Source organism: Leopardus geoffroyi, chromosome D3 (genome assembly GCF_018350155.1).
Source record: "Leopardus geoffroyi isolate Oge1 chromosome D3, O.geoffroyi_Oge1_pat1.0, whole genome shotgun sequence".
Taxonomy (NCBI): domain Eukaryota; kingdom Metazoa; phylum Chordata; class Mammalia; order Carnivora; family Felidae; genus Leopardus; species Leopardus geoffroyi.
In genome coordinates, this window is record NC_059339.1 from 1,566,182 (window position 1) to 1,849,429 (window position 283,248).

Consider the following 283,248-nt stretch of genomic DNA (forward strand, 5'->3'; position numbering starts at 1 on the left):
CAGTGTCGTCCGGCTGAGCCATTTGTGAACGCGCAGTCCTCAGAGCTGCACACGTACCTCAGTCCCGACTGTGCGGGAGGACCAAGCCTCTGTCCCTGTGAGTGATTTTCCTGCACGGTCGCCTCTCACTTGCCTTTCAGTTCTAGGAACACTTGTCCACCTGAATGTCAGATAAAGACAGGATCGTCCCAAAGATACAGCCCCGGGAATGCAGTCACGAGTTCCCAGCATTCAGGCATTCGTCTCATTTTCCTGAACAAGCATCGTTATTTGTGCAGCCAGACACCTGAGCCTGTTCGTGGAGTGGCGGTCCCTGAAAGGGCCCAGACACAGCCAGACACCTGGGCCCAGATCTGGGGTGACGATCTAGAAACTCGACACCCAGGTGTGTTTCCAGTTACTCCTTTGAGTGATTCTGCCTGCTTGGTACATTGCTCTTGGATTCAATGAGGAAAGAGTTGGAGCCAGAGAGTCAGCAGTCTCTGGCTCATTCTCCGGAACGGTGAGAGGACATCGGGGAAGCAATAGTGTCAGTCTGACTCACACGTTAACATTGACGAGCATTCAGTGGCCCCCAAGAAGCACTGACCCCATACCTGTTGGGGTTCAAGATGGACCAAAGCAGTCGGAGCGCTTCCTTGGTATTTTCCAAGGGGGAACACACACGGCGTGTATTTCTGTAGTGGCCGTGGCCCGAAGGCATGAGGCTCAGGGTCTGTGGACCCCCATGTTTCCCACCACCCGGAGAGGCTGGCCCATCCTGGGAGAGAACGGAGCTGGAGCCGGGAGTGAGGGGACGGGAGGATGTTCGGTTGTGTGGTGTCTGCTGCTCCCGGAGCTCACGCCTCTCTGCCTCCCGTAGTGCGATGGCACACCTGACTCAGGTGGGATCCGGGAGGGACCGGATGGCAACCCGACACGGATAACCGAAGAGTCCAGAGTTGTCAGGGGTGCAGGCAAGTGAAGGGGACCCGCGCACTGCCAGAGCAGCCCTGGGCCTCGCGAGAGCCGGGAGTCTTTATCCTGGTCCTGTCTGCGTGACAAGGTAAGAGCGAGGTTTCTGGCGGCCAGGGAGCGGTGTAGCCCCGGGAGAGCGGCGGCAGGCAGACCTGTGACCTTCGAGAAGCGCAGCCTCTGCCAGAGCCACAGGCCAGCAGGACAGAGGCAGGAGAAATGCCCCAACTTCCCTCTCCTCCTGTCCTCCAGTCTCCTCAGACTCCCTCAGCTGGCTGAGCCATCCAGAAGGTGAGGAACTGCGTTCAGGCAGACTTGGGACCGGCCTCCCTGGACAGATCAGGGCAGGAAGGGTGACGAGTGGAACGTGAGGGGCGCCCAGAGAACAGCCAGCTCAGCACCCGTCCTCGTGGTCCTTGACCAACAAATGCCCTTGACCTCCGGCATTTGGAGTTCTGTTTCTTTTTTTTTTTTTTTTTCTTTAATGTTTATTTATTTTAGAGAGAGAGAGTATGAGCAGGGGAGGGACAGAGAGAGAGGAAGACACAGAATCCGAAGCAGGGTCCAGACTCCTAGCTGTCGGCACAGAGCCCGAGGCGGGGCTCGAAGCCACGAACCGTGAGCTCGTGACCTGAGCCAAAGGCAGACGCTTACCCGACTGAGCCACCCAGGTGCCCCTGGAATTGTGTTGCTGTCACCCTGTCACCTGAAACCAGTTCTGACTATTTGGTCTATTTCCATGACTCTCTGTGGGGCCACATTCTGATCACGGACCGTACCTAGCTAGCCCAGCTAGCCCAGGGCCTGGTACACGGTACGTGCTACTAACATTCACTGAACGGCTGCTTGGATGGACAGTGAAATCTAATGTAGATGCTACGGGGAAAACTAGTCTGATGGATACTCCCTGCCCCGGTGGTATCACTTTCCTGCTCCTTAGGTGAGAAAAGCTTCCTTCACGTGCTGCTGTCACAGGGCTGGGGAGACGTCGGGCCATAGTCACAGAGCCTCTCCGTTGCACAGACCGCTGCCCAGCAGGGCACCGAGCTCTTAGCGGTTCTTCGGTTACTATGTTAGGGAAAAGAACAGAGGGTGTGAGTGACTGCTTCCGTGTCGACGGGAAGCCACGTGCGCCTCCTACAGAAGTGCCACCCACACTAGGACTTCAGGAGGGCAGCCGCGTCACGACAGGAGCGTCGGACACGGTGGCGCCTCGTTCCCCGGCCCCACTCATCCCTAACCAGACTAGGTGTGTAGGTCTGAGCCAGCCTCAGGCCTGGACACCAGCCACCTGTTTGCGCGGTGGACAGATCCACCCGTTGGAAAACAGGCTCAGCCTGGCTGTGCTCCTGGAGCTGCGGTACGTGGCACCGTGCCTTTCGGAGAAGCGCGGCTGGGGCCGGAAGAGGACGGACGCATCTGTTCGGTTTCAGGGTAAAAGCTGGGAGAAACGCCGAGTTCACGACAGGTGGCCCTGGTTCCCCAGGGGAGTTACGGTTATCGGGAAGGAGTATTGATGGCTCTGATGGCGTCTGGAGTGTGTGTCGTCACGGTGTCTGGAGAGCCTCGACCAGTCCTCCCAGGCAGCTCCTCTGCCAGAGTGACCGTTTGCTGTGGAAACTTCTCCACACCTGGATGGCCTGTGACCCAGGCTCCCCTCCCCCTCCCCCACCGCCACATCGGGACAGTAATGCCCTGGGCCCAGTTCCCTCTAACTCATGCTTTTTGCATTAGGAAGGATGCCTCTCTTGCAGAGAAACGATTTATCCCCAGCATGTTTTAGCGGGAACCTGCCCGGCACGCTCTTCCTTTTGCACGCGAAGCAAGATGGTTTGAGCTCGGCTCAGGACCGATTCCAAGGGCCGCTGAGTGCCAGGCATCTCTCTGTGAGGACATGTGGTCAACCTGGCAGTGCTCCTCAAGCCACAGGTCTTCGGGCTGTTGTCCTCTGGACTGTGAGCTGGCCCAGGCAGGGGGCTGTGGGTAAGAGACACAGGGAGACGTAGAGGCCGTGCCTGGAGGACTTTGGAGCGTATCATGCCAGGCCCCTCCGGGTGCGAGAGACAGAAAACCCAGGGCAGACTGGCCTAGAGAAAGTAGGAGATTTACCGACTCATCTGACTGAACAGAATCCAGGACTTCAAAAAGTTAGATTCATGGACAGTTTTCTCTGTCCATTTTATGGCTTCATCTTTGTATTGGTTTATATAATGCCAGCTGCTCCCTGAAGGTGGCTGCTGTGCTAGTTAAGAATAGTCCCTGTGTTTATGTAAAGGCACCCAGTGTATTAGTTTATATGGTGACAGTCCCTGTGTTTATACAGCAATTCCTGTATCAGTTTATAAAGGCAGTCCCTGCGGTAGTCTATCTAACAGTCCCTCTATGAGTTTATCTAACGCCACTCTCTGCATAAGTTTATGTAATGATAGCCCCCTCACCCCCCCTCCCCCACACCATACTAACTTACATAAACGCAACCCCTGTCTTACTTTACATAACGGGGCACCCGGGCAGATGGCCACCCCACCTCTAGGCCACCTGCCCAGGTTCAGATCCCACAGTATAGAGGCTCCCTCTGGGACCGGCCACGCAGCTCCCGGGGCTCTGCTTGGATGGACGTGAGTCCTAGGCATACTCTGAGCCAATCACGAGAGTCCAAGAACCAGGCTCCAATTGGCCAAGCCAGGCAGCAGGTCCGAGGTGGTCCCCATCAGGGACTCTTACCAGAGAGGGCTGGGCACTGGGCAGTCGCAGGACGGGACACCGGACACTGGCTTTTCGCACCCTCTCTCCTGGCTGGCTGAGCTCCTGTCCTGGGAAAGCAGGAGCTCACAGAGAAGCTCAGACCCCGGCCTGATCCCCTGACGAGGACACAGCAGAGCTGCTTGTCCCCCAGGCTGCCTGGACCCCTGGCTGAGACCCCCGTAGGGAGAAACCTGTACAGAAGGGACTGCGTGCAGGTCAGGGCTCAGCCCCATGGCGAACTGGGGTCTCGGACACCGGTGGTCGCTGGGCACGAGGATTCCCGGGGAGGGGCGCCCTCAAGCAGGCGCTCACGTCGTGGACTCGGTGTGGTCCACCGTGTACATCGGCGCGGTCCCGGAGCTGGCACTGCCTGGGCCCACCCCGCTCTGCCTCAGGATCCCCATAGCTGTTGCCCGAGGCCAGGGCCCGCGGGAGTCCCGTCCAGCAAGGCCGAGGTCCCCACCGTGCGTCCCAACAAGGCCTCAGCGGGTCTCTCTGTGACTGACACTCCAGGCCCAGGGTCTTCAGGGAAAAGGCCGGGCGTCAAGTGTGGGCTGGTGGGAGGCCGGGGACTCCCTGGGGGCCCTGCACCCCGCATCTGTGGGCACGGCCCGGCCACGGGCTCATGCGGCCTCCTGCCAGCGCTGTCTGAGCTCCGGTGGAGCCCGGGGCTCGGGAGGACGTGGGGCTTGGGAGGAGGAGCTGCCGGGGCTGTGGACGCCGTCGGCGGGGACGGGAGGACGTGCACCCTGCGGCACCCCTAGATGGCGGCCACAGACATGCGGCTCTGGATGTGATGTGCAACCTGGGAAGGTAACAGGTGGTGATCCTCCGACGTGCGGCTCAGGGACATTGACCTGCGGATACAATGGACCGTCGAACGTGGGGACCCGGGACGTGAGGTGGGCTGCGGGGCTCTGAGAAAGCACGTGGACAGGGTGACACAGAGGTGTGACGTGCAGCCCAGCAGAGGACATTGGACGGCTGATACTGGCCATGAGGTGCGCGACCTGTGGACACAACAGATGGCATCAGAGGTGGGGATCCAGGACAGGACATGCGACCTGCGGTTCTAGCACGTGACATGCCCCGCGCTGCTGTGACAGGTGACGTCACAAGTGGGGATACAGGACATGACCTGTGCCAGGCGGCTCTGCAGGCAACGCCAGACGTGTGGCTCCGGGACGTGAAATGCATGATACAACAGATGACGTCAGACCTGAGGCTCTAGAACAGGACTTGGGACGTGCGGCTCTGGCAGATGACATCGACGGGCTGATACAGGAGGAGACATGCGCCCTGCGCCTGTGACGGATGACGTCACACGTGGGGATCTGAGACCTGACGTGCCAGACGTGCTGATATCACAGATGGGGACACCATGGGGATCCCGGACGTGACGTGCGCCCCGCGGCTCTGATGACCACGACGTCGGAGAGCGGCACCCCGAGCCGCGTCCCCGCAGGATGCCCATCCAGCCCGAGCGGCCGGGAGGTCCCCGCGCGGAGCCCCCTTCCCGTCCCGGGCCGAACTCCTCCTCAGCAGCCGGTCCGCAGGGTCCTCCCCGCGCCAGCACCGCCCCGGGGCAGGTGTTCCCCGCCACCCGCCACCTCCCCCCCCTCAGAGCGGGTCTCCGGGCGGCAGGTCCAGACCCGGTTCGGCCGGTGGGCCCGTGTCAGACGGACCGGGGGACGGGGCGGCGGACCCGGGGGAGGCGGTGCCCGCACCCTTCCTCTGCCTGAGCACACGTCCTCCGACGGAGCCCGAGGGCCATCGCCAGGCCCCAGAGGAGGGGCCCCGGCGTGCCCGGGGCGACGTGGTCCCCGCCGGTGTCATCTGCCAGCCGCCGCCGCGGGGAGGCCCGCGTGTGCCAGGGAGGCAGATGGTTCTCTCCTCTGCCTAACGTGCCTCCTGGCAGCTGGGCCAGCTCAGGGGCAGGAGCAGCAGGTGTTTTCCTGCCCTGCACTTCAGCCGGGAGCAAGCCCCGCCCCCGCCCCGCCCCCTCCCCCCCCCCCCCCCCCCCCCCCCCCCCGGGGAGGTGCTGCCTCCTGCCCTCCCCCCAGCTGGACCGCCCAGCGCGGGGCTGCCTGGGCCGGAGCCGGAGCCACAGAGCAGAGGTCCAGTGGCTGGGAGAGAAGGGCTGGCTTCCTCCACCCCGAGGACCGGCCCCGTGTCCCAGGAGGGAGCGGCGGTGCCCGCGGCCCGTGATCCAGGCACGGAGCCCGACGGAAGGGAGGTGAGGTGGAGTCAGCGGTCGAAGTGAGAGGCCTGCCCGAGTCTCAGACGCCTGTCCCTGCATCTCAGGCTGCAGCCCCGAGGGTTCGGGCCCCTTCCCCAGTTGGGGCCTCTGACAGCCCCCTTGAGGCCCCCCCCAGGTGAGGCCCCCTAAGTGTGGACCGCCCCCCCTAGTTATGGACCCCTGGGTGAGGATCCCTCCGTGTGGACCCCCCCAGATACGGACCCCAGGTAAGGTTCCCCCAGATGTGGGCTCCCAGGTGAGGCCCCTTGAGAAGCCCCTACAGGTGAGGGCCCAGAGAGCTGCCTTCGGGGGTCTGAGCTCATGGACTTGACGGGGACCAGGCCTGGCCACGCACGGGGTCTTCTGGGAGGGAGGCCCACGCGTCCCCTGCACTCACCCTCAGGCTGGTCTCTGGGAACGGGGCTGTGCATCTCTAGACAGGGGGGTTGGCACCAGCAGTCGGGACGCCTGGGTCCCCACGGTTCCCTGGCCTCTGTGCCCCCTGGGGAACTCAGGGCGGGTTCCGTGCATCGCCCACACCTGCCTGAGTCCCCAGGTGAGTGGCTTTGCAGCAAATGCCCGAGCGTGGGTGGGAGGGAGGGAGCCCTGCCAGGGGCGGCCCTGCGCCCTGCTGGGTGTCACCTGCAGCTCAGCCCAGGGATGAAGGGCAGGTGTGTTTGCTGTGCTCCGTGGCCTTAACTGCAGGTGTGAGCAGCAGCAGCAGGAGGAGGAGGAGGAGGAGGAGGAGGAGGAGGGTGTGTGTCAGGAAGGAGTAAGGAGCTCCTCTGTAGGGAGAGGCTCCGGGTTTCCAGAATGTGGAGCCGGCGTCCTGCCTCGGGGCCCAGCCCTCGACTGGATCACAAGGGGACCTGCGTCCTAGACCTCAGGCCGCGGGGCCGCGTTCGGGGGCAGCAGAGCCCGGCTCCAGGGCGAGGACGTCGGCCTTGCGTGATGAACGTGGGTGCAGGTTAGAAGCCGCGCCCGGGCAGAAAGCAAGCGGGCCGTGCGGCAGGACCCCCCGAGCCCCAACGGTTCCCTCTGAGCCGTCACGTGGAGCCCCGGCTGGTGCCTGTGTGGGCGCTGGGGGGTTTGCTCTGCCCCTGAGGCTGCAGGAGGGAAGGGTCTGTGGGGAGCAGGGGTCCTGGGCACCTGCCTGCTCTGGGACCTGAGGGGCTGTGGGGGCGGCTGGGAGCAGGGGTGACTGGGGGCAGGGGCCCCGCCGGAGAAGACCCGACTCAGGAGAGCAGGAGGTGGGGGTGCAGGATGGAGCGGTGCTGTCTGCGGGGCTGGGCCAGCAGGGAGGTGTTTCCCACCGTCCCGTGGGAGGCTGCCCGACGGGTGGTGAGCCCCCCGTCACCGGGAGGATTCGAGCACACATGGGTGATTGGGGCTCTCCTGGCCCCGGGCTCTGAGACAGGAGCCCTGAGGGGGTGGCTAGCTGGAACGTCCCGTCTGTGGAGAGGAGCCCTGGTCGGGGATGACCCGGCCTGGAAGGCACTGGCAGGAGGCAGGACTGGGAGAAGTCTGGCCCCCAGCCCACGGTGGGGTCCCTCGGGAGGGGTCTTCCTGTGGGACAGCTGAGGATGTGCTGACTGAGTCACCCCCTCCCTGAGCAGTTGTGTTTGGTGAACTGATAGGGAGGCTCGTTTCTGATTCAGGACCTGGTCCCCCCCAGCCCCCCTGTCCCTCGGTCACAGGTGGGGGAAGGGGAAGGAGGAAGTCAGGGAGTCCTGTCCCCGTGGCAGCCCCCCTTGCCATGGCTCCTGTGTCAGGCCAGGGTCCTGGGGAAAGGTACCTTGGAGGGGCAGGAGCTCAGGAGGAGCAAGTGTGGTGGGTATGGTGGTGGCTGCATTTGCATTTCAAATCCGTTTTAAACTAGGAGAGAGGAGGCTGAGTCTCAGAGCCCTCACAGGCTTTATTTGGTTAGCAATTAGTAAGAGGGCAATTTGGGGCCATTTACATGAATTCAAGCTTAAAAATGAGTCATTATTTTAAAATATTTATTAAAAAAATTTTTAACGCTTATTTTTGAGACAGAAAGAGACAGAGCATGAATGGGGGGAGGGCCAGAGAGAGAGGGAGACACAGAATCTGAAACAGGCTCCAGGCTCCGAGCTGTCAGCACAGCCCGACGTGGGGCTCAAAATCACAGACCGCGAGATCACGACCTGAGCCGAAGTCGGATGCTCAACCGACTGAGCCACCCAGGCGCCCCTAAAATAGTTTGTTTTGGGTGCCTGGCTGGCGTAGTTGGTGGAGCATGGCATTCTCGATCTCGGGGTGGTGAGTTCAAGCCCCAAGTTGGCGTGGGGCCTGCTTAAAGCCTGTGTCAGAGCAGTCTGTGCAACAGCAGGTCACTTGTGCAAATAAGCATTTATGAATCCATGTGTAATAACCAACTCTGTAAACTTAGCTTAGAACAACTATCATTAAAAAAAGGAAACCATTTAATTTTTTTAGGGTAGCAGTAGGTCCACAGCAGAATTGAGAGGCAGCTAAAGATCCCCATGTCTCCCTGCCCCGTGCACACCCCCACCCCCCCTGCCCCGTGCACACCCTCCCCCACCCCCCCTGCCGTTATCAGCCTCCTCTGCCGGCTGAGCCATCCAGTACTTCTCAGCCTACAACGACAGCTCATCACGGAGGCCACGGTTTGCCCTGGGGTTTGCTCCCGGCGGTGGACGTTCCGTGGGCTTGCTGTTGGACAAGGGCATAATAGAATGTATCCACCACGACGGGGCCGCACACAGTATCCTCACTCCCGTAAGAATCCCCTGTTCATCCTCACCGAGCCCTGGCAACACCGATCCTTTGCTGTCTCCTTGGTTTTGCCTTGTCCAGATGCCATACCATTGGAATCATGCAGCCCGTGGCCTTTCCAGGGCGGCTGCTCTCTTAGTGATACGCGTCCAAGGTTCCTCCGCGTCTCTTCGGGGCTTGACGGCTCACTTCCTTTTCTTTCCCAGCCTTACCGAGTTATAATCGGCATTGTGTGAGTTTAAGGTGAATGTGTGTTGATGCGGAACTTTGATGGAGGTGTCAGCTTTTGCATTACGTTCACATAATTAGCATTATTTGTGGTGAGAACAGTCAAGATTTACTCTCTCCCAGCTTGCAAGTTTCCTCTACAGTATTAACTATAATTGCCACGCTGTACCTCAGATCCCCAGAATTTCCCTTCTAACTGGAAGTCTGGCCCTTTGACCAACTTCTCCCTACTTCCCCCAGCCCCCGAGCCCCTGATAACCACCATTCTTTCTCTGAGTTCACTCTGCCTCTGAGTTATTTTTTGTTTGTAAGATTCCACATATGAGTGAGATCATACAGTATTTGTTTTTCTCTGACCTTTTTTTTTTTTAGCTTAATGCCCTCAGGGCCCATCCATGTTGTTGAAAATGGCAGCATTTTCTTTTTTTCTTGAGGCTGAACTCCATTGTCCACACATCTTTGTCCACTCACCCGCCCGTGGACACTTAGGCTGTTAACGTGTCTTGACTGTTGTGAATAATGCCTCAGTGAACGTGGGAGTGCAGACACTTCTCTGAGACCGTGTTTCATTCCCTCTGGAAATACACCCAGAAGTGGACCGTTGGACCATAGGGTAGTTCAGTTGTTAACGTTCCGAGGAGGCCCCATGCTGTTTTCCATGGCAACCCTAGCGATTCCATTTCCCACCAGCAGTGCACCAAGGCTCCCTTCTCTCCGCATCCTCACCGACATTTGTTATCTCCACTGGTTTTGACGATGACCATCCTAACAGGTGTGAGGTGATGTCTCGTTGTGGGTTTGACTTGCATTTCCCTGATGCTGCGTGATGCTGAGCATCTTTTCACGTACCTGCTGGCCATCTGGATGTTTTCTTTGGAGAAAACATTTATTCACTTCTTTTGCCCATTTTTAAATTGACTGTTTTGGCTTTGAGTTGTAGGAGTTCTTTATATATATTAACATCCCCTTATCAGATACCTGATTCATGAATGTTTTTTTTTTCATTCTGTAGGTTGTCTTTGATTTTGTGGATTTTCATTTGCTGCACATAGCTTTTCAGTTTGTTGTAATGCCACTTATTAATTTTCACTTTTGTTGCTTGTGATTTTGGTGTCCTAGACAAAGCATCATTACCAAGACCAATGTCAGGGTGCTTCTTCACTGTGTTCCCTTCTGTCGTAGACTCTGGGTCTGGAGTTCTCTCTTGTCCAGCAAGAGAGTGGACGCAGGATTGAAATGTGAGAGAGGCTAATGTCCGGGAGGAGACAAGAGACTTGAGACAAGAGACTTAAAGGTCCTTGCTCCATTTTTATTAGGTTCAGAAGCCTTACAAGCGTAATGGACGTGCACAGAGAGACAATGAAACCATGAATGGTAACTCATAGATACGAGGCAAAGAGGGTTTTGAAGGCATGCGGTCTTAGGGGTTTGGGTCAATACAAAACAAAGTCTGGTGCTGGGCAGATGGTTGTTTACAGCAGGCATGAGGCACCACATCTGTTTATCTTAGCTAGCTTGGGGGATGAGAGGGAGATGCTACCTCAGGGTCAACAAGTCGCCTTTCTGTCGCTAATTAGCTCCTCTCTGGGCAACTTCATACTGTAGAGGTCTAAAGTCCTATTTACCTGTTTACCTATTTTGGTCCTTCCTTCCTGTGAAAGCAGCTTTCTGCTGTTGTACTCAGTTGGGAAGCATTTCCGCCCTGCATACCTAATCTTGTTTACCTCATCTTGGAGGTTTTCATCCTGAGATTTCTTATTCCTATACCTTTGTCCTATACTGGCAGCCTTTGCCCTGTTTACCTAATCTTGGACGCATACATCCTGTGGCTTTCTACTTCTTTATGCCTTATTGACCCATTGGTGCAAGCTCAGGGGATCCCTAAGCCTGTTCCCCACACCCTTCCGGAAGGTTTCCGTGGTTTCAGGTATCTGCATCACTAATCAGCTTCACATCATTTGGTGGATGGTGTAAGCTAGGGGTCCAGTTTTGTTCTTGTTCACGAGGCTAGACAGCTTTCCCAACACGGTTGATTGAGGAGACCAGCCTCTTCCCATTGAGTAATCTTGGTTCTTCTGTCAAATATGAGTTGACTGTATATGCAAGGGTGTATTTCGGTGCTCTCTGTTCCATTCCATTATTGGTCGGTGTGTTTAATTTTAGATCAGTGCCATGTTGTTTTAATCACTACAGCTTTGTATTTTAACTTGAAATCAGGAAGTGTGATGCCTTCAGGTCTGTTCTTTTCTCAGGATTGTCTTGACTCTTAAGGGTCTTTTGTGCTTCCATATGTTTACGGATTTTTTTTTTTCTATTTATGTGAAAAATGACATTCAAATTTTGATAGGGATGGCCTTCTAGATGGCTTTGTGTCGTATGGCCATTTTAACAACAGTAATTTTTCTGATCCACGAACATAGAACATCTTTCCATTTGTGTCTTTTTCAGTTTCCTCCTGGGTCTTACAGTTTTCATTGTGCAGAACTTTCACCTCCTTGGCTAAATTTATTCCTAAATATTTTCTTGGTTTTGGTGCCATTGTGAATGGGATACTTCTCTTTATTTGCTTTTTGGATATTTCATTGGTAGTGTCTAGAAACACAGCTGATTTCTGTGGGTTGATTTTGTATCTGGAAACTTAATTCACTGGTTAGTTCTAATTTTTTTTGTTGGAGTCCTTCAGATCTTCTGTGTTTCAGAGCATATCGTCTATAAAGACAATTTTACTTCTTTTCCAATTTGGATGCCTTTTCCTTGCCAGACTGCTCTGGTTGAGAGTTCCAGTGCTGGGTTGAACAGGAGTGTGAGAGTGGGCATCCTGTCCTGACGGTAGAGGAAAAGCTTTAACCTTCACTATTGAGTATGATGTTCACCGTGGGCTTGTCGTAGGTCACCTGTATTATGTTGAGGTATGTTCTGTACCCAGTTTGTTGAGGGATTTTATCATGAAAGGATATTGTATTGTGCCAAATATGTTTTCTGCATCTGTTGATATGATTGTATGATTTTTATCTTCATTCTTTTAACGTGCAGCTTCAGGTTTATTGGTTTGTGTATGTTGAACCCATCCTGGCATCCCAGGGATGAATCATAGTATATCATTATGTCTGATCCTTTTAGTTGTGCTGATGGATTCAGTTTGCTAATATTTTGTTGAGACTTTTTGCATCTGTGTTTATCAGGAATATTGGTCTGTAGTTTTCTTTCCTTGTATTATCCTTACTTGCCTTTAGCCAGGTAATGCTGGCCTTGTAAAATGAGTTTGGGAGTGTTTTCTCCTCTTGAAGTTTTTGCAAGAATTTGAGAAAGACTGGTGTTGATTTCTCTTCAAATGTTTGGTAGGATTCACCAGGAAAGTCATCTGGTCCTGGGCTTTTCTGTGTTGATAGGTTTTTGGTCACTGATTAAATCTCTTCTTATTGGTCTGTTACTGTTTTTTAATTTATTTTGACTCAATCTTGGTAGGTTGTGTGTATCTAGGAATTTGTCCATACTTCTAGGTTATCTAGTTTGGTGGTTTCCAATTATTCGTAGCTGTCTCTTAGGATCCTTTTTATTATTGAGGTATCTATCGTAATGTCTCTCCATTTCTGGTTTTGAGTCTTAGCATCACTAAATATTTGTCAATTTTGTTTATCTTCGTTAATTTTCATTGTCGGGGGGGACAAAAACAAGGGCTGTCTTAGGCCGCCATGGTGACATACCTTCAAACTCATTTCTTTTTATCACCGAACAATATTCCATTTTCTGTATGTTCCACAGTTTACCTGTTCACTTGCTGAAGAACATCTTTGTTGCTTCTAAGGCGAGGCAGTTATGACTAAAGATGCTATAAATGTGTGCAGGTTTTGTGTGGACATAAATTTTCAACTCCAGTGGGTAGATACCAGCGGGCTTGCTGGACTTAGGCCAAGACTATGCTTAGTTTTTTTAGAAACCACCAAACTGTCTTCTGGAGTGGTTGCGCCATTTTGCATCCCTGCCAGCCATGCGCAAGAGTTCTGGCTTCGCCATGTCCTCTCCAGAAATTGGTGTTGTCTGTGATCTGGGCTTTCTGGACTTGGGCTGTTCTGCAGGTGCCTAGTGATATGTGTTTGTTTGCTTTCCTCTGACGGGTGATGTGGGGCATTTTTTTAAATGCTTATTTGCCATCAGTGTCTCCTTTGGTGAGGTGTCTCTTCTAGTCAGTGACCCATTTTTTCATTGGGTTGTTTGTGACCGTTGAGTTTCAAGAAGTCTTTGTATATGTATCTTGGTGACAAAATCCCGTGTCAGGGGTGGTTTTCCTTCCCCATGTGACAGTGTTCTTCATGGAACAAAAGTTTGAAAACTTAATTCCAGCTTATCAGTTATTTCCTTCACTGCTGGAAAGTCCTCACCTTGCCCAAGGTCACCTGCATTTTCTCCTGAGTTTCTTCTAGAAACTTTATAGAGTTTTGCACCTCAGGCCTGTGATCCTTTTTGAGTCAGTCTTCATGAGACGTGTGAGGTCTGCATCAGGCTCGTTCATTTTCCTAGGAGGACGTCCGGGTGTTCCAGCACATTTGTTGCCAGAACTGCCCTTGCTCCAATGCTTGCTTTCCTTCCTGTGTCAGAGGCGGGCTGGCGGTGTTCATGTGGGTCTACTGCTGGGTCCTCTTCTGTCCTATTGATGTGTGTGTGTTCTCCCCAACGCCACACGGTGTGAGTACTGGAGTGTTTCAGTGCATCTCCAAGTTAGGTAGGCAGTCCTCCCCTCCTCCCCTCCTCTTCGTCCTCACCCCTCCTCCTCCTCCTCCCTCTCCCTGCTGTGACTCCAGGCCATCTTTAACGCACACCATTGTTGCTGGATTTCCCCCTCTGCCTCTTGCCCATGAGAAGCCATCCACTGGCACAGGTAAGACACCACCGACCAGTGGACCAACAAGAGGAGGGAGGGAGGAGGAGGAAGGAGGAAAGAAGGAGGAGGAAGGAGGAGGGAGGAGGGAGAGAATGGCGGGAGCGGCCTCTGAAAGGAAGAAGTGACACACATAACTCCCTCCCACACTTGGCCACAGCAGGGTCGCTGGGGCGCGCCTGAGTCCGGCAGGGTTGGGACCCATAACCCTGTCCCAAGGAGGAGATGCCGATAAAAACAGTGGGACCCGTCCCAGTCCCTTTCCTAAAAGAGAGCGTCCCTGATCGTCTCCGGGAATGATCCGTCTGTCTTCCTTCTGAAGTTTACGTCACAAATCCCAAGTGCACGACGCAGCAGATTTTCACAGTGAGCACCGGGTGTGACCTGCGCTCGGTGAGAAACGAGGCCGCCCGCGGACAGGACCCCGCGGCCTTTCCTCCGGCATCGGCAGGTGCGGAGGCCCCGCAGAAACACCTGCCCCGTGTGTCTGGCAACAGTAGCCGGAAGCAGTGGGCTGGAAACGTCCCAGGGCCTTCGAACGAGCGGGGCGGCGCTTCTGCAGGAGAAGGGGCCGGGTCTGGGCCGGGTGGGCTCCAGCGACAGGGGCGCCGGGACTCTTCCCACGGGCCCTCGTTGCTGGTGACTCGGGCTGTGTCTGCATCGCTTCACGTCTGCCCTTGTTCCCGAGGAGTCCGTTCCAGAAAAGCCGCTTAGAACCTCAGGGGGGGGTGGTGCTCAGTGTCCCCGCGTGGGCACTTCCACGGGCACCAGGAGCGGCCAGTCGCGAGCCCCTCTGTCAGACTGAGCAGATGCACATTCGCCTGCTCTCCCCCATGGATTCTGGGTGGTTTCTGTGGCACGTGCTCCTGCCCGGCTTGGGGTCCTTCACCTCCGTCCCCACAGCCCCTCGCCGAGGCTCCTGCTGGGGGGAGACACAGCCTCGCGTGAAGGCCCATGTGATGCTGGAAGCAGAAGAGCGGCTTCAGGGCCATCTGCACGCGGTCTCGGGGGGAACAGAGCGCCATGTCCCCAGATTCCTAATGCCGCATGGCCTTGCGTCTCTGCAGTGGGGCGGCCCCAGGCCTCTTTGGGCCGCAGGACAAGCCTGGAGTCCGACGGCGGTGGGGAACTCAGACACCGCGTGATCGGAGCCTGGAAAGAAAACCCCAGCCGGATGCGGCCCGTCGAGCAGGTGAGTTGAGCCGAGTGAGTGCGTCTACTTAGTTCCTCTGAACAGATCGGACTCCGCGGCCTCGAGAAGCAGAAACTGGCAGCCGGGACTGTGGGCGGGCAGGGGGCCACCGGGGGGGCCGCGGGGGGACAGCTGTGTGGGTGGGGGAGGTGGCCTGGGAAGGGAGACCCGAGGTCCCATGTTCACAGCAGCGCGGTCTCACATGTGGGAAACCCTGAAGTCTCCGACGGGAAACCACCGTCAGCGCTGACAGACTCAGGAAGGCGGCAGGACACAAATCAACAGGCAGAAGTCACTCACGTTTCAGATTAAGGAAACAATTCCTTTTAAGATGGCGTCAAAAAGAGTAAGACATTTAGAAACAAGTTAGGCCAACGAGACAGGAGACTTGTTCACAGGAACTACACCGTGTTACTGAACGACCATGGAAGGCGTTAATACGCGGACAGATGTCCTGTGTTCACGGCCGGGTGACGGGACGCCGCTAGGATGACAGTGTTCCCGAAATGTTGGTTCCTCCGCAGGTTCACTGCCATCACCCCCGAAGCCCTGGACACTTTTTTTGTAGATACAGAAAAATACATTCCAAATTTCATACGGCGTTTCAAGGGACCCGGAGTACCTGAAATAATTTTGACAAGGAAAAAGTTGGAGGACTCACGCTTCTTGATTTCAAAATTCACTGCAAAATTACAGCAATAGAAACAGTGTTGTTCTGGCATAAAACACAAGTAGAGACGAGCAGATTGGAGGAGAAAACCCAGAAAGAAGGCCGCATACACTTGGTCAACTGATTTCCAGCAAGAGTGCCAAAACTATTCAACGGGGGAAAAGACAGGTTTTTCTTTAACAAATGGTGTTGGGAAAACTGGACATCCACACGTGCGCGAGAGAAAGAGGCTGGACCCTTACGTGACACCATATGCCCAAATCAGCAGAAATGGGGTCAAATACCCAAGCGTAAGAGCTAAGACCGTAAGACTCTTAGAAGAACACACAGGAGAGAAGACTCATGACGTTGCATTTGTGGTGATTTATTGGCTCTAGCACCCAAAGCACAGGCAACTAGAAAAGCAGATAAATTGGACTTTCACAAAAGGAAGCACTTTGGGGCATCAGAGGGCTCCATCAGGGGAGTTAAAGACAGCCCACAGAATGGGAGAAAATGTCTCCCTCACCTGATGGGGGGCTGATACCCAGGATCTGTAAAAACTGCTCAGCGACAAAGGAACGATCCCATTAAAAAATGGGCCAACTCTGTCTCCAGAGACGACGCACAGATGGCCGGTCAGCGCCCGACTGGAACTCCCCTCACTCCTCACCAGGGGACACAGGACAATCGCGAGGTCCCACAACCATCAGAAGCGCAGCACAGCGAGCGTCGGCCGGGACGTGACGCCCAGGATGTGACGCCGACGGCCGAGCGCGTTGCCGGTGGGCGCGGGAGACAAGCATCACCCACGGAAACACAGGGGAGTCTCGGAAAGACCCATGTGGCCCAGCGATCCCACTCCTGGGGGTTTATGAGGTCCTCGTAGTTCGTGAGCACGGCGGCCACGAGGGAGAAGTGACCCCCGTGTGGCCTCCCCAGCATCGGCCCGCCCGGGGGACACCACGGCCACCTGCGCCTGCTCGTGCGGTCAGCTCTGCGGCGGGGTCCCTTCCCCGACCCCGTCTCTCCCTGGGGGGCCGGCCTCCCGCCCCTGGAGAGTGGCCAAGCCCCAGGTCTTGAGATCTGGCGCTTTGCAAAACTACATTTCTCTGCAGACCAGAGGCGTTCCGCTCAAGCAGCAGACTCTCGTAATGGCTCATCTTGGGATCTGAGCAGATAATCCTTCACGAGAGCCTGTGGAGGGGAAGTTAAGGCAAAAAGTTACTGCATTTCTGGGCTCCTCTTGCCAAAGGCACGAGGCCCCGCTTCTTATTGGTTTTCCGCAGGCAGGTTTATTATCGTGCTTCCTCTTTACTGCTGGTCTCAGTGGAACCAGGGCAGTTTGAGGGGAGAGAGTCAGATTCCCCACCTCCGTGCCGTGTGGTTCTTCCACATCGCGCAGCAATGCAGAGCCTCGGGTGGCAGGGGGCTGTCGGGACACAGGACGGGGCAGCCAGGTGGGGCGGTGGGGACCAGAGCTTGCGCCCCCCTAACCCTACCCCCCCTGAGGGGACCCTGGTGGTTGCCCGGTGGACAGAGTCCAGCGTTGACGAGCCCGCGACCGTTCAAGAGCGTCCAGGTGTGGCACCCTCAGGTGAGAGCTCGGGTGTGTCCAGGTGGCTCTCGTGCAGCACACCCTCTGTCGCCCCGGATCCACTGTCCCCCGTGTTCACCCCACTCCCTCCCTGTGCCTTGACCTGCGGGCCATATGGCCGCGGCTCCCACCTCCTGCCTTGTGGTCAGGCCACACCCGCAGGGGCCCCCAGAGCTGCGGGTGGGGAGAGAGGTGTGTCTACACTGGCTTGCTACGTCTACCAGATACGTCTTGTGTCCCTATGCTGACCAGGGAAGTGTCACTTATTCCCCAGGTTTGTCTGCCCTGTCCTAGGATGTCTCCCACGTTTCCAAGGTGTGTTTTAGAACCTGGAACGTCTCTCAGAACTCTGGTGTTTCTACTGTGAACCGTGATAGCTCCCTCTCTCCCGACTGTGTCTCACCTGACCCGGTGTATCTGCTTATAGTTCAGGTACGTCTATACTGACCTAACAGAGGATGTTTCGTGACCCATGTTTACCATTACCTGGCTGCCCTCACCTGGCAGGTGTTCAGCTCTCCCAGCTGTGGCTACCTTCACCTTGTATGTTTTCTCCAAGCCCGTGTGTGTCTCCACAACCAGGGACGCCTCCCTCATGCCCCAGGTGTGTCTGTACTAAGCGGGAGCATCTCTGGCTGTGAGTGTCGTGTCTAGTGTTGCCCGAGACGTGCACCTCATTCCCCAGGTCGGTCTGTCTTAGTGGAAGGTTCCCCATTTCCCAGGGCTGGCTGCCTCATCCTGGGTATCTGCCTGGTTGCACAGGTGAGTCTACATGACCTGCGGCGTCTCCTAAAATCCCGGCCACGTCTGCCCTGACTTGGTAGGTCGTATCCACTAGGTGTGTGTGTCCTGACCGGACGTCTGCCTGTCGCAGGTGTTGATCTCCTGACCTGGGACGTCTCCCTAGTCCTGAGGTGTGTCTACACCATGCTGGGATACCTCCCTTTGTCTGCACTTGGGTCTACACTGACCGGCAGTGCTTTAATAGCTTAAGTGCCCACCATAACCTGGTATGTCTGCCTAATATCCCACTGTGTCCACACTGACCTGGAAGGGCTCTGTAACAGGCATGTCAGAGCAGCTCTGGGACATGGGTTCTCCAGGTGTTTGCTCTGACCTGCGACGTTTTCTGTTGCCCCCTCGTGCATAGACCCTGACCATGTCTCCTGAATTCATCAAATGCCAGTGTACTCATTTGATCTTTTTAGTTGGTTAAATTCAGTTTTTATTTTTATAAGCCAACCTGCACTTTTCACGATGGGATTCAATTTTTTGCGCGTTGTTTATACAAGCAAAACCTGTATTAGACTCTTTACTCTCTGAATAAGACTGGTACTGCTAAGGGAGGGAACGAGCTAACTACTGCACAAACACTTACTGTAACTGCAGATATTCTGCGATAGAGAAAGTCACTTCTGTGGAGTTCCCGTGAGATACAGCTGGGGAATTCTGGAGACTAACTTGTAAAGGTAGACACCCCAGGGGAACAGAGTCCACCTCCCTGCTAGGACCAGCAACACTGGAGTGTGGAGGGAGTCCTTGCTCAGGCCAGACACCATCCTGGGTCACGGAGACGTCACAAGCCTGGAGGATTGGAGTGACAACCCAGGTCGGGACAGATGCCCCTCCAGGCACGTGCACACACGCCTGACTTACTAGGGAGGCCTCAGTGCTTACGGCCTGAACCTGTCTCCCTGATCAGGGTAGACAGAACTGGGGGGTTAGGGACACTTCCCGGGTCCATGCAGAAATACTTGAGGAATCAAGGTGACATCCTCGATCATGGTAGCTCCCCCTGGGGAACGAGAGCATCATGTTAGAATTGGGGGACACCCCAAGTCAGAGTTGAACTACCCGAGGAAGCACTCACTACGCGTCCCGTTAGGCTTGTGTGATGTAAAGAGGCGCCCTGGTAGACAGCCAGAGTGACAAGGGAGACGTCAGGGTGGACGTCCCGCCAGATCAGCGTGGACATGCCTGGGGAACTGGGGAAACGTCCAGGTCTGGTTAGACAGGGGACTAGACATCACAGGTCAGTGTAGATACACCTGGAAAACGAGGACCACACCCCAGGTCAGGATAGGCATACCCTGAGGATTTAGAAAGTCGTCCTTGTTCGGTGTAGACTCGTCTGCATAATTAGATATCCCAGCTATAAACAGCCACACCTCAGCAGTTAGACAGCTGAGATTAAGGTGGGTGCACCTGGGGAATAGGGAGGTAAACCATGTCAGCGTAAAAGGTGGGGTATTAAGTAGACACAGCAGGTCAAGTGTGGACACTAGGGGGGATGAGGGGAACGTCCCGGGCTAGTGTAGACGTAACTGGAGTATTAGGAAGGCATTCAGAGCATCATGGCAGTGTAAGACATCCCTGCTTTGTGTCTCCCTTTTTGAATAACTCGTCAGGCATCCATCTGTGAACACAAGTGCCTCTGGGATCCAGCCCCATACGCCAAAGGATCTGGGAGGAGTGTCACCCAACCGTGTACCTGGAAATAGGCAGACAGACCTCCGAGGGGCTGCAAACCAGCAGGAGCCCTCTTGCCACTAGCGGGGAAGCCTCGAGCATGCTGACTTGGACAGAAATGCACAGACAAGGAAGGCCGGGGTGGGGGTGGGGTCCAAGCTGCCCCAGGGGCGGCTCCAGCACATCCCCGGAGTCTCGATGCACTGGAAATAGAGGAACTTTGCCGGTGCCACCCCTCCCCAAAGGTGATGCCACGTGGGGCTCAACGAGCAGCAGCAGCAGCCTCTCCCACGGTGGGAGGGAGCACCGGGAGTGCCGGCTTCCCCAGCTGTGTGGGGGCTGCAGGAGAACCCCATTTCTCTCCAGCAGCACCCAGAGTACTGAGGGACGTCCATGACTCCGGGGGAGAGAGGATCAGCAAACAGACAGATGAGAATATTAGCACTGAAGTCCAAATGTGAGCTTCTGGAAGAACCCTACCTGAGGATCCACCACACCTAGAGTACTGAGCCCACACCTGCCCTGTCTGCCCCTGTGGGCAGAGGACGCACCACACGTGTCTGTAGGGCCACCTTCCGGGAAATGAGGTGAGTTCTCCAGACCAGAGAAGGCCTACAAGCTCAAGAATTCTGCTACAGGACAGGGCAGGAAGCAAGGACAGGGATGTCCACACAAGGACAGAAAAAGCCCAGACCCGACAGGCTCGACTAACAGCATCTCCCACCTGAAGGGGATCACAAAGACTGAGGCGATGTCCGCCACTCCTCCACCAGAGCAGCACCGCAAAAGTACAACGAACGTGAGTGAAGAATCAAGGAACGCATCATCACCATAAGGCAACAAAACCCTCCAACCACCAAACACAAAGGCTGAAGTTTGTGACCCAGCTGATAAGGGGCCCAAAGAAAACACACAAAAGACAATTTAACAAAAATCAGAAAAGCTGCATGTACATGAACAAAATGAGAAATTTAACAATGAGAAATCACAAAAAACTGGGACTAAAGAATTGAATGAATGGGATGAAAAATGCAATAGAGGGCACTCACAGCAGAGTGTATAAAATGAAAGACGGAATCAGTGAGCTACAGGATAGGAACTTTGAAATAACCCAATCGGGATTACAAAGAATTAAAAAGCATTACAAAAGCCTAGAAGGTCCATGCGACTCCGTCAAAAGTACAAGTATCAGAAAAATTGCATTCTGGAAAGAGAAAAGGAGCAGGGAGTTTATTTGAGAAATAATGGCTGAAATGTCCCAGACCTGGGGAGACACTTGGGCAGCCAAGTTCAGGAAGCCGATAGACCACCCTCCTATCCCGGTGGCAACAGGCCTTCCCCAAAACACACTCACCATGACAAAACTGTCAAAAATCCAAGACAGAGAATCCGAAAAGCATGCAGAGAATATTGTAATCTACAAAGGAACCCTCACTGGGTAGTCAGTGCATTTCTCAGCAGAAAGCCTATAGGCCAGGAGAGAGTGGATGATAATTCAAAGTGCTGTAGGAAAAAAACGGCCTGCCAAGAATATCTGGTAAAGTTATCCTTCAGAAATGAAGAAATAGACACTTTTCCAACAAAAGCTGAGCGAGTTCATTGCACTGGACCCTCCTTACAAGAAATGCTGAGAAGAGTTATTCCAGCTGAGGTGAGGGGACGTTAATCAGCGAAACGACACACGAGTCAGATTGCGATGGTAGATTAGCCACTTTGCTGGAACATAAAGGTCCAGGGGAAAGAATATAAAAATCACAGCTACTATGATTGATTAATGCACAATACAAAAGAGAAAAACTGTGACATCAAAAATCTACAAGTGGTAAAGAGTGAGGATTCTGCATGTGGAGTCACTGTCAACTTCAAATGGGCTGTTTTATCGGAGATAGATCGCGTCAGCCTCCTGGTAACCACAGAGCAAAATTCCCAAGTAGAGGCACAAAAGAGCGAAGGGAAAAAAGAGCGGACCGCCATAGAAAATCGAGATACAAAAATGGGCAGAAACAGCACAGGGAAAATTGAACTGCGAAACAACCAGGAAACAGGTAATAAGGGCTTCCTATAGCCACTCTGTTACCAGTAATCACACTCAATACAAATGGACTGAATTCTCCAATCGACACACACACAGTGGCTGAATGGATTTCTGAAAAGAGCCAACTGCATGCTGGCTCTAAGAGACTTGCTTCAGGTTAGGGACACACATAGGCTCAAAGTCAAGGGACAGAAAATGATATTTCATGAGGGTGTAATCCAAAAGAAAGCAAGGGTATTTATATCAGAGAAAATAGATTTTAAGCCAAAAACAGTAACAAAAGAGGTCATTACATAATGATAAAGGGAGTTTACCAAGAATATGACAGTCAAACATACACACGTTAAAGCACCTAAATATATTAAGCAAATGCTAACAGATCTGAAAGGGAAAAAAAGACAACACAATAATAGACTCTAATAGCCCTCTTTCGGCCATGGATATAGATCATCCAGACAGAAAATCAACAAGGAGACATTGGACTTGAACCATACATTAGACCAAATGGACCTAATAGACATTTATAGAACATTCTAGCTACAGCAGCAGAATGCATATTGTTCCCTAATACACACATTCTCCAGGACAGATCATATGACAGGCTGCAAAATGAGTCCTAGCAAATTTAAGAAGACAAATTATATCAAGTATCTCTTCTCACTGAAATGGTACAAAACTGGAAATCAACACAAAGAGTAAAGCTGGGAAATCTACAAATGGGTAAACTAAACCTGGCATTCCTGAACAATGAATGGGCCAAAGAAGAAATCAATAGGAAATTAAACAAAATACCTGCAAACAAATGACAACAGAAACATAATGCACCAAAACCCATGGGATGCTCCAAAACAATCTCTGAGAGGGAGGTTTATAGTAACTAGTGCAAACGTTAAAATAAAAGCACCTTAAATAAACAATGTAACTTTATGCTTCAAGGAACTAGAAAGGTAAGAACTAAACCCAAAGTCTGCATAGGGAAGGAAGTAGATTCTCCAAGATCAGAGCTGAAACAAATGAAATAGAGACCAGAAAAGCAACAGACAAGATCAGTGACACTGGGAGCTGGGTTTCTGGAAAGATAAACTTGACAAACCTTTAGCTAGACTAAGAAAAGAAGACTCAAAATCAGAAATGAAAGAGAAGATATTGCAACTGATACGACAGAAATGCAAAGGATCATAAGAGACTACTACCAAGCCTGGATCAGGAAGAAGTATAAAATTTGAATAGGTCAATAATGAGTCAGGAGATTGAATCAACAACCAAAAACCTCCCAACACAGAAAACCCCGGGACCAAGTGGCTTCACTGCTGAAATCTACCAAACGTTTACAGAAGAATTAATGCTGTTCCTCCCCCAACACAGTCCCAAAAACTGAAGAGGAGGAGACACTTCCAAACTTATTTTATAAGGTAAGCATTACCCTGATAGGTTGACAAAATATTAGTAAACTAAGTTCAACACCTAAGACCAGTTATATAATACCACAAGCAACAGACTTATCTGTGAGATGCGGGGGTGGTTCAACATACACTAAGTGATACATGTGAGAGTAAAAGAAAAAAACTCCTATCATTTCAGTTAATGCAGAATAAGCATTCTACAGACTATACCTTTGATGATAAAACCTGTTAACAAGTCGTGCAGAAGGAACACACTTCAACATAATTAAGCTGGTTAACAACGAGCCCACAGCGAACCTCATACCCAGAAGAAACACTTTGAGTCTTTCACCATCAAGATCGGGAACAAGAAAAGAGTTCACTATTCCTAGTCAACCCACAGCAATGGAAATTCCAGCCAGAGAAATCAAGCAACAAAGAAAGAAAATGCATCCAAATCAGAAAGGAAGAAGTAAAATTGTCATTCTTTGTACGTGATACGATGTTATACATAGAAAACCTAAAGACTCCACTAAAAAAGCTATTAGAACTAATCGATGAATTTAGTAAAATTTCAGGATACAAAATCAGCACACAGAAATCAGTGTGTCTGTATACACAGACAGTGGAACATCTGAAAAAGAAAACTATCGCATTCACAAGAGCAACTTTTTAACAATAAAAGTAGGAATAAATTTAACCAAGCAGGTGAAAAATGTGCACAATGAAAACTACAAGAGCTTGATGAAAGAAATTGAAGAAGAAACAAAAGGAAAGATGCCCCATGTTCACGGAAGCAAAGAATTAACATTGTTAAAATAGCCATACTACCCAAAGCCATATGCAGATTTAACATAACCCCTGTCAGAATTCCAATGGCATTTTTCACAGAAACAGAAAAAATCCTAAAATTTATATGGAACTCTCCCCAAAGAATGACCCAAATAGAACAATCTTTTTTTTTTTTTTTAAGTTTATTTATTTTTGAGAGAGAAACAGAGTGAGTGGAGGAGAGACAGAGGGAGAGAATCCCAAGCAGGCTCCACACTGTCAGCACAGAGCCCAGTGAGGGGGTCGAACTCACAAACCGTGAGATCATGACCTAAGCCAAAAACAATAGTCCAATGCTTAACCAACTGAGCCACCCAGGCACCCCCAAATATAACGCTCCTGATTTAAAAAAAAGGAAATCCAGAGACATCACACTGCCTGGTTTCAAACTGTACTACAAAACCATGCAATTAAAACAATATGGTACTGGCATAAAAACAAAGACCAATAAAACAGGACAGAGAACCCTGAAATAAACCCGCACATTTACGATCCACTACTCTTTGACAAGGGGGCCAAAAGTACCTAATAGGGAGAGGAGGGTCTCTTCGGCAAATGGTGTTGGGAAAACTAGACAGCTGTTTGCTGAGAAATGAAATTGGACCCCTATCCTACACCACTCAACTCTCCAAAATTAACTCTAAATACATTAAGGACTTAAACATAAAGGCTGATGCCACAGAACTCCCAGAAGAAAACGCAGGAAGAAGCTCCCTGAGGTTGGTCTTGGAAATGGTTTTGGGGATACGACAGCAAAAGCACAACAAAAGCAAAAAACCAGTGGGACGGTGTCAAACTAACCAGCCTCTGCACTGCAAAGGAACAGTAAAAAAAAAAAAAAAAAAAAGCCAGTCTGTGGAATGAGAAAAATATTTGCAAACCATTGAGGAAAGGGTTAAAATTGAAAATATATAAAGAACATACTACTCAGTAATAACACCGATCTTTTAAAAAACAGAGGAACTAACATTTTTCCAAAGAAGACATTCAAATGGTCAGCAGGTACATACATGAAAAGATATTCCACAACCCTAATAATCAGGCGAATACAGATCAAGATCATAATGAGCTACCACCTGGCACCTGCTGGAACAGCTGTCACCAAGACGACAAGGGAGAAGTGTTGGTGAGGACGCGCAGACACGGGAACCATGTGCGCCGTGGTGGGAGTGTTCAGCCCCTATGGAAAATATGGAGGCTACTTTAAAAACACAGAACCGTATGACCCACGAGACCCATTTCTGGGTATACACCTGCAGGAAACGAAGATACGATATCGAAAAGATATCTGCGCCCCATTATAGTAATTATTATTCACAACAGCCAAGATATGGAAACACCTGAAACGTTCACCGATGAGTGAGTGGATAAGAAGGATGGTGTGTGGGGCGCCTGGGTGGCTCAGTCGATGAAGCATCTGACTGCAGCTCAGGTCATGATCTCAGTTTGTGAGTTCGAGCCCCGCATCGGGCTCTGTGCTGACAGTGCAGAGCCTGGACCTGCTTTGCATTCTGTGTCTCCTCCTCTCGCTGCCCCTCCTGCTCATGCTGTGTCTCTCTCTCAAAAATTAATAAACATTAAAAAAAAACAGCTTTAAAGGTGTGTGAACACACCATGGAATACTGGGACACGAGAAAGGAGGAAATCCTGACATTTGTACCACAGGATGGGCCTTGAGAACATTACAGTAAGTGAAATAAATCAGAGAAAGACAAATACTGTATACCCTCATATGTAAAATAAGAAGTCAAACTTGCAAAACCGGGGCAAACTGTGGCTGCAGTGGCTGGGGGGTGGGAGAACTGGGGAGATGTCAGCGTGGAAACTTGTAACCAGGAGATAAAGCGGCTCGGGAATCGAATGTACAGCTAGTGTTTATAGCCAACAGGACTGTGTTACAAACGTCAGGGCTGCTGACTAGATCTCAACTGTTCTCATTGCAAAAAAGAAAGAATCTGTGGTGGGATAAATGTATTAACTAATGCTACAGTGGTAATCATATTGCAAGACAAAAACGTATCAAATCAATGTGCTAAAACTTAATGTTATATTAAGTCAATTATACCCCAATAAAAATTTTTAAAAACCCAAAACATCTAATGTTGAGGTATACATACCTGGAAACCTATGGAGTTATAGTAGCTCAGTGTTGAAACACCTAGGGAATTAAGAAACTATCCCAGGTCAGTGTAGACACCCCTGGTAAATTAGGAAAAGATACCATTTTTGGTAGATATACCTGAGGAATTAGTGAAACGGTCCAAGTCAGTCTAGATGCATCTCAGGAATTAGGAAGACACTGAGGTTCAAGACAGCCAACACCTGTGCAATTAGGAGACACTTCCAGTGTAGGGACAACAGAGAAACAGACTCCATAGCGGTACAGATAAGCCCCTGTTTTAATGACATATCCCAGGTCAGTGGACACACACCTTAGGAATTAGTGACATGTGCCAGGTCAGAGCAGACATACTTGGGGAAGGAGGGTGACATCCCAAGTCCTAGTAGAAACATCTGGGAATTAGGAATTTGTGTTAGTGTGGATACAAGGGGGTATCAGAGAAAACATGCCTAGGAATTTTCAGGAGTATTTAAGTTTAGGGCAGACATACTTGGTGAATGAAGAAAACAGTCCAGGTCAGGGTAGAAATATCTAGGGTATTAGAGATCCCACGTCAGCGCAGACGTAGCTGGTGAATTAAGAGGATATCCAAGGTTATTGAAGACACATCTGGAAAATGAGCAATACGTCCCAGGTCAGTGTAGACACAGCTGAGGAATTAGTGGCACATTCCAGATCAGAGTAGGCACAACACAAGGAGGGAGACATCCAGGTCAAAAACATGCCTGGTTATTAGGGAGACCTATTAGGTCAGTATGGAAACAGCTGGGAAATTAGAATTTCTAGGTCAACAGAGACACACGTGGGTTATTAGATGTCCCAGCTCAAGGTATAACCAGGTGTCTACACAATTAGGGAAACATCTCGCGTCTGTGTAGACAAACCGGGGGAATCGGGGACCCATCCCAAATCAAAGTACCCACACTTGGGTTTTGTGGCAGAAACACTAGGTTAAGTTAGAGACACCTCAGGAATTCTGTAGACATCCCAGGACGACGTATATATACCTGGGGTTTGGGAGACCATCAAGTTAAAGTAAACACACATGGAGAGCTAGAGAGATTTTTTTTTTTCCTAATTCAGCGTAAACACCCTGTTATTAAGGTGGCTTTCCAGGTCAACGTAGATACACACAAGGAATGAGGGATATGAAACAGCTGATAGTAGCCACTCCTAAGTAGATACATCCCAGGTCAGTGTGGATACATCTGGAATAGGAAGATATCCGTGTTCATGGTAGACACACCTAGGCAGTTATAGGGCAATCCCAGGTAAGGTGAGACACATCTGGGGAGACACAGATAAATCCCAGAAGGAGGGAGACTTCACAGATCAGTGTATACACACTCCTGGAATTTGGGAGAGATCCGAGATTGCGGTATATAGAACTGAGACTTACAAAGACATCACAGGTTAAAAAGACACAACTTGGGAAATCCACATCCCGATACAATTTAGACCCACCTGGGCACTATGAACAACATGCCTGGTAAGTCTAAACACACCTGATGAAGCAGGGGGACCCCCCCCCCCAGGTCAGGATGCACACACTGGTGAAGCAGGGGGACCCCCCAGGTCACTGTATACACATCTAGCTTCTCCAAGAAGATTCCCAGGTCTTAGGTAGGTTTCTTAGGGTGATCCCCGGGGACTTGGGGGAAGTTCCCAGGTCGGTGGAGACACACAGTGGCAATAACGAGACATCCTAGACCACATTCTCCACCCTGGGGAAACTAGGAAGACATCCTGGTCAGGGTAAGACACACCCAGGGAATTCAAGTGACATCCAGTGAGTAAAGACACTCTTGGGGGCATTACTGGGATTTCACAGTCACTAGAGAAACTCTTGCAAAATCAGGGAGACCACTCAAGTCAATGCAGCCTGGGAATTTAGGGACACAGCACATATCAGAGTATAGACACTTGGGGATTAAGGGAGATGCCCCAACATAGTGTAGACACATCACTGTGTGCACCTCGAACACAGTGTAGACACATTTAGAGAGACATCCCAAGTCAGTGTAGACACACTTGGACAATTGTGTGGGAAATACCAAAGGTGAGTATAATTAGGGAGACATCCAAGTTCATGCTGAACACACTTTAGAGATTATGGAGAATCGCAGGCTAGTGATGGCGCACCTGGGGAAGCTGGGAGACATTCACAGCAGTGTAGACTAGGCTAGGAAACGTGCTTCCATGTCTGCCAGGTCAGGGTAGAGACACCTGTGGTATGAGGGAGACATTCTATGTAGGAGTAGACACAACTGGAGAGTTAGAAAGTCATCCAAGTTCAGGGTAGACACCTCTAGGGAATTAGAACACCCTAGGTCAAAGCCAAAAAGCCTGCACAACAGGATGACATCAGAGGTCGTGAATTTGGGCGTAACCAGTGTAAGAGTAAACACAACAGATTAGTCATCACAGGTCAGAGTAGATCCACCTGGGGAATAAGAACTACCAGTGTAGACACATGTGGTGAATTGGGGAGCTCCCAGGCCAGTTCAGACACACCTGGGAATAAGGGAGACATCCAAGGTCACGTTAGACACACCTTGGGTATCACAGGACATCACAGGCCAGAGGAGATGTGCCTGGTTACGGAGACCGGTCGGGTCACTGTGGATGTGCCCCAGGAATTAGGCATCCCAGTCAGAGCAGAAGTGCCAGGGAATGAGAGACGTCCTAGGACTGTCCTGGGACAGGGAAGGTCCCTGCTCTCCCCCGCCGCATCACGTGGCGGTCCCTCCCAGCTCCGGAACTCAGAACTGTGCAGCACAGGCCCCTCCAGGCCAAGCGGTGCCTGGTTCCAGGGAACCGCCACCACCCCAGCAGGCCGTCCTGCACACACACCCCTGTGCCTCTGCCCCCTGGAGGAGGGCGCGCTTGAGGCCGGCTGTGAGAGACTGACTGGGAGCCGGCCCAGGGCTCCCCTTGGCCCCGCACACTGAGCCCACACGCTGACTTCACAGCATGCACTGCCCTCCAGCCCACCCCTGCCAGATGCCAAGGCTGACACATCCAATTGCTTTAAATGGAGACAAAGGAGCAACTTTCAGCCTTTTAGGGCTCGCCTGTTTTGCATAGGCAGTGAAACTACAGCCAGCCTCTGTGGCAGACCACACACACCCTGGGGCAGGAAAGAGCCCAGACCCCTCTGGCCCCTGCGGTTCTGCGACCCAGGCTCCTCCGTGAACGTCTTCACAGACACCAGAGCCCCTCTGCGGCCCCGCCTGGGCTCCCCCCTCTGCTGGCTGGAGGGGACGCCCCTGCAGGCACCTGTCCACAACACCCACCTGGTCTTTTCCTTGATCAGCCTCAAGTGCCCACACAGGGAAAGCCTCCACCCCACAAGCACCTGGTCAGGGTGGGCGGTGCCTGACTTCCCATGGCGGGGGGTGTTAGTTACAGTCAGAAACTCCACTGCCTGCTGAGCACACAGGATGTGGGATCCGGGGCCTGAGCCTCCTTTGGGCTTTGACCCTGGGTTTGAATGAGCTCACCTTGCACCAGGCCACGCTCAGAGCACTTCCTTGTCTCAACTGGGGACGCGTTTATCATCACCCCCATTTGCGGGCGGGAACCCGCAGGTGCAGACAGGCTCCATCAAGGATGCCTCAACCTCACCTCCAGGGGGTGGCGGCCCCGGGGTTAAGCCCAGGCAGCCTGGCCAGAGCCCAGGGCCCCGACCTGTGCCTCAGCGGCCTCGCTGGTGACCTGGGGCTGCCTGCCCGGCTAGGGGACCAGGCTCCCCCTGCACGGGGACCACCCGCCCAGCTCCCTGGGCAGCCCCAAGCCCCCACCGGAGCCACCCGGAGCCTCAGACCCATGTCCTGGAGGCCAAGGCAGGCTCGGTCAGCACCCCCGGGGTGGCCTCTCCCGGGGAACCAATCAGGCCTTGCTGAGGATGCTGCGGGACAGGAGACCCCCCCCTCAGGAGGGAGGCACGTGGTTACTGCCCGGTCCTCGTCCCTGAGTGGCTGATAATTACAGGACGAGACTGCAGGACACGGCCCACGGCTCTCCAGGGTGAACAGCCCAGCCGGACTGTGGGACAGGCGCTGCCCGGAGCTAAGTGTCGAGGGCCCGGGAGTACCGGCTGGGACTCACGAGGACCACTGCAGTTCTGAGCCGGCTGCTGGAGGACGGAGCTGGCCGCCCACCGAGCTCCCCCGGAGCCCCTGACCCCGCAACGCACCCGCTCAGGCCCCACCGGCCCTCCAGCGGGCCGGGCTCACACCTGATCTCGGGGACCTGCACCCAGCGAGCCGCACCCTGAGGCCCGGACGGGCCCCTAAGGCTCAGACCCGAAACTTCTGCTTGAGCAGACCTGCTCCATGGAACCGTGATGGGTGGGGACATCTCTGCCACCGTGCCCTCGCCTCAGTCCTGCCTCCCTCTCCTCCTCAGGGGCAGGGGAGGCGCTGCTCCTTCCTGTAAAGACCCCAGACCCACGCGGCTGGTGGGCCTGCCCCGGGGGCTCCGGGTACCAGGACCTGCCCTCGGAGTCGGCCTCCGGAGCCTGACAGATGCACTCTGCCCCCTCCCTCGGCCTCTCCGAGAAGAGCAGAACCTTGACTTTCATTTGAGAAGTTAATATTCGTTAAAAATCTAATAAGGATTTACGGTTCCATTTCAGGAGAATTAAGGGAATAAATAATCCGTAAGTATTTAAAATATGTTGTCCTTAAGCAGAAATATGCCCAGCTTGATTTTCATGCTTCCTGCTGAATTATTTAACTTTACTGAACTGTTAGGAAATATTCTCAACAATCCTAGCAACCTTTTTTATTAACTAGCAACCTTTTTTATTAATATTAAATTTTTATGCAAAATATAAGAATTTAAAATGTTTAGTAAACTCTAAGCAAATCGCATTTTTTAGCAGCTTCTGAATGGCTCAGCAAAGCTCTGACATAAATCACCAACTCTGACAGAGGGCAGAACGACAAATGTTTCCTCCCCAACTGAAGGGTCCCGGGGAAGTGCAGGTGTCCCAGCCCCGGGAGGTCGGGGGGTTTCTGCGGGTTGTGTGCTTGGAGCACCCGGGAGCTCTAGTAAAGTATCGGACGAGCTGTTTGTGGCCGAATCCTGGGTTTCTAATGGGGTCAGAGCAGACACCCGAGGTGCTCTGTGCAAACACAGGTGCAGCCCCCCCCCCACCCCCCCACTGCCGGCCCCCTCAGCTGGGCGGAGGCTGTCAGGGCAGCCCTGGGCAGGAGGCAGGTGGGGAGAGACGCTCCCAGCCCCTGGGAGAATCAGCTCCTGGGGCACGAAGCCAAGGTGACCCTGAGGGCTGCAGGCACCGCCTGCCCGGGGCTCAGTCAGGTACCCAGGGGTGTTCGAACCTCACCTGATGACCCTGCCCCGGCCCCCCCTCCCACCTCCGCGGGGACTCAAACAAGCAGGACAAACCCTGGCGGGGTCAACAGAGCCCACGGGCCGTCCCGACCACCGTGCCCCGCTGGCGACACCACGAGCACCTGGCGCTGGGATCACTTCCCGTGGGAATCTGGGGGTCCCTCCTTGCCGTGGCCCCAGGTGCAGGGACTGTCCCAGAGGGAACAGGTTCCGCTCCAGGCAGGGCCTGCAGGCTGGACTGGGGGCCCTTCCTGGGGCTGCACTGTGTCCTGCCATCTCTGCATCTGTCCACCTGCCTACCACAGGGAACAGTCAGCATCCTGAGCACTCCGCCTGCCCCCCCCCCCCCCCCGCGTGGCATCCCCTGCCATGCCTGAGACCACAGCATGCCCTGGCCACCTGCCCTCCCAGACACCAGGACCCTGGCCTAACACAGGGGCGATGCCAAGGGGGGCTGCCACGGGGACAGGGCTCCCCGGCTTCCTCCTTCCCCTTCCCCCACCTGTGACAGAGGGACAGGGGGGCTGGGGGGGACCAGGTCCTGAATCAGAAACGAGCCTCCCCAATTCACCAAACACAACTGCTCAGGGAGGGGGTGACTCAGCACATCCTGAGCTGTCCCGCAGGAAGACCCCTCCCGAGGGACCCCGCCGTGGGCTGGGGGCCAGACTTCTCCCAGTCCTGCCTCCTGCCAGTGCCTTCCAGGCCGGGTCATCCCCGACCAGGGCTCCTCTCCATAGACGGGACGTTCCAGCCAGCCACCCCCCCAGGGCTCCTGTCTCAGAGCCCAGGGCCAGGAGAGCCCCAATCACCCATGTGTGCTCGAATCCTCCCGGTGACGGGGGGCTCACCACCCGTCGGGCAGCCTCCCACGGGACGGTGGGAAACCCCTCCCTGCTGGCCCAGCCCCGCAGACAGCACTGCTCCATCCTGCACCCCCCCTTCCTGCTCTCCTGAGTCGGGTCTTCTCCGGCGGGGCCCCTGCCCCCAGTCACCCCTGCTCCCAGCCGCCCCCACAGCCCCTCAGGTCCCAGAGCAGGCAGGTGCCCAGGACCCCTGCTCCCCACAGACCCTTCCCTCCTGCAGCCTCAGGGGCAGAGCAAACCCCCCAGCGCCCACACAGGCACCAGCCGGGGCTCCACGTGACGGCTCAGAGGGAACCGTTGGGGCTCGGGGGGTCCTGCCGCACGGCCCGCTTGCTTTCTGCCCGGGCGCGGCTTCTAACCTGCACCCACGTTCATCACGCAAGGCCGACGTCCTCGCCCTGGAGCCGGGCTCTGCTGCCCCCGAACGCGGCCCCGCGGCCTGAGGTCTAGGACGCAGGTCCCCTTGTGATCCAGTCGAGGGCTGGGCCCCGAGGCAGGACGCCGGCTCCACATTCTGGAAACCCGGAGCCTCTCCCTACAGAGGAGCTCCTTACTCCTTCCTGACACACCCTCCTCCTCCTCCTCCTCCTCCTGCTGCTGCTGCTCACACCTGCAGTTAAGGCCACGGAGCACAGCAAACACACCTGCCCTTCATCCCTGGGCTGAGCTGCAGGTGACACCCAGCAGGGCGCAGGGCCGCCCCTGGCAGGGCTCCCTCCCTCCCACCCACGCTCGGGCATTTGCTGCAAAGCCACTCACCTGGGGACTCAGGCAGGTGTGGGCGATGCACGGAACCCGCCCTGAGTTCCCCAGGGGGCACAGAGGCCAGGGAACCGTGGGGACCCAGGCGTCCCGACTGCTGGTGCCAACCCCCCTGTCTAGAGACGCACAGCCCCGTTCCCAGAGACCAGCCTGAGGGTGAACGCAGGGGATGTGTGGGCCTCCCTCCCAGAAGACCCCATGCGTGGCCAGGCTTGGTCCCCGTCAAGTCCATGAGCTCAGACCCCCGAAGGCAGCTCTCTGGGCCCTCACCTGTAGGGGCTTCTCAAGGGGCCTCACCTGGGAGCCCACATCTGGGGGAACCTTACCTGGGGTCCGTATCTGGGGGGGTCCACACGGAGGGATCCTCACCCAGGGGTCCATAACTAGGGGGGGGCGGTCCACACTTAGGGGGCCTCACCTGGGGGGGCCTCAAGGGGGTTGTCAGAGGCCCCGACGGGAAGGGGCCCGAACCCTCGGGGCTGCGGCCTGAGATGCAGGGACAGGCGTCTGAGACTCGGGCAGGCCTCTCGCTTCGACCGCTGACCCCACCTCACCTCCCTTCCGTCGGGCTCGGTGCCTGGGTCACTGGCCGCGGGCACCGCCGCTCCCTCCTGGGACACGGGGCCGGTCCTCGGCGTGGAAGAAGGGAGTCCTTCTCTCCCAGCCACAGGGCCTCTGCTCTGGCGCTCAGGGGCCCCGCTGGGGGGAGGGCAGGAGGCAGCACCTCCCCGGGCGGGGCGGGGCGGGGGCGGGGCTTGCTCCCGGCTGAAGCGCAGGGCAGGAAAACACCTGCTGCTCCTGCCCCTGAGCTGGCCCAGCTGCCAGGAGGCACGTTAGGCAGAGGAGAGAACCATCTGCCTCCCTGGCACACGCGGGCCTCCCCGCGGCGGCGGCTGGCAGATGACACCGGCGGGGACCACGTCGCCCCGGGCACGCCGGGGCCCCTCCTCTGGGGCCTGGCGATGGCCCTCGGGCTCCGTCGGAGGACGTGTGCTCAGGCAGAGGAAGGGTGCGGGCACCGCCTCCCCCGGGTCCGCCGCCCCGTCCCCCGGTCCGTCTGACACGGGCCCACCGGCCGAACCGGGTCTGGACCTGCCGCCCGGAGACCCGCTCTGAGGGGGGGGAGGTGGCGGGTGGCGGGGAACACCTGCCCCGGGGCGGTGCTGGCGCGGGGGGGACCCTGCGGACCGGCCGCTGAGGAGGAGTTCGGCCCGGGACGGGAAGGGGGCTCCGCGCGGGGACCTCCCGGCCGCTCGGGCTGGATGGGCATCCTGCGGGGACGCGGCTCGGGGTGCCGCTCTCCGACGTCGTGGTCATCAGAGCCGCGGGGCGCACGTCACGTCCGGGATCCCCATGGTGTCCCCATCTGTGATATCAGCACGTCTGGCACGTCAGGTCTCAGATCCCCACGTGTGACGTCATCCGTCACAGGCGCAGGGCGCATGTCTCCTCCTGTATCAGCCCGTCGATGTCATCTGCCAGAGCCGCACGTCCCAAGTCCTGTTCTAGAGCCGCAGGTCTGACGTCATCTGCTGTATCCACGCGGTCCACGTCACTTCCGTATCTCACGGTCCCACGTCGTCTGTCGGAGCCGCTTGGCGCACGTCACGTCCCGGATCCCCACGTGTGACGTCATCGGTCAGCGGCGCAGGGCGCACTCACGTCCAGGAGCCGCACGTCTGACGCGTCCGTTGTACCCACACGTCGCCCGGCACGTCCTGTATCAGCCGTGGGACGTCACCTCTCAGGGCCGCTCCTCACGTCCTGCCCGGATGCTGCTCGCGGGTCCGGGCCTGGGGCCGCTCTGATCCTGGGTTGTGACCCGATCGGGTCCGCGGGCGACTCTTGACAGTGCCGACGGCCTCTCGGACAGCGCCCCTGCCCTGCTCACCACGCCCTCCTCTGGGTCCCGACCCCAGGACGCATCCACCCCAGCACCTGCGCACACACCTGGCGTCAGGTGGGGCACCTTCCGGTCAGTGCCAGCTGAACCTGCTCCGTGGTCTCCTGCTGCTGACCTAACGAGTTACTACAGTCCGTGGCTCGGACGACACGAATTTCTTCCGTCCCAGTTGTGCAGGTGACAGGTCCGATGGGGGCTCCCTGGGCTGCAGTCAGGGGACCCTCTGGCCGCGCGTCTTTCTGGGGCTGTGGAGCAGGACCCGCTTGCTCGTTCACGCGGGGTTGTTGGCAGCTCCTGGGGTCGTAGGGCTGACCCCGTGTCCTTCGGGCTGTCAGCCGAGGGCCTTTCCTCCGAGAGGGGCCCCTCGCTCCCCCTTCAGAGCCCCTCTGACGTTGCCAGCCTGTCCTCCTCCTTCTGTCTGGTCCCCCGCCAGCCGGGAAAGGTCCCCCGTTCCAGGCCCCACACGGGGGATCCAGAACACCCTCCCCATCGCAAGATGGGTAACTTCATCCGTCGACAGAGTGCCTTGTCCCCTGTAAAAGGACACGGTCACAGGTCCTGAGGATCGAGTGTGGACACCTTCGGGGACATCCTTCTGCCGGCCACACCTCCACAGCCTTGGCTCGGGGTTCTCCTACCCCGTTTCCCTGACGGGATGCTATGATTTGCTGAACTGCTCGTCTGTCCGTCGCCCTCCTCTGACCCGGGGCTCAAACCTTCTCAAGGTCAAGAGCAGTCTTCAATTTCCAATGGATGCAAAGTTGACCTCTTGGGACACCCTCAGACAGGTGGTTTGGGGACACAATGGACGGGGGGCAGCGTGCCCGGTGAAGGGGTGTCTGTCTGCCCAGCGCCAGCCAGCACAGCCGCCATGTGGGACAGGCTCAGCCAGCCCCGACCAAGCAAGAACGTCCGGGAATCGGAACCGCACGCGAATCTCCTCCCTCGCTAAGCACTGGCCGCCCAGCCAAGCTGCTTAAGTGCTGACACCTCTAAGTCCTGCCCAGCCGGGGTTCTTCAAGTTTACGGTCTCCGCCTGGGAAGTGCTGGGTCTGACACACAGCCCAGTGCCTCCCCCGCAGGCCCCACATTCCCAAGATCAGATCCAGTGTCCCCCACTCACTTTGCACCCCGCTGCGAGACTCCGTCCTGCCTCCTGCGCGGCCCCACCTGCTAGCCAGCCCCCCCCACCACCATCCTGCTGCCCCGTGCTGGTCCCCAGCCCCCCACGTCTACACCGAGCGCCTGCCTCTCCTGCTTCCTGCCGTGTGCACCTCTGAAGAGAGCGGTTAGGGCTCCAGCCGGAAAAGCTCTGACGACTCTCGGGGAGGCGCAGACAGAACGCCGTAAAAGCTGGTTTGTGTTTAGAAGTGCACGCCCACCACCTCACAAAGCACAGAAGATTCTGGCATGGGCTCATCAGGTGGCGACCAGGCATAAAGAGTTGATTCCTACGAGGAACCTCTGATAAAGTCACATGGGGCTGAAAGCGGGACATCCAATGGAATTAGATGGGACAGCGTGCGGACACCCTACCAGAAATGAACGGCGCTCGTTGAATAATCCGCCACTGGCAGACAAGAAGACGGGGTTCTCCCACCTCCTAGGCCGACCTGACAAGACCCCCGAGGGCATCTGGAGTTTGGGGAGATCAAAATTCTGGACACAGTCGCAGCCCTTTGCCCTGGGGCTCCCTGAGGAAGAGTTCAGAGAGTATGGCGACAAGAATTCACTGGCTTTTCCCCGATTTTGGAATGTTCTTTGGCACAATCCGTGCGTCTGCAGCACAGTCCTTTGTGTAGGCTCATCCGTGCCTTGTCTCTGCGGCTCACTGCCTCATCCCACGTCTCTAAGTTTGGGTCCCCCAGCTCTGCCGTGACCTGGCCCTGCCGGCCTGGCCCCCCGTGTCTCCTGTAACTTCTCTCTGCCCACCCGGTTCCCACCCCGGCCCTGCTCCTCACTCCCTGACCACTTTCCCCAGGACCTCGGCTTAGCTCCAGGACCCAGGCTGCTGCCACCACGCCGGAGGGCAGGGGGCTCTGGAGGTCTCCCCGAGGAAGTCACACGCTCTGCTCAGGAGGGACTCACGACGCCTCCACTCGGCAATCCCAGTGTTCCAGGCGGGGTGGGAATGCGGGCCGTCCGCCCCCTGCCCCAGCCTCCCGTCGCCAGCCGAGCATCAGAAAAGACAAATGAAGCCGATCTTAACCCAGAAGCCCGGAAACCCACCGGCCCGGCCGGTAATGCATCCCCTGGGCCCGTCCTGGGCCGCTTCCAGGCACCGCCCGCTGACGCCCAGCGTCCTGTCTTACAGGTGCAAGACGGCCCCGCGGCAGGAAGCTGGCCGGAGCGGCCAGGAGCGGGAGGTAAAACATCTCTGTCACTCGAGACCGAAGAGTAACGAGGGGCCTCCAGGACCCACGACGACGGCCGAGCCCGCCCTCGCCGTGAGCCGGGCCCGTCCACATCAGAACCCTCTCTGCCGACTGCTTTTCTCTGGGGGCTGTTCTCGCAGGCAGGGGGCGGCGGGGGGCGCAGACAGGAGGTGAGAACACCTGGGCTGGGACCCCAGCAGGCAGGTGAGTTCCAAGCCCCCGCTGCCCCCCCCCCCGTGCAGCCCGGCATGCCCTGGGAGCCCGTGGGAGAGGCAGACCCTGGGCCCCGGCCTAGCATCTTCCGTGAGGCCAGCCCCAGCCCACCCTGCCCTGAGGGGCCCGGGGCTGAGCCAAGGCCAGGGCGGGTGCAGTCTGCAGTCAGCACGGCGCGGGGGAGGGGCAGGACACGTCCTGGTGGGGCTGCACCCGCCAGGGGGGAGCGTCAGCCCCGAGCCACGGGAAACCGCAGTCCACGGGAGCCTAGGCAAGACAGAAGTGACTTCTCACTGGCGAAAGAACACTCGTCTGTCTTGTTTCTAGGAATTTCTCAACACCTGGTTCCTCCTTATGTTGAAGCAGGCTGCGTGAGCTCCAGCCCCCACATCTACGTTCCAGCTGCCTGGGACGGGCAGGCCGCCGTCCTCGTCTGACCCCGCCCTCCCGACCTTCCCCGGCCACCTCCAGGCTTGGGGAGCAGCTTCACGCAGAGCCACGGCAGCCACGGCCCGCGTCCCAGGATGGGCGCTGGGAAGGCACAGTGGTTCTCCGGGCAGGGCCAGGCGTGAGCGTTCTGGGGGCCCGGTGCTCCCCGCCCCCACACGGGGAGAGAGCCTGCCCGGGGTCCGTCTGGAGGACCCCCCCAGGGAGAGAAGAAAGTCGACTCACTGAGGAGAAATCTCTGGAAACCCGGAGATCTGGAAAACCCGGAGAACAGAGGGACAGAGCGGTTTGCAAACGGACAAACACAGCTTGTTCACCTAATAGAAGCGGAGGGGGCCCCAGGACTTCCAGTGACGTGAGCACGCCCCACAACTTGCAGGGGTCAGGCCCCTCTCTCGTTTATCTGGACAGACTCCATTAGGCCCGTTAACCTCCTTCATTAACCCTCCCGTGAGGACGCCTGCTGGGGAGGGAGAGCCACGCGTCAGCCGGGGGACAGGAGGGCAGCAGGCGGCGTCCCCCAGGGCTGGCCCTCACAGCCCTTCAGCCCCAAACGAGGCAGAGGCACACGGGGCCCCTCCAACCAACCAGGGATGCCAGGGGCCCTCCGGTGCGAACAACAGAAAACTCTCTGGCCCAAGGGAGGAGGAAACTTCTCTCCCAGCAGCGGCTCCAAGACGGGTCCAGAAGCAGCTCCGTCTGCCATCAGGGACCCCAGCAACCTGCGTCCTCCTACCGCCGTCACTGGGGGGCTGGGGGCTGGCCAGCTCCCTGCGTCACCCCGTGGTTCCAGGCTTCCTGGGCAGGGGCCAGTGTCCCTTCACTTGTCACTGGCTGAGGTACCTCCCACGCCTTTGTGTAAACCAGTCCCTGGAAAGGAGAACGGACCACAAAGCCCATTTTACGGCGATTGGGTTTCATTCCTGAGCTGGGGCCGGGGTCACCCTTCCCTGAGTCACACGGGAGAGGGACATCCACAAAACTCAAGGCCATCCCAGGAAGGAAGGCGCAGGGTGGATGCTGGCCGAGACCCCGTGCCGCGCGCTGCCGTGTGGAGAAAAAGTTCAAGTCCCTGCCACTGCTCCCTTGTTCTACAGGATAAAATCCAATCAAAGGGTCGGGGACCCAGGACTCATCCACACACAGACATGGAGAAACTGAGCCTTTGTTTCAGATTCCATCCTGCCGGGTGACAACTCGGTGACTCGGGGATCACGTGCCTTCATTTCCACCTTCTTTCCAGAGCTAAGTCCAAGTTCCAGGGAGTTCATGTGGCACCAAAGTCCCCAGGAGGGAGGACCAGATACCCGGGCACCGCCGCTGAGAGCCTGCCTGTTGGTGCCCCCTCCTCAGGCCCGTGCGTCTCCAGAGAGGCCATGAGGTCCGGGGCTGGAGGAGAGAAATCCTTCTCCTCGCAGCCGAAGCACGCCTTGCTGAGTGCCAGGGGCCATGGCTCATACCCACCCCGTCATCATCACGTTCCTACCCCGCGGGGCAAGGACGGTATCAGAGCTCTATCCTTTCCAGGGGCGGGCACCTCGCCCCCTCTCCGTGCCCCCGGGTCTGCCTGTGTCCCCAGAGAGGGGGAAGTGCCTGCCTACTGGAGGAACACTGCTGAGGACTGCCATCGTAGACACAGACCCGGTAAAAGATGAATCTGTGTCATAAAATTACAGAGCGGTTCCCCCGCCCCACGTGGACCACCGTGGCTAGAGGTCCAGAGGGTACCCGAGGCTCACAGCTGAGAGAGCTGCTCTCTGAGGAGCGCACAGGAAAGGTCCATGGCCTGGAGCAAAGACCCAAACAAGGACCACGGAGGAACTTAACGCCTTGGGCATCTGCGGCCGTGGCAAATTTTCAACACGGCCCCATTCCCAGCCGGACGGCACAAACCCTCCCGCTGATGTCCCGCCTACCTCGGTTCCTAACACCCAAGGTAGACACGGAGAGCTTTGAATGACAGCAACACGGCAGGGCGGGCCAAAAAGTCACGGAAAAAAAAAGCACCAGCACCAGACTCCCGCACTGCACAGGTGGCGATGAAATCATCAGGCAGGGAATTTTCAATAACTGTGACCGATGTTAAGAGCTGTAACGGAAAGAGGAGACAGTGTACAAAAGCAGACAGGTAATGGAAGCAGAGAGATGGGAACTCCAAGAAAGAACCAACATAAAATGCTGGAAATCAAACACCCTTTGAGGGAAACAAAGGGTGCCTGTCATGGGCTCACCAGCAGGTTAGCCGCAGCCCAGGAGAGGATCGGTGTGCTTGAAAAATTACTTTAGAAATCAGTTACAATATCTATGGGAAGTTGAAAGCCTGCATTCTACCAAACGTTTAAAGATACAATTGTAGCAATTCTAAAGGTGTAAATAAACGGAGAGATACTCCAGAGTTATGTGGTGAAAGATCCAATATCACGAAGATGTCAATTGTTCAGGATCGATCTATAGATTGACCACACGCCCAATCAGTATCCCAGCGAGCTATTCTGTGGATCTTGACAGACTCTACAACTTATATGGAAAGGCAAAATATCTGGAAAGGCCACAACAGTGAGAGAGAAAACCCCCGTTTGGGGACTCACTTCCTGATTTCTAGACTTAACCACAAAACCACAGTCGTCAAGACAGCACGGTGTCGGAAGGAAAAGACAGACCAACAGATGGAGGAAGGGACAGAGTCGAGATCCCGGAACTAGAACCTCACAAACACAGTGGTCAAATGACCTTGGACGACGGAGCGAAGACCGCCCCACGGTGAATGGACAGCCCCCCAGACAGATGGGGCTGGGGCCACTGGCGGCCACGAGGGTCTCCACGGACAAGAACGAGTCTCGATGCAAACCTCCGACAGTATACAAAACTCAATTTTAAAAGGACCCTATGTTTAAATTTAAAGGCAAACCATTACGTATTTAGAAGACAATACAGGGGAATCTTTTCAATCTGGGATTTGTTGAAGATTTCTTCGGCCCGACGCCAGAAGTACAACCGACAAAAGATAAAAATGATCCATCGATTTGCTCGGGGCGGGAGGGGAGGTGGGGGCGACACACCGTCCTCACGGCGGACCGAGTTTCCTACCACCCTCCGCCCAAGGGACACCACTGTAGACAGTCGCCCACGGAGGACAGCCCTCGTGGAGGCACGGGAGTCCACTCGGCAAGTGGACGGCAGAGGGTGGAGCAGTAGCTTCTCGTCGCTCACACCCCCTTCCCCAGAGTGGCCCAGCTGGCCTGGCCCGGCTTGCCGCCCGGGACCTTCCGGCCTGTGATTCCTCCCAGGGACGAGGGTGTGTGAGTACGGGCCAGCTTCCCCAGCCGCACGGACACTGCCAGACACGCACTCCCCATCCCGCCCGGAGTACGAGGTGGTTGCGGGACTGGACGGCAGGTGGCAGCCGGGACGACGCAGCCGGGGCTCTCGGAGCACATCCGAAGGGCAGAGTCGCCACTGAGCACGCTGCAGGCTCTGTGAGGAAGCTGGACCGTGGTCCCCAGACTCGCCCCAGGAGCCCCCAACACCGCGCAGCTCACCACGCACACAGGCACCCGTGGCCGGTTCCCCGTGCGCTCCCCGGAGAAACCACACGCTTCCGAGCAAGTGATGCTGCCCCGGGAGAGCAGAAGGGAGGCTCTCGGCGCTTGGCCGGTGCTTTGCGGGATCGAGCGAAGGCATAGCAAGCATATAAAAAAATTAGCACCAACCCTTCTCAAGCTCTTCTAGCAAACTGAAGAGCAGGGAACACCCCCGGCCTTCGGTTACCAGGTCAGCGTTACCCTGATAACAAAGCCAGACAAGGACACTCCAGGAAAACTGCAGGCCGATATCCCTGACGGACGTGGATGCAGGAATTCTCACCAGCGAGCGACTCACTAAAACCACCCTGGATGGTTCGACACATGCGCACCAAAAAACGTGCCACGCCGCACCAACAGGACGAACGAAGAGGATCCGATGCCCTGCGGACAGCTGCAGGAACAGCATGCACAGAAGTCAATATCCTCTCACGATCAAAAAAACTCTCAGCATAACACAGTCCTCACGCGACGAGCCCACGGGTGAGCAGGTGAAAACTTTGCCTTGCATATCAGGGGCAAGAAAGGGAGCCTGTCCCCACCTCCCGTCAGCACGGAGCTCAGGGCCCTGGCCATTCGGTCAGGCAGGAAAAGAGGATAAAAGGCACCCAAATCCTACAGGGGAGGCGACGTCACCTCCGTGTGTAGATGACGTGATGTCACGCACAGAAAACCCTGTACGCGGGAGAGTCGCCGCACGGGACCGATGAAGGAATCTGGTAAGGCTTCAGGATACGAAACCCTTGTCAACGAAGAGTAGAGAAAGACAAGGTGGTGAACACACTGGGGTGCCGGCCATCTGGGACGACCCGGGAGCCGGGAGGGAGTCGTGCGCCGGGAAGTCGGGCGGAGGAAGACAGAGGCTGCACGATCTCCCGCACGTGGAGAATAGGAGAAGGCCGACGCGCAGAAGCGGAGTGGACCGCTGGCTGCTGGGGGCAGGACCGGGGGGCAGTGCAGTGGGTGAGGGGGTCGGGGGGTACAAACCCGCACTCGCAAAACGGAGCGGTCCCGGGCGGAACAGACCGCGTGGCGGGTGTTTTCACGCATGGCTATTGACACCTCGTCGCAGCATCTGCAACCGTGTCTGGTGACGTCAGCGCAGGCTCGTTGCGGGGACCGCTTCACACCGTGCACGAGCATCAAACTTCGTGATCCGCACCTGAAGCCGACAGGGTGCTGTACGTCAACCATCCCCCGACAAAAACGCACAGAACTGTTTCCTAAAAGTAGGGAACGGTCCCACGCTGTGAACGGAGCACCCCCACATCCCTCGACCTCAGCCCTCACGGCCGAACCGCCTAAACGTGGCGGGAGATGCTGTCGAGGCCGATCTGCGCCCAGCCAGATACAGACCTGCAGAGGCGGACTCCACGGGAGCCGCGTGAGTACGAGGAGGCCGCTGCGCGACGCCTCTGGGGCTCCCGCGGGAGGAGGTGTGACCGGGGGCCACGAGACCCTCCTTGGAGCCGCCTTGGGGGGGCCCTCGGCCCACCCACCGCACCTGCCTCCCTATCAGGGCAGGTGGAGTCAGCAGGAAGCGTGCCCACCGTGTGGATGCGGTGCCCCAAGAAGCAGCGAGGCATCTTCAGGATGGTCGTGGGCTGAGCTCAGTCCGAGAGCAGGAGGCCCCTGTGGTGCCCGGGGCAGTGTCCATCACAGGGCACACCCCCCACAGGAGGCTGGGACAGGGACGCCCAGCACCCAAGTGAGACAGTTACACGGCAAATACGTGATTTTACTCGCCCTGTGTGTTCCCAATTATCAGCTCCCTTCCGGGAGGAGGGAAAGGAAGTAAAGGCACGTGAAAAGCTCTCAGCAGGGACCAGAGAGATGCAGATCAGGACACGTTCACACGTATTAAACTGGCAACAAAAACACTGACGACAAACACGCCTTGCTGGTAAAATATTTGAAAAAAAAAAAAAAACAAGAGTCATCAATAACTTCTCACTGGTGTTGAGCGCTGACCCAGTACCTATCTTGGTAACAATCTGGAAAAACATTTTAAGAGCCACGGAATTATTTCCGTTTTGACGCAGAAACCCAACTGTCAAATTTTAACCTGGAAAACAATCAAGATAAGAAAAAAAAGGCATAAGCAGAACATCAAAGACATCAGTTTCCATCTACTGACGCACCTACCTAGTGTACGAAGACAGAAAGTCTATCAAAACCATAACGTCACACGCATATAAACCGTATAGAACACCGAAGCGTGGAAATCCCAAGATAATTCAAGGATCTGGTAAAACACTGCATGTAATTGGATGTTTTATGCATACCCATTACAACTGTAATTATGAACGCGACACAGCGATACGGAAGGTGGTTGAGAAGTTTAAAAGCGGACGGCTGTGCAGCAGATACGACGTAGGACCGAGTGAGGTACGTCTGTCATCCCTGCAAACACTGTGGGAAAGCGAATGCGCGGGGCCGGGTGGCCGGCGGTGGCTGGAGCTCCCGCACCCAGCACACGTCTACACGGGGCTGCACGGACCCTCTCCCCACTGCCCCCCCACCCCCTGCCCCGTGGCCGGTGCTTGTCCCCCCGGCCCGCCCTCGGGAGGGAGGCTCCCAAGAGCCCCGGGATGTCATCCACCATGGTGTCCCCAGAGCTAGGACGTGCCGGGCACACGGTACACAGTAGGCACTGAATAAGTAGCTGGTGAGTGAATCCCAGGGCAAGATTTCACCCACGTGTCTCTCCACAGATTTCTGTCATGAGACTCAGTCCCGCTCATCTCCCACAAGCAAAAGACCTCAGGACTACACTTCATCTTAAGGACATTAAGATTTTATTTCATAAAAATTACAACATATTTTCACTCCTCAGTGGCATCCATCGTCTTTCCTGTGCCATAAACTACTCTAAACACGCTGTCCTTTCCAATTTCTTATCTTTGGCCAAATTACGTGTAGATAATAAAGCACCGCAGAAGCCGAAACCTATAGCCTATAAATAAAGTGCACTGCTTTCCTTCATTAGAAATAAAAATTTGTTCATTACTTCCCTTGATAGATTAGCTATGTAGAGCGAATATGCTGAGTTTAAAACAAAAGAAATCCATCTAAAGTGAAGACGGTTCCTTACTTGATTTGCTTCACCAGAAACAAAAGAAACAAAAATCCAAGTGTAGACCTCAGGATACAGTGTTCTCACTTCTAGGGGCTCACGGGCCTGACAAGGATGCCCGTGAGTTGCAAGCGATCTGGTTTCTGGAGTCATGAGGAGAAGCCTGGGCAGGGGCCGGGCACGCTCGGACTTCTCACTACACACGGGGTCTCTGTGGCGGTCGACACCCCAGCCCGTCCCCAGGGGCTGCACAGAAGGTAACGGACATCGTCACCCTGTGCCGAGTCGCTGCTGTGCCCGGGGCCTCACTGGGACGGAAGAACAAAGATCCCCTGCGGTCGACACGTGGCTCTGTGTCCAGCCCCTCCCCACGCAGGAGACGCCTGTGGGTGACTGCTGCGCCCGCCGTGACGGGGGTGCGTTACATTAGGAAGGCACCCGACCAAGATGGAGAAGGTCCACAGAACCATGGAGAAAATTCACTCCGAGACCCAGTGGGCGCATGGGGCGGGAAGGGCTTAATGCTACCACGGTCACAGCTTTACAGGAAGATTTTCCAGTATCGGCTACGGGTTTGAACTTCTCACCCACACATCTCACAGACCCTTAGTGCTGACGCCACGGTCACAGCCAGCGGTCACAGCCTGTTTCCGAATATTCGGTGGCGTCTGGGTTCACATCTAGGGTCAAGGACCCTGCCCGCGCGTGGAGGGGTAAGGGTCGCTCCCATCTCCTACGGGCCCGAGTCCCAGTCTGCAAAGCAACATCAACAGGAAGACCCGGCCACCGTCAGGCCACCGTCCCCGGGTCCGTGGCTCGGGTGGCCGTGCGGGCGGCGAGGTGTGGTTGCCGTCGCAGCAACGCGGAACCCGCCGCACCACCCGCCACCGCGTCTGCCCGTTAAACACAGACAGGTGTCTGTGAGTGACCAGGAAGCAGCTCCGGGAAGCTGGGCCGCGGGAAGCCAACCGCAGGCCGGCAGCCAGCTCCCGGGGGCCGCGGGTGCAGGGAAGGCTCAGGTGCTCACGGCGCGGCCCACGTCAAGGCCGACCTTGAGAGGGACCGGAGCACTCCCAGCAGCGGCCCACCTGGCTCTTCGCCCGCGGCCGGGCCTGAGCGGCCAGAGACCCCAGCCCAAAGCCCCGGCCCCGCAGAGGCCTGGCAGGGGCGGCACGGCCGGAGCGTGAGGGGCCCCCCTCAGCTGGCGCTGGCTCCTCGGAGCTTGTTGCGGCTGATTCAGCAGGTCGAGGACATTTCTCACGCTCCCCACACGGCCCGTCCGCCTCTGCCTGACCCTCTGGGGGCTTCCGCCTCCCCGCGGGACCCTCCCCTTTGGTCCCGAGGCCCCATCGTGGCTCCCAGGCTAACCCACCCTTCCTGGTGCGACAGGCCCTGGGGCCTGTGCACCCACAGCAGGTGCCCTGGGGGACAGTCGCTCGGCCACAGGCGGACCAGAGCCGGGAGGGCTGCGGGCCCGGCGGTGGGCTCTGTCACACGGGGCGGGTGGGAGGCAAGGAAGCCTGTCCCGGGGGCCACGACCCCCATATCCAGACAGCAGCAAGGAGAGGGTCTCGTGGTGAAGGCAGAGGGCTTCTCGTGGTTCGTCTGCGGGTGTGTTCTGAGCAGCAGGACGGCGGCTGCAGCCTCCCTGCTCACACGGTAGACAGGTCCACACGGTGTGCAGATTGGCTGCTCTTGTCCCAGGGGCTGAGCCTGGTGGACACTGTGCCCGGCCGGGTCCCGTTCATCTGCAAACCACAAAGGAGTAAGCTGAGAAGACCCTGCCCCACGATGGGAAACCAGTCCCGGCGGGCGCGGAACTGCCGGGCCGGAAAGCCGCATGAGGCTCCCCTCGAACCCGCCGGGCCCCCGTGCTCCCCGAGGAAGAGGACCCTGAACTCCGAGGCCACACTGCTCTCTGCCTTCCGCCCGGGCTCCTCGGCCCCGCGCCTGGGGGCTGGCGTGCGCCCTCTGCCGCGCGCCCGCCTGGCCCTGCGCTCTCCACGTGCGTTTACTGAGCACGCCTCGCTGCTGCTGGAGGCTGCGGGGTCACAGCAGCGAGCAGAGCCAACCAGGTCCTTGTTCCCGGGGGTGTGCACCCCGTGGGAGGCAGACAACGTCACGCTCGCACAAATAAGCAAAACGGTGCAGACGGAGGCAGCGCAACACCGCACCGGGGATGCCATTACTCCGCACCACCCGGGAGGCTCTTCCCGAGGACGGGACCCGAGCTCAGCTCGGAGGTGGTGGCGCCACGAGAACGCCCGACACGTGCCCCAGGCGCCCGGTGGCCCTGCCTGCATCTCCGCGGGAGGCGAAGGAGCCCGGTGTTGAGAGGACAGGTTTGTCGAGAGCCCCGAGAGCCAAGACCCCGGATCTTGGGCGTCTGCAGAGGAAGGAGACCCCTGATGGCTGGGCTGTGCCTGGTGACCGTCCTGCCTCCCTGGGACACCAGCAGAATGCCCGGGGCCCGCCTCCTGGTCAGCTGATCCTTCCGTCCTCCTGACGCAACACAGAAGCACTGCCCCCGGGGAAACGGGCAGGAGAGAAGGTCGCGTGACACCACCAGGACGGAGGACCCCGCTGTGGGCCTCGCGTCACCCAGAGCCCACGCAGCCTGCAGGCCACGTCAGGTGTGAGCAGGCTGGGCAAGAACCGCCGGTGCCCGGGCCTCGCCGCCACGACACGCACGGGCAGCCATCTGCACGACGTGGCCCTGCCGAGAACAGGCTCGGGGAAGGAACGAGAGGCGCGCCGGGGGCTCTGGGTCTCGGAGGCCCGCGAGGGCAGAGGCCCGGTGAGCTCAGCGCAGCCGGAAGCCGCCTCGGCTTTCCAGGTAACAGGGACAGCGCAGCAGACGAGAGCTTGCGGGTCCCAAGCGGTAGGGGTGCAGGTGCTCGGGACAGGATCGAAGCGAGAAGCGGGGGCGCAGACGGGACGCCGCGTGGCACTTACGATGTCAGAGCTGAAGGGCTTCGCGTTAGTGTTGCGGTTGGAGCTACTCGTCAGGGTCCAGACCTTGGTTTTGTGCTTGAAGGCGGCCCTCACCTTCGAAGGCAGACGGCGGATTGGTTAGGAGCAATTTCAGTGGTGGGGACAGCAACAGTAAAAGATCTTTCTCAGAGGTCCCTAGCAATTCGTGCCGAAAGAGCACCCCGGGACACCAGCTGCAGGGCACGGGCAGGATCTGGAAGCATCAGGTCCAGACTCACTGCCTCATCTGGCAGGCGCGGACCTTGTCCCCATCACCGTGCCAGGGCCGCACAGGGAGAGAGCTGGATCCGGCCTGGCCCCTGCCGGCCTCGTCACGGTTCTGCACGGGGCACGGGACACACTCAACAAGGAGTGGTGGAGGGGGCAGAGTGTGACGGCAGCAGAAACAACGGAGATGAAAAGCCAGCAGACCCCGGGTAGGCGGCGCGTGGCCTTCCCACCTGGTGGACCACAGTTTCGGGCTCTGCCGGGCTGCTCCCTGGTCTTGGCAATCATGTGAGCCCTCCCCCACCGGTCACCATCATCCTCAGCGACCCCCCCGCCCCTCCCCCAGCTCCCCTCCCTCGCTGCTTGACCCAGCCCTGTACAAACGGACCCTCTGCAGAGCACCCAGGTGGGGTGGGACCTCTGCCTAGTACAAGTACGGATCCTGAGGGACAAGGCCTGGAGCCTCTCCCCTCCCCGAGGCCAAGTGCACGGCAGGTGCAACGCCCACACCGTACTGAGAACGAGCCCACCCCAGCTGCCCCAGGGCCTGTGGAGGGCCTGTGACACAGTCCCCCCCAAACCCCGTGGTCACGAGGCCGCCTTCTTACACCCCAGATGCGTTCGGGGAGGACTGTTGGGAGGCCACCTGCATCTTACTGTCCCTGACATGCCAGGCAGCAGCGAGCAGGTCCAGGGCGGACAGTTAGGCTGCCTCCACTGTCCCCATCCCCCCCGCCCTCCGCAGAGCCGGCAGGGCCCGCCTGACGCCAGGAGGGGGACGCCGAGTGTTGCTCAGCAGCCAGAAGTCGAGAGAAGGGCTGACGGAAAGCAGCCCCACTGCGCACAACTTGTCGCGCCTACCAAAGCCTATCCAGGGTTACGTTCCCAGACACCAGCCTGACGGGGCAAGACAGTTCCTGCGCCCCGTGCCCTTTCAGAAATGAATAGCCTGCTTCGTATCATCAGGAAGTAAGAGTAGACATACCTCTGAATTCAGGAGACAATGGAAAAGGAAGATGAAAAACCCCTGGGGAGGAAGGGGAGAACACAGGATTAGGGCCCTTGCGTTTTATCGCGGCACTTTCCAGGGCTTCCTCCCAAGGCCACATGGGCTCTGGAGAGGTCCTGGCACGGCTCAGTGCCAGGAAGCCTGTAGGTGAGCTGTGTGCCAATCCTGATGCTACGGTTTGGAGCCCCCGAGGATGGAGGGGCGTCGCGGGTCCCACCCTGAAATCTAACCTAGAGGCGGGCACCAGCGTGACAGCCACGCTGTTTGGGCGAAGGCGTCTACAGAGGTGGATTCCCAGACAGGCTGGACCCGGGAATGAGCAGAAATGCTGGGAAAGGACAACGGCATGGACATCAGACCATTCCTTAAACTGAGCCCTGGTGTCCTCATCTCAGACAGCACGATGATAACAACGAAGCAGGCACGAGAATGAGGATGTCCCCCAAGCCCCGGAGACAGCTGCTACGTGTCCAGCACTAGGCGACACCTCACACGAGTCATCTCATTCAGCACCGAAGCAGCCCCGTTAGTGGGGCCCGTTCTCGCTGAATGGGGGAGGAAGCTGGGATCCAGAGCGGAGGGAGGTGGCCCAGGACCCAGGGCGTGTAAGGGCTACAGCCAGCAAAACCGGTCACGTTCTTCTGTGAACAACCACAGGGAGACGATGGGTGGAAGCTTGTTACAAATTAGAAGCCTGACGCTCATCCGTAAGATGCGGTCCCCGGTCAGGAAGACCCGGACGCGGTGTGACTGCACAGCGAGGGCCGGTGGGCCGTGCTCGCGGTTGCCAGGATCCAGCCTTCGGCTCGGCCGTGTGGGCTGTGGGTGGCGGTGGGCACCCATCTCCACCCTTCCTCTGGGGGGGCTGTGTGTCTGGGGACGCAGGTCTGAGCACCCTAAGCCTCGGGTTTCCAGGCTGCTGACCCTTCCCTGCCCGTCCACGCGGGGGACACGTGTGAACCCAGACCCGAGAGACACGCCGTCGCCGCCTCCCCACACCCGGCCCCCTTTCCAGAGCTGCCCGCAGGCTGCCGTCTTCCCTCTCAGGCCTGACTGTGCCTCCCGCCAGTCCCGGCCACCAGCGGGATGAACTGGGTGGCGACCCCGCAGGCCCCGTGTGCTGGGCGCCTGGCGTGTGCCCCATCGACGCCTCTGCGCCCGGCCGCGGGGCAGGCTCACGCCGTGGGCCCCCAGGGGGTGTGGCAAGAACAGAGAGGGGGTCTCCCTCCCACCCCGGTGGCAGCCTGCCGCGCACATCTGCTCACGCGGCGGCCGGCCTCCCCCGGGAGTCCACAGGCTCTCACCTGCAGGGAGTTGAGAACCGCAAACATGTACTGGAAGACCACGGCCTGGCTGTTGACAGCGAGCACGCCAAAGACCCAGGAGGTTCCCAGGATGGGCAGCAGCACGGCCACAGCTTTCGCCGTCAACCTAAGAGAGAGGTGGATGGACGCGGCCACTCTGGCGGGGGTGGGCAGGTGCCGGTGGGTCTAAGGGACCGGCCTCTCGACCGGAGGCCTCTGAGCGGGAGCAGACACGGCCCTGCTGGGGGCCGGGCCTGGGCTCCGCCCGGCAGGTAATCTTGGGTGAGGGGCCGACCGCTCGGGACCTGAGACGGGGTCCCCACCCAGCCGGCAGCTCCCCTACGGCTCCCCTGCAGCCGGCGCGCCCTCTGGGCACCCTCACTGACCACCCCGATCCGATGGGAACGCCGATCCCGGACACCCACGGCGGAGAGCAGCGCCAGGCCCCGGCCGGGCGGACCCAGCGGGGTGGGAGGCACGCCCCGCATCAGCCTCGCAGGCTCCTTCTCAGGATGTGGGCTCCGTGATGAAGGCACGTGGTCCCTCCCGCGTCTGCAAGCCCAGGGCGGAGCTTACACGGAGTCAGCGCCCACTGAGCGCCAGCCGGACCAACGTCTGACCCCAGGGTGTCCCAACACAGCGCACTGTCTCCCCGACCTCTGAAACAGCCAGCTTTGCACACCGGGGCTTCTGTCCCAGGGCCTCAGCGGGCAGCCCGGAGACAGACGTGAGCTGTGCGCTCAGTTCGGCGGCTGCCTGCCCCTCGTAACTGGGCACGGTGACCACACGTGCGCTTCTTCGCTAGACCGCGAGCTCCCCCACGGCTGGGGCCTCATCCCCGCGACCCCAGAGCACGGCACCGCACCAGGGCCCGGTGGGCTCTCGGGACGTGACCCCCGACTGAACGAGTGAATGAGTGAGTGACAGACAAACGCACGAGCAGGCACAGGTGCCTCACACGCGTCCAGCAGCTCCGGGAGGAGGTGCAACACGGCCACACTGAGCCTCCCGGTCGGACGCCCGAGATCCCCGCCCTGGCAGCTCCCGGCCACAAACCCTGAAAGCCAAGGACGGTTTGCACAGGTCAGCTGCCGGGGAAGCCGCAGCCACAAGTTTTCTTAAAGTCACTGCAGTTAAAACCCTCGAATCTGGGAACAAACCATCATGGACCACTTAAGCTTCATTTTCAGATCCTGGAAAACCCGTATGTGAGAGGAGTGGCTGTGAGAAATGGGTCTCAAAACGTGCTGGCTTTTTCTTAAAAATTGAAACATCAAAACAGAAGATCTTGGGGAGAATACATCCAGTTGAAGTTCCCTGAGGCCTCTTGCTAACTGGGCCGGGACTGTCGGGGTCCCCTCGTCACGTGTGGAAGGAGCGGGGGGGGGGGGGGAGTCCCTCCCCAGAGACACCTGCTCCTCCTGCAGACGGACCAGCCCGGGAGCACCTCGGGCAGCTGCACCCAGAGGAGTTTCCTCCGTGCGACAGCCCTTTACAGACGGGAGAGCTGGGGGCTGCTGGCAGGGCCGAGGCAGGACGGAACCTGCGATCTTCCTCCTTCGCCCCCACAGGTGGCCTCTAGCCCTTGGGGTGGAGCTGTCCCCAGATAGCATCCGGTAGCCCCCATCTTTCGCATGCGGGGCAGTGAGGCTGGGCCTGGTCAGAGGAGCTACATAACAGGCAAGCAAGGATGTGAGCCCAGGGCTCCCCAGTGCCCCCCGCCCGCTACCTGCGGGCAGCTGCGTGTGGCCGAGACCACCAGCGATGGCCCAGAGTCCAGCTTACTTGAAGGCACTAGGGTCCCCATGGATCTTGTAGTTGTCAGCGCTGATCTGTGAAATGACCCTGGTCACGGCGACGAGGATGCCGACGTTCACCTGCACAAGGGGAGCAACGGAAGCCAAGGTGAGGGTCCTGATCCCACCCCACCCCCCTCGCTCTGAGCGAGCAGGTGGCGTCACTGCAGAAACGTAACCCACATGGGTCCCTGGGCGTTTACCTCCACTTGGCACACGGACGAGCACCTTCTGGGAGCCCACGTCTATGCCGAGAAAGGGCAGCCGCCCAGCCCATTCTGCCCCCAGGCACACGGCAAGGGAAGGCCTGGGGCTCAAACCTCATTTCAGCATTGCTCACTGTGTGGGACCCCACGTGATGTGCTCATACCCTTGGAACCTCAGTTTCCCCATCTGATGAGAAACACTGGCAACGCCCACAGCGCAAACAGATCATTGAAGAGATAAGAACTCGCATCCATAAAGGCACCTGCCACTTTCACTTCCTGGCCCCACCCGGGCCAGCAGCCACGTGATCCTTGGAGGCCACAGCGCATCTGCCTCCTGGCTAGGCACCTGCTGGGAGGCTCCCCTTGGGGTCTGTCGGGCAGGGGGGGGGTGCTGAGGAGGTCTCTGCAGAGCCTCAGGCACAACCTGTCCCCTCCCGAGCAGCTCTGCAGGGCCCTGAGCGAGCCTGGCAAGGCAGGAGGCGGCAAGGGGGAGCGAGAGCCAGGACTTCCTTCTGCTACTGCAGGATCCAGGCCCGTGCTGTGGCCGGGACCTCTCTCCTCCTTCTGCAAAACCCGGAGGTCAGCGACAAGTTCGCCCAGGAGTCCTGCTCCAGGCCCAAACCCTGTGTGCACGGTCAGGCCTGACCACGGGCAAGGACAAGGCCTCACGGGCCGACCTCACAGGCAAGGTGGCCCTCCCCACCCCGGCCTGGTGCGCAGAAGTGCAGGCAGGGGCTCAGGCCTCCCACCCTGGCGGCCATCCCCACGGGCAGGTCTGCGTTCCCAGCCCTGGCACCTGCCTGCGAGGCCTCCTAACGGGGGCCCCGGCCTCAGGCCTTCCTCAGGCTCCACTGCTGACACCACCTTACGCCCGGGGCCTCGCAGCCACTCCCCCAGAGTTCAGTGCTTCCCCACTCCTTCTCCGCTGTCAGCCTCCTCCCGGCCTGGCCACCCGGCCTCCAGGGCTCCGTGCTGGGGGCCGGGAGGGGCCCCGGCCTGGACCACTACACCCCGCCAAGAAGGCTCAAGTGCCACACGCGGCCTGGCTGTGTCTTCACCGACACCTCAACCCCGGGCGGCCCGGCTCCCGGCTCCAGACCCACGTCACTTGCCCTCATCTGTCGCCTGCACGACGAGGACCCTAACGGAGTCGCCCAGGGTCAGGGAGGATGGAAGAGGTCAACGATGTGAGTTCGCCAGTGGCAGAGCCCTACACCCCTCCTCCCCGGCTAATCGTGTTAGGACCACAAGAAGCCACACTCAGCCACGTGGAGAAAGGGCCACAGAGATGCAGTGACCGCTTCAGCAGTTTCCGCTGTGAGATCAGTGGGCAGCGCCCCTGCCTCTCCCAGCGGCGCGAGGGCAGGGAGGCCAGGAGCCCGCGTTAAACCGCGGGACTCGGTTCTCTTGAATGATTGCTTTTCAGCTTTATGCGTTCGGTAAAACCTGGAGTTCTGGATTCTGAACCGTTTGTGTTCTTACGTGTATGATTCTGGCAGGGCTTTGTGTGCGTTTTGAGGGGAGGCTCACCCTGGTCCCGTCTGACACCCTGCAAGCCCGGCCCCATCCACTCTGCGAATTTACGTCCTGGGTTCCTCGACCCCTGGGCCAAGCCAAGGCCTGGTCTGGAACAACAAGAGGCTGGAAACCACCTGCCTGTCCGGAGCAGGCCGCGGGTCTGGGGGTCACAGCCCGCCAGTTCTGCAGCCGCTCCCCCCTGCCATGCTGCTAAAGCCAGAGGACAACAGACATGGTGAGGAACGGGCCCCGGACGGTGAGCACACGTTCATGTTCGCCGGCATCCGCGGGAGGCCCCGAGGAGGCACAAGCAGTCGGCGGGCGTGTCTGCTGGAGGAGGCGGAAACGGGAGCGGAGGGAGATGGGGGCAGACGGTCCGGACACATTAAGCTTCCTAAGCACGTGTGGTAAAATTCCTAAGTCAAATGACTTCTCGTCAACCGGCACTGCATAAGCGGGAGCCTCACCCCGCCCCTGCCACTGGACGAGCTCACGTGACTCCCCCCCACCACTGTGGGAAGTGGGGGGGGGGGGACACAGCTGGTGACCGATGGGATTTCAAGCCCTCTGTCACCTGCTGGCTCTGTATGAAGACCCAGAGAGAAGTGTGGCAGCAACGGTTAAGCCACCGGCATTTCTGGCTACAATTTGTCATCACGTCCGTCTCTCCAGAGATTTCTCTGGGGTTTGTTTCCCCGCCTCCCGGGCTCTCTCCCTGCCTGGGTCTGTGTGCTTTCATCTGGCAAGCACTCTCCTGGCCTCCATAGGACAGTCCCATCTGCCGAGACAGTCAGGAGGCGCTGACCCCCAACCCTGCGACCCGTTCATTCAGGGGGAGGCTGCAGGTTTGAGACAAAAACACCTCGTGTTTCAGGAACACCCCAAACAGAAGTGGGCCTCCCCCTGGCCCTGGCCACTCATCCTGGTTGGTGCCCGGTCGCCGTCGGGAGAGGCCCTGGGGTGAGGCACGTGCACCACGAGAGCGGGTGTTTCATCAGCCAAGCGCCTCTGGGTGACAACAGCCAACAGACGCCGAAGGAATAATTCATGGGCTGCGTCTTAGCAAACTAGATGGGAGCGGGATGTGCACTGCAGGTCATGTGACCACTGATGGCAGGGGTGGGGGGAAGCCCAGGACAGGGCTCTGGGGTCTGCACCGTGTCCTGTTCCTTGACCTTGTGAGACGCTGTCGGGACACACACCACGACTCACGGGGAAACCATCACATGTAAACATACAGAAGACACCACTGTGTGCATCGACCTTTGTCCCTGTGGACCTCTGCGTCTGGGCATCTGTGACTGTCGCTGTCGCCCTCTATATCTGCGCCTCTATGTAGACAGGCCCACCCTGGCTTCTCAGAGGAGGAGGTCCCAGAACTCCCGAGATTCTCCCCAAAACTGGAGGCCCTTGCCCCATGGAGCCTGCACTGAAGAAGCCCCTGGGGGATGCAGGCAAAGGTGACCCTGTCACCCCTGGGGGTCCCTGCCGTTGGGGGTCGACAGCTTCTGCAAAGCCTGCTGACCCTGTGAGCCTGCACAGAACCTAACTGGAGTCATTCAGGGAGTGGCATCCGCGTCGCTTCCTCATCAGGACGTTTGTGCAGTGACCCGGCGGGCTCTTACTGCAAGGGGCTCACTTCTGCCCTTTCCTCCCCAGCTCGAGGCCCGGCAGGCCCCGGTGACCCTTCACTGTCCCCCAAAGTCCCGCTGGGGCCAACGTCACCAGAACGGCACGGACCATCCTCCCCAGACCGGCGCCCGGCCCCAGCCAGACCTCTTTCCCGAGCACGTACTCACGTGAGGGTGTGAGAGCACTGCACGCCCCACACGGGCAGGGTCGGGAAGTGAGGCGGACGGCATCTGAGAAAATGGGGACATGACTCCCGGCACACAAGCAGGGGTCCTCTGAGGGGATAAGAGGCACCCCCAAGAGCCAGGCCAGTGTGAGGCCCGACAGAGTGGGCAGGACCCCCCGCTGCAGCCCCTGGCCCTAAGTCCGTCCACGTGCTTTTTCTGTGACGGGCCAAACAGGATGTTCAGCTTTGTGGGCCAGACGGTCCCTGTACACAACTCGGCTGCTGTAGCACAAAAACCACCACAGACGCTTGTAAGTACGCGGCAGTGGCTGCGTACCCACAAAACAGTCCGTAAGAGTGGACAGTGGGCCACACTGGCCACGGTCAGTGGACCCCTGCGCTTGGCTATGAAATCACCGAACCCCTTCTCAGCTCGCGCCTCCTCCCGCCTGGCCCCAGGGTTCTCCTGTGTCCCCCCAGAGCACCGCGGTCCTCAAGCCGCCTCCCCAGTGGGATCGCCTGTGAGCTGGGAAAGGGCCAGGTCCAGTAAAGCCAAAAGGTGGGGCTCAGGTGGGAACCAATAATTCCATCATGTGACAAGTTTGAGGACTGCTGCCCCCGAGGGTTTATGGCTGACATCCAGAGGGAGGACTGGACGGGGCCAGAAGCTAACACCCCCTCAGGAATGGTAACGGTGGCTCCAGCCAGCCTGGGGACCTGGGATGCTGGCACCCGGTACTGGACCCCATGCCGTGGTGGGCGCTCCTCCGGGCCCCCAGCTGTCACTGACCAAAGTCACGTTAAAACTCAGATCAGCCGGAAACATCTGGGAGGGGGGGAACCACTTCCGCCTGGGCCTTCAGGTCTGCAGGGTGGAGGTCAGTGAGGACACAGAACAGGGCACGTGGTGCTCACACGTGCAGCTACTTCCTTCTTCGCCCTTGTCATTAACGTTCCTTCAAACCCCCCCCCCCCCCCACCATGTCCATGCTCTGACCAGGGGGGCTCAGTTACCAAGGGGCCTGGAGTCTGTTTTGAGCCTGTTTCTACCTTTGCGTTGAGCAGGTGAATTGTCCTCCCGGACCCCAGAGAGCGAGAGAGAGAGAACACAGGATCCGACTGAAGCCCCTGTAATCCCCTAAAGTGACTTACTCTGGTAAAGTGACCGCAGCCGAGCCTCACACAGCCCTGGGGACAAGGGACAGCCCCCGGGGACAGCCCTAGGGTTAGGGGACAGCCCCCGGGACAAGGGATAGCATCGGAAACAGGGGACAGCCCCTGGATTTGAAGGCTCCATCACACATGGACACATCACCTCCTGCAGCTAAAATAAAATCAGTTTACAGGGGAACATGGGCCACCTCTGAGCTCCCTGTTAATGAAAGGAGGGGCGCTCCGATCCCCAACCCCGTCCCTTCCTGACCTCTCGGCCCCTCCTGGAAGGAGACTTCCTGTATAGAACAGGTGTGAGATCCGCCCTGGACACGCACACCCCGCCCTGCTGGGTTCTGTGCCGGGTCGGCTCCTCTGAGCTCCTCTCCCCCGAGGAAGGTCTTCTGCCCACGGTCCGTCCCCAGATGGTGGCTCAGCCTCCCAGGGCAGCGGCCGGGCTGTGGGGGCCAGGGATCACCGGGACGGGGCTCTGAGCTGGCAGGAGGGGGAGCTGCACCAGGGTCCCGCTCGCCCTGCCCACGAGTGGGTTCGCTGTCGGCCCCAGAGCACCGATCGGGGGCGATGTTACTGGGTTACTCTGGTCTCACCACGGACCCAGCCGTTTGATGGGAGCCCTGAATTCAAATTTAAGTACGACAACAACGAAACCGTCAGGCCAACTCAAGGGGTGGGCCACACAGGGCGTTTCTGTGGGCGCGCTCGCCCCTCAGAGCCTGTCCCCGCAAGCCCTGTGAAGAACATTAGCCTTCGTCGTCTCCGTCAGCCCCACGCTCGGCACCGGAACAATGTGTCCGCCTCCTTGTCGTCCCGGACTCCCCAGAATGGGCCTCAAACCTACCCCTCTCTTCTTCCCAGGCCCCGCCTGAGGCAGGGTCTTCACCCCTACATGCTGGGGTCTCAGCAACATCTTCCCACGTGGTCTCCCTGACCCTGCGCCCCCCACACCCTTGTCGTTCCCCTGGGGAAAGGCCAGCCTAGGCATGTGCCTGGAGGATTCTGGGGAGACGGCAGCCAGCACGTGCCTGGTACCTCCGTTCCGACAACTTCCACGGGACAGATTTGTGGGCTGGTGGGCGGAGCTGCAGAGCAGTGGTGGGGACAGGCACCCACGGGGAGGACCACCCCTCCTGGACACAGAAGGGCCGAGGGGATGGGGATGGGCGTTCACATGGGGGTCAGCACCCAAGGAGCAGAGACCGCTGGGTCTCTGCACTTGCGGAGTGACCCAGGGAGCACCGGGGCCGGGGCTGTGGACGAGGCCGTGGCCAGGGGCTGTGGCCAGGACATGGCCTGTGGAGGATGGGGCAGCCCTGGCGGCCCACAGTGCTGCACAAGGAGCCTGAGGGCAGGGTGCCCGGTGGGCTCTGTCGGTCGAGTGTCCAACTTCAGGTCAGGTCGTGATTTCACGGTGCACGAGTTTGAGCCCCGCGTGTGACTCTGCTGTGAGCGCACAGCCTGCTTCGGATCCTCTGTCCCCCTCTCTCTGCCCCTCCCCTGCTCACACTTGTTCTCTCTCTTAAAAATAAACATTTTTTTTTTTTAATTTTTTTTTTTTCAACGTTTTATTTATTTTTGGGACAGAGAGAGAAACAGAGCATGAACGTGGGAGGGGCAGAGAGAGAGGGAGACACAGAATCGGAAACAGGCTCCAGGCTCTGAGCCATCAGCCCAGAGCCCGACGCGGGGCTCGAACTCACGGACCGCGAGATCGTGACCTGGCTGAAGTCGGACGCTTAACCGACTGCGCCACCCAGGCGCCCCAAAAATAAACATTTTTAAAAAAGGAGACTGCGGGTGAACACCTGGCCTCACTCCCCTCCCACCCTCTGAGCCCCTGACCCCACAGGCCAGATCTGCCCACGGCCAGAGAGCAGGAGCCGGGTCCAGGCCAGCCCCCGGGAAGCGGCCAGGGCCGCAGGGGCATCACCTCGGGAGGGGCCCCCACTGCCCTGTCACCCAGCCCTCCCTGCAGAGCCCTGCTGGGCCCACACAGCTCAGCACGCAGGCCACAGCCGGGGCCTCCGCTGCCTCTCCTCTAGCACAGAGGCTCAGGCCCCGTGGCCAGGGAGGACCTCGGAGACTCTCAGGGCTGCACAAGGGAAGGAAATCACCCCCATCGCCGGGCTGACCCCAAGCACGTGTCACCTGGCAGGAGACACAGCCAAACTGATCCTGCGCAAGGACACAGCTCGTGTGTGGGGCCGGCTGTCCCTCTCACCCCGGACGTCAGTGACGCCACAATGGCATCCCTCATCTCGTCCCTCTGGAAAGCCTCCTCCGAGAAGGCGCGGCCCCGCTTCCGAGCGGCGTCTGCAGAACGTTCGCCGGCCTCTTCCCTCACGTTCACGTCCAATCACCCAACGGGGCCCACGGCCTCGTTGGTGCCCAGGAGCCCGGGACGAGGCCAGCCGAGCTTTAAGAGGAGCCGCTGGGGAGAGGGGCGGGGGATTCAGGGGACCCCTGCCCCGTGCAGGGGTGCAGGGGGGAGCAGGCCCCGCTGACTGCCCGCAGGGATGACCTGTCCTCAGACGGTCGGCTGGGATGACAGATGGGGAAGCAATGAACGAGGACAATGAGGGACAGGAGTCCGGGAGGCATCCCCCCCACCAACCAAGGCAGGACTCCACACCCTTCAAAGGCAGCAGCTCACAGGCAGCACCACGGCCTCGTGACCACCCTGGGGTGTGTGGAGAACACATCCTGGGGGCCCAGCAGAAGGGGTGCCCGTGGAGAGCATGTCCTGGGGTCCCTGTGGGGGGTGCACACAGAGAGCATGTCCTGGGGTCCTGGGTGGCGGTGCTCTGCAGAGTGTCCTAGGGTCCCAGTGGGGAGAGTACAAGTGTGAGTCAGCACACAGCCTGGGGCCCTGGGGCGAAGGTGCGTGGGGAAAACGTGTCCCAGGTTCTCGGCCCTGGGGGCGTGTGGAGTGTGCATCTGGGGTCCCACGTGGGGCCGTGGAGATGACACACTGGGTTAGCGCGGGGTGGGCAGCAAGGATGTGGGGAGGCCCCCGCGGACCACCCCTTCCTGACATCAGTGCCCTGCCCCCGTGGGCCGACACCCAGATGGGGCGGCAGAGACGGAGACGCCCGTCCCCAAGCAGGCCTCGCACCAGATACACACCCAGGTAGTGGCCAGGGTGCCAGAGCACAGCCCCCCCCCCCATGGCTTTCTGGGGAACCCCCAGCTCTGCCCCCCCCCCGAGCGGTCACGTGACACTGGCCTGGCCGATCATCCGCCTCCTCAGTGACTGGCTCTGGGACAGACACGTGACCCCTAGCAGCCAATCAGAGCGTGTCCCGGGACTTCCTGGGACCACTGGGAACAGCTTCTCCCCCCTCCGCCCCATCACAGACCTGCGGGACGCGCGAGGAGCTGACTCTGCCTGTCTCCGCCAGGGAAAGCCTGCCTCAGGTGCAGCCAGCGCCAAGGCAACGGACCCCGGAGCGAGCAGCAGGCTCCCGCTGACGTCACTGGGCACCTGACCCCATGCACTGCCCATGGCTGAGCCTTTTCTACTTATGGGGGTTCAACCTGCTTTGTGTCTCTGGGGAGAAGGGGGAGGGCAGGAAAAAGAGGAAGAGGAGAAAGAGGGCGAGGGGAGGACCATGGGGAGAAGAGAGAGAGAAGAAACAAGGGGAGGAGGGGAGGGCAGAGGGAGGAGAGGGGGAGGACCAAGGGGAGGATGGAGGAGGGGAGGAACAAGGTAGGAGGGAGGAGGGGAGAACCAAGGGGAGGAGGGGAGAACCAAGGGGAGGAGGGAGGAGGGGAGGAACAAGGTAGGAGGAGGGAGGAGAGGTGGACCATGGGGAAAGACAGAAGAAACAAGGGGAGGAGGGGAGGGCAGAGGGAGGAGAGGGGGAGGACCAAGGGGAAGAGGGGAGGACCAAGGAGAGGAGGGAGGAGGGGAGGACCAAGGGGAAGAGGGAGGAGGACGATGATGATGACGACACCCACCAACACCGATGCCCTCTGGGGCCAGGACTTGTCACGCCGCTCACCCCACCCACGCCAGTACCCTGGCTTGCCCTCCACGAAGCAGGAAGTGGCATCTGTCAGACAGCTACTTCAGGGGCAAGAGAGACGTGACGTAAAAGCCTGGTGACACCTGAAGGGAAAGACGCTCCGTCCGCCTGCACCGCTACTACTAACCCTAACTTTGTGGGAAACCACGTGCGAGGGCACTCCGGAACCCTCCTTTGAGGAACCACGGGGACTTAGCCAAGAGTGGCCAACGCCACCCCTGGCGTCCCCCAGTCGGGAAGAAGCGGGGCCCCGACCAGATGGGGCCGCAGGGGCACCCGGGACATCCCCACACTGAAGGGAACCCCGTGACACTGCCACGGTCCCGTCCCACGCGTGCGCTGCCCCTCCTCTGGGAACCGCACCCGGACTTTCTCGGGGCACTTCCTCCCCCACCCGGAGTCTGCGTGCTTCCGGGGAAGGTTGAAACCCAGCTCCACCCCCAGGGTTAGAGAGGTGACCCAGGCCTGCCAATCAGAGCACTCTACTCCTCTAGCCCCGGTGGGGACTGGCCAATCAGAATACTCTATCTTCTAGCCCCTGTGGGGACTGGCCAGTTAGAGAACTCCCTCCCCAGGCACAGTGAGGGGCCCATGATCTGCAACATTCCAAGCCAGATGCATCAGAAGTGCCAGAGACTTTTGTGGGAAATGTAGGAAGAACGATAGCAAGAAACACAAAAGCTGTTTCTGTAATTCCGTGACGTCCCAGGACCTCAGGGCATCCCGCCTGAGGATGGAGCCACCTGGCCGGAGGCGAGAGCACCCGTGCGTGCGGCAGCCTCCCTTGAGCCCGGGCCAGGCAGAGCGGCCAGCGCGCCTGCCTGCGACATCACCGGCCCCTCGGGTCGCGTTCTCTGTCCCCCATGATCCCGCGCTCCCGAGGCGCACACTAAGGTCCCTGCTGGGGCCGCGAGGACAGGGCGTGGGCGAGAACCCTCAGGGAAAGACCCCGCGGTGCACACCGACCCTGGCAGGCTGCGCGCACCTGCGCCTCCCGGCCAGCCGTCTGGGGACAGGGGTCCCGGGCTACACGCCCGGGGGCTGCGACAGGTTGCAGACGGGGGCCCTCACACCCAGCGGCGGGACTTACCACAATGATGGACAGGGCAGGGGCCACGAAGGCCCAGACGGCGCCGCTCGTGATGGAGAGCCAGCAGCTGTGGACGGAAGCAGAGCGTTACCTCCACACCACTGTTCCTGTGCCCCGGGGCGCCGGGCACCTGCACCGGGGGCAGCTGCTAAGGCAGGACGTTTTTTCCGCTCAGGGGTCAATCTGAGCAGCCAGAGTAACAGTTAACCCCAGCTGATGTCTCTGCGTGCTACCCACGATGACCTCGTGCCTCTCATTCTCGGGGGAACGCTCCAGGTGTGCAGACCACCTCAGGGAAAAGGCGGCTTTTACGGGCCTCTCAGTAGGAAAAATCACCACCTCTGCAGAGTCCGGCCAAAAACCAAAGTAAGTTTTAACTTTGCTATGAAAAATAAACAAACTGACCTTCAGCAAGGGCTGAGAGCATTTCAAATACTGACCTAATTTGTGCCTTCTGCAAGGGATCAGAGCGTTGAGGAGTCATGAGGTGACACGGTCCTGACCATTCCCCTCTGCTCCTAGCTAAGGGTAGGTCACACCTCCCTGCAGCGCCCCTGAGAGAAAAGGTCCCCGGGGATCCTAGCAAGTGCTTGCATTTCTAGAGAAGCCTCATGTGGGATGCAGCGTCCAGTTCCAGGATGGGGGATCCCTCCAGGCTTCCAAGGTGGGACTCCAGGAACTCAGGCAAGTAATAGCCTCCCCGTAACTTCGTTTCTTTCCGGAGCATCGGGATGGCCAAGAGCCTGGGGTTCCCCGGGAGAGGCCACTCCCAGATCTGGGGACAGCCCTGGGGGCCCTGCCCACTGGCCAGGGTCAGGCAGGTGCACGGCACGGTCCTCACCCCACCCGGGGTGGATGTCCCCGCAGGCGGCCTCGTTCACTCCCTCCATCCCGCTCATTGAGTGGCACGGGGGGCCCCCAGCACACCAAACCCCCGGTGTGCATCCCCTGACACCCTCACAGGAGGAGCCACGATGACTCCCACACCCAGATGAGAAAACTGAGGCCCAGAGGGATCAGGTGACCCACGCCCACTCCCAGGAGCCTCTGCCCCCGTTACGGGACACAGGGGTTCCCTGAGACAGGACACGGCCCCTGTGAGTGCTCGTTCACACCTGCTGTGCGGAGGCAGCATTTCTGCGAAATGCACAGCAAGCCTGAGCGGCCCCCTGCAAGGTGCATGGCCGCCCAGGACGGGACAGGGGCGACTGCAAACAGAGCACCTCCCCACATGTCCTTGCAGAGCTCTATGCGTCCCTGTCCTCTCAGGAAAGCCGGTGAGCCCCGCCCCGCCATCGAGCCTCTGCTGGGGGGGTGGTGGGGAGGACAATGCAGGGGGCGCAGCTGGGGTCGCCCTTACTTCAGGGCCTGGGGAGGCCAGCCCCGTACAGAGCCACGGCCTGGGGCCTCACACAGGGGCCTTTCCTGTGAAAGCCCTGTCACACGCCAGGAGCCACCCCCCACCCCGTCACTTACTTGTTATTTGTTCCATAACTGTTCATGGCAAACGATATGGAAATGATGCAAATGACGAGAGGAAAACCTGTGGAAAACGAGCGCAGGAAATGTTTCGGCCTCCTTTATTCGGCCAGTCCCTCATTCGTCTACGCCCGGTGCACGTAAGGAGCGAGAGCTACGTGCTCGGAAACGGTGCTGCCCCGGCCTCCGGGAGCCTCAGTCTAAGCCGAGGGCTAACTCACACTCAGGTGCACACACACGTGCACGTGAACTCTGAATCACGTCCCTTACGAATCCAAGCCTGTCTCTGAAAAGGACCGGCTCTGGCTGCCAGAAGAGCGGCACATCCCGGGGCCCCTGTCGACAGACACCCGCACGGCAGCCCCACCCCTGCCCTGAAGGGTGGGCCAAGGGCAAGGGCGGCGAAGGATCCACCCACCCGCTGGCCGGCTTTCCCAGGGCGCCAGACAGGGAGGGCTGCTGACAAGAAGGGCTGTGTCTTGCCCGTTCCCAGAATGGAGGCTGGCGGTGGTGACCACACACGGGGACCCACCTGCCTGCGCTGAGCCTCCGGGGCCCCAGAGGAAGGAGAGGGAAGTGTGCCCCAGCTCTGCGGGTGCTCACAGCGGCGGCTTCCCTGCCCTTCTGATTTCAGTCTTGAACAGCGGCCCAGAATGGGAGTTCCTGCAGGTCTGTCCTAGCTCTGAGCCACTGTTCTGATGTCTAAGCAGTTCAGATGTGTTCCACAACGTCCGGGAGAGCCACCCGGCCCACAGAGGAGCCCTCACCGTAGCACTCCGTCACACCTGCGTGCTCCACGGGCGAGCTGGGCCCTGGTGCCGTGGGTTGCGGTTCCCACCTGGGCGGCCCCAGGACCACGTGACAGGAGACGGCGCACCAGGGGCTGTTTTCCCTGGGGCCTCGGTGTCCACACACGACACAGGGCATCCTCGCCGCCTGGCTCCTCTGGTGTGGGAAGATCATGTGGCACCCGAGATGGCGAGGAGGCATTGACCCGAGGCACCACCAGCCACCCGGCGCCCCACCTTGCTGAGGAAGGGCGGGTGCCGGCGTCTTTTCTCTGGGTCCACAGGACAGCAAGCGGGCACAGGGCCCCATCCCGGCGGGTTCCGGAAGGTGCGGCAAGGACCGCAGGTGCTTCTGGAGAGGTATTTTCAGAGTGGGTGACCAAGGCCTTCACTCTGAGCCACGGCCCGCGCCCTCCCGCCCCCAGTCCCGACCCACGGCAGTGGTTGGCATCCCCTTGCTGCCTGAAGTGAAATGGATGAGTGACAGGTGCATTTTCTGCACACACGATTCCTTTGATCCCAAAGGCGATGCTGGCGGCTCCCTCGCCGTTTCTTCCCACGTCCCCCTCCGTCCGGCAGGGGCCGCCCCCTGGGGCAGTGACAGAGGGTCTGTCCGAGAAGAGGGTCCCCCACTCTCTGCGGTCTCTGAGGCACACGGCAGGAGGCCAGCACCTGGCTGAATGTGTTGTGTTCAGAGGCGAGAGAACGAGGGTAAGGAGACAGCCAGCAGGCAAATCTTGGGCTCTGGGGCCACGGGATGCCTGGCTCTGTTCCCAGGGCCACCCCAGACCCACTGTGTGGCCTCAAGGAAGTGCCTGACCCTCGCGGAGCCTCCACGGTCTCATTGTGGAAAGGCACATAAGAGCACCCGGGTCACCAGGCTGTCGTGAGGACCCCATGTGATGCGGCCACATGTAAGGCCAATCCCTATAGTCCGTGTGCTGTTATGAAGCCACTCTGGCTCCCCTTCTGCTGTCGCCATCACCAAAAACCCGAATCCCGGTAACCGTGCAGGGTCATGACAGGCTTCTGCGGACAATCCGGGGTTCCTCCGGCCCTGCCGCGTGGATGTTTACCTCACGGAGTTGTAGACGCACCCTCTTTGGAATGTGGCGACCTTCAGAGGTGACCTTCAGCGGGCCCCCTGATTCCCCAGGGAGGGGTGGAGGGAGCTACCAGCCAGGACAAGCAAAGAGCTGAGGGAGAAGGTCTCACAAAGAAAGGCAGAGGAAGCCAGGAGACAAGTGGTCTGCCTTTCTGCCTGGGTCCCCAGTGCCATCTGCCACGGACTTCTGGATGCTTCTCTGGGCGTGTGGAGGTTTTGCACACGTCGCCCCAAGGCCGTTGGGGCCACCAGGTTCATTTTGGGCCACGGGTTGTGGATAGAAGTGACATGCGCCTCTCTGGACCGAGAAGTTAGTTTTCGGTGTGGTGCCCCTCCACGTCCGCTTTTCTCTCCCAGCAACCAGCACCAGCTCTAGGCAGTGACCCCTCCACCCCCCGGGACTGCCACGGGCACTGCCCCTCCCACTGTCGTGGCCGCTAGGGATACAGAGCGGAAACGGGAGGTAAAGGCATGCGGCTTTCTGGCAAGGAGAGCTGGGCGCTGCTTGGCGACCCGGCCCGTGCACCTGCGGTCCTGCACCTGTCCTGCCCTGGCCGTGTACCTGCACCTCAGCGCCGCGCCAGCTCCTGGAGCTCCAGATCAACCAAGGGCAAGTGGGGCCCAGAATTAACTACGATTAAGTGTGTGCCCCAGATGAGCAGGAACTCACCAAAGACATTAAGTTGTAACAGAGAAAAAGAAAGCAAGCTGCACGTCTGTCACTTCTCTGTACTCAGAAGTACGTCTGCTGCACAGATAAGTAAACTTGCACACGGTTATCATAATCTCCTCCTGCTCCCACAGGGATGCTTGGGGGACAGATTACAGTTCACTCACCTTACAAGTCCTAACTTGTAAGGGCCTGACATCTAACAGAACCTCGAGGTATGCTCTTGATTCGACAGCGCCACCCCCCACTTGGCTTTGAAACACAGTCCCCAGGGATTCAAGACCAGGGCGGACGCCGTGGGAAGAAGCCTCTGTCAGAGGGGCGCTCCTGCAGCAAGGTGTCCCCGTGCCCCGGGTCAGCCTCCGGCTCCTTCTTAATTAGGAACTGAAGGCAGAGGGAGCCCCGCTGCCCGCAGACTGTCTTTACTGCAGCCCAAAGCGAACTCTACCCCAATCAGAACCAGAGTTGCAGCTCGCAAGCCCTGAGGAAATCAGCGAGGGAAAAGCTGACGGGAGACAGAGGCCGCAGGCTGCGGGATCCCTGCCCAGGGCTCTCTCTGCAGACAGCTTCCATCAGGGGCCGCTCGCTCAAGGACCCGCAGGGACTACATCAGTATGAGAAATGACACAGGCCCAGACAATGCCGTCACACAGGATTATAAACTCGGGATTCCCAGATTACCTCACTTTTCCAAAGATCTCTATGATTTATATGAAATCTCTCAATTTTTAAATACGGGTAAAAATAATTTATTTTTTCCTCTAATCCTGCAGCCCGAATAAGAGCCCAGGGTGGGCACAGGCTCTGGGGGCGCTCACAGAGGGGGAGTGGGACATCCCGGCCCAGTTCCCTGCGTGGCCCCAGCAGCTGGGAGGCGGCTGCGGAAGCCGTGAGGGTATAAAGTGTTCGTCCACCACCCCCGAAACACATCCCATCAAGCAGCTCCCAGCACAAAATAAACATATTTATCTTCTCCTTGCACAACGAGGACTGTGAAAACTAAATCCATGGGAAGAAAACCAGGAAAAGTAGCAAGTAGGTCCCTAATAGTCGGTGAACATTTCTAGCAAATGCAATGCCAGGTGTCAGTGACACAGCCCGCTCTACGCAGACTCCGGCAGGAAGCAGGGACTCCTCGGGATGGGGTGGGCAACAAGGAAGTTCACTGAGTCCAGTCAGTGGGGAGGGGGCTTCCAGAATGAAGCCATGAGCTGCTCCACAGACCTGCCCTTCGGGGAGACAATCCTACCTGGTGAAAAGTAGCCTAAAAATCCCACAACCACCAAACGACTCTGTGTGTTTTCCTAAGAGCATACAACAAACTGGGAAAACCTTCTTCAAGAAAACCTACTAAGTCTTGCTCCCTGTCCCCGGGCCCATCGAGAGCTACGCTATGTCACAGGGGTGGGCCGCCTGCGTGTCTCCTGCAGAAACTCTACTCCAGGTAAGAACAGCAGCGACCAGACCTCCCTTTCTCCATCCAGCCGCCACGTCCGGTGTGCATGTCCCTGCTGTGCCTGGCTGAGGACACCGGGCCCTGACTGCCCTCCCCTCAGGGCACTCGCAGGGCAGAGGCTCTATGCTACGAGAGGCAGGCCGGCATTAGAGGCTGTCCCCCCTCCCAGGGCCCCGCTCTAATGCTGGGGTGCCAGTCCAAGAGGAATGAGACACGGTCCCTGTCCTAGCTCCAGAGCTGCGGGAACTGTTCCCAGGTGCAGGGGATACAGGCCGTTAGCACAGAGAACTCCAAGCACGCTCTGTGGGAACGGATTTTTTTTTTTTTTTTTTTTGAACAGAGCATGGGGAAGCTCAAGTCTAAGAGCACCTGGCTTCTTAGAGGTGTGTCATGTGAAGATGAAATCACATCCAACCTACTCCTGCCTCCCCCTCCTATCCCCGCCTCCCCCACCTGCCCCATATCCCCACCTGCCCCTCCTATCCCCGCCTCCCCATCCCGTCCCCCTGTACTCCACACACCTGCCCCCTATCCCCACCTGCCCCATTCCATCCCCACCTACCCCATCCTATCCCATAGTAGTAGAGATGCTTGCTGTCCTCTGAGCCAAAGACCTTGATCACCATGCTGTAGAGATGCAACCCTTCCACCAGCATCCAGGCAAAGGCACTCAGGAAGAAGTAGTGCAGGAGCACGGCCAGCACCTGGCAGGGGACCTGGGAGCGAAGACACACAAGCGGACATCTCTCTGGTGGTTCCTGCGTCCAATTCCAGAACACCTGCTGCTCACGTGCCCTCACTTCCCGGTGAGGCAGAGCGGGGCGGGGTCCTGGCTCCCTTTCTAGCTCCCCCGCTTTAGGGTCGGGGCGGGTGACTCCCGCACAGCGATTGGTTCAGGAGAGGGCGGGCGATCAGGTGCGGCCAATCAGCATAAACACGAGTGCGCAGCACGATTGGCTGGAGGCGGGCACGTGAGCAGACCGGCCAATGGGGTGGGCTCTGGGGAATGGGCGGAGCCATCCGGGAGCTGACGCGCAAGCCTGGGGCTTGTCAGCCACGTGGGCCGGCGGCTGTGAGCAGGTACCCGAGCTGGACCAGCAACCCCGACCGGCTTAGGCCGCAGCGGGGGCGCCCCAATCCCATGCCCGTGTCCACAGAGGTCGGGAAGGGGGCGGAATGATGGGAGGGAGTATATAAATTTATATACTACCTTCAAATAATAAAAATAAGGAGAAAAAAGTAAAAGAATTGAAGACAGAAAGGGCATGATTACGTCGGGCGCTCCAAGCTCTGCTTTCACAGTGCTCCCCAATCAGCTCATTCCCAGGACAGCATCATGTGCTCGGCACCTGGTTTCCAGGGGCGCGGCTGGAGGTCCCTAATCTGCCCCCACATGCGCATCAGAGGCAAGTATCAGGCATGCACAGCTCGCGTCTCTGCGTCCCAAGGGGAGCACCGTCCACCCACCAGCCGCTCTGGGACCGACACCCACGGTAACTCTATGTCTGCCGCAAAGCTCCTGCCACCTGTCATTATGGGCAAATTGCTGTAACCGGCTCTCACATCTCTAAGCAGGAGGTTAGGACTGCACAGCCTGGGCCTATCTCGAGGATTAGAGGGCTGGTCTGCGTCAGCTCTCCACATCATGCCCCCCACGCCGCCAGGGCCCTAGGGGGAGGAGGAGGACCCTAGGGGGAGGAGGAGGGCCCTAGGGGGAGGAGAAGCTCAAATTCCGTACTGAGCCCATGGGGAGCAGAGAGCCCAGCCCAGGCCTGCCTTCTCCACTTCTCCTGGACAAGCCCCTGCTCTATCTGGGGGATGCAGTCTGAGTTCTGGGTTGAAGAAACCAGCAGAAGGTGCCAGCCTGGGTGACATCAGAGGGATGAGGGAGGGACTGAGGGGGCCTACTCACTGTGCCAGGCTTGAAGCTGAAGCTGATGAGCAGAAGGATCTGGGCCACGAGGACAGCAAAGGACAGGTTGGCATGGATATGGTAGCGCTGGTTCCGGATGGTGCTGACTGAGCTGAGGGCAGAGATGTAGGGGTGAGGCCCCGGCCCGGCCCAGCCCCAGCTGCTCCCTATCACTCCCCCGAGGGCTGCCAAACAGGCCTTTAGGAAGCCCACCTAGATGCGGTCACTCCCCACTGTGAAACCTCAGTGGCTCCCTATTGCTCTTAGAAACCAGCCAGCTCCTTCCACGGGCCTCGGGGCTGCACAGCCTGGCCCCTGCCCCCCCTTCTGGCCCCTGCTCTGACCCAGTTCATTCCTTGCTCCTACTCCCGCTCACAGTGCCCTCTTCCGGCTCTCAAACACCCAGCCCTCTCCAGGCTCAGATTTGCACCAGCCACACCTGCCAGGTCTGCCCCTGGGGAGGACTTCCTGCCAGGAAAGTAGCTCCACCTCATCTCCCTTGGCCGGGGAGAATGTGCTCCTGCTCCTGGGCACCGGGCTTCTTGAGCAAAGCCGAGGGATTACGGAACCAAAGAACGAATGTCCCAGCTCAACACGGGCCCTGGCTCCTCCTGCTGGCCTTGGATGCCACTGCCCCGGCCTCCTCGTGTTCCCAGCGCTCTGGGAAGCTGAGCGCCTCTCCCTGCTGATGATGTTGATGCTGCAGCTGCCGGCCCGGGGACGCCGTGGTCACAGCCGGGCCAGGGGCAGGTGTCCTGAGGGAGCCAGGGCAGGCGAGGAGAGACACTGGGCTCCCCGAGGAACCCCTGGAGCATCACCCGCCTGCAGAGCAGGTGGGGGAGACAGGCTCCCAAGCAGCCCCAGAGGGAGGAGGCCTCCCCCCTCCTCGTGTGTGAGGCCAACGGCCCTGAGCAGCGGCCAGGGTGTCATCACCATTGTCTGCCCACGAACGGGGCTCATTTCAGCTTGCTGTCCCAGTTCAGAAAGGGCCACCGAGGGACTCAGCTGCCACCCTCTCCTTGGGGGCTGCACAGACCCCCTGAGCTCTACCCTGGCAGCTTCAGCTGGGAGGGGTGGGGACCTCCTGGGAAAGCGCCTTCCTGCCTCCCCAGCAGCTGACACCAGGGCCCCCTACGGAGCCACGGCTTTGCTACCTTGGGGGAGGAGGTCCTCAGTTCTGGCTCTCAGGAGTCCAAGGGCCAGAAAGCCTGTGGGCTGGAGACCCTCCCAGAACTTCCGAGCTTCACTGAGAGCAGGGTGCCCTCCAATCCCATAGCCCCTCTTGCCTCCCTCCTCCCTCCTCTCTAGCACCCCCAACCCCTCCCTGCACCCTGGATCTCAAAATGAAAAGTAACTCTGGAACAGCCGTCCAACTGTAATTCACGATGACCAGACATTTGCCACCTCATGACCACAAATGCCAGAGGGAAGTCAAAGTGGGGCAGGCAGCGCTGACATTTACACGATGGCGGCAGACCTCCCACGGAGGGGGCAGAGCAGAGGATGACTCACGAGAGCATGGCGAAGGTGACCAGCGTGAGCACCAGGCAGACCACGGACAGGGAGCAGCCGATGTAAGAGATGGACGAGAGCGCCACCTGCTGTCCTTGTGTGAGCTGCGTGGGAGGCAGAGCAGAGGGGTCAGGGCGGGTCTTGCGACGACAGGGCTCCCATGGGAAAGGGCCCCAGGGGCTGGTCCCAGCGCGCACGTGCTGGTGACCCCCAGGTCCTGCATCTCCCCCAGATGCCCTGTTAACACCACCAACACAGGTCCGTCCAGTCCCATGGCATCGGCCCTTGGGTCTCTCTGGAAATACTCCACCCAAATCACCCCACCAATGCCTCCAATTCCTCTGCCCATCCAGCCTCTGCCCTGCCAAGGCCTAACCCCTGCCCTCCCAACCCGTCCCGCCCCCACTGCCGAGCTGTACCCCATGCCTCCTGGTCTACACTGCAGCATCCAGGGCTGATGAAGCCCCTGACCTCAGAGCCATAATGCCCACAGAGTCCCAGAGGATGACCCAGGTGGGGTGTGACTGCTTGCTGAGGACCCCACGGACTTATGCAGCTACGGAGCTTAGAGCAGTGCCAGGGAGACGAGACATGCCCTCTGCGAGTCTGTGTGGGGGTGGCTATTACCCCTGATACCAAGTAGTGCGTAACGAACTTGGTAAATGAACGGTAAACAAATCGGATGCAAAGCCACAGAGGATGGTGCCACGGGCCATGGAGGAGGGTGACGCAGGCCACGGCACACCTAGCAACACGACCCCGAATGGTGGCTCCCTCGGCCCAAGGAGCCAGAGCCTCGGGTCAGGCTCACTTGCCTCTGGGCTCCAAAACGCTCTGTGCTCCCTAAGTCGCTCCTGGGAGACCAGCTTCCCAGTGCCTGTCCCTGCAGGAGGTCCTGCTGTGCTTCCTGTGGTGGATTTGGCTCTGTATCACAGACCCAGCTGAAGCCCCCTCCCCCTCGCCGATGTCCATCCACGCTGGACACCAGACATCAAGGTGCCTCCAACCTCAGCCTCGACACCGCGGGGCCTCGGCCTCCGCTCGTCAGGACCTAATCGGGAATAAAAGGAGGCAAGTCCTGGGATGTAAGAGGGCTGCCGGGAGGGCCGCAGGCCCAGGAGGCCCCAATTCCAGGGACTGTAAGTGGATCGTGCAGAGCAATTTGGGAGCCAGCGGGACTGCGCCTGAAGACGGACAACTTAATGGGTTTTACTTCTTCCAGATCTGTGACTCACTGCTGGTCAACTGACTCCCCAGGGGCTACGAAACACTTTAGAGCCGTGATGGAATGGAGGTGGGGAAGAAGCCTGGACCCGCAGCCCCAGATGCAGGAGGGGGCGAGCCCTCATTAGTCACCTCCTGTTTACCCACGCGGGTTCCCTAAGCGGGCAGAACGTGTGGGGACCAGTGTGTTCCCGCAGCTACATTCTCAGCCACGTCCCAGGATCTGGACCCCACACTTCTCCCCCCGCTCCCAGCAGATGGGCAGGCCGGAGCTGTTCCGATCCATCAGACACCCTAGGGGGGCGAGCAGAGCCAACTGCCCGTGCCACACGGCCTCAGACTCTCGTTCCTGCAACATGTTGTTAGCAAATCCCCTGTGGAGTGACGTCTCCGGTGTCAGACACGGTTAGGGAAACCGCATTCTCTGTCCCCACAAAGACTTCAGGTGGATATGAGCAGTGCAAGTCTTCTGAGAAATCCTGCGGGTCCTCGTCACTTTTCCAACTCTCAGGGAGGGGGGCGACTCCCGACACCTGCAGAGATGGTTCTGGACGTGCCCTTACAGAGGAGAAGGTGCTAATTTCCAGAAGCTGGGAATAAAACTGAATACGTAACACTAATACTGAACAGGGGAGGTCCCCTTTCTTGCTGTCACAGGCAATTGAAGTCTCACTGTCACCATTAGGGGCACCTGGGTGGCTCAGTCGGTTAAGCGTCTGACTCCGTCTCGGCTCAGGTCACGATCTCACGGTTCGTGAGTTCAAGTCCTGCGTCAGGGTCTGTGCTGACAGCATGGAGCCTGCTTGGGATTCTCTCTCTCTCCCTTTCTCTGCCCCTCCTCTTCTCTGTCTCTCTCAAAATAAATAAACTTCCAAAAAAAAAAAAAAAGAAAAGAAAGTGTCACTGTCACCATCACAACTAGCTCTGCCTGGAGATGTGGACGAGCATCAGATTCCAGAGTTTACGGACGTTCGGAATCTCAGCTCTTCGCAGGAACTAAGGGCCACCTCTGTGGCACCCGCCACATGGAAACGAATTTAAACAACCACGGAAATATGAGCAAGTGAAGGGCGACCACAGTGCCTGGCTCTGTGACGCCCTCTCCCCCTTCTGGCCCCGAGCCAAGTCCGCACGAATCTCCACACCGCGGGGCCCCAGCTCTTCCCCGCCCCACTGCCACCTAGATCTTTCTGCCAGAGAGCTGGTGAGCTCCCGTTAATGGATCTCTTGCTGTGTCACGACCCAGAGCTCTGAGAACACTGGTGTCCAGAGGCGTCTGCTGAAGGCTGGGGGTGGGAGAAAGTCTCAAGCCTCACCCCCCTCACCGGCCCCCCATGAAAGACTTCCTTAACCTACATCAGCCTGCATACGCATCTTGTGGACACAGCAGGAACGTGCCCCTCCACTTGCTGACTGGGGGGGCTCCGGGGCTCTAGCGTGGGCCGGCTCGCGGCGCAGCGCAGAAGCTTCCGGTGTGCGTGCCGCGGCCCGTCGGCCACACGCACCAAAACCCGCCTGTTTTCTGCCGGCCTGCTCAGCCTGGAGCTTCTGATAAACAGAGTCCAGCCCTAGCCCCACACCCACACCTGCCCAACCCACCGCCAGCCCTTACTGGGCGCCTGCTGGGTGCGCACAGGGAGTCCTGATGGCAGCCCAGCGGGAGGGCAGCAGGGGAAAGGGCACGGCTAGCGAGAGGCGGTGGGCCTGTGCCTCCGGGTGCAACAGGCACGCGTTAAGCACCACCGTGTGCCCAGCACGGAGCTCACACGCAGCGGGGAAGCAGACAAAGGCACGAGTGAATGACTAAGGTCGGTCGTTCCGAGCTTGGATGAGGCCCAAGGGAAACAAACCGGGGCCACGGCACAGGCGCCTGGAGAGCACAGTGAGGGGTGGCAGCTCTCACCCCCCCTCCCCCCTCCGATCTGAGGGTCCCTGGGGCCCCTCCCCCGCCCTCAGAGGCCGCCCATCGCCCAGTGCTGCCGGTTCCCCTGCTAACCCGAGCCCGTCCTCTCTCAGTTTCCAGAGCCTCCACCTTCTCCTCCCTCCAGCTCCTCCCCGCCCCCCACCGCATCCAGGCCCCCTCGGTCAGGTCTCCCCCAGGCAGGACACCGCCCTGGCCGCTGCCCCAGATGAGACCCACATTCCTTCCCTCGCCCTGCATCTCCGGCTCACCACCTGGTTGCTCCATCGGGAGGGTCCAGACAGGAGAGCAGGGCCCTCCCGGGATTTGGCAGACGGGCTTCGGCGTGGGACGTGGGTCCCAAGGGGGTGGGGAACCCTAGAAAAGCAGAGCAGTGACGGCGAGGCACCCCGGAGGACAGCCACAGCCCCGACGCCGGGGGGCAGGAAGGTCAAGGGGAGGAGGGGACAGGAGCAGAGCCTGGCGGACGCCACAGCAGACCTGCCCGCGGAAGGGGCCCAGCGAGGCCGGGCGCACCTGGCCGACCACAGTGTGCCCGTCTCCCTTCGGCTGCACCCGGGGGGAAGCCAGTTGTCAAGGGAACCGAGGCCGAGCGGGGCAGAGGACAAATGGGGAACCAGCAGCCCCTCACCGGGGCCCCTCACGGCTCCTGACCCGCGCGGTTTCCTCCGCCTCCACGGCCCGCCCCAGCTCTGCCCCGACGTCCTGTCTCCAGGCTGCCGGAATCCAGCTCCCAGGAGCCTCTGGCCCCCCGCTGAGCCACACACCTTCGTTCAGCCTGGGCCCAGTACGAGCACGTGGCTCCAGGGGCGGCCGTGTTTGGTGACGGTCCCGGGGCTTCGCCAGCTGTACCTGTGCCGGCTGCACGCCAGCCGGCATCCCCTGCAGAGTCCAGGCTGCGGGTTCAAGCCCACAGCCCTGAGGACAGCAGAAATGCGCTCCTTGGCTGGCTGAGGGGCAGTGCCGGGGGCCGGATCGGGGATTCCACGGGCGCGAACCCGGTGGCATCTCCCCACACACACCCCCGCCCCCGTGCACAGAAAGGGGGCTCCTGTGTCTTTAAAAGCACTTGTGACTTGCTTTCCTCAAACTACCTACCTCATTAAAGGACCCCTGCCCCTGAGGCTGACGGTCGGGCTGGGAGGCTGCCGGCCCCCAAGACACTGACAGAAACTGTGTGATCACCAGCTTTATACGTGGCGGGGAGGGGGGGAGGCGGGGGGGCTTCAACATTGCTGCAAAGCCTGTACATTCTGTCGGGGGAGGCGTGTGCCCGGGGAGACGGGGACCCAGCCCAGCAGCCACCAGACCCTCCCTGCAGGAGGTGGGCTGGAGCGGGCCCCACCAATGGTAGCTTCGAACACCTATGCCGATATACATCTGCACACAGCTGGATTCAGGGACCCACTGTAGGGACGCACCCGCGAACAGTCAGTAACGTCGGCAGAGGCCAAGGGCTGTGGACGCCTGAACGTCTACCAACGGAGGCCGGGAGAGACCGGGGGCAATCCTGCCACGGTCAAGACCCGTGAGGCGGGTCGGCACACCGAGGCACAGCCTCCAAGGTGTGCAGAGCGAGCTCCCCTCCGCGGCAAGAACAGAGGGCCACATGCTCGTGCCTCCCGCGGGGAGAGGGGCCAGCCTCGTGCTCACCCTCTGCTCTCTGTACCGTGGCATCCTCCCGGCCCGTGTTTCACCTTTACGACACGAAGCATCCGTGCCCTCCTGTCCTGGCGCTCCGTCACAGGCCTAGGAAGAGGCCTCAGGCTCCTGCAGGGCCCCTGGCTCCCCGGCGGCCCCTCTCCGCCTCGGCTCCCCCGACGGTGCAGAGTCAGGACACCTCTGACAAGAAGCGGTGGATGTGTCCGGGCTCCCCCACCACAGCAGCACAGCTCCGGCCCTCAGCTCAGCCTGGCGGCCCGGAGCCGACCGCCTGACCGCACCGAGCCCTTGGCCTCCGGGTCCCTCACGTCAGAGCCTCCTGGACAGGGGCGCCACTGCTCCCCCTGGCTCGTCACCCTGAGTCCCTGCTCCCGGCCACCGCCCTCGGCCTTAGCCTGAGGAGTACAGGGTCCCGAGGCCACTGTCGGCCTCCCTCTGTGGGGCAGCTCCAGCCCCCATGCGGCACCCGAGCAGAGGCCTCTTCCAGAGGCGTCTCCGGTAAAGGAAGCAATTCCTTCCTCTAACGGTAGCAACCTGGGTCTGGCGGGAGGAGGGAGGAGAATGAAATGTGGCAGGAGGGGCCTGACTCCAGCGAGGCCCGTGGCCAGGACTGCAGGCCTGGCTGGCACAAGGGCCGGCTCCCGGCAGCACCCAGCCAGCTGCTGCCTCCACAGCATGGTCCTTCTCCCTCGGGTTCCTTCCCGCCTCTGGGGCCTGCTGCCACACATCCCGGGTGAGCACGGGGGCCTCCTTGCGTGACAGGGGTCCTGGGGGGAGGGATGGGGCTGCAGGCAACATGCTGGCCCCAGAGAGGCAGCAAGGCCACCAGAGTGGGGAGCTGAGGAGGGAGACCAGCAGACAGGAGATGGGAGGGAGCAGGGGAGGGTGGGAAGGGATGGGAGGGAGCAGGGGAGGGTGGGAAGGGGTGGGAGGGAGCAGGGGAGGGTGGGAAGGGGTGGGAGGGGGCAGGAGAGGGGTGGGAGGGGCAGGGGAGAGAGAGCCAGGGGCCTGGGGGGTGCAGGGAGGGCCATCAATAGGGAGACAGGTCCCCCAGCGTCCCCCAGGGTCCCCCAGGGCCATCCCTCAAAAGAATGAAGCACGGGGAGGCTCCGTGCTGACACCGGCCGCACACAGCCCACTCCTGCTCCCCCAGGACGCCTCCAGGCTCCTCAGCCACCTGGTCACCCCGGGGCACCCTCACACTCCCTTGGAAGTCACTGTCACCTCAGTTAGGCTGATGCTTGGGGCTCAGTTCTCGGGGCTGGGTGCGATCCCCAGCACAGCTCCACGGAGAGAGGAACCCACGTCACGGACGGGGAGGCCGAGGCTCGGAGCAGGCACTGGCCGCAGGCCGAGCTGGCTGACTGGGAGCCAGAGCGGGGTCCCTGCTGACCACACCCCGGCGAGGGGGGGCAGAGCCACACAACAGGAGGTGCTCCCACGGGTAAGTGACATGCGCACACGGGGACCACCTGACGAAGGGGCCGGCTTCCCGATGGTGAACCGTGCCCACCTCCGCCCACACGTCTGAGCGCCCGCACGGCCACTCTTGACAGGCCCACCGGGACCACAAGTACAGCTCCGAGAGCAGGCGTGTTAGCCCCAGTGCGGCCGTGTCGTTAGGTCCTCACGCTACAGCCACCCGCGTCCTCCCTGGCGGCCAGGCCAGAGCCCTCGAGTGGCTTCAGGCAGCTGCATCTGGCGGGTGGCCGCCAAGCACGGGTCCTGTAACCGTGGGGCCTGAGTGCGGAGGGCCTGAGGGACGGGGTGCTGGGGAGATGAGACCCCTGCACACCCACACACGCACACGCACACTCGCCCGCCCGCACACGTGCACACACACACACGCACCAGCCCACACGCACGCACATGTACACACCCTCACCCGTGCGCACGCACACACGCCCTGCAGCTCCCGTCTCAGGCGGCGTGGTGTGCCCCAGCGGTGCCCTTCCTTCCCCACCCTGCGGCCAGATTTAGAAATGCCCAGAAAAGCCTGGAGTTTGCTTCGGGACACGGGTTCCTCTGAGTCACAGACCACAGACCCCAACGGCTCCCGGGAGGCTTTTCGCACAAATTCGTGAGGCCACCTGGGAGCTTGCGTACATCATAACCAAGTGCAACTGTCCTTCCAAAAAGAAATACCTTTACCTTCTGCTTTTTTCCAAAAGCCCGTTTAGTGCATATGTCACTTCCTCTCCCAGGAAAGCGTGAGAGAGGCTTTGCTGTCTTTCGAGAAGCAGAAGAGCCGTGCGAACCACGAGGAGGAGCAGAGAGGTTGAGCCCCAGGCACGGGGAGGGCGGCAAAGCGGAGCCGGGGAGGGGCAGCAGCGGCTTGTCAGGAAGCTCCGGGCGCACACTTTTTGTTTTTTGAAGAAAACCAAAATCAAAAATTTTAGATAATTTCTCGGACTCTCGAAATACTGACAACGGGCTAAAGGAGGCAGGCCCACCGGCCGGCCGCCAGACCGGGGCTGGGGTTTGCGGCTCCGCCTCACAGATCTGCTCCTTCACTGCGACGACCCCCATCCGCAGCTCGGGGACAGCTGACCCACTGGAGGAGCCAAGGGGTGGGCAAGGGGGCCTCTGGGCATCTGCCAGCTCAGGGACTGTGCCCACCACTACCCTGCCAGGGGGCAGCCTCGGTGGGGCCGCCCATCACCGTGCAGACAACCAGACTGTCCCCCCGGAACGTGCACCTCGGGTGGGGGACCTGGAAACAGGTGGGACTGGCTGGTCCCCACGTTAGCCCCTCCTCCTCTGCCAAATCCTGCCAGTTCCGATTCCCCTTCCTAGGGATTCATCTCTGAGCCGGCTACTGCGGCCCCACCCCTTCCCGGGTCCTGGCTGGGCCAGCCACGCGGCACCCACCACGGCAGGGCCCGGCTCCCCCCGTCCCCGGTGCCACTGCTGGCCGGTCCCGAAAGGTGACCAGTCCGGCGCCCGTCTACCTGCCCTTGAACATGGCGAACAGGTCCGTGTGCCCAAGCCGTTATGGCAGCACGAGTCAGGCTTACTATTGCTGCAGCCACACTTGGTGTCGGGGGACACGGCTTCCCAGTCTCCCTAAGCTCCTCTCCCGCGGAACGGACCCATTCTTCCACATGCCGCTCACACCACACGGCCTCTGCCCCACGCCAGGCTCCAACCAAGCCACTGGGTGTCAGGAGGAGGGAAGCCCCGCACCCACGAGCAGGCCTTGCCTACGGCCTCTTCCGGCTGCTGATTTTCTTATTCAATCGTGTTCCCTAATTCCTCACACATGCATGCACGGGGGCTTAGCACACGGGCCGGGACTGCGGTCCAGCGTCTCCCAACCCTGACAGCCCAGAAGGCACTTCTGTACCTTTCTTCTGATCACACAGCGAGACATCACTTCACGTTGCTGAGCGCGTGCACGGGGACCTCACACGACTTTATAAAGAGGAGACATTTGGGCGCTACTCTGCACCCTGCCCTTTGCACATAACGATGCCGTGGAAGTCCCTCCAGGCCAGCCGGTCCCTCCAACTCACTCTCACAGCTGCACGTCCGTCCTTGGTGGAGTCCTTGTCCTGCTGACAGAGGAGCGGAGGTGGGCCGTCCTCCTTGGCGTAGAGGTATCGGGACCTGTGCGCTCCTTGGCATTAGGTTAACACTTCTGTTATTCTGTTCTCTCCACTACAGACGAGGCTGTGAATGCTCTGACTTTACGTGTTATCTTACTTCCTCATTCTTTGAATTCTACGACATAGATTCTCACAGGTGTATTGAAATTCTTGGTCTGTTCTGGGGTCTGTTCTGCGTATCTGCTTTCCTGGGCTTATGTCGACACCAAGTTATTTTGGCCACTAGGCTTCACAGGGGTCCACTGTGCCGTGCAAAGTCTCTCCTGTTCTTCTCCTTAATTTTCTTGGCTATTCGCAGAAACCACTGTTCCAAAATTAACCTGAAGATAATTTTATCCAATAGTAAAAAAAAAAAAAAAAAAAATCTAATTTCTTGGGATTCTTGGCAAAAGTGACTTTTGGGAGGTGCCTGGCGTCACGACTCATGATGAACGTGGCCCCAGATCTACAGCTGGGGCTATTCCCCAGCCCCGTCCCAAGTGTACTTAGCTCGGGAAGTGCTGGGGCTGAGATTTGGGATTCACGTTTACAACCAAGTCACCCATTCTTGTCCGCCGTTGGAGGAGGTATAAACTGGTACAGGATCCCCCGAGAGCAGCGTAAGTGTCCCCAGGTCCCCCTGCCAGGAAGTCATCCTAGAGAAGAGTGTACGGACGGTGCACTGCTGGGCTGCAGGGAAGAACCAAGGACGGGAAGCCAGCTTGGAGCCCATCAGCAGGTGACCGGCCGAGTGCCCTCCGAGCCCGGGGTCCTGATGTGCAGCAGGTGTGGCAAGGATGAAGCGGACGTGTGGGCGCACGTGGGGACACACTGCCCGCGGGAGAGACGGCCCTGAGCCCGTGTGGGGTGCACACACGCGGGGGAGAGGGGAACATTTCCGGGAGGAGGGGAGACGCTGGAACAGGTGTGGCTTTGCAGGAGCAGCATCAGGAGACCAGGAGACAGATGGGGTGACACTGCCTTCCTTTTTGCCGCCTGATCGTCGAGAACACACACGTGTATCGGCTATCATATGAACTAAACGATTCCTAATAGAAGAACATAAGGTCCGGCGGAGTGACAGCCACCAAAGCCAGCCACAGCCAGGGTGACCAGTGCTCTGGGCCAAAAGGATCCCCGCAAACCAGCCACCCGGGGACCGTGCCGGGGTGCCTAGGACGTTGACTCTGCACGATCAGCAGTCAGTGGGAGGGCATCCGGGCCTGCTTCCCGCTCGCCGTGGTGCCCCCACCGGGGTCCTGCTGACGAACAGGTGGGGGCCCCACGGAGAAGAGCAAGCAGAGTGAGGCCTGGAACATCCCTCGGGGTCCTGGCCCCGCTGCCCCAGGCGCCACGTGGAGGGGGGTCCACGGGAGGGGTGCGGCCCAGGGAGACACGCAGAGGGAAGGTGGTGAGCTCCCAGGAGAGACCCTGGACCAAGACCTAGCCCGGGAGGGGCTCAGGAAGATGGGAGAAAGCCAGTCCCGCTGTTCTTACTAAATTAACTGCCACAGATTTGGCATCTAGTGTGATAACTGCCTTTATGTTTTAACGTTCCTGAGAATGTTCATTTTTAGCACGGATAATTATGAATCATTTTCAAATCAACCTTTCCCGGCAATGAGTAGATACGATTTGCTTCCACGAAGACACCCACAGACTGTCCAAATCTGGTGTCACCTACATGGAGTGGTGACAGATTTGTATCATAAATGCTCTGTGACTGGCTTTTCTAGCTGACTGGACTGGCTGACTTCCTGTCCCACCAACATCCCAGAGCCGGCTTCCTGCCTGCGCCCGCCTGTCCGCCAGCGGCCTTTCCAGGGGGCAGGGCCCCGGCTTTAGGATCGTCCCCCAGTCACCTTGGGCAAGTCCCCGAGGCCCTCACCTGTGATGGGAGGACGGCAGCTCCCCTGGAGACAGAGAGCAGGCTGCGGCCGGGGTGCCCACCAGGCACCTGTCCCGTCCACACCAGCACTCGCTCACGGCCTGCTCCCCACTCCCATCTTCCCTGACTTCGGTTACCTCTCTGCCCCCAACACTTGAGTCTGCAGCTCTGGCTTTGAGCCTGGCACCTGTCCCGAGAGCCACCCAGCCCTGCCTCTGTGCACAAGCCTCGCACCTGCTCCGTCCCCGCAGGCTCCTGTGGCCGCGCCCTCCCCCATGAGGCCGCCCACCCGCACCAGCTTCTCAGGGAGGCCCTGCGGGCTGCCCTCTTCCAAACAGCACCCTCCCCAACCCCACGTGGTTTCCACGTCGTCCTCGTCACCACAGGACAGAGCGCGCTTTCAAGTGTGGAGCGTCTGCGTCCCCACTCAAGATCCCAAGCACCGTGACAGTCCCAGGGCTGCGTTCCCCAGGCCCAGAGCAATGCCTTCAAAGCCTGGGGTCGTCACCTCGAATCCAGTAATTTCTTGTTGGATGAATGAGTGAGCCCAGCCCAGCCCCCTGCCTGGGCCTCACTGTCTCCACTTGTAAATGAGGGGACCCGGCCACAGCACCCTGGGACCTTCCCCACCCTACAGACACAAACGTTCTGCGGGTGGCAGCTTGGGGCCTCCCCCCTCCGGAACAGCTAAGGCGGGTCGCTGACTTCCACGTGGGACCCAGAGGGACACGGCAGAGCCACACAGGCTGAGGCCCCGGTAAGACAGGAGAGGAGAAGGGCACGTCCCCCAGGGAGAAATGCAGGCACGGCTCCCGCGGCCTGCCCCCTGGTGAGGGGTGTTTGTGGGCACAGGACACCGGGAAGGGTGGAGTGTCCCAAGGTGCCTCCTGCAACCCAGGGAACTGAGGCCCCCTCTGCACTTCAGGGAGTTCTGGAACCTTCCGTTCCACCCCACCTCACTGGCCCCACCTCACTGGCCCCGGCCCACCTCCCTTACCTCCCGGCTGCTGATGGGGCAGAGCCAGAGTCCATGCCCTGACTCAGGCAGCACAGGGCAGAGACTGGGGGATGGGAGAGAAAGCGGGTGAGAGAGAGCCCCAGGGACCAGGGGGTGACAGAGGGCCCGGGGGACAGGGACCAGAAAGGAAGGGGGTGCCCAGCACCTGAGGGGCGGCTGCTGCCCACACGTCACTCCCACTGGGACGGCCTGGGGGTCACACCTGCCTGAACACAGATATACGGTGCGGGGCACCAGGCGCACACAAGCCCGTGACAGCATCGCCCAGCAAAGCTCTGAATGTTCTGAAGGACACCTGAAAGCAGTCGCCAGTCCCCTTCCACGTGTGCCTGAGGGACTCCCCTCTGGAGCCTCTATAAGCAACTCACAGTCCTGACACAAAATCCATGGCACGTCCTGCAAAGGCAGGAGCCCTTCCCGTGCTCGTCACCTCCGCCCAGAGCCCCCCGAGCCCCCTCCCGCCTGCTGCGTCTGCACTCGCTGTGCCGAGGCCTGGGGCATTCTTCTCCCCCCGCCCCTCCTGACCACACGATCAAAAGGCCTCCCCACCCCCACGCGCGTCATCCACGTCACTTCCTTACCTGTCTTTCTCACTAGCACACAAACCCCTCAAGAGCGAACTCGCACCGTTTCTCTAGTTTACAGCCAAACCCCCAGGGCAGGTGCACGTGTAGTGGTCACGGACGAGGAGCCAGTCTTTAGGTGGCGACCCGGGGTTGCGGGGAGTGACGCCAGGCCAGACGAGACTTCCACAGTCCTGCGCGCATCAGGTTCCCACCAGTGCCCCGTGGACCGGATGTGCCGGTCGTGGCACTGGGCGCAGCGGGCCCCGATAGCGGAGCGGGCCCTCCAGGCCCCAGTTCACTCCCCAGGCACGGCACAGGGGCCTGGGGGCTCCGGGCACCTGCCCCGATGAGCAGGGCGGGGGGGGGGGGGGAGGGGGGCGTGTGCCGAGCCGGGACGGTGCATGGCTGTGCGGGAGGAGGGAGCCTCTGCTCGGCCCAGCATCACCGAACCCGCTGACTCTTCAAGAGGAGCCAGAAAGTCAAAGCTGTAAGTCAGAGTTTTCAATTTCCAAAACACAGTCTGGGATAAACAAAACGTGTCTGTACAGGTGCCTGGTTTTCCAAGGGCCTGAGGACCGATCCCTGTCTCCTCCCCATCCTCCTGCCCCCACACAGAAATTCAGGCTCCTTTGGGGTCTGGAAGCCAATGAAGTCATTCACACACAGGAGTCAGGGACTGATAACAGTTCAGAAGAGCCTATCCTGAGGCAGCTGCATTTTTAAAGAGCACTTTTTTTGTCTTCTAAACGTTGCTTGCCTTAAACCAATAAAGTGAACGTCTAGCTCCTAGGGCCGACTGTGCAGTCTGGCAGGAGATAAAGATTAAATATTCTGAAGCAGAGAAACCCAACCAGGAGGGCCTTCCTCCACCCTTGACCTGAGTCTCCAGGGAAGGTCATGGCTCCAGTGAGAGAGGAGGACAGCAGAAGGTTCTGGATGTCCCCTTCCCCACCACAGCACCTGCTAACCCTGGAGCTGGAAGTCGGGTCTGGAAACAGTCCAGAGCTCCGCCCGCAGCCCCCCTCTAATCCCAGGGCAGAAACGCTCAGAGGACACAGAGCATATGTGCACCTGTGTGTCACCACCTGACACCTTCTCTGGACACTCGTGCGCCTGGTTACAGCCGAGGACATCCCCGTGCTGCGCTGGACACACCCCGCCTCTCCCACAGCACGGGCTTCTCAGCCCGGTGACCGAAGGCAGAGAATGCTGGCACACCTGTCCTCCCACCTGCACACAGGTCTTCCAGAAGGACCTGGGGTCTGCACAGGTGCTGCCTTAGGAAGCTCGCAGCAAAGCTTTGTTTCCTTTTGTTCTGTTTGCCAGAGAAGCAGAGCTTCCCAAATGTCCCTAATCACAGGGTCTCCCTGACGAGCGGAGGCTGCCGTCCACCCCACTGTGGTGGAAACCCCCCGCCCGAGATTCTGGCAGGTAACTCGCCCCAGCCGCCCGCGGCCTGGGGTAGGAAGGGCACTTGCTCGGGTCCGGGCACCCGGGCGCCTGGCTCTTACCTCCAGCGGGACCACCTGCATCAGGATGGCGAAGTTGGTGAGGTGAGTGCAGCGGCAGACGGAGTAGCTGAGGTTCCCTTCCGCGAGCACGCAGCCCTGGTTGGACCAGACCCCTTCTCCGGAGCTGGGGACACAGGAGAGAGGGGCAGCCGGCTGAGGGAGTGGACGTGCCGGTGCTGGCCGGGCGGCACAGGAACGAGGGACAGGAGGGCAAGGAACCTCCCGGCCGACACACTCCCGAGGCCCCTGGCCCACGGCCCAGAAAAACAAGATGTGCTCTTCCTGGACCTGGCAGTCCCACCTGCAGAGAGCTCCGAGGGAACACACGTGAGCCCAGAGGACACACCCAGGGGTCCTTGCCGAGTGACGCCACAGAATATTAAAGCAGCCCCGTGGCCGCCATGGGGCGCTGGGTGAGCAAAGTGTGTGGCTCACACAGAGGTGACAAAATGCAGCACGTCGGTCGGGGATGTGTATCAACGTGGGTAAAACACGGGCCCTAACGCATCATGTGCACGAGGTGCAGTCGGGGCACGCGGAGCGTGAAGCAGAAGAGATCGTATGTTCTCCGTGAACGTGGGCCTAACTTACACGTGAATTATTGAGAACATCCCAGACTGGTGACCTCCCGAGAGAGGATGAGACACAGCAGCCAAAGGGATTTTGGTTTTTTCACAACATTTTACTTTTTTAGAGATCAATGTATTGACCGGGGAATTGTAACCCTTCTTAAAGTGACTGCAAGCAAACCGTGATTATTCCTTCTTATGGTGACGGTATCAGTGATGACGATTTTCTTCGCTACATCTCTTTGTACTTTTTAACTCTCAAGATGATGTTTCCATGGTTCCTCCCAAAATGACAACTTTGACTCATGGGCAAAGACAGATCTTTGCTTCAGCCAAAGGTGGGGTCCTTGGGGAAAGCTTTCCTAAAGATGAACAAAGTAGCAGGTGGGAGTTTCTCTTTGTTTTACATTCAGTTTTAGTGGCACCGTCAGCCGTGGATGGAGCAGATGAGAAACGAGGCCACCCCGGAGGGGCCCACGTCCCTTAGGGAAGCACACCCTGGTGGCATTTTCACTGCCACCCCACACAAACGTAGTCCGGGTGAGGCTCTGCCACAGAAGCCGAGGGTGGGGCAGGAAAGGGTCACGGGGGCATCTCCGGGTGGGGACAGCGGCTTCAGAGGCACTTTCTGGGATGCACAGTCCACTCTCCACACGGAGGTGGGGCACCCAGCAGAGGCCAGAGAACGCTGTCAGTCGGAGGCCCTAAGGCCCTGCCTCGTAGCCTGATGCTCCCAGGACCTCGAGGACAGCCAGCCAGGCCAGCAGCTGGGCTCCATGTGGCTCCTCTGTCCCTCTACGAAGCACATAGATGCCACACTCCCATGAGAGGCTGGCCTGGAACCAGCAGACGCTGGGCCACACGAGCAGGGTCACAGGGATGGACAGTGCGCCTCTCTGTACACAGAACAGCACTGGGATGTAAAAACCACAGGAGTCACATCCTCCCAGATGGAGCCACAAAGGCGTGAGGACACCTGCATCGGCCAGGGCAGCCGAGCCCTACGCAGCACCTCCTCCCTCGAGTGACACCCACTTCCCGGGGACACCCACAGAAAGGCGGGCTCCCCAGCCACGCACGAAGGACCTGCCTCGGGTGCCAGGCCCGGCGACACCAAGAACCTGCACGACCCTGTGACCTGGGACGCCGGGGTCTACGCACAAAACGCCCACTCACTGGCACGCATGGCTAAAACGTGGGACAAGTGTAACAAGATCCCACACGGCAGTTAAGAGCGATGTGGGCAGACCACAGCCCAAACTGTGGTGGGACGGGACACGGAACATGGATTGGAACGAGACCACGGATTTCCTCTGAGCATACGTTTAACTCATGCACCAGTCACGGAGAAAACACACTCCTGAGTCTCAGCAGCGTGGCTGCCATGAGGGAGCAGGAGGGGTCAGGAAGGTAAGAAGGTCCCCAGGGAAGCCTGCTTGGAATAACGTGCTGATATCATGCCTATATCACTTCCTAACGTCTAGAAAGAAGTGACCAGCATTCTCAGCGCAGGGTGAACATCTTTCATAGGTAAAATGGAACAAACACATTCGGAGACAAACAGGAAGTGGCAGCAGACTTGCGCTACGTAAGGAGTTCGAGGGATACGACGCCAGAGAGAAACTTCCATCCGCGCACAGAGTCAGAATAGCGTGAAAACAGACAGGCGTGAAGGAAAACATGTAATTGTTGTGTTCTTATTTCCAGTGGCTCCAGAAGGTCACTAATCTGACGTGTCTGCAGTGGAGAGCGTGTGACAAGAACAGCACCCGTCGGGAACAGACGCTTGTAAAGGAAACAAGGGGCATCCGCCAACACGGACCACATGCTGGGTCATGAAGCAAGTTCTACAAATTTAAAAGGACTGAAGTTAAAAAAAAAAAAAAAAGAATGTTTTCAGATCATAAAAAAAAAAAAAAAAAAAAAATCAATTGGAAATCAACAGCAGAAAGATCTCTGGAAAATCCCCAAGCAGCTGGACCAAACAATGCACTTCAAAGCAACATGTGGCTTGAAGAAGAAGTCACAAGAAAGGTTAGAAAACACGTTTCGCCTAATGAAAAAGAGCAACGTGCCAACACCATGGACACAGCCAACGCCGCGCTCACAGGAAAATTCACAGCATGAAACATTTGCGTCAGGGAAGAGTCGAGGCCTCAACCAATGACTGAAGCCCACACTCCCGGAAGTTAGACGGTAAAAGGCAAATGAATCCCACGGCAAGAGGATGAGAAGAGACCACGTCAACAAAATCGAGAATGAAAATGCAAGAGGGGAGAACACTGCAAACCAACGGCGGTGCCTTTGAGAATGATCTGTAGGACCGATAAACCTCTCGTGCGAGCGTCCGAGAAGGCGCGGGGAGCGGCAGATGGCAGGCGCCAGCTGAGGAAGCGGCGAGGGGACAAGGACACAGACCGCCTGACGTGCACTCAGGCTGCGAGGCGACACCGCGAACTACTCCGTGCACGCACTTCAAACATGGTCCGGACACGTTCTTCAAAAAAGTAACTGCCAAAACACAGAGGACACGTGGCCCGAATGGTTCTGCGCCAACTAGAGACGCGTGACGCGTGCTTCAAAGCCTGCCAACAACAAAAACTAACGCTCAGACGGCCCCGTGGGGAATTCGATCAAATGCTGCAAAAAAACAAGACCAGTTCGACCTACACTGTCCGGAACGAACCCTTTACAATGGTACGGTCACCCTGCTACCAAACCCAAAGGCTTGACGAGAAAAGGAGACTACGGACCAATTTCCTCCACGAACAATTTCCTTCACGAACACGGACACAGAAGTCCTCGACACGGCTAGCAGATGACACTCGACGACCTGTGAACGAACAAGGCACCCGGGCAAGCGGGCTTCCTCCCCGGGACGCAAAGCAGGCCAGGGTGCAGCTTCACTCACGCTGCCCAGAAGCGGCCCGCGGACAGAAGGGAGCCAGGGAGGGGCCGCCCGGCAGGAAATGACCACAGGGGGCTGTTCACACACACGACGACACGGGTGTCCTCATGCTAACGGAAGGAAGCTGGACTCCACGGGCTACGCACACAGCGGTTCCGTCCCCGCGGCGTTCTCACGGACGCAGAACCGTGTTGGTGGAAGACAAATCGGCGGCTGCAGGAGCTGGAGTCCGGGGAGGAGTGACAAGTGGGCACACGGATGGGGCAGGGGCTGGGCCCGTTCTGCATCCTGACCCCCACGGTCACTCGTCTGTGAAAACTCAAGAGCCGTGTGACAGAGGTGTGGCCGTTTCTGCACGTGCACTTCTGGCTGACAAAGAACACGTGGGGACGGGGAGGGCGGATGCCCACACCACGCCGGCGGTGTGGGGATCGAGGGCAGAGCAGGAGGGGACAGGCGTTCTTCGACACCGTCCGTGACGGTGGATCCCGGGACACCCACGCAGGCACAGAGAAGGGCGCCCCTGGCCTGCGCTCCAGCTCACCGAGCTCCAGCAGGACTGAGGTGCGACAGTGCACCCCAGTGCGGGCCGTGAAGGCCTGGGAGGCCTGCACGCCAGCCGGGGAAGAGCTGCTTGCCCAGCGCCCCCCGCCCAGCCTCCCCCCCCCCCTCCCCGCACCGGCCAGTGCGGCACAGCCGAGGGCGACGGACCCTTCTCAGGCCGCGGTGGCGCCCTGGCTGCACTGGCTGCCCGGGCTTTCAGGGGCGGAGTCCTGCTAAGTCCCACGTGGTCCCCGAGAACACCTGCACCAGTGCCTCCTTCTCGTCTTGCCCTGCGTCCCGAGGCGTTTCCAGCATTTACGGACAACGCTACCGTGTTGCCTCCAGAAGGGTGACCCGGACCATAACCTGGACGCGGTGCGCCCACCCGCACCTGCCCCCCTCCCCCGGCGGTCCCCCCCGCCCCAGCTCTTCTCTTCCACTCTCCCCCCATCCTCACACCCCTCCCCTCCCCCTCCCCTCCCCTGTGCTCCCCCCACCCCTGCTCTCCCAACACCACATTCCTCCCCCCTGCCCACCCGGTGCTCCCCTCCCCTGCTCTCTCCTACACCCTCCCCCTCCCTCCCCGCTCCCCCCGGCCCCCCCTCCAGTCCTTGCCGTGGCCCCAAGCAGGCAGTACCTGAAGTCCAGGAAGGCACAATATAGGAAGACCTGGTTGCTGCTGTTGGTGGCCTCGCTGCGCTGCCGGCGGGACTGAAACGAAAAGATGGATATCTTCATGAGGCCGCTGGACAAGCCAGGCTCCTAGCACTGAGCTGAGCACTGCGCCCCAGCCCACGGGAGACCTTGGGTTGGTGCCACAAGAGGCCACCCACCCTCCAGCTCAACCCCGTCGTGGTCACAGAGGCCATGGCATCGGCCACCTCACACCCCCTCCTCTCCTTCGCCCACACCAGCCCAGAAGCCAGGGCCCTGCCCCAGGGCCTTTGTACTTGCCGCGTCCTCCCTTGAGAGTGCTCTTCCCCCCCCGACGATACATGGTCTCCCACAGGTCTGTGCCACCTGGTCACCCCAGAGGGACCGTCCTGCCCAGTCGAAACAGTACCAACCCCTGCGCTGTCCACCCCTTCCTCAGCATCGACCACCACACAGCAGATTACATATTCACTCATTTGTTTGCGTGCTGTCTTCCCCACCAGGAAGTCTGTCCTGTGCCCTGCTGGCCAGCTGGCTCTTACCACGGGCTGGTTGAATGAGGACAGAGGAAACGAGCAGACCAGATCAACCTGGGGCTCTCGTTCTCCCCCAAGAGAGAAAAGTCCAGCCCTGGACCTTTCCTGGATGCCAGCTGGGGCACTCGGCCGCAGCGGCTCTGCCCAAAACGGATCGCGGGGGGTCGACCCAGAACCGCCACCGGGAAGCTCCGGAAGCGGGAGCGCGGCAAGAAGCCAGGGCCGCTCCGGACTCGCGGTGCCTCACAGAGTCCCAGTCAGCACCTCTCACGTGGTCACCCGCCACTCACCCCATCGTCTCATCCACCAGCGCTGCTCACGAGACCCCGCCTGGTCGAGGGGCCGTGTGGGCCGGTGTGGGAGCCAGCGTGGGAACCAGTGTGGGAACCAGCATGGGGACCAGCGTGGGAGCCAGCGTGGGAACCAGTGTGGGAACCAGCATGGGAACCAGCGTGGGCCAGCGTGGGAACCAGCGTGGGCCAGCGTGGGAACCAGCGTGGGAACCAGCGTGGGCCAGCGTGGGAACCAGCGCGGGAGCCAGCCTGCTGCGGGAGAGGTGAGCGACAGGGCGGCTCCCTCGCCATCGCGGCTCCAGACGGGACCTAAGTTCCTCTTTCCTGGTGCCAAGATGTGCCTGCAGCAGCCCTGACGGGTGCCCTCTGGACCCACCGCAAAAACCAGAGGGTCATCTGTCATCGGCTGCGTGCCAGAACCATGGCGGATGGTCCCCGAGCGCACAACACAGTTACGTGTTGCCATTTATTACTGGTATCTTGGCAAAACGGAATCTTCACTCCTTTTGTTTCCCTCTAGTACTAGCATTATCTTAACGCCTTGTTGTCTGTGCCTGGAAATTCCGTAGACCCCTCCTGCCCAGAACCGTGGCCGGTTCCTTCAACTGCTCACACCTTCACCGCCTAGAGACGCCCCCGCCACCGTCCCTTTCCCAGTTCACCTTTTACACGGCATTCAACACCACCAGAAACGTGCTTGGTTACTGCCTGTGTGTCACCTGTGTTCCTCCACGACAGTGAGGCCCCCCAGGGCGGGGATGCCTGCTGCCCCCCGGGGTCAGCACTGCCACACGGGCAGGAGTACCCGAGGGGGTGTCCAGCCACAGCCCGGTCCACTGAGCTGGGCTGCATCAGAAACCAACAGGCCATCCTCTCTCCGAGCACCTGCCGCGTCAGGGCAGAGGGGCTGGTACCAGGGAAATGAGTTAAGCTGACCAAACCCTAAGAGAAAGCGGAGGGGCCAAGCCACGCAACGGCAGAGCCAAGGGAGTCCAGGGAAGAGCTAAAAAGGCCAAACCCCCATTTATTCTTACTCTGTTTCCACATTCCACCCAAGACCCCGGACCTCACACCACCTGGGCCACCTGCTGGTGCCCCTTCCTATCCCCCCCCCCCCCCGAGAGGGCGCTCTTCAAAGGCATCACCCAGGAGCCTGGCATGGCCCATCCCAGGCCCCCCCGGCAGTCGGAAACAGGGGGTGGGGTTTTCACAAGACCTTGGGGTGACGCCCATTAATTTGAGAGCCACTTGTCCCCTCCCCCCGCCTCAGTGTCCCAGCCACTGTGAACATCGTGTTCAGACGTGCAAAGTCTCATCCTGCAGCCGCCTGGGGACACAGAAGGTTGTGAGCAGGAGAACTGCGACACACAAACCCACGAAGTGCAAAGTCCAATCAGGACCAGGTGGCGGCCCCCACCTAGAATCGCTGGGGTGCCCTTGGCCCCGGGCAGCCCTGGGCCCGCCCTGCAGGAGCCCCAGGCGTCACTGTTCACGGGCAGGTGCGCGTGTGTGTTCTCGTGTGCCGCAAAGGCGGGTGGGCGCCAGCGAGGGCTGCAGGCAGCCCGCGGCCAGGCGCACGCGTCGGGGGGGGGCGCTGAGGCCCGAGGAAGACGCGATGCCCTCCCCCACCGCCTGCAGCGTGGAGCCGGCTCGCTCTCACTTCTGGCCAAAGGGGCCTCTCCCAGTCCCGACGCTCTGACTCCAGATCCGAATTCGAGGGGATTTAAAAATCAGCCCCGACCGCGGCAAGCCCAGCGCGCGTGTGGTCAGAAGAGCGGAGGCGCAGACGGTGCTCCCCGGGGCCTGGGGTCCAGGTCACACCCCAAGTCGGGAAACTCCCGCCCTGGCATCCGAGGCTCCTCCCCGCGCCATCCTGCGCCAAGAACAGCAGACCGCCTCCTCATGTCTGGAGTCTGCAACCGCTGGAATGGAGGCCCTCAGCACGTCTCCAAGAACGGAGGCCTAGAATGTTCCCAGGAGCGTGATTGGTGAACACATGGGGCGCAGCGCTGCCAGAGACAGGAAGGTGAGTCATCTGTGTCACGGCCCCATTTCCTGGAGAAACGTGGGAGGCGCCGACGCCCCGCAGCCTCGCGAGTGACGGGACCAGGAAACGGGATGTGCTCACCGGGGTGAGGGGCAGCACCCTCATCTGAATGCCTCCTGTGCCCTGACGCCGAGGCGCTGCGGTCTGTAGAGAGCGGGCCTTCCAGCAGGAAGCTGGCCCTGCTTTACGCCACCTGATGTCCCCAAACTCACGTAGGTGTCACATGGGCCCTAGGAGCGTCTCCTGCGGGGCCTGAGACTTTCTCGGAAAACTCAACCATTTGGGGAGAAGAAAATGAGATTAATCGAGTATCCACTGCCTACCGACCGTAGTCACGGTGCAGAAGGGTGTCTGCTTCCGGAAGATGCGTCTCAGGCGCAGACAAACCTACGAGATAACAACCCATGAACGTCCCTTGCTTGGAAATCTGTTTGCTTCGCATCCAAGTATATAGTTTTCCTACAAAGCAGGGGGAGAGACACCTGCCTGTCGCTGCTCCCAGCAAATACACAGAAGGCACCACGGTCCTTAATTCTGACCCTCAGGAAAGCCACAGAAGAAGTCAAAGGCCACACTCCCAGCTCAGGGAGCAGTGCACAGGGACCTCGGCGGGTGGTGAGGAGCAGTCCTCTCAGCCGGCCACCCTCACCCCAACCCAGCTCGTCTCCCGACAAGCCAGGGTCCAGGGCTCCAGACGGCTGGGTGTCCCATCTTTGACAAAAGCAAGAAAAACGAAGTTAATTTTGGAGGGGAGAGGTGATGAAGAAACCCCTTAATCAGCCTCAAAATCCTGGTGTTGGCCGATGTTCCTTGTCTTCGAGAATTGTAGGCAGGGGAGCAGGGTGGACGCAGCCCCTCCTGGCAGACACCCACACGGACCCCGGCACCGGTAACAGGGGCCCCATGGAGGAGACGACTGAGGAAACACCTCCAGAAACAGGTCGGAGGACAAGAGGTCGGGGTGGAGAGGCCTGCGACCCAGCGGAGCAGGGGCTCGCGGTCCGTGGACAGGGCTGTCCCTCCTGGCTCCTGGGAGAGGTAGGCGGTGGGGGGCACTGAGGACGTGCCTGCGTGCTGCGCTCACATGCACACAACGTCCCCTTCGCCCCAGGCGCGTGTGGACCACAGGCACCCTAGTTCGAGGTGACAATCAGGTCATCCGAGGTCACCCCCAAGGCCCTGACGCAGGCACCCGCCCTCCTCCCCTGCCCAAATGCTGCCCAAACCTCCCTGTCCCGCGACCCTTCCAGGCCCCTTTGAGTCGGAGGTGGCAAAGTCGGGTCTGTCCTGTGGAAGGACCCGTCCCAACCGCACGACGCAGATGCCCGTGTGGTGCTGGCATGAGCTCGTTTTACCTGCAGGTGACAGCCCAGCGTCCCCACCTGCCTCTTCTGTCCACCTGCAGCTGAGTGCGGCTGGGAGGTCAGCACCACGGCCACTGGGGGATGGGGTCAGAGATGCCCACTGAGCCCTGGGGACCAGGGACCACAGGCACGTGGGGCTCGTACAACCCCGGAACACAAGTTTCTCAGTCTTTCCACTGCCCCCTGGGACTCTGGGACCCTCCAGGAGGGTCTGAATTCTCAACCGCGATCCTCCGTGACTTCCCACACCCTGTCCCGTTAACCCCCCCGACTCCAGAGGAACAGCCTGAGGACCCGGGACCGTCGGGTTCCAGCTCACAGTCCGCCCGTCAGCCGGCTCGGCAGCGGAGGGAAACAGGCACAGGAGTCGCTGGGACGTTCGGGGCCAAAACAGAGGAAAAATCTGGGAAGTCACACGGGGTCTGCAATTAGAACAGGCCCCTCAAAACAGCCCAACGTGTTTTCAAGTCACCCCCGCGCCCAGGTGACACCTAGTCCTGAGGTTCTCAGCGGAAAAGGCGCCAACACGGCCAGCCGGCGGAGCAAACCAGAGGAGCCGAGAGGAGGCAGGAGCCAGGAGGGAGGGCGGCTGTGAGTCCATTTTTGTCGGCAGTGGGCTTTGGGGGCGTTTCCGGAAGCCTCCACCCGTTTCACATTCATGAGCTGCAAAGATGCTTGTCTTTATAAAGGAAGATCTCGTGTTGAGCCACGAGTTTAGGGCCGTTGGGCCCAGTTGCCACGTGTGCTTACTGCTGTTTCACGAGTGTGAAGCTGCCACGCACACTTGCTTCCGGTCTGCTTCACACAGAATCGAGGCACCTTCCCAGCCCGGGCTTCAGGGTTCAACTTGCCCCCACCCTCTGGCTAACCACAGACACAGAGACGTCAGGGGTCCCAGAACGCTCCGGAAGGGCGGCCCCCAGGCCCCCGCCCCCTGGCTCCAGCCCTCACGGCCCTCTCCCTTCTAGTCCAAGAGACGAGGGTGGAAAACACACTGGGATTCATCTGAATTAAGACAAATTCACACAAGTTGCGAAAATCTCTTTTCTGTGCGGGATCGTCAGTTTTCCTCAATTTTCTTGCATCGTTTCCTCCCATTAGAAAATAGGCCCCTTATTAACATCAGGTGCCATTTACTCCCGTGGCAGCGCTTCTAAAAATACGTTCTGCACGTGCTCAGGAGCATGAAATAAATAACATGACTGCCCAAACACACGGGGTTAATTGTAGAAAGAAAATGAGTTATAAAAACATATCCTGGGGCGCCTGGGTGGCTCAGTGGGTTAAACGTCTGACTTCGGCTCAGGTCATGATCTCACAGTTCATGAGTTCAAGCCCCACGTCGGGCTCTGTGCTGACCACTCGGAGCCTGGCGCCTGCTTCGGGTTCTGTGTCTCCCCGTCTGTCCCTCCCCCACTCATGCTCTCTCTCAAAAATAAACAAACATTAAAAAAACTGAATATAAAAAAATCAGTAAATTGGACTTCCTAACAATTAACAACCTCAGCTCTGTGAAATAGCCCTCGAAGAGGACAGCGACGCAAGCTAGCAGGAAACGTTCACGAACCACACGTGTGACGCAGGCGTGCGGTCTAGGACATATAAAGAACCCTCACAACTCAGCTACACAAACTGCGCAAAATCCAGTTAGAAAGCGAACGCGGGGCACAAGGAGACGCTGCACTGACGAGCACGTATGGGCAGCAGAGGCCCCAGAGGAGACGCCAGCAACACTACCGCCAGGCCATGAAGAGAGAGAAGGTGGTGACCCTGTCAGACGCTGACGAGGGCGCGGACGCTGAGCTGCTCACACCTAGCGGCTGGGAGCGTGGAAGGGGACGGCCGCTCCGGGACATCATCCGGAAGTGTTGAAAAATAGGAAGAATGCTTCCCCTGTGACCCCACAAAACGCCTGGGCATTTATCCCACAGAAATACAAGCCATTTCCTCAGAAAAGCCTGTGCACGATTGTTTACGGTGGCCTTCTTCTGAGAGCCAGCACCTGGGAACAACCAGAACATTCTGTACCGGGTGAGCGCCGAGCGCACTGGGGCCCGCCACGCCGCGCGACCACCCACCTCGAGAAGGCGCGAGCCCGAAGCAGCAGTGACCAGGACAGGCCTCCCGTTCGGCTGAGAGAGAGAAGCCACCAAGCTCAAAAGGTGCCCCACGGTGCAATTCTCATTATTCCTCTCTCAGAAGGACGGGATTATAAAGGCGAAGGACAGACCCCCGGCTGCGAGGAGTTGGGGCGGGGGTAAAACAGGTGGGCATCTCGGTGACCGCGGGGGTTCCGGGAGCCCACACCTGACTTAAAACAACCGTCTACACCCACAGCGCGTGCCGACGTCCACCCCGGCTCTGCAGCTGCACAATCAGTTCCATCGTCCGTAACCACGGCGGAGACCAGGCGCGGGCTCCACTGACCTCTTTCTTCTACCTCTGCAACTTCCTGTGAATCTGTCCTCATCCCGAAATAAAAGGTTTTTTTTTTTTTTTAATTTTTTAACGTTTTTATTTATTTTTCAGACAGAGAGAGACAGAGTATGAACGGGGGAGGGGCAGAGAGAGAGGGAGACACAGAATCGGAAACAGGCTCCAGGCTCTGAGCCATCAGCCCAGAGCCTGACGCGGGGCTCGAACTCACGGACCGCGAGATCGTGACCTGGCTGAAGTCGGACGCTTCACCGACTGCGCCACCCAGGCGCCCCCCGAAATAAAAGGTTTTAAAAGGGTTCCACCGCATCACTTTGCCAGCCAGAGGAAACACAGGCTTGTGGGAGGTGAAGGTACCGACCCACTAAGCAGGGCTTTCTGTATTTAGGCCCCGTGTTGATGAGCCGCATTCTGCACAGGAACGTGGGGTTCCTCGGTCGGCCAGCGAAGGGGACCGCGGGTCACCGAGTGTTGTTCTCATCATCATGGACAATGCTACTCTCGTTGGGGATCACCCTCCCCTGCCTCCCCAGCACCTCGAGTCTCCACTATCTGTCACCGACTGAGAGTCCCAGACAGACAATCCAGCACACCCAGATACACAACAAACCCAGGACCCCACTCCTTCGTGGGGCCTCCTCCCGCCTCCTGGGGCCCTGGTGGCTCGGTGAACACCCACGTTTGCATCCCGAGGGGTACGCTGTGTTCTCACTGTGAAGCACAGTGTCTCCTGTGTGGTCTGGGCCAAAACAAGGGAAGCGATTATCCATCATCCGGGGAGGGTCCGGCCACAGCCCCCCGCCCCCGGTGTCAGATTCCACCCTCCACCCACATCAAAGCGGTCAGCTTTTGCTTCTAGACCTCTTTCTGTGTTATTTTTCTTCCCAGACGCCTCTCGCTCATGGAATATTTGGGTTATAAGTTATTTCTCCCTAGACACCTGGTTTGAATTTTTCAAAAATGTTCTGCAAACTTAATTTTACTGTCATCTGTGCTGTGATGGAAGAAAAGAAAGACGCAGAACTTAAAACACGGCTTCAGTAATGATCTGCTGGTCGCTCCCATATGGATCTCCGCCTTTCCCTCCTGCCCCTGAATTGTGCGGCCAGCAGACCCAGGACTCCCATGTGGCTGGCCCAAGTTTCGTGAACACGTTCTTTGTAAGTGTAGAAGGACCGTGGTCCCTAAATTCATCATCCTCACTGGTTCTTCTTTCCAATGGCACATGTCTGGTTTTTTTTTTCCTACAGCAAGAAAATCTTCCTGGATTATAAACTATAGTTTGCCCTCTAACGTATGTGTGAAAATAAGGGCTGACAATCAAAACAGTAAATGCCGTTTCCGTGTCTATTAGCTGTCCTCAACTGGGGGGGAAATGTATTGTTTTCACAACACAAGCTACGAAGCAGAAATCTCAATATAAACCTTTAGCTGCGGGATTTGCAGATAATCAGGAAACTGCAATTATAGGTATGCCCCGAGGGGCCACACCAAGGAGAGTAATATTTTTATTTCTGTGTAGATAATGGTGTGGGCTGGAAAGGTTATATAATTCTGATCTATTTTACAGCCTGGTTCTGTGGCTGCTAATAATAACAAATCGTGTTTTCGATCTTGAACTCATCCATAAACCGCATTAAAAGTGATGCTATTTTCCCTGAAAGGTGAGCAATTTAACTTAGAGAAGGGAAGAATGTCGAACTCACAATGTGCGTTCTAGAACCGTGGAGACCAGAGACGCTAGATTTTCCCGTTTGCTGCTCTATTTTACAAGCTCATAAGTAAAACAGTTTAATCCAAATTTTCCTGGACGTTCAACACGCATGAAAAAAACTCCTTTTCTAACAGAGGAATTACAGTCTTTCCCTTAAATTATCTTCCCACTCATTAAAAGACAATTTTCCACAAAGGTGAAATCATGACTCTCAGAGAGATCAAAATGAACACGTATTAAAGATATTGTCGGGGCGCCTGGGTGGCGCAGTCGGTTAAGCGTCCGACTTCAGCCAGGTCACGATCTCGCGGTCCGTGAGTTCGAGCCCCGCGTCAGGCTCTGGGCTGATGGCTCAGAGCCTGGAGCCTGTTTCCGATTCTGTGTCCCCCTCTCTCTCTGCCCCTCCCCCGTTCATGCTCTGTCTCTCTCTGTCCCAAAAATAAATAAACGTTGAAAAAAAAAATTAAAAAAAAAAAAAAAAAAAAGATATTGTCTAACTCGCTGATGAAGGAGGCATGAACTGTGTTACTACCACCTCCAAGGAAGAGTCAAGGAATCATGCACATAGGAGGCCACCAGGAATGTCGGAACAAATTTGCTTAATGGATACAAAACTGTCAAAACTGACGGATGTCCACAGGGAAATAATCATCCGGCTGACCGTCCATCCTGGGAGACAAGGTTTCAGTGGCCAAACTGACCTGAACACGAACAGTGACGCAAGCAGGTAGAAGGAAGCAGGAGGTCTCCTGACCGAGGCAGACAGGGAATGGTTGGTTTGTCCGAAAGCCAAAGGTCCTGGGGTATGAACGCGGCAGTAACTTCTGAAATGAAAGCCTGTCATTCTCGGGGCACCGAAAGCATGTCAGAGCCTTTCCAAACCACTGTGCCTGCTTCTAGGGAAAAGCTCTTATTTAAAGACACGCTTTCCCACTGGGGCAGAGCACACTGGCAGAATTAAGCAGCCTCGAACAACGAAGGGTGTCGCGACAAAATGAATAAAACCTTTATAACACGCAGAGGCATAAATACCGAGAAGAGGAAGAGGCAGCCGTGGCCCAGGGCAGTGAAGGGCGGAGGGGCGCACGGCCCGTGACACCCCGCCCCACCCTGGGGCAGGCGCGACCCCGGTGAGAGGTCCTCCGAGGAGGCAGTGACACCACGGCCCAGAGAGAGGCCTGGAAAACCAGCACAGAGGCCCGGGGCCCAGGTCCGAGGGGCCAGCCCGCCCAGCTGCGCGTGGACCCGGGGACCGCCGGCCCTGAGCGCGGCACAGCCGCGGAGAGCCCCCGTGTGTCAGGAGCCGTGAACAAGGGCCACGCTCCATCCTGTGGGCACAGCTGGGCCACCGGCGGGTCCGGCCGCTGAGGCTCACGCTGCGGCTGGTGGGGCCCCTGGCGGCTTCAGAGTCCCCGTGGCCCCTGCCCTGCTCGCGGGGGCCAGCACCACATGTTCTCCAGTGCAGCCCACAGAGCCGCCGAGGAAGCGCGTGTCCTAGCGCTCTGTCGCTCCGGCGGCTGGGGACCGCTGGCGCTTGGCTCACTGTGACCTTGGCTCCTGGCTCTCTCCCCTCCTTTCCGCAGACGCCCCTCGCCATGAGGTCCTAGCTAGTCAGCGTTTTTCTCCCCCGACCACTCCTTGAAAAGAGAAGCCCGATCCCGCCGCGGGAGGGAACCAGGCTGGGCGACACGGCCGCCTCCTCCCCATCCTCACCCGAAGCCCTGGCAGCCGCCCCCTGACTCCGGGGGGAGGCAGTGCCAGTGATGGGGGTGGCCAAGGGCAATGATTCTGCCCTCAGGACACAGCGCTCCAGCTCCCACCGGACGGTGTGCCGGCTGCAGAAGAGCTCGCCTCGGGGCCGATCTCGAGACACGAGAAGACACAGAGACAGGAATGTGGCGTGACCCATGGCTGCTCCGTGGCCCCTGACCTCTCGGGGCAGGTGGCAGGAGCTCGGGCAACTTGGCCCAGAACCGGACCCTGCCCTGGACCAGACCCTGCCCAGGAATGGACCCTCAGGCTGCTATGGCCCCGCTGGCCTCCTCCTCCATCAGACCCCCGAGCCAGTGGCCGCGGCATGGACTCGATGCCATCAGACCCGGAGAGCAAGCTCCTGGCCTGGGGCTCTGGTGACCCTGTGGGCAAAGCCTTTCCAGGTGGTGGTGTGGGCAGCAACCCCTCAGCTCTGCTCCTGAGGGCCCTTCTCTCCTGACAGCGTGTCCTTCCTGATCTGATGAAGGGGTCTGCCGTATAGACAGACCCAGATGAGTCTGGAGGCCTCTGCTCAGAGCTCCTGGGGCCACGAAAGCTGTGATTTCTGTCGCTGGAGGAGGAAACATCCACACAAACCACGTATGTTAAGGAGGGGAAGACAGAAGAGATGGGACCACCCTCTGGCTGGGGCTTGAGCCCCCCCCCACCCCCCCGACCGGGCTTCAATCCAGGGTCCAGCCCCGGACAGGAGAGCACCCTCTGCGCCTTTGAATGGGCACCTGCGGGTCAGGAAAGGCTGAAGAGATGTCTGCCACTGTCAGAAATCTCGAACACTCCAGAAAATTACTGGAATTCCTAATTGTTTACGGAGAGGACTCTCGATGGAAATTTACCACGTAAACACAAACACCCCAGTTCTGTTTCAAATAAACAGCAGAAAACGCAAGGCAGCATGCGGTGGTACGGCCGGTTGCCAGTATCCACCATCAGAGGAACACGGAGTTCTTGTTTCCTGGGGTGGATCCGTGTAACCCTCCACCTCAGGCAGGTGTGAGGGCCCAGGAGGACGGGCCGCCTCCGTCCCTCCCGCTGAACCCCGAGGATGAACGTGGAAACAGGCGCGGTTCGCGACTCTGGAAATTTGGGCCGGAAGCCGCCAGTCACGTTTCAGCGTGAGCAGCGCCAGGACACCTGGCCACCCGACGAAAGCACTTCCCAGCCACACAGGCCGCCAGCGTGTCCCGCCTGACCGCCACATTGGCGGTGCTGTTGATTCTCATTCAAGGACGGGACGCAGCTGTGTCGTGGGCCACTGGCGGGCAGATGACGCCCAGCTGGGACATGCGGAGTCCCCGGCCTCCTGCACAAACTCCTGGAACCGCGTCATGTAACACACGCTCCAAACGCTTGCAAAAGAAGCCTTTTTGCCCGGTTTCATAAGGACCAGACCACAGAGACAAGTCCAAAGATGACTTCCTGACCACCCAGGGTGACAGCTGCAAGCCCCAAGCAACCACCCCGCTTCTCCAGGCTTCAGGGGGTCAGTTCCGACGGGCTCCCGCTGTCTCTCCCAACTGCCCCACTACCGCCTCCGGTCCGGTGGGCTCTCCGTCTCGCCACCAGCCCCCAGGAGACGCAAGGCCAGTCCTACCCAGCGAAACGTGTCCCCCAGAGCAGGCACCAGGCTCGCCCTCTCCTTCCCTACAGACCACACGGGTGCCCCCGTATTCCAGCCCCCACACAGCACACACGTAGTGGCTCACGAGGATGTCGTGCGGCTCAGCTAGTTCCAGGGCCGGCATTCTCCAGGAGACAGCTCCTCTGAGCACCTCCGGTGCAGGAGGCCACTTCGGGTGGTACTCAGGCCACACTCTGCCTACACACTGGAAGATGCCGGGGCAACCGCCCCACGCCCAGAATCTCTGCCCACAGCTACTTAGAAAAGTGGGCGTGCAGGTTGAAAAGAAGTTCATCGCTGTCACGCAGAGGAAGCGCGTGGGGTACGGACGAGGGGGGAACCAGATGGGCGAGGCCCAGGGCAGTCGGGGCCGTGCCTGGTGGCACCACGCCCGCAAGCCTCTCCCTGCCGAGCGCCAGCTGCCACGCCCGGCACCTGCCCCACACTGTCAGCCGCCGGCCCTCACGTGGGCCTGCCAGCAGCAGGGCGGCCCGCTGCACACAGGAGGAGGCCGAGACCAGAGACCCCAAGGGCCCAGCCCGGGGCCACACAGCTAACACAGGTGGAGGGGGCTGGTTCGAGATGGCGTCTGCTTCTCTGTGCTCCCGCTCTTTGCTTCCTCCCGCGTCCACCCCGGGGCCCCCTCCCTCTGCTTCGCTGCTTTCCCGCGCGTGGGAAAGCCGTGGCCTGGCCTGACCTCAGCGAGGACCTGGGGTCTGACAAGGCAGCCGGCATCCCCCGCGTCTCTGAGCGCCAGGAAGTACTCAGAAGGAGAAGCCTGGCCCTCCGGCGGCCTGGGGAGCACAGACAGCAGGCCTCGCTGCCCCGCGCCGGCGGGACGGGCCCAGGGCGCACTCCCGGCCCCGAGTGCGGGTTTGTCCCACAGTGCGCAGGAGGGCCACGCCAACATCTAAAAAAGATCCCGTCCTGCCCAGAAATGAGGAATGGTTTCTCAGAGAACAAAAGCCTTTTATGTGAACTATAAAAAGTTACTGGATCAACAACCTATTATCATCGTGGAATAAATTGCCGATCTGAGCGTCAGCTGGGACGGCGCCCGGTTCAGCCCTCCACCCTGCAAATCCAAGGAGCGCAGGTCACAGAAACTCCCTCTCGGGCCATGCGCCAAGGGCCCCCACCCGGTCCCAGCTCCTCCCGGAGGCTGAGGGTGCAAACCAGGAAGGGCGGGCACACCCCTCGGCACATCTGGGCCCCAGCACAGCTGCAGCCGCTGAGCACGCAGGAAGGCGCACTGCGGCTCCCCGCCGAGCCCCGGGGACGGTCCGGGTTCCCATGCTCGAGACGCCAGCGCGGCCAGCCCGCTGCAGGCTGGGCTGAAAGGCAACGCTCTCCCCGGGAAGGGGAACTCAGAGATGACCCAGGCCCCCAACCACACACAGTCCACACCCCATTCATGCTCCAGAAGGGCTGCAGGCCTGGGTGTCTCCTGCCCCTGCTGCCCCCCTTCAGCCTAGCCCTATGTGCCCAGGTGGGAGCAGGACAGAGGTCCATGACAGGTGGACACCTGTTCTCCGTTCTCCAGAGTGAAAGGGTCTGCCCAGTGGGACGTCAGTGGAGACACCTCGTAGAGGCCCCAGGAGCCTTCTCCAGGGGAGCTGACGGAGGCCCTGCAGCCCCAACCCCGATGAATGCCACGAGGTGACAAGTACAGAGCCATCCTGGGCTTGGAGGAGGGGGCCAGGTTCTGGAAGAGGCTCGGTCCCTGGGGCCCCACCCCGGAAGCCTGGGGGGGTAGTCACGTCTCAAGGAAAGCAGCCGCTGCTGAGACCACTGTTCCCTGTCGATAGGGACACTGGTTTACACGACATCAAACCTGCCCCCACTGATCCCTGGCCTTCCACAAAGCACCAAGGGAGCCATTTATGGCCTCATACCGTGCCCCAGGGTGTGCAGACCAGATGGGAAGGCCCCTCCTGCTGTCACCGACTGACTTCTGTCCGGAGGGGCTGCAGCTACAGACCAATGCCCGGCCCTGACCCGGCAGGACGAAGCTGTTTGCGATCGCGGGGTCCTGAATGGCTCCCTCTGGGCACCTCCCAAGGCCTGAGCCTGAACCTCATCCCCCCAGGGCCCAGCACCCCTGATCTTCTGTGCTCTGTGAAGGCCCTGCTCCCCAGCGATGCAAGGGCATTCCCGAGAAACGGTCGCACCACTGACACGTGTCACCCCCAGGGGCGGCCAGCTGGGATGATGGCCCCTTCCGGGTGGCCCAGGGCACAGGCACCTCTCCTCTCCAACCATCCTGCCTTCCGGCAGGACCGGCACCACCAGAAACTCGGGTTTCTGGAGAGAAACCAGAAAGTCAGATGTTCAGGTCAAAGTCTCCTGACTGAATATTGGCAACTGCTTCCAAACCATCTGAAACACACTGCGGGTCATCTTCGGGCTGGACGTGGCACAAAGGGCCACCGCTTTGCAAGCTCAGCTCCAGAGGGAAGGAGACATCACAGCTTCACGGTGCTGTTCCCCGTGCTCGGTCCCTCCCGCTGCCCCTGGGGCTGGGATGCTCGCCGCCATCACGAGCCCCTATCACAGACAAGTCTCAGAGGGCGGGCGCCTCACCCCAGATCACAGAGTCTGTCCAGGGCGACACCTGGGGCTCTTCCAGAGCTGCCCGCCTCCAAAACCCTGCTGGTTCGCACACTGTTTCCCATGGGCCAGCTGCCCACCCCAGGCACTGCAAAAGGTTGGGTCCACACAACTGAGACAAACGTGAGCAACTTCTATTTAATGGTGACGCGTTTGTTCTCACGTATACTTGAAAACTCAGGGTCTAAGGACACGAGTGCTTACCCTTGACCCTTATCAAGGAGTGGTATCAGTTCAGGAGGAGGAGGAGCAAGGAGGAGGGGGAGAGAAAAGGGGAGCCGGTGGTGACACCGCTCTCCTCCTTACTGGCTGTCCCATCAGCCACCACCTGCGGATCCCCCTCAGATGAGTCCCCCTACCCTGGGAAGCCAGCGGAGCCACAACAGAGCCTCCCCTGAAGGCAGAGTCACATCACGGGTGTCAAACTTGGGTTCCCGCAGGCCCAGAAGGCAACCTGAACACCCCAGGGCCTCAGAGCCCAGTGGATGGCAGCTCAGATGTGAAGTCCGGAACCCTTCTCAGATCCCCCGTCATCCCAGGGGGAAAACAGAGAGAAGTCCTAGTTTTTAGGTGGAATCTCCCAATTTTAAAACGTTTGCAACGAATTCATAATTCGGAAGCAGGCAAACCTCTTTGGGCCCCAGGGGAAAGGCAGCCTTCTCCAAACGAATGTTCTCTCCCGGGCCCAGCTGCCCCCGTTGGATGGGTGGGCCGGCTTGTGCATCCCTGTTCTCAGTAGGAGCACACTCGGCCGGCACAAAGCAGGAGCCCGCCGGGGCTGGACGTCCTGAGCCACCCCTGCGCTGGAACGTCTGCTGGGGACGAGGACGATGGTTTCCCTGTTTAGGATTCTCTCTCCCCCGACACGGTGAGTGCGGCCTCCGGACAGCTTTCATCACAGTCCTTCCCGCTGACGACTAGCTGAGACGTGGCCTGTTTTCACGGAGACGCTCGGCTCAGGCCAAGCTGGACCTTCTCCCCACTTCCCCGCCCTGGAGAGACAAGCGGATGCCGATTGCACTGTGGGTCCCGCGGGACAGGGTTGGGGGGATGGTGAGAGGTGGGACCACAGAGGCGCTGGGGGGTGGGGGGGGTGAGAGGTGGGACCACGGAGGCGCTGGGGGTGGGGGGGGGTGAGAGGTGGGACCACAGAGGCGCTGGGGGTGGGGGGGTGAGAGGTGGGACCACGGAGGTGCTGGGGGTTGGGGGGGGGGTGAGAGGTGGGACCACAGAGGCGCTGGGGGGTGGGGGGGGTGAGAGATGGGACCACGGAGGCGCTGGGGGTGGGGGGGTGGTGAGAGGTGGGACCACAGAGGCGCTGGGGGTGGGGGGGTGAGAGGTGGGACCACGGAGGTGCTGGGGGTTGGGGGGGGGTGAGAGGTGGGACCACAGAGGCGCTGGGGGTGGGGGGGGTGAGAGATGGGACCACGGAGGCGCTGGGGGTGGGGGGGTGGTGAGAGGTGGGACCACAGAGGCGCTGGGTGTGGGGAGGGTGAGAGGTGGGACCACGGAGGTGCTGGGTGTGGGGGGGTGAGAGGTGGGACCACGGAGGTGCTGGGGGTGGGGGGCTGAGAGGTGGGACCACGGAGGCGCTGGGTGTGGGGGAGGTGAGAGGTGGGACCATGGAGGCGGTGGGGGGGGTGATAGCTGAGCAGAACATGTGTGTGATGTAGCTATTTATGTGAAAGTTGTGGGGCGGGGCATCTCAAGGACAAGTCAAAACAGCGCTGCTCACAGTCTCCACCGACCCCTGAACACCCGCCAGGGCCCCGGGCTCAGACCCTGGAAGAAAACAGGCCAGGCCCAATGGGAACGACAGTCCCGAGCTCTCACTGGCCCTGCCGTCAGAGACCTGGACACAGCGACGCCGTGGCACGAGGCAGCGGGGCCAGAGGATGAGCTAGAAAGGAGCAAAGGCAGCATGAACCTTAGCCATTTTCTTGAAGGGAACGCCGTGACCCAGGCCAGCCCAGCTGCCCGAGGCACAGCATACCAACCGCACGCGGCTCTGCAGGCAGGGACGAGGCCCTGCCCTGCGCTCGTCCCCGGGTGCGGACGGAGCGGCGCCTGGACCGAGCACGTCTCCTGCGTCCCCGTGCCACCCGCAGTGCCTTACGGGAGGACGGCAGCAGTTAGGACGCCATACAAGACGCCAGGGGCCCGGGGGCTGCGCCGGTCCCTGAACCACACGATCACCGGCTTCACTTGAGGCAACAGACCCCCTGTGTTCAGCGAACTCCAGCTCGTCTAAGGGACGGGTTCTGTTCCTTCGCAGCCTCACGGCGACACACCACAGGTGTCGCGCGACAAACTGTCCGGCAGCCACCCGTGGCCACACCAGCCAGGGGAGACGCCTTGCCGTCCCACGGAAGCAAGTACTTGTTCCTTGTGACGTAGAAGGACACCTTGCGCCCCGGCCCCGATGCACAGCTGGACAGTGGCCACATCAGCACGGCCTCAGCGGCCGAGGGACGACGAGCAGCAAGCATCTGTCCGTCTCCACGTCCGGTCAAATCGGCCAGAGCGAGGAGGGCTGGAGGCAGCGGCTCCCAGGAGGGACGGTGCCGCCCCGCAGTGGTGGCTGTGCACGCCGACGCGTCCGAGCATCTTCTCCAGGGATCTGGATGCCGCGGAGCTGGAAGGGGCTTCCCGCTGATGTGCAGCATCCGAATCCCCCAGAGATACCCAGCACCTGAGGATGCTTTTTACACGGCAGGAGGGACTCTGCAGATGGACTTAAGCTAAAGATCTCGAGATGGGAAGGTTATCCTGGAGGCTCCAGCGGGGCCCCTTCAAGAGGGAGGCAGGAGGGTCCCGTCAGAGAGGCAGGCATGCCTACGGAAGTCGGGTCAGGAAGAGACGCTTAGCAGGGCCTCTAGAAGCAGCAAAAGGCAAGAAACAGATTGTCCTCTGGAGCCTCCAGAAGGAGCGCAGACCTGCTGACACTGGGTTAGCCCCATGAGACCGAGCTCGGGAGTCTGACCTCCCGACTGCAGGACAGTAAGGCCGTGTCGCTTCAAACCCTTGCCTGGTGGTAATTTGTTGCAGCAGCAATAGGAAACCAGCACACCCCTCTTCTGGAGAAGCAGTGGACACACCTGACGAAAGACGCGTTTGGACTGGCACGTGGCCAAAACAGTCAAAATAACAAACGAGGCTAGTAAATGATGTCACAGGCAGACAGGACTTGGAAGTCAGTAAGGACACAAATGGTATAAAAAATAAAACCTCAGGGCGCCTGGGGGGGCTCCGTCGGTTAAGTGTCCGACTTCAGCTCAGGTCATGATCTCACGGTCCGTGGGTTCGGGCCCCGCGTCGGGCTCTGTGCTGATGGCTCGGCGCCTGGAGCCCGCTTCGGATTCTGTGTCTCCCTCTCTCTCTGCCCCTCCCCTGCTCACGCTCTGTCTCTCTCTCTTAAAAAATAAACATTAAAGAATTAAAAAAAAATAAAACTTCAAATAAGAATGACACCAGCACGATGCGACTTCATGCTCGCTGGAGTTTGCAACCACGTGGGGAGATCGGTGCTGGCAAGCCCCTCTGTGTACAGTACAAACTGCTCAACCCTCTGAAGGGCAGTGTGTTATGGGTATCAAATGTAAAAATGGGTATCTCACCCAAAATGGCCAAGGCAGCCCAGAAAAACAAAGCCAGGGCCCCATGTAGGTCTTAGAGCCTTAAGACGGTTAGGTCAGCGGGTAGTGGCAGCAGGAACAGAGTCCAGAGACAGGGCCACACAGACACAGTCACTTGATTTACAACAGGGTGACGCTGCCTTGGAGGGGATGCTGACCCTCCCGGAGAATGGAGACCCTGACTATGCTTCGCAGCACACACAGGGACAATCAGAGAAGGCCTAGGAGGGAAAACACAAGAGTTCCTTCATGACGCTGGGTGGGGCAAGGTTCAGGGAGAGGGCACACAGAGCACGCGGTATGAAGAGAAGCTTGGTGCGTCACGCTGCGTTAGAGGATAGAGCTGCAGCTCATCAGGAGATACCCCAAGAATAAGAAGGCAAGACCCAGGTGAAAAAGGTATTTGCCATTTACATAGCCAACAAATGAGTCCCACCCAACATGTACAAAGAAGTCCTAAAAAAAAATCAGTAAGAGAAAAAAAGCAGACCACCCACAGGGAAATGGGCAAAAGACTTGAATAGGACTGACAAAAAAGGATATCAGAATGTTCAATACACATGCAAAAAAGTGACAAACTTCACTAGTCATCAGGAAAAAGCAAAAACAGAAATGAGCCACCGTGAGCCACCAGGACAGCTAAGGTGGGAATAACAGACACCTCGAATGCTGGCAGCTGGGACTGTCACATGCTGATGGTGGCGGGTAAATCAGCATCCACTCTGGGAACTAGTTGGCATTACCAACCCAGGCTGAAGACATGCATGCCCTGGGACCTGGCAGTTCCGTTCCCGGGCTGGCACCCAAACTGTGGGTTGTGGGTGTGCACAGTTCCCACACGGCATGCCTGTGCCCAAGCGGCACTGTCATCCCACCCACATCTGACCAATGGAGCCACCTGGGAGGGGTCCTTGATGGGGTGTGGGTGATCTCACACACAAAGTGGGTGTTCACTTTGTGAAGAGTTGCCGTGCTCTGCACTCACGCATGAGCGTTCCCATAAGCTTGCTGTACTTCCCTGACACACAACATTTCAAAATTGTGAGGAGTGAGAAGCCGGGTCTGGAGAGTGTGAACTCCAGCTCCAACATGTGGTTCTAGGACTCCGCTGGCCCCTGCGCTGAGGAAATGCAGATCTGCCTTAAACGTCCACAGTGAAGTATAAAGCGGAAGAACAACGTGCAGACGTTCACGGAGCAACCCTACGACGCTCTCCTGAAGCGGTAACTGAGCAGGAACACGGAAGGCCCATTAGGGTGTCGTCCACGATAATGAAAACACGAAACAAACAACGTGTAGCCACAGAACGATGACAAAGAGACACGTGGTAACGCAGCCACGAAAATGACTTACGCTGTTTCGTTATCGGCACGGAAACAAGCATGGTAAATGAAAACAGGGAGAGCGTACCCCACTTACGAGAAACTGTGTGTACAGCCCACAAGTTTAGCTGCAGAAGCTCCTGAGGGGAGAGCATCAAAATGTGAACATCAGTTATCGCGGCTGGTGGGATTCCAACCATGCTGGGCTACGTATGCATGCGGGTGCCCGTGTGCCCATGCGTGTCCACATGTGTGCATGTATGTGTGCATGCATGTGGCTGTGTCCATGTACGTGTGTGCCCGTGTGTGCATGTGTGTGCACGTGTTCACGTGTGTGCACGTGTGCCTGTGTGCACACATATGCGTGTGTGCACATACGTGTGTGTGCCTGTGTGCACATGTGTGCATGTGTGCTCCTGTGTGTACCTTGCACACGTATGCATGCATGTGTGTGCGCGTGTGTGCCTGCTTGCGTGCACATGTATGTGTGCGTGTGTGCACGCTCGTGTGTATGTGTGCCATGTGAGTGCCTGCATGAACATATGTGCGTGTGTGCGCCTACGTGTATGTGCCTTGCGTGCATGTGTGTGCACATACACGTGCCTGCATGCGTGTGTGCATGGGTGTGCCAGTGTGCGTGCCTATGTGTTTGTGTTCATGTACGTGTGCGCAGGTGTGTGTGTACGTTCATACATGTGTGCGTGCTGTGCTTTCAAACAGCCATATATGGGCACCATGGTTTTCACTGTAGTCTGCAAGGCAGGAATATTCTAGGTCCCTAGTGCACCAAAGAGTGACCATAAGAAGACAAGGAAGCGCCTTTCTCACTCACAACGAATCCGAGAGAAGTCACGGCTGCACACTACAACCCACCGGGAGGGTTCACGCCTCAGACCGGAATCAAGCCCGCTTGCCTGCGCTTCTCTTACATCTGGTTCTGATGGTCATAGTTTAAGAATCACAGAGAAGTGACTCTTCCACAGCCGAAACCAGGAGAGCCAAACCATGCACAGAGTGCTACACACGTTCGTATAGCAGGCAGTGACGCAGCAGTGAGCAGGACTGGGGCGCTCCGGGCATCGCAAGGGTAGAGGCCCGGGATGCCGCCCAGCACCCCGAACGCACAGGACGGCCCGCAACAGCAGCGCCGCGGCGGGGACGCCCTGACAAGAAGCAGCTCCTCATTGTGATGGGGAGCGAAAGAGGCGGATGCCGCGGGAGTCGGGAGATTCCTGCCTGAAAGACCAGCGAACAGGAGGGGCCGAAGCTCTGTGCCCCCGTGTGTCTGCACCTCACTGTGCCCGTGGAGACGTGAGTGCCGGGGGCCTGGCGTCACTTGGGGGCCTGATCGCCTGGGGCCTGGCGCTGATCAGCCCTGCCGACGAGATACAGGTGTGCTGGCTCTCAGTGACCAACGTGCCCCCCGGACAGTAAGGCGGGCACTTTGGGGAGAGGAGACTTCTGCCAGGCTCAGGAGGGAAGCTTAAGAAAACCAGTCAGTGCCCCGGGGGGAACTGAACAGGCCCAAGGCCGTGATGGAGCCCCGAGACAAGGCAGCCCCGGCCCCAGGCATGCCCGCGACACACGTTCTCACTGTGCACATTCCAGAGCCCGGGGTCTGAACACCGACCGGGCTCACGAGCAGAGAAACCGATGGCGCCCAGCGCCCAGGGTAACAGACTCAATGCCGCGGTGGGGGCAGCGGGAGCGGAGGGGTAAGGAGGCGTCCGCTAAGGGGCCCCCAAGACAGCTCTAGGCCCGGCCTGCCTCCACCATCCCTTGGAGACCCCTCCGAGCCCACACTCCACTCTGCGCCTCAACCCTGGGCCTCAGGCCTTGGCCCCGTCGCCGCAACAGAAAAGCTGCCGGCCGAACCCCACGCTTCCCCCGGCAGAGTCGGGGAGGCCACCTGCACCCTGTGTTTCTTCTGAGCTCGCCCCACATGGCGCGCTGGTGAAGGCCTCCTCGAGAAATGCTTCCCATCAGACGTATCGCTTTAATTCAAAAAAGCCTGCCTCCAAAAACATCCTCAGAAATGCAAAAGCAACCTTCAAAAGAAAAAGCCCCAAAACCCTAGAGAATGCCTGGCGAAGACAAGCCTCAATTACCACCCTCTCTGGGTATGATAAAAATTCCTCTCCGCCTCTCCTCAAGACGAGAGTCTTTGCTCAAAACCTTTCTCTTTTAAAAATAACTGCAGTAACCAACCATTAAAACAGGGACTGCATTTTAATCTACCCTTTCTTTTTCTCTGGTTTTGAAACTGGCACCTTCCGACTTCACAGAAGACACAAACGCAGACTTCCAGCCACCACCCAGCACTACTGCACTGGGCGCCAGATCAAGACCAGCAGACCCGGAATGCAAGCTGCTTCAGAGACTCTGGAAGTGTCTGTGCCCCCCCCCCCCAACCACACACCCCACGCTCTCACTGTCTTCTGGCCCCAGCAGGATGCTACTGTGTGTAGCAAGAAGACATCAAGGGCCACTGAAAGACAGCAAAGCCTTCTACGACAAAGAGATGCCTCTCCAAACACTCTGTCCTTAGCTTCTTGCATCTAGAAGCCGAAAGGATGTCCTTCACGGAAAACAGAATGTGTTCCCAAAAAAGCACGTCAACAGTACCTTCCATCTGAAGCCCTGGTGACTTCCAACTTCCCTCAAAGCCACCTCCCACCGCCGTCCACGGGGACCCGGGTCACACCTCCCAGTGCCGTCCACGGAGACCCGGGTCACACCTCCCACCTCCGTCCACAGGGACCGGGGTCATACCGCCCAGCACCATCCACAGGGGCCCAGGTCACACCTCCCAGTGCCGTCCACGGGGACCCGGGTCATACCGCCCAGCACCGTCACCAGGACCCGGGTCACACTTCCCAGCGCCCTCACCGGGACCCGGGTCACGCCTCCCACCGCCGTCCACAGGGACCCGGGTCACACGGAGTCTGGACTCAGACGGCCCCGCAGAGCTTCCTACACCTGTTGCTTCCCAGCCGCCCCCTCCCCCCTCACCACCATGGGCAGGAATTCACACTCATCTGGCTTCGCCACTCCCCAAACCATAGTGAAGTACCTAATCTGTCAAATCCACTCCTCGTTAGCTGTGGCTCACGGCTCACAGCGTCGCATCTTCAAAGATGAACTAAACACCCAAGATCTCAAGAGAGATCTCAAGAGAGGTAAAGGACAGAATCGGGCCGGAGCGCTCATTCTCAGACTCAGCGCGCTGGCAGGGCCCAAGCGTCTCCCTCTCTCCACAGTCTGTCACTCCACGGCCCCGGGACACTGGCAGAGGGCCAGCACGAGGGAGGGCAGAGGCAGGCCTGGGAGGGCCCGCTTCCACGTAGACACGAACTCCCCAGAGGAAGGTGCAGAACAAGGTCACTCACTGCAACAAATCGTTTGTAACAACAAATGTGGGTGACAGCGCAAATGCCCACGCGCAGCAGAGGAGCCCGACAAGCCCCGGATGGCTGAATAAAGCCCCACAGTGGAGCCCCCGGGCACCTGCCTGTACGCATCTCACCTCAGGACCCTGCAGGGCCACGTCCACACGCTCCAAATAAGTCAGCCCCTAAGATCGCCACAAGGGGGGCACGCCCATCGCTCAAGGCAAACAAGCAGAGGCAGATCCAAGTGTGTCACAAAGGAATCACGAAGCCACTCTGAAGGGAAGAAAACCAGCCCGGCTCGCTCTGACAAACAACGAGAACCGCACGGCATATGGCTAACGACAAAGCGGACAAAGACCGTCCTCCAGTTAGTACGATTGCTTCCCGCAGGGGAAGGGCTGAGCAATTCCAGAATTATGCACCCGGCTTGAACAAATACGAGAAAACACTGAGAATCACGACAGCCGGGTTTCTAACTCGGGGAAAGGAGGACCCGGATGTAGAAAAGCCCGAATGACCCCTGGGTGTCAGGTTGGAAACAGCTGTCAGGAGGAACTCGTGTCTCAACACCACACGTACAGACGCGTGCATGTAGACGCGTACGCCGGGCGCGAGTTTGCTTGTGCGTGCGTTCACACGCTTCCCGGCTCTGTCCGCTCAGGGCCTTGAGCAGCAGTGGCACCCCGGCAGACGTGAGCGCCCCCGGCACCCAGACCCTGGTGTTTAAACACCAGTCCCCAGTAAGATAAAGCAGGGCTCCCTGGAGAAAAGGTTGCTTCCACGAGCCTAGAACACCTCTAACGGTAACGAAAGACTCAAGATCCAGGATGGCATATCAAAGGGACACAGGAGCCAACTGGAGAAAGCTCCGGATGGTCAGGGCTGGGATCATCACTGGATTATAACCTACAGAATAAAGTAAATATCTGTGAGTCGTATCGATATAAATAAGTGATTGGGCCCATAAATAGCAAGCTGCTCTCCTAACAGAACTCTACTTAACAAACATAGAAGCAACGACAGCAACGGAAAATCGCCTTCAGGCAAACGGTACAGCGCTAGTTTTTACAGGCAGTAGCCGCCAACGGGAGATAAAATTCACGGTTAGCTACGAGGAGACAAACCGCAGCTGTGGGGTTTTGTGCTCTCCTCCGCAGGACACTCAAAATTTGCAAAGGGAACAACGGTGAGCTGACGGGGGATAAACCCGGCAGACGCCACCCGGACCAGGGAGTCGCAGGGGACGTCACCAGGAACAGCAGGTGACACCCTTCGCTGCCTGTGTGTCCCCAAACCCACGGCAGGGACTCCTGGCCCCCGGCACCGCAGGATGGGGCTCTGCGGGGAGGCAGCACCCCACAGAGGTGACGAGGTGCAGGGAGGCCCCGTCCACTCCGACTGCTGTCCTTGTAAGACGCAGAGAGCAGGCCGCCCACACACACACAGGGCACGACCTCTGAGGGCACAACCTCCGAGGCCACGGTGGGAAGGCGGCATCTGTGGGCCGAGGGGAGGCCTGGGGAGGGGCCAGCCCCACCGCACCTGCACCTGGACCGGGACCCCCCCCCACACGTGGACGTGGACCCCCCACCACACCCGGACCTGGACTCTGAGCCTCCAGAACCGGGAGAGAATAAGCCTCTGCTGTTCCAGCCGCCACAGGAAACTAACAGAGGCTGACGAGACAGGAAGAAAAGCTTGATCTCGCTTTCGTGGTTTTCTCGTCAAAGGCGCATAACCCCAAAGGTTTCCATGACCCTCAGGTTTGCATCCCGAGAAAACATCAGACCGTCCCCAAAGTGAGGGACACCCCGCAAACTAACCGTGCGAAGCAAAAAGGTCACGGAGACAAAGAAGCCGCACGTTCGCCACGGGCTGGAGGAGCTGCCGAGAGCCGGACCCGCCGCGGGAACGAGCCCCAGCAGGTGAATGGACAGAACCACCGCCTGTCTGCAGCGAGGCACCATCAGCGCTCCCTTCCAGGCTTCAGAGATCGTACTTAAAACAGCAGCGGGAGGGGGCGTGGGTGAGTGGTACCTGGAAACGCTACTGTTTTGCAGTTTTTCTGGAAGTTTAAAATCTCTTCAAATTAGGGGCGCCTGGGTGGCGCAGTCGGTTAAGCGTCCGACTTCAGCCAGGTCACGATCTCGCGGTCCCTGAGTTCGAGCCCTGCGTCGGGCTCTGGGCTGATGGCTCAGAGCCTGGAGCCTGTTTCCGATTCTGTGTCTCCCTCTCTCTCTGCCCCTCCCCCGTTCATGCTTAGTCTCTCTGTGTCCCCAAAATAAATAAACGTTGAAAAAAAAAATCACTTCAAATTAAAAGCTAAAAAAAAAAAAAAAAAATAGAGCTTGTAAAGTGGTGACCTACTAGCTGAACTTGAACCCACAGGTATATTTCAGTCAACAACGTGAAAAGCAAATCCAAATTAAGTGCCAACGGTACAAACGCAGAGATGTAATTTAAAATCCAGATTCGTGGCTTCTTTTCACAAAACCACAAGTTGTGGTGATGCCCCATGGAACCACAGGACCAAGGCAACGGCCCCAGCGCCACGTTCCCACGGTCACAGCCGCAGCCCCTGGGGGCACCAACTCCTGAGACCGCCGGGCCCAGCGCCTGGGAGACCAACTCCGTCCACCAGCCCCAGGCGTCTCTGGGGCTCCGATGGGTCTGGACGCCGGGGTGAAGGCCCCCGGACGCTGCACGCTGGGGACCGGGCGCCCAGAGAAGCTCCGCCTTGACCGCGGGCGGACGTCAGGCTCCGGAGCCCGGGCTCAGCCTCTGCCCCGAGCACGCCCTGCACGTCTGCTTCGGGAGCAAATAACCTACGGGAGACACTTGACACCGAAGAGGAGAGACCTCCCTACCTTCCGGCACCTCTGAAGCCTGCAGCCTCGCACGAGCCAACGCACAAGACACACGTGATTTTCGGGAACGTCCTCGGTCACGACTCGGCACTCCTGATGCAGCAGGAAGTACACGCGGCCCCGCGTCACATCCCGGCCCCGGAGCGCTCTCCTCTCTGCAGGTGGTGAGGCCAGGGCGGCGTGCCTCACCTGAGCGCCAATAAAACTCTCCTCCTTGTTTTTTAAGGCAACTCGGAGAGTCTGTTCGTTCGGCACTGGCACCGGTCACGCTTCTGGACACGTGGTCCTCAGCCTGCGGGGCTGCGTCTGACACCCAGATGGGGCAGGGGTCAAGTGCACGGGGGCGTCGGCGCTGGCGTGTGCTCCTCCCACCCGCCTGCCCACCACCACTGGACCGACAGCACCACACGTGTGCTCCTGGGGGAGCGACACCTGCTTCCCTGCCGCCTTCTGCCCCGGGGCAGGCACGCGACCCCCAGGACCACTGACAGTCTCTCGCTCTCCCTCCTGGGGCCCTGCATTTGGGTCGGGGCCACAGGCGCAGAGCACAGGGCAGCGCCCACTCACCTCACGGGGCTGAGGTGACAAAAGCAGGGCAGGGCCCCTGGGCTGAGACCCCTCCCCCCAAGTCCTGTGTGCTAGCAGGTGTCCTTCTGGAAAACTCTACTTGCTAAAGTTAGCCACAGCTGGCCTCCGTTTCTGCACAGAAGACCCAGACGCAGCAGGAAGAGCTAACTGACCCCGTGGATGTCTTATCACCCCCGCGTGTATTACTACACACGACAAAACAGAGGCACAGAGAGGCGAGTCGCTTGGTCCACATCACGGAGCCAGTGTCTGCGGAACAAGCGAACAAGCGAACGTGTGAGCACATGAGTGTCTTGGAGAACTAACACGCCCTCGTGATTACCTGCAGTGGCTTCCTGATGGACACCTTTCACGGCCACCTGGACTGCCACGCCGAGCCAACTCTGCAGGGGCCTTCTGATGGCCACACACGGGGAAGGCAGGCGCCGACCAGACCTCTGAGCCCCCGCCGTCCTGCCTGGGCTTCCTCGCCAGCTGCCGTGGGGAGCCAGGGCCAGTGTGTGCTCCCTCCGTGCCCGAGGCTCAGCTGGGGGTGAGGTCAGAATGCACAGAGGGGCAGACCCTCCCTTTGCACCTGTTCTCAGAGTCCTGCTGCTGGAACCTCATGGATCTCGTCATCAGACTCGATCCCCTCCAAGCGTCAGGACAATCCTGACCCATGGCCTGTCCTGGGGACGCACAGTCAAAGTGAAATCCCGTTTGATGAGTGAATTTCAGACAACAGCACTCAAAGCTGACGACACCTAGCTCTTGAAACGCTCATCTGGGTTTTCTAATTTTCACAGCGCCCGAAGAATCTACGTCTCGCTGGCCTGGCCACCTTCCGGGGGCAGCAAAGGTTCGCCTTCATTGACCAGGGAAAGGTGAGGGTTCAATCCTGAGCTGCAAATTACAATCCACATCAGATGCCGTGAGCGATTTTAACCGGCGGGAACGCCGACATCTCTGACCCACGTTTAGCCAGAAGACCGCAGCGCTCCCTTCGGGCCGGGGCCCTCAGGGACATCTCAGGGCAGGGTGCATCTGCTCGCGCTCGCGTCCCCCTCAACAGCCTCTAACCGGCTGCCCGGCCGAGCGTTCCGAGCTGTCCGAGCTGTGTTCGCTCAGCAGGCTCCCCGGAGTCAGACGGGACACCGCATCAGCCAAGGCTGCCAGTGGCTGTGATCGGCACGGCCAGGACTGGCGCAGCGGCCGAGAATCCGCGTAGCGGGGACGGGCACAGTAGAACTGGCACAGCGGCCATGGATCGGCACAGCGGCGTGGGCCAAAGCACAGGGGTGGGACTCTGGACTACCGGAAAGAAGCAAACGCCACAATGGCACCTGGATGCCGGACTCCCGACATGCACACATGCTCGAGGCTCGGCCGGCCACACGATGCTGAACAGGACACAGAGCCCGGCCACCCCGGCTGCCTCATCCATCCGACCCGGTCCCCGCCCGCAGGCCCACCCGGGACCGGAATACGCATGGGGGTCTCAAAGCAAAACTCCTCAATACCAGCAGGCTCTGTTTGGGCTCTGTTTCAGAGCAGGAACTGACCCAAGTTGGTTTCCTAAGGAAACAATGAGATTATCCCTTTTAACGCAGGCGTCCACGCGTCAGGAAATAAGCAGAAGGCAGAACAGTGCAGAAGAACTGGTGGGGTAGAAATACCCACTCGCGGGGCCAGCGGACCCCTGGAAAAGTTTCAGGTTTTGTCTCGTTGGCTGGAAAGTCTCCTTGGGAAAACCGTGGAACGAGCCACCCTCCAAAAGCACAGTTTGCACCAGGCGGCATCGCCGGGGAGGGTGCTCCCCGGAAGGGGTGAGGCCCGAGGTGAGGGAGCCAGGGTCCCATAGATGGTGCCCCCCCTCGGGAAAATGCCAACAGTAAGCACCACAATCTAACAATGTGCAGTAACTCGGTGTACCACCCGCAGCCCATGGGCGCTGTGAGGAAGGTCGTGTGGGGTTGACATGGGGCGGCCCCGTTCTGAAAGAGGGGAAGGCAGGAGGGCTGGGGCTGTGTGGGTGGGAGAGCAGGCAGAGGTGCGGGGTCCCGAGGGTGGCGGACCCTGGGGTGGCCCTGCTCAGAGAGGGCCTAGAGGAGGAAGGAGTCCTGATAAGTGGAACAAATTCACCTCCCCCCCTTGCCAGTTCCGGGGCTCACGCCTGCCTGACCACACAACAGAGGGGTGCGTGTGTGTGTGTGTGTGTGTGTGTGTGTGTGTGTGTGTGCACGTGCTGGGTATGGGGCGTGTACTGTGTCCACGTGTGCTAGGTATGGATGTGCGTGTGTGTGTACTTGATGTGGTTATGTGTGTCTGTGTGTGTACTAGGCATGGGTGTGTGTGTGTGTTTTCTGGCTCTATGTACATCCATGCGTGTGCTGTGTGTGCCCATGTGTGTGTGCCCGTGTGAACTCACTGGGTGTCTGGAGAGCCCAGCACTCAAGCCCCGTGTCTTCCCCGTCGCCCCCCACCCCCCACAGGCAGGTCCCTGGCCCTCCTGCTGGGTCTGCTGCCCTGGCTTCAGCCCGGGGTCCCTCAGCCCCAGGCCCAGTCTGGGCCCCGACGCCCGCCATGACTCCCAGCCTCCGCCTCCACTAGGGCAGCCTCAACCTCAACCCCACAACGGCCCCAGAGTCCTGAGAAAGAAGCCTTCTCTGCATTTGCACGCTCTCGATTGCAGGCCGGCGCTGTCTCCGGGCCACACTGTGACACCCTCACCGTGGGAACACTAAAGACGCGCCCCCCTCGTGCGGACCAAACCTCCAAGGCCGCTGAGCCTCGGAGCTCTTCCCTCTGCATGGTGGCGGAATTCCCGCGGTGGCAGCGGGGGGACCTCCGTCCCAAGGACCAGTATCCTCTCCTTGGAAGGAGTCGTGCAAATGTGTGCCGAAGACAGGACAGCTGGGGGACAGAGCCGCTCACGCGGTGGCGGGGGGGGGGGGGGGTGGCGATGTTCAGCGCGTACCGAGCCGCCGCCCTGAGCAAAGCTGGGAGCCACCGTTCCCGTTTCGCTGGAGGGAAGGCTTCATGCAGAAAGCCGGACTGGGACGCTCGGCCAGAGATCTGTCCCCGAGGCCCAGAGTTTAGATTCTTCCTCAGAGAAACCTGAGTCACGGAAGATGCCAGTCAGGTGGGTGGGCTCACGTGGTCTGGGCTTCTGGAAGGTCAGTCTGGGCATGCGGGGAGAGGCGGCAACGGGGGCAGTTGGGAAGCCCCTGGCCCAGCAGAACTAAGGAGAAGCAAGGGTTCTGAGCCAAGGGAATAAGGGGATGACGGGTCCTGGGTGGGAACCAGAGACAGCAACCCAGGCTGGCACCAAGGTTCAGGCGCAGACGGAGGGAAGGGCGGCACCAGGGCAGAAGCCAGGAGCACAGAGGAGTGACAGGCCCAGAGGAAACGCCCTGCTGGGCACCCAGAGTTGGGAAACCCACCGGAACAGACGCTTTGTGCTGAGGCCACGGGGGCCACGTAGGTTTGGGTCTTCAGTGACCTCTGTATGTGGCGACACTGACATGTCAGCGTTTCTGTGGATTCGGACAGGTAAACACTTACGTGGTCGTGTGACAGGGACACCTGTGCAAGGAGTTAGAGGAGGTGATGCAGCGGGGACGGGCCAGGGGCACGGGGGCGGCCCCCCAAGAGGACACGTCCTGGAAGCCAATGAGGGGGTCGAGGGGCCACAGGCATCGACGGGACCCAACACTGTCCACACATCGGAGACAGTGGACGCGGGAAAGGGCCCTGCGCTCCGTGAGCCAGAGACCTCTGGACACCTGGAGAAGTTTGTGCAGCTGGAAGAGAGGCTTCAGGACAGAGCGCGCAGAGGCACGGCGTCGCTCTAGGACACTTGCTGGGCGCACACCCAGGGCCACAGCAGGGTCTGGAGGAGGTACCTGCACACCCGCATGCTCGGCATCTTGCCGACAGGAGGGGGGAGCACCCCAAGTGTCCATCGGTGGGTGGCCGGGTAAACAAAATGTGGGGTCGCAGAAAATGCGTGTTTTATGTACAGGAAAACGGAGTGCTCTTCAGCCTTAAAGGAGGAACTTCTGACACGTGCTTCCACGTAGATGGACCTTGAGGACACGACACCAGATGGAATAAACCAGTCCCAGAAGGACAGACAGTGCAGGACTCTACTTACGTGAGGTCCCTAGAGGAGTCAATTCACAGTGACAGAGGGCAGGTGGTGGGCGCTGGGGGCTGGGGCAGGGGGTAGCGTCCGTGAGGGCAGAGTGTCATTTTGGGAAGGTGGCAGCGTCTGGGGACGGATGGGGGTGGCACAACAGCGTCCTTGTGCTAATGCCATAGACTGTGTGCTTAGAAATGGGTAAGACGGCAAGTTTTAGATTATGTCTATTTTACCACAGTTTAAAATTCTCTTAATGGTTCGTGATTGTTTGAAAAAGAGAGAGAGGCCGGGTGCCGGGGCATTCCGAGGTCAGGACTGTGGGTGCAGAGGGAAGGGACGGACAGGAGAGGCCTGGGACACAGCGGTCAGCACACAGTAAGTCCTCAGTTAAGGTTGGTGGAACAGGATGGGACAGGATGGTGTAGAAAATGCTGGAAGGAAATGTCTTCAGCGCGAGTGCAAACGACTGAACATATGGTGAGTTCTGAAATAAATTCCTTAAAAAACACGCCGCCTGGGTGTTGAATCAACACCGAATCTCGGGACACATCCCGGCACGAGACAAGCTCGCGCTGTTTAAAGGACAGAGCACATGTGTGTCCCAACGCACCTGCCATTCGTACCCACTGACCGCAGGGAAGAGAATGCGACGGAGTCCCAGTTACGACACAGCGGGACCAAGAACTCATCACTCAAAACCACGCAGAAATGGCCCCCCCCCCGCCCTCAGCTCCAAAGCGTGGTTCCCACGGAGAACACACTGATGGCACCATCGAGACACACATCCCCCTCCTCCAAGAACGACTTTGTTTTTAATGTTAATTTTTAAGAGAGAGAGAGAGAGAGAGAGAGAGAGAGCGCGTGCGCGCACGAGCACACAGGCATACGCGGGGAAGGTGCACAGCGAGAACAGAAGATCCCAAGCAGGCTCCACGCTAACAGCACAGAACGCAACGTCGGGCTTGATCTCACCAACTGTGAGCTCGTGACCTGAGCTGAAGTCAGATGTTCAAACGACTGAGCCCCCCAGGTGCCCCTAGAAGGACGTTTACTGTAAATCAGAAACATCCATCCACACACATCTACGAAAGCTACGTCTGGTCCCAAAGGCCTTTTTCCCCAGGGTCTACACCGTGTGACCACTGAGGGACTTCCCAGAAATAGTCTCAGGAAAGGAGCTCTCGGGAGAGGAAAACGCCAGCGTGGGCCAGCACCAGGGCCACCTGAGAGTCTCTGTGTGGCCCCACAGGCAACCCAGTCTCCTCAGCGCAAGATCAAAGACCGGAAGCAAGAGCGGATTCACTTTCACTCACCAGTCTGTGCCTGAGCTGGACCGTGACCAGAGGAGATCCTGACAAGTTCTGGGACAGCGTCGGCGGTGGGGACACCTCCAGGGAAATCAGGTAGCTGGCTGCAGACAGCGGGTGGGTTTTGTAATTTGCTGCCTCAGCAATCCTTGGAAGGAAATGGAAAATCATTACAGAACAGAAAAGGGGGAGGGAACGCAGCTAGAACCTGGCTCAGAATTCAACGTTAGGGCTGAAACTTTGGAGACTGAAATCTTTCTTGGGGGGAGCTTTGACTGGTCTCGCTCGGTACCCACCAGGACCCGCAGAGGAGACCTACAAGTGGGCACTACCATGTTGCAGGGAGAGTCCCGTCATCCAGGACCTGCTCCGCGAGGCTGGAGGCCGGCACCCCGGGCGACCTCACAGAGAGTCTGCGGGAAGAAGATGTGGCCCAGGGAGCGTGACGGATGGAAAGGACAAAGCTCTGGGTTTGCATCTCGGCAATCCCACTCACTCACCTGTGTGACCCTGGGTAAGTGACTTACCTGTCCGAACTTTAACCTCCCAGCTTATAAAAAGATGGGACCAATGGTAGCGTGGCGGGCACCTGTGGTCTTGCCGCCCGGCGTGCGTTCGTTAAGGGCCCTCCGTTTCCTCCAGGTGACCACCCCCTGCCCCCCTCGTAGCCCATGTGCCCTGCTGCTGACTCCATCGGCTCAGGAGTGAGCCCTGCTGCCCAGGCCTGAACCACCCAGGGCACTGCCTCCCTCAGGCCACGGTGACTGTGCAGAGGTGGGCACATGACCCACGGGAAAGTCCAAGGAGATGTGACAAGATTCAGATGGAAAATGCTGGGTCAGAGACCCTCGGTTCTCTCGGCTACACGTCGGCCCTGAAGGAGGTGCCCTGGAGGTGGTTCAATCAGGAGGGAAGAGGTGAACTGGGAGAGGAGCCCCCCACCAGGGCAGAAGTGAGATCGAGCAGAGTGACATCAACTGGACGCTGGATCGAGCTGCTCCTGAAGCCAAAATGCCCATGCGCCTTTCAGCTGACACGATCCAATGAACTACCCTCCTACTTAAGACAGTTCAAGCCAGCTTCTCTGTTCCTTACACCCCGATCGCAAGACCCCTACCTGATGTATATGATACTTGCCTCATGGAGTTATGAGGTCAAAGTGACGTTCAGGGCCAAGACGGGGGCGAGGCAAGGAGCCTGGGACGCAGGTTTTAAGGAGGAGCCCACACTCAGGGCCTGGCACACGTGGCCCTGTACGACCCCACGAGTGAGCGCCTCCCTGAGGTCTGCGCCCCGGGCGGCTGCCTGCCTCACCGCGGTCCCAGCCCGCCTGCACACAGTGAGCGGCAAACGTCTGCCGCGTGGACTTCAACTCTGGAAAGCCACCCCGGAGCGCCGGAGACGTGGGGTCCCTGGGATCCCACGTGGGCCACCCGGTCACCTGCTGCTTTCTTGCCTGGTTGGGACCTTGCCTGCCTGCCACCCGCTCTCCGAAGTCTGGCAGGGGACTCTGCTACCTTCCCGTGTCTGCGCCCACGGAGCCGTCATCCTGACGGCCAACGCGCTGGGCCTACAGTCTTCTTCCTCCCTCGACTGAGCTCAAACCCCTCTCCCCGTCAAGCCTGCAGAAGCTTTGCTAGAAAGCGTGCAGTGGACACTCACTCTACTCCTAGGCCCCCATCCCTGGTCCCCTGCCAGCGTCAGTCACATCACCTGACGGGCTCAAGCCCTCCACACACACGTGCAACTTTCTTCTTGCGGAACCGCGAGGAAGCACGCCATGACTCTCCTCCCCCTAAACGCTCTAGCAAGCCCTTTCTAAGCGCGGAGTCAGCCTCCTCCGTAGCGAGGCCCAGTCAGCACACTCGGAAGCCAGACACTGATTCGCTCATACGATGCGACGCCTGGTCCCCGCCTGTGCCTCTCGGCTGTTTCGTCCCAACGAGGCCTGTGCGTTCGCCAGGGAGCGCCGCTCCACGGGCCCCTGAACTCTGGGACGGTCCCCACAGTTGTTCCTCTTTCGTGGACGTCCAGCAGTGCAAACCGCCGTTTGCAAAACAGCCCTGACTTTAGATCTGTGGACGGTTTCCTCGCGTGGGGCTTCAGGCCACGCACCTGGGGCAGGATCACTCCACGGGCCACGTTAACTCCCTCCACGGCGTCGCACCGGGAGGACACAGGATACCACGCCCCAGTGCTGACCATATTGAGAGCGACCAGCTGGCTGAAGTGGCACCTGACAGCCGTCTCCAGCCTCAGGTACCCTGCTCACTTGAACTAACGAGTACCCTTGGGGCGACAGGGAACGACCCTGTTCCATGACTGCCCCTCACCCGGTGGTGCTAACACCCACTGACGACGTTGCCCCCGTCAGCGACTGCATGCAGGGTGGCGTCCTTCCGATTCTGTCATTCCTCCCGCGTTGACCGGATGGCGTTACTTTACAAGAAGGACGCGTGCGGACACTTAAGTAAGCCGCAGCCCCCGGGAGCTTCTCCTGCAGCACACGTGACTCCGTCAACAAGACGCGGAGACCTAGAGACCCGAGTCACAGCCCTGCCTCTGCCCCCGGCAGCCTTAACATCCCGGAGAGGGCCCGGGTCTCCACCTGCGGAGGGGGAGCGGAGACACCGTGCCCAGCGCGGATCCCCAGCTCCGCTCTGAGGGACACGGCCGTCCCAGGTGCTTGCCCGGCACAGCACGGCCCTTGGGAAGAGCAGAGCGGTCCTCATCACGAGGGGGCACGTGACGCTCCAAGGACCCTCCGTGTCCAGGGGGCCCAGCGGGGGCCGGCCACGTGCCCCCAGGACCCGTGCACAGTGAGACGCTGCCCCTGCCAGTGGCTGCAGGGGCCCCTGCAGCAGCCCGCCCAGGGCGTGGCCGTGGATATGGTGACCCCGTGCCAGCGTGACCCCCAGCTTCATGCCCTAGACTCACGTGCTGGTCCCACCCTGCCCCCAAGGGCGACTGAGAGAACGTTACAACCCCACCGCCCCTTCCCTTCTTACGGAAACCTTCCGTGTACGGAGGCCCCATGCAGAACGCTAGAGGAAGGGGCCCGGCTGTGGAGGCAAGCAGGCAGCTGGCTCTACTGGTCTAACCCTAACCGGGCGCAGAATTTCAGAATTCTCTTCCAGTCACTGTGACGAGGACGTCCAATGGTCTTATCGAGTGATTACAGATCTCGTTAAGCAAGCACTTACAGATGTCGTTAGGAGCAGTGCACTTTGTTTAAACAATTAACTCACTCAGCGCTCAAGGCAGCCTCACACATCAGTACTGTCCCCACCCCTACTCTAGAGAGGACGACACGGAGACGGCCAGGCATCTGCCCAGTTCACGCAGCCGGTGAGGGCCCCGCCAGGAGAAGAGAGCCAGGAGCCCAGCACCGACTCTGTGCTGCCATCCACGACGCTGCCGGTGACAGGGCTGCCGTCCCGCCCTGATGCCGCAGGACAGACCGCACGTATGGGGGCTGTACTTGAGCAGCTATTTCAGCGACTTTGTTTCCCAGGTTAACGTCGCCAACAAGAAGACACTTTTGCACCTTCACCAGGGTTGAAGATCCCACACGTGAAAAACACGTTCTCATCACTGCAAGGCGTTTGGACTTTGGGAGAGGAGTGTACTTTTGGGGCCGACAGGTTCCGGCAGTTGGCGCGCGTTACTGCTAAGGGGCAGGGGCCGTGGGGGGAGGGGAACCGCCTGGTGTGCGAGTCTCAGAGCCCACGACTTTCAGAGACAAGAGGAACTGACCGCGGGGGTCCAGATCACGCCAGCATGGGTTCTGAGGCGTCCGAGAGTCCTCCCTGGGGGCAGGCGGGGCAGTGAGGGCAGCAGGGCGCTAAAGGCTGAAGGCCCTGAATGTCCCACCTGCAGGCTTCGAGCAGAGCCTTGGCCCACCCCCCACCCCAACGCGGGGCAGGACAAACACAGCCTCTTCCCCCATCTGCTGCTGCCAGCACTGACAGAACCGTCTAGCAGGGGTGTGCAAACACAGGCCTGGGCAGCTGCCTGCTCCTATAAATAAAGCTTTATTGGCTCACAGCCGCTTCCACTGCTTTCCGCGTTGTCTGAGGCTGCTTTCACACTTCCAGCGCAGACGAGTAGTTGTGAGGCAGACAGTACGGCCCGTGAAGACAAAAATATTTACTATCTGGCCCTTTATGAAAAAGTCTGCTGGCACCTGGCTGGGGTCATGATTCGACTCGGTCACAGCCAATTGTCCCCTGAAATGCGCGTACACGCTGGTGTCCGTAAAAAGCAGTTCCACCTTTTCTTTCCTCTGCTAGTCGGAGGCAGGAGGAAGATGTGGGTGGGGGTCCAGATGCCGCTCTCCCTGCACGCCCTTACCCTTGGCCCCCGTGGCTCCGCCTCAGGAACACACAGCTCCTGTTTTGCGACGACAAATCTGCTTCAGCCTGAACGCTCAGCTATGAGAGCTGCAGATTAGGGTGGCCAGGGAAGGGCCCGTTTTTCATTCATAATCTTGGGATTGGAGAGGTGTCCCCCCAAAGAGGTGGGAGGGCATCTTTTTGAGAAAAAGTGGTGGCATTTTCCTCTGACGGCTCTCCTGAAGAATTCTGGAAATCACACACGAAGAGTGGCAGGGCCCCTTTCCTTAGTTATAAGGAAACTTGTCCAAGCGCAGGCCTTCCCAGGGCGATGGGTCCCAGGTCCAGAGCAGAATCGTGGCTGTCTCCTTCCCTAGGCCACCCTCTCCCCAAAGGCTGCGTCCCTCCAGGCAGTGGCAAGGAGCAGTACTGGGAGACAGGATGCCGGGGCTCAGCCACCCGTGTTCCCACAAGGTCTTCGTCCCCCACCCTTTATCCGGACGCAGTTCAAATAGCCTGCACCCCATTACCGAGGGGTCCACACAGCCGGCATCCACACAGCCCCATTACCGAGGGGTCCACACCACCGGCTCCAGTGCCAGCATCCGCAGCCCACCCCGCAGGGCAGGGCAGCAGAGGGGGCCCGCAGCTTCCCGGGCAGGGGGGAAGCTGGGGGGCAAGAGAGCCAAGTAGAGCCTCACCAAGCCGGGGTGAGGGCAACCCTATGAAAGGGGAGGCATGGACCCTCCCCTCCCCTCCCCTCCCCTCTCGGAAGAATCAGCCTCTCCCTGTGGTCTGAGAGGGCTGACCCACCCCCACGTGAGCAAATACCGCCACCTAGACAGCAGGATGCTCTGACCCCCTCATGAGTGGAAGGGCCAAAAGGGGGCAGGACCCAAACGGGCCAATCACTGCTCTCCCTGTGTTTCCACAGGGTCATGTGAACAGACCTAACCAATGAGAGAGCAGGATGCTCTGGCCACCATGAAGGGGGCGGCCAAGAGGGGCACATGACCCAAATGGACCAATCACAGCCCTCCCTGAGTTTCCACCAGCACATTCTGGAAAGGCTCCGCTCCTTCGGAGACCTCAAGACCCAGAGGTGGGGGGGGGCAGTCCCTGAGCTACCGGAGCCCGCCATGCTTCTATGTAGAGGCCTCCCTGGATGTGAGCCAACACAAAAGTGAGCACAGACAGGACACGGAGAGATCAGATCGCAAGGCATCCCCTGGGTCCCTGGATCTAACTGTGCCTGAAGCCTCCTTAGTCTCATGAGCCCCCAGTCTCCCCACCTTCCACCTCAGCCAACGTATCTAATACACCCTGACTGCTGGAGACATGTGCCACTGTCCTCCCACTCTACAGAAGTGGCGGCTGAGGCTCAGGCAGTTGGGTCACTCGCCCGCAGTCACGCAGGTCCTTCCAGGCAGGGCAGATATGGTCACCTGACTGCTGCACCCTCAGGCTGCCCACCCAGGGCCCGCCGAACCCCCAGTGTCCTCCAAGGCTATATGGTGTATGCCTGTGATGGCAGGGAGGTGGGGGTGTCACAGCCACCCAGCAAACAAGCACACGCACACCCACTGCCCTCTCCGTACCATGTGACCCTGAGGGACTCACTTGGTCTTGGCTGGCCAGATGTTGTCCAGGTAATTGTGCATCGTGTGGTAGAGAAGGCCCACGATGGTGGTCCAGGCTGGGGAAAAGCAGAGGGTCACAGACACCCGTCAATCTTCCTGGTGACAAATACCCCAGCCAAACCCACTTGCCCAGCAATGCACAGTGCAGACCCTCACACCCAAAACCCCAGGGGCAGCTCCTGGGGAGTGGGGAGGGAGAAAGTGAGGGACTCTCAGGGTACAGTTTTCCATGAGTCTGAGTAGAAACTTTGTGACCCTTCAGCTATGGATTCAACCGTGACAATGACTCCCTGCTCCTCCCCTGAGTCAACTCCAGACAGACAGATACAACAGCTCCCAGGGGGGGAGCCAGACTCGCCAGAAACGCTAGAGTTCACGAAGGCACAGGGCCCCGCTCGAGGGGCGGTCCCAGCGCCAGCCTCCAGCTTTGCATCCTCCGGGTGAGCATGTCCTGTTCGCTGCTGGTGTATGAGGCATCTGTAGTAACACGCATGCTTGAACGAGCCGGCAGACGCAGGGTTTACAAGCGGCAGTGACCACATACATGCCCCTCATGCCTTTCGGCTGGGTCCCACCTCTCTGCCGTACGACAGCTCTGAAGCAGGAATCATTTTTTCTGTTATTTCCCTCCACCCACTTCACGGAGAGCGCTTGGAGCATAAGCGGTTAGCTGTCTTCCCGGGATCGTCGGGGATGTTTGTCGACTCTGTTTACATTTCAGGAATATCTTTAACATCCTCTAAGTCTCAGCATGTGCCACGTAGAGGGGCTTTGCTCATTCAGCTCTCCAAACGATATTACGAGCCCAGTACGAATACCGGCCCCGTTTCACAAATGAGGTTCGGTAACTTGCATAAGGCCGCACAACCCATAAGTGGCTGAACCCGGAATTCCCGGGAATTCCAGCCACCGGTCAGCGCTCGTGACCAGTAAGTCCTGCTGCCGGTGGGAGGAGCCTTCACAGGGGACAGCATGAGGCTGCGGCCCAGCTCGCTCGGCAACACTGAGGGTTTCCAGCTCATGCAGCCAGGTGTGTGAGATGAGCAAAGGTCACGTGTGCCTCTGGCGGATCAGAGCATCATCTCCAGACCTTTCTGGAGTTCACCCCAAGTGTAGGGGGCTGTCATCTAACATCCCCGGGCACCTTTCACACAGGCGAGCAAGATGGTGGAGGGAGTGGAGGTGGGCTCCCGAGGGCTGAAGAGTGGGGACTCCTTGCTGGGGAGGGGACACCGTGATCCTACGCCACCCACACTGGTCTTGGTCCCCAGTCTCTGAGGCAGAACTGGGAATCCCATGTCCTCTGGCCAGAGCATCAGGAGCTGAGTCAAATCCACGACTCCCCTGACACCCCGAGGGACGCGTCTGTGACGAGTCACTTTTCAAGGAGTCTGGAGGGACCGTGACTGCAGTGGAAATGGCCAGAGTTGCCTGAGCCCCTGAGACAGAAGCAGAACCCAGACCCCTGGGCAGACCAACCCCAAACCTAGCCCGAGGCCAGGGACAGGGGAGGGGAGATGGCCACATCTAGTCACATGCGGCTGACATGTCTCAGTGCAGATTTGGGAGGACACAAGGCGTCTTTCACGGTGGATCAGAATCGCCTCAAGAGCCTCCCCAAAATGCAGATTCCCCGCCCCTGTCCCAAGTCCCGGTTCACGAGGCTGGAGGGCACTGGGAATCAGCATTCCGAGTGAGCGTCTCGGGAGCTTCCCGCCACACCCCGAGAAGAGCCGGCCCGGAGCGCAGGAAGCGGCGAGCAGGTCTGAGGGCGGTGGCTCGCCAGGTAACAGCTGGCAACACATCTGGAAGGGCTGAGGACTGGCGGGGCCCCCCCGCCCGAGCTCCCGGGCGGGCCCTGCAGCTGCACTCACCTTGGCTGCGGAAAGCCTCGTGGGGAACCTCGATGTAGCTCTGCCCCTGAGCCGGGAAGCGGTAGTGGGAGGAATTTATGGCCTCGGGTAGGAGTTTGGCCACAGAGAACTCTGAGAACAAGCCAGAGACAGGAAGCCACAGTCAGTCAGCTCCGCGGCGCAGGAAATTGGGCTGTAAAACCCCATCTGCCTCTGCTGTTTTTAAAAGAACATGCTCCCCCGGGTAGTGTAATTACCTCTAGAAAATGACGACCTGAAAAAATAAGAGTCCGGGGAAAGTAATTTCGAGCGTGGCTAACGTGTCCATCCGGCCACACGCTGTGGGGGCCCCGTGGCCTGAGGTGACCCCTCCTTCCCTCCGGGCCTCTGTCACCATGGCTCTCAGTTATGCGATGACCCACCCCCCCGTGCGGAGGGGGAGCCGCTCCTCACCACACTCTGGGGGACCCCGTGAGACACAGCAGGAGGAAGGCACCCGAGACACACACCTCCCGGCCGTCAGGCAAACGTGTCATTGCACGGAGGGAGCCATCGCAGCCGACTAACTCCCACCACAACTATCCTCCGTGGCTCAACTAGGCTTCTGATCCAGAGCCCGGCTGCTGCGGTGGAGCTCAGCAATGCTCCCGAGGTAAAGACTGTAGGAGGGAAGCGCTGCGAAGTCAGCACGTGTGGGACGCTGCTCCGACCATCCCGGAGAGGCAGATTTAGGCCAAGCCTCCAGCCGGCCCTCGGAAACCCGATTCTGCACCTTTCATTTCACAGGCACTCAAAGGAGCCGCGGCTTTTCGACTCCGTTCCGAGCACAGACGACCGAGCACAAGATCAGGCTGGTCCCCCAGTCGCCATCAAATGCTTACGTAGCTTTGCGTCCGCATCGTGGCTGAGCACGTGTGCCCCGATCTCACTCTCCCCCCAAAGTGTAATCCTGTGTAAGGGCGACCCAGCTCAGAAAAGCAGCGAGGTCTGTCTGGGCTGATGGGCGTGGTGCTCCGTCTGTGTGCGTGTGTGTGCCCACCTGCACGTGTGTGTAAACGCTGCCTGTGCACTCATCCCCGCGCGTGCATACGCTGTGCGTGCGCCTGTGCCCGCGTGTTTACACGCTGCGTGTGCACCTGCGCGCGCGCATTTGCGCACGTGTGTGCGCACCTGTGCGCTTATGTGTGTGCGCTGTGTGCGCGCCTGTGCGCGTGTGGGTGCGCACCTGTGCGGATGTGTCTGCGCACGCGTGAGCGCGCGCAGGTGGACGCAGGGCCGTCAGCGCGAACTCCAGGGGCCAGCGTCCCTCCCGCGCCTCCCGCGCCTCCGCCCGCACCAACGGCCGCGTCCCGCCCTGGGCGGACGACTACCTGCCATGGAGGAAGAGCCGATGATGGTGACCTGAGGGTCGCTGGCTTGCACGTTGGAAGAGATGTGGCCCATGACGGTGTCGACGGTCTCTATCAAGCCCAGCACGACGGCGCTGTCCTGCAAACGACACAACGTGAAGGAACTGAGCAAATGGAACGGGCACAAGTGCCCTCCCCAGACGCACTCGCCGAGCTCGCGGGGTCCGGCTCCGCACTGGCACCGCCGGTGCCCCCTCCCCCTCCAAAGGTAGAGCGCCCCGCGTCTGCGGAGGCCATGGTGGGCCAGGCCTGACCTCTCCATGACCAGATGGGAAGGAGCCGTGCCACTACCGCTCTCACAGGCAAACGCCGCACCGAGCCCGCGGAACACAGTCCCCCGGGCCACCCAAGCCATTGGCTCCAAGGCTTAGCCCCAGGTGACAGAGACCCAGTCCCAGCTGCACCCTGAAGTCACCAGGAACTTCAGCCAATCTCTGACCGGCCCTGCCATGCCCCCTTCTGTTTCCCGCGGAAGGGGCTAACTGGCCCCAAGTCCCCTCCAGGACAAGGACACCAGCGGCTTCACCCTACTCTACGTGCAGGGGACGGACGCCAGCTCCCCAGATCCTCTCTGCATGACCTTCCTGGTGCACCCCTTCCCTCCAAGGGCCCTCTCCACTTACTCTGCATCCCCCAAGCAGAGAGGATCCCAGTGGTCGCTGCCCCCAAGAAGGCAGGGGTCCCTCCTGGTCACCCCGTATCTCTGCAGACAGCCCACCTTGGGCTGACTGTCCCTCATTGTGAGACACTCATCGACCAGGGACAGGGCCTCTCAGCCACCCAGGCACGCAGTGGCTGTTCCCGTCTGCCATCATGCCCCTCTCTCCTTCCCGCCTTTCTGAAAACCATCTGTCAGCTAAGCGTCCTTAGCATTCTCTCACAAACGCACGCTCCATGGGAATCTAATGAGGTGGAAATAGAACAGGGAGGCCAATTTTAGACATTTTCTTTCAGGCCTGTGGCCTGGTTTCAATCAGCTAAGCCCAGTGGAGCACATGGAGATCTGTGTTTCTGGCCGGCAGTTCTGTTGGGCAGTGGCTGATTCGTACCTTCTCTCTAATGAACAGTCGAGCCTGCCTAAGCCTGAATGGTTTCATGATCATTTCTGTTCTGTGGCGGAGCGTTCAAAAAAAGTCACTTTAAAATGATGCTGAGAGGGGCGCCTGGGTGGCGCAGTCGGTTAAGCGTCCGACTTCAGCCAGGTCACGATCTCACGGTCCGGGAGTTCGAGCCCTGCGTCGGGCTCTGGGCTGATGGCTCAGAGCCTGGAGCCTGTTTCCGATTCTGTGTCTCCCTCTCTCTCTGCCCCTCCCCCGTTCATGCTCTGTCTCTCTCTGTCCCAAAAATAAATAAACGTTGAAAAAAAAATTAAAAAAAAAATAAATAAATAAAATGATGCTGAGAAAATAGGCCTACTCAGGTCCTCCGCTGGCCATGTTCCCAGGCTTTCCCAGGCTGCAGCCCTGTACAGAGCCACCCCCGGAGGTCATGAACTCTAGACGGCTGTGCCTTTTAGAAAAGGTTTCTAGGTAAGATTATCCCAATCTTAAATTCAGGATCCTTTTTCCCCCCTCCCTTTGCCAGGGTTAAATCCAATCTCATTCTGTTTGAAACTGTTCAAATAAAAAGTTCATCAAATGTAAATCCTGTAGCAATCTCATTAATAACATTTCTGCCACCAACCGGCAAATATTTTTTTAACATTATAGGGGTTCAGGAGAATAAGCACTTTAATATTAGACCGGTGTGGGTATGGCCCTGCTAAGCAGTTATGCGTCCCCCACCCCGCCAGGCAACCTTGTAGGTCCCATGTCAAGACCACGACATAAGAAAATGGACAGAGCCAGGACCCCAGGTCACTGGACTGAGAAAGGGCTCCTGAGACCCACTTCACACTTTGTATCAGTGAAAAGTTTCACCTGTGCTCTGCCACCGAGATGCAGGGGCCTCTTTGTTACTGCAGCACAGCCTCGCCTAGCCTGACTGATATACCTACTGTTGCTGGAAACTGCCCTGGACATAGTTAAGGACAGCCAGGTTAAATCACGCATAGAGAGTATTTGTGGAATATATACACATGAGCAAAACGTAAACTAGATGGAAAGGGACGTATGCAAGAGTGCTCAGGGTCACGGTGTGCCATAAGACTTCAGGTGACTGTTCTTTTATATATTTCTTACCAGCTGCAGTTTCTACCTTCTCTACAGCTTATTAACTTGTTTTATCAAGCAGTAAAGTCAATGACATTACTTTTAAAAAGAAAAAAAAGTATTCCATTCTCTATCTGCTGTTCAGAGAAAAAGAGAAGCTTTTTTGGTTCTTATACTTATCACGAAGTACATATTGCCACGTGTTCCACTTTTTTCACATAAGCTAGTGATCTTTAAGCGTAAAACATGTTTTTATTACCATTCGAGAAGAAAGTGATGGTAAAAAATTTATCATGAAAAATGATAAACGTCAACCAAGTATGCAGTCCTCATGGAGAACTGCAACCCCCTCCCTGCTCGGTGTGGAGGACAGTGGCATGTTATTGACACACAAGCCTTAAGCCATACAGAAGACAAGGCACTTCAAATCAGTTGTATATCTGGTCTGAGCTCTAACGTCCCAGATTGCGGGACGGAGGGATGCATCATTTCTCTTAGAGATGTGAATTGGGCCACAATCATACCACTTCTAGGAAGACACGGCAGTTCCCAAAGTATGTACGTTTTGAAGCTCAAATGTTTTTTGTCTTACCTCTGACACATCAATCCAACTGGGCAGTTGAAGAACCTCTCCCATGGTTTTTAAGAAAGCCTAAAGGCAGACAAAATGACACTGCTTAGCACGTATCTTAGAATTTATAATCTAGAACAGGAGTTGGCACTTTTATTTTTTTTAAAGCCCACCTAGTAAAGCGGTTAGGCTTTGAGTACAATTTTGTCACAAACACTCAACCCTGCCATTGTAGTGCAAATGTGGCCACGGACAACACAGAACCGAAAGAGCATGTTCCAATAAAACTTGATTAGCAAAACAAGCAACAGACCATATTTGGCCCAAGGGCTACAATTTGCCGACTCCTACTCTAGCGCAGTTTGGTGGAATAAACATATAATGCAAGCCACATTTCAAACTTTAAGTTTTCTAGTAGCCATATTTTAAAAAGTTAAAAGGCAACAGGCGAAATTAATTTTCAGAATATATTTTACTCAGTCCTATACCTATATACCTAACATAGCACTTCAACACGCGCTCAACATAAAAATTATCAATTTAATATTTCACACTCTTTTCTTTGTCCTAAGTTTTAGAAATCCAGGCCATATTTTACATTTAGGGCACATCTCAATTTGAATTAGCCACAGCTCAAGTACTCCACAGCCAGATACGGCTAACGGTGTCCTTATCACCCAGCACAGGAAATGATTTTTCCTCATTTTCCCCCTCCCAGTGCTAGCCAGTGAGAAGCCAGGACATCACGGAAAACTGAATAATGGACGCCAAGGGTTTTTACTTCTCACCCAATCAGAGATGGGTGGGGTTTGGAGTAAATCTGCAGGATTCGTCTGCAGGACGCCCAGGCAGGTCTCTCCGCCGGGGCCCACACCAAGAGGTCCCAAACCGAGAGCCCACAGGCTGAACCCGCCGCACAAATCCGCAAATAACTGCTTTCAAATGTCCGTTAGCTGTCCACTTCTTAAAAATTGGATTATTTTCCACTTGAAGGATCCAGGCATGCGGCTTCCCTTGCAAAATAAGAGGCTGCCCTACAGATGAAACTCCGGTGGATCCGAGGCTGCGGCCACCCCCTGCAGGTGAACCGCTGCCTCTACTCCTCCCTCGGTCCATCAGGGCCGAGTTTGCAATCTCCCACCCTGTCAGGAGGCCCAGAGAGGGAGGCGCAGGGAAAGAGGAAATCACCAAGCTTCAAAATGACCTGTGGAAACCTGCATTGGATTCCACATTCCAACACAAACATACCCTGGAGGCTACCGCCCACCCACCACGTACCCGCGCCCCCTGGGAATCCTTCCTTCCACCCCAGGGCTCCTGCCTGGAGCGGGTGGGGGGGTGGTGCCTGGAAGTGCGCAAGTACAGCACCTTGTTCCCGCCTCCATCTCCTTATGATTGGCTGAGCCATCACGCCCCGCCTGCTCCCCTTGGCCAGCGACTGGCCAGGTGGTGGTCATGTGACCGAGTTCTGCCCAATGAGCTGTGAAGGGAGATCCGAACGGGGAACCCTGGGAAAGCATTTCCGGCTCCCTCCCGGAGGCGGTCGGCTACCTTTGGGGTGTGGCGCTACCCCGGCAGCCGGTGGGAAACGCTGCGGAGTGTGTGGAGAACTGCGCTGTCGCCCAGAGCCCTGGTGTGCGGGAAGGCCGAAGCACTGGAGCCCAGGTGGAGCACTCCTTCGCCCCTGTGTGGAAGTAAGCCCTTCGTGCTGCTGCTAGTCCCCGGCGGCCAGAACCACTCCCGCAAGGAGGCGGATAAGGCGGAATGGCCTCTCCGCGCTGGCGGAGACGCCGAGCCTGGCAGAAGGTGGGTGCCTGGCCGGGGACATGGGGCAGGGGCCAGGACCCCGGAACCCAGCGCGCCAAAGATGTCAGCACTCGCCCCTCCCCCCCTTAAGGACGCCCGGGTGTCCCGAGCTCCTCCACGTCCGTCTGCAGCCAGCGGGTCTGGGAGGACGAAGAACCCTAACTGAGGGCTCACCTGTGCCAGACTCTGTTCTCCGCTCGCACGAGCCCACCTGGGTCCCCCGAGCCGAGTATCCTGTTGTCGCCCCCATATCGTAAATGAGCAGCGTGACCAAGGGCACTGGGCAAGCAGCCGTGGAGGGAAATTCAACCCTGCTGTCAGCCCTCTGCACCCTGCTCGGGACCCTTACACTGCACTCTCCCCAGGGAAACCCACTCGGCCGAGAGCCCTGGTGCTGAGATCAAGTTAAGTCCACAAGAGCCAGGGATCGGCCCCTACCTTGATCTGCAGAGTGAAAAGCACCTTGATTCCATCCCATAAATGGCACCTAACTTTAGGTAACTTTGGCAATTCCCACTGACTTGCACCTCGCGGCACTGGGGGGGTCACGCTGTGTGCACACCAGGGCTACATCTGCCCGAGACCCAACCCCACCCTTCACCTGTTGCCAAGGGAGGCAGCCGGGTAGCACACCCAGATGGTCAGCCGCCAGGTGGATGCGGACCTGGGAACAGGAGGTGAAGAGCTGAGTCTGAGCTGAGGGAGGCCCCAGCGTGCTGGGCAGAGCTGGCTGGAGGGGCCACCCCATCCGGCTGTTCACAAGAAGTCTGTAACCCAGACTTTTACGTAAAAGCTCACGACTTTTCTATGACTCTGTGCAGGTCAAACAAAACACGCCTGTGCTCCTGGATCTGGCAGTTTGCCTGCTGTGATCTGCCAGGCGCAGAAGAGAAATAGCTTTACCTTGGTGAGGTTCAGCGCTGTTTCCTGGGAGAGGGGCTTACTGGGTAAGTTGAGGGACACGTTTCGCAGGTAACTCAGTACCGTTCCTGGACTCTGGAGGTTCTTTCTCTTCTCCGTCAAGTTGGTTATGATAGGATGGTAGGCGTTGGCGGGCAGCTAAAAGGAATGAGAGGTGTGAGTTCGGGCTGGGGATGCAAGTCCAAGAAGTTCAGCCTGTGCTCCAGGCCACGTGCCTCGTGAAGCCCCGTGACGATGGCACTCGCTCTTATCGCATATGAGGCACTTCCGTGACTCTCTGACACGTACTGACCGCCTCAAGAAAGACGCACCTATTTGAGAGTTGAAACTAAGCACAGAGAGGCTGACCCAGAAACGCATGGGAAACAACTGGAATTTGCACCCACACAAATGGTGCAAGAGTCTGCGCCCCCGCTGTCCCCTTAAAGCTCCCAAGTAAGGTAAGTAGCATGATTACAAATACTGCTTCCAGAGGGGGACGTTTCTGAGTGGACTGATCTCTCCTCAGACAACGGGACAAGGGGCACAGACAGAAGGCATGCATCCACGCACAGCCCCCTGCTCTCCGCTCGCTGTGCCGCCTGCCCAGGAGACGGTCTCTGTGTTTGTGTCCCCGGACGTCTGGTTTACTTCCTTTCGACCCCTCTGGCCACAGGCCACAAGAAGCAGAGGACTTTCCCTTCAGTCAGCTGAGCATCCAGAGTTAGTGCCAAAGTTAGCTTCTCCTCCAGGGATGATTCCTCCCCGGACACTACACTGCCAACAAGAGAGAGCCAGACTGTCTGATGGAATTCAGCCCTGGCATAGTCTAAGCCGAAAGGCTTTCAGCAAGAGGGGACCGAGATCGATGTGCATGCTCACCACAGTGTTGGCTGGGGGTGTCATGAAGAAGCTTGGTGGCGTCGAAGACAACAAAGCATGCTTTCCTGGGGGGAAAAAAACAGTAACACTGAATTTAGGACTAAACCGTGGTCACTCTTCCAGCCTAAGAAAGGCCTGCCTTTATTCAAAACTCTCCAGCTTCAGACCCGTCTAAGACAGCCTGAGAATGCTGAGCAGGAATGCTGTTGCACAGATACAGGGCTAATAAATTAGCTTAATGGGTAGGTGGTATGGATTTTCCCAGGTCACATTACTTTTCTATTTATATTTCCAATCGCTTTTGAACACCCTTCACGCAAGTCGTCACATAAAAAGATGATTTTATGTAAGCTTTTACCGATCTCAGATAGATAAAGAACCAAAAGAAACGGCCTTCAATTACACCTGGACTAGTTGGGGATAGAATACAGAGTGCTGCTAATCTCTGGGCAGAGACAGACCATCCCTCCCAGACAGAAGAAGCAAGACAGACAAAGTGGTGGGGCACACTGTCCTCCTGAGTCCTTTCAACCCTGAGGATTCTGGTTATTCTTTTCCATTTGGTTAATTACAAATAACGAAGACATCTAACACCAAAGATAAGCCATATTCGCTCTTCTCTTCCTCTTCTCCACCAGCTATTTCGAATCTTAGCATTTCCTGGTAAGAACACAGACTGACTAGATGCTCTACCTCATTTTCGGAAAAATCCCTCAAGGTTGCTTGAAGTGATCTAAGGAAATGACCTCACCATCCCTCGTTAGCTCCAGTAGTAACCAGCCCCTCGGATTATGTGGGGCCCGGTAGCTGGGGGACAAGACGCCAAAGGGGAGACTCTGCCCAGAGGACTAGAGACCCAAACGCTAGGTTCTCCAAGTCAGAGTGACATTCATTCCTCAAATGCCAAGTAGTCACAGACGAGTCCCATCCAATTCACATATAACTTGTGTGAGTCCACAAAGTAAAGTGCAGGACAGTAAGGACTAACTCGGCAACCCTGCCCGTCGTCACCGTCGATGACCCTGGAAGGCTACGAGAAGAAATGAGAATCTTTCGTGTCCTCTGTGAGTCCCAGGTCCCAAGGGGCTCTTGTTTTGTGGGCATCGGATTGTGTGGGTGTGTTTTCAGTTTTCAAAAATACATAACTTGGAAATCGCACGACTCTGAACGCAGCCTTCTACTTCCTCTGATTTTCTGTGGAAGGGGTGGCCATCCATTGTAGCACTGGGAGCAAAGCTGACCAGGTGATGGATGATCAACCCTCTGCCTTTGTATGAATTAGGAAAAGTCACCGCATCTGGCCTGCTCTGGCTAATGGATTAGAAGGGGACACCCCCTCTGGGCCGGTCATGCAGAGAAATGCCTGCTTTGGGCTCACCCTTGGTGTGCAGACGGGGCTTTATGCAAAGACCAGGTTTTGCCTCCTCCTACAGACCAGACACAGCAGGGCCCTGGCCTGGCCTGAGAGCAGGCTGGACCTCAGCCCAGATGTCTGTCTTCACACAGCTGGCATGACCCTGGCTCTGATGGACCGACTCACATGGAGCAGTCTAGGGAACTTCCAGATCATTTTCTCTATACGTGCTTTATGTCATGTGACCTGTCTCCAAAAGCAAGTCCCCAAGCCATACGGGGCCCTGATGGGTGTAGTTCTGGCTCAGCAAAGGTGCATGTGTGCACTCCTTGGGATATGTAGGTGTTAATGCAACACCTCTCCTGAATGCCCCCCCCCCCAAAATCAGATACCACCTTCATGGGGCACAGAGGGTGAGGTGACCTGAAAGGCTGTGCCATGTGTGGGGCTGATCGCCCCATTTCTGAGCCCTGGGATGTCCTGGGGACAAGGGTTTGCTGGTACAGACACAAGAACCAGAAAGAGCAACACGTCTTTCCAGTGTTATTAAAATGGTAACGTACCGAGAAAGAAGGATTTGTTTCAGGCTTTCAGTAATACAAATACAGATGACATTTTAGTCTTGGTGACAAATCTCTGAATCTTAAGCTATAGAATGCAGAAGATTGATATCCTTCTTTCTTGTAAAGGACATATATTTTGTCCTTCTGTCACTTGTGTGACAGGAATGAATTCCACTTTCTTAGTGAAGGATGAGTGTCAAAGGCCGCCGTGGACACAACTTCCTGCACACACAGCGGCCATGCCCTGCTCTCGAGATCAGCAGCCCCAGTCATCTGTGGGGAGTCCCCTCTCCTCTGCATTTGGGACAAGCCAACCCTACTGCCATGTCAGGAGTGGACTGTGACCCAGGCCTAAGGCAGTCAGCATATCCCACACCCCCAGCCGCAGTTCTCAGCTCCTGGAAACTGGGATACACATGGGTCCATCTGGTCAAATGAGGCTCCTGGCCGGTCCTGCTGCAGGAGGAGACAGAAAAGAGAAGTTCATCTTCTGTGAGCATGGGGTGGAACCCTGGAGGGAACGGCAGCCATAGTGGCGCCACCAGAAGGAAGTGGGGTCAAACAAAGAGATTCCCAGTGACACATGTGAGCACCTAGAGCAAACCGGTCCTGAAGCGGATTTTCTCCTGTTGTTTCCATTGTGGGAGTTGTTTTGTTTTGTTTTGTTTTGTTTTTCATTTCCCTTGTTGGCGTAAGTCACTCAAGTTGTGTTTTCTGTCACATAATCACAGGGTCCTAACAGCCGAGGGACTCACTGTCAGAACCTGAGAGGGGGCAAGCCTTGCATTAACACCTACACCTCCCGGTCCCGACCTGCCCCTGCTGCTCTGGTGTCCATGCAGTGGCCAACCAACGAATGTTTATGAGTGACTGTCATTTTTTGGCAGATTATTTCACGTTCAAGGACCAGTGCATTCCCTTGTTATCACAGTGAAAATAGAATGGGGGAAGTAAATAGTAATCGTAAATCAGCAAAAATGTTGTGAAAACCTGCCACATGCAGGCATTGTGCTGAGGCCTGACACCCGTGACACTGTGGCTCCACAGCCCCCCACCCCTGGGACACGAGTAGTACTGTCGCCATCCATTTACGAAGGAGAACACAGTGATTTGGGAAGATTAAGATACAAAAAGTCGGGGCGCCTGGGTGGCGCAGTCGGTGAAGCGTCCGACTTCAGCCAGGTCACGATCTCGCGGTCCGTGCGTTCGAGCCCCGCGTCGGGCTCTGGGCTGATGGCTCGGAGCCTGGAGCCTGTTTCAGATTCTGCGTCTCCCTCTCTCTCTGCCCCTCCCCCGTTCATGCTCTGTCTCTCTCTGTCCCAAAAATAAATAAACGTTGAAAAAAAAAATTAAAAAAAAAAAAAAGAGAAAGAAAAAGATACAAAAAGTCATATACTACATGATTCCATGTGGTTGGAAGACCCAGAGGAGGGAAATCTGTAGAGACACTGGCTAAGCGGTGGCCAAGGGCTGGGAGGGGGACTTGGGGAGTGAAAGCTAGCGGGTGCTGGATTTACTTTTGGGGTGATTAGACTTTTTAAACCAGAGGGGATGGTCGCACAGCTGGTGAACATAGGAAGTACCACCAGATCATATGCCTTAAAATGGTCAAGTTTATGTTACATGAATTTTACCTCAGCCAAAAAAGTGACTTCCCACGTCCCAGAGTTCATTGTGGCTGAGTGAAGGTTTGAACCCAGGCCACCTGTCCCTGAGGGCCCATCAGAGCCTGGCATGCGGGAAGCACCTGGTAAGCATTTGTTGATCAGATGCACTAAAGGACCCGGAATGCCTGTTCCCAAAGGGTCTGTAATCATCCATCACATACACCTCAAAACCCCCTGGCGACCAGCAGGATATTCATCTCAGTGTGTCTCCGTTAAGGTGCCAGTTTCTCCATCCTGGGGAACAGGTGTTCTAGAGAAACGGCTGTATTTATGAGGTTCATTAGGATGCCTCTCAGCCTGCGGCGCAGACGGTCCCCTCAGGAGAGCGCGGAGCGAGAAATGCTAGTGAGGGAGGCGGACGGAAGGAGCCCTGTCCTCCGAGAGACGGGCAGAGCTGGCCCGAGCCCACCCCCCGTGCCCACTGTGTCCTTCCAGAGACGGGCAGAGCTGGCCCGAGCCCACCCCCCACCCCTGTGCCCACTGACCAACGGCAGCTGTGAAGTACATCGCGATCTCGTCCGGGGTCAGGGCCCGTTCCCAGACGATGAACTCATCGAAAGCTCCGACCTCATAACGCTTGGTCTGGTCCTGCTCAGACCCGATCACGAGGTTGACGCTGGGCTCCCCGTAGGCATGAGACACTTTGCCGCTTGGGTCGGAGGTGCTCAGGGTCCCATTGACATAGACTTTCAGACCCTCCTTGGATTTCCATGTAAACAAGACATGAGTCCAGTAGGGACCTGGAAAGAACAAAGATCACTGTTCTGCTGATGTGGGAAGCACATGTTTCTGAGTTGTTAAATCCCTTTTGAGATGATTAGTCACTGTTAATCTTGGTGAGTCCTTCATAATATAGATCTAACTTTTCTCAGTACTTTGAAGCACAGAGAAGAAATTGTCCCCATCCCCAAAATTCCAGAAGCAGTCCAGAGAGACCCTTTGCTATTTTAAATTAGATCCTTTGCTATTTTAAAATAAAATGAAATAATAGCTAATGGGGGTAACTTGTTCAAAAAAACAATCCTTTTTCTTCAGTCCTGCCTGTGCCATCATAGTGCAGGTCAATAAAACCCATTGGACAATAAAACCTATCCGAGGGCCTGATTCAGCCCAGGGCAGTTGGTATCCACCTCTGCTCTGATATGGTATATGGAACACTAATAAGCATGGTGGTATCATGGTAGTCAGGGCCACCCTCTGGGCTCATTCTCTCTGGCCTGAGAACCACAGTGACCCAATAAGAAGAATGTTCATCAGACATTGGTGGTAGCTTGCCCCACGAAGGGCCCAGCTTTGTTTTGCAAGTGTTGTGTTATCTCATGGGCTTACTTCTGGAAGGAATAAGGCAGCCCTTTAAAGGACATGTATCATCTTGAGCCCGGAATCATCTTAAATCATCCAGCAATAAGCTGTTGGGACTTCATCAAAATAAACCCTTCAGCACAGCAAAGGAAACAGCCAACAAAACTAAAAGACAACCGATGGAATGGAAGAAGATATTTGCAAATGACGAATCTGATAAAGGGTTATTATCCAAAGTCTATAATAAACCGATACAGCTCAACACCCAAAAAACAAATTATCCAATTTAAAAGTGAGCAGTAGACATGAATAGACACTTTTCCAAAGAAGACATCCAGATGGCTAACAGATACACAGGAAGATGCTCGACATCACTCATCGGGGAAATGCAGATCAAATGAGATACCACCTCACACCTGTCAGAATGGCTAAAATCAAAAACAAGAAGCAACAGGTGTCGGTGAGGATGTGGAGAAAAAGGAACCCTCGTGCACTGTTGGTGGGAAGGCAAACTGGTGTAGCCACTGTGGAAAACAGTGTGGAGACTCCTCAGAAAGTTAAAACTTGAACCGCCCTACAACCCAGCAATTGTACTACCGAGTATTTACCCAAAGAATACAAAAATACTATCTACAACAGCCAAATTATGGAAACAGCCCAAGCATCCACCCACTGATGAATGCATAAGAAGTGGTATATATATTCAGCCATAAGAAAGAATGAAATCTTGCCATTTGCAATGGTGTGGATGGAGCTATTGAATATTCTGATAAGTCAGAGAAGGGCAGATACCATATGATTTCATGCATATGTGGAATTTAAGAAACAAAACAAGCAAGGGGAAAAAAGAGAAACAGTCCAGGAAACAGACTCTTTAACCGTAGAGAACAAACTGATGGTCACCAGAGGGGAGATGTGTGATGGGGATTAAAGAGTACATGTATCATGATGAAAAATAAAATAATTAAAATATATATATATATTCTATATATTCAGTCACTCAGCAGTTACTTAGGACTTTCTTGTTCAGGTTGCTCAGGACTGTGCAACTTTATAATCCTGAGTCTCTGGAGAGCCCTTGGGTCCTAAATGGGTCCAAAGTGTATAGCCCTTGAATTTAAAGCAAGAATAACAACTTTCTTCAATGAACAAATAGAGTGTACTGCCAGGCAGAAATGTTTACAATTCTCCCCCATTTCCTTGGGTGGAAAAACAGAGCTCAGTAGACTTCACCTTAAAATATGTCGAGGAAACCTACTGGGTGCCCCATACAGTGTCAGCCCCGAGGATCATGGGGATAAGGCTGTTACATAAGAACCTGACCTTGGGCAGAAGGTGATAAGAGCCAGGAACAAGGTACAGGTAGTTCCGTCTGGGGGGGCAGGGGAGGCAGAGACTCCTGACCTGGGGTCAGAGAAAGCAAGCAGGCGAGATCCTCCCAGACCTCTTTTGCAGACAACGTTCAGGCTTGGTGTGAGTGAGTGAGCACGGCTCCCCCACTCCCCTAGGTAGCCCGGCACAGAGAGGGCTCGGACACACCTGTTTGGTTCCAGGTCTTTTAGCGACTAAGCCATAACAGCCTCCTTTCCATGGGCCAGAAGGTGCATTTTCCTGGAGGCCTTCGCTCTGCCAGCCCCGTCCGTGGTTCCCTCTTAGTCCCCAGCCTGGACTGGGCTCCCCCTCAATGTCACCCCAACACTTCTGGGGCCCTGGTCACCTCTACCTTGTCCAGTGTCCACTTCAGACCCTCTGCTCCCCAAGCTTCCCCCCCCCCACACCCCTGACTTGTGCCCACTGCACGACCCCACATCACCCCACGGAGCACAGAGAAAGCAGGAGTCTCCAGACCGAGCCACACTGGCCCGCAACGCCCACCTGCAAACTCCCCCACGTCGGCAGGGCCCACCGTGCTGCTCCCCACGTGTCCCAGGGCACCCCCACCACGGCTCCAACTCCTGTCTTCCAGACCCCCCTTCCTCCCCAGTCTTCAGCCACTTTTCCAAAAAGTCTTCACATCATACTCTAAATAAACATTGCCGAGTCTATACCACTAGAAAGAAGGAGGGGGAGGAGGCGAGGGATGATAGGGAGGAGGAGGGGGAGCAAAAGAAGAAAGAAGCAGGAGGAAGAGGGGAGGGGGGAAGGGAGGGGGAAATCGAGCAGGAGCCATGCTAAGCAGTACCGCATTTCATCTCCCCCAGCCCCACCCCGACCTTGGCAGGTCAGGCCAGCACCTTCCCCCCAGGAAGCAGAGGCTGAGACGGGGGCATCAGGCAACCGAGGCAGGGCCCAGCTGGGGTGGGAGGGGCCCAGGCGCTCTCCAGCATCTTCCCAGGCAAGCCCTTAAAGCAGAGGCCGAGGGGTCCCTTACCTGGCGGGCTGAAGGTGGCCTCCCACGTCTTGGCGTTCTCCCGCGTGTACAGCTCCACGGAGCCCTTGCCGCCGCTGGAGCAGACCTTGAACCCTTCAGAAATGACCTGTCCCCCGTATGCAGAAGGGATCGGTCTGGACTGCTCTCCGTGCGTCTTCCAGAAAAAAGAAAACGTGACCCCTGAGGGAAGGAGAGGCGCTGGGTCAGGAATGACAGCAGAAGGAACTCAGAAGCAGCTCCTTTGCGTTTGAAAAGCCTTTCTGTCCTCATTCTAGAGACAGTGCACGTTCAATTCAGAAAATTCCGATAACAGCAATAGGCAGTATTTAGCAAAAGCTCACTAAGTACCAGACACTTTTCCAAGAGTCTTCAGGGACTTCTCTCCTTAAATATTGTGAAAACCCTGTTACCACCCCCGTTATGAAACGAAGACACTGGGCCAGCTTGCCCAAGGTCACCAGCCATCATTAAGGTTAGATCCAAGCTCCAGCCTTGTGACCCCAGAGCCTCCAAATATAAAAGCCTGCACAATCTTCTTTTTTCTCTTTCTTTTTTTTTTTTACATTTATTTATTTTTTTTTTTTTATTTTTTTTTTTCAACGTTTATTTATTTTTGGGACAGAGAGAGACAGAGCACGAACGGGGGAGGGGCAGAGAGAGAGGGAGACACAGAATCGGAAACAGGCTCCAGGCTCTGAGCCATCAGCCCAGAGCCCGACGCGGGGCTCGAACTCCCGGACCGCGAGATCGTGACCTGGCTGAAGTCGGACGCTTAACCGACTGCGCCACCCAGGCGCCCCTACATTTATTTATTTTTGAGAGACAGAGAAACAGAGCACATGTGAGGAGGGGCAGACAGAGGAGACGGAGTCCAAAGCAGGCTCCAGGCTCCCAGCTGTCAGCACGGAGCCTGACGCAGGGCTCAGACTCACAGACCATGAGATCATGACCTGAGCCAAAGTCGGACGCTCAACTGACTGAGCCACCCAGGGGCCCCCACAATCTGTTCTTATTCTTCCTTTTAGTCCAGAAGCATCTTCCCGGTAAGTCTTCCTAAAACCTTCCCTACAAGCATATTTTACAAAGAAAGGAACCAGCTCACACACACTGGCTTATAAACCACATAACTTACTGTATCTCCACGAAGTCCCTCCAGTGTCCATACAGCCTCACGTCATCCCGTTCTTTGCACCACGCTCCATCGAAACCGGTATCACATGGTCTCCTTCAGCTTTTTATTTTCCAAACAGAACTGCCAGCTAAACCCAGCACACCTCAGATTATATGCCTTTAGGAGAAATTCCTAGGAGGGAATTTCTTGTCAAAGGGGAAGCCCACTTTTAAGGGTTTTGACATCTACGATTGTTATTTCCAACAGAGGAACAGAGTGGGGCCCACGGAGGCCGTGGCCGCTAAACTTTCCTTCAAGACACCCAGCCCACAGGTAGTCAGGTTCCTAAGTCCCGAGCTGGCCCCACATTGTACCGCGTGGACGACATGGTCTTTGCTCAGATGCTACTATGAACGAGCTGGCTCAGTGGTCACTGCGTCTCACCTGAAAACAAGTCCAGGTGTTGGGGGTGAGGAGTTCCTTGTTATATGGGTAACCTGTGCATGTGTGTGAGAGAGAGACAGACAGACAGATGGAGAGAGGGAGAGAACAGGTGCACACGTGTGAGTGCGGAGCTGACGACCTGCGCGGACTGTGTGCGAGAGCAGGAAGTAATCCCAGTGGCCTCATCCCTCTCAGCCTGGCCCGGGCAGGAGAAGACGGAGCCCAGAGTTGATCAAAACAGGCCCAAGGACTTGGGGGTGGAAGGACAGAGCCAGAGGGCCATTTGTCCCGGGCCTTTTTATACAAATGGTGGCACCAAATTTAGACTTTGGGCCTTCAAATGAGATTATGGACACAGCCTGAGAGTCACTGAGTTAAAGGAAGACATCTTTCAGCAAATATAAACATGCATCCCATTACCAACCATCTTTACTGTAATGCCTTGTGAATTGACACGAGTTGTTCAACTGTCTTGTGACAGTCATACTGCATCATACTTTTGTGGGCTCAAAGCCCTATTACGATGATCATAAGCATGGTAAAACATGGCATAATTTTATAACCCTTGTTTGGAATTTCTCCCAATTTTTAAATATAAGAGGAACCTCAAAATGATGGCTGGGACCTGGACCTTTGCTGACCTCTGAGGAGGGCGAGTAGAACCCCAGGTCACAGGGACTGTGCTCTCAGGGCCATCAAGGAGGGCAGAAAGTGCCCGAGGTGCCATGCCATGTGGGCCACGAGGCTGGGGCTTTGGATGGAAGGCAGCCTGGAGGGCAGAGTGCGACCCCAGGGCCCTTGCCTGACCCGCTGCTGCGTGGGGGGCCCGTCATTTCCACCCGCCAGGTGCTGTGGCCAGCAGAGCCCAGCACAGACCTCGCCTCCCCGCCTGGCCTCTCTGCTCTCAGACACAACCCGCTTCACGAGGACGCTAGCACACACATTGTGAAATTCTTGTTATGAAACGAGATCCCAGAGGATTCATAGAAGTTAATTTTTTCCAAACACTGCTGTGTTTAGAAATTCCTCCTATTCAGTCCCGCTTTGGCCAAATGCCTTTCTGTCCCGGAAGAAAAAGAAGAAGGAGACGTCGGTTTGGCATTAGGTAAGGGTAGATGGAAGGCAGATGGCAGTGCCCGTGAGCAAGTCTCATTTCGGCTCATTTAACCCGCACGATAATTGCTTCTATCTTTATATTTAAACATCAGTTTCCAGGAGCCGCTAATCCCAGCGCCCTGAGGATCTCTGCTTCCCGCTCCTGGGTCATTAACACGAAGAAGAGACAATCTGAAGGGAAAAGAAGTGCAATGATTGACACATTGTTTCCACACTTACTTCCTACGAGCATTATATCGTCATCTACCCAAAAGGACACAATGAGAAAAGGTCTTTCTCGACAAGACACAGAAAAAAGAAAAGAAAAATACCGCCCGGGTGCCACAAGGAAAGACTGACACTTCCAAGCGCAGAAATGTAAAATCCTGCAAGGCGAATAATTTGCCAGAACAAAGCCAAAAGACACATAGCATTCTAGGGGGGAAAATAACACATAACGCATTTAACGTTCAAGAAACCGATTTCCTTACTATGTGAAAACACTTTGTAAAGAAAAGTAGTATCATCAGCATTTACCTGGGAGCAAAGACTCTCCCAAGACTTGTACGCGTGTGAGCTGTTAACCCTCCCAACAGCCCTATGAAGTAGGTGTCACTCGTGGCCCCAATTTATAGGTAAGAAAATCGAAGCACAGAGGGGTTGAGTGACTCATGGGCGGCCGCACAGCTAGTGACAGGCAGGACTCGAACCAGGCAGCACAGCTCCGGAGGCTGCACCTGTAGTCACTGCCCTCCCCCCGAGACAGCACTCGTGCACTCACTGAAGGGGACAAAACAGACACCGGGAATTCCAAGAAAACAGTGCACAACAACGCCCCGGGCCAAGGAGGAAGTCTCGGTGAACACACTGTCCCCTCTGATGGTGGGCGGGAGGGCAGCTGGCTGGGGGAGGGGAGGTGTGGGGTCCTTCCAGGTAGAGGAACAGCCCTTCCCAGGCCAGGGAACTCGGCATGGTGTCCCGCATGCCCCAGGTTCAAAGTGGACCTGAGCAGCGAGTCAGGACAAAGTGACCTGCAGGCCGTGTGGCCAGCGTGGCGTCCACCCGCCTCCCCCAGGAACAGCACGGCTGTGTTCCTCGGGAGAGCCAGTCTGGCCCCCCTGACCGCACACCCTGGGCCCCCTCCAGGCCGCGCCCATCAGCATCCGCTCTGGGCTGACCCTGTGTCACACTGCCGTGCCTTCTTGGGGAGAGTCAGCGGAGAGAGACGCCTGTTTCTGAGGAGAGGACTGGAGCCCCTGGACCCGGCCTGAGGCCAACTGTGAATTTCAAAGACACCCGCAATACCCCTCGTCCTGCCCGATTGTGCCCCGTGACCTCGCCACTCTCCGCCAGCACCCAGGGCGAATTTCCCCACCTGCCCTCTGCCTGACCTGACCCACAGGGGACAACAGAAGGGACACTGGCCGAGGCCCAGCTGCAGTCCCTAATCGTCCAGCAGCTTCTGCTGCGTGCCTCCGGGAGGTCTGAGCCGTGAGGAGTCCAGGCCGCGCAGCTGGGGAAAGACCACACAGGGGCACGCACACACGCGGGCACAGGGGCGCCAGAGCCAGAGGGACAGAACTGTCTTAGGTGAGCTTTGGGTGACTCCAAGTCTGGCCGCGGTCTGACGACAGTGCCTTGAGCCCAGTCAGCCCACAGAACCGGGAAAAGTGACACCAAATTGTGTTTTACGTTTCAAAGTTCGGGTGTGTGTGTTGCACAGCAACAGCCAACCAAACACAATCTCACCTGAAGCCGTTCGTTCCATGAGCAAATCGATTCCCTCTGTGAGTTGAGCTTCTCTTGCTTTACGACTCTTCAGCTACATTTCCCTTCCTGACCCTGTGGTGCCCCCAGAGGCCCCCATAAGGAGCTGAGCCCGGATCCCGCCTTCCTTTGTGACGCGCACTCTGGGGAGAGGTTTGGGGAGGATGCCGGAGCCGCCGCGGCAGGTGCGGAGGGACAAGCGGACACTCCACCCTGTCCTGCTTACTCCTGTACTCGGGTCGAGGTGGAGGTGGCCACGTCCCTTGTGAGACCGTGGCACCAGCAGAGAGCGACCTGTCTACACCCCGTCAGCCTGGGAGCTAGCCAAGAGCACAGCTGCACAACAATTACCCTGAGCCAGAGGGCAGGCTGCAGAACGTTCTGGAATGGGACACTGAGGGCATCCAAATCCAGTGCCATCAATGTCACCTGAGGGCTAAACCGTGGTCTCGGGTAAGACACATCTCGGTGCACTCAGACTGGGGGCCTCGAGGGTCTCCCTCCATTCTGGAAGCTGGAGCTCCTGGGGAGTGGTCTCCCTGGTGTGCGTGTCCAGACAGACCCCCCCCCCCCACACACACACACACCCATCTCCTGCCCAAGTAAGGCGTTACTTGGGTCCTAAGCAGATTTTCCCACGGAGTGGCTGCTGTGCTCAGGAGAGGACACAAGCAAGCAGGGCTCCAACAGCCTCTCCTGTCCACGACATGGGGACACCTGCCAGGAGCTTCCCCAGGGCATAGGCCGGGGGTAGAGAGACTCCCTGGGGCGGGTTGGGCTCTCTGGCTCGCCTGACACAAGCCCAGCAAGGCTCCCACCTCCGGTCCCAAACTCTGATCCCACAAGACACTGAAGTGTCATCTTTGTCCCCACATTCCAACAGAGTGCTGCTTAAAATGACATTTTTGACCCCTGTATTCTTAAGAGTTGGTAATCCCACCACTCGAGGGCCTTGGACACTTTGTCCAAGAGAATTTTAGCGCAAAGACCCGCCTTTACACAACTCGAATCACAGCACGAGAAGCTACTGCCTTCTAGTTGTCCTTGGCTCTTCTGGCCTGCGGCAAGGAGCAAATCCATCCGAGCGTAACGATTGCTAATCCCCACTTAGCAAAGAAACGCCACATGTCGGATGTAGAGCCCTCGGCGGGCAACGATGCCCAAGCAGGACTCAGTAATGAGGTGTCTCCCGTTTACGGGAATTACTGTTACTGGTTTTCAGTTCATGGGAGGGAGATAGTTTCTTTTTCAATTAAATCCAAGCGAGTGACATTTAAAGAAAAACACTAAGGAGTGCCTGGGTAGCTCAGTCAGTTAAGGTTCCAACTCGATTTCAGCTCAGGTCATGATCTTATGGTTTCAGGAGATCGAGCCCCACAGCGGGCTCTGTGCTGACATTGTGGAGCCTGCTTGGGATTCTGTCTCTTCTCTTCCCCCACTAGTGCTGCCTCTGTCTCTGTCTCTCTCAAAATAAATAAAGAAACTTTAAAAAAAAAGAAAGAAAAACACAAAGTATGATAATAGTTCAGGTGGTACCTGTATATGAGTAAAAATTATAAATGTTTTAAAAGTGAGTCAAACTTCAGAACCACTGGTCTTGACAAACATTCCAGCATTCCTGGAAACGTAGATAATTGCATCATTCAACCCAAACCAGTTAAAGTAAATGGCCCTCCCCTGGACTTGTCCTCTGGGTAGACACCATCCCGCCTTGCCGCTTTGATACTATGTCCTCAGATTTTTTCCCAGCTCCGTGATTAGAACACGAGAAGCAAAAGCCAAAGGAGGTGAGAGAGATGATATCACAAAGAGCAAAATGCGGAGCGAAAATGAGCTGAAGATCATAGTGATGGAGAATCTGGACCACAGACACCGGGTGACTCGGGAGGCTTTCCACCTTCGGGCATATTTGAGTTTAAAATGGTAGGAGAACACGTGATCCATGAAATGAAGCCAGAAACACAGCAGAGACACCTAGGGATGGTGTCTCGGACTCCAGCGTGAACGACAGAGCCCATGAACCCAAAAGCCCATCTAGCCAGGAGGACTGCATCCCTGACTGTCCTCTTTCAACATACACGCACACTCTTCCCCAGAGCAAGCCTTTTACGTATCAAATACGCACTTCAACCCCCGCACCGAAAACAAGGTTCTCTCAAGCGTCTTCCCGACACCCCTGGTGCTGTGGGACTGTCTTCCGCCATTTCCCAGTCGCTACCGCTGTCAGAGAGCAATGGCACAAGCCGTGGTGGCGAGCGCCAACTCCCTTCAGTCTCAGGGAAGCGGCAGAGAGTGCTGGAGACCGAGGAAGTCAGGAGAGAGGGACCTGTCCCAGGGGTCACCCCTCGACTCCAGCCAACTCCCACCAGGCGCACAGGGAATATTGTTGGATTTTCCGATTTCTTAAGTCAAAAGTATAGATTTTTTAAATGAAATGTTCTCATATACAAGTTGGACATTAATTTTTTTTAAAAAAAAAGAACATCTAAAGCACCATCAGAGGCTGTTTCTGCAAACTTTCTGAGCTAGGATATTCGGCTAAAAACAGCTTAGAAAGCTCATTAAAATGTAAAAACCAAGGGGCGCCTGGGTGGCTCCAGGGGGCCTGAGTGTCTGACTTTTGGCGTAGGCTCAGGTCATGATCTCGGGGTTTGGGAGTTCAAGTCCCCCCATCAGGTTCTGCACTGACAGTTTGGAGTCGGCTTGGGATTCTCTCTCTCTCTCTCTCTCTCTCTCCCCCTCCAACATTTGTGCTGTCTCTGCCTCTCTCAAAATAAACTTTAAATATATATATACACACACACACACCGAGAAGACCAACATAATGCCACTGAACAAAACACACTTATGGGATGGTCACAGCCCTGGCCAGTTTGGGGACAGGATCCATGAGAATCACCTGGAGGTCCCAGCTAAAAATGCAGGTTCCCAGGCCTTGTCCATGGAGATTTGGATTCCGTAGGGCCTGGACTGGAGCCCGAAAACCGTATTTCACCATCTTTGCAAGTGACTTGCCCATGGTCTGTGAATGCTACTTTGAGATTCACTGCGCTAAATCAGCGTGCAGCTCTAGGCCAGTCTTGCCTGCCTCTGGGCCTCGGTTTCTCCATCTGCGAAGCGAGTGTACTGATGAATACTCTTCTGAGGGTCAGCCGCTCCACACACTCCGACGTCCCCGTAGCCCCAGACCGTTGGCAGAAGACAGCGGCTGGATCCACGCCCGGCCCGCATCCGGCAGACCCCTCTGGAAATCTCTTTCCTGAAACTCCATCCCGAAAGTCTCTCAACATTTTGTTGGCAGCCTTTCGGATTTAGTAACCTCGTGCAAAGGGGGGAGAAGTCACCTCAAGGCTGGGAAGGAGGAAGTGTGAGTGCTGAGGGTTTCCAGCTGCTGCTCCGAGGCTCCCACGGCCTTCCCGGTGTTTACAAGCAGAGAACATTCTCATGCTCGGGAGGGAAGCACGGGGCATGTTTACAGGGAGGAGGGAAAGCTGGATGAGTGAAATGGGAAGACGGTCTTTCCCGAGAGCAGCCGAGCTGATTCAGAGTTGAACTGGCATCAGCGGTAACGGGTGGACGTTGCTCAAGGTGGAATGTAGTCCAAGATCAGGAACAACTTCTAGAAGTCAGAGGAGTACAAAACCAGAACAGGCTCCTCTGGGAGCAGCAAGGGACCCTTCACGGCAATATTCAAGTGGCAGCCAGTCAAACACTTGATGAGAAGCGTTCAAAGAAATAAAGCATCAGAAAGACCAACTGCACCTATCTGCTCAGTGACGCACAGTAAGCATCTACCATGCTGGTTTTTGTCCCCAAAAATGCAGCGGTGACCAAGACAGACACGGCCCTGCCCTCATAGAGCTGGTGGCCGAGCAGGGAGGCAGACGATGAACCGGCCGTTACCGGCCATGCCAGTGCTGGAGAGGTCCGGGGAGCCACAGGAGCGCAGGTAGAGGGACTCACCTGTGTGAGCTCGTCTCCACGGAAGTAACACCTGAGCTGAGCCCTCAAGGTCTACGGGCAGATAAAACAAGGTGCTAGAACATTCCGGGAAGATCCCTCCCTCCGCTGAGTTTCCCACTTGTGCACCTGCTGGCTGCGGGGGTTGAAAGTCAGACACCTCGCCCTCAAGGAACACAGACATTCCTTCGGTTAACGTTCAAGAACGGCCAGGCATCCAGATAGCCCTCTTCTCTCAAAAGCTTCCCCTGTTTGCACCCGGTGCCTGTGAAAAACTTGCCCAGGAGGCACCACCTGCCAAGAAGCGAGACCCACGGGGAGCTGACAGAAGTGCAGGAAGGCCGAAAAGCGGATGGAGACGGGGTCCAGCAGGAGCAGGAGTGGGCACGGGAAGGGGTGGGGGTGGCCTGGCAGAGGGCACACAGGGGCCGGTGGCTAAGCCACTGGGACGTTTACTCTTTTTTGGAAAGCTCAGACTTCAACTCTGCTCCTAAAATGTCTTCTTTCTTTCTTTCTTTCTTTCTTTCTTTCTTTCTTTCTTTCTTTCTTTCTTTCTTTCTGTTTTTCAAAAAGTCAAAACCATGAATAGGGGCCCCAAGAGAATTTGGAAGTAAGAAATATGAAAACAGTTGACCTGGTGGATGGGGAGTGGGGAATGTCTCTGTTTATTCTGACGTTAGTTTTTACTATAAATGTAATGGGTTTTAAGTCTGAGCCCACTAGCACCACCAAAAAACAGAGAAACAGAGCGAGCATGGGGAGGAGGCCGAGACAGAGGTGTCCTGAAAGGCCCCGCATCTCCTGTGCCCACATCTTCGTCACTCACGAGGTTCACATCTGACCACCTCCTCCGTCACTATCATCGCTGATCACGGTTCTAAAAGTGAACCCATTTTTCCTGCTTGCTGAAGCCTCACTCATCCTACACAACATCTAGGAAGTTCAGATAAAAACCATAACCCTTCATTTTTTAAGTTGCCCAGCGACACCCGAAATCATCCTACAGACTTCGTGTGCTGCAGGGACTTTTACTTGGAAAACGCCGAGTGGACCTTCCCTGCTCACATCTGGTTTTTCTGGAACCGAGAAATACAGGCTCCCAGAGGCCTCAGAGAACCCGGCCCGAGCAAACACCAGGCAAATAACGCAGCGGAGCGCGCACAGCGGTCCTCCGATGTCACGCGTGCGCTCGGTCGCCACAAAGCTGGATGTGGACAGAGGGAGGCAGGACGAGGGGGGCCCAGCCTCCGTCTGCATCTGCACCAAGCCTGGCGCCAGCATCGTCCCAAGGAGCCAAGGGTGATGTCAAGCGTCCTGGCTTCGTTTTATATCTGGCCAAACGGTCAACAGAGTGGCCCCGAGATGGTTTGACTACACAACGCAAGGAGCCCTTAGAGCCGGACACGAAGCCAAAGCTCCCATCTCTGCCTGCCGCCCCACACTTATCTGCCTCACCCCTGCCGTCCCACGCCCGTCTGCCTCACCCCTGCCAGCCCACACCCGTCTGCCTCACCCCTGCCGTCCCGCGCCCGTCTGCCTCACCCCTGCCATCCTGCAACTGTCTGCTTCACGTGTTTTTGAGGAGGAACTGTGCTCACACGCATAATGGCACAGGTCTGGTGGCTGTGACGTGCAGTCAGCCCCGGTGGGTGGTTACTGTGGGTGAGCCCCTCTACAGGGTCCACTCTCCGGGCAGGTAGGCGGGAGGAGCTGGGTCTGCAAATGCCCACAGCGGGGCTGCTGCCAGGGGCCTCTCACAGCTGGGCCACAGCAGCAAGGAACGCAGTGGCTCCTTGAGGCATCACAGCAACCTCAGGCGGGACCGTCACTGACCCGTCACACAGACAAGGGCTCAGGTGAGGTGGTTGCCCGAGGTCACCGCAGACACTTAGAGAACTGGGACCAGAGCCCGTGCTCTCCCCATGATGGCCCCGGGGACAGTGTCCATGACAAAGGGGTGCACTGTGCCGTGGCCCAGCCAGAGTCATTGGGGGGATTTCTTAAGAGAAACTAGAAATCCATATATTTATGTGAAATTTTTGTCTTTCCACGTTGGCAGCAAGCTAAATATTTTTTAGCTCCACACCTGCCAAGCCAAACAGCCACAGACTGGATCAGCCCAGAGCCTCAAGTCTGGGGTCTCTAAGTTCAGGTAAAACTTCCTCAGAGCTCTGACTCCCCCGTGGCCCCATCCCGGATGACCTAAGTCCCCGCCAGGAGCCGGGGAAGCCGAGAAGCTGGTGACCTGGAGATGCTCCCTACAGGCCCCAGCCCCCTAGTCTCCCAGCCCCCTGCCCCCCGGCCCCCTAGTCTCCTGGCCCCCCGGCCCCCCAGCCTCCCAGCCCTCCTGCCCGCTGGCCCTCCAGGTGGTGGCCGCTGAGCCCACGCTGGTTTTCATTTACAGAAACAAAGAAGCCTGGTGTGTTTATAGGGCTGTCTGAACTCTGGAACGGCTCAAACGCTGGGTTTGTAAACCTGGCCGTGGTTTAGGGCCTCAAAGCCATTTCTCGAATTCTGGGTTCTGTAAAATCCAAAACGTATCCCCCCCACCCTCAACATGTTTTTGCCTTGTTAAGCTTTTGTTTGTTTTTCTTGGACTGCAGTCCTTCTGTCCCAAAATTGTGTACGACGGATTCCTCACAAGGTTGTTTTTGAGAAGACCGTGGGATGTCCAAAGGGCCTTCGCTTTCTGAACGGCTTGCTTTAAACTCCTTACTTCCTCCCCCAGAACGAAAACTCTCACCCTGCCCGGGGTATCGGGACGTGAAGGGGTGAAGCACGCTGGGACGCCAGACAACAACTTTCCAGCCGGGTTCACAGTGTGGCCCGGACACCCGTTCTTTGTCAGAACCTCAGATACTGCAGAGCCTCACTTCTCACAGGACAAAGGGGAAACGGCACACAATTTCCACTTCTCTGCTGCCCACCTGCGTTTCGTCCGTGGCGCTGTTCCCGCCACGGGCCTGCACCACCTGCAGCCCCCCTCCGCCCCCGGGGCTCGGGGGCAAAAGAAAGAAACCCAGGGAGCGAGGCTCACAGAGCCCGCCCCGCCCAGGCTCGCCGTCCACACCCCGGAGTCAGAAATAACGTGGTACGAGCCACACCACCAATTTACTTCCCACAAGTACCACGGCCCCGTCCAAGTCGCCGATGTGACATCACCGCATCTGCTTCTCTGGCGGCTCTTTTTTCTTTACGAGATGAAATAGTTTGCTCTCCCGTCTCTGTGAGACCGTGTTCGAGCTCTCCGTCTCCGGGACACGTCTCTTGTTAGAAAACCAGGCGCCTGCCCCCCCGGCCCTCCCCCCCCCAACCGCCCGCCACGCGTCCAAGCGCTCTGCCGCCACGGCGAGGGCGCGTCACTCACCGTCGGGGTCGCACTTTGCCGGGTTGCTGATGCAGGATGTGTTGTACTGGCCGTAGTAGAGAAGGGTCACTCCCTTCTCCTCTCTGAGGTAAACACCCTTGCTGACTTTTCCTTCCATGATGTCTGCGCAACAAGAACGGCAATGCCAAGTCAGCAACCGCCAGGGGTTAAGAGTCTTACAGAGAACTTAGAGATAAATGTACTGCGTTATTTACGCTTATAATAATACTACGTATCACGCTCACTAATATTAACGCTCGCTATCTACCATCTAACTAGCAGTAGTTAAGGGATAGGTAGTGTGAATATTCATGTCGATGCTTCGTCGTCACTTACTAGTACACTCACATACGATGGGCTCTATACGGTAAGGACACCCTAAGTGTTACATTTGCCAGGAGTTGGGTTCCCAGGAGTGACACTGTCCCGAACGTCTGGAGCCCTTCCTGGCCATCTTCTAAGGGGAACACTTAGGCACATGTTTGAACATAAAACCACACCCTTTGAGTCCTCATTGGAAGCCCCTAATCCTAGACGTGGGAACCCACAATTTTGAAAGAATCCATGGTCACTCTAGGAGAAAAGCCCAGAGTCACGCCCCCGCCAGCACCAGGCTGAGTGGCCATGAGCCCCAGCCGGTGCTCACTGCTCTGTCCTCCCGTTGGGCCTCATCCCCATGGCAAATGTAACCGATGGTGTGTGTGAAGTAAATGGTTTACAGAATCGATAAGTGAGGACTATAAAAGCCCAGCATGATTAGGCATTTATTGTTCATTGGGGTCAAAGTCGCCCAAAGATACCTCCTCTGCATACGGGCACATGCCCACTGCCCTTGAGCTATCAAGCAACAGGAGATGAGCAGCCCAGGGACCGACGTCTGTGGGCCTGACGGCTACCCCCACTCCAGTTTTCCAACAACCACTGTCAAGTGGATAGCCCACTCAAAAGGGCCTCAGTGTTCTTCTGTCTTACACTCATTTTTTTGTTTATCGCGTTTATGGTTGGGGGTGGGGGTGTGTGGAATCTATATCTTACAAAATTAAATTTATTGCAAAATTAAATTAGCAGTTACATCATTGAGTTAGGCTGTATAAACCCCTAAACAAGACTGTTTGACTGGAAAAATTAATTTTGGGAGCCAAACAGGTCACAGCTGAGAGAGCAATTGGGTTATGTGCTGTGCTGAGAACAGAAGAAAGGCCGATGCCTGAGTTATCTGAACTTTCTGTCCCACTTGGGTACATGCCACAGATGCTACTCTCCCTGGAGCTTTGAGCTGCATAAGAAAACACGAAACATAGGGGCTCTGAGGTTGTTAAGTAAGATAATAATTTAACCCTGACTCTAGTGGGCGTTTATGAAACAGCTTCTAATAATTAAAAAAAAAAAAAAAACCCCACCTACAGAAGAAATGCTGATTTTAATGTTTATAAGAGATCAAATTTTGGGGTGAGATCTTTTAAAATCAACTTCAGTTTTTCCATTCAAAGGCTATGCTGTTCCTCCCCAAAAGAATATACACCATTTAAAAATCCCAACTTCCATTTTTGTAGCTCATCTTGTGTCTGTCTCGTTCTAAAAACAGACAGCTGGTTTGAAGACCCTGGTCACGTGAAAGCTTACAAGCCCCTTCTAATGTATGGTGGCACTTCCTCTAGACCTAGCTGGGAGAAGTTATTCCTAATACACTGGGTGTTTGGTATTCTTGGCTATGTGTTCTTGGGTATGTGTTCTTGGCTATGTGTTCTCGGGTATGTATTCTTGGCTATGTGTTCTTGGGTATGTGTTCTTGGCTATGTGTTCTTGGTTATATGTTCTTGGCTATGTGTTCTTGAGTATATGTTCTTGGGTATGTGCTCTTGGCTATATGTTCTTGGATATGTGTTCTTGGGTATGTGTTCTTGGCTATGTGTTCTTGGGTATATGTTCTTGGCTATGTGTTCTTGGCTATATGTTCTTGGGTATATGTTCTTGGCTATGTGTTCTTGAGTATATGTTCTTGGGTATGTGCTCTTGGCTATATGTTCTTGGATATGTGTTCTTGGGTATGTGTTCTTGGCTATGTGTTCTTGGGTATATGTTCTTGGCTATGTGTTCTTGGCTATATGTTCTTGGGTATATGTTCTTGGCTATGTGTTCTTGAGTATATGTTCTTGGGTATGTGCGCTTGGGTGTATGTTCTTGGATATGTGTTCTTGGGTATATGTTCTTGGCTATGTGTTCTTGGGTATACGTTCTTGGCTATGTGTTCTTGGGTATGTGTTCTTGGCTATGTGTTCTTGGTTATGTGTTCTTGGGTATGTATTCTTGGCTACATGTTCTTGGGTATACATTCTTGGCTACGTGTTCTTGTGTGTACGTTCTTGGCTATGTGTTCTTGGCTATGTGTTCTTAGCTATATGTTCTTGGGTATATGCTTGTCTGCTGGCCAAGACAAAATGAACTCATATAGAACCAAATCAAATTGACGTCTAAACTCATTGCAGATGCAAACCAAACAAAACAGGGAACAGAAGTTACAAGTGCTCACCTACAGTTGCAGAGAAATTTGAGTAGGCAGAGTCATTGGTACGAACAAAGGTAGAATTATGGGAAGGAAGCACAGTGAGGTTGTGGGTTCGCAACGCTAGGTAGGACAACAAGAAAAAAGCACAACAGATGAGTGACACGAATGACAAATGGAACCGGCATACCTCTCAACTTAACGTGCACCGAGAATCGGTCCTTCGCCCAGCAAGCACCTTGGATTTTGTCTCCGGGCCTCACACCTCCCTCCCGCCCCCTGCCCCCACTCCCCATGTACTGGGCAGCGTCATGGCCAGCGCCCTGGCCTGCCAGGGCATGACTGCTGCTGGCTTTCGCCACAGACGTGGGCTCCAATGTGCCGTGTGCAACCCCCTGAGACACCTAGTTGAGAGATATGAAACTGAGCCCGGCAATAAAACAGCCTTAACACAAGGATCATGGTGGTGACATCACAACTGGTGAGGTAGAAACACAGCATGAAGACAATGGCACGATATTATGACAAATGGACCGAACAACAGAGGGTTCAGCGACAGATACGAGCAGCGTGACCACCAGACGGCTTCCGAAGCCACTCGGCCGTCCCCGGCAGCAAAATGTGCTGACGGATCCTGTTTCCCCCTGTTTCTTAAGAAGCCTGTGATCACGTTGAAACGAGACCGCAGAGCATCGTGACGTGAAGAACGGTCGGGGGAAGCATCGGCAAGACGTCACCGTCCGGCTGTTCGGGGCAAACAGGAACACACAAAATCTCAGGGAAATTAACACCCTGGCCCCAGCGTAATTGTGTCTCCATGATCGCACTGCTTGGTGAGAATTCCTCGCCGGTGAAGGAGTTCAAGATGCCCAAAGTTACTGATTTGGTCACAACAATGAGGTGTGTTGAGACATTAGGAGAGAGATATAGTTATCATTTGAAATAACTGCTAAAATGTTGGTCTCTGCGACCTAGACGATGAATTATGTCAACAGTGAATTTCCACCTTTCACAGGCTTTGAAATAAAGGGCCTGAGAAATAAAATGAGATAATGATGGGGTGGGGGTGGAGTGCAGTTTATCTTAACCTGAGCTGCTCATATAATGACTTCCCAGGGACTTATCCCTGCAGCGCAGACTGTTTGGAAAGAACGCAGAGCAGCGGTGCGTTCTCAGCTGGGTGCCCAGAGGCAGTCTTGCACAGGTGGGTCCTTCCACCCCCGGAGGACCCGCCCAGGCTCCAGCTAGAACGCCTCTCAATTTGCAAATGTAAGGGAAACATTTTAGAATCTTTGGTGGCAATTTATGGCAGCACGTTAAGTCAGGGGATCAGGAAAATGCCAGTGTGCGGGTCTGGAAAGTGCAATAATCAGCAACGTGCGGGCATGTGCTAGACTGGTTGCCCAGTAAACCCCCTGCCGTACACATCAGCCGTTTGACATAATCAAGAACAATAAGGAAATAAAAATTCTAATGTAAAAATCCAAGCCACTCAAAACTTCTCCTGGGAAGAAGTTTCTTGCTGGAACAGAATAAAGAGCTCGGACACATCTGGGGTTTCTCCTTACAGCAAATGTCTGAATTGAGTCAGATAGAGACTTCATTTTCCATGGACTCAGAGACCACGGGAGCATCTTAAGTGACGTTCGGTCTGCTCGAGGGAGCTGCTGGTGACATGTGCGGAAGCTGATGGGCAGATGGGGGTACCTCCGTGAGTGAAACGGTGACCCCACGAACACACGTGTTAGTCCCAGCACTCAGCTCAAATGGACCCCTGTTTTGGCAGGCACGCAGATGAGGCCAGTTTTGTCTAGAAAATACACATCTAGACCCCTACGTGTGATTGATGCACCATGTGCAGCTTCGAACTTCCAACCACGGCTTTTGTTTTATGGTTACTGGGGAAAACACACACACGTTAATAAGAGTTTGAACCTTAAGCTCTGTCCTTCAATGACAACAATATATAAAAGTTCTAGTAAAGTACTTTGGGTTAACGATGATTGGGGGGGATCTCCACAACGTGTGTTCATCGCCACTGGCCTGGCCTCCCAGCGGAAGCTGTCCTTGTCTGCCTCCCCCGATGGCCCTACCTGGAGCACCCCCCCCCGTCCCTGCGGCCTCAGGTACCCTCACCACCCGCGTCTACCTCCAGTCGTGTCTTGAAGTTCGTGGATCCCGTCCACAGTTTCCAGCGGCCAATAATGGGAAGCAGAAGCCAAGACCTCAAACCCTTGGGGGAAGAAAAGAATAAAGATGTTAAATCATCATTAGGAGGCAAGAAATGCTTTCCTTCTATGTCATGAACGGAGGGAAGAGGAACTGTATCACGGGGACTATGGGATTCATTAAAAAGGCATTTGCGTACATTCAACACACTCCTGGTTTTAAAAAGAAGTCTTAAGGGGTGCCTGGGTGGCTCAGTCGGTTGAGCATCCGACCTCGGCTCAGGTCATGGTCTCACGGTTCGTGGGTTCAAGCCCCGCATCGGGCTCTGCGCTGACGGCTCAGAGCCTGGAGCCTGCTTCGTATTCTGTGTCTCCTTCTCTCTCTGCCCTTCCCCCACTCTCACTTTGTCTCACTCTGTCTCTCAAAAATAAATAAATGTAAAAAAAATAAACAATAAAAAAAATAAAAGAACTCTTAAAATACAGAAATCGGCTCCTGGGTGGCTCAGTCAGTTAAGCGTCCGACTTCAGTTCAGGTCATGATCTCACAGTTCGTGGGTTCGAGCCCCGCGTCGGGCTCTGTGCTGACAGCTCAGAGCCTGGAGCCTGCTTCTGCTTCTGTGTCTCCCTCTCTCTCTGCCCCTCCCCTGCTCATGCTGTCTCTCGTTCTCTCTCTCAAAAATAAATCAACATTAAATATACATATACAGAAATTGGTGAACATTTCCTCGACATGAGAAAGCGTGATAAATACAAAAGAGCAGACACCTCTGAACCGAAGGGAGTAAGAGCCACCAGGCTTAGTGGGGCCCCACAAGGAGCGTGTCCATTAGGCAGTCAGGAGAAAGACAAGAATGGCCGTTATCCCACTATTGTTTTATATTGTTTTGTGATACCTAGCTGACGCAACCAGGCGAGAGAAAGCAATCAGGTTAAAACGATTTAAAAAGAGGAGGACACCAACAGCAACATTGTCGACATCATGTAAGGCTCTCGACAAACACCTCCTCAGTTCATCGTAACAACGAAGGCAAGGTAATTGGATCATTAGCCTATTTGTGGAGACGAGGGGTCGGTGCTTCCGCAGCGTCGCCCGGCCGGCTGGTTTGGCGTGCGATGCTCCCTCCCAGTCTCCCTGAGACGGATCCCAGTTCTTTCTCTTCTCATCCTGCTTCCCTCATAGTAACAATTAACCACTTCGGAATTTCCTTTGTGACCCTTGTACTTTGAGTGGACATGATTTTGTGCAGACAAGATTGTGCCTGCCTGCTCATCCCACTTAATGCCACGTGAACGACTTCATTTATTTGCTTCTATCCCGGCTCCCTGGTGGGGTCTGGGTAACAGTCCCTGCGAAGGCGGGGGGGGGGGGTGGTGCACCCCCAGGGACCCAGCCCCTCACCTGGCTCCAATCTGCTCCTGGACCAGCTCTCTGTGGTTAGTTCCCAGAAGGGGAAAGGATGGTCCAGAGGACCAAATAACAGTCATCTGCTCCAAGTGTCTGCCAGACCATAGACAAGAAAAATGAATAAAGGAGTCTTTGCGTTATTCATCGTAAAACTATTTTTAAAGAGGAGATAACACGATCCTTATTTTCAAATGAGGTGTGACTGTTCACGAAAAAACGAAACGCCATTACGAATAAGAAGAGAATTTGGTAAGTGAAACAGTCTTACACATAAGGTAAGATCTGAGTAGGGAGGTTTATACGGACGTGACAAGCGAAGAGAATCGATAAATAGCGTCCCTGTGTTCCAACGCTAATGCTAACACGAGGCGGGAGAAAAGTTCTCATTTGTAAATGCAGCCGACAGAAAGAAGACGTGAGGTCCAAAAGAGTAAGAATTGTACAAAATTCTCACAAAGAAAACAATAAAATAATACCAAGGGATGTACAAGAACGCTTGAATAAACAAAGAATTCAACCTATTTGCGGAAAAGAAAACTCAAAATCATAAAACTATCAACCAACCCTCTAATTAATACATAAATATGAGGAAATCTGTTGTAAACATGCTGAGAGATTCTGTGTGAGAGAAATCTCATTATGGGGCTTCTCTAGAAAACCAAACAAGCCAAAATAACCAGCAAAACCTGCCAGGGGCGGGGCAGCGAAGGACGGTGGGGGGCCAGCGCTCGCACACAGTTAGGACCTGTTGTAAAGGCACAGTTCTAAAGAGAATTTGGCAACCGCACGTGAATAGCAAGTTCCATGGAAACGACCCATAAATATCCCCAAGCACAGGTGAACCCTTAGTTTATGATAAAAGTGCTATTTTAAACCAGAAGAGGAATACTCAACAGAAGGTTTTACAGCCAGTTAGCCACCTACAAAAAAACTCAAGATCCCCAACTCACTCCTTACCATCTCAGTCTCCAGAAGGATCAAACTATAAACGTAATTATTAAAAAAAAAAAAAAATGAAAACTTCTGAGACAACCAGGTAATGAATTTGATTATGTGAATTTTTAAAATTTCCCTATGTAAGGGGCGCCTGGGTGGTTCAGTCGATTGGACGTCCGACTTGGGCTCAGGTCATGATCTCACGGTTCGTGAGTTCGAGCCCCGCGTCGGGCTCTGTGCTGACAGCTCAGAGCCTGGAGCCTGCTTCGGATTCTGTGTCTCCCTCTCTCTGCCCCTCCCCTGCTCATGCTCTCTCTCTCAAAAATAACAAACATTAAATTTTTTTTTAATTTCCATATGTAAAAATAAATCAAGCTAAATTGAACAGGAGAATGATGTTTATGTAATACACAGGACAAAAATGTACCGATGTCTTTTTAAAGAACTGTATGAAATGCATTGCATTCATTACAATGCTTACTATTAAGAAAATTTAAGCCAACAGAACACTGGGACAATGGACATAAACAGGCAGTTCAAAGGAAAGGAAATGCAAATTATTTTAAATATATGAAAAGATGTCGCTCATAATTTTTAGAGGCATGTTAAAACGACAGTGAGCCACCCTGTCCCAGCCCACCCGGCTGACTGACAAACAGACCATTAGATGTACTAAGTCAGCAAGTTCACTGTGCTTTTGGTGGAAGTTACAGCCGTTCCGGAGAGCAATACGGCAATAGCTATAGAAATCTTAAGTGCACTTTGATCTAGTAATTCTGCTCCTAGGAGTTTACTCTAGAGACAGATTCACACATGGGATCAAAGAGCTATGTACGAGGACATTTCTTGCAGACATATATATATCTCAAAAGCGTGGGAAGAGGCTTCATGCTCATCAGCAGAAGGGCTGTAATCTGTATGGAACATCTACGTAATAGACAAGGGTGTCACTAGGAGAAGTGACCAGGCTGGGACACATGTGTCGATGGGAAATGTTCCTCAAGCTATACTGCTAAAAAAAAAAAAAAAAAAAAAATCAACATGAGAGAAAAATGTGATACTATCAACTATTTGTGGAAAACCCAGCTGTCCCACCAGCAAGGAGGGAGGGAAGGAGAGACAGAGAGAGAGAGAGAGAGAGATTTTGCGTGGATACTATGGGTACCCTTAGAAACTGATAGCAGTATTTTAGGGGCGAGGAAAATGAGGAACACTGGGTGTGAGATGTAAGAGGGAGATTTCTGTTCCTTTTTATTTCTGTTCTAGTCAAATGTTGGGACGTGTATTCCTTCAAAAGCTTCCAAAATTCGGAGACCTGTGGCTTCCGCCCACGTCCCCTGGCAACGGCTCGACTCTAACAATGCAATATGGAGGCTCAGAAATACAAAAGTCAAAACTACCCATTTCTGTTTCTGCCAAGCTCCCCCCACCCCAAAACGTAGGATATTCATTTTGGAGAAGGGAAACATCGTTGGTTTGTTAGTCAATTCATCTGGGGTGGGTCGGGGCGGGGGAGGACCAGAAAAGGAAACCACGGCCATAGCGCAAAGGGCAGGTGCGACGGATTCTTCACAACCCACGTCTTCGGAACATAAACCCCATGGATGACAGATCCTTCCCTGGCATCCCCGTGTACAAACGGCCACCATCCGCTCTGGGCAGAGGGGCTGACGGAGTGAAGCGACGGTGGTCTTGTTCACACAGAAAGACCCCCTAAGCTAGCAAGAGGCCGTGGGAGAAGGGGGCTTGGGGTCCGCAGAGGGCCTGCTGTCCTCCGTCGCCGTGCTTCAGACGAGGGCAAAGCCCCACTGCGTCGTCGCCCCCGGCGTCTTATAACCAGAAGACTGGGAAGTCCGCGCTGGAGGGTTTGCGAGCTGTCATGTGCGAGGGGGCCCGAGGGTCACCCACCCGGCGGGCTGCCTAATTCCGCAACAGGTGCCGGAAACAGGTGTCGGCTGCGGGTCTCGGGAGGGAGGGAGGGCTGCGGCCCACTGGGAACCGTGTGTCCCGAGGACGAGAGCCGCTCCGGGGCGGGAGGTCTGCGAACTCTTAGGGGGAGGTTAGAAACCCAGATTTCACAGATCTTTTTGGAAATCTCCCCAAATTTTAATACTAGCAATTAAGGTGGTTATTTTGGGGAGCCTGGGGGCGGGCTCAGTCGGGGGCGTCCAACTCTTGATTTCAGCTCAGGTTGTGATCTCACGGTTCGTGGGTTGGAGCGGACAGTTGACAGCGTGGAGCCTGCTTGGGATTCTCTCTCCCTCCCCACTCTCTCTCTCCCTCTCAGATTAATAAACTTTAAAGAAAAAAAGAAAATTAAATTTTTTTAAAGTGGTTATCTTAATTAAAACATTGCATGGTGGGGCGCCTGGGTGGCGCAGTCGGTTAAGCGTCCGACTTCAGCCAGGTCACGATCTCGCGGTCCGTGAGTTCGAGCCCCGCGTCGGGCTCTGGGCTGATGGCTCGGAGCCTGGAGCCTGTTTCCGATTCTGTGTCTCCCTCTCTCTCTGCCCCTCCCCCGTTCATGCTCTGTCTCTCTCTGTCCCAAAAATAAATAAACGTTGAAAAAAAAAGAAAAAAAAAAAAAAACATTGCATGGTGCTGAGAAGACGAACCCAAGAACTGAATTCAACAGGAAGGTTCCCCTTCACACCCTGGGGCGCAAACAACCCACAGCACTAAGAGTGTCATCAAAACAAGAAAATCTCATTCTTTTGGGAATAAGACACTCTGGGGCTGAAATCTCCGAGTTACACGAGCACCTGCTTTCCACCAGATGAACCTCATTAAAACTGTGTGTCCGGTTAGACACGACAGCAAGTCCAGGGATATGGTGGCTCATTATGGGACTTCTGACACGCCCCGGCCCTAAATAAGAGAGAGAGAGAGAAAGAGAGAGAGAGAGAGAGAGAACCTTTCATTCTTCCTCTTCAGTTTCTCTCCCAGGTGCCGAACGCCTAGCCCTGCCCCAGGACTTGTTCTTGGCGTTGGTGAGCAGAAGCCCCAATCCCTCAAAGCTGTGCGGGCAAGTACCCGCCCGGAGTCCCACTGGGGCCCCCGACGGCCGCCCTCCGGCTCCTTATTGCTTTGCCTATGGAACTTACTATTACTCGAGTATTTTTGTTTGTTGTCTGTCTCCTGTGTCTGAGTCTCGCGTACAGACACCGTGTTCTACGTGGACCACGTTCTCACGGCTAAAACAGGGTGTGCGTGCCTGTGTGTCTGTGTAATCCAGATTTTTGCATTTGGATCCTCCCCAAAATTGTAATCTTAGCAAATAACTTTTTAAGAACTATATAGGCAGAATGGATGACGAAATGCAATAATGAATAAACGAATGGATAAACATAGAAAGAATATATATATGTATTATATATTATATTATATTATATATATTATATATGTAATATATATATTACATATATATATATGTATATATATATATGTAATTACGAAAACATATATACCCCCCCATCTCTATTTGTCAAATTTCCATTTACTCAATAGGTTACAAACATTATTTTTTTAATTCCATCATAAACACCTTTTTTGCACCAGGAAGATGAATGATAGTTTCTGCTGTGACCTAGCGATTCTGACTGTCCCTTGCAGCCACATGACACCGTGATGGTGACACACATTAACTCAACATATTGCAGGGACTCTTTTAAAATATATACAGGTATCGGGTCATTATGTTGTATGGCTAAACTAAGATAATATTATATGTCAATGATGCCTCAATAAAAAATATATAAAGGGAACAAACTATTGATTTGCACAGAAAAAAAAAAAATAAAACCTAGTACGTAACTCCAGGGAATTATAATCACTATAATTATCTGCTCTGGCTTCCCAGACCTCTAAATAGGGCCGGTGAGGTAAGGTACCGGCCTCCAGAGCTGGGCGGGAACCAGCCGCTCTGTGTCCCCAGGGCCAGGAAATTCGGGATATGGGAGATTTTTAAGGTCCCTTTTCCTCATTACAAAAGTTATCTGTAAAAGGCACGCTGGTAAATGTTGCCTAAATGCCCTGCCATTTCTTGGCTGGTGCCATGGATGGAGTTAGACTCGTCAACCATCACGCTTCTTAGCACTGTCCTCGGCCAGGAAGGACTCGTGAGCCAGCGAGGACTCGGTGGCCAGAGGAAAAATTTCAGAGGCGGGGGGCCCGGTTTCCCCTCTCTGGGCCTCGCCGTCGCCAACTGTAAATGGGGACGTGGGCTGGACAGCCTCCGGGTTCCGTTCAATGACAGCACGCTGTCATTTCTCCAAAATGACAGTCTGCGGCCACAGATAGACACAAATACGAAGGCTCAAAATGATTGCAAGTTGCCTTTCGGTTATTTACACAGCCGAACACCTACGGACACGGTAGAGATGGGGAGCTGCCTGGGCGGGTGCGGGCACCCAGGGCAGATGACCGCGCACCTGGGAGCTGAAATCTGGCAGCAGCTGTCTTCGCTGACTCGGCTCTCTCATGACCGACAGCACAGAGGGTGCCTACTGCATGCGAGGCAGTGTGCTAGGTCCCCACAAGACAGGGAGGGCTCACTAGCCCTGCTTAGACCGTAAAAAGAAAAGTCTGGGGGCGCCTGGGTGGCTAGGTCGGTTGAGCGTCCGACTTCGGCTCAGGTCGTGATCTCACAGTCCGTGAGTTCGAGCCCCACGTCGGGCTCTGTGCTGACAGCTTGGAGCCTGAAACCTGCTTCGGATTCTGTCTCTGTCTCTCTCTGCCCCTCCCCTGCTCACGCTCTGTCTCTCTGTCTCTCTCTATCTCAAAAATAAATAAACATCAAAAAGTTTTTTTGAATAAATAAATAAAAGAAAAAGAAAAGTCTGGTGTGGTCTGTGGTGCAAACAGGCCGGGCCTCAGAAGACCAGGCTCCGGGCAGGCTGGGGACCCTCCCGGAGACTCACCTAAAGTCCTGTGCACACCTCCCGCCCTGCACCCACCACGCTCCTGTCGTCCCCAAATAGTCTCCTTACATGTTGGCCCCGCAGTGAGTTCCTGAGGTCACCGCGGCCTTCTTAGCCCTGCAGACCTCGGCCACACCACCCGCTCTCTCTGGGTGTCCGTCCGCAGGAGGGCAGAGAGGCCGCCTCAGAGGACCCTTCTGAGCACCGCACAAGGTTCACATCCAAGATTTTTACATTCCTGCTCAGACTTCCGGAGAAGAAAATGCTACAATTGACACAGCTGTTCCCGTAGGGGTGGAGATTTAGGTTGTTTGCAAAGGTTTGCCCTCCAGGAACAGGCTCGGGCCTGTGTTCTGTGTCCTGAGTGAGTGGACGCCCTTGAGAGGTGCAGGGGACGGGTTTTCCCTCTGGGGCTGCTCCCGGGACCCTGCAGGCCTGGGCCCAGAAGCAGGAGCGGGGGGGGGCCTCCCGGCGAAGGCGCCGCACAGCCAGCTGGGGCCAGGCTTTTCTGCAGGAAAACAGGGTTGAGCCGAGCACGGGATGTAGGGAGAGAGACAGAGACACCGAGAGACGGAGAGAGATAGACACAGACACGGAAAAAGAGAGACAGACACAGAAACAGAGCCAGAGAGATAGAGACAGACACACAGAAAGAGGGACAGAGACATAGATACGTGGAGAAAGAGGCAGACACAGTGACAGACATACAGAGACAGAGAGAGAGATACAGAGAGAGAAAGAGGAACAGAGACACAGATACGTGGAGAGAGACCGAGAGAGTGAGAGACATACAAAGAGACAGAGACACAGAGAGAGAGAGACAGAGACAGGGAAGGACAGACAGAGACAGAGGCAGGCAGACAGACACAGGAAGAAGGGGGGACGAGGCGAGGAAGACAGCACAAGCAACAGGGTTTCGTCCACAAGCAAACCCCCGTGTGATTCTTGCAAAGAAGGGGCGAGCAGAGCAGGAGAGACCCCGAGACGCGGGAGGTGAGACAAGAAGGGAAGCCGTGGGCGTGGACGTCGGTGAGATGGCCGAGCACCTTGGCTCCGCACGCGGGCTTGCGTGGTCACCGCCCTGCTCTGCAGCGTCCCCTCGTCTGCACACCCGTCATCTCTCTGTGGCACTAGCTGGAGAACCAGGTCGGTTCCGCCCGGAGTTAGGGCATGAGAGGGACCCTGTCTCCGTGTGGAGCAGAGACTGATTCAAACCCTCCTTGCAGGGGAGGGTCAAGGGTCCAGGTGCACGCGTGTGCATGTGTGTGCACAGGCATGGGTGTGGGCAGGTGGGGGGGGGGGTGTGCACAGGTGTGGACGCATGTGGATGGGCCTGGACACGTGCACGCGTGTGGATCCATGCATGGACGTGACGTGGCCAAGACTCAATCTGGAAACTTCCCCCCGGCTTCCTCTCCCACCGCCGCACCTCCCGTCACGTCCGGAGAACCAGCAGGAACCCCAGTGGGAAGGGGGCGAGGGGAGAGCCTCGGGGCGGACACGCGCGCCCTCCACTGAGATGCCCGAGCCACAGAGCCCCGTTTTCCTTCCGTGAGCGTTCTGGTGGGGGAAGGGGAGCACGGGGAAATTCACGGCCTTCACACCTTTTCCAACGGAAGAGTGAACTTGGACGTTTGGGTGCAAGAGAAATGGCGGCACCCCGTCCGCGGACACAGGAGGCCCAGGCGGACACCAGCCTGGCTGCATCACCCGCGAGGGAGACGCTGCAGCCGCGCGGGGATGCCAGCGGTGTCCGTAGGGGCCGCGCTGCTGGTGACAGTGGCTGGTAGGAGCCAGGCGGCCCCCCCTCAGCTCCGAGTCGGAGGGGGGCTCACCAGTGGGTCAGGCGTTGTTCACACGGCTCTCGAGCAAGGTCTCGGGGACCTCGACGGGCTCCCCTCGACCACGCGCAGGCGGCCGCCGGGGTTCCTGCCGCTCGCCAGGCCCCCGCCTTGCACGGGCCTGCACCTGCCACGCGACCGCACCACCCAGGGACCACACCTCGGTCAGCTTGCAGACCGAGGACGCACCGCGGCCCAAGCACAGTGAGCCCCAGCTGGGACGGTGACAGAAAGGACAGAGCCCTGCCGGCCCCGGGGAGTCTGCATGAAGATACACGGCACAAGTTAGGGCGGCAGCCAAGACTCCATCATAAGATGGCAACGACCACGGGCCAGAGGCCTCTGGGCGGCCACCGCGGCCGGCGACAGAGAGGGCGCCAGGAGACGGAGGGCAGGGCAGCCGGCCGGGGACGGGGGGCCCGCGGAAGGGCCGCCCTCCGCTGGCCACGGAGACGCGCAGCCGAAGTGCGTGGGGACCTCGGCGCCCGGGGGCCAGCGGACGGCGGTGAGCAGGGAGGGAGAGCGTCCCCTTACCTGGATGGGCCACTGACCTGGAGTAGACTCCCCGCACCTGCACACAAAGATCACACCGTGAGACGTCCGGGACAGCCTCTGGCAGAGGGGGCTAATCCAGGCGCCCAGAGAGCCGCCCAGAGACGTTACCTGAAAATCGCAATAAAACAGCAGCAGCCAGGGGTGCCCCCAGCACAGACACAGCAGCTTCCTCATGGCTTCTCGGAGGCTGAAAGGCGATCCGAGTGCAATTCCTGAGCGTCCGTGACAACGTGTGCTCCCTAACTTTCACTTCCCTGGGAAAGGGACATTTTCACAGGGTCCGGAAAGCAAGAAATCTGGTTCTCTTTAGCGTGTGAAACGCAGCCGTCCTGGAGAGCCGGCGGGTGTTTTCCTCCTCGTCCCCAAACCTGAGCGTTCTCAGCGATCGGCGCCCTTCCAGGACGGTCCCCAACTGGCCGCAGCTCACAGAGCCCCGCGGGGCCGTCCGTGTTTGCTTTCCTTTCCGGAGTCTTTGTCTGTCTGCAGCCAGGCTGGCAGTCGGACCCTCGGACCCTCGTCCCTCACCTTGACGCGGGCGGAGCTGGACGGCTCCGAAGGTCGTCCCCGGGCTCCCGCCCGCCCCGCTGCCCAGCTCCCGCTCTGACTCAGGCTGACGCCCCGTCCGGCCCCAGCTCTGGGTGGAGAGGGAATGATGTCAGGCTCTCTCCTCAAACTTCGTTCTGCTTCTCTATTTATACCCCTGGCTGCTGCGTCCTTCCTGGGTCCTAACACCAGTCCGTCGAGAACAGCCGGCCGACCGGACAGGCACGCGTGTCCGCGGCGACCGGGTGCTGCCTGCCAGCGCCCTCAAAAGCAGAGCAAACGTTCATAAACGGAAAACGGACCGCGAGCCGTAAGCCCTGCGTCGAGCTGAGCCCTGTCTGCCCGAAGGAAGGAGGCGATACGAGGATGGAAAGAGGAAATCAACCACACCCGCGTGCCCCCAGATAAGCGCGACCACGGTTTTCTCCTTAACCCTTTCAGAGGCGCGGGAAAGGCACGGGGTCGTTTACAGGGCACGCGGCGGACCTACGCCGTCCCCCACGGATCGTGTTCTCCGTGCGGCAACAGAGGCAGACCCTCACCCGTCCTGCGCCTCGACCTGCTCAAGACCAGAAGTTTACCCAATCTACCCCAAATCCGCGCTCACACGCAGACGATTAGTCTCCGCTGTAATTTGCTGGTGACTTGACCAGTGCTTCCCGCCGTGGGCCGTCTCGGCGCCTGCCGGCTGTGCGTTCTTAGGCAAGTCACTGAACCTCTCTGTGTTGCAGAGTCCCTGTCTCTGCGATGGAGGCGGCGGCCCCTCCCCCTCCAGGGTTGTAATGAGACAGGAGGCGATGCGTGCAAGGCTCCTGATGCCGTGTGAAGGAAACACGTAGCGCTCCGTAAATGCTCACCATGTTTTGCAAGGAAAAAGTGTCACTCAATAACCGCTGGCTGTGATTATTATTATAAAGTAGGCAAGAACACCCAGCAAATGTCAGAAAATTGTACTGTGCCCCGAGCCCTGACTACAAATGGAATAACGTCCTGATTCCCAGCACTTCCTAAAGTCTTCCCAAGGGTTCTCCTTTCTGGGCGACCTCTCCCGTCTCCCCGGCCGAACAAAGCCAGCACCTTCCTGTTTTAACCGTGGACGTGGCATCAGATCACGGAGGCACCCACCGCGACCGTGGGAATGAAAACTGGACAGGAAGCAAATTAAGCGGCCCGCCCCCCCCCGCCCCAGGCATCTACACTCACCCGCGGACTGGCTTTTGATCTGAACCCCAGAGCACAGCTTGTGCTAACTCACATCGCCTGCCCCTCCCACGTGTCCTTCCCCTGTGGAGACGAGCCTGCTCTCAATGAGGGCGGCGTTTCCGGGGTGTGCAGATTCGGGCCGGGGCGCATCTCTGTGAGTGCCTGTGCTCACCTCCCTCAGGCCATCCCCAAACAGCGGCCTGGCCCCGAGGCTCCCTCCCCGAAACCCTCCCTGCCTCCGCCCCCTTCTGTCTTCTGTCCCCACCGCATTGCCCCGTCTCTCCCCACCGAGACACAAGCCCCCCGGGAGCGGGGACGTTCTTCTGTCTTGTTGGGTCCGTATCCTCAGCCTGAGAACAGGGCTCAGTACCGTCCCCCGGTTCTACCGAGCCATCATCACTGACGTGCCACGTGGTGTGAGTTCCGGGCGCACAGCGTGCCGCTTTGACTCACATATACCGTGAAACAATGACCACAATTCAGTCACCATCTGTCTCACAGAGACGCGCAGGAAAAAGGACAAGAGGGGCGCCTGGGGGACTCAGTCGGTCGAGCGCCCGGCTCTTGATTTCGGCTCAGGTCATGATCCTAGGGTTGTGAGATCGAGCCCTGCGTCGGGCTCCGCCCTCAGTGTGGAGACTGCTTAAGACTTTCTCTCTCCCTCTGTCTCTGCCCCATCCCCGCTTGCGCTGTCTCTCTCTCTCTCTCTCTCTCTCTCAAAATAAAGAAAAGACAGAGAATCAATGTTTTCTTCCTTGTCCTGAGAACCCTTGGGATCCGCTCCCCACGATGTTCCCATAAGAACAGGGCGGCGGTCAGCGCGCTGAGCGTGGGTCTCCGGCCCTTACCTCACGGCGACACGTCCGGACCTTCTCGGCACCTTCTTCCACGCCGCACCCTCTGCCTCGGGTGACCTCACACCTGACCTCCACCTCTGTGAGTCTGGTGCTTTGTTCTGTTCTGTTCTGAGTCCACGGGTGAGATCAAACGGCATCTGCCTCTTTTCTGACTTATTTCACTCAGCACAGCGCCCCCCAGCTTCACCCACGTGGTCGCAGATGGCAGGACCGTCCTCCTCATGGCTGAGCCACCCTGCGTTGCGTAGAAACGCCACATCTCCCGTATCCAGTCGCCCCTGACGGACGCCGGTTGCCTCCGAGTCTCGGCCGCTTGATAGGTGCTCAAAATTCAGTATCTTCTGAATGTGTGCACGTGTGTTTCACTTAGAGGAGAAAAGCTCTGTCGTGCTTTGGGAAGTGTGCACCAGGCTTGTATTGAGGTAGGTGTTACTTAAGCGTTTTAAACGGACTGTAGTATCACTATATTCAGAATCTAAACAGCTGTACTAGTAGAACATGAGAGAATATGGGCTTGGCAGGGGCTGGCGGGGGGGGGGGGGGAGGCCACAAGACGAGTGAGGTCTGGGGCACCTGGGGGGCTCAGTCGATTCAGCGTCCGACTCTTGCTTTGGGCTCAGGTCACGATCTCACGGTTCATGGGTTCAAGCCCCACGCTAGGTTCTGTGCTAACAGCACCACGCCTGCTTCGGATTCTCTCTCTCTCTCTCTCTCTGTCTCAAAATAAATAATAAATAAACTTAAAAAAAAAAAAAACCAAGATGAGCAAGGTCTGAAGACCTAATGTGTAACGCGGTGACTGCCGTTGAGAACACCAGGTGGTGTAACTGAAATTGGCTGAGAGAATAAAACTCAAAAAACTCGGAAAACCCAAAAAACACATACATAAAGAAATAACCAAAGAAGCCAGGTGTGAGGTGAGGGATGTGTTAACTAACTCCCTTGTGGGAACCCCTCCATATATCTATCATCTATATAGCGTGTATCAAATGATCACACCGCGGGCACTTTAAATATAACAATCTTATTTATTGATTATACCTCAACAAAGCTGAAAAGGAAAAAAAAAGAAAGTGACCCTAAATCCTCATTTGGCTCTAAATTCACTAAGCGTTTCCAGGGATGAAGCAAAGCACGAAGCCGGCTGAACGGGGCGACGTCACTGGGTGACTTACACATGGGTGGCAGGTTCCGAGTGGACGCTGTCCTTGTGCCCCGCAGGGGACAGCTTGGGACCTCGTGAGGAGCACGGGAGCCGCCCAGACTCGGGACGCCTGGCGGTTGTTGGGGCCACAGGTTCTTTTTTTTTTTTTTTTTTAATGTTTATTTTTGAGGTGGGGGGCAGGGGCAGGGAGAGAGCGAGACGCAGAATCCGAAGCAGGCTCCAGGCTCCGAGGCGTCAGCACAGAGCCCGACGCGGGGCTCGAACCCACGGACCGCAAGATCGTGACCTGAGCCGAAGTCAGACGCCCAACCGACCGAGCCCCCAGGCCCCCCGAGACCACAGGCCCTAACGCCCATGCTCATCTCCCCGAACGGCACCTCCCCCGGCCACACCGCCTCCCTTCCGGCAGCCATTCTCCAGGGGCCGGCGTGGCCTCTCCCACTCAGCCGATGGACATCTAGGGGGGCCCACGGGCCACAGGCATCGGCACGCAGAACTGGGGGTGCTTAGTGAGCACCGCTGACCAGAGAGTCGGGGCCTGCGGGTAAACAGCCCCTCCCCTTCCCTCTGGCAGCTCAAGAACCTTGAACTGACCTCCCCTCCCCCCTGCTTACTCCCCTCCCTGGACCGCCCCTCCTGCTTGCTTACTCCCCCCTGTGACCCTCCCATGACCTCCCCTCCCGCCTGCTTACTCTCCCCTGTGACCACCCCATGACCTCCTCTCCTGTCTGCTGACTCCCCCCATGACGTCCCCTCCTGCCTGCTTACTCCCCCCCCACCTCCCCTCCTGCCTGCTTACTCCCCCCACCCCACCCCCGACCTCCCCTCCTGCCTGCTTACTCCCCCCACCCCACCCCCGACCTCCCCTCCTGCCTGCTTACTCCCCCCTGTGACCACCCCATCACCTCCCCTCCTGTCTGCTCACCCACCCCATGACACCCCTGTGACCTCCCCTCCTGTGTGCTTACTCCCCCGCAGGACCCCCCTCCTACCTGCTTACTCCCCACTCTGACCTCCCCTCCTGCCTGCTTACTCCCCGCTGTGACCCCCCCATGACATCCCCTCCTGCCTGCTTACTCCCCCCCACCTCCCCTCCTGCCTGCTTACTCCCCCCTGTAACCCCCCTGTGACCTCCCCTCCTGTCTGCTTACCCACCCCGTGACGCCCCTGTGACCTCCCCTCCTGCCTGCTTATCCGCCCCCACCCCCCACGCCGACGTCTTTGCTTGCAGAGAACCAGGGATGAGACCGCCCAGCAGGTACATCAGTCCCATGGGTCATGGGCATCTGGAGTCGTGACGGCCCTGAACCTTCGCACAGGGCTCTGCCTGGACGCACAGGTGTGAACTTGTGGGGGTAAAGAAACTGCTTAGTTGGTGAGGACTGGTTCCAGCAGGTGGCTGTGCAGCAGATACTGCGAACTGCCCTTCCTCTCCTCCTTCCTGCCTATGCAGAACCCCCAGGGTACTTGGTAGAGGAAACTCCACTAAAAAGGATCGCCTCCCACAGACGGCAACGCTCTCAGGGGAGACGCTCACCAGCACCCACCGCCAGGAGGCGCGGATCAAAACCCCGCGCCGTCCCCCACTCCTGTCCGGACGGCTAAAATCAACAACCCAAGAAACAACAGGTGCTGGTGAGGTGAGGCCCTCGGGCACTGTTGGGAACGCAAACTGGTGCGGACCCTTGGGGAACAGCATGAGGGCTCCTCAGAAAGTTAAAAATAGAGCTAACCTGAGACGCAGCAATTCCACCGCTAGGTATTTCCCCAAAGAACACAAAAATACTAATCCAAAGGGATACAAGCATCCCTGTGTTTACTGCAGCATTATTTACAATAGCCAGATTATGGAAACAACTAAGTGTCCATGGACTGACCAATTGATAAAGAAGAAATTACACACACACACACACACACACGCACTGGAATATTACTCAGCCATAAAAAGAACAACATTTTGCCGTTCACAATGACATGGATGCAGCTCGGGAGTATAATGCTAAGCAAAAAAAGTCAGAGAAACACAAATACCATAGGATTTCAGTCATATGTGGAATTTAAGACAAAAAACAAAAGAGCAAAGGGAAAAAAGAGAGAGACAGGGTGGGGCGCCTGGGTGGCTCAGCCTGTTAAGCGTCCAGCTTGGGCTCAGGTCATGATGTCGTGGTTCGTGGGTTCGAGCTCCCTGTCGGGCTCTGCGCTGACAGCTCAGGGCCTGGAGCCTGCTCTTGATTCTGTGTGTGTCTCTCTCTCTGCCCCTTCCCCCGCTCACTCTCTCACTCTCTCCCTCAAAAAATGAATAAACATTTAAAAAGTTAAAAAAAAAAAAAAGAGAGAGAGAGAGAGAGAGACAAACCAAGAACCAGACTCTTAACCACAGAGAACACACTGATGGTCACCAGAGTCGGTGGGGAGGGGAGGGGGAACCACAGGCGGGGGAGGGGATGAAGCGGGGGGGGGGGGGGGGGAAAGGTGATGGGGATTGAGGCATGCACTTGGGATGAGCACCGGATGATGCATGGAACCGTAGAATCACTATGTTATACGTCTGAAACTAATAGAACGCGGTATGTTAACTACACTGGAATTAAAATAAAAACTTTAAAAAATTTTAATAAATAAAGGGAGATTTGGAGGTTGGCAGAAAAAAGGATGGCTTCCCTCCCAGCCAGGGTGGCCATGTGACCACACACGACAAGACACGGATGGAAGCATCTGGCACGGGCTTCTGAGGAAACGCTTTGAAAGGCCAGTCCCTTTGGATCTTTGCTCTTCCTGAAGGCTCTTGACCTTGACCCCTCTTTCTGGCTGGAGCGCGGAAGTGCTAAGTAGGAGGGCAGTGGCTCTCGGGCTGTCACGGGAATGGAGACCACATGCTTTTTGTCCTAGGACGTAGAAGGCTGGAAAGATCATCACCCTCCACAAGAGCAGGCCCCGAATCGACAAAATGGTCACCTTTTTAAAAAATGTTTAATGCTTTTTTATTTTTGAGAGAGACAGAGCACAAGCAGGGGAGGGGCAGAGAGAGAGGGAGACACAGAATCCGAAGCAGGCTCCGGGCTCCGAGCTGTCAGCACAGAACCCGACTTGGGGCTCGAACTCACGAACCGCGAGATCATGACCTGAGCCGAAGTCAGACGCTCAACTCACTGAGCCACACAAACGCCCCAAGAGTTTGCTTTTATATCTGATTTTTAGGAGTTTGATGATCATGTGCCTTGGCAGGGGGGTGTGAAGGATTCATCTTGTTTGGGATTGTCTGAACTTCTTGGGTCTGTAACAATGTATTTAATTATTTCGGAACATTCTTGGCCATTTCCCTTCGAACGTTTGTTTGTCTCCTTGTCACGCTCTACTTCTGGAATTTCAGTTAGACAAGTGTTAGATTATCATGCCCTGTTTTTTTTAATTATTCACTTTGTGCGCCAGCCTGGGTAGGCGTAAGGGGCCTACGGTATGTTCACCGGCCCTTCCCCTGCGCGTCGTCTCCTGACGAGCTCGGAGGGTGCTTGCTCTGTGACCCTTTCTGTTTTCAGCGACACCACTTCTGCTCGAAATATGTATCCCTTCCCACCACTGCCACCTCTCTGCAGAAGTTTCTCATTCGCCCCTGAGGGGTGTCCTCCTTTTCCACTGGAGCACTGAGCGTGGTGGGTGCAGCCAGATCAAATCCTCTGTCTCCTGATGGGGGGGGTCGGCTTTCCCTTCTTGTCGTGTGCATCCTTCTTTTAGAACGAATGCCGGGAGTCATGCGTGACACCATGGAGACTGAGGCACTTGGTATTCACGCTGGTAGCATTTTCTGCTGAGCCCTTAGCGCGTGTGTGGTCATGCACGCACGTGCGTGTGCACATCTGTGTACGTAGGCACGCACGCATCTATGTGCACACCACACGCATGTATATGCATGTGTATGTGTGGGTGGGTGCTCACGTGCACGTGTTTGCACGCACGCATGCAAGAGTGCATTGCACAATAGGTATGCATGTGCGTGTGTGTGCACAACTGTGTGCACGTATGACTGTGCACGTCACAGTTTGTATATACGTGCATAGGTGTGTGCACACGGATGTGTGTGTGCACGTGTGCGTATGTGCGTGCATGTGCACACACGTGTAGGTGTGTATGCATACGTGTGCATGTGTTAGGTCCCTCTAGTCCGGAGCGGAGCTGGGTTTGGGCTCTGGGCCGTGTCACCGTCGCTGCATGACTGGCCAGGTCCCCGCGGCACAGCCTTGCTCTGGGCTGGGCCTCAGTTTGGCAGAGGGGGTCTCCGTGTTCCCGCTCCAACTCAGCTCCAGGCCTTCCTCGTGTGCCGGGACATCAGACCGTGTCTCCTTGAGCCCTGGCCTCTGCCAGAACCAGGGTGCTGCTGCTTGCTAGCCTGGTATCGGGGGGGGGGGGGGGGGCGGTGCAGCAGTTCTGTTTTCCGGGCCCCGTGCTTCCATGTCTGGGGGCTCCTGGGATCTGTCCTTCTCCAGCTGCAGAGACTTCCCCCTGCCCGCCATGCCCCAGGGGTGCAGCATTGGCTGTCCTTCCCCCAGAGACGTCGGGACTTTGTCTCCTGGGCAGAAGGGTGGAGGCAGGCGTCCTGCCCGGGCACGGAGGCGGCCGCTCACTTGTGCACATGTGCCCCTCTGAGAGGCGCCTCCCGTCTTTCCCCCAGTGCCTGCCGGGTCCCGGAGAAGGGCCTGAGGGGGGTGCGTGTTCCCCTCCGTGCATAGCTCCCTGGGCTCCGGCCCTCATGCCAGCCTGCGCCCGACCTCTCCAAGCCCGTCACCAGTCTTCCGCTGCATTCTTCACACCCACGCGGGCTCCGTTTTCCTCCTGCACCCTGCCACGTGCAAGCCAACGCTCATGTCCCTTCTTCGGGGGGGGACATGATTTTGAGCTGGGCAACTTCCCCAAATCCCTGCTCACTAGTGGGGTTCAAGAAAAGTGACGATCTGGGGTGTCTGGTGGCTCAGTCGGTTAAGCGTCGGACTGGGCTCAGGTTATGATCTCACGGTCCGTGAGTTCGAGCCCCGCGTCGGGCTCTGTGCTGACAGCTCGGAGCCTGGAGCCTGCTTCGGATTCTGTGTCTCCCTCTCTTTCTCTCTGTGCCCCTCCCCTGCTTTCTCTCTCTGTCTCTCTCTCTCTCAAAAATAAATAAACAATAAAAATCATTGAATTTTACATTTAAAAAAAGTGCAGTTTATGGTTCGTCAGTTATATGTCAATAAAAACATGAAAGAAATAAACATTTTTCAGCTGACCACAAACTGGGAGACTCCATTGCCAGCAGACCAGTAATACAAGAAACATAAAAGAATTCTTTGGGCAGAATATCATGACCTTAGACAAACAGGGATCTGCATGAAGAAACGAAGATATCCAGAAATGGTTACAGCTGATGTGACTAGGAAAGATATTTTTACTTATTTTTGATTGCTGCAAAAAGAAAATCATCTAATGGGAAAAGAGTAGAATGTGCTGTGGGCTGGTAGCATATGTAAAAGTAACGTGGAGGAAAAAATCACAAAGGATGGGAGGGAGGAGGTGGGAGTATACAGCTGTGAGGTGTGTATACCACACCAGAAGCGGCATACTATTATGGAGTGTAGTATGTGATGATTTTTTTTTAATGTTTTTATTTATTTTTGAGACAAAGAAAGACAGAGCATGAGCGGGGTGGGGCAGAGAGAGAGGGGGACACAGAATGCAAAGCAGGCTCCAGGCTCCGAGCTGTCAGCACAGAGCCCGACGCGGGGCTCGAACTCACGGACTGCAAGATCATGACCTGAGCTGAAGTCGGACGCTCAACCGACTGAGCCACGCAGCCACCCAGGCGCCCCTAGTGTGTGATGCTTTAAATACATATATATTATGATAGCCACTGAAAAGCCACTTAATAACCCTTAGGGCAACCAATGGAAAAAAAGGTTATAGAGGTACAAGTAATAAGCTAGTAATAAGGCATAAATGGAATCCTAACAAATTCTGAATTAAGTTGAAGGCAGCAACAAAAGGATAAAAGAAGAACAAAGAACAGATAAAACAAATAGAAAATAGTTGGCAAGAATGGCAGATTTAATACCAATCACATCAATCATTGCGTGGAATTTAGATGATCTGAACACCCCAAATAATAGAGATTCCCAGACTGGATAAAGACCCAAATATATACTGTCCACAAGAAACACATTTTAAGAAACACATTTTTTTTATTTTAGAGAGAGAGAGAGAGAGAGAGAGAGCGCGCATGAGCAGGGGACAAGGGCAGAGGGAGAAAGGGAATCCCAAACAGGCTCCACACTCAGCGCAGAGCTCAACGTGGGGCTCAGTCCCACAACCCTGGGGTCATGACCTGAGTCGGACACTCAACAGACTGAGCCCCCAGGCGCCCCAAGAAACACATTTTATTTTTTTTTTATTTATTTTTTTTTCAACGTTTATTTATTTTTGGGACAGAGAGAGACAGAGCATGAACGGGGGAGGGGCAGAGAGAGAGGGAGACACAGGATCGGAAACAGGCTCCAGGCTCTGAGCCATCAGCCCAGAGCCCGACGCGGGGCTCGAACTCCCGGACCGCGAGATCGTGACCTGGCTGAAGTCGGACGCTCAACCGACTGAGCCACCCAGGCGCCCCAAGAAACACATTTTAAATATAAACACCTAGCTAGGTTAAAAAGTAAAAGGAGACAGGAAAACTCTATCTTGCAAACGCCGAATAAAAGGAAACTGGAATAGCCATGTTATCAGAGTAGACTGCAGAACAAGGGCTATTCATTTTCAGGGTGAAGACAATCATTGTAGAAGGACCATGGGATGAATTCAGCGACAGCACATATATATCTATCAGAAGAATCAGCAAAATACACAGTAGAAAACCAGCTATAATCGAAAGGAGAAACAGACCAGCCCACAGCTGCTTTCAGAGACTCTTCTCAGTAATCAAGAAAATAAGTAGACGGAAAATCACTAAGGATACAGAAGACCTGACCAACATTTTTAACCTAATTGGCTTAATGACGTTTATAAAACACTCAACAACGGAGAAATGAAATCCTTTTCGAGCGCACATAAAACATTCGCCAAAATAAACGATATTCTGATCCATAAGAGAACCTCAAAAAATATGAATGATCAAAAGCATATAAAGTATGTTCTCTAATCATAATAGAATTAAACAGAAATCCAAATGAAAGAAAGAAATCTGGGTTTAAGGTGATGAAATGTCCTACAATTAGATTATAGTGATAATTACGTGACTCTGTTGATTAAAAAACACTGAATTGTACAATTTAAATGGACATACTTTATAGTATATAAACTACCTGATTGAACAAGTGAGTTTACCAAGGTCACACAAGAAATACTTCCGACATAAGAAATCTATTGAATTTGATAGGCGAGAATGAATGATTGGAAATTAAAATATGAAAAATGTAATTTGTAATAGCACCCAAATGAAATAGGCATAAGTCTAACAAAATAGGTGCAAAGAGCACCTACATAATTGGAAAGATGTACTGCATTCTCAGGTTGGATGACAGAGTACGTGTAGAGCGTCAATCCTCCCCCAAATAATCCCACTCAAATCCCACGAGGATCTCTGATAGAAATCGACACACTAATTCTAAAATGTACACGGAGAGGCAAAGAAACTGGAATAGCTATCAAACTGTTTTGAAAAATACGTACAGAGTTGAACACTTCTGTACTGACGTCAAGACTGTCTATAAAGCTGCCGGTCATCGACAGAGTGTGAAACCAACGGAAAGACTGTACAGGCGAAACAGAAGAGAGAACGCAGAAATAGACCCACACCTACCCTGCCCGTTGAGCTCCAACAGAAGTGCAAGGGATCACGATAGAGAAAGGGTAGTCTTTTCAACACGCGGATCAGAGCAACTGGATGTCCACACGCAAGAAAAAAAGACACTCTGAACATAAGGGAAGGGAAACGAAAACAATATAAAAACAGGGAGGGGGACAAAACAGAAGAGACTCATAAATATGGAGAACAAACTGAGGGTTGCTGCAGGGGTTGGGGGGGATGGGCTAAATGGGTAAGGGGCACGAAGGAATCTACTCCTGAAATCCTTGTTGTACTATATGCTAACTAATTTGGATGTAAATCTTAAAAAATTAAAACTAAAATTAAAAAAAAAGACACTTGACCCATCCCCCGCACCATGACAAAATCATAGTCCCAAACATAGAATCTAAAAGTGTAAATCTTGGGGCGCCTGGGTGGCGCAGTCGGTTAAGCGTCCGACTTCGGCCAGGTCACGATCTCGCGGTCCGTGGGTTCGAGCCCTGCGTCGGGCTCTGGGCTGATGGCTCAGAGCCTGGAGCCTGTTTCCGATTCTGTGTCTCCCTCTCTCTCTGCCCCTCCCCCATTCGTGCTCTGTCTCTCTCTGTCCCAAAAATAAAGAAACGTTGAAAAAAAAAATTTTAAAGTGTAAATCTTCTAGAGGAAAACATAGGGAGAAATCTCTGTGGCCTCAAGTGAGGCGAAGACTTACTTAGAAAAGACACAGAAAGTACAAACCATACGAGAAAAAAATGAGACATTCCTCAGAGTTAAAACCTAAGCACTTCAAGAGACAGCGGTAAGAAAATGAACAAAAGACTGAAAGAAAATATCTGCGAAACGTGTCTCTTGATGAAAGTCACTCAAACCTCAATAAGACAAAAACCCGACAAAAATCGGGTAAAGGATCTTGAGGAGACAATTCACCAAAAAAGATGTATTGATGGAAATTAGCACATGACAAGGTGCTCCACAGCTTTAGCCTGGGATGGAAATGTGAATTAAAACCAGCAGGAGAGGGGTGCCTGGGTGGCTTGGTCGGTTAAGCATCCGACTTCGGCTCAGGTCATGATCTCGCAGTCCGTGAGTTCGAGCCCCGCATCGGGCTCTGTGCTGACAGCTCAGAGCCTGGAGCCTGTTTCAGATTCTGTGTCTCCCTCTCTCTGTGACCCTCCCCCGTTCATGCTCTGTCTCTCTCTGTCTCAAAAATAAATAAACGTTTAAAAAAAATTTTTTTTAAATAAAAATTAAAAAATAAAAAAAAATAATAAAACCAGCAGGAGATACTGCTGTGCCCCTATTAGACGAGCGGAAAGCCCCAAGACCAAGTGCTGGTGGTGAAACAGAGGTAAAACATCTGGCCCTCTGCTACATTACTGTCAAGAATGGCTCAGCCCCTTGCAATACGGTTTTGCAGTTTCACAAAAACCTAAATCTATCCCTCCATACGACCCAGCAATCACACTCGCAGGTGCTTCCCTGAGACATGAAACGCACAGGTTCACGCAAAAGCCCATATGCACATGTTCACAGAAGCTTTCCTCATCATCTCCGAACGGCAGAAGCAACCCAGATGTCCTTCCCCTGTGAATGAATGGATCAGTAGACTATGGCATATCCAGAAATTAGAGTACTATACAGCTTTTCTAAAAAGGGAAACATACTGATACCCACAAGAGCATCAAACTCAAATTTATTATCCCCGGTGAAAACAAGCCACCCAGAAGTCTGCAAGCCGTAGGAGTTCATTTACACGGCGTTCTCGGAAAGACAAAACAGACGCAGAACACGGGTCAGTGGGTATTAGCGGTGGTGGGCGTGGAAAGAGATGTTAACTATGAAAGGGCACGAGGGGAATCTGGGGGGTGTTGAACCTTCTCTATCTTGTCACCATGGTGGTTACGTGACTCTACGTGTTTGCCAAAATTCATAGACCTGTACTCTGAAACAGGTGATTTCTTTTCTATGTGTGAATTACATCTAAATAAACTTGTCTGAAAATCCTGTAGGCTGAGAAGAGCCTAAGGTTAGAAGGAGCTTGGGTCCTTGGTGATGTCATGGGACTGCCATCCTCTCTGTCCGTTCGGCTGAGCCATCGGAGTGTACTTTTCAGCCGTGTGCGCTTGAAAATAATCTCTAACCGATACATACAGTTGACATGCCGATGTGGACCTCATCTTGACCATTCACCTAAGATAATTCCTCAGTCCCCAGTGAGTTTTCTGCTTTGTCTCTGGACTCAGCTGCTTAAACAGTCATGGGGTACCTGCCCGCAAGTCCATTTCATTAACAGATGGGATCTTAAGTGACAGTGAAGCGTTAAGTAATCATCATCTGTCATTGCCACCACCGTCATCACATGAGCAATTAGCATATCATCCAGCAAACGATATAGTTCGCCATTAAGGGGTGAAATCAGCTGCAGAGAAAAAGACAATCAATTATCTTGCACCTTTTAGGAAATCATGCTGAACCACTGCAGCAAAACTAGCAATTAATTCTTTACTCACTGTCTTGGTGAATAACAATGTCAAGCTCCATAGAAACCTTCAAAAATGGTGCTGCATTTCAAGAGGTTCGTTCCCGGGAGAGCCTCTCCCGACAGATACCAAATACTGAATTTCTTTTTTTTTTTCTTTTTCTTTTTTTTTTTTTAATGTTTATTTATTTTGGACAGAGACAGAGAGACAGAGCATGAGCGGGGGAGGGGCAGAGAGAGAGGGAGACACAGAATCCGAAGCAGGCTCCAGGTTCCAAGCTGTCAGCACAGAGCCCGACGTGGGGCTTGAACTCAAGAGCCGGGAGATCATGACCTGAGCCGAAGTCAGATGCTTAACCGACTGAGCCACCCAGGAGCCCCTTAAAGTTAAAACAAATTTTTAGTGTTTATTTATTTTTGAGAGAGGGAGACAGAGCACGAGTGGAAGAGTGGCAGAGAGAGAGAGGGAGACACAGAATCTGAAGCAGGCTCCAGGCTCCGAGCTATCAGCACAGAGCCCGACATGGAGCTTGAACCCACAGACCTCGAGATCATGACCTGAGCCGAAGTCGGATGCTCAACCGACTGAGCCACCCAGGCGCCCCAAGATTCCTATATTCAAATTGAAGTTGTAAAACACTAATTCTAATTAAAGTGTGAAGAGTTGAGGATAGACTCAGTAATCCCTACAGCAACCATTAAAAAAGAAATTATGCAAAGAGGTGGAGTCAGAACCAAAAGAATACATAAAATGAAATGCTAAAATATACTCCGATAAAGTGAAAGAAGTCAGGAAAGAGGAAAGAAGAGGAACAAAAAAGAAGCGAACAGGAAAAAAATGTGCAAAATGGTAGACGTAAATCCAAACTTACCAATTATGAAGCGAACCAACAACATGCCGATTATAAGACAGAAACTTTCAGACTAGGTTCTACATGATGACCTAAGTACATGCGGTCTACAAGAAACTCACTTCAAACATAACGACTCAGGTAAGTGAAAAGGGAATGGAAATAGACATACCACGCAAACACTAATCCAAAAAAAAAAATTAAAAAGCTGGATTGGTTCTATTAATATCAGACAAAACAGACATCAGGACAGAGAACGTCACCAAAGACGGTGGAATAATACATACATAAAATACACCAAAGAGGGGCGCCTGGGTGGCGCAGTCGGTTAAGCGTCCGACTTCAGCCAGGTCACGATCTCGCGGTCCGTGAGTTCGAGCCCCGCGTCGGGCTCTGGGCTGACGGCTCAGAGCCTGGAGCCTGTTTCCGATGCTGTGTCTCCCTCTCTCTCTGCCCCTCCCCCGTTCATGCTCTGTCTCTCTCTGTCCCAAAAATAAATAAACGTTGGAAAAAAAAAAATACACCAAAGAGGAATAACACAGACATAAAGGAGTCAATTCACCAAGAAGACCTAAGAATACCACATGGGTGTGCACCTGTCCACAGAGCTTTGAAACACGGGAAGGAAAACCCGGCAGAACTGGAAGGAGAAATAGATGTAGGATTGTGGTTGGAGACGTGAGCAGTGCTTTCCCAGCCACAGATAGGACAGGGAGACAGGAAATCGGCAAGGGGGTTAGAAGAAATGAGCGAGGCGGTGGGCCATCTGGATCTAATTGGCATTTATGGAACACTCCACCCAACAACAGCAGAACACACATGAAACATTCACCGAGAAAGACCATATCCCAGGCCATAAAATAAATCTTAATTAACGTAGATAAGTGAAGTCAGACCAGGTATGCCTCGGGGCGTCATGAAATTGAACCAGAAATCAATCACAGAATAGCAGGTAAATTTCCGTCTACTCAGAAATTAAACAACATGCTCCCAGCTAATCCACAGGTACAAGAGTAACTAATGCTCAAGGGAAGCTAGAAAATGTTTTCAACCGGGTGAAAATGAAAATACGATCTATCAGAGGTGGGGGGCGGGGGGGGGGGGGGGGACTCAGGGCCCTGAATGCTTACACTAAAGGAAGGCCCAGTCCCAAATCAATCCTTCCACGTTAAGGAACTAGAAAAGAAAAAGCAAAATATCAACCCAAATCAAGCAAAAGGAAAGGAGTGAGTCTCTCCAAGTCATTGGATGTTGCCAAAAATTTCTAAGCAGGTAAGTTCTTGCAGAAATAAAGGCATCTCAGCAATTTCTCCACTTCAAAATGTTCAGTGACAATTACCCACCGGAGAGGATGCTTACTAAGCGTCCCTCCCCACCGTGGCCGCACGTAGCTTCCCAACGTTCCCATCACCTCGCCTTCCCGTTTTCCCAGCTAAACATCTCAGCTGCGGCCGGCCAGCCCCCTTGCCCTCCTGTTCCCTCTGCGCACACGACGCCCCAGGGACCCCCCTGCCCCGCTTCATCCTAAATCCAAACGCTGCCCCACCTCTCTGTCCTCAGTCCCGCGTGCGGAACGCTGATCTAAGACGCTGTTTTAAGTGTCATAAATACACTGCGTTGTCTAGTGCTTCTGATAATCCTATGACGTAGGTACTAATAGTTTCTACATTTCATACGTGAGGAAACGGAGTCACCGACCATCCAATAACTTGCCAAAGATCACACAAGTCATAAAAAGGGGAGCAGGTGATTGAACGCAGACAGCCTGGCTCCTGAATCAATGCCCTTAACCACAACCCCCTCACGGTCGGCCTCCCTTTCTCAGCACCCAGGGCAGCGTGGCTCCATTAAGTTCTGCCTTGAATTTTGAGTGTTTGTGTCTTTATTTTAACTTTCTTATTCGACTGTTAGCTCTCAGAGCTCAAAGGCCACATCGTATCAACTTCCCATGGAATCAAATTCAGACTTAGTACATAATTGTGGGGTGAGGGGAGGTGTATCGATTAGGGCTCTCCAGAGAGACAGAGAATCAGCTCATGTGATTGTGGATGCTGAGAAGTCATGAGATACGACTCAGCGCCTGCCTTTTTTCTCTTTTTTAAAAAAATTTTTAACATTCATTCATTTTTGAGACACAGAGACAGACTGAGTGCCTGTGGGGGAGGGGCAGAGAGAGGGAGACACAGAATCCGAAGCAGGCTCCAGGCTCTGAGCCATCAGCACAGAGCCCGATGCGGGGCTCGAACTCACGAACCACGGGATCATGATGTGAGCCGAAGTCGGACGCCCAACCCACTGAGCCACCCAGGCGCCCCTGGAATTTTTTTTTTTTTTAAATGCAGAAGCTTCAGCTCCAGCCCAGCAGCAGCAATCCGCAGGTCGCCAACACACGTGCCCGGAAGCCCGTCAACGTAGGGGACCGGGTGCAGTGCGCCCCATCTCCCACCGTCTCTCAGAGAGTTCGTTTATCACAAAGCTTTATGGAGCATCGACTGCACACCAGACACTCTTTCGAGCACCGGGGATGGTGCTGGAAACAGGTGTGTGCCCTCCAGGAACTTCTCTTCGCGGGCGAGGGGGGAGAACACACAAGTACACAAAAAGGGAGGACGTTGAATGTTGCGGTGAGCGCGTTAAATAAAGTAAGGTGCCATTTGGAGTTCCCGACCGGCGGGGGAGGGCAAGCACGTATCGCTGTAGCTGAGGGTCTGGGACGAACATTCTTGCTGAGCAGCTGGCGTGTGAGCTGAGCCCTGAATGATCGGAGGGATCCGGGCACGCGAAACTCTGAGGGAGGAGCCGGATGAGGGAACACGCAGGGTCCCTAAAATGAGCCCGGTATTGATGAGACTAGAAACACCGACGTGGCCGGAACACGGTGAGCAAAGGAGGCAGGGCCAAGAGGAGGCTGGAACAGGCGGGCTGGCCCACGACCGGCCCCGGAGGCCGTGACAGGGGCGGAACTGGACCCAACGGGGAAGGTTTAGAGAGGCCGGCACTTGAGTTAATGTACGTGTTTACAAGACTGCTCTGGCTGCCGTACGGATGGTAGACTGCCGGAAGGCAGGGCATCCCTGGAAGCAGAAAATGTCATTTGGAAGCTTCTGGAGACATCCAACCGAGAGGTAATGGCGGCCCGGGCCCGGGGGGGGGGGGGGGGTTGGGGGGATGGGAGGCAGAGATCTAGGATAACTCAGGATGTGCTTCTGGAAACAGAGTGGTGGGGACGTAATAGCGAGCCGGAGGAGGCCAAGGAGGGGCTCTGGGAAGCCAACGCCGGCTCCTGGGTGTGTGGTTCGAGCAACGAGGCAGACGGTCGTGCGATTTCAGAAGAACGAACCCGGACAGGACAGGCGGCCGGAGACTGGCATCCAGGGGAAGGTCAGGTGCCCGAGAAGCCCAGAATTCCATAGATAACCAGCCCCCCGCTCTGCCAGGGCCCAGAGGGGGCCCACGCGGGTCGGAGGGAGTGACTGCCAGGGCCCGAGGGCAGATGGGGACCCGTCGTCACCCCGCCACCACGTCGGGGGCCCTTCAGGAGCGGCCGGGTGGCTGGGGAGACTCACGGGGTATGGTGGGAAGATGGGATAAGGGGAAGACGCACTTCTGGGACCGGGTTCGCCACCGGGGCGCGCCAGCCTCGCTGCTCCGAGGCAGAGGAAGGGACACGGGGACCCCAGCGGGCTCCTGGAGGCCTCGCGTCCCCGGGTTGAAGCACAGACTTCCACGCCGGGGGCTGGTGAAGCTCTGCAGAATTCACACGTCGCCCACAAGAAGCACTTTAGAAACCGCTTGCATAACTAACACGGTCCTTGTTGACTTTCTGGTTTGTAATTTGAAGGGGACGGAAGCACCCACTTCTCGGCTCCCTTTCTCAAGTGCGTCCGTCTCCCCGCGAGCCGGGCGGCCGCACCGCGTCCTTGCCTGGGTCCCCGCGGCCGCCCCCAGCACCCTCCTGCGGGGCTCTCCCATATTTATTTGTTTCCAATGCGCTGTTTTGCTAAGAGTCCGTGGAATGCACCTCCCCTGCCAGCTGAGCTGGAACAGAACAGGGAAAGAGGCAGCTACATGACAGTCAGTTCCTTCAAAGTCACTTTTTAAAAAGCCAGGAGGAAGTCAGAGCCTCTCCCTTCCTCTGCCCTGCTCAGCTATCACCGATCTTTCCAGAACGAAAGATACTCTCCTGTTCCCTCTTCTTCTGAGACCTGAGAGCCCCAACCCACCGCAGCGCGCTCACATCCCCGCCAAATCCTGCTCTTTCAACAAATCACGTGGAATTCATCAATTAGATGTTACTCTGGCCAGTGGACAGGACAAGGGGGGAGGGGCGAACTCATCAGAACTGTCCCCTTCCAGCTGACGGAAGTCTCACCAGGCTGGCCGTTTTACCTCTCACTTGACCTCGCAAGAAGACAGTCTGTGGTTACATTTCCCCCCTCTTCTGCCCCCCAAGAAAGAGGCTGTTTTACTTGGGACGTCGCTGGTCATACAGGTAGGAGATCCCTGCGCCTTCAGGCTCCTAAAATGTTGCAGTAAATCCTGGGGGAGAAGAGTTTAAGGAACCCCCAGCTGTTGGGTTTCGCTGCAGCCTGGCCTCGGTGCCCAGAGAGCCTCCGGCCCACGGAGGATTCCAGAGAAGATGGGTTTTCTCATATTGCAGTTTCTAAAATAAAGCGACGGTGCCACGGCCTATTTAACAGAAAGTCAGATGTTCTGGGGAACGATTTTGCCGATTTTGTTCGGTGTTGGGGGTATGGTACAGAGGCGCACAGCCTCCCGCGTGCAGACGTGGGTACACAAAGCGGGGGCAGTCTAAGGACGCAGAAATAGCGCCCAGCGCCCCGGCGGGGTGAGGGGAACGGCCGCGTCCACGGACGGCTAATGCTAATTACCTCGAGTGTCCACATTTGCCACAGAGACGAACCTCTGTGTCACGGAACAAAGACACATAAATAGTTAATGTGTTCTAGTGCAAATTATTTCACTTCCTTATCCCTGAATTTTGGATGTCTATAAACCACACTTAAGAAATTGCCTAACCCAGAATGTGAAGAATTTTTGGAAACAGAGTTTTCATGTCCTGAACTCATCTATTTGTCTCACACTTCACAACTGTAAGTTGTTTATATCACTAAATAAAAACACACCATTTATGCAACGACTAAAAATCATATTTCCTGGGGGACCCGGGTGGCTCAGTCAGTTAAGCGTCTGACTCTTGATTTCGGCTCAGGTCACGATCTCACGGTTCGTGAGTTTGAGTCCCATGTTGGGCTCTGTGCTGACAGGCTGCTTGGAATCTCTCTCTCTGCCCTCCCCTGCTCTGAGGGCAGAAAGAGAGAAAGAGAAGGAGAGAGAGAGAGAGAGAGGGAGAGAGAGGGGGGGGAGAGAAAGAGGAGGAGAAAGAGAGGGGGAGAGAGAGAGCGGGAGAGAGAGGAGAGGGAGAGAGAGAGAGAGAAGGAGAGAGGGAGAGAGAGAAGGCGAGAGAGAGAGAAGGAGAGAGAGAGAGGGAGAGAGAGAGAAAGAAAGAAAGAGGGAGAGAGAAAGAGAGAGGGAGGGAGAGAGAAGGAGAGAGAGAGGGAGAGAGAGGGAGGGAGAGAGGGAGAGAGGAAGAGAGAGAGAAGGGGAAAGAGAGGGAGAGAATGAATCCCAAGCAAGTTCTGGGCCGTCAGCGCAGAGCCCGACGTGGGACTCAAAATCATGAACCGTGAGATCGTGACCTGAGCCGAAATCAAGAGTCAGACACTTAACCAACTGAGCCATCCGGGTCCCCCAGGAAATAAATTTACTTTTAAAAAAAATGTTTAAAAAAATTGTTTTTAACAGATCAGATTTCCTGAAACCTGAACATAATCTCTCAGAGGTTATTTTAACTAGTTAATTACTATTATCAATGTTAATATGCGGGTCATATGGGTATCATTTATGTGCCTTTTCTGAGCCTTTATCAAGTTATTCCTACAACAGCGGGAACCACAATATTGTTATTTCCCTCATACATGTACTCAGAGATTATCAGACAAAGAGTATGCCCAGTGATAATCATAAACATAGGAAATAATACCATCTCTAATCTATAAACTAATGATGTTAAAGCTACTGAAAGGTATATTCTTCTGAAATCGTTTCCTTTAGGTTCCAAACCATATCCTGTAGTGGGGGATGGTGGGTTGGCCAAAGTCCACTTGAGAACAAGGGCGTGTCCTCGGGCAAAACTTGCCCAATGTATACACTCACAATTTCAGGCAAATCTTTCCAAATCATTCACGAGATCAGAATAAAGTATTTCTCTAAAGGAGTGCAAAGCACTCAGAAGGGTGTTGTGTGAGGAAGGAATAAACCACCGAGTATAGACCAGCAGAGTGGACCGACGTTTACTGAACAGACTGTGCAACACGTTACTCAGACCTACAGGAACGTCAGGACATAGATGGGAGGGAAAACCCTGGCTTGTAGCCCCACCCACGAGTATTGCTACGTCTACAACCAATCTTGTTTTCCTTCCGGTAGGAAGATCACCTTGAGTCTGTGCAGCTGCTGAGCTGAACGTATGAAGTGTTTGCTATGAGGATGATGATGAAGATGGTGATGAAGACGATGATGAAGGTGATGTCTGTGATGGTGATGATGGTGGTCATGATGGTGACGGTGGTGAACATGGTGATGGTGGTGATGGTGGTGATGATGCAGGTGATGTCTATGATGATGAAGATGATGGTGATCAACACTGACGTGAAGAAAGGGTAACAACTTTACCTCCTCCCACCAGGACTTCGTGCTACCTGGCACAGCCTGAGTGGGGAGCTCCTCATTACGAGTGCAGAGACAAAACGTCTAAGATCAAGCTAAGAATATGTTTGTCTTAAAAATCTCAAAAAAGTTATGGTTTCAGATGCATATCTTCATCTTCCAGAATAGGAAGACCCCATGGCTCTGCTGCCTCTTCCACGGTGCTCAAAGGTCTTAGATTCTGCATTCCTTCATATATTGATCACCATCACCACCAGCACCATCATCGCCATCACCATCATCATCACCATCATCATCATCACCATCATCATCATCTTCCTCATCGCCATCATCATCACCACCATCATCATCACCATCATCACCATCATCATCACCACCATCATCGTCACCACCATCACCATCATCACCACCATCATCATCATCACCATCATCATCATCACATCCTCATCACCATCATCATCATCACATCCTCATCACATCTTCATCACCATCATCATCACCACCATCACCATCATCATCATCACCATCATCATCACCACCATCATCATCACCATCATCACCATCACCATCATCACCATCATCATCACCACCATCATCGTCACCACCATCACCATCCTAGACATCTGCATCATCATCACAGACATCACCTTCATCATCATCTTCATCACCATCTTCATTACCATCATCTTCATCTTCATCCTCATAGCAAATACTTACAACACAGCAACCATATGCAGACCTTGTTCAAAGTGCCTACGTACAGTAATTTATTAAATCCCTACAACAACCCTACTGGAGTACATGTGATTTTTTTTTTTTTGAGAGAGAGAGAGAGCGCGCAAGAGGGGGGGTGCAGAGAAAGAGGGAGCGGGAATCTCAAGCAGGCTCCACACTCAGTGCAGAACCTGACGTGGGGCTCAATCTCATGATCGTGAGATCATCGAGCTGAAATCAAGAGTTAGACGTTCAACCGGCTGAGCCACCCAGGTGCCCCGGTACATGTGACTTTTAATCACTGCTTTGCAGGAAAACGAAGCCCAGCGAGGTGACATAAGTTCCTAAGGTCACACGATTTATGAGGAGGGGAGCAAAGATTCACACGAGGAAGTCATACTCCAACACCCACGTTCCCAACCACTGCTCTGTACAGCCACTCTGTGTCCAAAAGAAAAATCGTTTGCAAAAAGCATATACTTTTAAAGGCCACCTTACCTTGCCATTCTCTTCTGCTAGCGCACCAACAGGTAGCGATCACCTCTCTCTCTCCCCTTTCTCACACACGCATCTCAGACACGCAGGCTCACGTTTACACGCACCACCGAAGGGGCTATTTTTAAGTTTTCACGGGGATCTTGTGTGCGACGGTTGAAAGGCTTTGGAAACCTTCCCAGTCTTGCGGCATCTTCCTTGCAAGAGAATGCTTCTTCCTTTAACATAAAAAGCCCTTCGTGTTGTCTCCCCGCCTGAGCCTTTACCCACAGCCCCTTCTGGTTCGCCACAGTAATAAAGCATGGGAATTGTGGGCCGATGTGCCCGGCACACTCTGATTAAGGGAGAAATAGTACCCCTCACACTTTGCTCTGCCTGAGATTAAGTCTGAGGCGCCTTCAAGAATTTCAAGTTTGCGAGTCCATGTGGAACAAGAAAACAAAATTACCGTGCAGCCAAAGTGTTTATACCAATTTACAGGGCGCTGTTTTTTCTCTTTGAGGGGGGAAGTATGATGTAGAGGCAATTAGATGTAAACTCTTGGCAGGGACTCAAGAGTGACGAATACAAGAAAACACATGTAACGAGCAGCCAGCAAAACCGCTCCCTGTTATTTTCCCAGCACACTTGAGTTAAGATCGCCATAAAATGTGTTCCCAGAGAGGTTATACCATCCGTGTACAGAAGAGAATTCTTGCTGCATTTTTTTTTTTCCCGAGGCCAAACATGAAATAATACACGAGGACACACAGTAACCATTACACTCGAGCTGTATACGCAGCTGGCACTTTGGTCTTCTGCAAGGTGGAAATGCATACTGAAGACCGACCAACGTTGGTATCAAAGAGAAAAACAACTTCGCGGAGGATGCCGAAACCAGAAAAAAAAAAAACAAAACATACCAAGATAGTGACGGAATCGGACATCGGAGCTCTGTCTGGGGGAGGGCCGGATCCGTTACCAACCCATCTGATGGAGGCAAAAGGGAAATGTATTACTGGTCCAGTGGGGGTGAAGGCCGGTGGCGCCTCTGGTTGCAGGCACAGCTGCATCCAGGAGCTCAGGCGCACTGGCGTGAGGTCCTGTCCCGCAACTTTGCCCTCCCTACGTCAGCCTTACCCTCGGCCCCTCTCCTCGTGCTGGAGAGATATGGGAAGTCCTTAGCAGCTCCAGGTGTGGGCTCCCTCTCTGACTCATCGTGATCATGTCTCCAGACTAGTTGCTGATAAACATCATAGAGAAATCATGAGTACTTAAATCTCAGTCATCAAGGAACGGGAGAAAGTGCCTAATTGAGGCGAATGAACATACAGGAGAGAGAGGGCACCTCGCAGGGGAGAATGCTGCCAGAAAGGAGCCCTGACTTGCTGCAGATATTTGGTGGGGGGGGGGGGGGGGGGACATCCTCACAATGACAGGGATTTTAGGAAACACACGGAAATCCAAGATTATTGATCCCCTGGTAACGAAAGCCAGTTGTCAAATTGCGTAAATTATAGAGGCTTCAGAATTCCCCCAAATGCTTCAGAACTGGCTGGATAAGCATTCATATTCTGCAAGACAGTGTAGCAGCCAAGAGAAGGGGTGGCGTCCACAGGTACCGACGAGGAGAGGCTCCAAGAAAAGCTGCGCGAAGAAACAAAACACAAGTTACGGGGCCATCGGTACAGCGGTGTAAAACACGCAGACAGACGCGTGCTCTGTCTCTACATAAGCGTATGTAGAGTCACAGGAATGTTCTGGAAGGAGAGGTAGAGGAGAGAACACGCCTCTGGAAACGGAGGAAGGGCAGAAAGTCGGAGGCCCTGGTAGGTGACGTTTCACCTCCTTCCAAGAAGCACGGCGGCGACAGGGACACGGCATTTCAAGAAACCGGCCTCTTCGCCCTTCCTCCTCGTATGCTGAGTTCTTCCCTCGTGTTTTTCCAAATGCACTTTTTCCAAACGCACGTAATCTACCCGTCTGCCTGCCGCTGCCGAATGTGAGATGAAAGGCAGAGAAGCGGTCTCGCCCCCCAGGCCCCTTGCTTCTGCCTACGGCCAGAAACAAAGACTATTCTCTACCAACTCGGAGCCCTTAAACCAGCAGACGAAAGGACGCGTATGTTCGGGAAGCTCCTGACCTCCCCTCGCGTCTATATTTAGCACGAGGCTCTTCAGATGAATAACCGCTTGTTTGCGGAGACGTCAGCCGCCCGGTTCCGCGCCTGCCTTCTTTAGTCAGAAACGCGTCCGTGTTTGGAAAACCACGAGCCCCTCCCGGGTACGGCCCGGGTGGCCCTTGCGGGAATCGGCCGTCAGCGGGGCACGAGCTTCAAGGGCGGCGCGTCACCCCTGGCGGAGAGCGGGGAGGAACACGGGTGAGCGCGAGGCAGGACGCGCGGCCCCAGGACCCGCCACCTCGCCACGCGACGGCTGTGCCCGCCCACCGCGCGAGCGCCACACAGGCAGCGCGTGGTGAGCCGCCGTGGGCAGACGGCACTCGCCAAAGGGCGTCTGTCCCCGCTCTCGGTTACCTGGGGGGGGGGGGGACACGACGCGGAGGCAGAGGGGCCGGGCTGTGGGGGTTCTTCTCCGCCGCATGGACTAGACTTCTGCAGAGGATTTCCTCTGGGAGATGAGCCCCACACCGGGAAGGATAGCGTTTTCAGTATTTATGTGTCTTGTTCCGGCTGTCCCCCCATCGTTCCCCCGTGCACCTGTTCACCTGTGCCGGGAGATCCCCAACTCTCTGCCTCCGGGCCAGAAACAAAGGCTTGAGTCACCCGATAGGGAACCAAAAAAGGCTCAGATGTGTTTTCCTCGCACTCTGTGTCCAAGGAGGCCGAACTGCTGAGACCGTGTCAGCAAGGGATCTCTTGTCCTCTGGCGTCAGTGGGGTCCCCAAGGAGCGGGGAGTCAGCCCTCTGCGCCTCAGGGGCTGCCCAGCTAGGGCTGGTGTCCGGGCAGGGGCGTGAGGAGCTGATTCTGGGCGGGCGGGAAGAAGCTCGAAAACTCGGGGGAGAGAGCCACGTCTGGGACAATGACGCTTCCCAACAGGGGAGGTACAAAGGGCCACTGATCACACGAACAATTGAGCAACACATTAGTCATTAGGAAACACAAATTAAAACCACAGCGACTTCCCACTACGCACACCCCAGAAGGGCTAAAACCACAAAGGCGGACTAGCCCGAATGTTGGCAAGGACAGGGAAGGGTCTGGGCTCACACATGCTGCCGGGAAGGTGAGACCGGCCGGGTCCGCCGCAGCGAAGGAGGAAGGCGCCGGGCCCCCGGAAGCCACACGCCTATCTTGGGAGGACGGTCCTTCACACGAGGCAGAAGCGAGGGCTCCATTTCGCGAGACCTTCCGAGTTTTGTGGGGTTTTTTGGAGAAGCTGGGAATTTCAAATTTTTGGTAAAGCCTGTGTGTGCTTCAACACTGCCAACTACTTTGGGTTCTTCTAGAAGACGAGTGGTGCCAGGAGTCTCCGTGCAGAGTGGTGTCGACCGATTTGCCAACGGCGTTTGACAAGGACATAAAACCACTGGGTCAGGGATCCTCGCGGGTGTTTAAACGCCTAAGGCAGCGAGCCGCGTGGCCCCATCGCCCCGTCCTCTGTCCCTTCCCCACTCGGGATTAAACACTTGTCCACAGACCTGAGTCTCCCCGGGCATCACCTTGCTGAGTCGGTCAGCCGATCTGTTCCAGCGTTTCTTACACGGTGCATGAACCTGCACAGGGTCCCTTGCCCACTCCCCAACCCCGCTGTGATCTTCCCAAGTGATACATAAGAATGTTCTAGAAACACGTGAAGACATTCAGGCTCGATGAGGAAAACAGCACTTGTAACTCAGCCAAAGGCGATTTCTGCTTTTAGCTTCCCTGATAAGTTTGCATTCCCTCGTGGAGTTCAGTGTTGCTTAGATTTATAACAGAAAGCAATTAGCAGACACATTCACCACCTCAGCTAACGGCTCCCTTCGAAATGCAATGTTTCTAAAGAGGCAGATGAAAGCCAGGCTTCAGAGATCATTGTGTGAGGCAATGCCTTTTATATCTTCTTAAAAATTGTTACAGAGAAATTTGCTTTGCCAAAAAAGCCAACGCCTAGTACACTTGGACTTTATTTTCCTGGCATCCCTCAGTCCCTTCATTTTTTCGCAATTAGGGAAATATTTGATGATGATAGCAGCTCACTTTGGGGCCAGGTTATCCCCTTTCCCTGCCCCGCCCTCGCCGGCCCCTCCAACCCTTCCAGATTTCCCAAAATTGCCTCCCCGTGGGGAAATTTAACCTCTGTCCCCTGCAGCTTACTCTTACTGGTTGTGTGCTATCTTGATCCGAATTGCAGAGTCTCATTCCAAATCCTCCCGGTGAAAAGCAGAGCATATTTCAAGTCACGGCTGGTGCCCAGCGATCCCCACATTGGGTGGTAGACGGAACGGGACACGGACGAGGCCCAGGTGTGAACCTCTGCCACCTGCTGGCTGAATCACCGCCCCCCCCCCCCCCCCGCAGCCTGGGAACCCTGTTGACTCCCCCGCAAAAGGGAAAGAAATGTGTGTATTCCAAAGGGCCGTGCTCGGGCCTGGGAGAGATTCACTTACAAAGTGCCTGACGCAGGGCAGCCGCTCGGCCGAGAGTAGCGTCCTCCCCCGTCGCCTCAGAGCATAAGAAAGGTCCATATTCCCAGGACCCCTCCAGGGGCACATCCAGCCCCAGGAGCCCCGGGAGGGGCCCTCACATCCCAGATGACAGACAGGCAGTCTGCTCTCACACCCCGGCCTCGGCCGGGATTCCTCGGGCCTGGCCGTCCCGAGCCACCTTGGTACCTTGATCGATTCTCTTTCCCAAGCCTGAGCCTCCAGGCCCGATGATTCTGTGAGCTCTCAACATCCTTTCCAAATGTTCCTTTTGGCACAAGAGAGCCAGCGTCAGCCCACGGCTTGCGACCAAGGACCTGACTAATATACTTGATATCAGCGGGGGGAAATGTTTACACATACTTTGTGCTCGGCCAAGCCGGCCACCCCCTCCTCCCCACAACTACATGGGCCGCAGCAGCCAACGGGCACGCCCTTGGCAAGGTGTCCATGAACTTGTCTTGTGAATTTACGACAGTCCAAACAGCCAGGTCTGGTCATCATTTGGCCATAAAGTATGCACTGGCCGAGACGGGCCCGTGAAGGCGCTGCTGAACCCCCAAGAGCCACCTCCCATTCGGAGAGCAGACACAGAGCCTGATTCTTGGAGGACAAGGGCCCGAGCAAGGCTTCCTTGGGAGATTCGGAGCAGTGCACGTGTCTGCCTGCTGAACAGGACATCTCAGGGGATGAGACTCTCAGGGACCCTGAGGGACACAGTCTTCTTGCATCGAGTCAGGCCCACTGTGGCCCCAACGCCAGAGGCCACCAGGCCGTGGGGACAGCACCCCTTTATGATTCTCACAGCGCTCTCTCCCCAGATCTGGAAGAAACCTAAGTCTGTATTAGGTAAGACCATGCCCGCTGCCCAAACAAGGAAATCCAAACGCGTAGGACGCTCACACAGGACACAGGTTTCGTCCTCGTCTGCAGACACCCCCGTGTGCAGCTCCCTCGTGTGGTAGTCAGGGACCCTCTGCCGTACACAGAGCCACTGCAAGGCCAGGGGACGTCTGGCGAGTGGAAGGCTTGCGAATCGGGACACCAGCTCTCCCCGTATTCCTTCGGCCACGCCTGACTCCCTGCCGGGGAGGGGACGTCACACTGCGTTCCCAGGGAGAAAGGAAGGTGGTGGCCGAGAGCAACCCCCCCTGCTGCCTGGAGACCCAGGCCGGAATCAGCCAGAGCCCAGCAAGAAGCTGTTCCAGGCACCTCCTGAACAGGCGCCTGATGGGACTGGGGTCTCAGTGGCGGCCTGTCCACTCCCGGGCGCTCAGTCCAGGACGAGACGAGACGTGTGGCCCCAACTGGCCGCCCCCCGTTCAGCGTGGAGAGCCACAAGAGCACTTGTTCAAGATGATGAGCGTCAGGGAGTCAGCGTGGCAGTGCCCACACTGAACATACGGCCGCCTCCCGGAAACTGGCTGACCTTCCTTCCGCGCTCTGAGGTCACGGGGCTCCTGGTCTCCCGTTATTTCCACCTACACGAACAGCAGGAAACGTAAGAAGCAGGACGGCTACGCCAGCACCCTGTTCCCGCAGCGCCCTTCACGCCCTGCGCTTGACGGCTGCCTCCTGCCTCCCCTGGGAGGCCTGTTCTCCACCAGCTCCTTTCTCCGAGTGTAGACAGGATGGGGGCGCGGGGGGGGCGCACAGAGCCAAGGCCACCTCTGTGCCTCTAAGATGGGGACACACAGCACACGCAGTACGTGCCCCCCAGGGCTCACCCGCACCATCTGGCAGATCTCTGCGCCTCTGGAGTCGGGATCGCATCATGATGGGAATAATACCCCCCTGTGGCTCTGGGGGGCGTCACGCCTGAGCTTATGACGCCTGCCACAGATCAGGGAGAGAGCTCAGTACCTCCTTCCCCCTGGAGACCAACCGAGCTGAGCGGGGAAGGGGGACATGCGGCGAGCCGGCTGTCTGCGAGGGCTTCCGGCTTCTCGGGACGCGGGGACCACGTGTCCGAGACTTTCACAGGAGAAGCCTATGCGGGCACCTGCCGCGTGGTTCAGGCCGCCCTCTGGTGGGGAGTCCAGGCCGCATCTCCGTTTCCTAGGCCCAAGGTCAGGCGTAGGATTTGTGCGTGCTCTTTGCAGAGATGGGTTTGTCCACAGAAATGCGGAATTTCCCGTAAGGGGAGGGGGCCCTCCAGCTCGCCCTTCCCCTTAGCGCCCGCAGTCCCCACGCCACCCGGCGCCCTGCCGCATCCTGCAGGGTCCCGTGTCTCCCGCCACAATCTCACGGTTGTCGCAGCCAGGGGGACACCTCCTGCCCCAGGGGCGGCCCTGCCGGCCACCCTCCCCGCCAGCACATCCTCTGCCCGCCAGCCCCTGTGCACCCTGCGATCCCCTGCTCCACGTCCCCTCCTGACCTGAGCCGGGCTCACGTCCTGGCCTGTGCCTTCCGGCCCAGCCTCGGCTGCGCCACGTTGCTCGTGAAACGTTAGCACTGACCCGTCCGCGTCTCCCAAAATCCAACAGTAGCCTCAGTGGGACAGGGACCAAGCTCCATTTGACTCAGGATTTCCGTCCAGCCACCAGTGCCAGCTGGGCGACCTGCCACGCGGCGGGCGCTGGGCGCTGGAGAGCAGGCAGGCGCTGGGTGCGGCTGGGGACGAGGCCGTGAGGTTCCCCGCTGTAGCACACTTCTCAAGGGCGGCCCAAGGCCCTGCAGCACAACCAGTGAGGGACACGGGCCTGGGGGTCCCCCTGCAGCCTGGCCCACTTCCCGGGGCGGGGGGGGGGGCCTCGGCGGCACAGCTGGAGAAGCGCAGGAAACCAGGGCCACCCGCTGCTTGGGTCTCAGCCTCCTTTGCTAACATCCTGCTGCCTTCCCTCCCTCCCAGCTTCCAGAGCTGATAACTTCTAGAAGCTTAGGACTCCTTGCAGGGCAGCGGGTGACCGAGCCCCGCAGTCCTAGGAGCGCCAATGGCTCCCGCCCACGGTGACACGGTGACACGGTGACACGGTGACCCGGTGACCCGGCGCGGGGGGTGGGGGGAGGGCGGGGCTGCCGCAGGGAGCGCAGCTGCCCAACCCGCCGGTGACCCGGCGGGGCACCCTGGCCTAAGGAGCCTCCACGAGGTCTGGCTCGCTTTGCTGCGTTTTGGTTCCTGCGTCCAATCCCTGCTCGGCCAGAGACCCGGTCTCTTTTCGGCTCAGAATGTTCTGCGGTGGCAGGACGCGGAACAATCTCCTTGAACACCGCCGCCCCAAACGCGCGCAGGCAGCGCAAGCGGTCAGAGGCCGGGCACCTGCGACGGCGCGGCGGGCGACCTCCACGGGCCTCACGGAACAAGCAAGCCCCCTGCCCGGACCCAAGAACCGAGACAGAGGAACCCTGGCCCGGGGCGCGGCCCCCGGCGGCCCGAGCGGCTGGCTCGCTCCCACGGACACGCACCTGCTGTGGCGCCTCTTCCCCAAGAACTTCCCGCCCTGTCGCGGTCACTGATAACAAGGGCCCCGCGCCCCCTGTCCGAGGAGGGAGGGGTGATAACCGGAGACTGTTGTGTACAGATTCCCGCCCAAGAAATGTGGCCACAAGCGTGGAGCGTGGGCGCCCCCCTGTGGCGGTAGGGTGGCTCGCCAGTAAATGGGCGACTCCGAGCTGCCCCCAGTGTTCTTTTGAAATTTTTTTTTACGTTTATTCATTTTTGAGAGACACAGAGAGAGCGTGAATAGGGGAAGGGCAGAGAGAGAGGGAGACACACAATCCCAAGCAGGCTCCAGGCTCCCAGCTGTCAGCACAGAGCCCGACCCGGGGCTCGAACTTACAGACTGTGAGATCATGACCTGAGCCGAAGTCGGTTGCTCAACCGACTGAGCCACCCAGGTGCCCCTGCCCCACAGCGGTCTAATTCCTGGGGCTTGGAGAGTGGGTCCCACACCCTGGGAGCCTACGTTCTGCGGGGCAGCGGGTGCTTGTGTTAAGGGCAAGGTACGCGGACAGCCAATCCCCCAGGACAGGAACCTTCTGCTCGGCTCCCCCGTGATCACCGAGCGTGGGGAACGGGGCCCGACACAGGTAGTAAACGGATACGTGAAAACAGATAAGAAAGGGTAGTGAAGCCACCGCAATGGCGGAGTGTGACCGGGTTGAGGACAGAGTCACGGAGGCTGGAAGCTGCCCCCTCTACCCTCCCCCCTCCCGCCGGGCGAGAACAGGGCCTGCTCCTCAGCCCCTGCCAGCCCAGGGACGGTCAGCGAGGCGGCCGGTCAGCGAGTGACGGCCCCACAGATGCCCCTGTCCCGGTCCCCACTACCTCCCGGACCACAGGGGCTTTGCAGGTGTGACTAAGTTAAAGCAGCTTGAGATGGGGTGCGGATGTTGGCCCATCAGGTGAGCCCAGGGCCTCACTGGGACCTGTAAGAGGGAGGAGGCTGCCTGACAGAAGCAGAGGTCAAGGGCTTCGGGGGGCGGCAGGGGGCATGAGCCGAGCCGAGCCAGGGAAGGGGTGCCTCTAGCAGCTGGAAGATGCAGGGAAGGATTATCCCCCGAAGCCCCCAGAAGGCATAGCCTGCAGACACTCTTGCATTTCGGACGCCCAGAACTCTTAAGAGAATAAACTTGTTTGAGGCCACTTGAAAAAAAGAGGGAGATGGGGCGCCTGGGTGGCGCAGTCGGTTAAGCGTCCAACTTCAGCCAGGTCACGATCTCACGGTCCGTGAGTTCGAGCCCCGCGTCAGGCTCTGGGCTGATGGCTCAGAGCCTGGAGCCTGTTTCCGATTGTGTCTCCCTCTCTCTCTGCCCCTCCCCTGTTCATGCTCTGTCTCTCTCTGTCCCAAAAATAAATAAACGTTGAAAAAAAAAAAAAAAGAAGAAAAAAAGAGGGAGAGGAAAACAAACAAATGGGAAAGAGATTGCAGGGAGGAGGCACAGAACTGGAAGAACAAAGACCCTGGGGTCTGCAGGGGGCTGGCCGGCCGGGAGGGGAGCTGGGGAGGGAGGCACAGACCCTGTGATCTCCGGAAGCCCGCATTTTATTCTAGAAGGCTTCAAGTATTGCGGTTATGTGAGTAGCTTAAATTTTTTAAAAGATGGCCCACGAGGTGTTCGTTCCGTGTAACAGAATTCCATGTGAGCGCAGGGAAACCCAGTGGAGCCGAACTTGCTCACCAGACGGGCAGAGCCGTGGCCCCTCGTGCTTTCATTACCCAGGGCCCCGGCCAGGACACAGTCGCCGGGCCACGAGGCGAATCCTCTGATGGAAGAAGCATTTCATCGTCATGGGTGAAAAAACAGGCATCTTGGTGATTTTCCAAACTCGACCGATGGGAAGGTAATTCAGAGGCACTGTTTAAAAAATTGCAGATTCCCAGCCCGATTCCCTGAAGACGCTGGCTTCTACGTACCGGGTAGAGCCTGGGAGTGTTTACATCCAGCAGACACCCTGCATGACTCAAAATTGAAAATCTGAGCGGACCGGTCACAAGAAGGGTTACTAACTGAAGTGTCATCCAAAGCCTCCCAGAAAAGCCCAAACCGGCTGGTTTCACGGGTGAATTCTATCAAACGCAAAAAGAGGAATTAACACTGACCCTTCTCAAACTCTTCCAAAAAAATAGAGGAGGGAACACCTTCCAAGTTCCTTTCACAAACCCAGCGCTACGGGACACACCATATCCGCAAATGAAGGATAAAAATCATAGGATCGTCTCAGTGGATTCAGGAAAAGCATTTGACAAAATTCAACCTGCTTTCATGACCAAAGTTCTCAACAGAAGACAGAGGAAGGATAACGAAGGCTGCGAGAGACAAACCCAAAGACCCTTCTTCCTACGGCTACTTTGCCGGCAGTTTGCACCGGGCACGGGTGCTGGGTTTTGCCAAATGCTCACTGGAATCCTATTGGAATGATCGCATGGCGTGGTGTGTGAGATGTGGAACTACACTGATTAATCTTTAATTAATTAATTTAATTTAATTTAATTTAATTTTTAATGGTTCCTTGGTCGTGAAGAGTCCTCTATGTATTATTGGACTGGATTTGCTGAAACTTTAAGAATCTTTGCATAAATGTCTCTGAGTGACGGTGATCGCTGTTTTCCTTGCTTCAAGCAGTGTGTCTGTTTTTGGTACCAACGTAATGCCGGCCTCAGCTGCCTCGGGAAGTCGTCCCTCCTCCTCAGTGTCCGGACATTGGTGTAGAAACTGCACTGGTCCTTATTCAGATCTTTGTTAGAATCCGCCACAGAAGCGTCTGAGCCTACAGTTTTCTTGGTGAGGATTTTTAACACGTTTTCAATATCTTTAGCGTATAACGACGTGTCTTTAACAGATGCGGGGAGGGGCGCCTGGGTGGCTTGGTCCGTTAAGCATCCGACTCTTGATTTCGGCTCAAGTCATGATCTCGAGGTTCGTGGGATCGAGCCCCACGCGGTCAGTGTGGAGTCTGCTTGGAATTCTGTGTCTCCCTCTCTCTGCCCCTCCCCCGCTCATGCTGCCTCTCTCTCTCTCTCTCTCTCTCTCTCTCTCTCTCTCGGTCCCCACGGGCTGCTGAAGTAATGCTTGTGTTCCGGGGTCTGTCCTCTACGTTTTTGGATTTAATGGCATGACATTTTGATGTCATTATCCCTGCAATATCTTAATTGACCTACCATTCCGAACACCGTGCCTTGTTTTTAACCCTGATTAGAGGTTTATCAATTTTATTGATCCTCTCAAAGAACCGGCTTTTGCTTGGCTTGGCTTTTTCCTACTACCTGTCTTGTTGAATCCAGTCTGACATTTAACCATTTTCTTTCTCCTGCTCACAGTGAACTTCACTGGCTCCCTTGTTAAGAATTCGTAAGGTGAGGGGCACCTGGGTGGCTCAGTCGGTTAAGCGTCCGACTTTGGCTCAGGTCATGATCTCACGGTTCGTGAGTTCAAGCCCCGTGTTGGGCTCTGTGCTGACAGCTCGGAGCCTGGAGCCTGTTTCAGATTCTGTGTCCCCCTCTCTCTCTCTGACCCTCCCCCATTCATGCTCTGTCTCTCTCTGTCTCAAAAATAAATAAACATTAAAAAAAATAAAAATATTAAAAAAAAAATTCGTAAGGTGAAAGCTGAGGTCATGGAACGGAGCCTTTTGTCTACTCAAATCTCGGTGTTTTGTGCTTTAACTGTCCCTCTCGGTGAACAAAATGCCACAGATTCCCTCAAAGACCTGCCTTAAGGGCATCTCACAAGTTCTGATATACTGTTTCTATTCTCATTCAGTTCAAAACACTAATTTCTGTTTTGATTTTTTTTTTTTTTTTTTTTTTTTTTTTTGACCCATGGGTAGAAGTGTGTTATTTAGTCTCCAAATACTTGGGCATTTGGCTGAGGTTTCTCTCTGATTGGTTTCCAATTTCTCACCCCCTGTGGTTAAAGAACACATTTTGTATGAAGTCCTTGTAAATTTACTAAGACTTGTTTTGTGGCCAGAATGTGGTTTTTCTGGGCAAATGCTTGTGTGCACTTGGAAAGACTGTGCGCTCTCCTCTTGTTGGGTAGAGTGTTCTAGAAGGCTCGGCCGGCTCAGCTTGCGTGATAACGTGCCGTGGATCTTCCCTTGTTGTGCCTGTTACTGAGAAGGTGACTTAATCTGACCGTGATGGTGGGCTTTTCTACTCCTCCTTGTACATCTGTCAAATTTGCCTCACGTGGTTTGATGGTCTTTTACTGGGCATGTGAAGATGCTGGTTATGCTTGTTGAGACGTCTTGATAAATTGATTCCCTTTATGACTATAAAATGATCCACTTCTTCCTGGTTTCTTTGCTGAGAAACATTTTTCTTTACTAAGAAGCTTTTCCACTGTCTGAGAGAAATACAGTCGACCCAGCTTCCCTTTGATTAGTGTTAGCATGGTATATCTCTTTCCATCCTTTTAAGTGATTTGTGACTCTATATTTAAAGTGGGTTTCCCACCCCAGGGATGTAATGTGTGGGGTGGTGACTGTCATTAACAACACGGTACTGTACACTCGAAAGCTGCTAAAAGAGGGTGCCTGGGTGGCTTCGGCGGCTGAGTGTCCAACTCTTGGTCTCAGCTCAGGTCACGATCTCACGGTTCGTGGGATCGAGCCCCACATTGGGCTCTGCACTGGCGGCACAGAGCCTGCTTGGGATTCTCTCTCTCTTCCTCTCTCTGTGCCCCTCCCCTGCTCACTCTCTGTCTCTCAAAAAATAAACATTAAAAAAAAATCAAACAACCAGTTATGTTCCAAACAGATTAAACGGTAGGAAACATACGTACGCACGTAGTCACCTTGTCCGGGGTTCTTTGTTCCCCGAATAGGTCCAGATTTCATCTGGTGTCACTGGTCGGCATTTTTCACAGTAGTCTCCAGGTAACGAATTCGTCTAGCATTTGCACGTCCAAAAATGTCTTTATTTCACCTCTGTTTTTGAAAGCTATTTTTTCTAACTAGATCGAATTCCAAAGAGTCAGTTGGGGGCTTTGTTTTCTGTCCAGCTGTTGAAAGATGTCGCTCTATTGTCTTTTCATTCGCACCGTTTCGGATGCAAAACCTGCTGCCCTTCTTACGTGCACTTCTCAGCACGGAAAACATCACCTGCTGCTTTTAAGACTTTCTGGTTTTTAAGAAATGTGATGATAGTCTCCCTTCCCGCGGTTTTCTTCATGTCTCTTGTGTTTGGAGTTCACTGAGATTTTTGGGTTTGTGGGTGTGTAGCTTTCTTCAAATGTGGGAGCTTTTCAGCCTGTCCTTCCTCAATTATTTTGTCTTTCCGCTTTCTTCTTCAGAGACTCCAAGTGTACCCATATCAGGACACTGGAGTTATCCCACACGTCACTGATGCTCTGCTGATTTTATTCGGGTTTTTTTTTCACTGTTCCACTTAGGATATTTTCTACTTGTGCATCTTCCAGTTCGCTAATCTTCTGTTGTGTCTCCTTCGCCCTTAATCCCATCCAACGTACTTTTTTAATAAAATTGTTTTCATCTCTAGAGATCAGGGTTCCATACCCCCATTCAATCTTTCCTCTAGCTTCCTGAACGTATGGATATAGCTACAATAAGTGTATGAATGTCTTTTCCCAATAATCCTATGATCTGTGCCATTTTCCGGGTCGGTTTTGGCTGATACTTCCTTTCATTACGGGTGATATTTTTCAGCTTCTCTGCATGCCTCGTAATTTCTCATGCGTTGCCGAGCATTGTCAATTATACACTGTTGATTGCTGGACATTTTCACATATTCTTGAACTTTGTTCTAGGATGTATTCAGCTCTTTGGAAACAACTTAATCCCCTCAGGTCTTGATTTTAAGTTTTTAGGTAAGATTTGAGCAACTTTTAGGTCTCAGCCCCATTCTGCACCCTTTCTGAGGCAAAAGCATTTACATAAAATGCCCGTAAATTATTAAGTTTTGATTCCGGTTGGAGAGAAGAGGAACTATAACCAGCCCCGTGTGTGCATTGAGATGTGTTCTCTCTAATCCCTTGGGTAGTTCCTGCCATGCCCCACCCGGGTACTCAGATGAGGACACACAAGGAAGGACGCCCTGCTGACCGGTGAGGTTCTCTCTCTGCAACTCCCTCCCGGCACCCTGCCTGCACATTCTAGTTGCCTCTGCTCCTCTGACCCCCAAGTCCATCCCTCGAATCCAGGGGGACTGCTGGGCGCCGCGTGGGTCACGCTCCCAGGCCGCAACATGCGCACTCTCTCCAGGCAGTAAGCTGGAGGCTTTGAGGGGCTCACCTCATTTCTTGGCCATGTCAGAGATCCTGTTTGTTACTGCCTGAAATTCAACGTCCTAAAAACCATTGTTTTATCTATTTTGCCCAGCCTTTTTTTTTTTTTCTCCACTTGTTTCAGCTGTGCGTGTGGAGGGTGGAAGGCAGGAATCCGGCATCCATCACTCCCTCTTGGCTAGAAGTCTTGGCTTCTCGCTACACATAAATAAATACACTTTATTTACCCCATCGTGATGTAGGCTTTCTGTCATGTGAAATAAGAAAAAAACCGCCCTGACAAATACAACCATCCACCACGGATCGTTTCATTTCACTTTGCCAAAGCGTCTTACGCTGTGTCAACTGAAGATGTGCGTGCGTCACCCGGAATCTCTTTAGAGTGCCAGTACTCAAGTAGGAGCAAAGAGCCACCAACTCGTCTCAAGTTGATACAGATGGTTTCTGACGGCTTTCCACCCAGTAGCTGAGACGGGCAGGACTAAAAACGGAAACAGTGGCTGGGGGAAGGAAAGAAAAAATTAGGAACCTGGGGAAGAAGCCGAGTAAGCTGGATGGGAAGAAGGCAGACATGCGTTCTGGGGAAGAATATTCGTGGGAAATAATTAAATAAAAAGCCAGGAAGATGCCAAATCATAACGATTTGGAGCAATCATATGAAATTGCCACTTTGTGGGTCAAAGTGTAAAATATCAGTAATTTCACACAATTTGACAAAATACTTTTTCCCACGTTTTGCAATGAGCTGACTGGCCCGCTGCAAAACAGTTTGCGGCCACAGTGAAGAACCCAGAACACTGGTGGGTACAGGCTAGCCACCTGCACGTTGGTGTTTTCACCGACCCACGGTCCCGACACCATTAGGGAGAGAGAAGACCGCTCGTGGAGCCTGTGGCAAGACCACAGAGGGGGTGGCCAGTAAGGTGCATCTGTGCAGAGACCCGACATTAAGAAGGAGCCAGACACTCAAAGACCTTTCAGTGGGGCGCCTGGGTGGCTCAGTCGGTTAAGCACCCGACTCTTAATCTCAGCTCAGGTCTTGATCTCGGGGCCATGAGTTCAAGTCCCACGTCGGGTTCTGGGCTGACAGCTCAGAGCCTGGATCCTGCTTCGGATTCTGTGTCTCCCTCTCTCTCTGCCCTTCCCTCTCTCACACTGTCTCTCTCTTAAAAATAAATAAACATTTAAAAGTGTTTTTAATTTAAAAAAAAGAAACAAATAAAAACACCGGCAGTTTGGATGATTCCTTCCCACCTCAAGACCCTGATACAAACCCTCTACGCCTCCAGTACGAGGCTGAAGCCAGCAGACAGAGCCCTTCTCGAATTTCTGGACTGCAGAAAACCTAGAGAGAACTGTGGTTCATTTTAAGACAACACAACCTCTTCTGACATTTAAAAGTGTACCACAGGTCAGCTGGGCTGCGTGCCTCTCTGGCCTCACCTCCTGCCATCCTCAGAGCAGGCGGGTGAGGGGAGGATCACCCGGAACCTCGTTTCACGGGGGAGGCGGCGGACAGAAAGGGGACGAGTGGCCGGGCACCCAGCAGTCAGTGCAGGGGACACACACAGTTCCAGCCTGGCCCCGCCGCTGAGTGACGGTAACACAGACCTATCAACCTCCCTTAGGAACACAGACACAAAAATTCACAGAGAATGCAGAAATACATCAAATAAACTCGATGGCCAAGCAGGGTTTATTCCAGAAATTCAACGATGGTTGGCATTAGGAAATCCATCGGCATTAAAAAGCTACATCGGGGTGCCAGGGTGGCTCACTCAGTCAGGCGTTCGACTCTCGATTTGGGCTCGGGTCATGATCTCATGGTTTGTAAATGTAAATAAAAAGTTTGTAAATAAAACCAAATTATTGAGTACAGGCTGAAACGGCATTGTCGGAATTACTAACCATTTCTAATAAAAATCTCTATAGGGGCGCCTGGGTGGCGCAGTCGGTTAAGCGTCCGACTTCAGCCAGGTCACGATCTCGCGTTCCGTGAGTTCGAGCCCCGTGTCGGGCTCTGGGCTGATGGCTCAGAGCCTGGAGCCTGTTTCCGATTCTGTGTCTCCCTCTCTCTCTCTGCCCCTCCCCCGTTCATGCTCTGTCTCTCTCTGTCCCAAAAATAAATAAATAAACGTTGAAAAAAAAAATTTTTTTTTTTAAATCTCTATAAATAAAAATCTTAATTATGCTCAAGATTACTTGGCAAAGACCAAGAAGAAAAAATCACTTAAAACAGTAAACACTCAGGGTGCCTGGGTGGCTCAGTCGGTTAAGCGTCTGACTCTTGATTTCGGCTCAGGTCATGATCTCATGGTTCGTGAGTTCGAACCCTGCATCGGGCTCTGTGCTGACAATGTGAAGACTGCTTGGGATTCTCTCCCTGCCTCTCCCCTGCTTGCGCCTGCGATCTCTCTCTGTCTCTCAAAATAAATAAACTTTTAAAAAAAAGTAAATACTAATTACTTTTTCCATTAAAATCAGGAACAATAAATAAATTAATAATAAATAAATAAAATCAGGAACAAGACATTGATGCCTATAACTGCCACTGTTTATTCAAATTGGTTAGCGGTTCCGTTGATCCAAAAATATGAGAAAATGGGGCACCTGGGTGGCTCAGTCGGTTGAGCGTCACATGAAACCGCGAGAAGTGGTTCGCTCTCACCGGTAGTAAGAAAAACGCGAATTAAAACCACACTGAATCACCTCTTTTCACTTATCGTGATGGCAGAATTACAAAAGTTTAATAGCACACGTTGTTATTGACGCCATGGGAGAACAGGAACCCTCACGCCCCGCCAGCGGGAGCACCAGCTCTACAGCCAGCAGCAGGTCTGTGACCCAACTCTCCAGGCTAGGAACACCCGCGGATATACCCGCACGTCCACAAAATGACAGATGTGCAAGGCTATATCTGAAGCCGTGTCTGTCATAGTAAAAGGCTGTGAACAACCCAAAGATCCCCGATAGGGGACTGGTTACCTAACCTCCAACGCACCCTGCAGCCACGATGCTATGCGCTTATTTTAAAGAGAAATCTCCGGGCGCCTGGGTGGCTCAGTCGGTTGGGCGTCCGGCTTCGGCTCAGGTCATGATCTCGCAGTCTGTGAGTTCGAGCCCCGCATCGGGCTCTGGGCTGATGGCTCAGAGCCTGGAGCCTGTTTCAGATTCTGTGTCCCCCTCTTTCTCTCTGACCCTCCCCCGTTCATGCTCTGTCTCTCTCTGTCTCAGAAATAAATAAACATTAAAAAAAATTTTTTTTTTAAATAAAAAATAAAGAGAAATCTCGACATACAAAACGAAAAGGTCCCCAAGCTATGCTGCCAAAAGCAAAAGGCGTCTTGTCTAAACAAGTTACCTTGTGTGTTTCTTAAATGGCAGTAAAATAAAGAGGAGTGTTTGTGATGCAGACACAAATTACGGCAGGATTCGTAAGAAACTAATTAAAGCCATGACCTCGTGGGGAGAGGCCAGAGCCGCACGGAGGAAGTGACTTGTCACCAGCCTGCCTTGTACGTTTCTTGGCTTTGGGACCAGGGGAGTGTTATGCATGTTCTGTTCAAAAAACTAAAGGTATTACAAACTCAAACTTGTATACACGCACACGATAGGATACTGGAGAAAGCTATGGAACAACAACCTGCCAGTTTGTTGCCATTGGTTACCTGGGTGGGAAGAGGAGGGAAGGAAATTAAAACGATAAAATTTAGGGGCGCCTGGGTGGCGCAGTCGGTTAAGCGTCCGACTTCAGCCAGGTCACGATCTCGCGGTCCGTGAGTTCGAGCCCCGCGTCGGGCTCTGGGCTGATGGCTCAGAGCCTGGAGCCTGTTTCCGATTCTGTGTCTCCCTCTCTCTCTGCCCCTCCCCCGTTCATGCTCTGTCTCTCTCTGTCCCAAAAATAAATAAACGTTGGAAAAAAAAAATATTTAAAACGATAAAATTTAAAAGTGCCCGAGAGGGGTGCCTGGGTGGCTCAGTCGGTTAAGCGTCCGACTTCAGCTCAGGTCACGATCTCGCGGTCCGTGAGTTTGAGCCCCGCGTCGGGCTCTGGGCTGATGGCTCAGAGCCTGGAGCCTGCTTCCGATTCTGTGTCTCCCTCTCTCTCTGCCCCTCCCCCATTCGTGCTCTGTCTCTCTCAGTCTCAAAAATAAATAAACATTAAAATAAATAAATAAATAAATAAATAAATAAAAATAAAAGTGCCCGAGAAAAAGGACACAGAAGAGGGCAGGAGCCGCGAGGCCACGCAAGGCGCTTCTCTCACAACATGTGACTGATTGTACTTGGCCTTCATATTTATATACATTGGATGGATTTTTTTTAATTTTTAAAAATTTTTTAAATTTATTTTTGAGAGAGAGACAGAGTACGAGCAGGGGAGACGCAGAGAAAGCAGCAGACAGAACCCACAAAGCAGGCTCCAGGCTCTGAGCTGTCAGCACAGAACCCTACATGGGGCTTGAACCCGTGAACCACGAGATCATGACCTGAGCCGAAGTCGGATGCTTAACCGACTGAGCCACCCAGGCGTCCCTGTATGGATTTTTTTTTTAAACTAATATCTACTACTGGGGCGCCTGGGTTGCTCGGTCAGTTAAGTGTCCGACTTCGGCTCAGGTCATGATCTCACGGTCTGTGAGTTCGAGCCCCGCGTCGGGCTCTGTGCTGACAGCTCAGAGCCTGGAGCCTGTTTCAGATTCTGTGTCTCCCTCTCTCTCTGCCCCTCCCCTGTTCATGCTCTGTCTCTCTCTGTCTCAAAAATAAATAAACGTTAAAAAAAAATTAAAAAAAGAAACTAATATCTACTACTGTGTAATGAGAACATGGTTATTTTCATTTTTAAGAAAACTCTAAGTCAAAAATACCATTTATTTCTCAAGAGGAGAAACCAAACAGATTTTACATTTAAAAAGAAAACAACCCCTTCATTGGAAAAAATAGATCAGGAAATCAGAAACATGGGTACCCTCTTTTTAAAAGCAAAATTTTTTTCTTATTGAAAACAGTTTAGTATGTTTTTAGGTGGAAATAACAAGTTTCAATTCCGTTGTATCTTTTACTTATCCCATACTTTTTTACTCTCTTAAAAACCTCTTCATACTCAAGGAGAGAGAAATAGAACCCTCCTGTTTTAGAGAGATAAGGAAATTCCAGAGATACAGTTTCAGGGCTTATGAAGCATTATTTGGATAATTATATGATCTCAAACAGTGTGTACTGTGAGCGTTTATAAGCATATTTGTTACTTGAGACGCTAGATGGCGCTAGACGGGGTTCTTTCTACATCCTCTTAACTACAGTAACCACCAGACTAACTTTACTAGTCCCTTAACATTTTCCTCAATACAAAGTTTGAAAGTTTTAAATGTTTTCATTTATTTTTGAGAGAGAGCAAGTGAGCATGGGTGGGGGAGGGGCAGAGAGAGAGAGAGGGAGGGAGGGAGGGAGACAGGATCTGAAGCAGGCTCCAGACTCCCAGCTGTCAGCACAGAGGCTGATGCAGGACTCGCACCAAACGGTGAGATCATGACCTGAGCTGAAGTCAGATGCTTAACTGACCGCCACCCAGGCGCCCCTCACATTTAAGACTTTTTAAAGCTATGCATTTGTGTTAACGTAGTTGGTAATCCAACATACTGGTCTTTCCAGAGTACCTGTCCCAAGGTGGGGCCCAGGGGCGGGACGAAGGCCCTCGGTGCCCCACAATGCAAACCTTCGAGGCCTCGGCTGGCTCTCGGGACCGCTCTGGGGACCACAGGTGGCACAGAGCCCGACGTGGGGCTTGAACTCACAAACCGCGGGACCACCACCTGAGCCAAAACCAAGAGTTAGACGCTCAACCAACTAAGCCACCCAGGCGCCCAGCATCCAACACTCCTGAGTTTGCGATTAGAGGCAAAAATCGCCCAAACGCAGGATTATTCCCTGAAGACCACATGTAAGACTCCTGCTGCCAGCCTGCGTCTGCCACTGCCCCAGTCGGTGAGCCACACTGGCGTCGGGGTCCGTGATGAACAGAAGGGCAGCAAAAATCAGTTAAGAGATTCTAAGTACTACAAAGGACGCAAGCAAGATTTGGTAAACCGTATAAAAGTTCACGCAAAGTCACCAAGAAATAAGAGTGGCAGAAGCAGCCTGGCTAAAACTGAAGCAGAGAAATCAGAAGGCTGGTCAGCGCTCCAGAGGGAATAATCTGAATGCTAAAACACTAACAAAGGCCTCAGACATTTTTAGATAAAATATATATATACATATATATGTGTGTGTGTGTGTATACATATATATATATATATATATGATTATGCTGTGAAAATCAAGTTGCGCTCAAGAATATACCATATTTCTTCTGTAAGAACCGTGTTCTTCTTAAAGTCACACAAATCGTTTCTGTTCTGTTCCAGGAATCGGCGTATAATAACAACGACAAGCTCAATGGCAATAAATACTAAACTTGTCATAATTTTTAGTTTCATTTTTCAAAACAAAGTCCCCATCATTTTTCATTCTTCACTCTGAAATTCTGATGCTTGTTTTAAATGGGTTTATTTCAAGCGACTACTTTTAATACCAATTATGCTCGGATACCAAGGAGGCATATTAAAGAGCTTTACTAATCTAGAGTATTGTTAAGGACTGAATACTGCTAAATATTTGGTGATTTCATTTTAAAAGAATGGCTCACCAGCAAAATCTATATCTTTCTCAGCCTCTCAGTGATACTATTTCTACCAAAAACACCACTCGAAGCCTGCCCTCCAGATGCCTGGGGCGATTCTCAGGTGTTTGACATAAAATCCCTGCTCTTAATTTGATTTTCAAGGTCAGGCCCAGGCCCCACACACACCTGCTTTAATCCACACAATACCCTTTCCTCTGTGCTGGCTTCTTACTAAAATTAAGGTAAAAGTCCTAAAACAAAAGTGATAGTTCCACTATTTCAAACCCTATTCAAGGGTACAGAAATACAGTGAAAACCCCAGAGAAAGATGCACAGATGTAACAAACGGTTGATTGCTACAATACATAAAAACCGTGTCAACCGTGCTAAGCCTTCTCTGCATGTGCGCACGTACACACACACATTCCCAAGTGGATTTACATTTTCTGGCTCATTCATGGGTAACGAAAATGTAAACCATGAAGGTACAACTGGTAACAAGAATTCACACATCCAGGGGCTTCTGGGCGGCTCAGCTGGTTAGGCCTCCAACTCTTGGTTTCGGCTCAGGTCACGATCTCACAGTTTCGTGAGCTGAGCCTGAGTTGGGCTCTGTGCTGACAGCTTGAACCTGCTTGGGATTCTCTTTCTCCCTCTCTCTTCACCTCCTCTGCTCATGCTGTCTCTCTCCCTCTCTCTTTCTCGCTCTCTCAAAATAAATAAATAAACTTAAAAAAAAAAAAAAAGAATTCACAGATCCAAATGCTTACACACCAAGGCGTGGGCCACATATCAGCAAACAGGCTCAAGTTTCTCAGAAGCCAAAGTCGTGACAACCTGGAGAACCCGTCCCATCCCTGTAAGGACTGGCGTGTCCCCAGATCTTCCCATTTCTCAGGAGAAAATGGAAATCTAAATTTTATGTGATGTGTTTTAAGATGTGTAACTGTCAGACAAAAATTACTGTGGCCCAAACAGGACACACTGCTGGTGGAAACAAAAACGTCTGTGACCCTTTGGAAAAGAATTTGGCAATATCTAGCAAAACCGACCCTTGGACCTTTACCCTTTCAGAAGGGTTCTTTCAGAAGACTGTCTATCCAGAGGCTCTGTTGAATAGATCCCTGAGTGTTACATAACACAATATACCGGGGGCACCAGGCTGGCTCAGTGGGAAGAGCGTGTGACTCTTGATCTCGGGGTCATGAGTTCGAGCCCCACGTCGGGCTCTGTGCTGACAGCTCGGAGCCTGGAGCGCGCTTTGGATTCTGTGTCTCTGTCTCTCTGTCCCTCCCTCGCTTGCACTCTGTGTCTCTCTCTCTCTCAAAAATAAATAAACATTAAAAAAATTTTTTTAAATTAAATAAAATAAAAATGTGCATTTTTGTTTCCCAAAAGACACAGTGGAAGGACAAGCAAAAACTAATAAGCCAGTTTCCCATGAGGAAGGGGAAACACTGGAAATAAAATCTTGACCTCTCTAATTCCTTCTCTGGTTTTGGCGTTAGAACCATAAATATTTCTTCCCCTTTAAACGAAAAGTAACTTAGAAAGAAAAAAAAACTTTAGAAAAGCCAAAATAAATGAACCTAACTCTGTATCAAGTTGATAGAATTATTTCAAGTGTTTTCTTTTTTTTTTTTTTTTAATGTTTATTTATTTTTGAGAAAGAGAGTGTGAGCGGGAAAGGAACAGAGAGGGAGGGAGACACAGAATCTGAAACAGGCTCCAGGCTCCAAGCTGTCAGCACAGAGTCTGACAAGGGGCTCGAGCTCAGGGACCGTGAGATCGTGATCTGAGCCAAAGTTAGACCCTCAACCGACTGAGCCACCCAGGCGCCCCTCAAGTGATTTTAAAACCCCTCATTTTGACTGCATGTGGTTAGTCAGAAAGAAAACACAGAGAAAGAGAGAAATCTTAAACTACATCATGTTATTCTCTTCAGTGGGAGTATTGGTATCGTTATCCTAGATCTATGATGTGCTGTAGGATAAAGCAATTATGTAATTATATTGACATTATTAAAAACCAAGATTACAGCAGTAATCTTTTTACAGTTTAAAAATATGTAAACATAAAGTCAAAGAAGTAAAAAGCATAATCTTAATTTTAATTGAATATAACATTATGAACTGATTTCATTTTTTCCTTTCAGAAAATATGTATTTCCTGCCTTTACCAACCACAAGGCCAGACACAAGGACCAACTAGTAAGGACAGGTGCCCAGACACCCAGATCCTGGTCTCCAAACAGCATTCCTCCAGGGCTTCCTGGGGAAATCCTTGCTGCTGGGTCTAAAGCAAGAAGGGTCAGGCTGACCCCAGGACGTTGTCATGCCTGCAAGCAAAAACGTTGTTCAAAGAGAAAAGGGTCCTATCCAAGTGATATGGAATTCTCCTGAGGAGTTCCCCACTGGCCAGAGAGAGCACAACTGACCACCAAATTGGAAACTAATCACTGCAGTCTTGAAGGACACAAAACACACGGAACCATACGAGTGCATAATGATCCCACACACAAAACAATCTTGGGGGTCAGCTCTGGAGGTTGCTAGGACATCAAATCGCTATCCAGAAGACTGATAAAGGACAAGAATCAAGTATTTATTCTGCCCGTCCCTATAGACCGCTGCTTAGGGCAACCAAACGGGTGATGAAAAACAGTCATTCTTCTTAAAAGAGTCACAGGAGGGGTGACGGGTTAGGAAACTGCCACCCTGCAGTCCCTCGCGGGACGATGGCGCCGACACTGGTGTGAGCGCTGAGGCTAGGGATCAAGGACCGACCGGACTGTCTGTCTCTCACCACAGAAATGTCCTACACGGACAAAAGCCAGCTTGCAGAACATGTATCACACCGACACAGTGTTATCACTCATGGGAGCCACACGGAGTTTCTTGAACCATCCAGCAGTTGTGTTTAGACTTCAGCAAAATCGAGATCAGACAAGGCACGCAGATTGCTTCCATTCATGTTCATTTCAGGGCTCTTTTTAAGCCACAACTTCCCCCCTTGAGGGGGAAGTTGATTCTTCTGTTGAGTTTCCCATATTCTGGACTCAGCTGAGCAGCGTAATTTACCATATTTCTATAACTTGGTGGTGATGAGCTGCATCCAATTCAGGTTCAATGTTTTGGGCAGTAATATTTCACAGGCAGGACTTTGGAGGGTGGGGTTGGCGGTGGGGGCATTATCTTCACTGGCTGGGGCAGCGAAACCAATCCATCTCATCAAACCAAAGCAAAGCAACCGCAGGGATAAATCCTGATACCAGGAGCCCCCCGCCCCCCCCCCCAAGGTACTGGCATCTCTGCAGGGGGAAGGTGGGGAGAGGCAACAGGACGGGGGACTGAATGACGCAGGGCGGCTGAGCTCTGCCCTGGGGAGTGGAGGGCTGGCCAGTCGAGGGCAGCACTGAGGGCGGGTTGCCCTCCGCACATCAGGAAGCAGTTGCCAGCAGGGCTAAAGGACCATCTGCACCTCATGAACTCTCAAAACTGACAAGCCATAGGGACGGATGTCTGTATGCCTCCAAATCCCATTCCGAAGCCCTAACCCCCAGGGTGGCTGGTTTGGGAACTGGGGGCCGGGATGCAGGGAAGTCACGGGGGCGGAGCTCTAACGGGGTAGGACTACTGATGGCCTGAGACAGAGCCTCAGCAGAATGCAATCCCTGCGGAACCCTGACCTTGTACTGGTTCCTTGTACTACGCCCCTGGAAATGTTTCTTAAAGATGAGGAATGCTAACCCACAAATGTATGGCCAACGAATCTGACAAAGCAGGAAAGAATATCCAATGGAATAAAGACAGTCTCTTCAGCAAGTGGTGCTGGGAAAACTGGACAGCGACATCTGGAAGAAAGAACCTAGACCACTTTCTTACACCAGACACAAAAATAAACTCAAAATGGATGAAAGACCTCAATGTAAGACAGGAAGCCATCAAGATCTTCAAGGAGAAAGCAGGCAAAAAAACCTCTTTGATCTTGGCCGCAGCAACTTTTTACTCAACACGTCTCCGGAAGCAAGGGAAACAAAAGCAAAAATGAACTACTGGGACCTTATCAAAATAAAAAGCATCTGCACAGCAAAGGAAATAATCAGCAAAACTAAAAGGCAATCAACAGAATGGGAGAAGATATTTGCAAACGACATATCAGATAAAGGGTTAGCATCCAGGGGCACCTGAGTGGCTCAGTCAGTTGGGTGTCCAACTTTGGCTCAGGTCATGATCTTGCGGTCCGTGGGTTCAAGCCCCGCAACCGGCTCTGTGCTGACAGCTCGGAGCCTGGAGCCTGCTTCGGATTCTGTGTCTCCCTCTCTCTCTGCCCCTCCCCCACTCACGCTCTGTCTCTCTCTCAAGAATAAACATTAAAAAAGATTAAAAAAAAGGGGGGGGGCTAGTATCCAAAACCTATAAAGAACTTATCAAACTCAACACCCAAAAAACAAATAATCCGGGGCGCCTGGGTGGCGCAGTCGGTTAAGCGTCCGACTTCAGCCAGGTCACGATCTCACGGTCCGTGAGTTCGAGCCCCGCGTCAGGCTCTGGGCTGGTGGCTCGGAGCCTGGAGCCTGTTTCCGATTCTGTGTCTCCCTCTCTCTCTGCCCCTCCCCTGTTCATGCTCTGTCTCTCTCTGTCCCAAAAATAAATAAACGTTGAAAAAAAAAAAAATTTAAAAAAAAAAAAAAAAAAAAAACAAATAATCCAGTGAAGAAATGCGCAAAAGACGTGAACAGACACTTCTCCAAGGAAGACATCCAGATGGCCGACACATGAAAAAATGCTCAACATCACTCATCATCAGGGAAATACAAACCAAAATCACAATGAGACACCACCTGACACCTGTCAGAATAGCTAACATCAACAACTCAGGCAACAACAGATGTTGGCGAGGATGCGGAGAAAGAGGATCTCTTCTGCATCGTTGGTGGGATGCCAGCTGGTGCAGCCACTCTGGGAAACAGTATGGGGGTTCCTCAAAAAATTAAAAGTAGAACTACCCTACGACCCAGCAATTACACTACTAAGCATTTATCCACAGGATACAGGGGTGCTGTTTTGAAGGGACACGTGCCCCCCAATGTTTATAGCAGCACAATCGACAATAGCCAAAGTATGGAAAGAGCCCAAATGTCCATTGAGGGATGAATGGATAAAGAAGATGTGGTGTATATATATACAATGGAGTATTACTCGGCAATCAAAAAGAATGAAATCTTGCCATTTGCAACTACGTGGATGGAACTGGAGGGTATTATGCTAAGTGAAATTAGTCAGAGAAAGACAAAAACCATACGATTTCACTCATATGAGAACTTTAAGAGACAAAACAGATGAACATAAGGGAAGGAAAGCAAAAATAATATGAAGACAGGGAGGGGGACAAAACAGAAGAGACTCTTATTAAATATGGAGAACAAACTGAGGGTTACGGGAGGGGTGGTGGGAGGGGGGATGGGCTAAATGGATACGGAGCATTAAGGAATCTACTCCTGAAATCATTGTCGCACTATATGCTAACTAATTTGGATGTAAATTTTAAAAAATAAAATATAAATAAATAAATAAATAAATAAAATAAAAACAAATCTTCTAAAACAAAAAGATGAGGAATGCTACAGAAAAGCGAGGCTGCCCGAATCCACCCCTCCCCCCCTTTCTGGAAGTTCAGGGAGTCGGAGTTCCCCAAAACAGCACCAAGGTGTTAGGATGCATGGAGGGGACATCTGGGAGGGAGGGTGAGGGGACAGAAGTGAACACAGGCCGGAGAGATGTGTCCTCTTGAAATGATTACAACGGTAGCCTTAATGTTTCAAGATGAGCCAGAAGAAATTATTAACATAATCCAAGGTATTAAAAAAATAAATCAGGTCCCAAAAGAGCAGTGGGATGAGGCCTTTTAAAACTCAGAGACTTTAATAAACTCTGACCAAATAATTCCGTTCCAACTTCTTGGAAAGGAAACACTGTTCAAGCCATACACACAAAAATGTTCATTTCTGCAAAAATAGTGTAAACAGTTCAGCTGGTTATTAACAATTATTTGAAGAATACATAACCATTTTATTACAATGTGACAGCTCGGTGCTCACTGCCTCCTCCCTGCTGCCCTGTGGGTGGAGGCCCCGATCTGTACAGGCAGCTGTGTGTCCTGAGGTCTAAGGCTCCCGCTTCTGACTGCCACATGCACATCCGTGGGGGGTGCTGAGACTGCATCTGGGCTCCCCCTTCTGACTGTCACACGGGGGGCTTGGCTGAGACCACCTGGACTCCCCCTTCTGACTGCCACATGGGGGAGGGGGCGTTGAGCCCCTCTGCCTCTGGACTCCGCCTTCTGACTGCCACATGGGGGAGGGGGCAGAGCCTCTGCCTCTGGACTCTCCCTTCTGACTGCCATATGGGGGAGGGGGCATTGAGCCTCTGCCTCTGGACTCTGCCTTCTGACTGTCACATGGGGGGGGGGGTGCTGAGACTCCGCCTCTGTGCTCCCCCTTCTGATTGTCACATGGGGGGTTTGGCTGAGACTCCACCTCTGGGCTCCCCACACTGACTCCCGGACTTCCCCCTCTGCCTGCCAATGCGGAGGTGGTCCGGAGACTGCTTCCCAGCCAGCCACCCCAGGTCTTGAGGCAGGAGTTACCAGAAGGGACAGCATTCCTGACCCCGGCAAGCGTGGGGACAGGACGTAGCCTCTGGCATCGAGGCCCCCGTGGAAGAGGGTCTAGGGGAACATGAGCCCCAAGTGGAGGGAGAGCAATGGCTGGGGACCAGTTTCAGGTAATCACCGCTCACTGTCTGTTATGACAAAGGCTCCTCCCGGGGACGCGGATCACGGCACTTGGGTTAAAAAGCCCCCCAGGCCCACTGCTGCCCTGCCCTCGGTCTGTGCTGCTGGGATAGCACCGAGTGGCCTCGGCTCCTCACACGGTGACCGACCAGCAGCTGCTAACAGAGCGCAGGGTAAGCACACGCACGTGGTAACCATGCTGACCAAAGGACCCGTCACGCCTCCGACTCAGTGCGGTGTTTCGAGGGATCTGGGCCGTTACGTGGGGGTGATTTTGCAACTTAAGCTCTCGATTTCTGTGTTTCCCTGCCAGCTCTGTGGGTAGCCCTACTTTCCACCCAGATCTTCTCCCTTCAAATCCAACCCCAACGTCACCAGTACGCATCTCCAAGGCTCCAAACGGGAGCACAGCACGAGGCGAATACTTGAAGATGGGGCGAGAGTGTGCCCCTCGCTTAGTAGACCTCTCAAAACACAAAATAAGAGCTCACGGTCAGTGGCAGCAAGGGAGGCATTTGATAAAAGGATTGATTCAGCACACACTGGCGTCTGCGCGTCTTGCACCGTGTCAGAGGCCAGGGACGTGCATGTGCACAAGCTGGGGAGGGGCAGAGACCGAGGGAGAGACAGAGAACCCCAGGCAGGCTCCTCACTGACTGTGGAAGAGCCCGGCACGGGGCTCAAACTCAGGAACCGCGAGATCACGACCTGAGACAAAATCGAGTCGGATGCTCAACTGACTGACCGGACACCCCCATAGAACTTTCTAAAAAATAATTTTGGGGGCACTCGGGTGGCTCAGTCGGTTGAGCATCCGACTCTTGATTTTGGCTCAGGTCAGGATCTCGCGGTTCGTGAGTTCGAGCCCCGCGTCGGGCTCTGTGCTGACGGCTCGGAGCCTGGAGCCTGCTTCGGATTCTGCGTCTCCCTGTCTCTCTGCCCCTCCCCTGCTCACGCTCTGTCTCTCCCTCTCTCTCAAAAATAGACATTTAAAAAAAAATTTTTTTTAAAGACAAATAAAGACCAATTTTGGTTTTCCAACTGCCGGGATTTGGTAGGGCAGAGCACGTCTTCGAAGGTTACAATTAGACATGGCTGTCTGAGTAGTGCACGGCAGTTCTAAGCAGTGGCAGTAAACTCCGCTTTTAGCGCTCAACCCACTCTGAAAGACGCGAGAGGAGGACACGGAGACACGATCCGCCAAGGTGGCCCAGGCCCACACCCCACAGGTCCCTAGCAAACGTCCGAAGCGGTGTAAAACCACCTGGCACAGAAACGCCCATAAAAAAAGTAAAAAATGGTCACGAAACGGTATTTTAGCACAACCTGCCCTTCAGGAAAACAAACATCTGAAAAGCCACGCGACCAAGTATCCGCGACAGTCACCTCTGCGTGGTAGGGAAGGGTGGCGGCTGCACATTTCAACTGTCCGAATCCCCGAACTTCTGGATATGTGCCGCGTGAGTTCTTCTCACCGAGCGTATCACTAGCTGTACGCGCACTACACTCGAGTGTCGGCCTGGGGGGAGCTTGGTTCCTTCCCCCTCCGCCCCAGAGGCAACCTTCGTTACAGTGGACGAGATGCCGCGTCAGCCACGGCACCCCGTCGGAGGAATGGGGCGTATGCGGACAACGGGGCACCATTCAGCCTTAAGAATGGAAACCATGCCGTCCACGTGCGTGAACCCTGGGGACACCTGCTGGGCGAAATACGCCAGGCAGAGTCGGGAGGGCCACCTAAAGCAGCCCGGCTGAGGGCGGATGGACGCGGCCTGGGGTCGGGGTCGGGGCCAGGGAGGAGGTGGTGGTGGGCACAGAGCCCTTCCGCACAAGGAGGCTCTGGGGACCCCACGCACGGCATGGAGACCGCGGCACAGGTCACAAATGCCGTCGCCACACACAAACAACGGCGGTGGCACACACGCCGAACAGCTGGGTGGGGGCGACCGTCTCACCTACATCAAATACCACACCGCACGCCAGACACGCCGTAGACGTGTACAAGTCTAGTTGCCAATTACACCTCAGATGGGAGGGAAAGGTGTACTTGACGAAAAGCTGGCACCTGGGGCCCACACTGTGTGTCCGTTCACATGTCTGCTACACGGGTGTTGGACAGGTAAGGGTTTGGTCACGGCCCCTTTCTGGGAACGCTGTGGCACGGAGGGGACCTTGGCGGGGCACCTGCCCCACACCTGCCACAACAGTCTCCGAAATGCTGCTGCAACCCTTCAGGGGCCTTCCCGTAGTGCTCCGAACATTGCGTCCCAGGTAGGGGGCTAACGCCCCCCCCACCACAAGGCCCCCAGCCCGGCTCACCTCGGGGCCCCACCCCGTGGCCCAAAGCCTTCTCTCCTCCAGTTCCTTCCCAAGTGGGCTCAGTCCCCACTTTCTGAGCCGTGGTTTCCAGATCAGCGTCCTGCAGCCCCCATGCCCGCTCAAGCACAGGCAGAGCGCGTAGCTCAGGGCGCAGGAAAGCCTCTGTCCACATCGCAGAAGGATCCCTCACCCGGAGTGGTTTCTCCTTTGCTCATTAAAGGCAGGGACTGAAAACCAATGCAATCTGAGCTTCCGTCCCCTTTCCATGGCTCAGCTGTGGTTCTAACTCCCTAGACCCGCCTGGCAAGGTTCCCATCACACTCTGCCTCCTCTAGAATAAGTGGGTGGGAGAGGCTGCAAACTGCCAACTCCAGGAGGGAGATCCCCACCCCCTGTGGTCCCACCCCATCCCCAACCCCCAAGTGCTCCTCCTCAGGGGTCCCTCAGAAAGCCAGTCGAAGGGGACAGAGGAGGGAGAAGGTGACCCTTGCCCTCCCGGCAGCGAGAGCAGCGAGACCAGGGACACCACTTACCCCTTCACCCAGGGCGGAGGGGACACCTGGCCATCTGCAGGCGGCTGTGGGAGACCAGGGCAGCTACAGCGCGGCACCCACGGGCGGCTTCGGCGGAGAGGGGCGTCCCGGGGGCCGTGCAGCTGCAGACGGGGCACCCGTTCCTGAGCGGGACTCAGAGCGCGGGGTGCGGCGGGCAGGCCCACCTTCCAGTCCCCAACAGGGCTTCAGGCTTCTATTCAAGGGTCAAGGGTGCGGGAAGGGTGGCAGTGAACCTCTCGGGCCGGTGCCTGCCTGATTTCGTAGTTAGTCCGGCAGGAACCTGCAGCCCAACTTGGCGGGGGGGGGGGGGGGGGTCCTCACAGCAGGTTAAGTGTGTCCCATGTGCACGGCTAGCAAGTCCAACCGATCCGAAGCAGGTGCTCAACCCTGAACTTCCCAAGATAGTGACGCTCTCACAGAAAACTCCAGAAATCCTCAGGTGACTTGCTTCAGGTACACACTTCTCAGCCGAGAGATTTCCTTTAGAGGTTTAATAGATTTTTGCAACCCTCTGCCTTTCCCGGAGGTGCTGATAGGACACAGCACATCCTCAAACTGCTTTTCACACATCTTGCCTTTCCTACACCCTACCCGTGCTCCGTTACTTATTCTGCTCGTGACAGGTCACCAGAAAGGACAAACGCTACCCAAAGGCACCAACGCTCCACACCGTGTGAACCCAAACTCTGCCTCACGGATTTTCCCGATAGACCATCCCAGGTCTGCATTAACTCAATAAGGGCACAGGAGGCTTTCAATGCAAAGCTCCCCCGTTAGGCCGCAGATTTCAATGGAGGGAGAAACGTACCCCTCACACGACGGCGATCGTGCGAACTGCGCAGTCCTTCCCACAGAGAATACTATAGATAATTCAGCAAATCCAGACAAAAAGAAGCAATGTATTTTGCAGCAAATTTTTCTTTAAGACTTGTAAATTCTCTCCCACCCCATATTAAACAGGTAAGTGAAGCAGCTTCCAAATTTAACGGTTACAGTTCAGATTCTGAATATTCACATCACGCTGGCATTCCACGTGGGTCACAAACACATGTGCCTTGTGTTAAGGATCTGAATGAAGTTTCATCCCGATGATGGAAGAATCTGATCACATTTCAGACTTAAAATCTGGTTTTGAACTAAGCAGTGTAGCACATACAGCAATTCAATCTATTGATAACATTTACTCAATATTGAATTTTCTTCAATTCTACCCTTTGGATCTCATTTTTCCATGTATTTAAGTGATCTCTATCTTTTTAGGTAAGAAAGTAACTGTCTAAGGGTAAGCGGACACCTAGACAACTTTGGTAAACTGAACTACAGCAGTCCTCACGTAAGCAAGAGAGCTTATTCAAGACTTAATTGCTACAGTATAGGCGAGGATGGGGCCAAACTCAAACAAGATAACACTCATTTCTAAATGTGGAAATCATACAAAAATAAATGGCTTAAGCCAATGGAATTCTGCAATGCTTTCACGGTCACTGAGAAGCCATTCTAAGATCTACTTTCCTGCTGTATTTGTGCCCCTGAACCGGCCACAGAAATCCTTTCGGAAAAACCGGGAAGGCTGTGGGGTGTCCAACGGGAATCCTTCATCTTGGGCATCGTTAAAGCTTGGGAATACTTGAAAGCAGCGGGTAAACACAGACCACCTTCCTGGAGACCAACTTTACATCAAACATGGAACATCGAGACAAAAAGCAAATAAATGCACAGCTTATATTCATTTTTAACAAACAAGACCTCTCAAGTTCCTGCCATCATTTGTATGGTTTCAGTGGACTTCGAGCAGCTCTACATTAGAACATGGTTACTTTTGCCACAAAGTAATAGCAACTGTAATTCTTAAAATACCTATTCGAAACGTCCTTTAATAAAACACGGACCACTTTTACTGAGAGATCACGTACGTCTCAAGCTCTTCCCTAAGTGATGCTACTTAGTCACGAGGCAGGGGGGATGAACATTACTGTAGCTTAACCGCACTAACAGTATTCACACCCCATGACAACTTACCAAACAGAATACTAGGGACATCTGTCCTATCATTTGTGTGAAATGATTCAAACGTACGAAAAAAACAAAAGAATGTAACCTGGAAAACTTCAAACTAAGTGACACTAACAACATAGCAATTTACACAGTAACATGGCACAATTTTCCCCGTTAGTGGTTTTTAAAATGCTTACCAATCAAGGGATGAGCTCACTTGCTTAGATATTTGAAATACAACTTTATTCTGATTCTAAACGAAAAGGAATGGGAAGGACAGTGACAATGAATTTCACCACTGGATACTGTGACCGTAGCAGTCTTATATTTGAAACTCAGGAAGGAAACAACTGCGCTCCGAAACAGCTAAATATGCAGGTCCAAAAAATGAAGGTACTTTTTCAACTGCCACATTCACTCCAAAGCCCATCCGTCTCCTTCATTCAGCATCCCCAAGACGAAGCACACGTTCTGCTCAGCTATGTAATAAAGTGGCAAACACACCGCACCACTGCCATCACAGACAGCTGCCTATAAAACTAGACTTCTGACGCCGGCTCCAGCCGCTCTCACAGGTCGTCGTCCTCGTCCGGGAGAGCAGTCGTCTGAGCAACCTAGGGACAGACACACGCAGTGAGGCTCGAGCCGCCAGGCGCCCACCGAGGCACGACAAGAGCCGCGCCGGGCGCACAGGCATCTCACCTCTAGATCGTGCTCGTACTGCGCTGCCAACGCCGGGTCCATGACCACCTCTGGCGGGGCGAGAGCGGGCATGGCGACAAACTCCAAGTTAGGGTCTCCGATTAGTTTTCTCGCAAGCCACAGGAAGGGCTTTTCAAAGTTGTAGTTACTTTTGGCAGAAATGTCATAGTACTGTTTAAGAAGGAAGCAAAGTTAGGGGCGCCTGGGTGGCTTAGTCGGTTAAGCATCAGACTTCGGCTCAGGTCATGATCTCGCGGTTCGTGGGTTCGAGCCCCGCATCGGGCTCTGTGCTGACAGCTCGGAGCCTGGAGCCTGCTTCGGATTGTGTCTCCCCCTCTCTCTCTGCCCCTCCCCTACTAGTGCTCTCTCTCAAAAATAAATAAAAAAATAAGTTAAAAAAAAAGCAAAAACTAGTTACAAAATATCTACTCCTCAGGGATCATCCTAGGGTATGCTCCAAACTAAATAAAATTCCTTTGATCCATACAACACGTGTTTACGCATCACTTTAACGCACCCTATTACTTTGAGTTTTATCTTAGACTAAGCCATAAAGCAGTAAAGGAGAAGTTTCAAGAAACATACCTGAAGGTTCTTCTTTCGGTGAAAGACAATAGATTTTGCCTTAACTTTTCTATCCTTAATGTCCACTTTGTTGCCACACAGCACAATGGGGATGTTTTCACACACTCGTACCAGATCTCGATGCCAGTTAGGCACATTCTTGTAAGTAACCCGTGATGTGACATCAAACATTATAATGGCACACTGGGCTGAAAGAAAGATTGACAGTGACTGTTACCCGCGTAGAACGTCCCACACAGATGACACCGCTAAGGACCACGGGCTTCACTTCAGGCCCAAACCAGGTCATCTACATTGCTCCATTCGTTCTCAAGGCCTCTTCCAAGTCTAAAACTCTTACATCACTGTAACACACAAGATTTAAAATCCCACTTCCTACTCAAGTGTGAATGACCAGCTTGCCATATCCAATCTGTCCCTGTAATACTTCATTAATTCCACCTCGTCCCCAAATCTGAAGTAGATTAACAGTAAGTCAGCATTCCAGACAACTCATCTCCTTTATTCGAAAGGTCTAAGAACCCACTTTTAAAGGTCCTAAAATGACTAAACATAGCAAAACAGGTTATTCCTTTGGTTAAAAACACTCAAGTCTCAGGGCACCTGGGTGAATCAGTCGGTTCAGTCTGACTTTGCTCAGGTCATGATCTCACGGTTTGTGGGTTCGAGCCCCTGTGCTGACAGCTCACAGCCCAGAGCTGCTTTGGATTCTGTCTCCCTCTCTCTCTGCCCCTCCCCTGCTTGCACTCTGTCTCTCAAAAATAAACATTTAAAAAATTGGGGGGGGTACCCACCAAAACCCTCAAATCTCCATGTTGACCTAGAAGGAAATTCACAGTAAGACAACAGCCACAAGTATGTAGTCTAGTAGCTTTTTAGCTCAAGATTGGGGGGGGGGGGGGGGGGGGCGGCAAAAAAAATCCACATATTTGTACATATTCAAAATAGGCTAAAGGTATGAAAGGACAAATTTTTCATCACAGGAGTGAGATTTCAGGAGGCAGTTTCTGTATCCATCTTTGTTTGATACAACAATGTAACTGCAGCCAAACATTTTACGGAAAAAAGAAAAACCTCGCAAAACTTAGTACAATTGAAAGAACAACCAGCTATTCCTGAAACTACGGCAACAGCTCGTCCGAAGCTGTTGTTTTATAAACTCCGTAGAAAACAGCCTGTCCTAAACGGTGCCCGTCATGACGCAGCACAGGACTCGGGCAGAACTTTCAAGGTCCTCCCCTCCCTGAGTCAAAAGCCCGGGGTGGTCGGCCTGAACACACCCTCCCCACCCCCAACGCCCCGAAGTCGCCCGGACAACAGCCCCCGCGCAGCGAGGCCCTACCTTGGATGTAATAGCCGTCTCTGAGCCCCCCGAACTTCTCCTGCCCGGCTGTGTCCCACACGTTGAACTTGATGGGCCCTCTGTTTGTGTGGAACACGAGGGGATGGACCTCCACACCCAAGGTGGCTGCAACACAACACGTCACGTTAGCCCACGAACGACGCCCCACGCGCATCCCGCACCCGCGTCGCCCCCACGTACCTACATACTTCTTCTCAAATTCACCGGTCAGATGACGTTTCACGAACGTAGTCTTCCCGGTACCCCCATCGCCAACCAACACGAGCTGCGGGCAGGCAGATTCTTGAAATAACCCCGACGACGTCTCGGCTCGGGACCCCGGAACCCCGGGGCCGGCAAGCCCTCTGCGGACACGCTAACTTTGCGGGTCCCGGGGGCGCTCCGAAAACAAAGGCCTCCCCCCCCCCCCACGGCGGCCGCGCCGGCCGAGCGATGATGACTCGGACAAATCAAACTTGGGCACCGCAGCGTCCCCGCGCGTTCCGGGGAGCCCGCACCCCCACCCGCCGCCGGGGCCCAGGACGAACGGCCGCAGCGGCATGGAGGCGGCCAGCAGGCGTTCGGGGCCGCCCCGCCCGCGGACCCCGCGTGTCCCCGCGGGCAGCACCCACCCCCGAGGACGACCTACTTTGAACTGGACTTGGGGCTCTCCCTGGGCAGCCATCGCGCTGGTGCTGCGGAGCAAAGAGAAAGAAATGGGGCGGGCGGCGCGGCGGCGCGGCCGAGGAGCCACATGGCCCGGCCCGCCCCACGTGCCCGGGCCCACAAAGGGGCGCCGGCGGCCGGGCCCCACGCGCGCACACCCCGGCCGGGGCGGGGGCCGCGCGCGCTCCAGGCGGCGGCGGCGGCGGGCTGCGCTCCTCCCGCCCGGCCGGCCGTCCGCGGGGCCTGGCGCCGAGCCCGCGGGGGAGGCCGCGCAGGGCGGGAGGCCGGGAGGCCAGGCGGGCGGAGGCCGGGACCGCACAGTGCCCGCCCGATCGCGCGCTCGGCCCGCCGCCCGGCCCTCTGCCGCCGCCTGGGCCGCCCGCCGCTCCCGGGCCCGCCGCCCGTCCCCCGACCCGCCGCCCAGGCCCCACCGCGGTCGCGTCCCAGCGCCGGCCTGCGGCCTCCACCGCGGGGGGAAGGGGAGAGCCCCTTCGCCGCCGCCGCCCTGGCCCTGGCCCCACGCGGCCGCCGGCGCCCCGGCCCAGGCCGCCGCCCTCCCAGGCCCCCGCGAGGCCCCTGCTTTCGACCCTGCGGCCCTGCGGCCCCCGGCCCGGCCCCAGCTCACTACCTTCCAGAAGCGTCTCCGGCCCGTCTGACTGAGGGCTGGAAAGATGGCGGAAGCGCAATTCAAATGCCCGGAGACGCAGCCGACGCCGGCGCGCGCCGAGGGAGGGCGGGGCAACGGCGCCGCGCCGCTCCCACGTGGCCCGGCGCGCGCGCGCACGCACGCCGCGGGCTCGGGCGGCCACACCCGTCGGCCTGGCGCGGAGGGAAAGACACGCGGGGCGGCGGGCGCGGGCGGGCGCGGGACGCAGGGCGGGCGCGCGCACGCCCGCCCGCCCGCGGGGGCCACATGCGCCGGCCCGGAGGGCGGGTTCCCGCGCGCGCGCATGCGCCGACGGCGTCGCGGCGCGCCCTGCTGCGGCCGCGCTACGGAACCGGGTGCGGAGGGCAGGCCCCTTGGGCGGGAAACTCGCGGGGAGCGGTCCACACAAAGCCCCCAGGGCTCCCCAGCCGGGGGGGCTCGCCCTGCCCACGCGGCACAGCGGTCCGCACATTGGGGTGCGCGCCACGCCTACGCCCCTGCGCTTCGTCCCCTAGACCCACGGCGCCTTCTCTGTGTCCCCCAGCCCCTTTTCTATCTTGTCCCACCCCAGCTCTTCCCTCCCACACCTCTCGCCCCTTACTCCCACACACCCCCTTCCCCATCCCCCGCCCCTTTCATTCACTCCCTCTTTTTTCTCCCCTCGACCCCCTGTCCCTTCCCTGTGTTTCCAGTTCCCCCCACCCCCACCTCCGTGTCCCTGGCCTCAACCAGGACCTCCTGGGGGGATAAAGGACGCAAAGACTTGCATTTTCCCTCCTGGAAAAGCCGGCCACCCTTTCCTTAAAGCTTCTAATCGGCCAGCGGCTTTGGTGACAGTATCCTGCAAACAGGATGATGAAATTGTGTTTTCAACTTTGGCAGCTCTTATCCTAGTTACAAACGTGGATCCAATCGATGAGTGTTTAGGTTCCCGACTCTGGAGGGGATTAAGCTGTCAAAGAGTGCAGACGGGATCCATCTGTGCAGTCAGCACTCACATGCTGCGGGGGGACACCCACCTCAGAGGGTCCATATAGGTAGAAAAGGAGATAAGCCACGGGCCCAACTAGTGTTGATGGTTATTACCATCCGTTGGCGTTTAGCAAGGGTGTGGGCCGGAGGGAGTCCTCTGACCCCTTATCCTAAATCGAAGGCCGGTTTTTGGCCTTTGTGTAGACAGCCACGGATTCTCCTTAACCCACCTCTCCTTGGTCCTCTCTGGAAGCCAAGCATCCACACTCGCAGCAAGAGCAGGCAGCCGATGGCCCCATCAGAATTGCCAAGTTGCTCAGAAAGGATTCCACCGCGGGGACTCTTCCCGGAGCAAAGAGAACCCAAGTGACCGAGGAGTTGGCCGCCTAGTCCTGAGTGCACTTTGCAAGCGAGCCTGTTGGGAACACAAGTGACATGAATTGGGCACAACACTTCTGAGAATCTGCCTGCTGGGCACTCGAGTCCCAGTGCCCCAAAGGACCCTCAGGAAAACCAGCAGACCCTCCACGCTACTGGTGGCACTGGTAAAACATCAATGCCGAAAGCTGGTGACCCTCTACTTTCATTTCTGGAGAAGTTCCCTGGAGTTAAGCTCACCCATATGCACAGAGAGACAGTATCATCGCGCTTACTGTAACACAATAATAACAAAAACAGAACTTCCATACGTATCCATTGATAGGGAAACACACAAATATTTAACTGGACTACTGTACAGCATCTAAAAGGAAGCGAGTTCATCTGTATCAAAAGGGTTAGATCTCAAAGGATAATGAGAAGAGAAGCAAGTTCAAGAAAGATGTGATAATACCTTCATACAGTCTATAGTTGTATATAGGGATCGTATAGTAGAACACAATTTACGTAAACTTTTATAGACACAAAACCATATTCTTGGATGTATGTAGGTAAATTTCTAAAAATTGACTGCAAGGGTGTGTAGCCTGAAATCTGATGCTGCTGTTTCGAAAGAGAGTAGACAGCTAGGGTGTGATGGAGGTGGGCAGTCAAAGAAGACTACTTACAGGGTTCCATTTCTTTTGTTAAAAGAAGGTAATTGAGGCAAATATGACAACATATTAACCGTTGTGTAACTCTAGGTGGTGAGAGCACCCATGTTTCTGCCTTTTGGCATTTTTGAAAAAATTTCTTCCCATAAAGAGTGCCAAGGGGAAATATGTCGAACCCCCCAGCTCTAACAACAATCGGTGTGGCTTTGCAGTTTACAGAGGTACTTCCTCATGTCTGCCACCCGACAGGGATTGCACACCCCTGCTTAACCTGTAGTTTCCAATATTGCAGGCAAATGCACAAAGAAGTAGCAGAATTACAAAAAAAAAAAAAAAAAAAAAATTCAGAAAGTGTACAAGGAATTTTACCGGAGTATTACCTCTTAGGTCCCCAAATGTTAACATGAGTTCTTTGCCCTGGTCATTCTCTCCTTCCTTCTCCCAGTACTTGTGTCACCATATATATGATTTTTAAAATACGTGTAGGATTTTTGTTCTCTGGGATGTTTGAGAGCAAACAGCACCCAGGATGCCCCTCAGCGTGCATTTCTTAAAACCAAGGACATTCTGTTACATCACCACTGCCGAATTACCCAAATCGGGAAATTAACTCTGCTGCAATCCTGTTATCTCCTCTGCAGACCTGAATGGCCACTTACTTGTCTCACTTCTATCCTATATCTGGTGGGGGATCCGTTCGGGATTAGGTGTTACCTCTAGCTGTGAGGTCTGTTCTGTTTCTTTGCATCCAAAGCATTAACTCCGTCTTCGTGTTTCGTGACCTTGACACTTCTGCAGACTATTTTGTAGGCCAAGTCTTTTGGAGGATGCCCTCCGATTGGATTTGCCGGCATTTCCTCTGGATTGGACTCAGGTTATGCAGTTTGGGTTGGGACCCCTCAGAAATGACGTTATGTCCTTCTCAGTGCATGTTTTCAGGAGGCACAGGGTGATCCTTGTAGAACATTTCAGACCATCCTTCTCTTTGACACTGTGGTGGTTTTCTGGATCACACTGATACATGACATCTGTGGCCGCCCAGGCCCTACTTTGCCACCCCTTCTCCAGCTCCATTCCCTGTAACCCTGCGGCAGCCACACAAGCCTTCCTGAATCTTCCCTCAGCCAAGTTTGCTACTGCCTTGGGGCCTTTGCTCTTAATGCTCCCTCTGCCTCAAATGCTCTTCACATCATTGCCTGACCGGCTCCCTCTCACCCTTCAGGTCACAGATCAAATGTCACTTCCTAAGGAAAGCCCACCCTGACCACCGTTTCTAAAAGGGCGTCACCACAGCAGACATTTCCCCTCATGTCAACCCCGACTAGATTTTCTCCAAAGCACTTACCACTAGCTGGAAATAGCTTGCTTAATGATTCACATGCTCACTTTTTGACCTTTCTCTCCCTCCCTAGAATAAACAAAGCACCTTGCCTGGCATGATGGTCAACATATCTAGCACAGGGCCTGGCATGTAATGGGTGCTCAGCAAATATCTGTTGAGTTGGTGGGTGAATCACTCTTGAGCCCATCGGAATCCAGAAAGGTAAGCAGAAGCAGCAGCATGATATGATAATAAAATAAGGGCAGTTTCCATATAAGCTTCTTAGAATTCTAATATGCTCCTTCACATCGAAGACTACTTAAGCAAGTAACAAACATTTACCCAATGCAGGGCCACCCTTTTCTTTTCTTTTTTTTTTTTTTTTTTAATTTTTTTTTTCAACGTTTATTTATTTTTGGGACAGAGAGAGACAGAGCATGAATGGGGGAGGGGCAGAGAGAGAGGGAGACACAGAATCAGAAACAGGCTCCAGGCTCCGAGCCATCAGCCCAGAGCCCGACGCGGGGCTCGAACTCACGGACCGCGAGATCGTGACCTGGCTGAAGTCGGACGCTTAACCGACTGCGCCACCCAGGCGCCCCCAGGGCCACCCTTTTCTATCTGTGCAGTTTCCATCACCTCCCTTGACTTGGCGAACCAGTAAGGAAGGTATTCTGAAAGACTCCATTTTCTAATTCGTTCATCAATAGTAGCGATCATTTGTCAAACGAGATCATTTCTTCACTGGACACAAACTTTTTTTTTTACGTGGGGAGCACATTGATGCTACTTCTGGCATTTGCACAGCCATCACGTTCCCCTGAAGCCAAACTGGAGAGACCGGTCGTATGCTCATGCCAAACATCCATCCAGCTTCTTCTATCCAACAACCAGGGCAGGGCAGAGGGTACGTTTTGGTGGCCCAGGAACGAAATCCAGCCTTCAGGTGCGGTTTGTGCTATCTCGGGGTGGCTCACGACATGCCGTGTATCTAAACTAGTTGCCAGCAACATGTGATGGTTTTTAACGTGAGTCCGCAAATTCTTTGGTGCTTCTCTCTCCAAGAGGCTGAGCCTAATTCTCCTCTCCCTGAGTGTGGGCGGGACTTAGCGACCCCTAGCAAAGAGAGGATGGCTGAAGGGACCGTGAGTGACGTTGGAGACTTAAGTCATAGAGGCTCTGTGACTTCGGCCTTGCTCTCTTGGGTCACTCACTCCGAGGAGGACACTGTGGGGACAAGCACAGCCCTGTGGACAGGTTGGTGAGGAAGAGTTGAGCCCCTGCAAAGACCCGGCGGGGCCTTGCCCGCACGTGGTGAGGGCGTCTTGAACGTGACCTTCCGCCCCCGGTCAGGTCGGGCCTTGCCCCGCATCTTGCCTGCAGTTTCACGAGGCGGAGTCACAACCACCCAGTGAAGCCACTCCTGAAATCCTGACTCTGGGAAGCCATGTGAGATTTATTGTTTATTGTTGTTTCCAACGGTAACTTCTGATGCAATTTGTCCCTGGAGGGATGATGGGTCTAGGACACAAAAAGGAAAGATAGTTTGCATAAAAATCTAGATAGCTGGTTTCTTTTGAAAGTCAAGGTTGGGAGCCCCTGGGCCTGCTTTCCTGTGTGGCCACAAGCATCTGGAGGTCAATACCCCCTGCGCCCCCCTTTCCCCCCCCAGGGGCAAACACTGCCATTTGCCTCAGGTCTGCCACTCCCTATTTACGTCTCAGACAGGAGGCCTCGTCCTCTGACACCGAGCCTGCTCTACTCACTTACCTGCCTGAGTCCTGAAGGGCCGGAGTTCACAACCTCTAGTTCAGTGAGTCTAAGACAGAGATGAAAAAAGACACAGGTTTGCTCATTCGCTCAGCTAATATCTAGTTAGCACCTACTGTGTACTAGGCATTCCCCAAGGTCTAGGGCAGGGAACAAAACAGATCCAAAAGGTGTTGGCCTCCGGGAGCTTTCATCCTAGAAGGAAGAAACAGGAAGTAGACTTGGTTAAGGGAGTCAAATATATAGGATAGTGATGATTGCTAAGTGAAAATAAAGCAGGTACAGAAGCTATGGAATGTCAGAGGAAGGGGAGAGAGACCTAAGGTAGAGACATTTGAGCAAAGGCCTGTAGAAGGTGAGGGGGAAAAAAAAAAAAAACACAACACATAGATATCTGAGGAAGGATAATTCCAGAGACGGGGTATGGCACGTGCAAAGGCCCTGAGGTAGAACCCTGCCTGGAGTTGTCAGGGACAGCGAGGAGGCATGTGGCTGGAGCAGATCGGCAGATGTTATGAGGGACCCCCGTTCAGACCATGTTTCTGTGTAAACTCAGTGTCTTAGAATGAGTGCAAGGAGCCTCTTGTATTAAGAACAATGGTTGTTTCTTTATACCAAGAGGAACCTTCAAAGCTGACTACTGGCAGTCCACAGTGGGACAGAATGCTCTCTGTGAAAGAAGCTTTCACTCTGTGTCCTGTGTGACTTTAGGGAAGTCTGGTCCAAGAAAGAGGATAGAAAATGCCATAAGAGAACACAGGTATGTAATAGAACAGAACAGGTTTGTTTGTTTTTGTAATTTTTTTTAACATTTATTTTTTATTTTTGAGACAGAGAGAGACAGAGCATGAACGGGGGAGGGGCAGAGAGAGAGGGAGACACAGAATCTGAAACAGGCTCCAGGCTCTGAGCAGTCAGCACAGAGCCCGACGCGGGGCTCGAACTCACAGACCGCAAGATCATGACCTGAGCTGAAGTCGGACACTTAACCGACTGAGCCACCCAGGCACCCCTTGTTTTTTTTTTTTTTTTTTAAACGTTTATTTATTATTGAGAGACAGAGAGAGAGCATGAGCATGGGAGGGGCAGAGAGAGAGGGAGACACAGAATCTGAAGCAGGCTCCAGGCTCTGAGCTGTCAGCACAGAGCCCGATGCGGGGCTCGAACCCTTGAACCGTGAGATCATGACCTGAGCCCAAGTCGGACGCTTAACCTACAGAGCCACCCAGGCACCCCCAAAACAGGTTTTTTTCCTAAAAAAATAAGGTTATTTACACCTATTGTTTAAAAAAAATTTTAATGTCTATTTATTTTTGAGAGAGAGAGAGAGAGAGAGAGAGATTGCATGCTCATAAGCAGGGGAGGGGCAGAGAGACAGGGGGAGACACAGAATCCGAAGCAGGCTCCAGGCTCTGAGCTGTCCGCACAGAGCCTGACGTGGGGCTCAAACCCACGAACCATAAAGTCATGACCTGAGCTGAAGTCGGACATTTAACTGACTGAACCACCCAGGCGTCCCTGGAACAAAACAGTTCTAGTTGGGGGTTGTGACAGGCTGGGGGCATTTCAGACGGATCTAGATACCTATGTATCTGTGTATCTAGATAGTCCAGCTACTACCCAGATGGTTATATTCACCTTCGGATAGAGAGACATAGACCTACTGTCTGTACTACACACAGCATAGTATCCGTACAGCATCTGTATGTATGTATTTACAGTACCCATATATGGAAGGATATATAGATGTTTATATGTGGACACATAGATGCACGACTTCTATGAAAACTTCCAGTGTATGTATTTTTCTAGTGTATCTTTAAATGTCTATGTATTTAAATTTTCTTTTTTTTTTTTTTTTTTTAATTTTTATTTATTTTTGGACAGAGAGAGACAGAGCATGAACGGGGGAGGGGCAGAGAGAGAGGGAAACACAGAATCGGAAACAGGCTCCAGGCTCTGAGCCATCAGCCCAGAGCCCGACGCGGGGCTCGAACTCACGGACCGCGAGATCGCGACCTGGCTGAAGTCGGACGCTTAACCGACTGCGCCACCCAGGCGCCCCTGTATTTAAATTTTCAGTACGTGTTTTTTTCAAGGTTTCACAAAGCGTGGTACATCTTAAATGCCTACTTTTAACAAACTAGTTCTTATAAGACAGGGTAAGCACTGATGCAGCATGACTGTGCTATTTAGAAGATAATTACAGGGTGTCTTCGTTTCCCCGGGTGCCGTAAAAAATACCGCAAACTAGATGCCTTAAAATAACGGAAACTTTTTCCCACACTCTCCTGGAAGTCTGAAGTCAAGGTGCTGGGAGAGCCATGCTCTCTCGGAAGGCTCCAGGGAGAGTCCGTCCCCGGCTTTTCTCTTAGCTTCTGATAGTGCCATCCCTGGCCATCCCTGGCTCATCGATGGTGCCCTGCCCTCTCCTGGGTTACCCGGGAGCAGCCTTCCTGCCACGTCGTGTGGTCTTCCCTCTGTGTGTCTGTGTCCTAATCTCTTCTGATGAGGGCACCGGGTGTAAGGGATCAGGGCCCACCCTAATAACCACACCTCTTAACTCGCTCACCCTATTTCCAAATGAGGTCACACACACAGGTATGGGGGGCAGTTAGGACTTCAGCATATCTTTCTGGGGGACAATCCAACCATAACACAGGGCTTATCAAAAATTGTATAAAATCAGAGTGAGCTTTGGCAGAACGGCTCAGAACCGGGCACCAGCTTCGGGTGGTGCGATGAGTGTTTCCTTCCTTGGATCCTGACCGCGTGTCTCAGAACTGCCCGCATGTAACATCCGCTCGCCTGCCTGGAGGCTGGGGAAATGGCGGCGCTGTGTGTCGTTTGATGTTACCGTCTGACTTACGGGATAAGTCAGATGTTAATCAAGCTTTCCACCATCAACAGATATTGGGGGTGTGTTTTAGCCTTTTTCCCAGTAAAACAATGCGGCAGTTAATGTCCGTAAACATACAGATGTGTAACCTGGGGCTTTTTATAGCTACGACACTTTAGATTTCTCAACAGGAATTGGTAGGTCAAAGGGATGTGTGTCTCTATTTCTGTTTTTCCCTAGAAATTGGGAAAATAGTGCCACACTGTAGTTTTACTGTGTTGTTGCTTTTTAAGATTTTACTTGTAAGCGATCTCTACACCCCATGTGGGGCTCGAACTCACAACCCTGAGATCAAGAGTCGCACACTCCTCCAACCGAGCCCACGTAGCCTTGTGCCTCTGAAGTTTCACTCAGCATTTCCTGATTATCAGGGATATGTGTATCTTTTCATCCCCATGGGCTCCCACGTCAGCCCACAGGCCAGAGGGTGGCTCCTTGGGAATGATCGATCATAGCACTTCATGTATCTTTATTGGTCTCAAACAAAAGCCACGAGTCATGGTCTATGATGTTTTTTTTTTTTAATTTTTTTTTTAACGTTTATTTATTTTTGAGACAGAGAGAGAGACAGAGCATGAACGGGGGAGGGTCACAGAGAGAGGGAGACACAGAATCTGAAACAGGCTCCAGGCTCTGAGCTGTCAGCACAGAGCCCGACGCGGGGCTCGAACCCATGGACCGTGAGATCATGACCTGAGCTGAAGTCGGACGCTTAACCGACCAAGCCACCCAGGCGCCCCTATGATGTTTTTAATCCTGTGTCCTTCCCGTTTACATCCAGGGATACATAAGATAATTCTCTGAAAAATAAGCCACGCGTATGTGTAGTAGGCAGAATAATGCCCTCCGGGGATGTCTGTGCTCCGGTCCCAGGAGCCCCTGACTGTGTAGCCTTCCCCAACAGGGACCGTCATAAAGTTCTTTCCAGAGTAAATAAATATATTTACAGCCCCATCTTTAAAAAGGTAGTCTGTTCTAAGCTTAGCATTACGGTAAGTTAAACAAGGCAACTGCATTTCCAAATTCCTTGGAAAGCTTATCCTCATTCACATTTAGGATCAGGGCCCGGGGAATTCTTCCAGTTATGATCAGAACAAACACTATGGTCAACTGACAATCCTTCTTCAGGATTCCGACTTTGAATGGATTTTTTTTTAATGTTTTTATTTATTATTGAGAGAGAGAGAGACAGAGCACGAGCAGGGGAGGGGCAGAGAGAGGCAGGAGACACAGAATCCGAAGCAGGCTCCAGGCCTGCCTCCAGTCACTCAACCAACCGAGCCACCCAGGCGCCCCTTGAATGGATTTTTAATGGGCGCCTGGGTGGCTCAGTTAGCTAAGCATCCAACTTGGGCTCAGGTCATGATCTCGCAGTTCATGGGTTCAAGCCCTGTGTCAGGCTCTGTGCTGACAGCTGAGCCTGGAGACTGCTTTGGATTCTGTGTCTTTCTTGCTCTCTGCCCCTCCCCCGCTCACACTCTGTCTCTCTCTTTCCAAGAAATAAACATTAAAAAAGTAAAAAAATAAAATAAAATAAAATTTCCCTTACTGTTTCTTTAAGTCCAATAAAAATAAGTTAATTTAGATTCACTGAATTTTAAAATAGGCAGGGACCTTGCTGGGTTCAAATCCAGACTCTGGCCCCAAGTTCAGTATTCTGTACCTTGCCATAACTCGCCCACCACAGTAATGAAATCTACTTCGGAATGGGTACACGTACAAAAGCAAGTTTTATGGCATAACTTTTTCATTTACTTAACAAATATTTATTTAACACTTCATATGTGCTAGGCCCCCTTCTCAGTGTTGAGGATAATTAGGGAGTAGTGGACACAAATCCCTGCCTTCAATGGAGTGAGTATTCCAGAGGAAAAGGACAAATAATAAACAGCAAACAAAATACATGTGTATATGATGTGGGTCATCAGAGGGCTGTAGGCACTATGAGGGGAAAAGGGCAGAATAAGGGGTTTGGAGTATGAAGGAGGGAGTGCAATTTTTTTTTTTTAATTTTAAATATTTATTTATTTTTGAGAGAGAGAGAGAGAGAGAGAGAGAGAATCCGAAGCAGGCTCCAGACTCTGAGCCGTCAGCACAGATCCGGATGCGGGGCTTAAACCCATGAGCCATGAGATCTTGACCACGGCCAAAGTCATACGCCTAACCAATAAGCCACCCAGGTGTCCAGGGAGTGCAATTTTTAACAGGGTGGGGCAGGACAGGCCTCACAGAAAAGGCGTCATTGGATCAAAATCTTTTTATCTTATTTTATTTTTTTATTAAACAAAACTTTTTTAATGTTTTTATTTATTTTTGAGACAGAGAGACACAGAGCATGAGCAGGGGAGGGGCAGAGAGAGAGGGAGACACAGAATTGGAAGCAGGCTCCAGGCTCTGAGCTGTCAGCACAGACCCTGATGCGTGGCTCAAACTCACAGACCGTGAGATCATGACTTGAGCCGAAGTCGGACGCTCAACCGACTGAGCCACCCAGGTGCCCCTGGATCAAAATCCTGAAGGAAGCAAGAGACCAAGCTACCTAGTTGTCTGGGGATAGAGTGTTGAGACAGGCACAGCTAGTGCAAAGGCCCTGAGGTAGAATGAGGCTGGGAGTGAGTGGAGGAAAGGGTCCTGGAAAATGAGACTCTGGAGGTACGAGTAATGGTTAGCCGGTGCAGGACCTTCCACCAAGGCGATGCAGGTGGTGCAGTTTCGGGAGAAAGCCTGTCCAAGGTGTCAGTACCTAAAGCTCCACCCAGTTCCTCTCTGCAGCCGGGCTGAACTACTCACCAAAATGTTCACGATTTTTAAAAATACATAAAAGGAGGAGCGCCTGGGTGGCTCAATTGGGCCTCCGACTTCGGCTCAGGTCATGATCTCAGGGTTCATGGGTTCGAGCCCCGCGTCGGGCTCTGTGCTGATGGCTCCGAGCCTGGAGTCTGCTTCGGATTCTGTGTGTCTCTCTTTCCGTCTCTGCCCCTCCCCCGCTGGAGCTCTGTCAGCCTCTCAAAAATAAACATTAAAAAAAATTAAAAAAACATAAATGAGTACGAAAGCACAAAAGCATAAAAACATTAGCAAGAAGGGACGAATGGCACATCTGCTTGAACAGGCAAGACGAAGCCAGAGCACAACTCCGCCAACCCCGACCCCTGGCCCCCCTCCACCCCAGATCCCTCAGCTTCCTCACTCAGGCCCCGCCCCCACCGTCCCTCCCCCACCCCTTCTATCTCCCGCCCCACAGGCCCCGCCCCTCCACAGGGCCCGCCCCCTTCCCTTCCGGCTAGGTCTGTTCCCGCCCCACCAGGCCCCGTCCCCCACAGGCCCCGCCCTCTCCCTCTTCCGGCGCGGTGTGTCCCCCGCCCCGCAGGCCCCGCCCTTCCCCCAGGCCCCGCCTTCTCTCCGCCCGGCCTCGTCGGTTCCCCGCCCCACCAGGCCCCGCCCGGCCCCGCCCCTCCCCTCCGACAGCGGCATTCCCGCAGGAAGGCTCCCGCAGGCTGCGTGGGCCCGGGCGCGGCGCGGCCGGGCATGCGCAGAGCGCACGGGCGCGGTTGCCGTGGCAGCGCCGGCCCGAGGGGAGGGCGGCGGGAGGGCGCGGTGCGGAGCCGGCGACCGGCAGGCTGAGGCGGCGGCGCGTCCACCGAGAGCCCGCGGCGGCCGGAGGCGGCGCCGGGCAGGCCTGAGCGGCGGGGCGCGGCGCCCGGGCCCGTGGGGATGCGGGACCGGCTGCCGGACCTGACGGCGGTGAGCGGCGGGCGGGCGGCAGATAGCGGTTCGGGCTGGGCGCGGCGGGGCGGGGCGGGGCGCGGGGGGCTCGGGGTGGCCGGAGGTGGGGGCGGAGGGGAGAGTAGCGGGCGGGGGGCGCCGGGGTGGGCAGGACTCGCGGGGAAGGATGGGGCTGTTCGGGATGGGCGGAGGTGAGGGGGAAGAGCAGGGCAGGGGGGCGCCCGGGGTCGCGGCGCTGGCCCACCCCGCCGCCGCCTCGTGGGTCGCTGTCTCCGCCGTGTCCACGACGCCCCCACGGCCGAGAGACAGGAACGCTTGTTGCCGTCGCTGACAGGCAGGGAAGTGGAGTTTTTGAGAGTACAGTTTGCCCGGGGGTGGGGTGGGGGGGGGCACGGGGCAGTGGCCGGGCCTCGAACCCCCTTTTCTGAGCCCCTCTCTGCTGCTTCCCCGGGCTGAAGTCGCCCCGTCACATCGCCCTGTCTGATCCTGATCCTTTGCACAGCACTTAGGACAACCAGAAACTACTCTGGCTCTGGTCGGTCCGGCCCTAGGGTGTGGATGTCAGCTCCCGGAGAGCAGGGGCCTGTCGCCTTGCCCGCTGTCCGATCGCTGGGGTCTTGCTCGGGACCCCGCACGTGGTGGGAGAGATGCACACGGTGCCCCCTGCCTGTGGGCGCCTCACAGCCCCGGGTGCTTGCGCTGAGCCGTGCCTGTGTTTGCCTTCCTTCCCACCCAGCACACCTGGCCGGTGGAGTGTGTGGTGTTCGGGAAGGAACCCAGCAAATTACCCTTCACTTGAGGGAGGGAGGGGCGTCCCCTTAGGCATGGGACGGATCTTTGATGCGCGGTGCCGAGTGCGGGAGAGGACAGCACCATGAATGACATGGCTGCGGTGACAGTCGAGTGGATGTTTATAGAATGTGGCGGAGTTGAGACATTTTAGGCCAACAGGTAATTGCTACTTTTTTTTCCTTTAAAAACAGGACTGTTAATTAGTGCCGAGTGTTCATGTTTTGTTCTCCGGGACACAGATAAAGCCTCTGCCCTCTGCAGCCGGGCAGCCTCAGAACAAGGTGCTGGGTCCTCTGTCCTAGGGCCTTCATTGCATGTAGTGAATTAGCTTCTTTGCTCCTAGAATGCAGCTGGTTCTATGGCATGCTTAGGAAAATGGAAGGAATCGTCACGGAATGGTTATCTGTGTTCCGTGGATCACATGGGGAAGCCGGGTTCAAAAAGGCAATGAATTACCCTCCCTTGGAACCATCACCTTATGTTTTACTCTCCTTGCAAGAATGGTTCTTCGTAGTGATTTTTGGTCAGATGTTTTGACCTCCGCAGTTTGCAGATGAACAGCTGTTAACCGTAGCAAGTTCCCGCTGTCTCGCCCTGCAGAATGCCTTTCTGTGCCAGGAGGAGCTCACGTATTTGTAAAGAATTGCTGAGTGTATCCGAACAGGAGAACTGTAACTGTTGGCGGAAGGTCTCCAATTGTATGTAATACTGGGGGGTAGCTAAGAAAGGTCTGTCCGTAGAATATATATATGTAGCCTTTTCTGGGCCTGATTAGCGAAAAATAAATCAGGCGGTTATTTACCACTCTAGCCTTATGTATCCTGCAGGGCGTCCTCCTGCAGCACATGACCTGTTGGGATCTAGAATTTCAGAGCTAGAAGTGGCCTTCTCTAGTCCAACACCGTCCTGCTCTAGATAAAGACACTGAGCAATTGTAGAACACATTACTGGAAGTTTCTACTTCTGGAGTTGTCTGATCTTGGGCAAATTATTTTTGAAACTCTCAAAACCTCAATTTTCTCATTCTTAAGATGGGGATGATAATCTCTCTCTTGCTTACTCATAGACATGGTTGGGAAACATAAAATTATCTCCCGTGTGTGACACTGGCAGAAGGTGGGACAACTGCCATGTAATTGTGAATGCTGTTCATATTTATTAGTTTTTTTTTTTAATGTTTTCAGATAGTTATAAAAAACAAACTACTATGTGGAGTAAAAAATATTAATTTGAAACTGAATTTGACACGCGTGTAACTTTTAATATTTAAAAAACTCCTCTGGAAATTGTCAGAAATAAAAGTTAAACTTTTTCTTTCCTTAAGGAAATGTATTCTTTCCAAGTAGTTCTTGGAGTAGTTGAACGTTCATAACCATGTTTCTAACCAGCTGGTGTTCTTTTCCTAGGTGAGCTTTAATTGGGTAGTTAAAATATCTCATCAACAGTGTCCAACCTGGCAAAATAGTTGTTATACCTCCAAAAAGTTTCCCTTTTTAGCTGTTGGTGCTTCTTCCCGAGAAGAAGATTACCACTGATAACCATTTGGAAAAGACCTAAAAAGGAGTGTGTCCAGTACAATTTGCCAAATACAGATGTAGCTCCTTCTAACTAGTGATTCTCTTTTTGAGCAGCCAGTTCATTTGGGTGCAGGAAGTTTAAGTGACTTACCCAAGATCTCCTAGACTCGAAATCCGGAAAGAGTTGCTGATTTACCAAAAGCAGAACCACCAATCCAACAGACACGCCCCTGCGAGGTCCCGAGGAGGAGGTGTGCTAGATGCATTAGAGGCACAAAAATGACTTGGGTGCCTGTGTGGAGCAATTGCCAGGGGGAGGGGAGGGGAGGGGAGGGAAGGGAGCCAGCAGGGTGAAACACATTTTAGGATGTAAGTAAATGAAAATGGAATTTGTTCTAGGGGACGGTAACTCCAAATGCGTTTTGATTGCCTTTTTAAACAATTTTTTTTAACGTTTATTTATTTTTGAGATAGAGACAGAGCATGAACGGGGGACGGTCAGAGAGAGGGAGACACAGAATCCGAAACAGGCTTCAGGCTCTAAGCTGTCAGCACAGAGCCCGACGCAGGGCTTGAACTCACGGACCGCGAGATCATGACCTGAGCCGAAGTCGGCCGCCCAACGGACTGAGCCACCCAGGCGCCCCTTGATTGCCTTTTTAAATTTTTTTTTTTTCAACGTTTATTTATTTTTGGGACAGAGAGAGACAGAGCATGAACGGGGGAGGGGCAGAGAGAGAGGGGGACACAGAATCGGAAACAGGCTCCAGGCTCTGAGCCATCAGCCCAGAGCCCGACGCGGGGCTCAAACTCACGGACCGCGAGATCGTGACCTGGCTGAAGTCGGACGCTTAACCGACTGTGCCACCCAGGCGCCCCTGATTGCCTTTAAAAAAAAAAAAAAAGTTTGTGTGTGGGGCGCCTGGGTGGCTCAGTCGGTTTGGCGTCCGACTTCAGCTCAGGTCACCGCGGTCCGTGAGTTTGAGCCCCACGTCAGGCTCTGGGCTGATGGCTCAGAGCCTGGAGCCTGCTTCCGATTCTGTGTCCCCCTCTCTCTCTGCCCCTCCCCCGTTCATGCTCTGTCTCTCTCCGTCTCAAAAATAAATAAATGTTAAAAAAAAAATTAAATAAAAGTTTGTGTGTATGCAACTGGGTGTATTATAGTTAAGAACAGAGAAACTACGATTTCAACTGTGCGCATTGTTTGAAGGAAAATAAACACATGGCAGTTGTGTGCGTTCATTAGTAGACCCGAGAGATGAGAAAATTAGTATTTTTAATCCCTGGATTCAGAGAGATGAATTGCAGGTGCAATTTTTACTTTATTTTTACTTTGAGAGCAAGTGCACATGTGAGGGGGAGAGGGGCAGAGAGAGAGAGAGAGAGAGGGTCTTAAGTAGGCTCCAGCGTGGAGCCCACTGTGGGGCTTGATCCTGTGACCCTGGGATCATGACCTGAGCTGAAATCAGGAGTCCGGTGCCCAACCAACTGAGCCACCCAGGTGCTCCTTTCTTAAATTTATTTTACATTTTATTTTATTTTATTTTATTTTATTTTATTTTATTTTATTTTATTTTATTTTATTTTTTGGAGACAGAGGGAGAGAGAGGCAAATACAGGTTTTTAAAAGGCAGGAAAAACAACCTAGATATTTTAAAAGTCCTTTGTTTATTTATTTTTAATGTTTGTTTATTTTTGAGAGAGAGAGATTGACAAAGCGTGAGCAGGAGAGGGCAGAGACAGGAGACACAGAATCCCAAGCAGGCCCCAGGCTCTGAGCTGTCAGCACGGAGCCCGACACGAGGCTCAAACTCACAAACTGCGAGATCATGACCTGAGCTGAAGTCAGATGCTCAACCGGCGGAGCCCTCTGGGCGCCCCTAAAAGTTATTTTGTGATAGCTCGGACTGCACATGTCCAAAGCATTGTATAGTAAAGGTTCAAATTCCCATTTATAATATAAGGCATTTTTTCCCTAAATACTTCACTTAAAACGATAAGAATTTTATGGCATAGTTTCCTAGATGTGTACGTTTATAGTTTAACTTTTATGTTTTTTTCAGTCTTGCTGCCTTTTTTTCAAATGTTTATTTTGAGAGAGAGCGAGAGAGCACGCATGAGAGTGGGGGAGGGACAGAGAGAGGGGGAGAGAGTTCCAAGCAGGCTCCACACCACCGGCATAGGGTCCCACGGGGGCTCGATTTCACGGTTCACGAGATCGTGACTTGAGCCAAGATCAAGAGTTGGATGCTCAACCGAGCCACCCAGCGTTCCCAATCCTGTCAGTTTTAAAAAAAATAAAAATGTTTATTTTTGAGAAAGAGAGAGGTCACGTGAACTGGGAGGGGCAGAGAGAGAGAGAGACAGAGAGCCCCAAGCAGGCTCTGAGCTGTCAGCACGGAGCCTGACATGGGTTCGAACCCAGGAACCATGAGATCATGACCTGAGCCAAAGTTGAACGCTTAACCCACTGAGCCACACAGGTGCCCCCCAGATTAATACTTCTTGCTTGTAACTTCCAGTCTGTTGTGAATTTAGGGAAGAGAACCAGTTCCTGAAAAACCAGTACATAAAAATGGGTTGCCTCTTCAGTGTGCACATCCCATAGGCCGCCTTAGTCCCGTCATCAGGGGCCACCTGCGGTTCCCATGGTGGCCTTTGCACCTGCTGCCCCGCCCGGATCCCCCTTCTTGGCCTGCCTCACACCTTCATTTGGTCTCAGTGCAGGCATCACCCCTGGGAAGTCTTCCTGTCCTCTCCCCTCTTGTGTCCCCAGAGGTGGCCGTCTTCCGTCTCTGAGCACCGGTGGGTCCTGTTTCCTCGCAGGCGTCACCCTTTCCAGGGCAGGGCTTGTGCACTCTGGTGCCTCAGTAGTTCCCTCCGGGCACCTGTCGGGTGTTGGGAAGATCCCAGGGTGAGGAATATGTAGGTGACCGTGGAACCTGTGGTCCTGAGGCTCTTTCTGTTGCCGGGGACACAAATCCATTAGCTACAGCAGAGAAGAGAAGGACAGCTATCTATTTTTTTAAATGTTTATTTTGACAGAGAGACGGAGTGAGCAGGGGAGGGGCAGAGAGGGAGACTCAGACTCTGAAGCAGGCTCCGGGCTCCGAGCTGTCAGCACAGAGCCCAACGCAGGGCTCGAACCCACGACCCGTGAGATCATGACCTGAGCCGAAGTCGGACATGTAACAGACTGAGCCACTCGGGCGCCCGGAGAGAGGGACGGTTATTATAAAGAAGGGCGGTGCCTCAGAACCAGAGGGCAGAATGTGCCTCGGGACCCCCTGAGGAGCGGAGCCAGGGATCGGCAGGCAGCTCACGCCTGCACCCGCGTCACGCCTGCTTTGTCATGTGCCCCTGTGCTTCTGGTGTCCTCTCTGTCCTTCCGTGTGTGCTCCCTCCGCCCTCCCCCTCGGGCTCCTGCCCCTTCTCTTCAGTTGCTCAGCTGACCCCACTGTCACAGCCTGGCGTGCGAGCCCTGAGCGGACAGACAGTGTCCTCGTGCCCCGGAAACTCAGGTGGAGGGTGGACAGGGGTCAGCCGAGGACACCCCTGCTCTGAAGGAAATCAAGCAGGGTGAGAGGCCCGTGGGTGTGCTCTTGAGGATGGGCGACCAGGGGAGGGTGTGTGAGCTGAGACTGGAATGAGCCGGAGCCACCAGCGGGGTCACATGGGCGGGCGACCTCCCGGGTGGGGAAGGGCTGGTGCGAAGGGCGGATGGGGGGCTGGTTTGGTTGGCAGTGAGGGAGCGTCCCAGATAAGGGGAGACCCTTGAACATGGCATGCGAGGAAAAGGGTCAGCTAGCAGAAGCATCTGCACAGTACAGTTCTGTTTATGTAAAGTCTAAGTACCTGTCAGAGGTATTTGTATGATGTTAATAGTGGAGACAAGTGTGTAGCAAAAAGGGAAAACCATGAAGCGATGTGATGTTCTACCACAGGGCGTTGAAGTCTGATAGTATGAGTGTGAGAAAGGCCTGTTACGCTCAGCTCCAGAATTACAAACCGGCCAACAGACGGCTTTTACCCGTAATCACAGGTTCTTTTCTTTGACTCAAGGGATTTAAGTTTGGGAAAGAAGTTAATGTTTTCTAGCAGCCAAGGGACAAGTGCTGTAGATATTTCAAGAAAATGTAATTTGTCTGCCCGCACTTTCGATCTGTGTGTGTGGAGAAGGAAGCCAGCGTTTCATCAGAGTTTGGATTCTCCCGATTTGTGATAACCCAGCTTCCGTCGAAGCCTCAACAGTGAGCGTTCCCGTGACAAGTTATTCACGGCTGTTAAACGGTCCCCAGACGTGGAAGCTCCTTGCTCTCTGCTCCTGACGATAGCTGTCACAGAGGGAGAATTTTATTTTTAATGTAACCCTGCATTTAAGGAGACTTCTTTTGGTATGTAACGGGAACGGAAATGTTGGTATTTGAATGTTTGTCTTGCAATTTGACACTTTGGAAGTCAAGCCCGTCATATCGGAGAAGACTCCTACTGCCTCCGGTAAAGGCTTTGCCACAAATTGTAGCGACCGTTCACCGCCCAACTGGAGGGATGAACACGGGCGCGTGCAGACGGGGCCGTGATGCCGCTTAAATGAAACAGCAGTGTTTCGGTTGTCACTTTCTTTGTTCTTTTTTACGAATGGAAACGCTAAGACGGCATTAGGGAGCCTGTTTCCTCTTACCGCGAGTTTTGAGAACTCCAGTTACAAGTTAGAAATAGAAGTAAAGGGTTAAAAACGAGGCTAAAGGAAGAGGACGGAGAACGCGTTCCTGGTCCTCTGGCTCCCTCGAGGGCTGCAGGTGGAGACAGGGGTCCCCCGCCCGCGGGGGTGGCCGGGAATGAAGAGCACGCAGGTGCGCGGGGTGCCTCGCGGAGGCCCGCGCACTGCCGCGTGGGGTGTGCTCAGCGCGCAGCGTGGACAGGTGGCAGTGGGATGCGCGTTCCTCGGGCGTCACGCTGGAAGCCTCTCCCCGAGCGCCGAGGTGCATAGCGGTGTCTCTCCCCCGTGGGAGGTGAAAGTTCCCTCGAGTTTTCTGCAGAATGGAACACACGGCGGCATCTTCGGCGAGGGATTCGCCTCGGGATGACCAAGTACCTTGGGGTGGGGAGGGGGGAGGCGCACAGGTGAAGCAAGACGGGCTGCGGGTGGATGGCCGCCGAACCGTGTGATGGGTACATCGAGGGCTCACGGTAGGTTTCCTTCTGCTTTTGTGTGTGTTTGCGGTTTTCCATAACAAAAAGCAAAGCAGAATCCGGGCATCTGTGAGTCTAGAATTACTCTCAGAGCAGTGAGATGTGAGCGGCCCTGTGAGAGTGACGTGGGGGCAGGTGGAGGTGTTTCGCATCCCCCTGTACTCAGCGCCACGGGTGGAACAGCCAGCTGCAACTCCTAAATCAAGTTCATGACGGTCCTCGAAGGCCAGCTACTTAGGTGATGCTATTTCGCGCTGATGTTCCTGGCCTCGAGCCGGACAAGACAGCCAGTCCCTTTTGAGACTCCACAGCTGAGAAGGCAAGACAATGAGACAAATAGTCACCCGGGAGTAGAGAGACACAGGGCCAAGTCCAGAGGAGTGGGGTATGGAATACACTTTCTCAAAGGCAAGGGGTGAGGCTGTCGCAGGGCGTCGGGAAGAGAGCCTGGTGGCCGGGCTTTGTCTGGTGTGGCGGCCGGGAGGGAAGCCCCCCTCCTCTGAGGGGTGGATGGTGAGTTTTGTTTTTAACGTATTCATTTTATTTTGAGAGCGGGGGAGGGGCAGAGGGAGAGAGAGAGAACCCCAAGCAGGCTCGACACTCAGTGCAGAGCCCGACAGGGGCTGCATCCCACGAACCATGAGATCGTGACCTGAGCTGAGACCCAGAGTCAGACGCTGAACCGAACGAGCCCCCCAGGCCCCCCGGATGGTGAATTTTTAAGAGCAAGGGTGTCTGGAGTCCAATCGACGGGGCAGTCCCTCTGCCCTCAGTGCCTTGACCCCTTCCTGGCAGGACAGGCCCGTTGCCCGGGTGCTGCAAGCTGGAGGTAAAGGGTCAGCACGGTGGGATTGTCGGTGGCCAGCTCTGTGGAGTCAGATGGACCCGGATCCGCAGAGTCGCCCTGTGGCTTCTGAGGACTCAGGCCCGAGTCCCTGAGCCACGCGGTCTGTGCTCCGGTGTGTGACGTGATGTGCTGACGCGGGCCGTGGGTGCCTCCCACGGCCCCCGGTGCACCTGCCCTCCATCCCGCCGGCAGCCTGCCTCTTCCTCAGGAGGGGAGGGGCCCGGAGGAGTGAGAGCTGTCTGTGGCTCCCCGAACGTTCTTTCGGCGGCTTGCCGGCTGATGGCCGCTGGAAGTGCAGCTTTGCTCACAACCGAGACCGGCTGGGATTCTGAAGCCTTTGTGGGTTTATGCGCCCCTATGACACCAAGGCCCTCAGGTCATGGGTCACAGGCTCAGGGCCTGCCGGTGAGCAGGCCGGAATAGTCCTGCTGACAGTAACGGGGAGTCGAGTTGCTCGCTGAGCACGGTTGGTTAGAGCTGGCTGCTCCCAGCTCTGGGGGCCACAGGAGGTAGGTGGAGGCGTGGCGGCCGTGCTCCCTGGGCACCCGGGGGCTCCCCCTTGCCCTCGCAGCTGCTGGTGGGGCTGCTCGTCCTCGGGCACACCCTCGTCACACGGCCGCCTCCCCCGGGTGGCTGTCGTTTTTCCTCACACGGACATGAGTCACGTGGGGTGGAGGGCCCACCTTGCCACAGCATGACCTCGTGGCAACTAATTACCCCACGCGGACCCCTGTTCCCAATATGGTTCATGTGCTGAGGCCCTGGGGCCGGGCCTTCAATGTCTGTGTTTCTGGGGACACAGTTCATTTTTTTTTTTTTTTTTTTCAACGTTTATTTATTTTTGGGACAGAGAGAGACAGAGCATGAACGGGGGAGGGGCAGAGAGAGAGGGAGACACAGAATCGGAAACAGGCTCCAGGCTCTGGGCCATCAGCCCAGAGCCCGACGCGGGGCTCGAACTCACGGACCGCGAGATCGTGACCTGGCTGAAGTCGGACGCTTAACCGACTGCGCCACCCAGGCGCCCCTCTGGGGACACAGTTCAATCCGTAGTTCTTGTCCTGTTAACGCGGCACAAACACAACACTCTCAGTGCGGTCACCCCGGGCGTCTTTCTCAACAACTGGTGGTGTGTGAGAGCAGGGTGGTGGCTGTGTCCCACTCGGGACACGGCTGGGGGCCCCAGCTGGGATTCAGGGTTGAGTGAGCCCACGCCTGTCTGCAGGGCGCTGCCTCGTGCTGCTTCCCACAGCCCTGCTGTGGCTCAGGCTCCCACTGGCACCACGTGTCTTGCCTCCCTCCCTGGAAAATGGTTCTTCACGCACTGGAATGTGTCAGAATGTAACAGCGTTCAGTGTTCTGGAGTGTTCTAGCATGTTCTAGAATGCCCCACTCTGACCTGAGTCAGAGACCCAGGCTTCTGGAGATTCCGATGCAACTTGAGTTTGAGAAGTGCCCTGGAATGTTCTTTGATGGGATTTAAATGTCCAGAACCTGACTGCCGGTACAGCATCGCTGTGGCTCCTCCCGGCAGTCGGGACAGCCGCCTCTCTCCTCCGTGTCACTTCCCGGGTCTTCTGTGCTAAGGGTTTCCTCATTAAAAGCGATTATTATTCGTGGGCGCCACTGGGAGTGGCTCAGAGGAACACGGGGGATGCCAGCTAAGACGAGTGCAAGGTGCTTGAAAGGTACGTGCTTTAGAAAAGTTAACCGGCAGTGTCCGTGTTCTTAATCTTCGTAGAAAATATGCAGTGTAAGGGCTTTGCTGCTCGGAGATAAAACTTGCTGTGTCATGTTGGCTTACGTGGGCCAACGAACGGGTCCGCGTTGCTGACTTCTGAGAAGTCCGGCCATTGTTTCCAGGAAGCAGCCGCGCCACCTCCGGGGCCCCCGCCCCTCCCCCTGCCGTGGTCTCTTCCGTGGACAAGTGACGTCGTCGTGGACGGTTGTCGCGGACAGTGCCGGCCTGTTACGGTTCATGCTCCTCTCTCTCAGTTCACCGTTTGTGCCCACGTGGACGTTTCTGAGATCTGAATTCTCCTTTTTATATCTTCCGTTTTAGTGCAGAAAGAATGATGATGGGGACACAAGTGTTGTCGTTGAAAAGGACCATTTCATGGATGATTTCTTCCATCAGGTAAGAGCCACTGAAGGAAGCCCAGCCAGACTGTCTCCAAACACAGTTAACATACCCGAGTGTTTGTCTTATTTGAAATAATACTAAAAGTAATATAACGAAGAGTTGCCGTGTGAATTACATTCAAGTTCTCTAGAATTTTTAGTGCCCTTAAAATACTTGGTGGCGTGGAGCCATTGTTCCGGGAAGTGCACTTGGGGAGGGGACGGGGCAGTGCTGGTTTGACCCCGGTCCCCTCCCAGGAGGAGCTTGGTGTCCCAGGGCTGGGTGGCGCCTGGCCGGGGCTTCCTTTCCTGATGTGATGCTGATGTGATGGGTAGAGAGCGCCCCTCCCGGGACAGGCTCCTCCCAGACCCTGCCACCCTCAGGTTCTCACCCTGAGAGCAGTGGTCTCCAAGCGAAGGGCCACCCGATCCTTTCCAGAGGGAGTCGTGGTGGTGGTGGTGCCCTCTGCCGATGGCGCCGGGTCAGGAGTGCCCAGCACGCACGTGACGACACTCCTCGTCCTTTTCCTCCACAGGGTCCCCACACGGTGACCTCGGGCATCAAAGAGCTCATACTGTGTCTTTTCTAAAACCACTGAACTAATCTTAAATTCCTTTGCTGGAAAGTCTTAGACGTAAGCAGGTATATCACTGTGGGAAAGCCACTCTGTCACCCATCAGCCTGGCATTTCCCTGAGGTGTCCACCCTGGAGCCGCGTCCCTTGGATCTGACCTTGTACCGCGTCCCCTGTCCCGGGCTGGCCGCAAGGCCTTCCCCCTCCCTCTTAGCACCCCAGGGCTGCTGTTGGGGTATCCCGTGCGTAAAGGCTTAAACCTAAGTGATAGTTGACCAAATTCTGCGTGAATTCAAATTTTTGAAACTGAGTCACAGAACAAATAATTTGACTTCGTTAAACATGAAGAAACGTGTGCGTTATCTTTTTTGAATGATGAAAACTTCATTTGCAGGGTTTATTTTGGTTACACTGAATCTAGTCTAATAGTTTCAGTGGACTCTTAAAATTGCTTATGTTTATTTTTGAGAGACAGAGACAGGGCGTGAGCCGGGGAGGGGCAGAGAGAGAGGGAGACACAGAATCCGAAGCAGGATCCAGGCTCTGAGGTGTCAGTACAGAGCCCGACGGGGGGCTCGAACTCACGAACTGTGAGATCATGACCTGAGCCGAAGTCGGATGGTCAACCGACTGAGCCACCCGGGCGCCCCAAGTTTCAATGGACTCTTAAATCCAGGGACAGTCTAAACTGGCCTATCAGTGTGCAGATTTGAAAAAAAAAGTAATATGTTAATAAAAACATATTAAAAGTTATCAGTTTTCAGAATTCACTGAATATCTAGTATAAGCCTAGTCACTGGGTTTACATATTTATTATGTTCGTTCCTAATTTTATCTAGTGGAAAAACATGAAATTAAGTTATTTGATACAGGGACTTACTTTAAGGCCCAAAGAAGTTAAGATACTGAATTTCCTTGTTTCACTTTGGAAATGAGACTGTTTTTAATTGTCTTGAGCTTACCTACCCACTTTGTGAAATTATTTTTCTATTTTTACCCTCTTTGGATGCTTAACTCTTCCAGAATTCCATTCTTTGTAAAAATGTATTTATTGTAAAGACCCACCTGGCATTAAATGATGTTGTCACCTCCGGTGGAAGAATTGTGTACAGCAGGTCATTGAATGCCACTCCCCATGTTTCTGGTCACCACACGGGTCCGTGTCGGCTGTAGGTGCCCCAGAGGCGTGGGAACGGGACTCCCGCTGGGAGGCTTGGCAGCATTGGGGTTCAACCGAAGTTCAAGTTTTCACTGGTTAGAGAGTCGTCGTATTTACAGTTAAGTCTCGTGGAAGGATTTCTTAGTTAGACAACAGGTGATGTTGTTAATACAAACTGGTTTTTTGAAAACGGCCTTTGTATCTTAAATATCACGTAGAATGCTGTAAAAGATAGACTTTTTGGGGCGCCTGGGTGGCGCAGTCGGTTAAGCGTCCGACTTCGGCCAGGTCACGATCTCGCGGTCCGTGAGTTCGAGCCCTGCGTCGGGCTCTGGGCTGATGGCTCAGAGCCTGGAGCCCGTTTCCGATTCTGTGTCTCCCTCTCTCTCTGCCCCTCCCCTGCTCATGCTCTGTCTCTCTCTGTCTCAAAAATAAATAAATGTTGGGGCGCTTGGGTGGCGCAGTCGGTTAAGCGTCCGACTTCAGCCAGGTCACGATCTCGCGGTCCGTGAGTTCGAGCCCCGCGTCAGGCTCTGGGCTGATGGCTCAGAGCCTGGAGCCTGTTTCCGATTCTGTGTCTCCCTCTCTCTCTGCCCCTCCCCCGTTCATGCTCTGTCTCTCTCTGTCCCAAAAATAAATAAACATTGAAAAAAAAAAAAAAAGATAGACTTTTGCACGTGGCCAGTGTTTAGTAAAGGACTTTGGAGAGTGCTCTTCGGGTGGCCAGGAAAGGTCCCCCTGGCAAAGATGACTTGTAAGGGACAGAAAGAGACCCCGTGTGGTGTCAGTGGCAGCTGTCAGCACCACCCTGCCCTCTGGCACCTGCTCCGTGTGGGAGTGACAGTTCCCACGTCGCGTCGGCCCCGAGGCCACGTGGCACCAGGGGTGTGAACGCAGACTCCGCAGGTCTGCAGGCGGTGCCTTGGCCTTGGGTGACGGTTGTGCCCTGGTGCGTTGGCTTCGGCTGAGACAGGAGCCCGTGCACCGAGGCCAGAGTGTCCCTGCTGGTGTTGAAATAGCAAACGTGTAAAGGAATCGGTTTTTAGTTGGTGTGTCATTTTCACACGGTCAGTGAACTTAAGCTGTGAGCGTGAGAAGTATGCACGGTCCTACAGGACTTACGTCGGTGGGGGTGGCCCCCGGCCCGACGGAGTAGCACTTCGCCCTTCGGGGAAGGCGGGATTCTGTGTTCCACGCCCCTCCGGCACGTGCATTTTCAAAGTGTGCTTCGGAGTTCGGACCGGGGTCCCGGGGGCCAAGACCCTTTCAAGGAGTCCAGGCGGTCAAGACCATGTTCATGGTGATCCTAAGATACTTGTCTTTTCCCCTCCTCCCCTCACGAGTACGTGCGTGGAGTTAGTCTCCGACCGCCGCTCTCACAAATCGCCACCGCCCCAGCGGCTTGACCGACACGCTTGCGCTCTCTCCCGGTCCAGACGTCAGGAGTCTGAAGTGAGTGTGCAGCGCTCACACCCGCGTGCCGGCACGGCTGGCTCCTTGTGGACGCGCCACGGAAGCAGCCATTCCCCGGCCTTTCCAGCGACTGGCGCTGAAGGCGCATGGCTCCAGCCTCCGCTTCTGTTTTCTCACCCCCGGCTTCTAAATCTAACCCTCTCGCCCCCTTTTTGTAAGGACACTTGTGATTACTTCAGAGCAACTCACGTAACCAGGGTAGTTTTCCCGTGTCAGGACTCAGCCCCATCTGCGAAGTCCTCTTGCCCTATACGGGAGCACTCACCGGACTAGGATGTGGACGTCTACCACGACGTGGAAGGATTTCGTAATGACTGTTTTAGGAAGGATCAGTCAGCACTTAAGCTGTGTGCCCAGTCTGGTAATTCAGATACATGGGTCTGTTTGGATGAACCTTGCTGACGAGTACATTACAGTTTGAAACAAGTGTTCAATAGTGTAGATCGTTGGGTAAAAACAATGACTATGAAGGCTTGGCCTCGTCTACAGTAGAAACCTCCCCACGTGGGTATGACTGGTGGCATACCCTTTTTTTTTTTTTTTTTTTTGAAGATTTTTAATGTTTATTTTTGAGAGAGAGAGCGTGAGCAGGGGAGGGGCAGAGACAGAGGGAGACACAGACTCCGAAGCAGGCTCCGGGCTCTGAGCCGTCAGCACAGAGCCCGACGCGGGGCTCGAACCCACGAACTGTGAGATCGTGACCTGAGCCGAAGTCGGTCTCTGAGCCGCCTGAGCCCCCAGGCACGCTGCCCTGTTCCCGGCTGACTGCACAGAGAGCTGCAGGCGGCCGCGTGCTTCCCGGCAACGTCATCTGCGGCAACACGTGGGTCTTGACGGTAAAGGTTTGTACAACCTGATGGGTTTTGTTGCTGAGGGTTGATTGACACCGCCTTAGCCACGGCGGTATGGACCTTCACACGGTACGTGTTTCTTTGTCTTCAAAGTAAGTAATTCCCAGTGTGAGAATGGTCAAAGGCTGTTATTTCTTTATGTGGTGATGACTCATTCACTTCCCTCCTTTATCCTTCCCTTTTCGGGAACGGCAGGTGGCAGCAGCAATAATGATGACTTTCTGTCTGTCCTAGGTTGAGGAGATCAGGACCAGTATAGCTAAAATAGCTCAATATGTTGAAGAAGTAAAGAAAAACCACAGCATCATTCTTTCTGCACCCAACCCAGAAGGAAGTAAGTTGCTGGCTTTGAAAAGAAGTGCGTCTGTCTGTATGTCTGTCTCTGTGCCTCTTACTTGCTGCCTTCGAAACGGGCCTGGGCCCTGGCGGCACCTGCCGGAGGTCAGGCCGGGAGCTCGTAACACCCTGGAACCGAGCAGGCCACACCCCGTCCTGACGCAGCGGTGGCTTCGTACGACCACCGCCGTGTCCCGTCCAGAAGAATACGCAGGAGGAGCTTTGCCGAGCTGCGGGGCCATATCAGTGATGGGACCTCAGATGCAGACTTTCTGCATCCCTAGTTAAACAGGAGTGACGGGATTTTGTGTTGAGACGAAAGTTAACAAGAGATTGATTAGGGGGCTCCTGGGTGGCTCAGTCGGTTAAGCGTCCGACTTTGGCTCAGGTCATGATCTCACGGTCCGGCAGTTCGAGCCCCACGTCGGGCTCTGTGCTGACAGCTCGGAGCCTGGAGCCTGCTTCAGATTCTGCGTCTCCCTCTCTCTGCCCCTCCCCTGCTCATGCTCTGTCTCTCTCTGTCTCAAAACTAAGTAAAACATTAAAAAAAAAAAAAAAGAGATTGATTAGGAAAACAGCATTCGTTAGGGCAGGTTTACAGGTGGCTTGAAGAGGAAAGGCTTTTGCACGCCATATGCTGTCCTGGGTGTCTGCTAAGGACAGCCTGTGAGAAACGGTTTTAGATTAGCCCAAAGTCGGGGCCTTGGTAGTTGTAAGGGAGTGTTGCCTCGACCTGGAGAGATAAGTTTTGGAAACTTTAGGGGTGAGATGGCTCTGGACAAGCCAGAGACTGCAGATTGGAGTCCACCCATCACGTGGGGATTTCAGAAATGGTGTCTTTACAGTAGGAACCCTTCAATCCATGCAAGCGGTCGGTCCCTCCACCATTTAGATCTTCCTCAGTTTCTCTGGGTCGTGGTCGCAGGGCTTGCTGCAGACGCTTCGCGCATCCTGCACTGTATTTGTTACCAGGTGCTTTGGGTATCGGTGTTCACGTAAGTAGCGTCTGCTGCAAATTTTGTTTTCTGTTCGTTTCCACGTGTTGACCTGGTACCCATTGTCCTGCCTGATCACTTACTAATGCTGTTAATTTCCGTGTAGGTTGCGTTGGACTGTCTCCGCACCCAGTCGTGTCCTCTGTGAATAATGACATGTTTCCCCCCCTCTTGTGCCTTCTGTTGTTGCCTTCTTTCGGTGACCTCCGGTGTGGGCTTGAGTGTAAGTGGTAAGGGGGCGCTCTTACTCTCAAGTAAAGAGGAGAGTTGAGAGCAACTTCTTGTTAGATTACTTGATGTAGCCTTACGTTGAAAAAATAAAGATCTTAAATTGAAAAAAAAAACCCACGTTTTTAATTTTAAGATTTTGCATGTCTTATAAAACGATGCTCTGACCCTCTGTAGATGCCTTATCTTACGATTTAGAAGAATGTTTCCCAAAGTGTGTTGTGGGGCACGAATCTCATCGGCTGGCCTATGTCACTAAGTGCTTTGGGAGCCTCATTGTGCCATAATCCCTCTAGAAAAGTTCCAGTGTACTCCGAGCAATAAAGGCCCTGAGCAGTCCTGCAATAAGGAAACCTGTGTCAACTTTGCTTAGTCTGTTTGCCCACAGCAATTTTTTGTGTAATTACTGTATTTTATTCTTTTGTTGAATGAATATAATTTATTGTCAAATTGACCTACATTCAACACCCAGTGCTCATCCCAACAGGTGCTCTCCTCAGTGCCCATCACCCGCTTTCCCCTCTCCCCCATCCCCCCATCCAATCTCAGTTTATTCTCAGCATCCAAGAGTCTCTTATGGTTTGCCTCCTTTCCTCTCTGTGTCTGTTTTTTTTCCCCTTCCCCTCCCCCATGGTCTTCTGTTCAGTTTCTCAAGATCCACATATGCGTGAAAACATATGGCATCTGTCTTTCTCTGGCTGACTTATTTCACTTAGCATAATACCCTCCAGTTCCATCCACGTCGCTACAAAAGGCCGTATTTCATTCTTATTGCCGTGTAGTATTCCGTTGTGTATATAAACCACAACTTCTTTATCCATTCATCAGTTGATGGACATTTAGGCTCTTTCCACAATTTGGCTATTGTTGAGACTGCTGCTATAAACATTGGGGTACAAGTGCCCCTATGCATCAGTACTCCCGTATCCCTTGGGTAAATTTCTAGCAGTGCTATCGTGGGTCATAGGGTAGGTCTATTTTTAATTCTTTGAGGAACCTCCACACTGTTTTCCAGAGCGGCTGCACCAATTTGCATTCCCACCAGCAGTGCAAGAGGGTTCCCATTTCTCCACATCCTCACCAGCATCTGTTGTTTCCTGAGTTGTTCATTTTAGCCACTCTGACCGGCGTGAGGCCCACAGAAATTTTTGTGTGACGCCTGTTAACCTCTTATTTAACTTTTGGGAGAACTGAATTTGGATAAATGTTCGCGTATTTTTTTCCTCTTGAGTGATTTACCTCTGAAAAACTTTTGCTGCCAAGAAGTAGCAGTAAGCAAGCTGCCGTTGCAGTAAATGCAGAACTCTCAGTGCTCACAGTAGTCCCTTTTGGGCCCTAAGTAAAATGATTGCTTCTTTCTTTTGTACGTTTCGTGACAACGTGTGAACCGAGACGTGGGAAACCTCGTGCAAGTGCTTTCGTGGTCCAACTTTGAACAGAGAAACGTAGTCACCCTTCTCCTGCACGACGGGGCCCTGCGGTGAGGAGCCCAGGGTGAGGCAGGTGGCAGGGGGCTGCCGGCCTCCCAGCCCTTTGTCCTGGGCGGGGTACCACCCGGTGGTCGGGGGTGGGGGTCCCCGAGCCGCTGCCGCCCAGCCCCCCAGCCTCTGGGCCGAGCGGTGCCTGGGCACGGTGGCCACCAGGTGGCGCCAGACTGCAGACGGTTCCTGGGCCTGCAGCTGCTGGATGGAGGACGGGTGCTGTTCAACATGCTTTTCGGGTTTTTTAGCGAGAAAGTCTTCAAGTCCGTGGGAAAGTTGCCAGCACAGTACAGAGAACACCCCCAATCCCTTCCCCTAGATTCGCCCGTCGTCCGCATCTCCGGGCGTGTGGCCATGCGTGTGCTTTCCGTGCCTGGATGAGCACACACGGTGTTTGCCGACACGTGTGACACGTGTGGTGTGTGTGTTGTCGTCAGTTCTGCCGACTCGTGTCAGAGCCGTGCTCCTGTGTGTGTCTCCGCGGGATATGCTCTGTGTGCTGACACCGTAACCATCTAAGGCAGAAAAGTCGACATTGATAACGCACCGGGATCCGACGTGCAGTCCCTGCTTCCCATCTCAGGGACTGTCCGGGGACACCCTTTATAGCCCCCTGTCCCCTCCTTCCAGGGCCCAGTCCAGACTCACGCGCGGAGGACACGGGCACGGATGCTGTCAGAACCGCGAAGCGTCGAGGCGCGTTGGGCCTTCGTCCCCACGGACAGGCTTTGCGCTCCCGTCCGCCCTGCCTGAGCTCACAGCCCCTCCCCCCCCATGTCCCTGATCGGTGTGTGTGGTGGACCTATCACACCGCTTTCCCGTCGGTCTCCTACGCCCTAGTAGCTGACAGCTCTCTCTGGGCTCTTATCCGTAAAATAAAACGTGGCCGGGCTTTGTCTTTTTTCCAGTTTGATCGTTTTTTGTCTCTAAGTGCTTTTAGTCTGTTTGCCAGAATTCTTGATGTGACATTGGGGCGGACATTCTTGCTTCTTTGGTACCTTTTCTCTCTTTTCATGCTCTCTCTTGGATTGGTTTTTAAGAATTTTATCCCCTCCACCGTGAGCCTGTTTATATGAACTACGTCCTGTCGCTTTGTGGTCATCCCCTAGATGACAGTGTGTATTTTTTTTTTTTTTTTTTTTTACCGTTTATTTATTTAGAGAGTCAGAGAGCATGTCTGAGTGGGGTAGGGGCAGAGAGAGAGAGAGAGAGAGAGAGAGAGAGAGTCAGAGAATCCAATCAGGCTCCAAACTGTCAGCACAGAGCCTGATGCAGGGCTCAGTCTCAGGGACCCTGAGATCACGACCTGAGCCGAAATTAGGTCGGACGCTTAACCGACTGAGCCACCCAGGTGCCCCCATAGTGTATATTCTTGATTTAAGATCTAATGTAAATCTGTACTTTTGTTTCTTCCGGTAACACATGGGCCTTAGGAAACTTTAACCCCATCTTTCCTTAGATGCACATATTGACGTGTGTATATAATAGATACAAGTAACATAACTATTTGTATCTTACCTTGTTTTGTACAACTAACCTACGGTTTGGGTTTTGGATCCACCCACACCGCTGCTCCTTCTTTATCCCTGGGCCTCACACCTTCCATCTGAGACTGTTTCTTTCTAACAAACGCTGTTGGGGTGCCTGGGTGGCTCAGTGTGTTTACGCGTCTGACTTTTGATTTTGGCTCAGGTCGTGATCCCAGGGTTTTGGGACCGAGTCCTGCTTCGGGCTCTGCACTGACTGTGGAGCCTGCTTGAGACTCCCGCTCCCCTCTCCCCACTCCCACCCACCCCCGCTCCTCTTCCCTGCTTGTGCACTCCCTCTCTCCCTCTCTCCCTCTCTCCTTCTCTCTCTCTCTCAAATTAAAAAAAAAAAAAAATCAAAACACTATCACTGCTTTTAGTCGGGAATATGCATTTGTCTGAAATTTTCCGTCTGTAATCTTGTTCTTGGAGGATGTTTTCACTGAGTGTAGGAGTCTGTTGGGAAGTAATTTTCTCTGACCATCTTGAAGATCTTGAAGTTATCTTTGCAGTGCCGTTTTGTTTGTTTTTTGTTTTTGTGTTTTTTAAAGTCACCTGTCGAATTGTAGCTTTTAAGATACTTCGGTTTTGGTCTTTGCTTTAGCAATTTTGTGCTGACGTTTCTGGATGTGGTTTTCTTTCTGTTTGCCTGCTTTTCCCAAGGCCTCTTGGATCTTTCAGCCCACGCCTCTGGCCACTTCAGCCACTTTTCTCTCCGCGAACCGTCTCTGCCCGATTTCCTGTCCTCTCTCTTTGGGAGACTTGAAGTCTGTGTAGTTAAACCTTTTCACTGTACTCGCGGCGTCTCCTGCCCTCCACTCTCTATTTCCCAGAGACACCGTCTCCTCGTTTTACTTGGAAGTTGTGTTTCTGAGTCATCTGCGGACCTCTCTTTGCCCGTTGAGTTATTTCTGGGCGAGAGAGAAGTTTTGGTCCCACAACGTCACCTGGTTCCTTTGTGCACCGTCCGGTTTTCTGACAAAGTTCTTAATTTTGTGTTTTACCCCTTCGAGGATAACGATGTCAAAAGTCTGTGTCTGATGATCCACTAACAGGCGCCCTGTGGGTCTGTGCACCTCATCTGCTGTTCTTTGTTCGCCTGGTTATTTTTGGTGGAGTCCTGGGCTTTGTACGTAAAAGCTAGTAGAAGTAATTCCAATCGTAGGACAGTATTTTCTTCTTATTTTTTAAAGTTCATTTACTGGGGCACCTGGGTGGCTCAGTCAGTTAGATGTCTGACTTGGGCTCGGGTCATGATCTCGTGGTTCATCGGTTCGAATCCCGCGTTGGGCTCTGTGCTGACAGCTCGGAGCCTGGAGACTGCTTTGGATTCTGTGTCTCCTTCTCTCTCTTCCCCTCCCCTGCTGGTGCTCTGTCTCTGTCTCTCTCTGTCTCTCTGTCTCTCTCTCTCTTTCAAAAATAAACATTAAAAAAATTACCACCCTTCATCTTTAAAAACAAAACAAAAACAAGTCTATTTACTTATCGCGAGAGAGACAGGGACAAAGCAAGTGGGGGAGGGGCAAAGAGAGAGGGAGAGACAGAATCCCAGGCAGGCTCCATGCTGTCAGCACAGAGCCCAAGGCGGGGCTCGAACCCACGAGGAAGCCGTGAGATCATGACCTGAGCTGAAACCAAGATCGGACACTCAACCGACTGAGCCACCCAGGCGCCTCAGTATTTTCTTTTTTAAAAGATGATTTGTAAACGTTGCTGACAGATGGCAGGGGTTGGGGGAGCAGCTGCGGTCCTGGATCTGGTCTGCGAGGGCCCCTCTTCCACGGCCACCAGCTCCGGCAGCTGGCTCCCTCCCTGGGTGTCCTTCTCCTGGGTCTTCTTCCCTGCCCGTGTAGCTTTATGGTGTCTTTAAGCAGATTAAACGCACGTTTCATCCAGCTTTCTGGACAGTTCCCAGTAGGAGTGTTGAGAGCACCACGTCATTTCTCAGTGGTTTGAAATGGCACCTTTGCCAAGGACAGCCTCGCGGCCCACTGCTGTGGCTGGCAGTGCCCCTTTCTCGTCTTTCACTTATGCCTGGGCCCCCGCCTGCCTGTGTGAGCAGGGAGCCGGGGGTCTCCCCCTCCTGGAACAGCCCAGGGGCTTTCTTACCCAGCGAGGGGAGTGCTTCCGGGGAGTGCCAGCGGGGCTCTGCCTGCACTGATCCACCGCAGCTCCGTCCTCCCCCCGCCCCCCCCCCTCCAGCTCATAGCTGTGCCCCGTCCCCAGCGGGGCCACACCCCTGCATACATCCTGCCCCGTGTGCGTTTGCCTGTAGACTTGGGCCCTTGCTCTGCCAGCCCGGACACAGTGTGGCCACCAGCACTCCCCTGAGGGGCTCGCCTTGCTTGGGTAGAGGAGAGCACAAGAGAAATCGGACGCACGGGAGGATTTTTTTTTCTGGGATTTGGTTAATTTCTGCTTTTCTTTCTTAGGTCTAGGTGTCAGCGACGGATCCAGTGACGTATTCCACCAAATTAATGGCTGCAAACCAGCCAAGTATAGGTGCACATGACAGTCACCTGGGGCTTGTCAGGTCCCATTGCTGGTGGCAGAATGGCACCCAGAGGTGTGGGGCGGGGCCCAGGAATGTGCATTTCTACCCAGCTCCCCCTGCCACTGAGGTCCCTTGGTCTTGGTGAAGCACTGGCAAGATCAATACTTTTTCTTAAGAAATAAAAACACTTGAGTATTTGCCAAGGATGTTGTTCCATTTGTAAGTTTATTGGGCATTATTGCTGTTGGATATTATAGCTCAGATAACTTTTTTTTTTTTTTTTTTTTTTTTTTTTTTTTTTTTAAGAAACAAAGGAAGACCTTGAGGATCTGAACAAAGAAATCAAGAAAACTGCGAGTAAAATCCGAGCCAAGTTGAAGTGTGAGTTTAAGGCTTTGGCTGCGTTTGATCCTTCATGGCAGCACGTGGCTCGTCTTTATTTCCTTTATCACTTTCTGTTCTTCCACATTTCTAAACGTCCACACGATGGGCACTTTAAATTATTTGTGTGTATTTGGAACAGCAAGTCTGTAAATTATTCATGAGTCGAGAATTCTTTAACTGCCGGCTGGGAGGACCGAGGACCAGGGGCTAAAGCTAATGGTTGTTAATTGGCATATTGAGGACAGAAGCACGAACATTCAACAAGGTCAAGCATTTGCTGATAAAGGGTTGACCTCTTACAGAGGCGTGTCTGTAGGACGCCTGTGGCCAAATTGCAGATACATGAGAAGGCGAACAGTCGAACAGTCCTCACGGTTCTTCTTCAATCCTTTACGTTTAGGTTCTGTTGAACGCTAAGTGCTCGGGGTTAAGCCTCTGTGGAGCTGGAGGTTCAGCTCTAACAGGTGGTTTTTGGGAGGGGCCTGCTGGAAAGACACATTGTATTTAATTGTTACAAAAGAGCGTTCACATCCAGGAAATCTCTGCGGATGGGAAAGAACTGTTTTGGGGACATTTCAGACAGGTGGGAGCTGGGGGGGGGGGTGACCGCCAGCTGCCACCGTTCACACCCTTCATCGGTGCGCCATGCAGGGGCTCAGAGGCTCCCACCTGCCAGGTGGCTCAAAGCCCGTCCAGACGGTGGTTTCATCAGTGTGGATTCCAGGGTACTCGAAAACAGAAGGATTTTGGCCCAAAAGTACAACCACAGTGACGTGATTATATCCAGGTCAGATCATTGTGGTTATTGGTCACGAAATACCCCATGGGAATGCACGCGTCCCCAGTGATCTTTGAATTTCTTTTCACAGTGTGTTTGAATTGGGTTCCCAATAAGGACCCTACCCTGTGATTGGTGACGTGTCACTTCAAGTTTTTAAATTTTTTTTTTTTTTACATTTATTCATTTTTGAGAGACAGAGAGAGAGACAGAGACAAGCAAGGGAGGGACAGAGAGAGAGGGAGACACAGAATCCGAAGCAGGCTCCAGGCTCTGAGCTGTCAGCACACAGCCCGACACGGGACCCAAACCCACGAGCCACGAGATCATGACCTGAGCTGAAGTCGGACGCTCAACCGACTGAGCCACCCAGGCGCCCCAAGTTTTTAAAACTCAGATTCTCTTTGCATCTTCCCCTGGAAGTTTTCTTTTGGTTGGAGAAACCAGGGCATTCGTGCATCAGAATTTGCTACGCTTCAGGGTTTTAAAGCCGATGTCACCTAGGTTCCTCTCTCTTTCCTGTCGGTTGATAGTTGACTTCTCCAAACCCAGCGAGAGTCGGGCGTTTTGTTTTGTCTTTTGTTTTTCTTTGAAATGTTAAGATATAACACCTGGTTTTGTTTTGTGAGATTATCAACAATGGATGATTGTTGCCAAGATGCATACATTTATGAGGAATCGAAAAGATAAGAAAGAAAAGTAGTTTGAGGTTTGGCTTGAGAAACATCCATTGTTTAGTTTAAAAGGTGACTCTTTTCCTGTTCATTTCCAGCTATCGAGCAGAGTTTTGATCAGGATGAGAGTGGGGACCGCACCTCAGTGGATCTCCGGATACGACGAACTCAGGTTTGGTCGTCGGCCTAGTGAGCACAGGCCTCTTGTCTCCCTTTCAGATTCAGAATAGTTTGTCTTTACGTCACATGAATCCGTACAGCATCTCTGTGTAAAAGGTCGTGGTATCTTTGGGTGACCTCCTTATTACGAAGAAAAGATGCCACGCTGCGGGCCCGCGTTGTCCGAATTTCCCGAACCCTGCGGGCTTGGGGGGCGAGGGGCCTGTGGTGCCCACACCGGGGTCCAGGCTGCTCGCTTCTGCCTGACTGCGTGGGTGCCAGGCCACGTCCGCTCAGCGGGAGGTGTCCCATCTGTGAACCGGGGGCTGTTGTGAGAGTCAAGCTGGGTGATGCGCGTGACGTCCCGGGATGGACTCCGTCTAGAGCTGGCTGCCACCCGTTCGGGTCCAGTTGAAGGGCAGGTGTGACCGTTGTGGTTTCTGTGCCTCACTTGCTACAGAAGAAGTGAACGTTGTGTATTAATTTCGTGTTTCCGTGTTAATAGCATTCAGTACTGTCTCGGAAATTTGTGGAGGTCATGACGGAGTACAACGAGGCCCAGACTCTGTTTCGGGAGCGGAGCAAAGGACGCATACAGCGCCAGCTGGAGATCAGTGAGTGAACGACAATGCTGTTTTCATACAAAAGGTCCTTTTCTTAAGGTCTGATGTGAAAGTTCTGTGGCTTCGAAACAGTAGTTCATCTCTGTTTTTGCCAATATTGCAAAGCCTAAAGCTTTTCCAGAGCTTCCTGTTCATTGAGTCACCGAAACGTTTTCTTTACGTCCCTCAGAAAATCCTTGGTGAGGGGCGCCTGGGTGGCTCAGTCGGTTTAGGGGCCGACTTCGGCTCAGGTCATGATCTCGCGGTCTGTGGGTTCGAGCCCCGCGTCGGGCTCTGTGCTGACAGCTCAGAGCCTGGAGCCTGTTTCAGGTTCTGTGTCTTCTCTTCCTCTGACCCTCCCCTGTTCATGCTGTCTCTCTCTCTGTCTCAAAAATAAATAAATGTTAAAAAAAAAAAAATTAAAAAAAAAAAAGAAAAAAGAAAATCCTTGGTGAGTGGACTTTAAATTACTTTCTGGTTTTAAAAATGTTTATTTATTTTATTTTTGAGAGAGAGCGTGCGTGCACATGCGAGCAAGGGAGAGGGAGGGGCCGGAGAGGGAGGGAGAGGATCCCAAGCAGACTCCGCGCTGTGAGCACAGAGCCCGACGCGGGGCTCGAACTCACGAACCGTGAGATCATGACTCGAGCCGAAATCGAGAGTCGGACGCTTAAAAACGGAGCCCCCCGGGCGGCCTTGCACTGCGTTCTAACTGGCATTGCTCCTAGGGTATTAATCAGATTTGGAAAACGTCCAGCCATCAGTTGCTCAGGTGTCTCTCCATTGCCCCCAGCCGCCCTGCCCCACCTTGGGAGACGGTTCTCTGTGGGCCTCACGCTGACTGCCCTTTGCTCCAGACGGTCTTTCAAGGACGTCTGTGCAGCCGTCCCCCTTGGACGATGGAGCTTGGCTGTCGCCGGGCAGAAGGCAGTTTGCTGACCGCAGGAAGGTCAGTCCGGTGTGCTCGCTGTCCGCTCCCTGTTGGAGAAGACCGGGGCTCCTCGGCCGCGACACGGCCTCACGACGGGTGCAGTGTCCCCCGGGGTCGGGGAGCCCAGAACAGCTGTGAACGTGAACCTCATTAAATGGCATCTCCACAGCCTTCTTGGGATCCACTTAACGTGCCACACGAGCGATTTCCAGAGTGGGCAGGTCCGTGGTTGTCACGTCCACACAGTCCAGTTTGGAACATCTTCGTTCCCTGGAAGGAACTGCCCCTGTCATCAGTCCTCCCCGTGCCTCTTCCCCGGAGCCCTCGAGCGCCACCAGCCTCCACAAATCTGCCCATTCCGTACGCTTCGTGTAAACGGAATCATACAATATACGGGCTTTTGGGACTGGCCTCCACCTAACGTAGATTTTTCAGGGTTCGGCCATACTGACGCGGCTGGCATGTCCCCTCTTTCCCGGATGACTTGTGTTGTGCTGTGTGCGTGGACCCCGTGTGTCTGTGGCTCAGGCGGTGGCCGTGTGAATAATGCTGCCGTGAACACTGTAATCGTGACGTTTCTGCATTTAACTTTTTTTATGTGTGACACAAATTGTAAAACGTAACGATTGTCAACTGAGTTTTTCCAAAAACCTGTGACTGTATTTCATAGAGAATACGAATACGTTCAACTCAAGGAAACATACACAACAACCAAAACATAGCAACTATTAAAGCGTCTGATTCTAATGTTCAGTCTTTATTTACGATCTTCTAATAAATGCTGATAACATGCGTTGGTATTCTCTTTCCAGAAGCCAGAATTAGACTTTTACGAAAGCCAGCGTGCCAAAAAATTACGTGTCAACGCCCTTTTTAGAGTTCTCATTCCTACTAAAATGAGATTTTTGTATTCATTCCAATTATAAGGTTTTTTATGAGAGTTTTCCAGTTTTTCCTGCTTGTTAGTCTTATGTTAATTTCTCTCATCATTAACACTCACCCAAGAAAGCATATTTGAAAGGTTAGAACAATGTTGCTTGAAAATGTTAACTGGGGCACTTGGGTGGCTCAGTCGGTTAAGCGTCCCCACTCTTAATTTTGGCTCAGGTCATGATCTCACAGTTTGTGGGATCAAGCCCCGCGTCCAACTCTATGCTAGCAGCTTGGAGCCTGCTTAGGATTTTCTCTCTCTGTCTCTCTCTCTCTCTGTCTCTGTCCCTTCCCCCTCAAATAAATAAACTTAAAAAAAGGTTAACTCAGGTTTAGTTGCTAACTTCTGGTTGAAAAAGTCATTTTGAATTTTTTTTTAATGTTTACCTTTGAGAGAGAGAGACAGAGCATGAGCAGGGGGTGGGCAGAGAGAGAGGGAGACACAGAATCGGAAGCAGGCTCCAGGCTCCCAGCTGTCAGCACAGAGCCCGACGCGGGGCTCGGACTCACCAGCCGTGAGATCATGACCTGAGCCGAAGTCGAGTGCCTAACCGACTGAGCCACCCGGGCGCCCCCGAACGGTCACTGTAAGTGTCGGCTCGTTCTGAGCGGGGCCTGTGTTCATCTCACAGCTGGAAGAACCACGACCGACGAGGAGCTGGAGGAAATGCTGGAAAGCGGGAGCCCTTCGGTCTTCACCGCAGACGTGAGTGCCTGGGGGGCTGCGGCCGCATCCCCGCGCCTGTGCTTCTCTTCCGAGCCGCCCTGAGTTCATCGCTATTTCTCTCTTGCCTTTGTTTCCCCAAGATTATATCAGATTCACAGATCACTAGACAAGCTCTCAATGAAATTGAGTCTCGTCACAAAGACATCATGAAGCTGGAGACCAGCATCCGGGAGCTACACGAGATGTTCACGGACATGGCCATGTTCGTTGAGACCCAGGTAACGCACACGTCTTCCCTTGTCTGGGACGGACATCTGGTGTTGGTGAAGTGTCGGGTCCGGGTACCCGAGAAGGCCATCGTTCCGGATCCGCTCTCCACATCTGGAAACTGAGTGCAGTATTCTCGTGAGACAGATGCTGGAAACAGCTCAAACTTTCGACGGGGAGGCCGTGGCTCACTCGCTCGCATTATGTGTGTCCACGCGACAGGCTACCTGCCAGGTGGCCACGGGCGGCAGACTTTCGTCAGGGAGATTTTTAGTGAGACGTGCGGGTATCGTGCTGGAGTTTTGAGTGAAGAGGGAGCTATACAATCTTACGTGTGTTTATACACATCTGTATAGATACGGTCGTGCGTAACACACGCACGCAGGTGTACGTGCATGAACTCGGCTCCGTAGGACAGTGTGCACAGAAGGAAAGAGATGTACCAACTCGGACAATAACAGTGCACCTGTGGGGATTTTAGGTTTCTTCTCTAAAACACGTGTACTTTCACGTTTTTACAAGGAACGTGTATTAGAACAACAATTGGGAGAGAGGTTTTAGAAGTCTTTAGAGGAGTGGGCCCCGAGGGGCCTAGTCCCTGCCACAGATAGAAGCCTGCGCTCTCTGCGTGGTGTTCTTTGTCCCGTGCGCAGGCCGGGAGGGCGGGCCACCCCGGGGCTATGAAGGTTCCCCCGAGAGACAATGGAAGCAGTGTAGGCAGTTCTTAACAAACCTGAAATCTGGTGTAAACCACGAGCCGACGTGTTCCCGTTAGGTGTGTGGATACGTTTGTTCTGGCTCCCGTGAGTCTCCATCAGGCCTTCCGTGGCAGTCGCAGTAGCGAGTGAGGCCTGCACGCGGCCGCTTGCGGATTCAGGGGTCAGGTTCAGCTGACGCCTGTGCCCTGGGAGCGTCCACGTCGGACCTCTTAGCTAGATCTGTCCTCACTCGCTGGCAGGCTGGTTTCGGGTGCGCTCTGGCAGGAGCGGCCCGGGAGAAGCTTAAGCCCTGGCCGGCTTGTTTTCTGGGTTGTACGAGGACAACAGGAAACCCATCCGTGTGCGGGACTCAGTCTCCACGTGGGTCACCGACCTTTCGAAGAACACTGTTTTGGAAGACGTTTATCATCAAGTACGTGAAAACCTCAGATACCGTGCGATTGCTGGGGGAAACGAGCAACCACGGGCAGGCCCCCCCTTTCTGGTCGGGGGGGAGCCCTCGCCGAGGCCACACAAGCAGTGTGTCGTTTCTGCCAGCTGCTTCTCCGGAAGTGTTCCGAAGGGAGCGGCTAGGCCGTAAGGGCACCGCGTTGCTTTTGTAATCGTGGTAGATTTTAGCGTGCTTCAGGCGTTAATTATTATGGCTCCACACCAACTATGTCGCGTGAAGCTCCAGTAGAAAAATGGCCATATTCTCAGCTCTGTTTCGTTGTTTGCTTTTAGAAGTCGGTTAGGGATGCGTTATATTGAGTCGCCTAATTCAAACTCTGTGTATAGTCAAAACCGCTAGTAAGCTTGAGCTGGTGAGCACGTGACTTAATTATGCGTCGTTCTCCTAACGCTGCGCCGTCACTGCTGCAGATTGTGTCTGCTGTGGACAGAGAGCCAGGTACGGTCGCCCCTCCCCGCCACCTCCCTGCGCCCGCCTCGCGCCACGGTTCCCTTCACTTGGCGAACCTAGTGTCAAACAGACCGATGTTTTAAAGAAACCACCACAAGTTCCTATGCACTAGAAAGGACGTCATTGTCCCTTGTGTGTGTGTGGTGACAGTAAGAGATGGGTCTCGCCTCGAGTTAGCTGCCTCTCCTTGGCTGCGCCCGCCGTCACAAGGAGCGCACGTGGAAAAGCATGTCTCAGAATGTGCTCCGTTGTGGCCCATCCCTCTCATCCCTGTTCACGCTTTTTAGAGTGTAAGTTACATTTTGATCGTCACGTCGGCACATTTGTAATGTTCTCATATTCTCGTAAACGTGAAAAACATTCGGCGTCCCATCATGTGCACGTTGCGTTCACGTGAAGATGTCGTTGGTGCTGTGGCGGCCTTGGGGGTACGCGCTCAAGTCGTGGGAGAATATCCTCTAAGCTTGAAACTTTTTGTTTCTAGGGCGAAATGATCAACAACATAGAAAAAAACGTTATGAACGCCACAGACTATGTAGAACACGCTAAAGAAGAAACGAAAAAGGCGATTAAATATCACAGCAAAGCTAGAAGGGTGAGTTTGGCTTTTAAGACTTAAAGCGCATTTTTCTCTTCATTTCTCTTTATTGACGTAGCCCGACTTAATAGCTATTCCAAGAAATAAATGCTTGCTTAAATTCTTATTTCATTTTACAACTGAGGTGCTTCTTTTGCTAAGAGGTTTTAGAGTTTGTTTTGGTGAACGTGCCGTGACTGTGTTCTGAGCAACGAAACCCACAGCCCGGCCGCCTCCCATTCTCGAGTCCTCTGTGTCGTGGGCCATCAGCTGGCGGGTAACGCAGAGCTAACGGGACTGGAGGTTCTCAAAGCCGTCGGGTGTGCATTTTGTGCAGCGAACACTCGATTCTTTCCTTGGGTTGCTGGCTACGCGTCTGGTCCGGAGGCAGAGAGTTCCCGACACCGGGCCTAAGGCACCTGTAGCGGCCCCGCTCGGCTCTGGGAGTCGGAGTGTGTGAATCCTGAGTGTGCTGTGCGTGGGCAGAGCTCTTGTGAGGACACAACAGAGAGACGAAGTTAAGTCCTGACTCCAGGACAAGACAACTCTCCCCGCAGTTCCGGGGTTTCCTCCACCCCCCACCCCCCCAAGTGCAGAAGGTGGACACAAAGCCCCCCGCCGTGCTGCCCCATCCTGCGGGCCGGCCGTGCGGGCTCACCTGCCTTCCTGGGAGCCTGCTTGCCCGCTGCCCGTCGCCCACAAAGGCCCTACCAAGAGGCGGTTCCGGGGTGCCGGGGAGAGAGGAAGGGCGACAGTTTGTGCGAGGAGTCAGCGTGCAGGCTGAACGCGGACGCGGGACGGGAGGCACGTGTGGGCTCGGCTCAGCCGGCCAAGCCCGGGCCCTGCTTCTCCTGGGGCACCTCTGCACGTGGTCATTCTCTCTGAGACGGGAGGCAGGGCTGCCGATGTCACCGCGTTCCCGCTTTTCCAAACGCTCCCAGAGGACGTGAGGTGATGAGGCGCACGCGGCAAGTTCTCAGCCTCCTTCCGGGCGCGGGGGACTCGGTGACAGAGTCGTTGGCAGAGGGCGGTTCTCTTCGCTTCTCCGTGACCCAACCAGCGGGCCGGCCAGCGAGAACTTGAGTGAAGAGATGACCGCTGTGAACAGACGGTGCCGTGACCCGTCTCCACCCTGACTGCTGGCGAGGCCTCACCGTCCTTGGCGAGTGTCAGCCGCTCAGAAACGAACTTGCCCCCACTGTCCGTGAACACCTGACCTGTGAACCCACACTGCTTGTTTGAACTTGTCACCCTGCTCTCAGACGCCCCGCGGCCGCGGCCGCTCACACGGTGACCGCCCCCTTCCCTGGGCGGGCGATCGATCTTCTGGGGTCTGGCGGGAGCCGTGGAGGAGTCCACCGCCACCTCGAGTAAACGGGACCAAGGAGGGCGGGGGCTGATCACGTGGGCCGCTGCCTTCTTAGCTTCCTTCCTGAGCTGGGCCCGTGGCTGTGCGTGTGGGAGGTGAGAACAGCACGCGTGCGTCTCAGCCCCTCGGAACTTACCCGCACGCCATGACCCTGCGGCTCGCTCACTGCTGGTCCTAAGGCTTCTAGAACCGTCTCCAGACAGTCTGACCTTATTCAAGGAAAAACCACCCTTTTTAAGAACTAAAAGCTGCTGAAGAATTGATTAGCTGTCCTGTAACTTGCATGTTAAGAGATTCCCGTGGACCGTTTTATTTTCACTGAATGAGGTCTTCTAACGTGGCGATATGAAATTACCATGATGTAACCAGCCTGCTTTTCTTTGACAGAAAAAGTGGATAATTGTGGCTGTGTCAGTGGCTGTGGTTGCCGTAATTGCTCTAATTATTGGCTTATCGGTTGGCAAATGATGGTGTGGACAACGTCAGTGTGCGTGCCCCCCTGCCAGCGAGGCAGTAAGTAACTAATCAACTAATGTGCTTATTAACTTTGCCAATTAGCTGACAGTGATGCTTGCCCAGTCCTCATTGACCTAAAAGTAATACCATCCGCCAGCGGAGCGGAGCCCGGTCCCGCCGCTGCATGCACGGAGGGTGAACGGGCGGGTGGGGGGCATCTTTACACGGGGCCTTCTCCTCCTGCGGCCCGACGCAGCTTCCGGGGCGCTCGCACCGCCTGGCGTGGCAGGCGCGCCCCCGGCCCGCTGGTCACCCTGCATGTAGCGGCCACAGTATGGTGGTGCCTTCTCCGTTGGCCGGCACTTCGCGGGTTAACGCACCTTTGACGTTTTCGCTTTGCAACAGTTGCTTTGTGAGACCTCCCCACTTGTGGTGTGACTGGCTTGGAGGGAAGGGAACCGGGGTTTTCTGGAAAAGCCCGGGGGTGAAAATCCTCCCATCTCCCTGGGTTCCACGAGCCGGCGTCCCGTCCGTTCTCCGGAACCTCCTGACTGTCACGCGAGCCTGTGCTGTCAGCCTGCCGGTCAGTTTACAACGTTCTGGGGAGAGAAGGTCTCCGTCGTTGACGAAAGCGACTTTATTTTGTTCACTGTGTGACTGTCCCCTTTCTCCAGACTCCGGTACATTTGCGTTTTCCTCTGGTTTTCTCCCCATGTGGGAGCGCCCTCCTCGCGTGACCGTGGAGCGCTGTCCGTGCGTGTCCCTTGAGAAGGGTGTCTTGCCGTGGTCATTCGACTGTCGTTTTGCAGTGCCAGGTACCAGGACGGTGACAGGCAGTCCTTGAGGAATTCGTTGTCTCCTCTCGAAAGCGACTGCGGCACCGGGCCGGCCCTTTATTTCTGCAAAGGGAGATAGCACAGGAGACAGGGACCCCGCGTGCGGCCAGGTCCCGCCACTGCTTGTCGGCCTGGGACAGCCCGTTTGTGTGGCTTTCCTGGTGCTGGGAAAAATGATGTGTATGATTTTCTTTGCCAGGGTAATAGCACTTAAGAGCTATTTTTATATAATTTTAAAAATACGTGGTTTCTTAATTTTTCCTAGTGGTCATAACATGTTGGTTACACTAAAGATTAAAATTCGTTCTTCGGTTCGACCCAGCGATGTTAGGTAATGCCGTTAAATGAACACAGGTTTTAAAGTTTATTTATTTATCTCGAGAGAGACAGCGCACGAGCCGGGGAGGTGCAGAGAGAGAGGCGGGGAGAGAGAGAATCTCAAGCAGGCTTCATGCTGTCAGCACAGAGCCTGACGCAGGGCTCACGTCTGTGAAACTGTGGGATCATGACCTGAGCCGAAATCAAGAGTCAGTCGTTCAGCCGACTGAGCCCCCCCGGGCGCCCCTTTTCAGGGTGGCCCCTCAGGGGGCAGTGGGCTTCTGGGCCGTGGGCCCGGATGGCTGGTTTTTACCCTAGTGTCTTTAAATACGAACGCAAAACGATCCTCGGTAAGAACGCGCCACAGCCTACACCGACAGTTATTTCTTTTACACACGCGTGGTTGCTGTCCGTGATTACACGTTAGAAAACGTAATTTATTCTTTCAGCAGGTGGTGCGGGGGGGCCTCCCGGTGGGCCAGGCCCTGCGCCGGAGGCACTTGGTGGGTAACCGAATGCCCGCCGCCCAGCGGCGTGGGCGGGGCGCTCCGTTCCCGCCCGAGGAGGCAGGCAGGGCCCGCACCCTGTGTCTACGAGGTGGAGGTGGGGGCACTGCGACCTGCACTCGGACAGGACCGCGCCCCAGGACGCCCCGCCCGCCGAGGAGAGGGGCACGCGTGTGGGTGCAGCTGGCAGCAGGGCGCTGGACAGAATGGTTGTTAAAGCTGGAGATCTGGGTGCAGGAGCTCGGCCGGCGTGGGCTTCAGGGGAGCGGCACCGGGGGCCGGTGGGGAGGACGTGCACCCGCGAGGGGGGCCCAGACGCCCTCAGGGCCGGCACCCCGGGCCCCGGAAGTCAGAGCTCGCGTCCAGGGTGGCATTTCCCCGGGGGACCCGGGTGCGGTGAGCAGGCCCCGGAGCTGAGGGGTGGCCGCTGCTGGGAAGCCCGAGGAAGAGGCCGTCTCCTTTCAAGGTGGCGAGCGCGGTCCATGGGAGCGCGTGGCGGGCGGCGTGCGGCCGGGCCGCGGTCCTCACGCCGGGCGCGTGTGCGGGTCCGACGGAGAGGGGGTGTCCCGACGGCAGCTCCCCGGTCCCTGGGTAACCGAGCGGAAGTTTCCCGAGGGGCCTGCCACGCAGACCGTCAGAGCGCGCGGTGGCTGATGGAGGTGCTGGTGCGCCAGCTTGGAGCCGTGCGCTCAGGCAGGGTCGCCCAGACGGCCCGCCTGTCATCTCTGTGCCTTCCTTCCCTTCTCCCGCGGACGGTCCCCCGGAGGAGACCGGCTCTCAAGCCGAAGGTAGCGTAGCTTCTAGGTGTGCAGGACACGTGTTCGTGACACAGGAACCACAGAAGTGCCGTGCCGCCCGCTTTGGGCCACAGGCGCAGCGGAGGGCTTAGTGAGCTTGCTGCCTTCGTGCGACCGCGCGTCGGGCCTCAGCGCAAAGACGCGTGTAAGCGACACCGTCTTCGGCAAACGGGAAGTAGATTCGTTTAAAGTTCTAAAAAGACGTGCGGTGCGTCCGAGGAATAGCGGCTCGCAATGTTCGTGTGATCGGTAGAAAGTGTCCGCTGAGGACCCCACGTGGTGCCAGGTAGACGCTGCCTTCCCCCCAGGGGCCCACAGTTGTTGTTCCAACAACACCTGCTGTGATTTATTAAGTTCCGTTAACTCGGTATGTGCACCCGGTGCTTTGCCTCTGGAACTTTGCTTCCCCGCCCCTCCCTGTCCTGTGACCTGGGGCCTGGGCATTTTAAACTCAAATTCCAGGAGAATGAAGAAATGACATTAGTGATTTCTTTCCTTTGATACCTGGCAAATTATGCGAATTAATTAATGTTTTTTTTCTTTATCTTGCAGAAAACGATGTGCATTATCATTTGTGTAATTGTTTTGCTTGTGATCCTTGGAATTGTCCTAGCCACAACCTTGTCGTAGCGACCGTTTCCCGAGAGCCACCGTCCTTGGAGTCAGACCACAGGCGCAGCGAGCGGCGAGCCCGCACCCTCCCGTCCCGTGACTGAGCCCCAGACACCGTGACGTGTGGTGCTGGGCGCCGGTCTCGTTGCTGAGGGCCAGGGGCAGGCGCCACAGGATGCACCGTTGACGAGCTAACCCAGACGTCCTTGGACTCTGAAGAGCACATCACCGAAAACTAACAATGTGAAACTTGTTTCAGTGGCCTTAAAATAAGGAATGATTGAAAATTTCGTTTTTTTTTTTTTTTTTTTTTTTTTTTTTGTATTTCAGTGTTAAAAGTACATGTGAAGTTTAATTAGGAATATTTTATGTCATGAAGCTATGAGATTTCAGGTCTGAGCCTTCCTCCCTCCCCGCCCCCCAGCTAACACGCTAAGAGTCGTTTTTGTACTCCGTTTCTTTCGTGTTTTGTTCGTAACAAAAATTTGTATCGTCACAGAACTGTTTTGTAAGATATCGATAATTTTAAATGTTTATAAATTGTTTAATATATTAACATCTTAATTTACTCCGTTTTTATATATCGAATATTGCCTTTTGAAGTAAATAGGAAGCGTCATGATATGACCAGAGCCTTCTTTGCACAGTTGTTTACCAAGTTTGCCGTTGGCATAGCACACGTCGGCGGCAAAGCCCCCGAAAAGCCTTTCAAGTGCCTTCTGTTAATGCTGATTCACAAGGTTAAAAAATGCACCTGACAGCCTCCGGGAACGTCTCCATTATTGCACTGGGCCCACTCCGACCTGTTCCGCTGCCCGAGATAATAAATTAGTTACTGCCCGTGAGAGACCACCGCCTCTTCTTTGTTCGTTAGAAATAAGGTTTGTGTGTCCCTGTCTACGTCAATAAGGTCTGAACTTAAGACGGTGAGAAGACCGAGATTGAGTACTTTCTAAACTCAAGGAGCTTACTCCCAGACATTAATTCCTCTAAATGTCAACTGCTGTACAGATTACTTGTAAATGCTCTTGGTGAGTGCTTACTGTTCTGCTGAAGTGCAAAAGTAGATTCCCAAAGTTCATAGGAATCCATGGTAATTAAACATTTGTATCGCGCGGTAACGTTTCTTAGTATAATACGGTTTATTTTTTGACGTGTATCACGCGTGGGCTCTTACTAGGGACTGGACCTCTGTGAGACGGCGGCTGGTCAGGACTGTGGGTGAACGTGTGAAGGATGTTCAAAATGTCGCCAAGCTCTCATTACTTGTGTGTGCGATCGACCGTGTAAGCGTGTGCCTGCATCCTGACATTGGCTTGAAAACTGATAGAGCCACGCTTGCTTCCACACAGTAAGCGTGAACGAGTCGAGCAGTCCGGAAACTGTGCTCTTTATGTAATACGATTATGACTTCCACTCGTTCCTGATTTATGCACGCAATGGCTTAGCTCAGACTGGGATCTGAATGGATGCGCTTCATGTGTGTGCCGATCACCGCTGAGTGCTCAGAGTTAGGAGAGGAGCGCTCTGGCTGCAACGCATGTTTTTAAAAAGTCTTTACATGGCCCGTCAACGGGGTCCGCTCGCTATGTGTGCACAAGTCGGAGACGCGCCTTGAAGGACATTTAAATATTTCGCGATCATGCCTGCATTAGCACAACTCTTGTGCGCTCGTTTGTGTCCTCGCGTCCGTGTGCAGAGCAGCGCTCTCTGCTGGCGGCGGCCTGTGTGCGGCTGGGCGCGTTCTCCAGCTCTGGCTCGTCAGCCTCGCCTCCGGCAACGGTTCCCGACTGTCCTTGTTCAGGTCATTCTTCCGAGATTTACCAAACTTGTGCTTCTGTAGTTGGAGTCCAGGAAAAGCCTTTTGATTTCTGTTTAGGAGAACATCGAAGTCAGTCATCGGGTAGCGCTGCTGTACGCGTGGACCCCAAGCACCCGTTTGAGATCAGATTACAAAAGCTATACTTACGGGTTCCCTTGTTACTTTTATCATTCCTTCAAATATTTTATGTTTACATAAAGAAAAAACTGCCAGAGAACCAAAACCAAACTGACCTTCTGTCTCGTCATTTCTGGAAAGATTTTGGGGGAGATATTTTATTGCATATCCATTAATAAATTGTTCTACTAAGAAAATCACTCTTACCTGTGGCCGTTATTGTGTATAATAATGTGACTTAACGATGTTGGGCGTCTTCGTTGCGATTACAAGGCTCAGTGCCTGGTGTCTTATGCAGGAGCCCATCCGGGTCCTTGCTGTTGATGGCAAATGCTGATTCAGGGAACTTGAGTTACATTTCAGAGTCAGTGGCTTTGGTGGTTATGTCCACCAGACAGAATCTCCTTGAGTAATGGGGGAGGGGGGGGTCCTCCTGCCCCCGTGCTCTGAGCTGTTTATCCTTTGTATCTCTTCATCCCCTTTCAGAATTTTTCTTCAGTGGGATTTCCTTAATCCGTAACTCTTAAATTCTAACCATGTTGGAAAGTGATATCAAAAACCACAGTTCCAAAAAGGGAAGAAAACTCAGTCCTGGAGAGAGAGCAGGTCACAGCACTAGGTTCCCCTACGTTACCTCCCTCTTCTGAGGCCCCTTGCACAGTGAGTGTCCTTCCAAATTGCAATCTCGATGTACACATTCAGTAACGTAGCCCCTTCGTTTATACTTTTTATATATAGTTTAGGTGACAAAGCAAAATGAATTGTGTTAGTTTGAGCCCTCGGGAGCTCCCCAGACAGGCAGGGGGAGCAGGGAGGGGCGGCGAAGCAGGCAGGGCGCCCCAGAGGTGCAGGTGGTAGGTCCGACACGCGGGGGCGCTCTTATCCAGGCTTGTCTTGGGCAGACGGAGCAGATTTTGGCCAGGCCGCCAGCATCCTGGGGTTCACGGAGACGCCTCAGCCCAGGGTGGGGGGTGGGGCACTGCAGTGTCCACACGGTCTCAGTGCCACATGCCCTGGAAATGAGCTCCCACCAAGGGAACGGAGAGCTGAGGGGGCCTGAGGTCAGCTGGGGTCATGTCCTCTCCCCTGACCTCTCCCAACAGATTCTATTAACTCCGGCACATCTACAGTCACACCCTCTCACGACCTTAAAACAGGATACACCTGGGGTGCAATTCACACCAGCAGGGTGGCACAGCCGGTGATCGTGGCGGTCAGGTGCCGGCCATGCCGCAGGCTGGTGCATAGGGGACCGAAGACCGGTGCAGGGGGGCCGGGGCGCCCCAGGCCGGTGCGGGGTGGGGGGGTAGGGGGAGAAAGGGGCGCGGGCCGGTGCTGGTGTGGGGGAGGGGGGTGCCGCAGGCCGGTGCAAGGGGAGGCCCCAGCTGGTGCAGGGGGGGCCGCAGTCCTCTGATGCCTCCCGCAGCGGTTCGCAGGGCACGTGGAGCAGGTGAGTTGAGTGGAGGCACAGCGCCCGGCACCTGGCCAGCCCCGCTGCTCCCGTGTGTTCGCGCCGGCCGGTGGGCACGGGGCGGGGCGCGGAGGGCACGGCAGGCTCAGGCCTGGACTCCCCCACGGGGGAAGTTCCAGGAAAGGCCGCCTGGAGCGCTCTAGAGGCCTGCCCCGGGCGTGACCTCGGTCCCGGGACACGGGAGGGGGCGGGGCGCCGGGAACCTCCCAGGCCGCCCACCGCGGGGCCGGCTCGGGCGGGGGCGGGGACGGAGCCGGCGGCTGGAGTCACAGACACGCAGACACACGCGCGCCCGCAGGCCCGCCTCCGCCTGCCGCTCGCTCCCCCCCTGGGCGCCTGGGGCCCCCGACCCCGGTGGCAGGCAGGTGGCCTCGGGGGCGGAGCTGGGGGCCGGACCCCGAGTTCGCGGTGCGGTTGGAGGGTGGCCGTCCGCGCCGCCCGCCATGCAGGCGCTGGGGGGTTTGCCGTCTCGGGGCTCGGAGCCCCCAGCAGGGCCTGCCCGCAGGCGTGGGGGTGGCTTTGGTGGGGCGGCGACTCAGCCGGGCAGCTCCAGCCCGCACCGCACCCCAGTCCTGTGCCTGCGCGGGGCAGCTGGGGCCCAGACCCGGAGCCGACGCCCGCGGCTCGCCCGCAGGCCTGGGGCTCCGCGGGCTGCAGCCGGAGCGGACCGCCTGCCTCCGAGCTTTTACAGGTGTCCTTCCCCCCTCCACCCCCCACCCCCCACCCCGCACCCCCGCGAGCGCCCGGGTTACAGCTGTGTAGCTGTGATTTGCAGTGAACGTACAGGCTCGTGTAACCCCGCACCCTGCGGGGGCAGGACGTTTCACACGCACGCGCCCTAGGAAGCGTGCAGAACGCTCTCCCTGTCTTTTCTGGACACTTCGTGCCCACGCGGTCAGTCCAGCCTCCCGCTGCCCAGGTGCCCCCATTCTGTACCATGAATCCCTAGTTTGTTCCTTTTTGTTGTTTTTTAGTGTAAACCAGGCTTCATTCATCCGCTGGCCACTTCACGGACATTCGAGCGGACCCCAGGTCCAAGCCAAGATGGGCAGTGGCGGCCACGGCGTCGCCCGGACACGACTGTGGACACTCGGCGTCATTCCTCTTGGGGACATTCCTGCGTCACACGTAAGTGTCCCTTTAAGAAACTGCGAAGCTGTTGTCCACACGCGGTACTGTAGCAGGTTTCTCGAAGGGTACTGTAGCAGGTTTCTCGAAGGGTACTGTAGCAGGTTTCTCGAAGAGTCGCGGCACTGAGGCTTTTCTTTCCAGGAAGCGACTTTACTCCTGTTGGCACCGCCCAGTTGGGTTCGTACCCAAGGAACTGAGCTCCGATGCCACGCTGTGTAGCTTCTTATATATTGTTTATTTCTCTGCCTCCCGTATATGGTAACGCACCAACACGCAGTCTGATTAAGCGGTCTCATGTTTCAAGGTCGTGAAGGATGTTGTCACCTTTGTGCATAACCAGGTTGCCTTGAGGTTTCTTTTTTCCTTTCCTCAGGGATGGGACCCTACCACATTCCCCCCTTTGATTCTCAGACCCCTCTATTTGGGGTCAAAGAGCATCATCTTGGTTTAGAGGTTTACATAGGCTGTCCCCCCACATGCCTAGTATAGTCCACCTGGAGCCTGCCCTTTGACGGCTGCACTGCCACTGTCCCAGGCCTCTCGTAGATGAGAGAAGTTAGACAAAGGGTGGGGATCTGGCTCAAGGTGATCTGGGGTCCCCCACCAGTTGAGTTATAAAATCTTTGGCCTAGGCATGTTAAGTTTTTAACAGACGACCATGAACTTTTTCCCCATTAGGTAGGACAGTTTTTCCCAATAATTGAGCTTTTGAGAGGCCAAACTCCGGGTGTGGGACTGGGGTATTTTGTTTTACTATGAGGTTTGTGGGGATCAATGGCCGTCGCTTCCCCACGTTGGTACCCACGAAGTATCCTAGCTGAGTGCTAACGAAAACCTCCCCCTCCCCCATTTCTAGCCGGCCAGGGCAGCCTCGGCCAATCCTGTGGCAAAGAGTGGAGCAAGAATCACAATAATACCGAGAAGGCGTGACAGTGCCTCACAGCAAGGAAGCATGTAGAAAATAAGGACAGTCTTTTGTTTCATGGGACCGTGGGTTCCTCAAGCTTCTGCCGTGCGTAGACCAGTCAGCTTCCGGAGTGACTAGGGCAGGGCTGCAGTCTCCCAGAGCCTCTGGAGTGGCAGAACCTTCCGTGTGGTCGGCTTGCACGGCGTGGATGGATCAGGAAGGCACTCCCAGTTTCGAGAGGCCGGCTTCACTCTGCCGTAGCGAACCCAGGGACCCGCTTTGGCTACTTCCCTGCGTAGGGGTGGACAAAATGACAGTGAACGGGCCCCTCCAGAGGGGTTGTAGGGGTTGGACATTTTCCTCCTTCGCCCACACGGCATCTCCTGGTTAAAGGGGTGAGCGTCTGTGGTCAGACTCACAGGTAATCGCTCCCTGACCCAGTGGTGTAAGGTGGTTAGGGTAGAGGCAAGGGCCCGCCTCTGTTGTCTTACGGTGAGATGGTCTGTCTCCTTTAGAACCCGCCCCCCATGCCCTTGATAATGGGGGGAGGGTGCCTAAAGGATTTCATAAGGGGAGAACCCCGCCTGCTCCTTCAGCCTCCCACCTGCGGCTGCAGTCGGCCTCCCTGAAGGTCCCTGATCTCTCCCTGCCTAATGTTCACCCTTTCCTTGTTTATTCCTCCCCTGGAGCAGGGCCTGTGTCTGCTGTTAGGGAACAGGGACGATGACCGCTCTGGCTTCTTCAAGCTGATAAGGGACAGTGTTGGGGGACAGCAGTTAGAGTCAACCCACGGGTCGGTCGAGTGACCCACAGCATGGTTCCACAGGAAGGCTGGCGGGCAGGAGGCGGCATGACCATCAGCAGACGCACACAGAAAAACACAAAGATTGTACTGAGCAACGAGATGGCCTCTTAAGATCACGTCTACAGTGTTCAAACCTGTCAGACCATCTAGGAGAGACCCTGACTTTGTCAACAACACATGTCAGGGGATCTCTCATAACCCACGTGACGGTGGCTCTGTTTCCAAGAGTTTGGCCCTAACGTAATGGAAAAACAAAAAATTTTCTTAAAGCATTTAATGCTTGTGAGGTGTTATTTAGAGTTTTGCTGAGTGCAGGCAGACAATCTGCTTCATTTTGAGGTGTGAAACTTTTCCAAGGGCCAGGAGTTCTACTAGAGAAAGAGTCAAAGTAGCCACGCACCGTTATTAATCTGTAAATGTTTAGGTAAGCCAAGCCTGGGTATTATTCTAGACAGCAGAACTTTTATTGCTTTTTGTGCCTTTTCTGTCTTGCAGAGGAAGGCCTCTACCCAGCTAGTAAAAGAGTCAGTCCCTACCAACTGGTGTTGGGGTTCCTTTGACCTTGGCATAGGAATGAAACCTCATTGTTAGTTTTTCCTGGATAGCCTCCAGGTCCTTGATTGCCTGGGAGAGCAAGTTTGTGGTTGGGCGTTTCTAAGACCTACTTCACGGGCTGATACTCCTTGCACAACTGTCCCCGACGAATTTTTTTCCAGTAAACATCCTTTGGGCCATTTGCTAAGTTTTGTCTGTCCCTGAATGAAAGGCCTGAGGCTGTGTTTTCATCATCTTTTAGCTCTGTGAGCTTGGTGACGGCAATTGCCCTGCTCTGTTTGTAACCATTCCAAGGGCTGGAGACCGTGTCTAGGAGCGAGGGCCCAGTTTATGTGTTGTGGGGCAGAGTAGGTGGGATTGAATCTCCTTTAACAATCGACATAGCAGCACACTGTTTTCCTGAACCCCGCTATCTACAGCCTACAGCATCTAGTAATTTCCAAAAACTCACATAATTGTGATTCAGCCCTGGATTTAGTCGCACCCTAGTCTCTAATTAAGTAATACTGTCCCTTTCTAGCAAGGGAGTAAGGTTCTCTGGCATCATCAGGAAAGAATGAGAAAAAAGGGTTCCCATAGACATTCCAGGGGCTGAGAGAAAGCTTTAGTTACAGGTTTTCCGGAGACTGATCATCATGCCACGTTCGGTAGTGGCCTGGAGTGGAAAGGAGGACAGAAAAGGTGGCTCCGGTCTCAAGAAGGAAATCGACTAGTTTTCCTTCTATATTTGAAGTTATCCGAGGCTCTGGGTTTCTGATGGACCTTTGGTTTAGGGGAGCCACCGTGAAAAGCCCCAGGCCTGGGTCAGTCCCTCCCAGGGACACGAGATAAGTTCTCTCATTTAGAGGTCCCCGAGGGCATTCAGGTCTCCAGTGATCGTCTCCATTTAAGGGGCACGGCTTGTGGGGTTTTCACTTTGGTTCTCATTTCACTGCTCCGAACGCCACATAAATGGCACCTGGTGCCAGGACCTTGGGAAGTCCAGTCTGGCATAGTACGTAAGGTCACGACTAAGGCCTCAGTTTTTTTTAAGGCTCTTTTTTTTTTCTTTTCTTTTTTAAAAAATTCTTCTCTTGATTTGGTTGTAATACACCCAGCTGGCAGCTCACAAGAGCACCTCCAGGGACCCTTCAAGGCCAACAGCCAATTTTTGCATTTTCTTTGAATATCTAGGGCTGAGTGAATGACAGATTTGTCCTTTAAAATCGTCTCAGCCTCAGGGGTGTCAGGGGAGATAGCCGAATGTTTAGTGAGAGCCCCCCTTGCCTCTCCAGGAAGGCCATCGGGCTCTCATATTCTGTTTGTAAAATAGTGGCTAATTTAGCATAATTTGAGGGCTAAATCTTAGATTTCCTTGATTTTTTTTTTTTTTCCAAAACATCTGTCTCATTTAGAGTCTGATTTAACAAAAGCATTATATCTTTCCAGGTCAGCTCAAAAACATATGTAATATTCTGAAAAGCCTTCCTATACTTGTCTGATCAGAAAATTTACCTACATCTCCTTTTATCTGTACTAAACCCTGTAATGTCAAGGTTTTCCTTCTGGCCTTCTAGCTTCTTGTAAGGGAAACATGCCTGTTACATTACGGGGAGGGCCTGGATAAGGTGGGTAGCAGAGAGCAGAATTGTATTTATATATATATATATATATATATATACACATATATATATATATGTGTATATATATATATGTGTATATATATATATGTGTGTATATATATATGTGTATATATATATATGTGTGTATATATATATGTGTATATATATATATGTGTGTATATATATATATATAGAGAGAGAGAGAGAGAGAGAGGGAGACAAAGAGAGAGAGATTGAGAGAGAGATTGAGGACCTGAGGAGGAGGTTGAGGTGGGAGGCTTCCCTTCCTCCTTCTCTAGGTCTGTTTTGGATACAGGTAAAGGGCCCTTAATTGCGTCCCCTCCTGATTGCCAGA

At 55.1% G+C, this 283,248-nt stretch overlaps 3 protein-coding genes and 3 long non-coding RNA genes across 17 annotated transcripts; 2 read left to right on the forward strand and 4 right to left on the reverse strand.

Annotated features, from left to right (window-relative positions):
* Window positions 1-17,368: 17,368 nt before the first annotated feature.
* LOC123587666 lies at window positions 17,369-33,753 on the reverse strand. 3 transcript variants are annotated; one of them, XR_006707453.1, is made up of 7 exons: window positions 33,623-33,753; window positions 28,222-28,305; window positions 26,570-26,688; window positions 26,390-26,471; window positions 26,197-26,279; window positions 25,034-25,137; window positions 17,369-19,445 (listed from the first exon to the last, which is right to left on the reverse strand). It is a non-coding gene; the product is annotated as an uncharacterized LOC123587666 (long non-coding RNA). The 3 variants fall into 3 exon arrangements; XR_006707452.1 differs by having other exon boundaries at window positions 17,369-19,035; window positions 19,330-19,445; window positions 26,390-26,688; XR_006707451.1 differs by having other exon boundaries at window positions 26,390-26,688.
* A 10,609-nt stretch (window positions 33,754-44,362) lies between these two features.
* On the reverse strand, window positions 44,363-170,872 carry ADGRD1 (adhesion G protein-coupled receptor D1). 4 transcript variants are annotated; one of them, XM_045459385.1, is made up of 26 exons: window positions 169,369-170,129; window positions 169,240-169,276; window positions 159,583-159,666; window positions 157,461-157,556; window positions 154,931-155,053; window positions 143,187-143,366; window positions 139,999-140,253; window positions 135,930-135,994; window positions 135,051-135,206; window positions 132,363-132,422; window positions 129,582-129,699; window positions 128,233-128,343; window positions 126,339-126,414; window positions 120,391-120,532; window positions 88,743-88,816; window positions 84,086-84,209; window positions 70,709-70,812; window positions 69,197-69,308; window positions 67,847-68,000; window positions 63,263-63,329; window positions 61,787-61,853; window positions 51,963-52,054; window positions 50,178-50,304; window positions 48,850-48,891; window positions 47,619-47,711; window positions 44,363-46,411 (listed from the first exon to the last, which is right to left on the reverse strand). In XM_045459385.1, the coding sequence occupies exons 1-26, from the start codon at window positions 169,432-169,434 to the stop codon at window positions 46,316-46,318; spliced, it is 2,721 nt and encodes a 906-aa protein (XP_045315341.1). In that variant the 5' UTR covers window positions 169,435-170,129; the 3' UTR covers window positions 44,363-46,315. The 4 variants fall into 4 exon arrangements, with proteins under 4 accessions (XP_045315341.1, XP_045315344.1, XP_045315342.1 ...); XM_045459388.1 differs by lacking the exons at window positions 169,240-169,276; window positions 169,369-170,129 and adding an exon at window positions 170,661-170,872; XM_045459386.1 differs by lacking the exon at window positions 157,461-157,556 and having other exon boundaries at window positions 169,369-170,127.
* On the forward strand, window positions 79,474-80,634 carry LOC123588434. The gene is made up of 2 exons (XR_006707840.1): window positions 79,474-79,888; window positions 80,042-80,634. It is a non-coding gene; the product is annotated as an uncharacterized LOC123588434 (long non-coding RNA).
* A 21,957-nt stretch (window positions 170,873-192,829) lies between the features above and the next one.
* Window positions 192,830-196,349, reverse strand: LOC123588433. The gene is made up of 2 exons (XR_006707839.1): window positions 193,018-196,349; window positions 192,830-192,912 (listed from the first exon to the last, which is right to left on the reverse strand). It is a non-coding gene; the product is annotated as an uncharacterized LOC123588433 (long non-coding RNA).
* A 28,625-nt stretch (window positions 196,350-224,974) lies between these two features.
* RAN (RAN, member RAS oncogene family) lies at window positions 224,975-228,836 on the reverse strand. 2 transcript variants are annotated; one of them, XM_045457116.1, is made up of 7 exons: window positions 228,677-228,836; window positions 228,032-228,077; window positions 227,584-227,668; window positions 227,383-227,508; window positions 226,041-226,228; window positions 225,456-225,626; window positions 224,975-225,367 (listed from the first exon to the last, which is right to left on the reverse strand). In XM_045457116.1, the coding sequence occupies exons 2-7, from the start codon at window positions 228,065-228,067 to the stop codon at window positions 225,323-225,325; spliced, it is 651 nt and encodes a 216-aa protein (XP_045313072.1). In that variant the 5' UTR covers window positions 228,068-228,077; window positions 228,677-228,836; the 3' UTR covers window positions 224,975-225,322. The 2 variants fall into 2 exon arrangements, with proteins under 2 accessions (XP_045313072.1, XP_045313071.1); XM_045457115.1 differs by having other exon boundaries at window positions 227,383-227,668; window positions 228,677-228,766.
* Window positions 228,837-240,140: 11,304 nt separating this feature from the next.
* Window positions 240,141-276,623, forward strand: STX2 (syntaxin 2). Of its 6 annotated transcripts, none has more exons than XM_045459716.1 (11): window positions 240,142-240,431; window positions 250,825-250,899; window positions 255,176-255,275; window positions 262,308-262,382; window positions 263,936-264,009; window positions 264,502-264,610; window positions 267,092-267,165; window positions 267,267-267,404; window positions 268,974-269,001; window positions 269,498-269,608; window positions 274,425-276,623. In XM_045459716.1, exons 1-10 carry the CDS (start codon window positions 240,402-240,404, stop codon window positions 269,560-269,562), a joined length of 768 nt encoding a protein of 255 aa, XP_045315672.1. In that variant the 5' UTR covers window positions 240,142-240,401; the 3' UTR covers window positions 269,563-269,608; window positions 274,425-276,623. The 6 variants fall into 6 exon arrangements, with proteins under 6 accessions (XP_045315670.1, XP_045315672.1, XP_045315668.1 ...); XM_045459712.1 differs by lacking the exons at window positions 268,974-269,001; window positions 274,425-276,623 and adding exons at window positions 271,347-271,472; window positions 271,821-272,569 and having other exon boundaries at window positions 240,144-240,431; XM_045459711.1 differs by lacking the exon at window positions 268,974-269,001 and adding an exon at window positions 271,347-271,472 and having other exon boundaries at window positions 240,145-240,431.
* The last annotated feature ends 6,625 nt before the right edge of the window (window positions 276,624-283,248 follow it).

Coding starts and splice junctions, on each gene's coding strand:
- ADGRD1 (XM_045459385.1), bottom strand. CDS start 169,434: ATGAGGAAGCTGCTGTGTCTGTGCTGGGGGCACCCCTGGCTGCTGCTG. Junction 84,210..88,742: donor TGTGCCTTCCTGGACTTCAG/GTACTGCCTGCT, acceptor CTGTGTCCCCAG/CTCCGGAGAAGGGGTCTGGT. Junction 48,892..50,177: donor CGGTTCTCAACTCCCTGCAG/GTGAGAGCCTGT, acceptor CTTCCTCCCCAG/GGGTTTTTCATCTTCCTTTT.
- RAN (XM_045457115.1), bottom strand. CDS start 228,067: ATGGCTGCCCAGGGAGAGCCCCAAGTCCAGTTCAAA. Junction 227,669..228,031: donor AGCCCCAAGTCCAGTTCAAA/GTAGGTCGTCCT, acceptor GCCTGCCCGCAG/CTCGTGTTGGTTGGCGATGG. Junction 226,229..227,382: donor AGACGGCTATTACATCCAAG/GTAGGGCCTCGC, acceptor TCTTTCTTTCAG/CCCAGTGTGCCATTATAATG.
- STX2 (XM_045459712.1), top strand. CDS start 240,402: ATGCGGGACCGGCTGCCGGACCTGACGGCG. Junction 262,383..263,935: donor AATCCGAGCCAAGTTGAAGT/GTGAGTTTAAGG, acceptor GTTCATTTCCAG/CTATCGAGCAGAGTTTTGAT. Junction 267,166..267,266: donor CTTCGGTCTTCACCGCAGAC/GTGAGTGCCTGG, acceptor TGTTTCCCCAAG/ATTATATCAGATTCACAGAT.